The following is a 284,672-nucleotide window of genomic DNA, read 5'->3' on the forward strand; positions in this document are numbered from 1 at the left end:
AGTTAAAAAAAATAATAAAATCCCGGACCGGCACGCAGCTCCTCCATCCCTGTAGCTCTTTTTTGGATATCTTCCCACATGAGTATAAATAGATTCTAATTAGCAGTTCCAGCCATGGCTATTGGAATTGTTCACCAAATTTGAAAGAACACTCGCAAAGCGTTTATACGGTACATAAAAGCTTGGGTGAAAATTTGAAGAACAGGAAGTCCCCTGTGGCGAGTCACCCATGGGTACACATGGCTGTCAGGAGATAATGTGACCATATCACAAGGTGACCATCACATATTTAATACCATTTAAGCAAAGTCCACATTCCTTTCAGCAAAACAGTGATTCAGGCCAGTACAACAAAGCATGAAGTGTTGCCTCTGCAAGTGAAAATACCGACAGTAAATGGGGTTCATTGGCACCTGCTTGTTCCCCCACTTCCGTGCTCTGCTAGTGATATCTGTTTTGGTCCTCTAAGGGACTTCCCTTAGAGAACATAAGGCCAGTTCAACTTTCCCTCTATTCCGTCCCACTTTTTTTAGGCACCGCATGGGGCTTTGGAGTGGGCTGTGTTTTTTTTTTTTTTTAATCAGGGGGCAGGTGGCAGGTCAGCAGAGCCACGTACCCTTCCTGTCTTATTCCCACTAGCCTTGCACTTGACTACACCAAATGGAGGGTCACATGAACACAGTGCGGAGGCAGTAATTGCCAGTCGGGGACCTTGCGATTACAGTCATACTCGGTTCATGGCAAGACTCAAGGGGCCCCTTATAGTCGGCTAGCTACCCCTTGGGCCCTCTTTTGATGCCCCTGTGGTATCCTCCCAGCCATGCCCCCACTGGAGCATCCACCCTGGCCTGCGCATTCCTTTTGTTCATCCATCCATTTTCCAATCCACTTTATCACAAGGGTCGCGTAGGGTGCTGGAGCCTATCTCAGCTGTCTTCAGGCAGGAGATGAGGGACATCCCTGAACCGTTTGCCAGCCAATCGCAGGGCACACAGAGACGAACAACCATCCCCACTCACCCTCACCCAAAGGACAATTTGGAGTGTTCCATTAACCTGCCATGGATGTTTTTGGAATCTGGGAGGAAACCGAAGTACCCGGAGAAAATCCGTAGAGAGGCCAGTGCCGGAATCAAATCCTGCAGCTCTGCACTGTGAGGTCGATGCGCTAACCACAGGCTCACCGGGACGCCTGTGTCAAGTCAAATGCGCTAATCCTTACTGATTCCCTTCTTCACATTGGTTGCACAAAATAACATTATCTTGATCTAAATACATTTTTAATAGATGTTGACTTGAAAAATGTGTTCCTGAAAAGGTTAGAGTGGCTGCAAATTGTTATGTTACATTTATTGGGTAGATTTTTGGTTGTTTTTTTTTTTTTTTAACTGTGCAGAGGGAGTACATTGCATCAAACTCACGAAAACTATTCTGGCGTAATACTCAATTTATGTGTTTTAGAGCCCTGGGTTTCAATCAATGCTTCCAACTTTGGAAGGAACAGTTTGTTCAAGGCGCTTTTCACAGCTCGTGTCATGTTCTGCCCCGTCTTTGTTTTTGTTTTCAGCACCAGCTGGAGTGGAGGGCGTGCCTCTTCAGCCGTGCACCTGTTTCTCCTTCACTATCAAGCCTTGTTTTGTATTGGGAGACATCATAGGTTTGAAAACTACCAAGTTACTGACCCTGCCTGTTGTATATGTGCAAGTGCTGTTTTGCAAACCTTTTGATCACGTACATAGTTATTTTGCCCTCTTAGTTACCTGTTTTGTAAGGATTGGTCTTATTCATTGATTTATTTTCCGAAATGCTTTATCCTCGCAATGGTCGCAGGTGGTGCTGGAGCCTATCCCAGCCGTCTTCGGGCAGTAGGCGGGGAACACCCTGAACCGTTTGCCAGCCAGTCGCAGGGCACACAGAGATGAACAACCATCCGCACTCACACTCACACCTACGGACAATTTTGAGTGTTCAATCAGCCTGCCTTGCATGTTTTTGGAATGTGGGAGACAACTGGAGTACCCGGTGAAAAAACCCACATTAGCACGGGGAGAATATGCAAACTCCACACAGGAAGGCTTGAGCTGGAATCGAACTTCTGCACTGTGAAGTCGATGCGCTAACCACTTGACTACCGGGCCGCTTGTATTTGTATTATTTAATCTTTTTTTTTGTCACGTAAAATGGAGGCTAGTCATTTCGTTTGTATTCTTTCTATTACTATTACCTTGCCTTTTGCAAGTTTTTCTTTTTTGTTAATGCCTTGTTTTTCCTGGCTTCTTGTGACCCCAGATTTCTGTTTAAACTCTGTCGGTTTGACATTTTTGACAATAAACATTTTTTTATTGCATTTTGTCCATGTCTGCATTTTGGGGAGAAAAAAAATATTTGCTTCGTTCTCTAACCTAACAACTCAAAATACTTAGATCCGCATAGTGGTGAGGAGTGGGACAAATAAATGTCCCTGATTGCCCACTGTTCCCAAAAACGCATCTCAACCACGACGATCATGTATACTGCGATTTGCAGTCCAATAGTGGTGTGCTTACTCATCCTTTTATACAATACAATACAATACATGCTGATTTATATAGCGCTTTCACAACTATAACAGTCCCCAGGTGTGGAAAAAAAAGCACATAATACTGTATGTCCCCTTATTACAATAGTACAATGGCAACTTTTTCTAAGTCTATTAGGACATTGCATCTTTGACCGCTTTTTTTTATCCGCCATGCTTTCAAGGTTGTCATGACCAACATTGTCAGGTGCCAGGAATAAGCCCGCTCATTCTTTCCACGCCACACATCTCACGCGTTTGAATCATTCCCCAATTCTTATGACCGTGAAGTACGTTTACCTTTTACTTGCATTCCAGCGGTTAAAAGGTAAGCCAAAGCCATTTCATATTGAGCTCAAAACCCTTCGTTGTCAGAGGGGAATTTATGGACCTGAAATAGTGGCTTTGTGAGGTTTGTTGACTCTCTCGAGTCTTTAGCTTTCACAGAAAGTGTAATGTTTTAGAGCACACTGTAATGAAGCATGGAATATAGCTTTTGTCCAGGGAATGATCATGCCCTGGATTTATACATTGCTTATTGTCATGCAGACAAAGAGCCGTCGCCGGTGTCTGGTTTCAGGTCTGGTTTCATGGATCATATTCAATTTGAATATGATCCATCTGATCACCTAGCAGATGTCTGCTGTGTTTTTCTGTAACTATTTGCACAGCTTTGCAGGAGACTAAACCGGTATTTTGACAAATGGAGGTGGGGGGGGGGGGGGGTTCAGCTTAAAACTTATACGGTGGTAAATCCAAATTCGAAAACCTCAAAATATAAACCAATTTTTTTGTTTTTAAATGTGACTCGAAAAGTGCACATAAGTCGATCATACTATTTGTCATGCTCGACGCAGAGTTCGAAAAGTTTGAGATTTTGCATCAGTTTTTTTTTTGTTTTGACTTGGGTATCTTAAAAATCGTTTTAATAAGTTTTAAGAGCAGTTTGCTAGGGTTTCATTAGATCTATGCCTTCAAAAATGCTTTGTTTTAGTTTAGTTTTGATTAGATTTAGTTTTTTTTTTTAAATGCGCGTCTCTCTCTCTCTCTCTTTTTCTCTATATGTGTGTGAGTGGTAGTCATTGGGTGCAAATCAAATAAAACGGCACTCAGTATTGTGTAATAAACTAAAGTATAATTCTCAGAAGACTGTTTGACCTTCCTTATTCTGTGCCAACGTACAGCAATACCAGAATAAATGCATTTTAAATAAACCCTGAACGCTCATGTTTGATATTACTGAAGAAATACAAAAACAAAGGATATTTTTACTGCGATTACAATTAGTTTTATAAACGTAAAATGTAGTTTCAGTAGACAGGTTTTTAAAAGCACTCACATACAGTATTTATTTAATTGGATTCATTAAATGTTTTTCAATTTTTAGTTGTAGTCATTTGTTCATTTTTGTTGAACTATTCAGAAAACTCGGTCAGACGTCAACAAATCTCATGAGACTCCTGCTCCTTCAATATCCTCAAGTGTGTTTTTCGTTCCTGCTTCGCGATGAATCATATACAGTCAGTATAGGAATTCAATGGGTCTGTTTAAGACTCTATATACAGGTACCGTACTGCCGTACATATGGTGTGGCAAACCAACTGAAGGCAACTCTTTTGAAAGCACAATAAGTCACCTGCTTCGCACTTTTACAAACTCTTGCTGATGTGGGGCTAACAATGTGTGGATTGCAAATGAGAACCATTTTATCTCTCAGTCACACAATGACTTGGGAAAAAAATGGTTTCCCAATGCTAACAGCCAAAGGGCATCAATTAAGTGTGACAGTGTGAACAGAGCTCCTTAAGCCTTTATCTAATCTGTGTGAAATTAATTATCTTCTCCTTTTGCTGAATTGGCAGAGTGCTATTTGATCTCAGCTGTCTGCAAATAGTTACATAAGCTTCTTTGTCAAGGATAAATTGTTTCTGTAATGACTTTCTACCCTACCTATATGCTGGCCTTTTTCACCAAATAGACAAACCCTTGTTACTTCATCTTCTTTACTTGATGTCATAAAAACACACACAAACACGTGTGCACATTATCCGTTACTAATATATATATATATATATATATATATATATATATATATATATATATATATATATATATATATATATATATATATTAGAGCTGTCAGTTTAGTGCGTTTTTATTGGCATTAATTTAAATTAATTTTAACGGGATTAAAAATTTTCTCGCGAGATTAACGCGGCACACGTCACAAGCGGATGTTACGTTGCTCTATAAATACACCAGAAACAAAACAACAAGCGCGCTGCAGAAGTCCACGCCCATGTTTGTTTTGCCAGCCACGGCAGCACGAGACACCGAAAACGGATACTTAAAGAGTTTATGAATGGAAAGTTTACTTTTTAAAAGTTGCCATATTGCTCCACTGACAAGACCAAAGTTATCTGTTCTTCTCTCTCTCTCTGTATCATACAGGTATACGATGTATGCCACTGACGCGATTGTTACTTGTTTGGAACAATTTTGTGTGGAAGGTTACAGTGTTCTGTGTCCATATAAATAGAGCGGGTGGAGCTTCTCTGTGTTCGCCTGACAGTGACAGTGCGCTACAGTGGTAGCGACCTAGCGAAAGTAAAATGACTCCATTGTTGTCATCGTACCAAGTGTAGTCATTTGAAATGAGGTCTACACAAAACCGTTGAGAGACTTCCGCGCAAGAAGGACCAATACAATCAACATAGCCTGACTGTGTTAGGGGGAGTGACCCCCCCCCCCCCTTCAGAATGGTTTGCCCCTGCAGCACGGGGGACGTGCGTGTACTTGTTTGTAGGGCCGGCAGTTTCCAATACAGCGGCACATAATGAACACTGGTGTCCGGTGTCTCGTTATTCTTCAACAAACAGAAACAGACTGCTGTGTTCAAAGCAAAACTTGAGAAAAACGAAGTCTGCAACCATGGCTGAAATCCACTATAGGCTGAGTACTAGTGTACCTTAGATGTGCACTTTATAATGTTATATTGCTCTGTTTTGATTTCATAAAAAAAGCTGTTAAAGCAGCTGTTGTGTGACAAAATATTGTTTTCACCGTTATTGATGGACAGTAATATTGTGTGAGAGATTATGTGTGAATAACTCCACCAAGTGAAAAATGTTTATGTAAAATTGAAAATCGAAATTGTTATTTCAGTAAATATTTGCATTTGGCACATAGAAAACTGATTCATGATTCCATGTTGATGAGAGCATTAAAATGGGGAAAAATAGGACAAAAAATGTAAAAGGAAATTAAGAACGATAAAAAATGTGTGAGTATTCATGATTAATTTTTTTGTTGATTTGAGTTAATTATGACAGTTGCATTTTTAATTAGATTAAATATTTTAATCGTTTGACAGCTCTAATATATATATATATATATATATATATATATATATATATATATATATATATATATATTGTATATATTTTTTATACAACAAAACAGATTAAAAAGGGTGGTGCAAGACAGAGATTTTCATTCGTCTAATCTAACTGCCAGTTTGTGTTTACTGTCAACCCAAAGGTTGTTGAAAATAGATCCATGCTGCCCTCTGTCTGTTATATGCATCTAATGGTCCTCTACATCTACACCTTCAACAAATTAGTGTGCAGACAATCATTTACACTGTGACTGAATAGGAACCGAACCAACGCAGGCATGGGGGGGGGGGGGGCTGTTGGAGCCTATCCCAGCTGTCTTCGGGCAGTAGGCGGGGACCACCCTGAACCGGTTGCCAGCCAATTGCAGGGCACACAGAGACGAACAACCATCCATGCTGACACTCCCACCTAGGAACAATTTTAGAGTGTTAAATCAGCCTGTCGGCATGTTTTTGGAATGTGGGAGGAATCCGGAATACCTGGAGAAAAGCCACACATGCATGGGGAGAAGATGGAAACTCCACACAGGAAGGCCGCAGCTGGAATGTACCTCTGCACTGTGTGGTCGACGCGCAAACCACTGGAAGATGATCACCTTAGAATTGTAAATTGAACTTTTTGCAACATAAAATGAGCTTGGGTGCTCACGGTTACGTAATTTATTTTACGAAGTAGAATGTAAATCGCATACTGAATGTAAAATTGCATGAAATGACCGGAGAAGCTCTTCAACGAAGTGCACAATGAAAAGTGTTCCAATGGGAACAATTGTTTTGAAATGACAGAGATTTGGAAGTAAACCAGTGTCACAGACAGATTGTGTTCAACTTTGGGTAACTCTGGAAGAATTATAATTCCGGCGGTTTCGCTATGAAACCTCCACTGATGTATATGTTGGTTAAGGTTGAGGAAAAATAGCTCGACTGGTATGCAAAATGTTCCCAAAAATACAAGTAGGACATTTATTTTGATAAATTGCCACCATGCTTGGATGGTTCCTTTTCTCTATAAAAAAAAAAACAGATGAGTACATAACCAAGAAAAAAAATCTGCACTGATATTTTTACCAGAGCACTCATTTTTTTGGTGTGTCAAGTTAAATCGTGTTAAAGCATTAACAAATATACATCTGGGAAAATATCAAATGTTAAATATTCCCCCTTTCAATTCTGATGGTAGCTTATTCAATTTGTGTGCAGCCTAACAGCTAAATGCTGCTTCACCATTTTACTTTGAACGCTGGGCTCTACTTACCGACCTGAGTCTGCAGACCTCAGGGCTGAGTTTAAATTCACGTAGCATTGCTTCCAGGTACTGAGGACTAAGGACCTGTCAACGAATGAGAAACTTTAAAACGTATTCTAAAGCCGACTGGGTGCCGGTGTTTAGGACTGCAGCAATATGGTCTGATTTCTTTGTTCTGCTCAGAACCTAAACTGTGGCATTGTGAATGAGCTGCAGCTGTGTGATGCTCCTCTGATGGAGTCCAGTCAGAAGACCATTCAAATAATCAAGTCCACCAGATATAGTGTAAGTTAATAATTAGCAGTGCTTATTCTCGGTCTTCTCCTAATACTCCTTTTTCTTTTTCTCTGTATTTTCATATGTCAGTCATGGTACCATGACATACAGTATGTGTGGGGTGTGCTGAGTTCGTGATTTCAAGTACATAATAAGAGCCATCAGAACACAATAGCCTTTTTTCATGCCATGTATGAGGTCTCTCACAATTTAACATTCGGTTTAAATGCCAATTTACGAATAGATGTGTACCCTACCCACACGCCGATATGCTGAGCAATATGGTTACGTCATTAGATCTTTGGGCCCGGGGAGAGGAGAGCTGAATTAGCTCGCTACCACCACCTAGCGGCAAAATATAGCATCTGGCACCGCTGTAACAAGAACCTCGGGCCAGTAGACTAGTTATGAAATATTGCTAATTGGATTACCTTTCCTAAAGATGTAAATTAGTTTTATTGAAGACTCTAAATAATCATTTTGTGTGAATTGTTTGCTTGCTGGCCGATATGCGCTCTTTGAGGGTTTAACCATTTAAATCTAGCACTGTCTTGAGTGACGCGTCGTGTATTTAACTGAATGAAAGCCATGCATTATATTAAAAAAACATGTTATTTAGCTATCGGCAAGTCAATAGAAACGTTATCATGCCAAATCAGTATGACTGAAATTTGATGTTTCTCTTCACCACGAGGTACGCTTAACGATGACTATATTGTGATCTAATTTTAACAGTTTACTGTATTTTCCTGAGCTGATTAAATTAAATTAAATTAAATTTCAAATAAATTGCAGCGTCGCTGTGTTATTGTCATGGTGACTAACAGGGGGAGCTCGCGGTCCAAGGAAGAGGTGCCAATGTTTCGACTTCCATTTAAAGAAATAAATCCCTCCCATACAACACTTCAATTTGTCATATTTAGGCAAAAAAAATCGGGTACGAAATGTTTGAAACGACCACGGGACATGTGTACATTATTACAAAGCACCCCATGCGTTTTACGTATATTCACTAGAAGTCGAGCCCCGAGGGCCTTTTCGAAATTTAACCCCTGCGTTACACCCCGTGTGCTTGTTTATTGGTCACTTATGAAAAACGCGGAGTACCATTGGCAATTGTGGCAGGTAGCGTGAGTTTCTTTGAATGCGAAAAGAGGAAGAAAGACATCACCAGTGCAATTCTCAGTGAATATCCGATAGGTTGATGCGGGTGTCGCGAACCATAACCGGGAGCCACCCGAACGAGCCCGGAACCACCACTTCTCATGCTAAACTCCAGCCAGCGTGGTTTATCAAACTGTACCTGAGAGAGTTGTTAACTGTTTGGGTTACTGAAGGCGTTTGGGGGAATTTGAAATGGGGCGTTATGGTAATTTTTATTCCGCACTGTCCCCGGCACGCTCCCTTCCAGCCCGGCGTTCTCACGGACGCCATATTTTCCGCCCTTCTCGTCATTATTTTATTTACTAAATGCTGATATCACTCCGCCGGGTCAGAGAGTATTTTGAAGAAATTGGCATCCGGTTTTTAGTGGTGCTTTTTTCCAGTCTCCCACTGACGTTGTTGCCAAATTGCTACGCTCATGCCATATATATTTGTCGATGTTAACGCTAATGCGAAAATAATTTTACGCACGGTGTTAGGTGGATCTACTTTTTGAGCAGCCAAGAAGGGGCAGTGCTTCGGTGCCACTTATCATTAGCCATGGCCACAGTTCTGGTCTGGACCGCGGCGCAAGCGTCAACTTAATTTTACGACATTTCCACCACCGTTTCACAGTTTATCCCTCGCAGGATCCGACGCCGAGGTCCCATCAAGCTCATGTTTATTCGTTCATGTGTGGCGAGGCGCCTGTTACTGCGTGGCAGGGTGGCTGCGAGCGTCTCGTAACTGGCCGCTGGGTCCCGCAGCTTGTCGCAGCTGAAGAAAATTGAACCAGTTGCCAACCGAGCCGTCGGCGACCCCCCTCCGAGCCGTCGACTGGCGCCTCGTTGTGGATTCCTACGCCGACATGGAGCGTTGACTCTGATTTTTGGGGGTCTTTTTCCGAAGGTGAATGTGAGACATTTCTGGCAGCAGACTTGGGTGGCTAACAGCAAGTAGCTACATAACCCCAACTCGTGCGACGACAGCTGTCATTGGAGAAAGGAAAGTGATCCCCCCCTCCGCTCCTCCCAAATGCGTGTGCCAAGGAAGCGCTTCTTCTGACGGATTTAAAACGGCACTCCTTGCATCAAATGGGCAAAGTGGGGAATAACCTTGCGGCGCTGGAAGATAACGTTACGCGTGATGCGTTTTTGAGAGCCGTGCTTCATCCGAAAGAAGCTAGCTAGCTTGGTTAGCTTGCTAGCTAGCTAGCTGGTTGAACAAACCTTGACTTTTCATCCTCTCCAGAAATTGTAGACATGAAGAGGATAATTCACAGTTCCTAGGGGCTGGAAGGTATGGCAAATGAGTGTTTTTCCATTTAATTTCATTGTTTGTGGTTGCTCCAACCTCCAATATCCATCTTCTGATGATGATGGGGGGGGGGGTCTCTTGTCGCCTCCGTGACTCGCACTATTCAACGAAACATTCTGTCGAGCGAATGGATCACACACGCTCTATTTACATGGGAGTTGTTGCAACGTTGTTGCAACACAGTCGCAACATACACACTATCGGTGCTCGTTTTATTTGTGTGCAATGCGAGCTAAAGCCACGCCATTATGTAAGCATCCTCTCCACTTGTGTGGCATTGTAGTTCCCCAACACAGTTGCGTTTCACTCAATAGACCTAGCCTTTGTGTGTGTGTGTGTGTGTGTTTTGGGCACAGATGCTCATTGACGCCTCGGAAGTTGGCCCATAGACTGCCTTATCTTCATCCACCTCCAACTGATGTAGCATTTTTGGTGAAAATGTTACATGACTGAGTTTGTCATTCACTTTTACGCGTTGCAAGCAATTACACACAAAGGTGAACCTGTGTGCTCAGTGCATGACTTCAAACACCTTCTAGAACGAAGTGGAATAAGTACTTTGAGGCCCATTGCCACCCATGTTCTTGATTTTTCCGTCTGTCGCACAGTTCAACTCAACAGGCTAGAAGGTATTGTTGGTTAGCTGTGTGTGTGTGTGTGCGGGCGCGCGCATGTGTGTGCGTGTCTTCGTAAGTGCTTTGTGCCCAATTTGGAGTTCACAAAAGCTCACGTTTGCATGTGTACACTGGAGCCCGCGGTGGTAGTCGTGACTACCCTGTGGGCTCACCTCAGATGCTCCCATGTTGGGTGTCATCGCCTGATCGCATGAGCTGAGCCACGGCCCAATTGCGCCAAAAGTGTTCCCATACCCAACTTGGTGCCAGTGAAGTGTCTCAAGCCTTTTATTTTGTAAACAAGTTCAGATCTGTGTTGTTGTTGTTGCAGAGTTAACCGTACAGTAGCCACTGGCAGTACATGAAGCATCAAGGCTGCACTGCAATCAATCTCCAAAAAGTGCTACGGTCGTCCTATTGCAAGGAAATGTTGAACAAATACATTTGTACTGTTGCTTCTTCATTGGTTTAGCTTTAGTGAATTCTTTTTAGAGATGGCTGCACGCTGCATCCATCAAGCACAATGCCGTCGTCGGGGTTTTGCTTTCTGATTCATTTTCTATCGAACATTTTATTAAGGGCATTTTCTATTCATATCAATAACGTGTCTATTGTGATTTTTCGTTCAGCTCTAATCGGAAGAGAGGAACACTTTTCAAATGAGGCCGAAGTGTACTGTGTAGGTACTTGTGTATATCCCGCTTTACAAGCAAGTATTAAAATATTAATCTTGGTCAGAAAGTTTGTTGGTGGGAAAAAGTCAGAAATGAAAATTCTCATTGATTAGGATGGATAGATCCCATGATAATCAAACACACACAGCAAAATAATTGATTTCAGTCTGTGTGTAGACCTTCCTCACATGAATTTTTTCATACAGCTGACATTGTTGCATTAAATTATTTACTCTTTAACGGTTTTAAAACTTATTCAAGGCCCACCACACACAGAGCAGCACGACTGAACATTACCACGCAATGGGCAGGGTTGTGCAAATACGTCAATAATACCGTTCAGTATGTGGGACCTCAAAACAATAACAGGGGTCGCGGTTTTTCCATTGCAGCACATCATTATGTGTGTGAGGATGAGACGTTTTGTCGTCGCGTTTGGCCACGTCACTTAGTGTGGGTTGTAAATGTCCCCTTCACCCTGAACAAAAGTTAATTCTAATAATTCTATTATTTTATGTCTTTCCAGCACAGGCTGGATACTCCTTCGTATAATATTGGTGCCCTTCTAATGACTTCTATTTCTTGTGTTATTGGACCACCATCTGCTTAAAGAGCCTGTAGGCGTACTTGGACCAATCAGACACAAGTGAAAAAGAGACAAGGCAGTCAGATGGTGTCAGCTCCCCTCTAAGATTTGGCATATTGAATAGTACGGTAAAATCCCATGTGTAATGTGCGTCCGGCGTAATATGCCACCCCGCCCCCCCAAAATCAACCTTTTAAAAGTTGGGTTTTTTTTCTCTGCACCCATGTATAATGTGGGTGATTTTCTCGTGTCCTTTATTATCTGTTCACATTTGTGCACATGCGTGTTTTTAATGATGAAATCTCACTCATCAATATAAAACATGATGATTGAAAGTTGCCCTCTTTTTCACTGTTGTTATTTTGGATTTACTTAATTTGAACATGTACATCTGTTGCACATGATCAAACTGTGTTAAACTGACATGTTATTTGATTAGTAATTTTATTGTTCAGTGTCGCTGTTGAGGGGTTGTAATGAGCATTCTCAGATCAGTACTGAAATGTATGAGTTTGTAAGCCCAGCACGGATTTGCAAAGGGACACAATGACGGTAGCGAATTCGTGGGCTAACGCAGCACATTTGAGTTAGCGTCGTTTGTTAGAAAGTGATCAGTACAAACGGCAAGTGTGTCGGGCTGTTGGTATCAAAGTTTGCAGTTATTTATGTCTGATAAACTGCCTCAGTAAAGTAATCTGACATCTTTTGCCAGCACTAGTAGCCACTAGTGCGGCTGTCGCTAAACGCTGGCAACAGACGCTGTAGAAAACGGTGTCACTGTAATTTATTCTTTTTTTTAATGACCCTTAATGATTTGAATGTTTTTTTTCATGACACCGTTGTGTCATTAGTCAGTAACGAGGAGCAACAGTTTGTGACGGCAGTGGTTCAGGCTCCGGAAAATGAGGCATGTCCGCTGTTAATGGCGGTGCGGGCACCCACAGCGGCTCCTCTTGCTGTATGTTGCACATACAGCGCATTTGACAATAAAGTTGGACTTGACTGTTAAGATGTGACACATGCCCAAGAACAACTTGAAAATTAAAGCGTACTGAGGCATCGATTGTTGGATAAGGTTTATTTTAAAGGTGGCCTTTGTACCGCGTTGGCGGTTTATTGGGTATCTTTAAATATTGATTTGGGATCATTTTCTTTTGGGGGGGGGGGGGGGGATAGGTTATAATCCCTGATTATGCATGGGATTTTACAGTATTTCTGACAAAACTGTTTGCATTGAAAAAATGCTGCCTGGTCATTTGCTCATGTTCAACATTAGCATAGATGTATACAACTTCACAAATGCCTCCCCACTGCTTATCCCAGACTGTAGTCATGCAGAGACAGTCATGTACTGAAAATGAAAAATGTGTGGATTGTATTGCTAAATGATGTCCGGTACCTCTTCGAGGATCTGCACCAGAGTTTAAGGCAGGGGTGCCCAAACATTTTGGATCGAAGATCTACTTTTCGATCAACTAACCTCCCGGGATCTACCCTTACCGGCGCGCGCACGCACACACACAGACACAGACACAGACAAATTTAAGATTTACCTGCTTTATTTTATTTTTTAAATATTTTTTTTGTGAAAATGAGACTGATAAGATGATTAGTGTGCGGTGTATATTAACACAAAAAATATATTACTAACATGTACAAAGACACACAAATGGTTGTTTGTTTTTTTTCTTCTCGACACTCCTCGGATCTACTTGGGACCTGTCTTAGATCTACCGGTAGATCAGGATCTACCTAATGGGCACCCCTGGTTTAAGGGGTTCTTCCTTGCCCAGAACTCCATCCCTTCGCAAAGTTGAACCAAAAAAGTGGTGTATGTTTTGCATGCACTGCGAATAAACAAACCATGTTAAAAATGTATCTGACGGTTTCAATTAAACCTGACCCTATCATCTTTGTAAAGGAACAGGTTGGGTATTGGATCTCAGTGAAGGAGGGGGCGGGGGTTATTGTTGTGGCTTGGGAGTTTCTGCTATTTTAACATTACAAAGCATGAGGAGAACAGTAACACTAATTAGTCAGTTTTACTTGTCCTCACGTAGCGTGCCGCTTTTTATCGGTGAGCTAAACAAAACACCAGATGAGCGAACAGTTTATTTTTGGGCAGACATGGTGGTCACATTTGCAGGTAAAGCGCCAAAGCTTTCCTTATATTGACCTCGATCTAAATTGTAGTTAGCCATGTTAAATCAAATGAATTAGAAAAAAAGAATACTGATGGAAACATTTCTGATCCCTCCGAAAATGTGACACCATGATAGTATCTTTGTTTGTGTCAGAATGTCTTCAGAGGAACAGACTGTGGAACCCTCTGACCAGGGACCCTCACCACCCTCCAGCTGTGCAGGGCCAACATCCACAGGGGGTCCCGCACATGCCGACAAGCAACCACGTGGCAGGCCACGCAAGGATGCTGCTGCTCTCTGCCTATCCCAGGCACCACTCTCGGTCCCCTCTAAGAACATTAATAAGTATGTCTCCGCTTTATGGAAAGACGTAATATGTAACGTTCCACATTTAGGTGTGCGTCTTAGAGGTATTTTGATTTGGATGCTGCCTTACGTTCACAAGGTGTGAGGCAGGACGGCATATATACTGTATGTCTCCATACTGTCAGTAAAAAAACAGCTTATGTGAATTTCATGAAACTTTGTGGAGGGGTGTAGAAATTTGGTTCAACCAGAATAGTGTTATTTATTTGTTTATTTTTGTGTGTCTGCAATGGCACCTGTTAAGCAGAGATGCTCTGCATGCAGCTCGTTTGGTGGTGTGTGTCTTTGACCACTAATGCCGAACTCGGACGACACAACTTTTTTTTTTTTTTTTTGTCGTTCATGACTGGTTACATTTCAACTCTGACACAAGATCACATCCTGCCTGATCATCAAGGTAATCGGGGAGGCGGGAAAGAAAAGAGTCCAGCCATCAGGGAAACGGTTTGTGGGCATGCAGGCTCTGCAGGAACAACTAACACTTGGCGCATGCATCCGCTGAGTGCCAATGTGGTGTCATGGTATTTCACGTTATACAGTATGTTAGTATTAAGCTAGCAGGCTACAAACTTGTGGTTTGGTTGAATATTTTGGTTCTTTGATATACTGTACAATGTTGATTTCTCTTTGTGTCAAATCCATACAGTAAATATCAACTGAAATTATTGATTGTTTTCCGCAGTTGCTTCAGGATTTGTCCCTCAATGCTTACTGTTTTGTAGTTGTGACGGTCTTGCACCAGGTCCCGGTTCTACTCTTGCTCCTTATATTCTGGTTTTGTTTGGTTCTGTTCTGTTACGCTTTGACTTATAGATTGAATTGCTTTTCAATGGATCCAGACCTCTGCCCAGCCTTGATTAAGAGGAGGTCTCAATGGAGGTTGGGCAAAAATTGATACACGCCGCAGTCTGTTTTAACAGGATGTGACGTGCATTAGTAGGCAGCTGACTGATGCTAATGATGCAACCAGATATTGACTCATGGCAATCGCTGCCTTTGATGAAGAGCCTATATTGATAGTTAGTTACACAAAAGACACTCTGGGTCAAATTCATACCGCCCTGCGATGAATTCTCCTTTCTTGGCGATTCAATATGTGTTGAGCGTTTTTTCGGTCTGGAGTTTTTGATTTAATACACCGGTCATTTTGGAGGTAGTTATTTAGGGTACAGTTGCAGTACAACCGTACTTTGTAAAGAGAGATGATCCCAGAAAGAAAAATATATATGGGACACATTTTGATATTGATAAATGACACAGACGTAGGGACAATTTACTCTCTCCCCTGGAATGTCCTCAAAAAGTGTTGATGTACTCCAGGGACCTTTAACTCCTTTCCTCGAGTGCTGCTTTCTTACATGTTTTAGATGTTTCTCTGTTTCATTCAATTGAATTCAAATGTGATTTCAATTCAATTCCCTCCTCCAACACACCTGCTCAGCTGACCCTTTGAATCAGTTTTCTGATCATCGTTGTTTACAAAATCAGTGGTCACTACTAATTAATACGTTTCTGGGGAGAAAATAAAAAAAACAATGCTACCAAGCCCCATTGGAGAAGAAATGAATTAGCATGTTACCACATACTTGTGCTGAGAGTACAGGCCTATAAGATATAAGAAATATTTATAATATGTTATAACTCATTTGCACAAGAATTACATTGCACTCATGAGAAACCACAATTTGGATCTAATCCATCCATCCATGCATTTTCCGATCCGCTTTATCCTCACAGGGGTTGCGGTGTGCGCCGCAGCCTATCCTAGCAGTCTTCGGGCAGTAGGCGGGGGACACCCTGAACCTGTTACCAGCCAATCGCAGGGCACACAAACATGAACAACCATCCGCAGTCAGACTCACACCTCGGGACAATTTTGAGTGGTCAATCAGGCTGCCATGCATGTTTTTGGAATTTGGGAGGAAACCGAAAAAAACCCACCCAGGACCATGGAGAACATGCAAACTCCACACAGGGAGGCCGGAGCTGGGATTGAACCCACGACCTCTGCACTGTGAGGTTGAGACGCTGACCACTGGACAATCGGGCCGCCTGGATCTATTCTAAAACCTGATTCAATCCATCAACAATTTTGTTTGTTTGCAAACTCCCCCCTCTTGGAAGAGCAGACCACAACTTGGTATTTCTGGAGCCAGTGTACAAACCCCTGGTGCACAGGCAGCCAACTGTGACCAGAATGGTCAAGAAATGGTCAACGGAAGCTGAAGATGCTCTGCGGGACTGCTTCGAGACAACCAGGTGGGAACTCTTCAGCTAGGTTCATGGGGAGGACGTTGATGCACTCACTGACACCATCACGGACTACATAAACTTCTGTGAGGAGAACACCGTACCCACCAGAACTGTGCGGTGTTTCTCCAACAACAAACCATGGATTAATCCCGACATAAAGGTCCTCTTGAAGGAGAAGAAGAGCGCTTTTATGTCGAGAAACAGAGGAGCTGAAGGCCGTGTAGATTCGGCTGAGAAGAAAGATCAGGGAGGGGAAGAAGATATACTGGATGAAATTGGAGGACCAGTTACAGGCCAGCAATGTCACTGGTGTCTGGAGGGGCCTGAAAACCATCTCAGGCCATGACAGCCCAAAGACATTGACTGAGAAGGACAAGGACTGGGCAGATGGACTGAACCGTTTTTTCAACCGTTTCGACCAGTCGTCCATTCCCTTCCCCCAACCACCAACTGCAACCACTCTCACTGAGGACTTCTTCTCCTCCGCCTCCTCTTTCGACCAGCTCTCATCAACCCAGTCTGTCACCTGGTTCCTGCCTGTCCGTCACAACAGAGCAGGTGAGGAACCAACTGAGGAAGATGAATGTGAGGAAGGCAGACGGGTCCAGACAGAGCAGCTCCTCAGGACCTGCTCTGACCAGCTGTGTGACATTGTCCAGCACATGTTCAACCTGAGCCTGAAGCTGAGCAGAGCTCCACAGCTGTGGAAAACTTTGTGCCTGGTCCCAGTGCCCAAGACCCCCCCACCCTAAGGAGCTGAACAGCTACAGACCGGTGGCGCTGACGTCTCACCTGATGAAGACTCTGGAGAGACTCGTCCTCGCCCACCTTCGACCGCTGGTGAGCACTGGACCCGCTGCAGTTTGCCTATCAGCCTGGCATCCGCGTGGATGACGCCATTATCTACCTCCTCCACTCAGTGATGTCACACTTGGAGAAGGCTGGGAGCACTGTGAGAATCATGTTCTTTGATTTCTCCAGTGCCTTCAACACCATCCACCCCTCCCTTACTGGGAGGCAAACTGCAGAACGCCAGAGTGGACCACCATCTCACAGCATGGATCATTGACTACCTCACAAATCGGCCGCAGTACGTGAGGTTGCAGAGCTGTGAGTCGGACAGGCTTCTCTGCAGCCCTGGAGCGCGGCAGGGGACTGTTCTGGCTCCATTCTTGTTCATCCTCTACACCTCGGACTTCAGACACGCCACTCCAAACTGCCACCTTCAGAAGTTCTCCGACGACTCTGCGATTGTTGGCCTCATTACAGAGGGGGACGATCGGGAGTACAGGGTACTGACGAAGGACTTTGTGGACTGGTGCCAGCGGAATCTCCTCCAGATCAACCCCAGGAAATCCAAGGAGTTGGTTGTGGATTTCTGCAGGAAACAGTCCTCACCAGCACCGATGAACATCCAGGGTATGGACATAGAGAGGGGGACCTCCTACAAGTACCTAGGTGTTCTTCTGAACAACAAACTGGGCTGGTCTACAAACACGGACACCCTGATTAGGAAAGGACAGAGCCAACACTTCCTACTCAGGAAACTGAGGTCTTTTGGGGTTCAGGGGTCGCTCCTTAAGACTTTCTATAACTTGGTGGTGGCCTCGGCCATCCATTATGGCATTGTCTGCTGGTCAGGCAGCATCTCAGCCCGGGACAGAAAGAGACTGGAGCGACTGGTCAGGAAGGCCAGTTCTGTCCTGGGCTGCTCCCTTAACACTCTGGAAGAGGTGGGCAACAGAAGGATGCTAACTAAGCTAAAAGCTATGATGGACAGTCATCACTCCCACCCTCTCCAGCCCGCCCTGACAGCACTAGGTGGCTCCTTCAGCCAGAGACTGTTGCACCCGCGCTGCAAGAAGGAGAGATACCAACGCTCGTTCCTACCGACTGCTGTCAGGCTGCTGAATAAAAATAACAACAATAATAATAATAATAATTAAATGATGTGAAAAACACTTGTGAATAGCACTGCGATTTATCCATTTTGTATTTATATTGCACTTAATTGAACAGTGTTTTTATTTTTTCTTCTTTCTACCCACATTCTTGCTGATGGAGGCTGTAAATTTCCTCAGTGTGGGACAAATAAAGGATATCTTATCTTAAAATAGGTTGCTAAGTTTACATTTTGCCTTTTGATGTCTCATTAATCGGATTGAATACAACTTGCCTCCTTCACTACAGTTGAGAACAGAATCGGTCAAGGTTGATTCATCATACAGATATCGTGCAGATATATTTGACGATGGCACGCTCAAATCACATAGACTTTGATTCCGGCTGCAGGTGTATGCTCCATGACAAGGTTGATGCAATAGCCACATTACAATAACAAACATCAAAGCCGTAATTTATTCATGAGCATGGTTATTGAGCCCATGATTATTGTGCAATTGAAGAGTATGTATAATTATCTTGTTACGTAATATACAGCATTAATTGTCTTGCAGTTATAAAATGTAAAAAAAAAAAAGAATTTGACAAATGTTCATGAAAGTGAATCTATATATTGGCAACTCTGTAAATTACAGCAAATAAAGAATATTTCAGGGTAGCGTGGGATATAGATAAACTAGTCTGGTATTGAAATGAACAGAAATCTCAGGTCCCCACAAAACAATCAATTTATATTTGACTATACACGTTGCTATTGCACTTTTGTCGATTAAAATAAAAAGTACATTCAAACTGCAGACATTATCCCTGTCCTGAGACACCAGCTTCATGTTTACGCCATCCACTCGATACAGCAGGCCCACTACAACTACCTCAAGTGATGTCATCGAGGCAGCTCCTTTGTTTTGGTCTGTTCACTCCGCTCTGAAAATTACATTAATAATGTTGCAACGTTGGTCCATTAAAATAAAGCGACTACAATTGACTTTGCTCTTCAGCGGATTGTCTCCGCTACAAAGCAAAGCGAATCGGGCTGCTGTGGTTTAAAGAAGACTTTGTCAGCAACAACATGGCGTTATAGAACGTTTAACAGCGCATGAATCCTATTTTGTGAAAAAGTCATCTGAAAGTAAAAAAACTGGATTTCCGTCAGACAGCTGTAGCTTTCATTGTTACCTCTGTCAATTATTAATACTAGACTGTGTGAGAGACAGACATGTCAAATGGCTCTTGTCGAAGTGGCTGTTAAAATAGACTCCTTTGCCCACGCTCCGTCTGCTTGCTCGTCCATTCCAGGGCCAGGTTTTCCCTGTCAGGTTTTCCAGGCAGCACACTGCGAGCTGGGACTACTTACCACAGCATTATTTTCACCTTTTTTTTCTCCCTCACTTGCTGTGGTGGGTCTAGGGAGGGGAGGAGGAAGGAGGGGGAGGCAAGGGAAGAGGAGTGGGGGTGCATAGATGAAAAGTCGCACAGCCGATTTTTGCACGGCTCTCTAGCTTGTGTTGAAAATGTCACTCTCTCAGCAGTGAGACATCGACATCGGTGTATATATGTCGTGAAATGTCTGCCTTTTCTGCTACAGCTGTACACAAATATAGTATTTAATCACGGCGAACAAATTCATCACTACGTCTTTCTGTTTTTTGAGGTCCATTATTAAGGCTTGATTTAAATTGCAGTAGGAGTTGCCTGACTAAAAAAACATTTCAGACAATGTTGATGGTTTAGTCGACTAGTCATAAGGGGTGTTCACACGGCACATATTTGCTCCGGTGCTGCACCGATGTATTTTGTTGCGATATATCTTACACCGGAGCAAATTCTGTGGAGCGTTCACACGTACAAAGCCGCTGAGCATGTTAGCGCCGGTGCAGCCCCTCTTGGGTTCACAAGGTAGTTTCTGCAGCGGAGCAAAACAATAGAAAACAGAGCTGTCGTGTTGGTTCTTTTTAAAACATGTACAACTCAAGCAACTACTGTACAGGCATGTCCTTCTCCTTCTCGGTCTCCGTGCCTTCTGCTTTGTGAGGCATTCAGTGACCGCCCCTCGAAAACGTAAATCAACGATGACTTCATTGACACTCAGAAAAGCAAACGTATAATGCGCCAAATCAAGAGAGGAAATCACAAAATAAATTCTATGGGGATGTCGAGGGGGGGGGGGGCTTGTGAACACACAACAGTGGAAGGAACAAACTACACAAACAACTCCGAGACAGTCCAGTCTCCTACAAAAGGAAAGATGATGTTTGAAAACTATTCCCCCCGTTCTAGTTGAGATGGTATTACCCAAGAGGCAAGGTGCCGCTTGCTACTGTTGCCATTCTATAATCTACTAAAGCACCAGTTAAACACCATCATGTCTTGTGTCCGTTGTTCGACAAACAGTTGACAGAAGTACAACAGAGTACGAAAGCAACGCATTCTAGCCGTACGTAATCAACTATTCTCATGCGTCGCGAGACTACTCCCCCCGCCGCAAACGAGCATTTGCTCCGGAGCAAATTTTTAAACCACCTCCCTGAGGTGGATTAAATTTGCCCGGGGTAAGCTATTTTCAGGGGCTTCACCGGTGTAACTTTGCACGTGTGAATGCTTTACACCGGGGCAGCACTGGCGTAGCACCGGAGCAAATGTTGCTGTGTGAACACCCCTACTGAGGTCATTGATGCTTTTTCAGTACATTAATATAATTACCGGGGGGAAAAAAGTGTGATGTGGGTATGCTTTGCAATCTATATTCTCTAAACCAGGGGTGCCCATTAGGTAGATCCTGATCTACCGGTAGATCTAAGACAGGTCCCAAGTAGATCCGAGGAGTGTCGAGAGGAAAAAAAACAACCAACCATTTGTGTGTCTTTGTACATGTTAGGAATATATTTTTTGTGTTAATATACACTGCACACTAATCAGTCTCATTTTCACAAAAAAAATATTAAAAAAATAAAATATAGCAGGTAAATCTTAAATTTGTGTGTGTGTATGTGTGTGTGTGTGTGTGTGTGCGTGTGCGCGCGCCGGTAAGGGTAGATCCCGTGAGGTTAGTTGATCAAAAAGTAGATCTTCGATCCAAAAAGTTTGGGCACCCCTGCTCTAAACATCACATCCCGGCTCCATTACTGCAATGCCCTTTACTTTGGAGTCAGCCAGTCCTCCATTAAGCACCTTCAGCTGGTCCAGAATGCCGCTGCTCGCCTCTTGACTGGTACTCGTAAGAGGGAGCACATAACTCACTGGCTCCCCATTCATTTTAGTTATTTTCAAGATCCTCCTCTTTGTTTTCAAATCTCTGAATAATCTCGCGCCACCTTACCTCTCTGAGCTCATCCGCCCCTACACACCTGCACGGCGCCTCAGGTCTGTGGACCAGACATTATTAGAAGTACCAAGAACTAAACTGAGGGGATCGAGCCTTTTCTGTTGCTGGTCCCTCTCTCTGGAATGACCTCCCACTGAACATTCGGCAAGCCTCCTCGCTGCCCATCTTCAAAATCCTACTCAAAACTCACTTGTATTCTTTGGCATTCGACTCAGCATGACTTAGATTTGTTCTTGGTTTTACTGTTTGGTGCTTTCTACCGCCTTTATTACCGATTTGTCTTACTGTTTATTGTGCATGTTAAATTGCTCCATGTACAGCACTTTGTATGCAGCGATGACTGTTTGAAAGTGCTCTATAAATACTGTTGACTTGACTTAACAATAAAGAGCTTATGCAACACATTTATGCAGTACACATGTTAGAACACACACACACACCTGACGTGGGCTGGGTGAAGGCTTGAGTCGTGTGATCGTATTTCCAGCCAGAGAGAGACATTGGTGAAACCTGTTGTCGCTCTGCGCCAAGCACAGTAGCGGGTTCTGCATGGTTGTGAATTTGCGGTGTTTGCAAATCATCGCGGTCCTCTTCGTGGGCAGTCGGCTAATTCCCCGGTTTCCTTCCACTTCGATAGTTTGTGTCATATTGTATCGTAAGGAATTCAAGCAGGTGACAAAGGCCTGTTTCACAAATTGAGGTTTTATTCACAAACACAGGCAAGAGCAACCCTCAGAGTCCGTTCGGCAACACTCGGGCATCATTGGCATAACCTCCGAGAGACAGTAAAGTCAGTTATTAAAAACACGATTACTTTTCAAAGCTCCACATTCAGAAAGACAATTTAAATCAATTAGGGTGATGGACTAATTTCATTCAGAACACACACCTGTTGCTGTTCGTGGCTCTGCCTTGTCCTCAGGCGAAAAACACGAGAGTAGCGACTAAAATAAAATCAGTCCAAATCCTACACTGCAGGTTCAAGTGGGCAATTCCAGTTTAACTGGGTCTCTCGAGCACCTGACCACACATCAAATGTGAAATTAAACAACCAAGTGAATCTATCGATGTCTAAAAATGTGTGTGAGTAAGCCGTCCTGTACGTTTGCCTCACTTTGCTGGACAGGATTGGATGCTAAAATGCTAAAATGCTGCTTGTGAACACACCACATTATTCCTTTTTAAAAAACGACATTTTTTATATATTTTCAAGTATTTAAACATCAACACTGGGATGTGACAGCACGGAGGTAAACAAAGGAAAATAATAAATGTCAAATGTTACATCTCGTTTAGGTGGCTGGGCTGCCTCTTCCTTTCAGTTGATTGGAATGAGGGGAACTTTGGCATTACTCCACTGCCTGTATTTGACAATTATTTAATGACAGACACATATCAAATCTAAAATATTTTGACCACAGTTAATTGTCTCCGCTTTCACTGTAGTTAAGATTTATTGTTTGGTTTATTTGTGTAATTCTGGCAGACCTGGGTCTATTTATGTCATCAAATGGTGTATTTCAGCTAGCACTGAAGGAGTATCACCACTCTGGTTGGTTGACATTGCACTTGGTAGATATCCGATACTGGGCAGGTTTTTATCCATGTTTGGATGAGGCCCGATTCCCTTTTAAATTTCTGATTCCATGTGTCTCTCCCCCCGTCCCCCGCCCTTTTCTCTTTTTATGCTTCTGTGATGCCTATGTGGCGCTTATGCCCATATCTCACAGAGCAGTGAAAGTTTACAAGTGTGCGCACGTAGCGAATGTTGTTGGTTGTCGGGTTTGGTTCCATTTTGCAAAGTCGTTTGCCTGATATTCCCAAACAGTTTTAATGGTTGCAAACAGTTTTTGTTGCCGCCATCAAATTTGGAACATGTTTGGGAACTTTTTAATTGCTGCCAAACGTCTTGGCGTCCCTGACAAAAAACATGTTTTCCTATTTAATTTAATTTCATTTATCCAATTATGGCTTCTGTTTTTCGTATTCTTTTTCGCCGCTCTGTTTTGGCCCATGTTGTTAATGGAAGCAGTGTACCTCAGATAACTCTTAAAGTAATTTAAAAACATCTTCCTGACAAATCAACTGTAATTATTCGATGAATCTGCCATCCGTCTCGCCATCGACTAGATTCAAGATTACTTTTTAAACCTTGTGTACCGGTAATTGTAATTTTGTACTACTTTTGAATAGACCTTTTGTCCAGTCCAATTGTCCATACATATTGTAACACATCGTAGCAGTTCAACTGTGATTCACGTCCCTGGTGAGTGGTTGGGCAGAACTTTCTATATTGCTAGATGACTTATGATGACAATGTACGCCTTCTCTTTGGCTCAGTGGTGGCCACACATGTTTTTAAAGACTTGATCATGCCACCCAATGAAGTTATGCTTTCAGGTGGCTAACTGTGATACAAGCTGTCAATGTTTGCCTCCATCCTCATTTTTGAGGGTTGTTACTTATCTTAACATGGAAGTTATTTCAAGGGAGGAGTCGAGTTTGCATCCAGCCACTTGTGATTTATAGTTTTTTTCTCTCTCTCTCTCTCTCTCTGTCTCTCTGTCTCTCTGTCTCTCTCTCTCTGTCTCTGTCTCCTGTCTCTGGTGACATCAAAATGATGCCAGCCCACATCCTGCCATCTCCTCCTCCTCTTCTGAGCGCTTGTGTCCTTCCAAGCACCCCAGAGACGTAACTGCTCTCATTTGGGAGGTGTTTGCGCTTCCCGTTGAGCATGTTAACAGTCGTATCCGCCACAATTATGCTCTTCACGTGCTGTCTCAGAGATGATGTCAGCACAGCCCCTCAGCCTACTGGAGGATGCTGACAAAGCCACCATGCTATTTATCTCGTGTGTGTGTGTGTGCGCTCATGTGTGCGATTTGTATGAGCTGAGATGCAGTCAGATCGGAAGAGTTGATGGCTGAAGTGCTGACGTAGCTTAAGTAGTAAGTTGTGCACCGGGCTATGTCGCTTTCTTCCTGATTCAAACAGTTGAATCGTATTGCTTCTGGGACAGTCGACTGAAGCGGGAAAACAGACACACAAGGGGTTATTCCACTCCTCTTACTCGCAACTTATTTCTTACAGACAGTACAATAAAATGTGCTAAATGACACACGTGGATGTAGTACACAGGGATTGGTGTTTGTACCTGGCAGTTTGACAAGATTTGAACTACAGTTTTCTTTTAATAATTTTAGTGTGTACAAGGTTCCTGGCATCAGCCGTTTGGAGGTTTTGGTGTGCAATGGATTAGTATGCATAGGAATACAGTACGTACTCACGTGGCATGCTCAGCTACCATCATACTTTCAGTTTTTACATCTGGGAGAATACTACGGAGCCCCCAAAGTGACATACAAGAAAAAAAGAAAAAAAAACTCATTCACTCGCAAAGATTTGTGCGAGAAAGCAATTTCATTTATTTATTTTTAAACAATGCCAACACATTTTTTTGAATGTGTGTTTATGTATTTCTGGGTCAAATACCAAGAAACCTATGTTATTCTATTTTAGAGTGAATTTAAAAGCAACAGTTCCAAGTCTTCCATGACATGCCGTCAAACAGATGCACATTGGCGGTTTGGGTCGCCAAACAAACGTAATATTTTTTTTAATGAATTTCCATGCAAGGGAATACGTTTTGTTGTTGTTGTTGTTTTCCTTCTATATCATCTTAGGGGCTCTGTAGAATACCGACTTTAAAAAATCCCCTCCCAAAAATCCAATTTCCAATTTAAGTAGAATTTTTTTTCACAATGACAGCACAGTAGTCAAACCTTTTATTTTAATCCTGGAAAATATTAACTACAATCAACAACATGTATTTCATTTTGAGTTCATATGTCACAGCAAAACTGAGTGAACATTACGAGTGAAAAGTATTATCGGTACTTTGTGTTTATAAAGTTCACAGCTGTTTCATGTCACAGTATGCTTCATTTTAACATGCATGTTTGTGTTGTGTCCTTATGAATGACGGAGTGCCACTCAAACATTTTTTTCAATTGTATTTTTTTAATGTAGTTGAAATAGGTCCTGTCCTACCTTCTGGCAATAAGAGGCATATGCACACTCTATACTGCCAGATAGTATTTATCCACTCTTCCTCCCATTTTCCTGTCCAATGACAGCTGTGGCTAAATCTCATTTCCATTGCCTGCATTTATTTGTGTTTGCCTTTTTCTTGCCTTAGGGGCCGCAACAGAGGTAGGGCTATCATGGATGAGGAAGACAGTATGGATGGAACAGAGATAGCGGAGTCCATTGGCCCTCAGGACACAGGTGAGAACTACACTGCCCCTTTCCTTGTGGACTAGTCATTCAGTGGAGGGTAGAGAGCTTTTTCATGCTGCTTGGCCTTCCTCTTCAGGGCTGTTAATGAAAGGCTTCAGCTTGAGCTGCAGTGGGTTTGTATTCTCCCTTGCCTCCGTCTTTCACTCGCTGCCTCCACCTCTCCTGCTGCACTAAGATTGCCATTGAAGAGCAGTGGGAAAGAGCCCAAGGCTAATGCCCCCTAAAAGCTTTTTAAAATCCCATCAGTCACTCCAGACACATTTCTGCTTTTTTTTTTTTTAAATGAGCGTGGTGTACATTAAGTCATGTGATGTTCAGTCTCATTCATTTTGATGCCCCCGTTCATGCCGAATACCCTAAGGAGTGGGGGATCTTCCAGGGGCTTGAATTTCGTTTATTACGTCTAACTAACGCCTCCAACAGGTGTTTTTATTCACATATATAATACATATCTTGTCATTTTCCTCTTTTTGGTGGACTGCCACATTTTACATGAATGACTCGGTCCCACACATAGATTTGTCCATAGAGGATAACGCTAATCTTTGAAGTAAAGTGAAATGCAGAGCCACGAAGGATCAGAATAAGTGCTCTTGGAATTAACGTAGAGAGAAAAATAAATGATACTTTCTTACCTTTTCAACAAGATATATTTACCTTAAAGAACATATTTAGAAATACTTTCATGATGATTTTTACACATTTACATTCACCATTACTTTGAAGGGATTCACTTGATACCAGAAATGAATTTCAGGCCATATTGGTAAGCTCACAGTCTCCGCTGGAAGCAGTTAAGCATCAAGAAAAAATATGGGGAAAAAAATCTTACATTTTAAGTCCAAAATATTTGTATATGGTCATAATTTTTTTAAAATCTTTTTGCTTAACAAATATTTTTACACACATTTGCCCCTTCATGATTTATGTTATTTGTATATTTATCACACACATTCAAGCATTTCAGTTCATCAATTTAATTTGAATATCACACAGAGACAACCCAAGGAAATACAAAATGGAGTTTCTGAAAGCCAAGCTAATTTATTCAGACACACAAAAAATTGGGGAGGTGGGCTGTTTATGTATGATAGTGCCTTTTCAGAATAATATTTCAGACAGTATAGACAAGTCGCTGCTTTAACGCGACTCTCAGTCCCCCTTGCCCCAGCCTAGCTGATCATGTCACAGGCAAGTGAACTTTGTGATTAGTTTTTTTTAAATAAGCAAAACTGTTGGATAACAGCCGAACAGAAGTACAGAAAGGTTCACTCAGAGACACATTTTCAGAAATGGCGGATAAAAGATTTACTTGGTTGTTTCACATTTGATAAGGCCCTAAGAACCCCAACTGTTTGTCTACATAATGCAGAATTGATGCTACATTTTTAAAAAATGTTGTGCTTTACAGTCATATTTAGCATAAAAATGTCTTTGTAATATCTTTTTTTAGCAGACTGATCAATCTATTTTTTCCATCACCTTAAGAAACAGAAATTCAAGCAGGGGAGACTGTGGAAGTGGTGAGCAGTGATGCGCCAGAGGAGAACACGTCCTCTCCTCCTCATCCTCCTTCTCCTCCTCCTCCTCCTCCGGCCCAGAGCCCTCCACCCGACACTCTTGCAGGACCGTCTGTCCCAGCAAGTAGAGGAGTCCAAAGCAGGTTAGCAACGCCAAAGCCCTTGACTGTGAATTTTCTGTTGTGCGAACTACTTACTGCTCGCTATGTGTATGCAGTCATTGGCTGACTGACAGCTTTTCTTCCCGGGTGCCACAGTATTGTTGGTTGTCAGTCTTTTTTTTTTTTTTGTCCATTGCACACCCTCTACCATCCTTTTTCTCTTTTTCAGTGAACGTCTTTGTGCCTTCTGTTACTGCGGGACTCGTAGCCTGTTGGGTCAGGGGGAACTTCGAGTGTTCAGCACCACGCTGCCCCTCGACCATCTCCTCAGACACAAAGATGGAGAGGATTCAATGAACAATGGCGGTAATGGCATTGGGTCCACTGAGCCACACGTGGCAGGCGAGACCACCTCAGGACAGCAGGAACTGACCAAGTTAGTGTTTTTTTTCTTTGCCAAACTTGTTTTGGTGCTGTGGAACTAGGTGGGCTTCATTCAGAGTTCCCAGTGGCCTATTGGGTCGTGGGAGCCATAATGCAATCTGGAAGCTTGCCAAGTCAGCAGTTGATTGTCCCGCTTATGTCACATGACCACAGGGAAAGCTGCGCAGTGTTAGGGGAACAACCAGAATTGATTTATAAGTGAGGTGCGTGTGTGACAGAGGGAAATGTTAGCATCCGAATCAGGGCTCAAGGCTGTTGTATCGTTTTTCTGCAAGTGAAGCTGCCAGTGTTGCAGTTCTGAAGCAACTCAACAGCAAGCGTCTTTGTGCAGATGCCAGATTTCATGAGGGCTCTCTTCTTCCCCTCCACAGATACACTCTATCCATCTGGTATCTTTTTGTTTTGGTGAAAACTCCACATTATTCTACTGTCCTCACTACCCCCCTGTCTAATACTTTTGTTTCTAGCGGGTCTGAAAGGAGTGAGGGAGATCCAGACCCAGCAAGTCGATTTTGGGATGAGCTCTCTCATGTCGGCCTTCCACAAGATCTCAACGTCTGGTCTCTCTTGGAGTCAGGTAGGAGTCAATGGCATAGTCTGCAGTGGATTTCTTTCAGTTTTTTTCACATTTCCAAACAAATGTTCCCATTTTGATCAATTATGTCTGGAATAATTCCATGCTTGTTCGTGCTCTCAGACGACCTTAAGAGCAGGGGATATTCACCCCTTCATGTTCATACTGTAAATGAACATTGCCTGTGTGAAGTAGCCTCTGGATGAGGAATGATAGAAGTATCATGTCTATCTATGAATAAAAAACATGCCCATATTGGAGCCGATTCTTAACAAATTTACATTTAAAATGGTCAACAGTTTAACGCAGATGAGCTATCAAACTTGCTGGATCAACGAGTAATAACACAGTCCATCGGCTTGCTCAGATGTTATTCATGTAGGCACACAATTGAGGTAGATGACTGCTCCACATTATTTGCATCTTAAAATTACTTAAAATGGGTCACAAGTTTCTAACCTCTTGATAGGGGTGTCCCCATCCGATATTATATAGCGGCAGCTGCCCCCCCCCTCAAAAAAACCTGTCGCATGATATCGATCTACATCCAAAATCTTTTGTCCCACCCTCTGTTGTTCCCATGATATACTGTAGGTTTAAAAAAAGATTCTAAATGTTCTAACATAAACTTGAATTGTTGTTTTGTTTGTATTGACTTTGTTAGAGTTATTTCTCACAGTCCTATAGTTTATATTTATTTTATTGAAGTGCAGTACATTCTCATGTTTGAGGTTTGAATTTATGTAACGCAAATAGTTGGAAAAAAATTCTTTTTTTTTTCATACCTATTGTTACTGACTCTTGTTCTTTGTTTGAATAGTATCACTTTATGAAGTCTCTTCTAACATTTCATACTAAAAAATAAATAAATGCAAGCATGTATAATTACTGCTGGTATCATATCTATATTTGTGTTGTTCAGTCAGTACTCTAGGTTGCAATATCTGGACACCCTTTCATATTTATAAATCACTGTTTGTGCGAATGCCTTCCTTTTATGGAGATTCGGTCGCTGGTTGTTTTGGAAAAATATTGTCAATTACAGGGGTCGGAAATGTCACTAAACGGAGACAAAATGGCAACATTGCCTGTTCTTTTCTACATTAGTTCCATTCCATTCGCAACCATGTTTTCTAGTGCAACTACTGAACTTTAATTGATAAAATATTTATTGACGCATAATTGATAAAATTGAGTAATTGCCTTACAAGGCATTTGAGAATTTATGTTCCACTGTATGATGATTCAAATTTAGTAAATCGCTATTTTGCAAGTGCTGCTTGTGTCCATATAACGAAACACAAACCAGAAGGCTGATGGGGTATTCCTTCTTTTGATGTTTTGCAAATGACAGGGCAATGCTGGGCGCATCAGAGTTGTGCCTCATGGTCCGAAGGTGTTTGTGAGGGCGAGGGACAATCTCTGCTTAATGTGGACAGAGCCATTGACTCAGGGAGCACAAAGGTGAGTCTTGGGGGAAGCATCCGTGCCCTAATAGGTATTAACACCATCTTAATGTGTTGAGGAAGGCATGCCTTCCTCGCTGAGGCACAGTAAAGCTGATGGATCAGTCTGGCTGGTAAAGGTCAGCTCAGCACTGCGGCTCTGTCAACTGTGAAATGGAAAAGGTCATGCCACTCAACTGGGTCTGAGCTCTCATGGCAGCTTAGCCACATAGCACGAGCAAAGGCACTTTGCTGTGTTTGTGTTTGCCACCTATTGGTAGTGTAGTCCGTCTGCAAATCTTCCACTTGAACTCCAGAGTGGCTATTCAAGCCTACTTAGAGCACAGAGAGAAAGAAAAAGTGGCCGGATAAGGTTACACCTGGAGTGTTATTAACAAGGGACTTAATTTGGAGTTGAAAAACATATTGATGAACAGACAATCAATAAGTCTATCCAGAAAACGCCACATTTGACTGTTTTGACATTTCACCTCCCCCAATGTCTCTCTCCCTGCAGCACTGTGCATACTGTAAGCGCCTTGGAGCATCCATTAAGTGCTGTGCTGAAGGATGTACTCAACTCTACCATTACCCCTGTGCTGGGGCAGCAGGGGCCTTTCAGGATATCAGGAGTCTGTCGCTCCTTTGCCCAGAACACATTGATTTGGCCATGCAGAAATGTAAGCCGGGTTTAAACAATTGTACGGCGATGTAGCTTATTCCGTCATGTAACGCTGACATTTTCCCCTCCACAGTTGTTGACGATGCAAATTGCGCATTGTGCGACAGCCCAGGGGATCTACTGGACCAACTCTTCTGCACCAGTTGTGGACTGCATTATCATGGGATCTGCCTGGATATGGCCGTGACCCCTTTGAGGAGAGCTGGGTGGCAGTGTCCTGAGTGCAAGGTCTGCCAGACATGCAAGTGAGTGACCTTACTGCAAAGGTTTTTATTCTCATAAACATTTATGTGTCAGCTAACCGTTAGTGCTTATATCGGTTGTGAATGCCTCAAGATGATTTCTCAAAAATGTGTCACTGATGGTATTAATCATAGCTGTAATATCTTGAAGCCCTTTTCGACGTGGGTTGTAGGCCTCACGCTCATTTTATCCAACCGCCTTCTGCAGGAACCCAGGAGAGGACACTAAAATGCTGGTGTGTGACATGTGTGACAAAGGCTACCATACATTCTGTCTCCAACCTGCCATGGATGCTCTACCCACTAATGGGTGGAGATGTAAGGTAGGAGAAAACTCATCCTGTGCCGCCGTATTAGGCTGGATTTAATGCAGGCACCCAAGTTACACAAGGAAAAGAAATACAGTATGACTGACGCAGATTTTTAGTAGACTGGATAATTGCGCTTGCTATGGTTCAAAGGCTCTGATGCCGCTATATAATGTTGAATGAACCAAAAAATTCCTCTCCATCCCTTGATTTAAATAAGGTTAATTTCCACATTATCATAATAACCGGTCTGCAGTTATGTTCCCTTTTTAAGATAAGATAAGATAAGATATCCTTTTGATAGTCAACACGCCGCTGCTGTGGATACGTGTACCGTATTTTCACGACCATTCGGCGCACCATATGGTTGGGCGCAGTCTCATTAATGGGTGCTATTTCTGTATTTTACACATGGACAAAACGCACTGTATCATTGGGCGCAGTTTTAAAGTGGTAAAACATACACCAGCTTAAACATACGGCATGCATGCACGCACGCTAAAAACACGTTAGCTTGAAGCATACGGTAGCATGCCAAGACATACAGATACAAGCTAAAAACGCGTTTTTAAAAAGGCAACTGAAGCAAAACTGAGTTCCGTTGTATTTTATTTAGCCATCGTACAATGTACTCACGTTTTTCGAGCCGTCATCACCCAGAAATCCATCAAAGTCCTCATCCTCTGTATCAGAATTGAACAATTGTGCAATTGGCCGATATCCAATACATATCAAATTCGGATCCACATTTGGAACAGGCCTGATTCTGATCTGAGGATATCTGATTCCATGTTTTTCCCCTCTTTCTGCTGCTGTGACTCATGTGCCAATTGTGCCAATGTAGAATGAAAACCCAAAATGTGACTTGGACCGTGTTGTGCCTTATTGAACACAACACAGCCATTAAAGCAGGAGCATCACATCCCACGTTACGAGAAATGGTCGAATGGCTTGATTTACCAAAGAAATTGTCTTTTGACCGGTAGAACTGCAGGGTATGTATCCAGTGTGGAACTCGAACCAGCGGGTTGTGGCACTACACCAGCCTGCTGTGTGAGAGTTGTGTCCAAAATCAGGATCCTGCTCTGAGTTGTCCAATGTGTGCCTGCATCTTGGACCCTGAGCACCACAAAGACCTACTCCTCTGCCACACTTGTAAGAGGTAAGTAAAAAAGTTTTTTTTAACACCGTAGCAGTAACAGAAGTCAAAAAATCTGTTACTTTTACCCTGAAAGTCGATCCCAATCTGTTTTGTGACACCGCGGGACCTTAGATTTCCCATTGAGGTTAATTATCTCATAATACAGCATCAAAATTGTCACCATCAAAAAATCTTTATCAACTGTAGATTAAAAACAGAAGTGGGGGGAGACAGTCTGTCGCCAGATAGCGAGCAGCAGTCTAAATTTTCATAGTTCTACTTGTCAAACAGAAAAATCAAATGGGGTTCAAATACTCAACAGCAGTTAGTTATATCCCATTTAATAATAATAATAATAATAATACATTTCATTTATAAGCGCCTAATTAAAGCTCTAAGAAATAAAAAGTTAAATGTCTGAGTTGTAATAAGCGTTTGAGAATGGAAACAAAAAGAGAAGGTGGAAACCTTCCAATACAACAAACAGCTTTATTAGTCTCCTTTCATGTTCTACTTAGCGCCATCTTTCTTTCAGAAAAAGTGTTACGAGAAGCCAAACAAAACACACAAGCAGTTAATCATTGGCTACTGGCCGAAATGTCTTGTGAGGTGAGTTGTAGGACTTGCCGATTAAACAAAATTTTCAGTCAATTCAAGTTTTTTAGTATTGGCTTCAAAAACTATACATATTTTATTCTGTGCAGTTTACGTAGTTCAAAGCCCTGTGCACTGTTTTCAATCGAATATTATGGTTCATGACATTGGTGCTAGTTTCGCTAGTAATTGGTTTGGGTTTGCACTGTAGCAACAGACAAGGAGGAAAAAACAATCCTTTGCAAAATATGTTTAAAGGTTACAATTTTGAAATCGATATATGCAGCACAGTGATAGAAATCCTGTGCAGAACTCGAAAGAACGCGGGAATCCAACATTTCCCGCCAAGAAGTGGACAACATGTGGGCAGAATCATTTTTTATGTTCAAAAGGGGGAGCCTGGTGGAAATTACGTTTGACCAATGGCTTTGTACTCTTTTCAGATGGATTCACATTGACTGTGAACGTCAGAACTCGGGCCAAACAGAAAACCACCCCAGAGAGGACTTTGTTTGCTCCAACTGCAGGTCCCCCACTCCAGTGCGGGTGCTTCGAGCAGAGAATATGGATACTGGCCCAGAGCTTTGCCCTCAGCCAGTCTCAACGCACACAGACTCTGAAACTGCCTCACAGCTGGCTCAAAAGCACATGGACCTAGAGCCTGGCATTCGGCTGCTTCCTGAAATGCACAATGACCCCAAACCGGAATTACTTGCTGCTCCATCGCCCTCAGATCAAGAGCCTGTTGGGGATGGCGTCCTGCTTGAGAAACCAGCTACGTCTGCCCAAGAGCCTGGTGAGTCCCTCTTCCCCAAAAACTTCAATTTATTGTTAAACAGTGCTCCCCAACCACCAATCCGCGGACCAGTATAAAAAAATCCCATTTAAAAAAAAGACCTATTTTTCGAACACAGATGATTTGCTCAAGTGTCAAATTGCTGCGCTTTAGCGCCAACTATTGCAGAGGAGGACTTGTTGTGTTTTTTTAGGGAGGAGGCGGGGGCGGGGGGGCTCCAGTATCTAGTACTTTAAGTACCCAATATGTTACAGATACTTGTTGTCGGTACTTGCCTAGCCCTATTTATTATTGTTGTCAATTGCAGCATTCAAAATGTTCAGCTGAATATTCAGACACCCTGGGAAGATACTTTTTCACCTACCCAGCATTCCCACATTTGCCTGTATTCCTCGTTTACCGCGAGAAATGAAACCATTCAAAGTAATGATTTCATTTATAAGATGTGATCATACAGTGCTTACTTTGGGCTATCATGCCAACTATGATCCCATATAAAATTCTTCACAGATTTGACCAAGACCAAAAAGAAGCACTACCTCTTCTTTAATGAACTTCTGAGCGTCCTCCCACCACCCAATTGTGTCTTGCAAGCAGCTGATTAAGGGAAATCTTTTGTCAGAAGTTTAATTGAAAATTAGCAAAAGTTTTCCCTTAGATATACGATGTGATGCGTCAATCAGAATCATGAAGCTCTTGTTTTGTTTTAAGCTCGTTTATAGTTGGGCTTGCATATCAGGTTTCACTCCCCCAGGATTCGATTAGAGATTATTTTCATCAAAGTACACCTAGACCCCTTCCTCTTAAATCCATACCCCCCCTCCCCCCAAACCCTTATGTCCTCTCACGTGTGAAACTTAATTCCATTGCATCAAAGAGGATCAGCGATGTCTTGGCATAGGCTTATGCTTGTGTGTGGCACTGCTCCAGTTTGGCATGCATGTCTTGAGAGTAATGAGTGGCATCAGGAAAATAGATTGGTGTGCTGGGATCTCGTTGGCGCTGCACTGCCCACATTGTCTAGACTTCATTGGAGAGGAGAATTGGAGTCGCATTATGGCTGTGATATCTGTCTGCAAACCTGCCCTGGAGCATTGCTGGCTCATTCATGACTGATCAGACTCCTTTCTCACTCTGCTCCATATAAATCTTCTCTGTGGTCATCAACTCCTTCAATACGGTACTTACAATACTTGCGTACTTGTCAGACGCGTTTTCGTCACGGGCTACATCGTAGTTTGTCTCTGGGAGCCAGTTATAACCATTAAACTGACCGAAAAAATCTATTTTCTTTCTCTCGCAGAGCCATTTTCATGCTGTAAAATACTGTATGTATTTGTCGACGCGTAAAACGACGGTCGGACGAATACGTTGCTGTAGACTTGTATCGTTACTTCATTATGCTTCTTCCTGAGGCCCTGCACACTCGCAGCACCGAAAGCGAGAGGGACACTGCTGGAAGCATCTAAGAAACCGTGTATTCACAATACAGTGGCGTCTTTTGTCCAGAAAGCTTATGTTTGGAGAGAGAAAGATGTGCCCACAAGATTCGCTTACCTGGAAGACTGTCAAGCCGAAAGGTACTACAAACAAAGTCTGCAGAGGCAAACAGACCATAGGAGGGAACAGTCTGACGAAGCAGCTCGCTGACAAAGAGCAACCGGTTAGCAAACGTGATGCAGCAACGCAACGTCACTTCAAATCAAAGTCTAATTGAGTGTAAATTACATTGTGACAAGCAAATGAATAAATTTGTAAATGAGTGGAGTCACACACTCACCCAGTAACTATGCAGGTGCTTGGCCTTGTCATTAAAACACATACTTCTAAATAACTATGTACTGTACTGTATAGTAAATATACAGTATTAGAGAAATCATATACCTTTATATATTTCTTCGTCTTCTGCATTGTCGATGTATGAGCTCAGCCTCAAGTGACTCTACTCGGGTGCAAAAAAAAGAACATGATTGGGAGATCTCAAATTAAGCCAGCTATTGTGGATTAAATCATTCAGCTGCATTCAAGTGTGTCTTACCATAAATGTTGTAAATAAGTCCACCGAACAATATTGCCATGTGCTCTGGATATGGCGTCTTTATCTGCAAATCTCGTCCCAGTACGACGTACACTCACTCCAGAATGTTATGTGCTCCCATGTTGACTTTCCAGAGAGCAACGAACCCTATTCGTTCCGCAGAATCAGCCCCGGTTCTTTCCATTACACTTCCCTTATCCATAATAATCTATATGAAAATAATTATTTTATTTGAAATGCAGTTTTATATGCCATAAAATCTGATGTCTTATTTTCACCAAACGTTTCTTTGTCTGCGTTTATACAGACCTTGAGTAAATAAACACCCCAGTATATGTGTGAAATAATGCAGTATCTTTACCGGAAACTTCAGCACACTTGACTTAAAGGATTTGCACCGTTAATCACAGCAGTGTATTTATCTAAACATCACCTCATTCACTATAGGCGATGTAGGAAGGGGGCCAGTGGGGCATTAATATGAATGAGAGTGTGTGTTCAGCTCGGTCAATGGCTAAACACCTAAGAGACTTGGAGGGCCATCTCCTAAATGACTTTCTGGCATGGCCACCGGATGAGCACCTGCAAGCTGCACAGTCACAAGTCCAGAGCAACAGCCCCTTGGATGTTGGTTGTCATGGTTACTCCCTTACTTGGCAGAGATGCATCACAGGTGCATGCGTGTGGGAATCAGGATCAGGGTGACGTGGGAACTTGAGGCTGGAAATGGTGGGTGGCCTGCTAAGACTAAACTGTGTGGACTGTCAGTGGCTGTCTGGCAGCTTATTTCTTTCAATGGGGTTTGCCTGAAAGCCAAGCCTGACTACTTCTATTCATGCCAGGCTGATGTTAATATCTTTGATACGGCCCGCATCAATTAAAGGCAAATGTGGACTAAATAGAGACAAAAGAATTGGTAACACTTCACACTTTGCCTTTTCGTTTGGTTTCTCCTGCCTTGTTTTCTTTTTTTGGTTTCTCCTCGTTATATTTTTTTCAATTTTTGCATTTGTGGAGTATAATGGCGTGTAGATTTTTGAAATACAAATAACTACTGAAACATTACACACATGCCGTCAATCAGGACTGTTTGATATTGACCCCATCTTCATATGTAGTCAACACTGAACAAAGGGCCCTGTACACAAGGAGACAGAGATGATCTTTTTCTCATTACTTGTTACGAAAAATTTCCAAAAAGGTGTGTGGATCCACATGCATATGCTACAGCTGCCACATTGAAAATAGACTCAAAACAATGGCTGGGAATAGGACGTGAGCAAAATCGTGGCACTGGTGATAATTGATGATGAGGTAGAACTTCTGCCTCTCAACTAAAGCCCAGATCAACACCAAGTTAAAGATTGATTTCTCATTTAAAATATTTTCTTTTTCATCCCCCCAGATGTCTCCATGGGATCAGACATGAAGGGTGAAATGGACAGACCTGCAGAATTCAAAGCAGGTTTGTTTTGTATCTTTTGTTATTATGACTGATTTGCAAATGCAAATCATTTGTTGTACTCATGGCATGTTTCATCCTCCAGAAATTAAACCAGCGGCAAGAACCCAAGTCATATCTGCACACAATTCTGTGGCTTCAGTTATTCTCAGCCCGGAATGTCTAACGGAGGCACAACCGACGCAGGAAAACACTTTCCAAACCAAGCCAGCAAATACAGAGACCACCCCCGAGCAGGGCACGGTCCCCCCCAGCACAAAGGATTTTAAGGCCATCATCTCAACCACCAAAGAACTAAGTACTGCATCAGTACCTCTCACAAATCAACCAATGGAAGTCTCACTATCCCAATCTTTGCATATGGATGTAGCCATGGCTTCTTTTTTGGAAAGTACTAAAGACCTTAAAGACAGGACGAAGGATGACGCCCGTCAAGCCTCAGCCTCTGCTTCATCCGAGGAACTGGACACTACACCAGAGAAGATGTCACATCTCTCTTTCCCCAGCCTGTCTATGGAGGAGAAAGCACTCAAGACAACTGTAGAGCAGTTGACAGAGAAGGTTGCCACTCCTTCACATTCCACGCCCGTGGCCCGAGGGATAGCTTCGAGGGATCCCCCACAGACGTTTGGCGACCATAGCATTGTATTACCCACCACTACCCTTATACCACTTACGCCGAAGATCGGAATGGGGAAGCCCGCTATCACCAAAAGGAAATTTTCTCCAGGGAGGCCGCGTGTAAAACAGGTTGGAATCTCAAAGTCATACCAGTGATTTAATCTCATATTATGTCTGCATTTTACCTGTTTGAGGCTAATTGGGATAGAACATTCCCAGAACGTTCCTCCGTGATGTGATGTCTGGTTGTGGCTTACTTTGGGACTCTATTGAGGTGGATATGGTGCAGGGTATTCCTATTTTTTGCTTCAACTGACTCTTAGTAGAATGGTAGAGTCACTTTTAGTGACCTGTTTTGCGTATCACTGCATCACTCGGATTGGTTTTTATACAGACCTTGTCATGATTTATGGTCAGAATCCCGTTTGACAAAACAAAAGACAAAAGACTCTTCACCAACTACAACCCAATGTCATCTCTCTTTTCATCTAATGTCCACATGCCAAACACCTGAGCACGTTAAGAGGGAGTGTTTGTAGACCCAAATAACCACTACGCTCATTAGCATTCACCATTTTTTTGTGACACCATTAGCTCATTTTCAAATGCAATGGACTACACACCCCTACTGAAATGACGTTTTCTTTTTTATAATATGGAAAAAGAGACCAAGATAAATAATTCCAAAACTTTTCTCCACCATCCACCCTTTATTCTCTACACCCTGATTTACGAATTAATATTTTAAGTGGGAAAATTGTGTTCGTATAAGTAGCTAGCTAGCGAGCTAGCTAGATCAATCGTTCTATACAGAAATATACCTATATCTATGTGGAGATAGATTTCTAGAGAGACTGAGAGCATACATTCACCTGGTGTCATAAATTCATATATCCTCAAATTTATACTTTGTTGAGAAAATAGTGTTAGTGTGGCACATCCTCATGTGGCAATATTTGCTCTTCTTTGCATATATGGTTCAGAACTGCCAGATCCTGTTTACAGATGTCTTTAGATCACCCCATAGATGTTCAATCAGATTCAGGTCGGGACTTTGGTTTGGCCATTCTAAAACCATCATCTTCTGATGAAGCCATTCTTTAGTTTTTTTGTGTGCTTTCTTTTAATCACCCCCATCCTTACAGATAAGTCCTCTTCACCTTCAGCTTTTTTTTTAGCAGTGGTCTGAAGGTTTTGTGACAATACTGGCTGGTATTTAGAACTATTCAGAATGTCCTCCCCTGTGACTAAAGCCCCAGTTCCAGCTGAAGAAATATGACCCCAAAGTCCGACATTTAGTTTTTGTAATACCACTGTTGTAGCACGTTTTCTACATTCGCTGATTCACTGTGTTCCTTGTTTCAATATATTTAATCCCTTGGAAAATATTGTGTACTCTTCCTTGGGCTGATAACCTTTGAACAATGAGATGCTGTGGAATCCCTCAGTGCACCACAGCTTGCTCAAAATGTTAAGAAAAGCCTACCAGAACACTTGAACATTGGGATTGTTAATAAGAGGGGACTTCAAATGGTGGTAGGTGTTTGCTGACTCCCATTTAACACAAATTTGAATCTAGATTTTTAATTTTGAGCCATATCCCAGAAGCAATATTATCTGTCTATCTATTATTTTTTTTAAGATAGGCTGTATGTAAAAAATATATATACTGTATATAAAATACACACACACACACACACATCGACCACACCATATATAGATCATCACACAGTAATACCAATTAGAATTTAATCAATTTTAATTCCAGTCATATCTCATTGAAAGAGATGATAAATAGTTGACGGCATTCGCTACAAAAACTTGGGGCACTTCAGACAGATTTTGAGTGTTCTTCCATCAGGTGAAAGCTTTTCACTGCCATTGTAATGCACTTTGTCCTTTTATGTGAACATGCCTGACTGGATAGTTTCAGGGCTTTCTTACTTTCCATGGCATCCTTCTGCATGAGCTGCATTTATCACTGATTAGCTTTGCAGATTGTTTATCATCTGTACTAAACAGGTGCCAACATGCATGTAGAGGTTGGAAGGTGGGGGTTACGACAAAGAGTTCGCTTTAACACCACAGTCTTCTCAACCTTTCACATTTTTGCACGTCAACTGTTTGTTTGCCATCTCAAACCTCTGCATAGGTGGGTGCATACAGTGGAACCTCCAAAGATCAACTCGTCTCAAAACATTCACCGACTTGAGTCTCAGAATTAAAACTGTTCTTCCACAAACAAATGCTTGCAGACAGGGAAATGTCTGTCAATAGTTTTCACCCTCTCGCCGTCGTATTCAGTGGTGAAACCAAAATGAATCGGCCTTGGTGCACGCGTTATCTTTTAGCAAGTCTTAGCTGCATTTTGAAGTCGGATACAGTTACAATGTTGAGTGGATCAATGTGCAACAGGTGTACACACACAGACAATACGTAATACAATAAAACAAAGCGGACTGCAAAACCACCCAAATTTTTTTTAAAACAACTACAAAAACAGTCTATACATGCATGGATGTTCTAGAAAAATGAATTCCAGGGTCACGCTGTCGCATCCTATAACCTCCCCAAAACTCAGCAGCTGATGAATTAAAAAAAAAAAGTACATTCCCAACTTTCATACAACTGTTAAATACGATTTAAGCACTACAGTCGCTAATTTCAGCAAAATGGAAATAAAGATGTCTCCTTTTGAAGGTGCCTGACAGACACAAAATAGAGAGTGAACAGGTAGGTAGGTCGAAGTCCAAATATTTTGGGGTGTTCCACTGTATTGGATTTTCCCACATGGCAACATTGAGAACTCACCACATCCCATTCTAACATCATTCTTTGTACATTTTGTTTCTTTGCTGGCTTTGTTTTTACGTTGCTGCATTTTGTCGCCCTCCTCCTACCCTCTCTCTCACTCTCTCACCTCCCCTCCCCTGCCTTAGGGTGCATGGAGCCCCCATAGCAGTGTGAGCTCCCCCTTGTCCTGGTCTCCAGACCAGCCAGAGGGGTGGGATGTCCCAAAGACCAGGCAGTACTCTGGCAGCCCCAGCTGGAGCATCAGAGTGGTAAATACCGTGGCTTACTAGAAGGTCCGCCCTCCCCCATTTCATGGTGACTGACAGTCCCCGACTGCTCCTGAATTACTCTGTGATCTATATGGTTGCCTACATTAATTCCCAACACCTTACTGAGAGGTAGTGGCTGATTGGCCAATGGATAAGGAAATCGTTTTTCAAAATGGAAGTGAAGGATATTGACAAAGGCTATCTATTGTTTGGTGTACAGTAATCTGTTTTTTATCCCTGTTTTAGATTTTGGCAATAACCTTCAGGGATCAGTCATTGTTCAGTGTCTCATCTGCCAGCCAAGCATGCGTCTTGTTAATTTTTAGATTAATGTCCTCCCCCCGACCCCTTTTCCTTTTGACTTGACATGGAGTCGCCTTTGGAAGTCTGACGCCCGGTATTCATTCTTTTGGCCGAGACCGTCTGGAGTTGGGCTCCGTTTTATAGTATTGTACACCTGGGAAATGTGCAGGAAAGGGGAAGAGGTGTTGAGATTAGAGCCAAGTGTTAAGATGAAGGCTTTATCATACTTACATTGAACGGCTTGGGGGACACAAATTTTGCGGGGTATGCGCATTGATTTTGAGCTTCTCAACAGATGCATAAAATGTGTACAGAACCAACATGTGGATGGAAAAAAAATTGCGTTGTGTACCATCGGCACCCGGTCTATGATACTCAACAGCTTTCAGCAATTGGAGGTCTGATCACTTAGATAGGCGTAAGCAACCTGCCATGAGTCCTACTCTCGGCCCCCTGGAGCATTTGATCAATTCCACCATACAACGTTTTTTATGAATTGCCCCAAAATATTTAACCCAAAATCATTAAAGCATTTTTAGATCTTTGTACGGTAATCCCTCATTTATCATGGTTAATGGGGACCAAAACCACCCGCGATAAACGAAAATCGGCGAATTAGCAACCAATTAACATATACAGGTTTAAAAAAATATATATACCTGTATATACGTATATTTACTGTATACCGATATATATTTTTTTTAAGTCCAAAAAACAGTCCAGGAGAAGCTGCAAAACAACAGTGAGTCACATAGAGCAACATATACAGTACTGTACTCCATGTATATGGATTTTTTTAAAAATAAATATGTTTGGAAAAAATCCGCGATGCACCAAATCCGCAGTAAACGAACCGCGAAATAGCGAGGGATCACTCTATATATTCTTTGATGAATTTAGCATGGCCCTTCAAAGACTGAAAAGGGTCATCACCCATGATTTTGACTGTACTGGCCAAGAAGTGGACAGCTGGTGTAGAATCAGTTCTTGCTGATTGCAAGCTTCACAATTTCCTGCTAAGTGACTGGCAACCAGTGCATGGCCATGTTGGCGTTTCGCCCCAAGTTAGCCTGTAATAGACTCCAGCTCCTGCAGTGGCTCTGAACAGGAGAAGTAATAGACAATGGAAGGATGGATGGCGCAAAGAGTGCTATTTTCCCATCCAGATGGGGTGCATATCCTCATCTCACTTGTGATCAAACACATTTCCTGATTGTTAACTTGCATCCACAGGGTCGGGGCTCAGCCTTCCCCGGAAGAAGGAGGCCGAGAGGGGCTGGTCTGTCGGGGCGAACTGGACGTGGCAGGGCCAGGGGAAAGAGTGGAGTGTGTCCCAGCATCATACCCGGGGTATGTGTTTGAATAAAGTGCCATTGTATTTGGAGTGCGCTGACGTTTGTTTGTTTTTCCACTTTTTTTTTATTTAACCATTTCAACCGCAACATAATTGGGGTTGTTAAAGGGGAAAGATAGTTCAATTCCTAATGTTTGTGCTTTTTTTTCTCCCCTGCTGAAAGATCACCACAACAGAAACACCCTATCCTCTGAAGGAGGAGGAGGAGAATGCCATGCACAACACAGTGGTCATATTTTCCAGCAATGACAGTTTCACACTGAAGCAGGTGCTTGCTTGATTTTAGAAAGCTGCTGTAATTCTTACAAGAGAGTAGGAATGCTTTTTACAATGTATCCAAGATATTGAACTCATTTCTCCGTAATGTTCCTGTATTTCACTGGCAAAATGTGAAAATGCGTTAGAGAAATTGCCTACTCATGAGGTCTTTCTTTCCTTCAGGACATGTGTGTTGTGTGTGGGAGTTTTGGCCTTGGTGCAGAGGGCCGTCTTTTGGCTTGTGCTCAGTGTGGCCAGTGCTACCATCCGTTTTGTGTCGGTATAAAGGTATGCTCATTTTATATCATCCTGCATATACAGCATATTTGTCTTCTATTATGTTCAGAGGGAGACACACATGCAAGACAAGGGGATTCATCTCTTTTAACACACTCCAGAACATGGGATCAATTTTCACCAATAACCTGCATTGTGCTTGAGATGAATCCATGTTTCGTTAATTTTTTTCCCCATTTTCAAATGACGGTCGAAGATTTAAAAAAATGGGTGTGGAAAAGACTTAGTCTTTTGGTCTTAAATCTTAGTGGGAAAGATTTAATTTCTTTTTAGAGATCTAGATGCAACATGTCTGAATATTTCTCTCCTCAGATCACCAAGGTGGTGCTGAGTAAAGGCTGGCGCTGTTTGGAGTGCACAGTGTGTGAGGCCTGTGGCCAGGCCACCGACCCTGGCCGCTTGTTACTGTGTGATGACTGTGACATCAGCTACCACACATACTGCCTCAACCCCCCATTGCAGAACGTGCCCAAAGATAGCTGGAAGTGCAAATGGCAAGTGATGAAGTGGAATTTTCTGGCTGATTGTCCTCTCTGAAGTTACCCCGACAAGAATGACCTCAGTTTTCCCTTGTCCACTGCAGGTGTGTGTCCTGTACGCAGTGTGGCGCCACCACGCCGGGTCTGAGGTGTGACTGGCAGAATAATTACACTCAGTGTGCTCCTTGCGCAAGTCTTTCAGCATGTCCCGTCTGCCTCGTCAGCTACAGCGAAGGCACCATCATTGTCCAGTGTCGACAATGTGACAGGTGCGCAGCCTGTCTCCCTATGTTAAAATGGACAGCTTTTAAAATCATGTCTAAGAATTTTGCTTTGTCCACAGGTGGTTTCATGCTTCTTGTCAGGGTCTCCATACAGAGGAAGATGTTGAGAGGGCTGCAGAGAACTGCTTTGATTGCACAATGTGCCGAAATTTCAAGACTACTAAAGGTAGGAGCTAGTGGTTGTTTTAAAAGAGACTGATTTTGCTTTTATTTCACAATTACAAACAGTTCATAAGCGTCTTAGGAACATGTCTGTGATCTGCTTTCATTAAATGACAGTATACTTGATATGACTGATGTTTTGTCCTATTGTCGTTTTGTGAATATTTTCCTTTCTTCCTCCTATTTTTGAACTCCTTCTGATCAGATTTGTTCTTGTGTTTTGTATCCTGCAGTGTTGACCAAACCCAGAGACACCATTGAGCCTGCTGTCATGACACAGATTGTCACCAAAGCAAGAGAAATGGGTACGTTCCGTTCATTACAAACAGTAAATTTGAGTTAACTAAACATGATCAAGTAATACCTGTCTTCACTGACCTATTCACAAGATGATTTATTCTTCTCAGATCTATCGAGGACCTACACCCAGGATGGTGTTTGTTTGACCGAGTCGGGGCTTTGTCAGCTCCAGAGCCTGTCCGCCACGGCGTCCCGGCGCAGGAAGCCCAAGCCTAAGCTCAAACTGAAGATAATCAACCAGAACAGTGTGGCGGTCCTTCAGGCCCCCTTGGAACCTCTCTCAGAACAGTCCCGGGATGAGGACATGGAGGAAGCAAGAGGTAAATAACTCATGCAAATATATGTTTTAACCACTTGCACAGTCAAGGTTATTTACACGTCCCTCTTAATAAATTGGAATATCTTGGAAAGCTGAATTTATTTCAGTAGATCGATTGGGGGGGGGGGCAGGGGGGAATGGAAGTCATACGGTAAATGTGTCTTTTATATATTTTGTATGTATGTATTTTAGAACTGGGTCACACAGAAGCCCAAAATGTTAACCACTAACTGCTTCTAAAACTGTTTCTCCATATACCCGTCTTCGCATAACACCCTTGAGCGCTAAAGAAAAGGACACGGAGAGATTAAAACAGGAAAGAGCCACTGCTGAAGTAATGAGCAAATGAAATGAACTTGAGTTCAAGCTGGCTAATGTCCTTCCTCTGAATCGGGTTCATATCGAATTGACCCCGGTCCTGTGTTGAGGGAGCTAGGGCGTGGCAACCGTGGCAACGGTGTTGTTCTCGACCGTAGGGCTGTCACTCATCATCAACATTCTCTTCGTTTAGCGGAGACGGAGCTCCTGGATTGCGAGGGCAAGTCCGACTCCAGCCCGGAGCGTGAGCCTGTAGAAGACGACTCCAAGGGGGTCGACGGCAGCAAGAAGAGGAAGAGGAAACCGTACCGGCCGGGTAGGACACCTGATTGAAGGAGACAGCTCCTCTGAGCCGTGAAATGTAACGGCACAAGCCCGACACTGTGGCTGTTGCAAGCACTATGTCTGTGTCTAGTGTTTATTAGCCTCTACACCAAACATTTGAGCAATAAATTCAGCACCAATAAAAATCCTCTTCTGATTGTGAACGAAGAATGTTGTCTGTGATTTAAATTTGTCACTGAATCTCTTCAAGGTATTGGTGGGTTCATGGTGCGCCAGAGAAGCCGACCGGGCCAAGGTCCAGGCAAGGCTAAACGATCCCTCTGTAGAAAGGAGTCATCAGGTTCGGTGTCAGTGTCGGAGTGTCACATTGGAAAAGATGAGGGTTTGTGCTGCTTTGCATTACCATATACATGTGACATAAATTGTATACGAAGGGTCCTCTGTTTACAATAGAGTGCGCCTCTGCCGGCAGCATAACCTGACTTTGTACACACTGGAAGTCAGAACATGCCGTAGTCTGTCATGAAAAAATAAATACCGTATTTTCACGACTATAAGGCGCCATTAAAAGTCTTAAATTTTCTCCAAAATGGACAGGACGCCTTATGGTGCGGAGCGTCCTTTATATGCGCTGAGTTCCAAAATCTGACTGACAGCCGACACGCTGTTTATATAGAGAAAAGGCGGAAGTGACTGTGGCCAGGCATGCGGGAAAGAAGTCGGCCAATCAGGGAAGGGTGGGCGTGTATATATACATATATGGAGAGAGAGAGAGAGAGAGAGAGAGAGAGAGAGAGAGAGAGAGAGAGAGAGAGAGAGAGAGAGAGAGAGAGAGAGAGAGAGAGAGAGAGAGAGAGAGAGAGAGAGAGAGAGAGAGAGAGAGAGAGAGAGAGAGAGAGAGAGAGAGAGAGAGAGAGAGAGAGAGAGAGAGAGAGAGAGAGAGAGAGAGAGAGAGAGAGAGAGAGAGAGAGAGAGAGAGAGAGAGAGAGAGAGAGAGAGAGAGAGAGAGAGAGAGAGAGAGAGAGAGAGAGAGAGAGAGAGAGAGAGAGAGAGAGAGAGAGAGAGAGAGAGAGAGAGAGAGAGAGAGAGAGAGAGAGAGAGAGAGAGAGAGAGAGAGAGAGAGAGAGAGGAGGGGACAGGCAACCTAGTCGCCAATGGTGAAGGGTGGGCGTGTAAGTGGAAGGCTAAAGGGACGCCTCAAGCCAGTACCAACACTTGTATAGAGTGTGCCAATGTGCATTGTTGCAAAACAACTCCGGTTTTGGTTTCTAAGAACCCCTGAAAATAAATTCGACAAAAAGACACGCCTACGAAGCTCGGTTCAAACTTAAAGCCACCGGTTATGCTTTTGGCATGCGTGCCCATCTCACAGCAGCGGTGAAAAAACAAGTCAAGCAAATGAACTCTGAGCTTGCCGTTATTCCTGGAGGCTTGACTAAAGAACTCCAACCGCTGGACATTGGCATCAACCGGGCGTTCAAAGTAAAGTTGCGAACGGCATGGGAACAATGGATGATCGGTGGCAAACACAACTTTACAAAGAGTGAGAGGCAGCGCTTGGCGAGTTACGCCACAATACGCAACAACGAGATAGAACGCGGCGTTTTTGACGGATTACGGTACTTGCACAATTGTTCAATTCTTTCTACACACACGCGCTGCCACCATGTTTCGCTCTGTTCTTTACTTTCAAATGTGGGAAAGCTTCACACGAGAGAAATGTTGACTTTGCTGTTGCTACTCCTTCTTTCCGCTCGGCAATGCGTAGCAACTCACACTAGCATGTGATGCGTTCAATGACAACTGGGATGTGCAGTCCTCTGCTTCTGATACAGAGGATGAGGACTTTGATGGATTTCTGGGTGATGATTGATCAAAAAACGTGAGAACATTGTACGATGGCTAAATAAAATACACCCGAACTCAGTTCTGCTTTCGTTGCCTTTTTAAAAACGTGTTTTTAGCTTATCTGTATGTCTTGGCATGCTACCGTATGCTTCAAGCTAACGTGTTAGAGTGCGCGCATGCATGCCGTATGTTTAAGCTGGCGTATGTTTTACCACTGTAAAACTGCGGCCATTAGTATGTCCTGTGTATGTGTAAAATACAGAAATGTCACCCATTAATGAGACTGCGGCCATTAGTACAGTGCGTCGAATAGTCGTGAAAATACGGTACTCCCCCCAACACTAAAAGTTGTCATATTAGTCTAAAAATGCATCACAGAAAGAAGCCGGGTACACGCTGAACTGGTTGCCAGCCAATCGCAGGGCAGACAGCTCAACAACCATTCATGCTCACAATCGCACCAAGGGACATTTTAGACTAGTGTTCCATTACCTTTTTTGCAGTTGACAAAAGAAAGTCAACACCATTAGGGAATGTTTATTTTGGCTGGCAGTCCAAATTCTAATTTTAATACAGTGTATGCAAAAGAACCCGAGTGTGGCTTGTAGGTTACCGTACTCCAGTAAGGTCATATTAATTACAATTAATATTTTTATAAAGGAACACTTGTATGTCATAAACGTGAAATAATCTACCGGTAATTATAAATAGTAATTATGATGGTAACTGAGCCTGGCTTTGGTTCTGCATGACAACATATTCTTACGCAAACTAGTTTGTTACTCGCTTTCTGTAATATTCCATACTGATGTAAACAGAGTCCCCCTTGTATTTTTGGATGTTTAAAAAAAAAAAAATGTCAACATTTTTAAAAAATGGTATTCTTCTGTCTTCAGTTGGAGGATGGACTGAAGCGCTGCCTGACATGCCTGTGGATGAGACGCCTCCCGGAGCAGAGGTTGCGGAAAAAATTAAAAAACGCTACCGCAAAAAGAAAACTAAACTGGAGGAAGCCTTTCCCACCTACCTACAGGTTTGTCACCTTGTAAAAATGAATGTGTAACGAAGCAGTCATACTAATCCATCTTTGTGACTAGTTTTGCTTATTTCTTAATTTGATTGGTGAGCTCATTGTTTTAACGTAATTCCTTTAATGAAAATGTATTTTAAGACGCATTTGTATCCCACCCTAGGGAAGGTGAGTAATTTGAAGTGCATTGCCACCTACTGAAATTTTGAGCGCATAGTCCATCTGCAATTTTTTTTTTTTTTTGGTAAAGGTAGCATGAACTCTCATATCATGCTCTTTAAATGGCCTCCGTCTTGGTTGTGAAGTCACACACAAAATAAAACTTAAATAGATGTGACTTCAACATTCCATGTCTCAAGACAATATCTCACTGTCACCTTGTATTGGCCGAAACACAGATATGTGGCGCACATAAAGCCACAGGCAAGCTGTCAGCGCTGCTCTTTATCCCACCACCACAGCAGAAGCGGTTGGTGCTCTGTCATAGCTCAAGGTCCTAACTCTGCCAAGCCCATTTCATTCATTATTGAAACAGTAACCTGGGCTTTTAATATCCTCGTACAGCTGGGACTGCCACTGTTAACGTCTTTTAAGATTGCGGATGACATGTGTGAATAAGTGTATTTTGGTTTGATAGATGCTGACAAAAGTGGGCTTAGTTGTATTGTTACTTGTGGTTTTAGAGCTGATATTTTTAATCATGCATGTTTGAATGATCCCTACGGGAAAGGGGTCTTTGTCATATTGACATTAAGAGATGTAGGCGAACGGTTCTTGAAGATGCCTTGCCTTGCCTTGCCGTCCTCAGGAGGCATTCTTTGGAAAGGACCTCCTGGACAAAAGCAAACAGAACAGGCAGCAAGAATCTGGCCTCATCGACGAAGGGCAAAGCCTGCTCGAGAGGAAGCGCCTTAGCGCCGGCTTTCTGAACTCTTCGGCAGACCCTCTGCTCAGCGCTGCCGCTCCATCTCTCACTACCAGACCACTTGCAGAGCGTACGTTCTATATTTCAATTCTGTGATTCATGTAAAATGGGGCAATTCATCTTCCCGACAATTTGAAAAATATTTGTAATAGCTGGAGCAACTTGCAGAAGCCTAATGTCGGGCTATTATATTGTCATTCTTTCCACCTCCATTTTGATTTTTTTTTTTCACAAGAATGTCTTCAAATCGCATTTCCACTTGTTTTACATTATTGCTCAAACACTCAATCAACAGTTCAATCCTTCACACAAATGTACACGTTTGTTACACCGCATGGATGCATGTGAAACTTGCAAAAAAATTCAGACACTATTTTTTAAATTATTTTGCTCAAGTTGCACAATTGGAGAAAACACATGAATTTGAACATGAAATGTTGCTGAAAAATCTGATGTGTTTTTATTATCTGTCTGTAAATCCAGCCGTACAATCAATTTTTTTACGTTAGATGAGTCTGTTGAGACGACCTGAATTGCAAAAATTTGGTAGAATGCATTAGCCCTGTGTTGGCTTCAAGAAGCCTACATAACAATATAATTTGTCAAGTATACAGATATTGGGCTGTTCAGTTAGTCTTTTATCAACGTTGTTAAATTAGATAAATTTTGTTCTCCAGGTGCCATCTCTTTCTGTTCACCATCATCTTCAGCTATAATTTCTGACATTTGTTTTTTTCTTGTTTTGTTTTTTTTTTTCTTACTTTCCCCCCATCCCCCATTCACAGAGACGTCTGAGGAGCCATTAGTTGATCTATCTGATGTTTTGAATACTGATGCAGACATCTTGGGAATGCTCGGAAAGCCAAGCGGTGACTCTGGTGCGTCTTTAATTCTATAGGCGGTTGCAGTGGGAAGAATCTCTAATCCGCTCTTTTCTTCTCAAACCTGAGGCAGCAAAAAGAAGTCTATTTTTTTTCCCTCCAGCATTCTTAAATCAATATATTTTGTTCATCTTTGATTTGATCCTCTTTTTTGCATTGTCCAAATCATGTTTTCTTCTTTAAGTTGTTTTTCCACTCATCTTATCTGGTTTTGGGTTCTTTTTAGGTCTTGATTTTTGCTCCTTCCAGGTTGATGGCTCACCACCTCCTTTTGGTAAGGGTTCACTGGTCTACCTGTCCCCTTGCTTCTTGCTTTCTTATACTTACACTGAAGTTGCATGAATGGTGCTTTATACATTGCTTTTTTTTTTACCCCTCTTGGATTGCTCTAACAGTGTGTGTAGTATTCAGCCAAATGTATGTTTAACCTTTTGTGAGCTCAATTGAAAAATTTTATGCCTAAATGCAATATAATACTTACATAAGTACTAGATGACACTGATAAAAGTAAGACCTTTTTGTCTACTTCAGTCTAAGATCTCGTCAACTGGCTGCCCCCCTGCTAAGGTGCTGATCAGTACTTGGTATCTGAATCCATACAATAGTTTAGCTTATTCATATCTCCTCTGGGCAGCTTCCATTAAAGTTATAAAATTGATCCTTAAACGCTCCATAATTCATCCTGCATTTGCACATCATAAAAAAAATAATTTAACGGACTTAACAATTACTGCCAAAATAAAGGATTAAACCTGTAGTTAGAAATAAATTACACTGCGATCCGAATTGTTGTTTTATCTTTTTGGGAGTCTATGTATATACTGTCACTGGATGTTTTGGGCTTCTTCTAACGCTTCTTTCTTTTCCAACTAAATTGACAAGACAAATGTGTGGCTGGATTGGACCCCCTTAGTGGGCCTGTTCTGTCCCGCGAGCCGTATGTTTTATCACCACTGATGTAAAGCCTATTTTGTATGTCTCTTTGTTTCCACAGCTGGTCTAGAAGTGGGGCCCCTCACAGACAGTTCCCCAGCGGTGCCCCACTCTCAGGCTGGTCGCAGGACACCTCGAAGCCTTCCAGAAGAACCCCTAGATGGCATTCTTAGTCCAGAATTAGACAAGATGGTCACTGATGGTGAGTATGGGAGACCATTCGCCATATGAAGGCAAAAAAATCAAGGTTTTCATGCCCATAGGTTCAATTAAAATTGTTTCTTTGCTTTTGCAGAATCAATCCTCAGCAAGCTGTACAAAATTCCAGGTTGGTAATTTTATCCAAATGTATGTGTTGTCCATCACTTTCAATCCAATTTTGGTGAAATGTTTTCATTTAACAAGGGGGAGTGTGCTGATAAATCTTTGTGATGTTACTTTGTACGATGTTACAGAGCTAGAGGGCAAAGATGTGGAAGATCTCTTCACGGCGGTCCTCAGCCCCAGCACAAGCCAACCACCGCCGTCACAGTTGCCTCATCCTCAGGGTCCTGGGCCCCTCCCCACCACACCTGGCACATGTATCCCTCATCCCAACCCAGGTACATTATTTGCTACATTCATGTTTCTATCTTGAAATGTTTTCATTGTTCCAACAAGTCCATGCATCATTCTCTTTGACTGCAGGCAATCCAATGTTTCCAAGGATGCCAATGATCAATGGAATGATGGGTCCGGGACATCGTTTCCCTTCCAATTCAGGAGCAGGGTCTTTAATCCCGGGAAATTTCTCTCCCCTCAACCGAATGGCTTTCAGTGACAATCCCAGGTAATGTTACTCATGCTTGTTTTGCGTGATAATGCTTGCATGTATTTTTTGTCTTTATTGAAACAGTTGTGTTGATTTGTCTTTGCAGGGATAGAAAATTCTGTCAAATGCCGAGAGAAGCAGTTGGTCCATGGCCTTCCCCTTCCCCTTCCCCTGTCCATGGCCAAGGCCCCACACCGCCCGGATCACTGCCTGAGGGAGAAACTGAAGCCATGTCCAATGCCCAAAGGAGTACGCTCAAGTGGGAGAAGGAAGAGACACTCGGGGAGCTTGCCACTGTAGCACCTGTCCTTTACACCAACATAAATTTTCCTAACCTCAAAGAGGAATTCCCAGGTTGGTACATGGCATTGTAGCTTTTTTTTTTTTCCATATCCTCCAAAGTTCAATTTAACTATGGAGCTTTCTTTTTCTACTCAACAGACTGGTCTACCAGAGTAAAGCAAATTGCAAAACTGTGGCGGAAAGCTAGTTCACAAGACAGGGCCCCATATGTGGTGAGATCACTCATACTATTACATATAAAATATCCTCATCCATCAACATGCCACAAACAAAGTGTAAGCACTACATGTATATGCATTTGGCCTCTTTTGCCAGTACAGTTTGAAATCTGCCCATTCAGACCTAATGACTATTGGCAGCGTTGCTCAATACACAATAGCCAAAGTAATCAGGTTCAAGTGTTTGAAGTGACCAAATAGTTTTTAAAAATGTGCGTGTGTGTGTGTGTGGCTTTTGCTTGAACAACTATTAATTTCTTGAGAGAACAATGTTTGCCGAAAGAAAATAAAATTGTAGGAAGCAATTCTGCGAATGCTGTTTTGATTAGCATTGCTGGATTTAGTTACTTTTGCCATAATTGTATGATGTGTCTTGATAATGTGTATTGATGTGCCTTTCAGCAAAAGGCAAGAGATAACCGAGCCGCCCTGCGCATCAACAAAGTCCAGATGTCCAATGAGACAGTGAAGAGGCACCATCCACAGCATCCACAGCCCCCTGAGGTGTTTGATCCCAACATACCACTAGACACAGAACTGCTGTTTAAAGACCCTTTGAAACCAAAAGAGTCAGAGCATGAACAAGAGTGGAAGTTTAGACAGGTAAGAGGGTATGCAATTAAGTCAGGGCAGCAGCAGGTCCACTTAATTTTAAGACATCTAAGAGGTGGTTTAGTAAAAGCTCCCAAAACAACTGCATTATCCCTCCGCATTAACCCTGATGACATTGGTGGTTAGTAGGCCCAGTTCACTTTTTTGCATGAGACTAGCAAATGACATTTGTTGATTTCAACATATTGTCTAATGACAAACATTTTGTTTCGGTTTCCCAACAGCAAATGAGGCAGAAAAGCAAACAGCAAGCCAAAATCGAAGCTACTCAGAAACTGGAGCAAGTTAAGAACGAGCAACTCCAACAGCAACAGCAGCTGCAACAGAGTAACATGCAGACTGAGGGAGATGGCAATAACAGCGGCAACCAGAGCCCAGCCTCACTTCCTAGCAATGGAAGCACATCCCCAATGCAGCAACAACTAACTGCTAAAGACAGCTTTGCGAGGCCACAGTTGCCAGGGACGCCAACTTCGGGTCTTTCCGATGATGTATTTTTACGACCCCCTCCTCCTCCTCCTTCTGGCTCGTCTTCCCAGCCTCAGTCCCCACAGGTTTTTTCACCAGGCTCCTCTGGGTCCAGACCTTCATCTCCATGGGACCCATATGGCAAGATGGTAGGGACTCCAAGACCACCAAGTATTGCACCAAATGCCTGTCGTAGAATGCCCATGGAATCTGGCAAATCGCCCACGTCCTTGATGGAACAGCAGGACCGGGGGAGGCCTTCCCCTGCCCATGATACCTTTGGTTCTCCAACATCCATTAGCAATGATCCCTATGCCAAACCTCCTGACACTCCAAGGCCAGCTGGGGAAATGGACCCTTTTCTGAAGCCCATGGGGCCACCCAGGACCAGCCACGCCGCTCAGGGAAGACCCCCAATGGGCTCGCCAGGTAGAGATCCATACTCTCGGCCCATGATAAGAAATGAGGCTTATCAACGCATGGCTCAGAACAGGATGATATTGTCTGACCCTTACTCAAGACCTCTACTGACACCAATCCCTGGAAGTAATGAATCTGGCTCTGTGTCGCTCTTCAAGACACCAATGCCCCCCCCACAGACTCATGAAGGGTTATACCGAGCAGGTCAACATCCCACAGACAGGTTCTCACAGAATCAACAGGCTGACCCCTACGCACAGCCCCCGCACACGCCAAGACCATCAGGGAATGACAACTTTTCCAGTCCTCCTCGTATGGGTCAACATCAACCTCAACCACACGCGTTTTCTCAACAAGGACAAATTGCTCAAATGTCTAGGAATCCTTATTCCCACGCACCTTCTACTCCAAGGCCGGACCACTTCACATATGATCCATTTGCTCAACCTGCAGCTAACTCTCGACCCGAACCTAATGCCCAACCTCGCCCATTTTTTGAGCCTTATGCTAGACCTCCTGGCACCCCACGCCCACACGATAACTATAATCAACCATCAAACACTGCTAGCCCTTCTACAGATCCTTACGCGCATGCTCCCTCCACCCCTCAACCCAGTGGCATGAACCAGTTCCCTCACCAGTCGCACCCAACCCAGAGGATGTCACCTTCCCACTCTGTGGACCCTTATGCTCAGCCACCAGGTACGCCCCGGCCCGTTGCTGTGGAGAGGTTTTCTAAGTCACTAGGTACCAGTCGAGCGCCAGTTGAGGCATTTAGTAGTGCGTCTGGGCCATCAAGACCAGGTAGTAACGACATGTTCTCCCAGCCCGGAAACCCCCAGGCAATGATAAATGACCCCTTTGCCCAGTCTCCTGGGACCCTTCGTCCTGGGTCTGATGGGGTCAATAGACAAGGATTGAGACCAGGATCTTTGGGAACTCAGGACCCATTCTCTGCCCCTCACGGCAGGCTTCAGGAACATTTCCCTCATCCAGGCTCACAAACACCTAAACATCCTTGTGTACCAGATGACGGATTTACCCGGTCACCCTCCAGAAGAAACAGTCAGACGCCTGGTCATGACCCGTTTGAGCAAGCCCCTATGACTCCTCGTCCACAGACTGAGAAGACGGAAGTTAAAGATCAGCCAAGTCTGGGTAACAATACAATTGTCCCACAAGACCCGAGTCAGCTGCCTAACAACCCCCAAATGCCTGCTGTGTCCTCTGACGCTCAGGTTGCTATGGCTGAAAACGAAGAGAGACTCAGACAGGTACATGTGTTAACATTCGACTGTCACTATGATTTTCTTGTTCATTATAGAGAAGCTTGCTTCATCTCAAATTATATCAGTACTAGTTAGGCCCCGCAGTTTTATTTAGAGCATTTTAATTGGACATCATCTTTTTAAAGCTGATAGACAAGCTGCAGAAGCCCCAAAAGCAAACAATCTAGACTTTGTGATCCAACATTTCCCTTTTGCTTTGTCTTTATATGAAGTATAATTTCATAGCAATTTACATAGGCTGTCATTACAATCTTGAAAAACCATATGATGGCCATTCTGTTCCCTTTTTGCAGTCTCACAAATGTTTTTGTGCAAGATTGAGCAAACCTTTGTTTAAAACACTTTCCAGATTGCTATGCTTTTATTTTGCAGCGGCAGCGAATCCGAGAACTAATCCTGAAGCAACAGCAACAAAGGAGTGCCATTCGACAAGAGAGGTGCCCTCAAGAGGCTCCTGGCAACTTGATTCCAAGACCACCACGACCGTGGCCCCAGGAAGAACCTGGACAACAGGGGGATATGTTCAACCGACCTCCTCCACCTTATCCTGGACAAGGACCCATAAGAGGGCCAATGAGGTTTCCTGGACCTTTTCCAGCAGGACATGAAGGACAAATGCCTCGGGGCCCACACCCCGGAGATCCAAATTTGAATTTAAGACACCAGGGACCGAGGTGTGTTTAGTCTTGATATTAACCCCTTACATGGTTTTATCTTGCAATTACTGGCTATCTTCCACTATGCTGCCTTTGTACTAACATATTCTTATCCTGTTGTAGGTTTTCATTTCCAGCTGGTGCTCTCGGACCTCGTTCGGCGCAAGAACTGTTTCCCCGTGGACCGCATCCAATGCAAGATGTTCCTCCTCAAATGAGACGATCCATGTCTGCAGAAATGGCAAAGGGAGGTGGCAGTAATCCTATGGGTCTTCCTCAACACTTTCCACCACACGGTATGCCAGTACAGCAGCATAACATTATGGGCCAGCCCTTCATCGAACTGCGACACAGAGCAGGAGAAAACAGGCCACGAATGGCATTTCCATCAGTTGCTATGCAAGGATGCAACATGGATCCCAACATCCAAGCTCAAAGGCCCCAAGGCTTTCCGGGTACTCCAGACAACAGGTTTCCATTAATTCAGGGGCCCAGAATGTTTGATCCAATGGCCAGCCAGACTGCAAACGCACCCCTTTCCACCAGTATGGACAATCTGCATCAGCAATCCCAAATGTCGACGAACAACACCGTCAAACAATCTCCTTTGATGAGATCCCTGAGCCAGCCTGCTCCAAATGAGACCCAGAACATGTCTGCATCCATCATCCTGTCTGCTCCCACTACTGGGCAGAATGACACTGTGGCCACCAGTGAAACAGGAGAGGAGAAACTTGATGCAGAGGAATCTGCAGTAAAAGATCTTGAAGATGTTGAGGTGAAAGACTTGGTTGATGCTGACTTGGAAAACCTTAATTTGGATCCTGAAGATGGCAAAGACCTAGACCTTGAGACGAACGATCTGCACCTTGATGACTTTCTGACATCTGGGAAATTTGACATCATTGCTTATACAGACCCTGATCTCGATGACATCAAAAAAGACATGTTCAACGAGGAACTGGATCTCAGTGATCCTATGGATGATAGCGCTGACACTGCTGAGATTAACAAAAACCTGGACCCCAGTGACAGCGCAGCCTCATCCAGTTCAGCAATAGCACCGGAGATGACAGATGCAACAGGCGAAAAATCATCAACTGAGGTCAAACTTGACACTCCTGAGAGCCAGGACTCTGCTCCTTTGGCACATGGGAAGGAAATTAAAACAGAGGTCAAAGACTGTCAAAAATCCCCCAACATCTCCGGGAACACCGTGGTGTTGAACCAGCAAGACGCCCTCTCTGACTCCACCCCTGTTCTGTCCAGTTTACTCATTAAGCAGCAGCCTGAAGAGCAATCGTTAAACCCAATGGTTGATGCTGTCACTCAAGGGGGTGACCTCCTGCCCCAGCAGAACCAAGGCCCTGAGAGTGAGCATACCCCCGCTCCTCCTGTGAATCAGACAATACCCAGCAGCACTGCTGCTGCTGGAGAGTCTTCGATAACGGACTTTGGAGAGGACCACCAGGTGGAGCAGCAGGTTTTGAACCAGGCCTTGAGTCAGCATGGCCAACACCGTCCACTTCTGCTGGAAGAGCAGCCCCTCCTTTTGCAGGACCTCTTAGATCAGGAGAAGCAAGAGCAGCAGCAACAGAGACAGATGCAGGCCATGATACGACAGCGTTCCACGGACTCTTTCTTCCCAAACATTGGTATTTTTTTTTTTCTTGGTTAACAGTGCATCTCGATAATTTTGATTATAGCAGAATCATATATTCAATCGCTCTCGCTCTCCATCTCAGTCTCTCTCTTTCTGCTGGTCTATTCCGACCTAACTTGTGTATTAAAATTATTTTGAATTGTTAATTTAATGTTATTTCATTGATACTATTTCTCAAGGGTGAGTTATAGGGTTTTCATTGGTTTTAAGCAATAACGTAACTTTCAGAAATCAAATCTTTCAAAACTAAGATCATGAATTATTCCACTGTGTAGTGAATCCGCGTTTCGAATTGAACAACTGAAATAGTTTTCCACATCATTCAAATTTATTGAGATACACCGATACATGTGTACGAAGTAAATGCTTTTTACACAATTTATAATTGTAATGCTTTGTCTTTGTCAAGATTTCGACACGATCACTGACCCAATCATGAAAGCCAAGATGGTCGCACTAAAAGGCATCAATAAAGTCATGGTTCAGAACAACATTGGAATGGCTCCGATGGTTATGAACAGGTAAGGCTTTTTTTATTGGTGTGCTTTGTTTACACATGTGTAACTGCGAATACACGCGTACACAAGAAGAAATGATTACATTTATATTTGTCTTATGTCTCACAGGTTTCCATCTGGGCCCGTAACATCTCTTCCTGAAAGCACACCACTTCCCCCACAAGTTGTGGGACAGGTAATATTCATTCATTCGTTAAAAAAAAAAAAAAAAAAAGGGAACCAGCACCTGTCACACATATACTATGGACTGTACGTCCTTACTTTTCCACCAGGATGGCAGATTGACACAAGTACCACGACCAAATCCTCCTAATTTTGGACCGGGATTTGTCAGTAAGTTCTCTCAAAAAAATTATTTGCATCAGTGGTATTTCATTTGAAGGTTTATTAGCCTCACAAATATATTTTTGCCACCCTATTCCGGCAGGCTTGCTAAAAAACACCCATTTTCTTTCAGACAATGCTCAAAGGGCACAGTATGAGGAGTGGCTGCAGGAGACTCAGCAACTACTTCAAATGCAGCAGAAGTTTCTGGAGGAGAAGATTGGAGCACACAGGAAGTCAAAGAAAGCTTTGTCTGCCAAACAGAGAACGGCGAAGAAGGCCGGGAGAGAGTTCCCGGAGGAGGATGCTGAGCAGCTCAAGCATGTCACAGAGCAGCAGGGCGTAGTGCAAAAACAGCTAGAGCAGGTAAGAAGAGCTCTACGTGTCTACCTCCTCTACTGAACATTTGTCTCCCTTCCTCCTTTATTCATATATATAGATCAGAGATGAAAATCCTCTGGATTTTCACATTTTTATGAAAATTTCTCCGGAGAATTGAGGAAAAATTGCCTAATCATACAGAAACACACACAAAAGGAAGATTAATCATTGAATGTTGAGTAGTGATGGGAATTCCGGCTCCTTTTAGAGTCCCAGCTCTTTTGGATCGGCTCCCTAAAAAGAGCCGGCTCTTTTGGCTCCCAAATGGCTCCTCAGTTTTTTTTGTTGCTTAAATTAATTTAATACCAAAAATAACGTAATATTATGTGTAAAATGAAGTACTAATGCAAAAAATAGACATTATATCAAATATTTATTATTTATATGACTTTATTTATATTCTTCTGAACATACTGTTTTGTTAAGCGCTTTGTTACAGCTGCCGCTGTTGTGAAAGCGCTACATAAATCAGCATGTATTATATTGTATACTCAACATGGAGTGCTACAAAAATAAAAACAAAGTACAAAGACCCATCTCAAAACAAGGTCGTCAAAAAGTTCCAATCTCTGAATGTGTATATTTATAAGGTTTTAACTATTTACAGTAAAACAACATAAGTACGCGTTGAATACCACACAACAAATTATGGTTGTTCGTCTATGTGTGCCCTGCGATTGGCTGGCAACCGATTCAGGGTGTCCCCCGCCTACTGCCCGGAGACAGCTGGGATAGGCTCCAGCACCCCCCGCGACCCTAGTGAGGATCAAGCGGTTAGGAAGATGAATGAATGAATGAAAAAGAAAAAAATCAGCATCCAGGTAAAGGTTTTAGCTTGTCATTAGCGAAGATTGGCATGAAGAAAAACCAAGTGCCTCAGCTTTGAGGGGTTGATCCTCTTTCTCCTCTCTGTTAATATTTGCCCTGTTTTGGAGAAGATTCTCTCTGAGGGGACAGATGTTGCGACAACACACAGCCAACACAAAATGGATGAAAATCCCTTGCAATCATTTTACCCAGTTCCTCATCAATTGTGTTCTGTTTTGCTGGTTTTTATAGCTTTTTGCATAAAGTGGCTCATAGAGCTCTGGTTTGTACATCTAGGCAGTTGTGACATCGCAGTAGCAGCAACAGTTGCAGGCACACTAGCACCTTCATTAATAGCTGGTTCCCTTGCTTGTCTTTTCTCTTAAAATTGTACTGATGGGTGAATATTTCTGATGTGCCTGTGCAGGTTATTTGTGGAGCCTGATCTATGGGATATTTTAACCTTGCACAGTCTCCACGCTGCCTTTGAACTATCAATTAAATTGAAATGAGTCCATATTTCACTGCGTTTCCTATCCATTTTCTCACCTTTCCACTTTGCACCGTGTTGTTTTTTTTCCCACTAACTAGCTCTCTCGTCTCCTCGTCTGTATTGTTCGCGTGCTGCTCAGTGTGCTGCTGTGTGTGTCTCTTCTCTAACCCCTCCCCCTTCTCTAAACTGCAGCGCGCGCGTGTGTGTGTGTGCGTGCGTGCGTGCGTCCGTGTGTAACCCTCCCCATCCGGCTCCCCAATGAGGTGGGAGCCGGCTCCCAATGAGGTGGGAGCCGGCTCCCATCGTTCACTTCAAAGAACCGGCTCTGGGAGCCGGCTCGTTCGCGAACGACACATCACTAATGTTGAGTATTTGAATCACGTTTTGTTTAAGCTAATTCATGCGTGATAGCCCAGGTATAAACCTGGTATAAACTCCCAGTCAAAAATCATAACAATTACAACACCAACAACCACCACGACGTCATCAACGGTAGCACAAAATTGTAAACGGTTGTTTTTTTTTTAAAAAAACACACATATATATACAGTATATACTGTGTGTGTTATATATATATATATATATATATGTGCGCTGAGCGAGGCAGCAACTGACCTGAAAGCAAAGATCATGGCGAGAATGAAAGCTGGGCAACCTAGAAACCGATTACAACGGCTATGTGAAGTACCACCTAAAAGTCTCATGGAAAGTGTGAATGCAGCACTGAGGGCGATCCCTACCGTAACGATCACGGAAACCAATAAGCTGATATACGCTTCAGCATCAGTGATCCTTGAGATGCTTGGCTTTAAGAGCAACCATGGAAGCCATGAGATACGTTACCCACCATGGAAAAGAGGGTTCGAGGCTAAGATCAAGGCAGCTCGGAAAGATGTGAGTCAATTAACGGAGGCCCAGAGAGGTGTGATGAAAAGGCCGATACCCGAGAGGTACATCCAGATGACCATACCTGAAGCACTCGAAACTGCCAAACAAAGGCTCCAAGCCTTGTCCAGCTGCCTAAAGCGGTACACGAAAGAGAATGAGGCCAGACGAATAAACAGGCTGTTCGCAACACAACCTGCGAAAGTGTAAGCTCAGTGGCAGGGTCCTAACAACAGAGCTGACCCACCAAGACTGTAAACTGAAAGGTACTGGAAAGGCATATGGGAGAAGGAGGTTGCACATAACAGCAGTGCACAATGGCTGGTGACCCTGAGAGAGGAGCACAGCAACCTCCCTGAACAGAACCCAATTACCATAACAATGGCAGACATACAGGAAAGAGTCTCAGATATGAAGAACTGGACAGCACCAGGCCCGGACATTGTCCACACCTACTGGCTAAAGAAACTCACAGCACTCCATGAGCGTCTAGCAGCATAAATGAACCAGCTGCTGAGGGATGGGACTCACCCAGGATGGCTAACCGAAGGGCGAACGATACTGATCATGAAGGATCCCTCAAAGGGTGCAGTCGCATCCAACTATCGGCCAATAACCTGTCTCTCCACAACATGGAAGCTCATGTTGCGGCTAAGATAAGTGCACACATGGATCAATACATGTGCGAAGCACGGAAGGGCATTGGTAGAGATACCAGAGGAGCCAAACATCAGCTACTGGTTGACAGAACAGTCGCACAAGACTGCAGGTCCTGACGTACCAACCTGTGCACAGCCTTCATTGATTACAAGAAAGCCTATGACTCGATGCCACATACATGGATCACTGAATGCTTGGAGTTGTATAAGGTGAACAGGACCCTAAGAGCCTTCGTTGCGAACTCGATGAGGATGTGGAAAACCACACTTGAAGCCAATGGCAAGCCACTTACCCAAGTGTCCATCAAATGTGGCATATACCAAGGTGATGCACTCTCCCCACTGCTGTTCTGCATAGGACTGAACCCCCTAAGCCAAGTAATCACCAAGACAGGCTATGGATACCGCCTCAGAAATGGAGCTACAATCAGTCACCTCCTCTACATGGATGACATAAAGCTGTATGCTAAGAGCGAAAGGGACATGGACTCCCTGATCCACACGACCAGGATCTACAGCAGCGACATCAGGATGCCATTCGGGCCTGAGAAATGTAGTCGGATGGTGACTAAGAGAGGAAAGGTAGTCCGCCCTGAAGGGGTCTCACTCCCTGAAGGAACAATAGCAGACATTGAGGACAGCTACAAGTACCTTGGTATACCACAAGTCAATGGCAACCTCGAACTGGCAACAAGGAAAGCGACTACGTCCAAATACCTCCAGCGAGTGAGGCAAGTCCTAAGAAGCCAGCTCAATGGCAAGAATAAGATCCGGGCAATAAACAGCTATGCCCTGCCAGTGATCAGATACCCTGCAGGAATAATAAGTTCGCCAAAGGAAGAGATTCAGACCACAGACGTTAGGACCCGAAAGCTCCTAACCATGCATGGATGGTTCCATCCCAAATCCAGCACCCTGAGACTGTACGCAAGCCGAAAGGAAGGAGGCCGGGGACTAGTAAGTGTGAGAGCCACTGTCCAGGATGAAACATCCAAGCTCCATGAATACATCAAGGAGAAGGCTCCAACGGATGACGTACTCAGAGAATATCTCAGACAATGGGGAACAGTAGATGAGGCGCTGCAAGAGGGACCATCATGGGAGGACAAGCCCCTACACGGGATGTACCACCTGACCATAACTGAAGTGGCCGATCTCAAGAAGTCCTATCAGTGGCTAGAGAGGGCTGGCCTGAAGGACAGCACAGAGGCACTCATCCTGGCTGCTCAGGAGCAGGCCCTGAGCACCAGAGCCATTGAGGCCCAGATGTACCACACCAAACAAGACCCAAGGTGTAGGTTGTGCAAAGAGGCACCTGAGACGATCCAACACATAACTGCAGGGTGTAAGATGCTGGCAGGGAAAGCCTACATGGAACGCCATAAGCAGGTGGCTGGCATGGTCTACCGAGACATCTGTGCGGAGTTTTGACCCCAAGGTCAAAATGGGAAACACCTCCGAAGGTGGTGCAGAATGACAGAGCGAAGATCCTGTGGGACTTCCAGATCCAGACTGACAAGATGGTAATGGCGAACCAACCAGATATCCTGATGATAGATAAAGGGCAGAGGAAAGCCGTTGTAGTGGATGTAGCGGTCCCAAATGATGGAAACATCAGAAAGAAGGAACACAAGAAACTCGAGAAATACCAAGGGCTCAGAGAGGAGCTGGAGAGAGCCTGGAAGGTAAAGGTGACAGTCATGCCTGTGGTGGTCGGAGCACTCGGGGCACTGACCCCCAAACTAGATGAGTGGTTGCAACAGATCCCGCGAACAACATCGGACATCTCGGTCCAGAAATGTGCAGTGCTGGGAACAGCAAGGATACTGCGCAGAACCCTCAAGCTTCCTGGCCTCTGGTAGAGGACCCGAGCTGAATGAGGGACGGACACCACCCGAGCGGGTGTGAAACAAGGAATTTTTTTATATATAAACCTTAAACAATTTACAAAAACACGCTGATAAATCTCCAATCTCCAGCAAACAAAAGTTCTTTGTGGAAAACGTTTTCCACAAAGAACTTTTGCCGTCCTTCAAAAACAGAAACAAAGAAAAAACTAAAAAGAAATGTTGATACTGAAAAAACAATCTTGAATTGGTGCCAAGTACTTATAATCCCATCCAAAATAATGTCCTATCGGGTTCTTTGAAAATTAATTAAGGTGCAACGCAGCGCGTGGACCAGCCTATACTTAAGTGTAGCAACATACTTAGTCGTCTAGTTGCTGCAGCAATACTTTTTTTCCAAGGAATAATGATAAAAAAATGTTGGATGAGAGAATGTGTCTGTTTCACTATAATAATCATTTAGATGTACCCAAATATACACCATATCTGTCATCATTTTATGAACATATCTTATGTATTTTAGATCCGCAAGCAACAAAAGGAGCATGCTGAACTCATCGAGGAATACAGAGTGAAACAGCAACAAAACAACCTGACGCCCTTAATGCCTGGGATGCATTCAGTGCCGGGTCCTGCTGGCCTCGTTCCCCGTGGACCACCAATGGTCCAGCCTCAGGTGAACCCTGTGATGCAAATGCCAATTCACTCTGGCCCACCAAACACCCCTCCTCGATTGCCCAACCCACCACCGGGCTGGCACCCTGGCACTCCTGGTCCCATAGGAGGGCCTGGAATGCCACCCATGTTGCCCCCGCGGCTACATGGGGGAAATCCAGTGCAGCCCCATCAGATGCCGATGGGTAACATGCTTCAACACTCTCAAATACCAGTGGAGTCCCAATTGGCAACAGCTCCTCAAGGGGGTGTTAAACCCATTCAGGCGGGCGGTGTGAAATTTGATGATAACAATCCATTCAGCGAGGGCTTCCAAGAGCGGGAGAGGCGAGAAAGGCTCCGGGAACAGCAGGAGAGACAGCGGGTGCAGCTTATGCAGGAAGTTGAACGGCAGAGGGCCTTGAAACACCGCATGGAAATGGAGCAGCAAGGTATGATGGGGCCAGATGGCATGTTGGCACCACTCGCTCAGATGCCGTTTTTTAACTCGGAGCTACCGCAAGAGTTTATGCAGCCCCAGAGGCTTCCTTTACAACAGCAGCAGCAAGAACACGCAGCAGCTTTTCCCCAGCAGCAAGGCATGTGCTCGTCAACTGGAAACTTTATGCAAAGTGAACGCAGGCCCATGATGGGAAACGAGATGGTACCTCCAGAAATGGGCCCTGATAACCTCGGCCTACCAGTGTCCAACTTTCCACAGGGTCAGCCCAGACCTCGTCAGTTCAGCGGACCAGGAATGATGCTTCCGATGCCAGGCGAAGGTCCACCTTTTGCAAATGACTCGGCTACACCTCTTCCATCCAACTTCCCTGGCTCAGGTCAATCATTAATCCAACTGTACTCTAACATCATACCGGATGAAAAGGGGAAAAAGAAAAGAACACGGAAAAAGAAGAAAGATGATGACGCCGATTCAATCAAGACGCCTTCAACGCCACACTCGGACGTCACTGCCCCACTGACGCCATGCGTCTCAGACACGTCTTCGACGCCAACCAGGAACCCGCATCTCTTTGGAGAGCATGACCTGTCAAGATCCCCACTTGGATGTTCTACTCCGGGTCACTCTGAGCTAGAGAGGCAACTTTCTGGGTCACAATCCGGACTTTCGCTGGAGGCGGCGAGGGCGCAGGCTCAGGAGCATGACAGGATCCTCAGCAACATAAAGTTGGAGCAGACTGACAGCAGCGAATGTCACGGGTCAAGAGAAGGGCCCCTGGGTGCCGAAATTAGTTCTGTGAAGGAGGAGGGTGGCAGCAAAGGGGGCACGTCGCCCTTCCCTGCTGGGCAGAGTCCAAACAAGGGTGAAGCTGGCAACGAGCTACTGAAGCACTTGCTGAAGAACAAGAGCGCGACTCCACCAGAGTTCTCCCAGCAGCAGTCGGAGGAGAGCATGCGATCGGAGGAGGAGGATCCTGCTGACTGCAAAGCCCTTCTCAGGCAAAGCTCTGTGGACAGCAATGGGGTCAGTCTTTTTGTCCATATGCGTCATGTGGGGAGTGGGCAGCATAGTGAGTCAATCAGCAACTCAAGTAGGGTACAGCATTATCGGGCCAAAAATTAGCATTGAACCCTCCCTTCCGTTCAAAGTTGGCAAAATATCCTGAGAGATTGTCCTCTTGAAGTGACTTGGGATAATTGTAATCATTCACTTTTGTTTCTGAATGACTCACTTATGTGGTTGAAAACCTATCTTAGACGTTGAAGTCAACTATTTGGCTTTCTTGAAAGAAGATGAACGTTTGTATTGTGATCTTTTTCATCCTCAGGCGTATTCTGATGGCACTCTGGACTTCCAAGGGCATCTCTTTAGTGAACAAGAGAAGAAGAAAGGGAGGAATAAAAGAAACCCAAAAGGAGGGGAGAAACCTCCCTCTCGCTACAAGAAAAGGAAGAAGGAAGGCGATGAGAGGCAACTGATGCACTCCGGCCCGGACACAGTGATGACCCAAATAAAACAGGTAAGACTAATCAACTGATGAAAGCCTTTGCACGTGTAATTAAGAGCAGAAATTAAATCAAATATGAAACTAATCCCTAGCCGATTGTGCAAAGAGGTGTGTGAAGTCCCCCCCAATGGTAACCTGCAGCTGAAGGCTACGAGTTATTTAGGTTGAACTAAATGCAAACCGTGTTTGCTGTAGTAATTAACAATTCTCTTCCTCAGTGTTTATTATTATTATTAATATTCAGAAACATTAATGACATGGCTTGAAGTTACCACCTAGTACCTTGCCCATATGAGCACCAATCAAATAGCAGGTATGCTCCACAAATGAGCAACTGTAAATTGCAAATCCCATCTCGTGTGGGCAGAGCATAAAAAGGTGAATTCAGAAAATATTGAAAGCTTATTAAAATTAACAGCATATGCATGAAAGTGGTAAGTCGTGGTGATATGATATGAACAATTGGTATGTTTAATTTTGTGATCTTCAGTAATTTACAAATGCTTTTAAGCTTTGAAGTGGAAGCAGAGAAGCCATGAAATAAAGAAAAGTCACATCAAATGTATAATTAAGGCATTTTATGTGGGTTTTTTTTTTCCCCCATTCACAGCAGCTCTCTCTGCTGCCCCTCATGGAGCCACTGATCGGGGTCAACTTTGCCCACTTTGCTCCCTACGGCACCAGTCAGCTCAATGGAGAGAACCTCCTGTCAGGCACTTTTGGCAGCGCCTCGCTGGATGGCGTCTCCGACTATTATTCGCAGCTGGCCTACAAGGTGAGCTCTCCTTACATTCATGATGCTCTTGGAACGTTCCTCTAAATTCATGAACTGACCAGGGCTCTGCTCGTTCCTACAGCAGAGTAACATGAGCAATCCGCCAACACCTCCGGCATCTCTTCCTCCTACGCCCCCACCTGTGAATCGGCAGAAAATGATCAATGGCTTTGCTACAACAGAAGAGCTGGCGAGCAAAGCAGCAGCCATGGGTAAAATGCACACGTTTACTGTACAGTACTTTGTCTGTATGACCACTGTTGGAGCTTGGTCCTCATTGCCGGCAGAAAGTCTGATTATTTTCCAATGAGGATTCAACTCCACCCAGGCTGCCCTTTGTCACTGACTCTGTTCATAACATTTATGGACAGAATTTCAAGGCACGGCCAAGGTGTGGAGGGGGTCTAGTTTGACCGCAGTCTGATTTTTGCAGCTGATGTGATACGTCTGCTTTCATCAAGCCACAATCTTAAACTCTCACTGGAGCGGCCAAGTGCGACACAGTTAAAATGGCTATCAGCGCCTCCAAATCTGAGGCTATGCTACTCAGTTGGAAATGGCGGAGTCTTGTTCACAATTTTGTGTTGGGGAGGAGCCGGTAGCCGGAGATCGACAAGCAGATCGGTGCAGTGTCTGCAGTTATACGGACCCTGTATTGGTTAGTCATGGCGAAGAAAGAGTTGAGCCAAAAGGTGAAGCTCTCGATTTACTGGTAGAGCTACGTCGCTACCCTCAGCTATAATCACATGTTGAAGGTCGTGGGCGAAAGTAAAAGATCCCGGAAACAAGCAGTCGAATTAATTTCCTCCGCAGAGTGTCTTGTTTAGAGATAAGGTGACAAGCTCGGACATCCGGAAAGAGTGCAGTGTTGAGACTGCTCCTCCGCATTGAGAAGAGACAGATGAGGTGGCTCAGGCACCTTGTTAGAATGCTTCCTTGGTGAGATGTTCCGGGCATCTCCCACTGGGACGTCTCTTGGCTGGCTTGGAAACACCTTGGGATCCCCAGGAGGAGCTGTACGTAGTGCCTGGGGAGAGCGAAGTTTGGGATTCCTTGCTAAAGCTGCTGCCCCCATGACCTGACCTCCCAAAAACAGGAGAATGGATGGATGGATATTTTTATCATTCAGAGCACAGTATAACCGCATGGTCTTCTATGTGCAGTGACCAAAGGCCTTGTTCCAAAGCCGCTACATGTCCCGTTTAGGACTGAAGATGATCTGCTAGCTAGGGCCATTGCTCAGGGTCCCAAAACAGTGGATGTTCCCGCATCCCTTCCGACCCCTCCCCACAATAACCAGGAGGAGCTGAGGTATCTGACACACAGATTAAAGCAATACAGTTCTTTGTTTCCATACAAAGCTGCAAGAGTTTGACTGTATTTTCCCTGCAATGTCACAGTAACAAAGGGCAGGAGCTTTGCAAGGAAAGGGACACACCTGATAGTTTTGTTCCATCCTCGTCCCCTGAGAGTGTGGTTGGCATGGAAATTAGTCGTTATCCAGATCTGTCATTGGTGAAGCAAGAGCCACCATCCCCCTGCGTCTCCCCTGTGCTCCCCATGCTTCCTGCGCCGGATGGGAAAGGTATGTATGTTAGAATACAGATTCTCATCATTTGATTTTTAATTTCACTGGCATAAAATAAACTTTTCCAATTTTCCTCTTGAGGGTCAGAGATCAAATTGCAAGATATTAAGACTGAGCCTTCAGGAGCCTTCTTTGGACCCCCGTTTGGTCCAATGTCCAACAATTCCAAATCAGGGCTGGTTTCTGTAGCCATCACTTTAAGACCAGCTGCAGCTGAGGTAAGAGTACCCAAATTCAGTGAAAATATACTTGAATTAACCAGTGCAGGTCTTTCATATTCTTTTTGTCTTTTAGAATCCATTGTAAAAACTTGCGTAGGGTAATCAAACAGGTGCAATTGAACTAGCCCACTGATCCGTCAACAGAAAATCATCGCTTTGCAACAACACAAGAAAAATGGAAACGGTTGCTTTTCTCTTGTAATAATCATGCACATGCGAAATAGAAACACCTCAACATTTATTTGTTGCCACTCATTGTTTTCCTGTGTTGCGTCGCTTCCTTTTTTGTCCTTGAATTCTGCTGTTAGTGCATTTATGATGATGCTGTGATTTACATAGTCGATGACCTCCTAAAAATACAAGGTCAAAAACCTATGAGTGTTTTTAAGTCCTGTTCTTTTTCCCTGCTCCAGAACATCACTGGAGTGGTGGCAGCCATTTCAGAGCTGCTTTGTGTGAAGATCCCCAACAGCTACGAGGTCAGCAGCACCCCAGACCGGGGGCCCATATCCATGCTCACTTACCCACGCAGGGACCTTCGCCCTCCTTTGCTTTTCCATGGGCAGGGAGAAAATGGAGGCCTTCATGGTCGCCCGGGACAGATGATCAGACCTGGCGGCCCGATTGCAATGATGCAACATCAGGCGCATCATTTCCGCTTCCATCCCAACAGCCCAGGTGAGGAAATGACTGAAGAATGCTAGTCACCACTCATGATGAGACTAGTGTGTGTGGTGTGCTAGATAATTAAAACACACAATGACCTTTTCTGAGCGAATAGGAGAGAAGTCACACCACGTGTCCAAATCTTTTTTTATTTTACCGTTTTTTTTTTTTTTTTAAAGAGACACCCAATTGGGCCTATCAGGGCATGTGTACGTGACTTAAGAGCGTCAATGCTGCTTTTAATTCATGATCTGTGAACCATTTGAGTTGGGTTTTTTTTTTTGTTTTTTTGCTTTAGGCTCTGCCCTAGCTCGAGGACCTGACCAGAGAGTTTCTGGCAGCCCTGGATGTAAACCTCAATGGTGCTGCAACTGTAAAGTGGTGGTCCTGGGAAATGGAGTGCAGAAATCCATCAAAGAGCTCCCCTCTCACATTAAGGTACCATATGTACAGTATCTGGTATTTGCTCCTTGGATAATAGTTGTGTAAATTAGTACTTCGTCTTTCTATACTACATGTTTTTGAATACTCAGATATCAGTCTTACGGATAATTGATTGAAATTGAGATTTACATTGTGTTTTGGACCTCTTTACTTTTAACATAAATTGAGCTCAATAACTCACAGATGTTGAGTTTTGATTTCATTTCCCCCTCAAATTCTCATTGTTTGGACAATTTCGTTCATTAGGAATCTGTCAGCCGATTCAAAGATGAGCTGGTCTTCTGTAGTCAGAACTGCTTCCTTCTCTACTGCTCCTCACCAATGCAGTCCAAGTCATCCACAGAATCAAAGGTTTGTTAGTGTCCTGAAAATGCAGTAATTCATCATTCTTTCCTTTATTTCACAGTCATTTTCTTTTCTTTTTTTCCCCAACCAGGAATCCCTGACGCTCATTGCCGCCTCGGATCAAAGAGAGATGTTCTCTAAAGCCCAGCACCAGTACAACAACAACATGTCTTCAATGGATGTTCATTGCCTAGCCCAGCTTGAGCCTAAACACTCCCCCCCATCGACTTCTCCAATCCCCTTCCCCGTGGCTGGTGAGACAGCCAGGTCGGATGCCATCAAAGTGACTGTGAAGCTGAAGGCCCGGCCCAGGTCCCACGAGACTTGGCATCAGGTCAAGAGACCAAAGGGTCTTCGATGGAGGAAGTGGACTGTCCAGGTGGTGGTGCCTAGAGGAAACTCTCAACTCCCTGAAGAAGATAAGATTGACGACCTCCTGAAAAAACTTGGCGCCTCGTTGCGGCCTCCCGTGTCACTGCGCGACCACAGGCGATGCTGTTTCTGCCACCAGTTTGGAGATGGAATCACTGACGGTCCCGCTCGCTTGCTTAATCTCGACCTGGACGTGTGGGTGCACCTCAACTGCGCCCTGTGGTCCACAGAGGTGTATGAGACGCAAGCCGGCGCCCTGATCAACGTGGAGCTGGCGCTGCGTCGTGGCCAAACGGTGCGCTGCGTCTACTGCCAGCAGACGGGCGCCACCAGCGGCTGCCACCGCTTGCGTTGTACCAATGTCTACCATTTCACCTGTGCCCTGCAAGCCCATTGCACTTTCTTCAAGGACAAGACCATGCTGTGCCACGCCCACAGACCGCGGGGCACGGCCGGACATGCCCTGGAGCACGAGCTGCGCTGCTTCGCCGTCTTTCGACGTGTTTACGTCCAAAGGGACGAAGTACGCCAGATGGCCACAGTTGTGCAGCAACCAGAGTTGGGCTACACCTTCCGAATAGGCAGCCTGGTGCTACACGCCATCGGCCAACTCACGCCCATGCAAATGGCAGCATTCCATTCCACGACCGCCATCTTTCCAGTCGGCTATGAGGCTTGTCGTATATACTGGAGCATGCGCCATGGCAACCGCCGTTGCCGCTACGTCTGTTCTGTTGAAGAAAAAGATGGGCAACCCGAGTTTACCATCAGAGTCATCGAACAGGGCTATCAAGATTTGGTCCTGACGGACACCACCGCTAAAGGTTTGCACTCAAACTTGCCTGTCAGATTCCTGAAGAAAAAGTGAAACACTCAGTGGGGGCAAACATATCTTTAACGTTTTCCCATTCTGATCTCCCTCATGCTAGGCGTTTGGGATCAGATTCTGGGTCCTGTTGCTGAAAAAAGAACGGAATCTGGTACACTGAAGCTGTTCCCAGTTTACTTGAAAGGGGAGGATCTGTTTGGGCTCACAGCGTCTGCTGTCGCCAAGATCACTGAATCGGTTTGTATGAGCTCTGATGTTGTCAGGATAGTGATTTGCAGATTGTGAAATTATAGCAGAGGTGTCAAACTCATTTTAGTTAAGGGCACGGTTGCCCTCAGATAGCCGCTATGACTGCGAAAACATTCACACATGCGCGTACTCGACAAATTATCCTTGACTTCTTATTCCAAAACTAGCTATCCATCAATTTGTTGAACTATAGTTCGTTCTGTAAAAAAGGACTTTGTTCACAAAATAATGTTTGCAATATCTCACATATGATGATTTAAAATGTTTGGACACTTTAGCCAGAATCATGGAAGGTGACCCACATGGTTTGCTTTCACGTGCCACATAAAATGACGTCAGATGTCCCCCCGAGGCCTTGGGTTGGACTGTTTACTCATTCACTTCCAAATACATTTTTAAACGTATTTTCAGACTTGGTCTAGAATTGGCTGGTACTGAATGAGTTAAACCGTAACAATGACACCAATGTTTTTGCTCTCTATTTCAGCTCCCTGGCGTGGAGGCTTGTGACAGATACTCATTCCGTTACGGGCGCAACCCTCTCATGGAGCTTCCTCTCCTGTTCAATCCCGCTGGCAGTGCCAGGGCTCAGCCAAGAACCAGCTCCCCTCGCACCTCTCTGGTCATCAGGTAAGATTTGGTGAAAGTAGCATCACTGCAGATCGTCCTCGTTTTACGACGCCGTTCCATTCCTTTGACGGCAAATTAATCCGAACTTTAACATGATGTGACTGTCTATCTGTAGTCTGTCACTAACATATAGTAATGCAGCAGGAAAGTCATAATTACAGGAAATGTTTCTTGGAAAAACACTTCAAAACCATAAAAATGTGTCAATCAAATGAAAAGGCCTAAGTACAGCGGTGAACTGAGCGTGCCTTTTTGAGCCGCACGACCACCGATTTTTATGCCCCATCCACTGCTGCTCAACATAATTTATTGCTCATCATTCTTAACCTTGGCACCGACGTACAGAGGGTTTTCTGTATTTTCTATCTTCACACTATTAATACATATCTGTTGCTTTATAGGCCACAGGCGCAGGCTGTATCTGGCGGCAGTGCCAGGTCCAACCAGAATGTGGCCCAGGGAGAAGGCAGCTCCTCCCACAACAAGCCGGCAGTCGTGCACCCGAGATCTTCACAATACCGCTGGATGAAGAGCGAGTGGAGAGCCAATGTCTACCTGGCCCGCTCCCGCATCCAAGTCAGTTTTACAACCGCGGTGGGGCTTTAGTCATGAACACCATTTTAGTTGAATCAGTATTTGTCGAATTAACCGATAATCAAATTGAATAACGTGTACTGGTAGTGCCATTGTCTTTAATGGGGATATAATTCGCTGAATAATAGTTTTTCTCACCTACTGGTTGTTTGATTATGGAAATAGAATATCAGTTAAAAATGTGTTTGAAAAATAAAACACAACGTATTAGATATAAAACATGCATTCGTTAAGTACGTGTCTCGTCTGATGCCCAAGCAAAAGGTAATTAGTACTTACCATTTTTGCACAGGGCCTTCTTGTACTTGGTGACGGGTGTTGCACACACCCTAGGCGGAGTTTTGCTCCAGAAACTCATAATATAAATCTAAAAGGTTTATTGGCTACCACATAGGAAATTGAAGCTTCATTTCTTGCCACAGATTTTAGATTGTGTAGCAGTCTAGAGGCTGACCAGGCCACTTCAAGATTTTAATGTGCTCCTTCCCAAGCCATTGCTTTGTTCTAGAAGTATGTTTTACTCTGCTTGGAAGATCAATCGTTCGTGTTCCTGTTGAGAAAAGGAGATTTGGAGTGTGTTTGTGTAATCTTGTTGACTGGGGTCATCCCAATTGCCTTCAGACCATGAAGTAGGTCGAGGCCTCACGTGGTGTTCCAGACTGTGGAATAATGTCACCAAAAGTTGACATCTCACCAAGCCTTTGGCGCCGACCAATCTGTGGGAGCCAGAGGTTTTATATTGTGTGTGTTTTTAATGCAATTTTTCATCTGAGATTATGTCTATTATCATAATCAACAACCAACCAACATTAGAGGTTGATAATAAAGAGCAAGCCCTTAACCCTATGTACTGATATTTCCTAGAATGTGTCATTTAAATTACCAGTACTTAAAACTCAAGTTACTTTTGTGTTATGGAATGAGTTTTGTTTTACGATGGAAATGTACTGTAATGACACGTTTGTAGGGTCTCGGGCTGTTTGCTGCTCGAGACATGGAAAAGCAAACAATGGTGATTGAGTACAATGGAACAGTCCTCCGCAATGAGGTAGCCATCAGGAAGGAGAGGGTCTATCGATCTCAGGTCAGCATCCATTTCACTGTCAATCAGCTGTAGGCTATTTGAACAAAGACTAACAGTGATTTTTACCCATCTCCTTTCCAGAATCGAGCTGTGTTTATGTTCCGTATCGACAGCGAGCATGTTGTTGATGCGACCCGATCGGGAGGGCTCGCCAGGTACGTGACGTTTTAGCGCTCGACGTTTGCTTTTCGGGTTTTCATTCGGAGTGGTTTACTTTAACGAAGCATTCAAAAAGTTGAGTGTGATGTCTCTGCCTTTGGCTTTTCTCTCTTTTGCACTCTTGACCCCCCCCCCCCCCCCCCCGACCTTGAATAAATGTAGGCGGGTTGCCTCGGGCTGCCGGTTTCAATGTATTTTGTGTCGTGATCCGCATATCTCACTCTTGACTATTTAGCTTGTTTCATGGGGCGTAATGCGTTCTTCGGAACACTTCTGAATTCACACCAACGAAAGGGCACATGCAGGGTAAAGGTTGGCAGAGAAGACTGTTTTCAGTGAACCGTTTGTGGTCGTTCTAAATGGAAAATGGGAAGAAAAAAAACTGATCATTAGGAATGCACTCAGTCGGTTCGCCCTGATGACGTTTTTCCTTTTTCTGTACCGGTAATCTTCTTTTTCTTTAACAGGTACATGAACCACTCTTGTGACCCAAACTGTGTTGCTGAGGTTGTGACATTTGAAAGGGGTTACAAAATTATCATCAGCTGCATCCGTCGGATTGAAAGGGGAGAGGAGGTGCATATTCTTTTTCTTTATTCCACTTTTATTTTTTATTTTTTTAGATGAGATGACTCACACTTTGTTATACAGTGCAATTAGTCTATGATAGGGACAAGGCGAATTTTGACTTACAAACAGGAACAAAACTTCGAGGACCCCCTGTAACACAACTAGAAAAGTGCAAAAAATAAGTGGACCAACACAGAAGCCATCTTTTTTTTGGGGGGGGAATGTTCTTTTGTTGATGTTCCAGATTTGCCACACATTAACAACATTCTTGTCTCCCAAAACGTTGAGTGTCTTTAGCTGAATTTGAGTACAAATATTCCGTTCTACTTTTAGTGTGGATTTACACTGCAGGTCCAAGTGCCGAATTCCACTTGGCTTCCTTTATCCAATTCTTTTGGACTGTTTATTTCCATGTACAGTTCATGCGACACAAAGCAGGAAAAAATCTCTACATAGGTGGATGCTCAAGTTGCATGTGAATAATTCCTCAGGTGTCAACAACAGTGACAACATAGACGTAAACAATATGTTAAAACAAAAAAAAAATCTAAAAGTGACAGTGACTAAAAGTGACATTGTGTTCATTTGGCCTAATCCAGAGCTCCCACGGATCCTTAAAAAATTGTGAGAGCCATTGAAACCATTCATCTAAAAACAAGGCTTCATTGGCATGAAAATATATTCAATCAATCCTGGCACAAAAATAGGATTTTACGATTGTAAGTAGTCTCAAATCTCCAAATAAATTAATTCTCTTAAAAATGAAAAAAAATTAAATTAAAAAAAAGAATCTAGCAAATGACACTCAATGGCGGAACCAACAAAACAGTGATGCAGTATTTTTTTCAGATCTCTTGAGAGCAGATGCGTGTCATTTACGTATGGTGGCAACCTTGGACAACATGGGCCATTGGAAAGTTGCTCTTCAATTTCGTTTCCAATGGCTTTAAAATATAATAATTTAACAACTCATATCTTAATTGTGCCTCTCCAGAGCAAATAGCCTGAATTGTCTCACTCAACGATGTCGTGTAAAACCATCCTTATGGGAGGAAGTGAAACCCAAGGAACTGTCCCTCACGCCTCTGCTCTGTCATTTTCCAGCTGTGTTTTGACCACCAGTTCGACCCCGTCGCCAGTCAGTACAAGGCGGCGTGCCACTGTGGCGCCGCTGAGTGCAGGAAGTGGATCTACTGAGCGAAGAGACGGCGATAATGACAAACCTTAAAAAAAAAAAGACAACAACAAAAAACATTCCTTGCTTCTTGCCTGCGGATGCTGAGAACGATCAGTTTCACCCTGAAGTCATTTTGTGACTGATCAGAAGGCATCCGAGTTGGATGGAGGTGAATGGAACACAAGTAGCAGGATGCGCAACGTGTGCCATATGTGCGAGGCCATTGCATTGCGACGCCTCTGTCTGTCTGTCTGTGAGTGGGTGTCTCTGTAAACACGTGTGCGGCTTACACGGGGTGTGGAATTCACCAACGAATGAGAAAGCACTGTGCAGGGTGCGGCCTTATTGCTTACTAAGGGCAGGCCCTTTTGTTTGTGTGTGTGTGTGAGTGCGTGTGTCGTACTATGCGTATGACTAAATGTAGACATCACTGAATGAGGAATGTACAGCAATGAATACTGCGAAGGGAATATTAACTTGCACTAAAAAAAAAAAGATTAAAAAAACCAACAAAACTGAAAAAAAATGGACACACACTCACACACACAATACTTGATTCCATGAGTCAGTTTTATCATAGGTCTCCGTCATGTGATTTGTGTGGAATTTTGTATTTATTACCGAGTGAATGAATTTGATTCTCTACATGATGGTGATGATTTGAAGAAGGCCAGATATGTTTGTGAAGTGAGAAGAAGACATGCTGTTACTTTTTTTTTTGTTGTATAAATGTACATAAAGAAAAAGTATAGGAATAACCGACCAAATACTACCTTAACCCTCTCAATGTTAGGTGTTTTAAATTTTTTGTTCCTATTTTCTTCTCCTCCCCGTTCTGTTATGTCAATGACATTTATTTAAGATGGAACGTTATTTCTGTTTGAGAGTATATATTATGATTATTCTGTACAGAATTTGTAAGATAACCACAATAATTCACAAAATATTTTTGTTGTAAAAGTAAGGTATTGTAGCTGTAGTGTTTTGTGACTTTAAACACACACGTTAACCACTCAAAGAAACAAAAAAAGTTGAAGAAATGCTATTTTTGTTGCTAAATGATCAGTTGCAGATTGAAAATATAAACTCTCCAAGTGGCGACAGATTGTCTGTCGGCCGTTAATCAGGTTTGATTTTAAATAAACTGTGAATTAGGTTTCGAAACACCAAAAGGACAACTTTTTAACTTTTTAACACAAATAGGAACACCAACGTATATTTGTTGTTTTTATGTTGCTTTTGAAACAAGGTGCAAGTGTCTGATGACGACAACTTTGACAAACCAGAGTGTGTGTGTGTTTATGTTTATGTATGTGTGTATGTTTGACAGAAAGAATTGCCGGGGAACTTTTGCCACCGTCGCTTCTCTCCTTTGGGTAGATGACATTGTCTTTAATCGGAACTATTTCTTATACTGACACACAGTCACACGTCACATGCGTAGAAAATGGAAACGTTTTTTTGCGTGCACAATTTCAAGTAAAATTTTGGAAACAGTCTTAGAACTCGTAATGTATATGGCATGTATTTTTTTAACTTTCCGAGTCAATTGTATATATTTTCTCAATGAATGGTTGTAACAAAATTGTTTCTTAAATATTTTTTTTCCTTCTCTTGTATGATACGACATCATCCTGCCAGTGTGTTTGTGCTACATTTTCTTTGTCATGTAAAGTAGTCCCATTTTTGGTTCTTTATATCCCCCCACAACCCACTTTTTTGGGGGGCGGGGTGTTTCTTTTGTTTTTTGGAAAATGCCTTTTGAAGTGTACAGAGTACGGAGTTTGTGGAATTGAATTTAGAAACATTTACAAAAATAAACTATTTTACATGTTAGCGTGTGCCCGTGCATACCCAACTGTCGACTGTGCAAGGTAATGTTTTTTGTAAATGTAAATGACTAAAGATGCCACAGGATAGTGCCAAATCCCTACTTTGTCTATTTAAAGCTTCTCGACTCACTTAAATATCGATCTTTGATGCTAAGATGCCACAAGATGGTGGCAATGCACTGCTTTTATATAAAGATGCTTCTCAATTCACTTCAACATAGTTACTTGGTATTACGGTAGCACCGCGGCAATACATTACTTTGGCAGGCCAAAGCACCAACACAGCGAATCGATGATTTTTTTTCCAAGAGCCGTAACCAGAAATAAATAAAAGTAAGTGAATTTCTGAATGCTAAACTACAACTCTACAGGTATTTCTACATTGTGCGGAAAAAACGAATTGAGTTGTCTTTTGGCCTGTTCCATTAGGAGTCACCACAGCAAATCACTTGCATTTTTTGTTCACAGTTGGTAATTAATATACAATACATTTTGTGTTATGTGGCTGTGTTCACTTTCAGACACACACACACACACAAAAAACAAACAAACCTCGTTCAACCCGAGTTTAAGGTTCTGCCTCCCTTGTTTTCAGGCATAATTCCCAGAAAAAGAACTCCTATTTAATGTTCCACTATATAAAACTGTTCTTTGAAAAATTGCGATGTAGCGAGACAGTCAGTTGTACCTTATGTTGTGTCCAGAGAATATTGATTATCTGTCCTTGATTTGTACATCTTGCAAAAGACATCTGTCCTCTTCACTGGCGCCGCATAATCTGAAAAGGGATAAACAATGTTCTTGTATAGGACACGGCAAGGTCACAATCCTAAACTTCTCATCGAAGGTACTTAAGATTTTTCATATTGAAATCAGATTTTATTATTGAAGCCTGGCCATCAGGTTGAATGCTGATGATTCAGTGTAGGAGAACTTTTTTTTGTCATTCCTTTCTAGTTAGACGTTATTCTTTGTTGGTTTTGGTGACATCTGCGGGTGAAACATCTGATAGCATCACGTTAAAAAGGTTGTATTTTTTAAACCGAAAATCGAACTGATTGTGTCGTGTGTGTTTGAGAAGAAAAAAACATGCTTATCTAACTAAATATGTACCCACAGTTTAGTAATCTATGCCCAGAAAGTGTAACAAGAACAATTGTTTACATTTGGTTTATTAAGATATCCTTTATTTGTCCCACACTGGGGAAATTTAGCATTACTGTATCTTTTTATAAATTACATAGCGTGCATTTGTCATCGTTAATAATCGGATTACATAAATTGTCAGGTTTTTAAAAGGCTTGAATTGATGAAGGCATTAAATTCATTTCAGCAGGCAAATATGAATGGGTTGGGTCCATGCGGGTCAATTAAAACTCATATCACATTTTTTATATACATAAACTTGGTTCGCCGATAGCCGTGTTTTGATTTTCCTCCCCAGCTCTTTTACCGTAACGCCCGTAAAAGAGCGGTGGTCGAAAGCCATTCGTCGAAGGGTGCCCTGCCTCTGCCGACGGGTCCAGCCTACTTCCTGGTGGATCAGCAGCAACTGTCCCGACACTTCGGTGACCTGTCTACTAATTCCGCTCCGAGGAGGTTTGTTGATGTTCTGCAGTGGTGATTCAGCCTTTTACCCGGCGGCACACATTTGCTTGGGAAAATGGGGAGCACGTTGATGGAGCCCAGCAATAAGGGAGGCTCCAAGAAACTGCCGAAGAGGAGGAGAAGTCTACGTATTAACATGCCCGTAAGTCGCTCAAGTGTACTTTGCCGTTTGCCTGTTGTAAAATAGGGCATCGGCTAATTAATGGGCGGCGGGAGTGCACGCGACGTTTGGCTTTGATCGACATCATTTGGAAACCTTTTTACGTCATTGTCACGCCAGTACAATCAATTGCAGCGAGCAAAGTCAATACTGTATATAGGTTGCTGTTTGTTTACACGCAACGATCGGTTTATTATTTATTAATTTTTGAACAGTAATTGCATTGTGGACCACATCAAAAAGCTCTCCTGTGCTGCAGGTTCTCCATCCTTGGTTTAAATGCTTTCAAACAAAGCAGTTGTATATATATATATATAAATCCTTCATAAAGATGATCATTTTGAATGACACTCTGTCACGATTGAAGAAGCCGCTTACTCCCTCCCCTGGTCGAGATGGTGACAAAAGCTGATTGCTCATTTTCATGAGACAGGCATGTCCCCCTTAAAAAAAAAACGAGTTATGTGCAATGTAGGGCCTGACTGATTAAGATTTAATGAGGCGACGCAGATTACGACATTTGGCAGAATGAAATTTACATAATTGATTTATCTGTGGATTAATATAACAATACATATTCAATTATTTTTTGTGTACCTTAATGCTTACTACACTAGAGATATAAATTACATGCAGAACATTTGTTGTGTTAATGTGTTAAACAAAAAAAAATCAACAAAGGTAATACAGTATCAACTGATTATATCGGTCTGGCCTTGGTCTCGTCCAAGTGCAAAGTTCGCTCTAGTTCTTCATTCTGTTTTTTTTTTTTTTTTTTTTGATGAAAGCACGCCACAGGCTGTCTTGGGTGTTAAGTTAGGTGTTTTTATAATATTAATTAGGATCTAAACCACTCTAGAGAACGATCACTAATGCCCACCCCATGCAAACGAGCCAACATAATACTAATTACTTGTCCACTGTATCAAATGCTGTAGTCAGGGCCAATGAATCATGACAACAACAAAAATAACTAACCAAAAGAAGACAATTTCAGCTTGTCCCCTAATCATGTCGATGTATTTTCTCAGACGTTGCTACTGTATGTCAGCCAGTGTGGAATGTCAAGTTGTATCTTTGGTATGAGGGAAACTATTTGCCCAAGTCATGGTCAAATGCATCATGTTTGTGCAGAAATGCAATATTGTTTTATTGTCTGCTGCTCTTTTAGTCAAAACAGAAGCACCTGGCCTTCCAACATCTCTCCTCACGCACGTTTTGTCTCTTTGCTTTCATGCAGGATTTCTCGCCATTTGCTTCTCCTCGGGTGGAAACGAGTTGCTCAACTAAGAGCCCAAAGACGGTAAAGAATTTCCAGCATGCTTACATTTTGATCTGGATAAAAATCCTTTTTGTAATTTCTTTTTTATTAGGAATTTGTGAATAATTTATAAGTGTACACCTTGATGACAAATTCAGGCATATGCAAGAGGCGGATACCCAAATTCTGCTGATCCAAATTAGGATATTTTGGCCTTGGTGGAGGTATGTGCTCTACTCCAAAGTGAACACAAGCTCTGGGATCCCTTTTTGTTTTGCTTTCAGACATAATCAAAGTTTTTTGTCTCACAGTATTTTCCTGTTGGGGGTGTGTTTTATATACTGTTGCGCCTATGAGGTGAATCCCTTCACATGAATACTTCACACTTCCATTTTTCTTTAACATTTGATGATCAACTTGTGTCAGATTGTACTTAGTAGCCAGGAGAAGTCATCGTCATGTTTTATTTTCCTTCCCACTTTGTCAATACTGACACCCGTCTTTGGTTGCAAACAAAAAGTCTCTGAGAAAAACAAGGCACTTGGTAAGTTAATCTTTCAGATCAGAGATTGGCATGCTTAAATGCTCAAAGGCAAGGCAAGGCAGTTTTATTTATATAGTACATTTCATGCACATGCCAGCTCAATGTGTTTCACACAACCAAAAGCACAACATCTCAAACCGTTTACAAATACAACAGCGGAAGGTATTCGAAGGCAAAGCAAAGAGAACAAAAGTATCTTATGAAGAATTATTGAATGAAACTTATGTACATGATTTACATTGTACCTGGTGAATGTATTTTTTGTTTTTTCTCTTTTTCCTCACACGATTGTAATTCATAAGGAGTGAATAATTTATTTAGTATTTTTCAAATACAGATTAGCATTAAAGGCACATATTTTTTGGGGGTGGGTGGGGGGGTCAGAAATTTTTCTTTTCTTGGATTTAGCGAGAGCTTGCCTCCCTAAGCAATAAATCTCGGTCCCAGGTGTCCCACGTCGGCACTTGTGACAGATATTTTTTGGGGAAAAAAGTAACTTATAAAAAGATTTTATGTAATTGTTACAGAAGCACCGTTATCTTCTCATTTAAAGTGAAATTTTACAAATGAACCAACTCATTAAAATGATAAGCTCATTCCAAAATCAGAGATAGCCACAGTAGAAGGATGAAAGTGCCACATGCGGCTTCGGGGCCGCAGGTTGCATACCCTTGCTTTAGATTCTCACTGAAGGCATGCTTGCACACATGCGCACACACATTGAACATCTTAACCCATTTTTAAATTGGGAGAGACCCCAAAGGTGAACAGACAATTTTCTTGAAAATGTTAGTTCAACTCAAACTACTTCAGGGATATTCAATTTGAGAATTTCCACGGTCTGTTTTGCAGCTCATGCTATTTTCTGTGTTGTATTTTTGTCGTCATTCATTTTCTTCCAACCCTTTCGGGCTTAGTGTAACTTGACGCCAAGCGTGCATACATGGATCTCGTCCGCCTACTATGGAATATTGATTTGGGTAAACAAAAGAAGCCTCTTCCTACTATCTACGCTGGTTACTAATATTCTGAAGCATGGCCATATACCTTTATCACTACACGGCTTTTACAGTCCGCACGAGTCACGCCTTGCCCCGTCCCCTTTTTCACAAGGTCTGTGTATCTTCTTGCACAATAGCAGCGAGTGAGAGTTGCTTGCAAACAAGACGAGATGGCTATGCGCTCTCGCTTGTGCTGATTTGTCACAGGATTGCTTTAAAAAGGGGAACTAAACGTGTGAACGGGCGCAGCCTTGTGCAATTGCCGTCCTGTTCAGCCTTGTTGGGACAACCAGACACTGTCTGACTTGGGAACAAATGACTACTTCTACTGTTTACACAAAATTACTCTCAGGGGAGTAGAAACTGTACAGATTACATCTAATACTGTATATCGCCATGTGCGTAGAAAGTGGTTATTTTTGTATTTCGTCCAATTGAGGCCTTGCCTTATTATCTATTTTTTTGATAAATTGACTGATCAATTGCTTCCTGGAATTTTATGCTGGCAAATATTGGAATCGACATCAGCCTAAAAATCTACAATAAAAAACTATAATAATAATCATGTTATCTGGTTCTGTGTGCCCTTGAGTATGCTGCAAATGACCTATACCTATACCTTTTTTCTCTAATTGGTTGTTTTTCCTCAGGCGTGATGGTTTCATTAGAACAAATTCGAGCCACACGATGAGGCTGTAGACAACTGAACCCCCCCCCCCTCCCCCCTCACTAGTCATAATATTTTCAGGATATATTTTCAGGATTTCTTGTATGATACATGAGGTACTTTTTTCCTCTTTTGAAAGAATCTTTATGGACTTCACTAAACATAAATACACGTTTAAATGAAATAGAAAGCAATTTTTTGAAACTGTTCATATTGTAGGGCGGCACATTGATTGACTGGTAGGCACGTTGGCCTCCCCATGTTAGATTAGTGCTAATAGAAAAATGTGCATTATTTCGAGCATGATTCCGGCATCACTGTAACAGCACCAATGTATGTACCTTCAAGACACTCACCTTTTGCTTTTCTGCCTAACTGAATGTTGTCCGACTCATGAATCATCAACAGAAAATTGAAGGACAATGCCAAAGAGAAACATTCAATAGCGCACAGATTGCTACCAAGGCCAAACAATAATACAAAATGGTAGCGTCCTCCCTCTTTTAGTTTGGTACTTAGTTGAATCCTCGCCAGCTTGTTGACCATTGGAACAAAAACATCAAATTGGCACTCAAGGAGATGTAACTGCACAACGATACATGAGTTACTGCTGACATCTGTGTGCAGTTGTGAAAAGCGATCAGTGTTTTGTATATGTGAAAAGGAGAAGTGCCAGGTTGCATTTAGAAACTGCAGGCAGCTTCTGTTGTTTCTTCATGTGTCTTTTCTATATTTGCTTACATCCCACAACCCTTCCACGTGCATTCATGCTGCAATGTAAAACTACATCCGAATGGTGTTACAGGGGGAGCGTTGCCTCCATCCAACCAGCCCCAGCAAAGGGGAGCCTGCCACCAACCCGCCGCCTAGTCCGCAGTCGGCCATGGTGCAATACAAGTCCAGCTCCAGTTCCCCGAAGAACATCTTCCTCTCTTCCTGTTATCAGACTTCCCCAGTCAAATCCCCTCGTCGCCTCAGCTTCAGCGGCATCTTCCGCTCCTCATCTGGCACCAACCCTGCAAGTGTCAAAATATTCTCCCGGGCCCGCAGAGGTAAGCCCAAAAAGTATTGCTACATATATACAACTGAGTCAATATACTATGAAAATGCACCATCACAAAGTCCAGACAACTGATGTTGATCCATATGGACACACTTAGCTCCTCACTATGACGCTCATCTCCAAAGTTTGCTGTATGAAATACTTTCTTCTCTTGGCATGCCCCCCTCTCACCAGTATGTCAAGTGTGCTAGCTTGTTATTTCGGCAGCTTTAAGAAGTTTTACCCTTATTACTCACAATAACTACCTGTGTGAAGTGAATATCAAAATCTCCTGTTGCACAGAAAAACAGTTTCGGTCTGAAAAGACATACAAATCGACATACTCATGACCAGTATAGAATCAGCTAGCTAGCTAGCTAGCTAGCTAGCAGCTAATGTTGGCAGTTGACGCATTGTATGTATTCATCGCTCCGCTTCATCTCTACACGCTGCATTTCTGACTCCAAACAAAATGTAAACAAGGAAGTGAAAGGCACGGCTCCCTCGCAAAAAAAAAAAAGAAAAACATCCACTGCTTCGTTTTGTGACTTGAGGTGACCCCTTGTTCCGTGTGAAATTCTTCCTCTATCAACAAGGAAATGGAAACATTTGGTTAGGTGTATTTTCAATGTAATGTTGTTATTTTTAACTTCCTGTCCGTCTGTGATGGCAAGGCTGAATTGTTGGATTGCGATACGAGTTTGGCATTCCACTGGCGGGCACAGCATTAAATATTTGTTCGGCCGCTATTTGAACACATTAGTCATCTCATCTTATTGTGACTGGAAGACATCTCCAAGCACTGGTTTGCTCAATGGTTACATAACTGCATGGAGACTGTTCTGCTGGAAACACCAAGCGTCAAACTCTGCAAAGATGACTCATGTGTTTTTGTCGCATACAAGTGACTATTCTTCCACTGTTTCTTCGGAGCTATTGGCTGTTATCGGAAAGTTAATGCTTGTTATAGATGACGACCGAGCCTCAAAATGTTCTCACTGGTCAAAAGTGTTGGGATGGCGCAGCATCACACCTACAGGAAGTGAGAATGCAAGAATAACAGCTAAGGCAGCTTCCCAGTGCAGTTAGTGTGGTGGTTAATATGTCTGCTTCACAGTTCTGAGGTTCTGGGTTCAAATCTTGGCTTTGTGTGTGGTGTTTGCTTACACTCTCCCATGCTTACGTGAGTTTTCTCCTGATGCTCTGGCATTCTCCCCACATTCCAAAAACATTCACGTTCGTTACATCGAAGTATAGTCGCTCTGAGGCAGAAAGCTTATTGAATGCTTGAGATTTTATTTCTTTTGTGCATAGTTCTGCCAGGGAGGTCCCATGTAAAAGTTATTTCATAATGTGATATTTTACAATACAATACAATACAATACAATATTTATTTTCATTCTGAATACAGGCCCTTGGTATTAAGGGTTGGATTTTCCTGTCTGTTCATTGATTTGTTTATTTATTTTGCCCTGATATTTATAAAAGCACTGAATTCGTTTGAAGCTCAAGAACACTTCTTAACTATGGGTGCCAATAATTGTGGAAGGCATTGTGTGTTTTCGTGCTAAAAATAAATAAACGAAAACAAATCCTGCCCTTTGAGTGAATATAAGACGTCCTTCTTATTAAAAAAATGTTGTTTCGCTCTCGAATGACAGGACATGCTTGTGGATTTCTTGCATTGACCACAAGGGTGCGTTGTAAGCTTAAAATATTTTATCAGCTTGTGTAGACAAGCTCTCACATTTCACAGTCAGTTTCATCCAGTATTATTTACGACGATGATCGTGGAATCATTTTTTTTCCAAAAAGGATGTTCTTGGCCTTTTTGAGGCTGTGGCATCGCGTTGAAGCCAACTGTCGGTTTTTCTGGCCTTATCTGGAAGTGACCAGGCTCTTCTAGTCGCTCCTGTTCTTTCCTTCCCTTCCCCCCCCCCTCCTCTTTCTCACTCGGCGTTGCTATAGTGTGCTGCTTGTTGTCAGTAAATAAAGGAACTGTGCATTTTTTTTGAGTTTCCAAAAATGAACAGAACAAGGACCTTTCAAGGGCAGCGTGATGTATAATCCACACCGCTAAAACCAAGCTAGTACTAAAATGCAAGGTCTTAAACCTTTCATGCATCCTGTAACCTGATAACATGATAAGCTGTCCACTGTGGTAACCACTGTCCCTGAAAGCGTTAAATTATTATCCACGGGTGCTGCGCCGTAGCCTACAGGTTAGTTCATCTGCCTCTCAGTTATGAGGTTTGGGGCTTAAATCTCAGGTCTGGCCCTTAAGTGTTCTCATTTTGGTCATGGGTGGGATAGAAATTCAGAGTACACTGAAGTACAAGACATATCCAGGAGATAAATGACCAACCACTAGGGCACTGTGCTAATGACCGTGGACTAGATATATTATTAAATCCTGCATCATGTATCATTAATTGACATGGCTACCTCCCGAACAGATTCCTTCTAATCAGCTTTGTTGGTGTTGAATAGGTTCAACAGTAGTGAATTGAATTACGGTGCCCCCACAGTAGTAGCTGGCACGTATGCCTCACAGTCTAGTTGTACCCGTGTTCGAATCTCGCCTTTGTCTGACCTTCTTGAGTGGATTCGTGGTACTCTGGCCTCCTCTGCCACATTCCAAAAACATGCATGGTAGCTTTGCTCTTGATTGTTCATAGATGTGAATACTTGTTTGTCTATATCTGCCCTGTGTTTGTTTGGCAACAAGGCAAAGGTGTTTGCTGCGTCTCGCCCAAAAATCAGTTGAAATAAGGTCTTAGGGTGGCAGAGTACCGATACCAGTGTTGGTTTTGGGCTGATACCGACCTTATTTTATGGTATCAGTTACTCATGGAGGTTGCCGATACCAGCCACTGATACTTAAGGCAAAAAATAAATAAATAATCAAACATTGAGTAAGTCCTCATCTTCATTAGTTGCCGCTATCGAGCTTGATATAGTGGCATCAGAAAAATTGTTCACAATTTTTTTTGTCATTGTGTTGAATGACATTTTATATATCGATATCGGTGAGTACTCAAAGTGTGAGTTCTCATACTGTTATCGGCCTGACAAATGTGGTGTCGAATATCTCTAATAAGCTCCAGTTCACCCTCGACACGAATAAGGACACGCGCTGTAGAAAATGGAAATTGTGACATCAATTGAAGTCAAGTCATAGCTAACATCATCAGTCGTCATCTGCACTGTATGCACCAGCTGACTGTACACTGGACTGGACCCCCCCCCTGCTGTCACCTGACGGGGGCTGTTAAAGGTCTCCACCCCAAAAAAAGAAAAAGTTTGTGACAGCTGCCATATCACAAATGTCTGCAGCAGCAGCAGCAGCAGCTCACAGCCACATGCTTGATTGTTCTTCTGCTGCAGTGTGGAAGGAGCTTTTCGAGAAGCAGCTTGTGTCACGCATTGGTTGAGTTTACTCTCTGCGTGGTGGGAGGTGCAGTGTTAGGGGGGGGGGGCACAGACGCCAACCAATCACTGCCATTTGCCCTGGCAGGCTGGACTCCCCCCCACCCCCTCCGGCGGGTGCTATATTAAAAGAGACGCCACCCACAGCTGCACCTGACAATTTACGACTCTAATGCGGCTGATAGGTGGGAGGGTGCCAGGGGCAGGCGTCGACATCACTAGGGAGGACAAGTTTTGACTGCAAAAATTACAGCTCAATTCCTTGTCATGTCCAGTTTCATGTACTGTGGATTCTATATGCGTGGATGTGCAAGATTAACCTTCAGAGGGGCCTTGCGGCTTTTGCCTTAAACTTGGCAGCCCTGTCTAAACTCGCTGCATCTAATTTCAAGGAAAAGTGCACCATGTCGTCCCCCTGAAGGACAAACAGCTTGTGACCAAGGCGAGTGAGCCCGTTTGTTGTGTCGCTGTGTCGTAATGTGCTGAGCCCGCGACCCGCCGCTGCGCTCCATGAAGAGGTTTGGCAGCCTGAGGAGGAGCAAGAAACGCAAGGAGCAAGATGGGCTCGGAGGGAGGCAGCAGTCCGAAGCGTCCTGTCTGTCGGGTAACGCGCCGTGCCGTTGCATGCATTTTTTTTCCATTTGCAGTTTGTCTAGCGACGCTATTGGGGCAATGATCACTGATGGTGTTTGGAATCCACTTTTGAGCTCGTGTGAATGAAATAGTGGTTCGACTCTCGTTCCTGAAACATGCATATTCGGTTCACTGCAGACTCCAAACTGTTCACAGCAGTGAGTTTGAATGATTGTCTTTCAGCGCCTTGTGACTTGCGATCTGTCCAGGGTGAATACCGAGGCCCCTTTTGGCATGCACCCCTGATATCTATCTAGCTATATGGATGGCTAGATATAGATCCATTTATGTATAGATATATAGATATGTGGGGTTCACGGTTCAATATTTTTTTTGATCATTTTTTTACATTGTCATGTGTTCTTGAATTTTAAATATCAATATTGTGTTTTTAACTTCGATACCTTTATGCCTCCCATGATAAAAGTTGCAAGGACTGGTTTGAGATCATTTCCTCTTCGCTCAAAGCTAAGTTGTGTCCCGTCACGACATACCGGTCCGTGTATGTAAAATACTCTAAATCCTACAAAGCAACTGAAATGAAAGAGAGGGTTTGGGTTTTTTTTCCACAAATTGCAGCCTTTACTGTTTGAAAATTGCATTCTACTGAACGGATTACATTTTCAGCCCTGCTGTCTTCCACATTTGAAAAAACGTGCACATGTGTGAAACAATTGTGCCTGTCCTCAGTGTGCCACTGTGTGGCCCCTCCCCTCTGACCTGTTTTTGGTTGTCTTTCGCTCAATTCAATGTGGGCTGGGCGCTCCCCCACCCCCACCCCCGTCCCCAATCCTTGTACCTGTCTCACCTACACGCCTGCCAGTCTTCCCCTCGCCAGGCACACTCGCCACTGCAGCATTAAGGCCAATCTGAACAGCCAGCCGTCGCCAGTTTGTCATCTACCTTCCCTGCCATACTCTCTGCTGCCTGCCCCACCAGTACACCTTGGTTTGGTTTCTGCCTTTGGTTCCTCCCTCCATGACCTGGCCCTCTGCCCTGACAATAAACCCTGTACTGAGTTCATTGCGTCTGCCTGTGGGTCCCCTGTTTGTCTTCAGCAAAGCTTAACAGCACATCAGATTCATTGAAGACTCCAAATTGTCTCGAGGTGTGAATGTGATTGTAAATGTTGGTTTTTCCACCATGTGCCTTGTGATTAGTTGCCAATCAGTCCATGAGGTACCCCTGATAAAAGCTCTCTAGAAAATGGTTGGATAGTTTCTCAGTTCAGTGGGTAGAGTTTCGCACTGCTGCAACATTCATGTATGATTTTTCCCCACATACTTTGGATTTTTGCCACAGTCCAATAGCATGCATATTAGGTGTTTTGACGACTTTCAATGATCAATCAGTGTGATGGTTGTTGCGATGGACTGGTGACCAGTCCAGGGTAGTGTTTACCCAAACGTCTGGGATAGACTCCAGCTGATAGAAATCAGATGCAGGCGTAACACGGCCCCTTGTCATTGTTGTTGGGGAAGCATCGAGCTCTGCGATTTAGTGCGCCGAGGAGCGGAGCGAAGCAGAGCGCTGCTGCGTTTAAACACAGCCATATGTGGTTCTGTGGCTTTGTACGGTGCGACGTGCTGGCAGCATCATGTGATGTGAACAACGTGCCTTTGCTGTACAAGTGACATCTACGAGGAAGCACCATGAAGGGGCGATTTGAGGTCAGCTGTCCTCTGGGTTTAGATATATTTACTGTTTTTCATTTGATTATTTTACTTTTACGGCCTGGAAGTGTTGTTCATTAGTGATAAACTACGGCACATTCTGACCGAGCAGTCAGTTCAAATTTGTGTTATGTATGCCTGCACCAAAGGTACTCCTTTTTGAAAATAAATAAATACATTAACACTGTACTTTGAATACTTTTATATCAAAGTTTTAAATTTTTTTTATAGAAGCTATAATTGCTGATAATTTAAAAAAAGTATTGTAACAATTGTGGGCTAAATTATAACAATTTATACCAGACTGGTCCTTATTTGATTTACTAAACAGAAGGATGGCCCAGGTCCTTAAAAAAACAAACAAACAAACAAACAAAAACGCGTTCAATGCTAATGCTAATGCTTCAAAGTATTTAAAGTGCCTTTACACTTGCCTCATTCAGCAATTCCAACAGGAATGGCTTTGGCTTTGATGGAATGTTAACACCTCAGAGTCTTGCTCAAGGTTACAGGTCCTTCAACAAGGGATTTGACTCTTGGAATCGCTTTGTCTATTGTTATTGTGAATGCTCAACATGCTTCAAATCTCAGCAATTTTGGGAAGTGCGCTGTGTATCCCGGTGAAAATAAAACAGCCCAACTCATTACCACCCCCTCTGTAAAGCAAAATGTTTGTTTTTAACCCATAGATGTTCATATTGGTTATGCCACAGGCCCGAAAATATTTTTTCAAGAGTATTGCAGAGAATTCTTTTTTTATTTTGTTAAAGTAAGTCTGTAGCTTCTGCTCAAAATTTAGAAAAAAGTACCCACGTACGACCCGCCACCACAAGGTTCACCATTGTTGGTCATGTCTATCATAACGCGGTGCACGAAAAGTTCTCACGGAGTCATACTCAAAAGTGAAAGTCAGCTATTTTGGATTGAAGCTGCCATTTTAGCTAGACTTCAAGCTTCAAGGCTCATATTTTATAGGGAAAGGAACTATGTTTCCCCGATTGGAAGAAGGTATCTTAGAAAGGAGGGCCAAATGATGGGCCAAAAAAAAAAACAATCTCTGTCAAATTTGGGCACATAATTGCATCAAAGTTTGATGATCATTCCAAGGATTCGCCATGAGAAAATGTGATGCTAGCTTAACCCTTGGGTCCTTCAAATGAAAAAAACCCTAAGTTACGCATTTTACAATTTTTGAAATGATGTATTGTGTGTTATACAAACATTCTTTTTTTTTTTCCAAACACTCAAAATGTTCAGAGGCATCTGTGCTATCCATACATATATAGTTTTTATTCGTTCTTTGGGATTTTTTATTCTTTATTTTTTGCAAAAGGAAAAAAAAATTGTGTCTGGAGGTCCCAACCAAGCCCTACTAACAATCCCGACCAGACGTGTTCATGTAAAATGCATTGGCCTCCTGCAAAAAGGCAAACTCATTTGCGATCCTCTGGCGCCACCTAAAAGTTGCACAATTGGAATGACCTCAACCCAACAATGTAGCATGCATATGTCTGTCCAAGCGAAAACAAAGCGATTGACGTAAAAATCGCGTGAAATGCATGTTTACACATTAGGTTTACGATGCATTCAAAAATATGAATTATAATGGGTCTCTATGGTGAAAAATATGTAAATTGTGAAGATTACGGAATCAAAACCTTTTTTATTATTGCTGCAATGCCTGAGAATTATCAGCCGGTGACGTCATGAAATTTAGGCCATTTTAGAACCCCCCCCCCATACGTTTCAGCTCTCTCGTGTTTTTCCGAATGCCTTTGCCTTTGATTCAAAGACATTTATCGCAAGCGGTGGACTACGAGGGTTAAAGTGTGGTGTTTTGGTGTTGACCAGTACTGTTGACATTTTGCCCGTTTTCATGTAGCTAAGCCACATTGTGGCTGACTGTCGACTATTTTGTGGTTAGATGTTGTTTGGTGTCTGTAAGTTACGACAAGAGCCACGCTTCCTGTGTCCTGGGTGGTACGCCACCGCCCCGCCTGCCAGCAGGCTCAGGAGAGCGAGCCCCCCGGCCGCGCTGTTATCTCCTCCTGTGGAATGTGCCACAACAGCACGGCTAAAAAAGGAAGGCCAAACCGCGGCAGCAGGGCCTGCCGCACGCCAGCTAAATGTCAAACGACACTGCCGGGCCAGTGCTATACATTACAACACACAAGGTCCACCATTTCCAAGAATTGTTACACCTATGGATTTTGTTATCACCACTAAGGAGTTTATTAGCAAGACAAAACAAACAAACAAACAAAACCTTTACAGTGACAAGTCCAAACCTTTACAGTTAAAACTAGTGTGGATTCAGATCCAGAAACACAATGCACATTTGCTAGCGCTGAAGCATTACAAAAAAAAAATTAAGAAGTGATATTTATTTTTTGCAGTGCATAGATAATACATGCCTGTAATTGTTGTTTTATGTAGTGTCTCCATGAGTTCCTGCACTGTTTGTATCTAAATTCAGATGTTTACGGGTTAGCAGTTACCTTAGCTTATGTATGGCATTTCCCATTATGCTTTAGAATTAAGATAGCATACTTTTGTGTGACCAATATGTGTGATTTGGTTAAATGTACAGCATAAGAGTCTTGTTCATAACGAATGACTTTTTTTTTTGTTCAAAATTCTATACACTATTTTATTGTTATTTTAAAGCTTTATAAAAAAAAAAAGAAAGATCACGTCATTCGATCCTTTGTAAATTCACCTTTGGCAGTACTTACAATCCAAACTCTTTTAGCCTATAATACCACAAAGTTGGCACACCGACAGATATCTTGGAGCAGTTTCGCCCATTTGCCAATTAGGTGGGAACGTTGGTGAAAAGACATTTTCAGATCTCTTCTGAGATGTTCACACGGATTCATGTCGGGGCAGGCATTCAAGGACATTGAAAAAGTTGTCCTGAAGCCGCCCCTTTGATATCTTGGCCATGGGCTTCGGGTCGTTGTCCTACTGAAAGATGAGCAGTCGCCTCAGTGTGAGGTCAAAAACACTCTGGAGCAGATTTCATCTTTCCTAAGTCCCATGACTTGTCTTCCAATTCCTGTTGCTTCAGTGGTTGGTATTAACCAGGTGATGACCGTGCCAAGTTTCCTTGTGAAATTATGTCCTGCATTCATTAAAACGTTCCATCTTTGTCTCATTAAACCGGAAAATGTTGTCTATTCGTGTCTGGGTATTTTAGGTACTTTGGGGCAAAACTTGTGGCTTTTACCAATGGGTGGCTTCCGTTTGGCCACTCCACCACGCAAGCCTGATTGGTGGATGGCTGCAGAGATGCTTATACTTCTGGAAGGTTCTTCCTTATCTAGAAAGGAATGCTAGAGTTCTACCAGAGACCATTGGGTTATTGCTAACATCCACTATACTAAGACTTGTCTCCCACATTGATCGGTTTGGACAAAGGGCCAGCACAAGGAGGAGTCTTGTTGGTGCCGAACATCATCCAAGACGTCCACTAGGCTCATTGGGTTATTCAATGGCGCAGAAATGTTCTCTTCCCTTCCGGTTGTGCACCTCGAGACAATCCTGTCTCAGTTGTCTACAGGCACTTCATGGTTGGCTTGTGCTAAGACATGTGCTGTCAACTGTGGGAACTTATATATCCGGTTGTGTGCCTCTCCAAACAGCAAAGTATACCCAGTGCTAGCAATGTTTTGAGCAGATGTGCCTGCCGCCCCCGCCAAACCCCGCATCCAGACAGGAAATAATGGCCACCGCAAGCCAATTTAAGGGACTTTAGAGACACAGCTATTCATATTCAAGTCAATCTTGCATAAATAACCCCTTTAACACGTTTGAAGGGTCGGCATTTGAGATCCTGTCAAGATTTTTCAAAAAGTTAACTGTGGGCCCTGTAAACTATTGATACTCCATCATATGTGTCACTCATTGTCCGGCCTGGAAAATATGCCAGCGGTGTCACATGTCACGGCGTGAGATTGTGACACCTCATGCGAGCGAAGCATGCGGTGGTGGCGCAGTCATGTGACCGACACCTTGGGACTAAAGCAGGGGCTGCATCACAGGCTGTTTAAACTGCTCACTCCATTGCTGATGTAACCAACTATTAATAATATTGGATTAAAAAAAAAACCAAAAATCATTAAGTCATCATTTTGCGGAGTAGTGTATACGTCTCAGAGGCTGATTTGTTTTCAAACTTTGCTGTGGCAGTACTTTGGGGCTTGTCGAGCTCCCCAAAAAGAAGATGACGACAAACAGAAATTCCATGAATGTCCTTTGCTTTGCCTTATACTCTGCCGCTAAAAACAAGACCACACATCAAACATTATTCCACTTTTCCTGGCTTTTTTTTTTTACTTATTGAAATGCCACTATAACAAAGTCATATTTCTAAGTGGGAAGTTACTTCATACTTGCCTGTCAGCACCTGCGCCAGGCTTTATATCTCAATTGTGCATTCCATCTCTAGCATGTGATGTTATCCACAACATCTTTCCAGTGTCTTTAAGCTGTCAAATGACGTTGTTTGTGTCACTGAGAGCGCCGGAATGTATTGAAATGACGCTCAATACTTTTTTTTTCTTTTTTTAGCCTCTGGAATCTCCACCCCACCTACCACCCCAACGCAGGTCTTCAGCCAGCCCGTGTTCACTCAGGAGGCCCGCCAGGGCGGCCTAAGCCCGGAACGCCTGGGGGAACGCTCCCGCCCGCGCTCAGTGTCCACGCCTCTGGACACGGGACAGCGCCTCGGCCCTCCCTCCGCCAAACCCCCAAAACCTTCTTCCAGCCCCATGCCAGCATGCTCTACCTCACAACAAGTGAGTCAGCCTGAAAAAATGTTCCTAATCTTGTAAGGCCTTTAAAGGGAGAAGCTCTCTATTTAAAGATGTGTTGACTGCACGACCATTAACGGGCTTTTGAACGCTAATCTATAACTAAATGAGGCTAGAACGCCTCATCATTATTGGAGTTGAATTATCACACCACTTACCCGTGTGACACGGCAGAAATAAAATTGCCGTTTTGAGCTCTCCAGGCAGAGACAGACTACTTTTTGTTCACTGGAGAAACCTTTTTCACATCAGTGCGACAAAACTGGTTCAAAGGTCACGTTGTAACTTTAGAAGCGCATATCTTTATTCATAATCAACTTCAGTATTTCTTTCTCTTTTTTTTTTTTAAGCTCTACCTGTTTATTCCCAAATCGAGAGACCACTACAAATGGAGTTTGAAAGTTAAATAAAACAGACACTGGTGGCACATCACACAGTCTTAATTCTTTGGTGCTGATGAAAGGGTACTTGGCTGAAAAAAAAATATTTCACAAGGGTTACAGTGATTGAGAAAACTTTGAGAACCACATATACAGGAGAAACTATGATTGTGGACATGTGTGTATGCCTTTAAATGGCATTTCTACTTTGTTGAGATACTTAGAATGAAACTAATGAATAGCCTTAGGTATGAGGCTGGCTATTTCCTGGCTATAGCGTTAGCCACTGTGCTTTACAACGATGTGTCAATTGAGGCTACCGGCAAGTCTGCTAAGAATATGCTTTTGAGGAGTATATTTTGTTACTCTTTGTCTACTGAAGTGAATGAAAGAGCACCTGCGGCGATTTCCATCCTCCCTCTATCTATACCGCCAGTTTTAGATTGCAATCCTTCTTAACTAGCATGGGTAGGAGACATTCACTGAGCTCACGTTTACTTTTATGGTGGCATGCAGTTGAGTAATTTGAATGAACTGATGTCGGACATCAATCTTTCTGTAAAACATTTCCAAATTGTCCTCTCGTGAAGACATTCAAGATTCATGGTTCCGCGGTTTAATGTAATATATTGATTTGTACCATCTAAATGCGGGCGGCCCGGTAGTCCAGTGGTTAGCACGTCGACTTCACAGTGAAGAGGTACCTTGTTCAATTCCAGCTCCGGCCTCCCTGTGTGGAGTTTGCATGTTCTCACGGGCCTGCGTGGGTTTCCTCCGGGTACTCCGGTTTCCTCCCACATTCCAAAAACATGCATGGTAGGCTGATTGGTAACTCTAAATTTTCCCTAGGTGTGGGTGTTGGTGTGGGCGTGCATGGTTGTTCGTCTCTGTGTGCCCTGGGATTGGCTGGCAACCAATTCGGGGTGTCCCCTGCCTACTGCCCGAAGCCAGCTGGGATAGGCTCCAGCTCCCCCGTGACCCTCGTGAGGATAATGCGGTTCGGAAGATGAGCTCATGTAAATGCAGCTATGAACAGAAGAACTGCCAATATTACAGCTTCTAATAATCATAGCATTACTACTGATAAATTTAGCGGCGTTGGGGGAAGAAGCCCTGACTCTGTGTGTGCGTGTGCGTGTGTCTGTGTGCGCACGTGTGTATTTGAGTGTGGCCCATATGCATGGGGTGTAAATATTATTTCAGGATGTTAACCATAGCTCAAACACCGTGGACCAATCAGATCCAGAGCTCACTTCACACATGATTCATGGCGGTGCTGTAGTGAGTGAGGAGTTAGTGTGCTGATTTAATGAATAATCATCTGAAGCAGTGATGGATGCTCACTTGGTCAGGGCGAGTCGATATTTTATCTCCAGTTTGTTGCTGATATTAAAATCCAAGGACCACCGATTGTGACTGAGGGACAGCAGGGAAGCGCTCATAGGGCCACACTAGGCTCTCTCCTGATAAAATAATCCACTGACGTACTGTAGCGCTATTATATATATTTTTTCAAGTCCAAAATTTAAAAGCAATCAATATAATGGATTAGGAACCTCAGGAGTTTGCTTTGCAGCCAAGAAGGGCTGTGCGCCCTGTGGCATGCGGCAGATTTGTAGACGTGTTTGGCCAGAGAATCGCTGTGTCACTATTGCAGTGCGATGTGGTAGAGCATCCTTGAGCAATTACGCATCTTTTATCACTGCTGCAGTGGCTGGCTTGCACCTCAGCTTGAATATGAAGCACCCAAAGGGATGTGAATCCGGAAATGAAACAGCTCAAGTCGTGGCCACTATACTTTAAGTTTCTTAGTATGGCCGTCAGGATTTATTGATGTGACGTCAGTCTGTATCATATCTGAAGTCTGGCCAGCTCAATTTGTTTTTTGAGTGGTTTTCCATTTCACTTTTCCGAGTCGTAGTGCTGATGAACCAATTTACCAGTTGAATGGAATGCAGCGCCGGTGGGCCGCGCCTTTATGTCACACAATGATGCAGCAAGGCATCCCCGGCTTCTTGCTGCCTAGCAACAAAGGCTTTCCGAATATGGTCAGGCAGCGGAGGGGTGTGTCTACACGCTGCCTGGGGCTTCCGGCTTCTGGTCCACCATAACTGTCGCCAGTTATCCTTCCGCTACGGTGACTGCCAAGTGCTGGATTCCGACTTGGAGGATTTTATGACTTTGACGCGTTTGAATCCAGGCTAATTCACGGGCACTTGTTTTGTTTGGAAGCCCCGCGGCGGCTCCCCGTTCCTGCCTGAGTCAAGTGCAGCAGGATTGTTCCACTATCTTTCAAAGGGGGACTGTGCGCTTGAAATAAGGCACCGCTGGAAGTTGCTGCCGCACAACCAACGGACTCCTCTCAGCGTGTGTATTTGCGCGCGTATATTTAGCCAAACCGGAGCGGCTCCGTGGTTGGGGGTCCAAACGCCGGTGGCGCGCACGTCGTCATCGTCGCCGTCTGTCGCCGCAGGGGCTTCTGGGAAAAAAGCGTCACGCCGACAATTTTTCGTGCAAAGTTTCTTTTTGGTGCGTCGCCCTTTCTTCATCTTTTCTCCGTCAGTGTTTTGGGTTTATTTTGTCACCAGACTACAAACCTCCCGTTTTGTCTCGTTTAGGTGTCCGGTTTATTCGAAGGCATGCTGGAGAAACTTGAACTCGACGACGATGGTAAGTTGAACCTGAAAGGGTCGCCGGGGGTAATGCAATTAGCAGTGCATCAGATATGAAGGCAACTGTTAGCTGGCTGCCACTTCCTGTACCCAGTTTCCCACCCTGCACACTTTCGAGTGAGTGACTGCGAATCTTGCACGTTTAATGCTGACAATGAGTTGCATCTGTGTGTTGATTTTGCATTGCACTTGCTCCTGCAAGTGCAGTTAAATCAAAAAGAAATTTGGAATGAACATGGTGGGTACACGTATTGTCATCACTTGTCTGGTAATGCTGAAAATAATGTTTTCTTTCAACAACAAAAAATCACATTCTTTGACGAGAAATCACTTTTGCAATTACATGTTATCACATTTAACTGAACTGTTTATTTGTTTTTTTTTAAATTTTCATTTTAGATAGATTTGATGTGTTGAGATAGATTTGATGCGTTAACACTGCACCCTTTGATTTTTGTTTTTAATTCCTTTTTTTTTTGTGCCTCACCTCTTTCTCTATTACTTGTGTTTACAAGTCCATCTAAAACAAGAGTGCCCAGGTCCGCTCCTCTGGAGCCAATATTCCGGCCTGTTTACGTCTGCGTCCTCCAACACAACTGATTCAAATGATCAGGATTGTTATTGTGGTTCTGCAAAGCTTGCTGTTGAGCTGATCAGTTTAACCAGGTGCGTTAGAGGAGGCTGGATCTCAAATAATCAGAGATTACTTCATTTCAGTCCAAGAAATGGAACTCATGTTCACGCTTTGTCTTTTTTTCATTTTCTTTTGTGACATGGTTTATTTTTATGCACTGTTAATAGTACAATACCAATTTCTTTCAAATTTGACTCTTTCATATGATTGATGTGCATAAATCCGATATATATTCAATACGTCTGCAATAGGCCTGCTCATCCCTACAAATCAGACTTAAACGTCAACAAAAGCCAAATACGCGCTATACACGGGCTACCAAGAATGTTTGGGCAACTACTGATAGACATTGTTGTTAAGTTGGTTAACTAGCAGTGTTCACTTTGTCTTCAACTTCAAATTAATCCCACTTGAAGCACGAAGTTAACGTTTGTGATCATTAGTAATATTTAGGTGACGTAAGCGGTTCATTTGTTAAACGCAGAAATAACATGATGTCATCTTTAGTAGACCTATCCATGAAATGAAGAGGGGGACAAGCGTTGTTTCATTTCCCCGTATTTCTACCTCCTCCAACCTTGCTCCTCCGTCAGTCTGAAATGAGCCAACACACTAGGGACCATTTTTACTTTGGTAAATACTGTGTCGGGTGATATAGTTTTTGTGCATGGCACTCAGCGTCGTGCTTTTACGGTAAAGCGTCCAGGTCTCCCCCCCCCCCACCACCACCACCATCAGTGTCTCTTAGAAAGTTTTAACGATCAGTGGGAGGATGCAGTAAAGTGGAAGCGAGTTCTCCAAAGCCATAATGGTTGTTTAGGCTGTAAAGCAGGTGTTGTTTCCAAGTGCTCATTACGGTTTCCACTTTCTCAGTGATTTTCGTTTTCATCACTTTTTATGTGTATCTGTGTCTCGTTACAGCTGCTGAGCCCGAGAGTGATATTTACATGCGCTTTATGAAATCACACAAGTGCTACGACATTGTGCCAACCAGCTCCAAGCTGGTCGTGTTCGACACAGCTCTCCAAGTGAGTTCGGATTCCCTTTGTCTTTCTCTTGTGGCCTCTTATTGAAACGTTTAACGTTCTCTTACTTGCATACATACAATTGTCCAAATGTCAGTTTGCGCAACCATGCTAATTGAGATTGTATAATTCCGTGCAAGTGAGAAAACTTTTAATCTGCGCAGGGTCAAACGATCACTGTTTGTGTGATAAAGTCCACTTTGTTGGCCATCTAATTTTGAGTGTACTTGTTCTTGGCGCAGCTGGGTTAATACTAAACGGGGAGCCGAGTAATATATTTGACCTCAGAGCACTTTTTGCCTCTGGGCTGAAATTGAGACGAGACCGTCGTAAAGCTGTTAAACAGTAATCCTGCCAGGTCTTTGAAGTGTATATCGTCAACCACTAAATCCACAGAGACACGGGTTACAAACTCTTATCTGACAGAAGAGGAAATAACTCCCAGCAAATTAAAGAGAATCCAGAAGTTGTCTTTCACCTCTCACAACTTCCTTTGCTTCCCACTTCCCATGAGAAGGAAGCCACACCCAAAAAAACACAGAAAAAAAAACAAAAAAAACAAACACATGACCACATCAATACAAGCTGCCTCGTTGTGTGTTAATATGCGTCTAGAACAGCTTCAGGCAAAGGTAATGCTGTGTGAAGGTCATTATTTAAACTCCCGTGAAATTTGCTCCTTGAGGTCACACCCTCTAAATACATCGATGTGAAGAACTAACTCCGGTGGTTCTAATTGTTTCCAAGGAAATTCCGTGCATTTTAGTAGTGCTGGAAGTCACATTTGTGTTCCTGATGTGTTTATGCTCGAGAACAGTTGTTTGTTTGTTTGGTTCAAAATGACCTTAAGACTCTGCTGCTGTTTCCCATTGTGTGTTAGCATTAAGCTAGCAGACTTAAGCTAATGCTAATTGAAGTTAATTAACATTCATGGTGACAAATAAACAGCTTGAGGAAAGAATACTTTGCCTCTCATATGCAGAGCCATCTTCCAAACACGGCACATTGATGGAGGACATAATATGCACAAGTACCAGAGCGCAGAAAAACGGCCTACCTTACTATCGGAAGTGAAATGAATGAGTGAAATCAGCCCACTGAAACCAAGTTTTTCATAATGATGGTTGGACCACAGCAGATCTGAATGCTGGTCCTGATACATGGGAAAAAAAATCCACCATGTACTTGACCTAAAAAGGAGATGTCGGCGGATGCCTGTTTGGGGTGATATTCGTCATGGCGCAATTTCAGTAGTGCCAATAGTCTTTGCACCCAAAAAATTAAATGAAAAAATGGATGCCATAATTTCCTGATGACTTGATGAATTGTACCTGATTAAAAAGGGAGACTCAGAACGCGATACAGGCTCACACAGTTCACATCGCAGGGAGTCTGTACTGTGACTCCCCAATGCGCGGGAGTGAGTGGCCAGTTGTCAGTTGTTTTGCGGCGATCTGGTCCACGTCAGGTTCGGAAGCTTCGTTCAGTGTGCACCGGGGCCCTTACGTTGTGAGCCATTCGTTGATTAAGATCCAATCCAGTAGAACCCCGTCGGCAATAGTGGATGGTTTTATTTATCTATTTATTAATTTGTTTAGGTTCACTGCTCCATGCTCTCGGGGCACATTGGCAAATGTCAACAGTAGTTGCTCTTGCTAGAGTTACTTGACGCTTCACTCGAAGCATGCAGACAGTTTTGGTCAAACATTTCGTCATCCCAAGTCTCCCACTGAACTATGTAGATATGAATATTCAGTATGGGGGCGGGCTCAGACAGTTTCATTGGTCAGATGTGATAAAACTATACGGATATCTATTGGAAACATGAAGCGCGTCAGTAAAAATTCATAAGTCGCGTCACAGCTGCAGGATTCAAAGTGTTGAACATTGTCTTATCGTTGCATTAGGCATTGATGTTGGTCAATCAGATGTTTTGTGTCGCAATCCAAAGGTGCGTTCTTATTCTGGTAGTGTGCGTTTCGATTTGTAGAGGCTTAGCGCTTGATCTCGGCAATCTCAAACATAAAACGAGTGAACGTCCTGAATAGAGTGTTCATAAAATGTGATACTGTGTTGCAAAATGATATTTGACAGGTTAAGAAAGCCTTCTTTGCTTTGGTTGCCAATGGCGTGCGAGCGGCTCCACTCTGGGACACGGAGAAGCAAAGCTTTGTAGGTAAGCCCCCCATCCAAATCCGCTGTCCTCAACTATTATTTACAATCTTGTGTTGCTAGAGATGCTTCATGTCCCTACTATTCTCATTTCGGTCTTCAGCGTCTGCATTTACAGGCTTCAATGTTTTACCCTTTTCTCTTGTCCGCTTCTAATGTCGTAATCATCACGTCAGTGCGTTTGGGCTGCTGGTGAATGAGCACAGTGGAAACTTTGTATTATTGCCGCCGGCCATGGCTAGTAGAGCGTGACTTTATTAAGTTCATTCAAACCGCCACAAACCATTAAGCTCAGCAGAGGCTCGTCTATATTGACCAGCAGTCAGACGGGTTGAATATGTAGCCAAAGAAAACATCGACGCGGCGAGTGAATTGGATTTGTTGTGCCTTCATTTTCTTGGGGAGAGTTTACTGCTCGTGCTGAATAATGAATATTGAGTCAGCGCAGAGGTAGTCAGATGGGCCCCTCTCAAAACATTGTCCTCTCCTCACTAGCATCAGTTGCTGAGTTCTTGTTGGTTTTTTTTAATGGCGTGTTTTCTCGTCACAGGCATGCTGACAATCACAGACTTCATCATCATCCTTCACCGATACTACAAGTCACCACTGGTAGCTCCATATTACCGCTCCCGGCTTGCCTTGGGTTCGCTTCAGACCGCTATACATTCAGCTGACGTCGGCGTCCTTCTCTCTGTTTCAGGTGCAAATATACGAGTTGGAAGAACATAAGCTTGAGACATGGCGAGGTGAGCCTGACCCGACCTTGACCACTCCGGCGCAATGTCAATGTTAAATGTGCGCTCATTAAAAACAAAGGAGTTTCATCTACTGTTATGTAATGCACACTTTGAGGAATATTTTTAACTGTAGCAAATTGTATTTTTATTCCATACACTTATTTGACACTTCATATAGCCAGCGTAGAAAGAAAAAAATGGAAGGAAAGTGCAAAATTTGGAAAGTGGTTGCTGTTGCCATTTTCGGACGAAGCAGTCGAGGTTGTTGTGGCATGCTGAGGTGTGATTAGACTTTTGCAGAAGGCTTGTTTTCATTGTAGTGAATCTCTTTGCGAGGAAAGAGCAGAGAAAAAGATTTCTTATAATGGAACAAGGGGGACTTTTCTTTGTAGGGGGAGCAGAAAAGTGGGAATGGATTTCATGCATGAAAATATTTTCACACTACGGGGTATTTTCGACCATGTAGGTTTCGTTGTAGAGGAGTTTCACTGTAGCGCGACGCTCCGCAAAAGTTCTGTAAGCCCAAATAATACACACTGCAGTATTGAAATACGCAGAACATTCGATGCAACGCTCAAGTGTCTTAGTGTTTTGTCTTTTGTTTTTTTGTCCCCGCAGAGGTTTACCTTCAAGCGACGTTCAAACCTCTTGTCAACATCTCGCCTGACGCAAGGTACGCCGCCTCGATGGCTAAATCAAGATCCGCTCCCTTTTGTTCATCAAGGTTCGTTGCCGTCATCCGTGTTTGTTGTGTCACAGCCTTTTCGATGCCGTGTACACGCTCATCAAAAACAAAATTCACCGCCTGCCTGTCATCGACCCAGTCACCGGGAACGCACTTTATATTCTCACGCACAAGCGGATCCTCAAGTTCCTCCAGCTCTTTGTGAGTCCTGACACCAACACAAGAGATTTCACTCTGAGGTATTAGGAAGCCAAGTCAGTTCGAGCCCCGTTGCAGCTTTTCTGGGAAGGCTGGAATAGATTTAGGAGTATCTGTGAGATTTTTTTTTTCTGTTTACGAGAGAGTTCCGTTACTAACAGTGGCAACATAACACCGATTTGTACGCAAGTAGCACGTAGCTTTTCTACCACTAACCTGCACTAATGCAGTAGTAAAGTAAGAATTCCGTGAAGGAATCTACGTCAGAAAAACACATTGAGGCCATAAATACAAAACAATAAATGAAAATCATTATGCAGTGAGCCCGCATTCTTGCGCTGCATGTCGACGTATTCTTTCAAGCGAGTTAAGCACCCCGCCGTTCATAACTTCACTTAAGGGTTGAATGATTTTACGATTGAACATCATTTCAGTACAACGTTGTATTGTCGAAAGCAAGAATTTGTGACGTTGGTAAACGACCCCTCAAACAGTCTGGCAAATTGCCCATGTCAGCCAGAATCACTTCCAACTAAAAGTGTATTATTTGTGTATTATTTGGGAACTAAGTTTTGTTTTGCATTTGGCCTTCAGTCAATAAGTCTGATTACAACAATAACGCAAACAAATCTGGCTTTTTCACTGCAACGTATGTTTTATGAAAGACTGATTGACATTAGAAAATTGCATTTGAATACATTGTGATTCAAATTAATTTGATTGATTGTTCAACTCTCTTTCATATGTAGGCTCAGTTAGTTTTAAACTACAGTCCCCCAATCTGCATTCTAATTTATCACAAGGGTGTTTGGCGGAGTTGATGTCAAGTTCTTCCACATCAAACCCATCCAAGCATGCTTTTATGGATCTTATTTTGTAACAGATAATGTCCTTCACTAACAAGTTGGAAGCGCATGATTTAATTTCAAATGTCTTCCGTTGTCTGCCTCACGAGTTCTTGGCCAACCCTTTGTCCCGTCTGCCTTATGTCCATGTACCGCCCTTCACTTCCATCCGTCTGCTACCCCCTGGTGGCCGACATCTTGCTGTCTCTGTGTCGTGTCGTCCAGATGTGTGAGATGCCGAAGCCAGCTTTCATGAAGCAGACCCTGGGAGAGTTGGGCATCGGCACGTACCAAGACATTGCCTTCATCCACCCCAACACCCCCATCATCAAAGCCCTCAACATCTTTGTAGAGAGGAGAGTGTCTGCTTTGCCCGTGGTCGATGAGTCAGGTCAACGGAACATTCATGCGCTGGTTAGGACTCGTACCAAAAAACAAAAAAGGCTTGGAAAGCTGACTTTCTGTCGTTCCACCCACCCCCCCTCCCTTCCTCTCTAGGCAAAGTTGTGGACATCTACTCCAAATTTGATGTCATCGTAAGTGAGAAAAACATTGGGCCGGCAGAGAGACTGAGCGGCTGTGTTGATGATTCACAAGAGTTCGCTTGTGTGCAGAACCTGGCAGCCGAGAAGACTTACAACAACCTGGACATCACGGTGACCCAGGCCCTTAAGCATCGCTCTCAGTACTTTGAAGGAGTCATGAAGTGCCATAAAATGGAAACAATGGAGACCATTGTGGACAGAATTGTCAAGGCAGAAGTGAGTCTGTTTTGCCCGTTCCTAAAAAAAAAACATGTTGGTTGATTGAAAACAAACTGTCGGGATGAATGGCTGTGTGCCCCGCTATTGACTGGTAGATAGTGAAAATTCTTCATTGAGCTGTTCATTTTTAATCCCAGGTCAAGTTTACTGTCAACCTCAACATAAAACAGAAATACATTTCAAACAACATTACTTGGCTCGTAAATCCACAAGCTAACACAGTATTGGAAACGTCATCGATAAGCGATGTAATGGTATCGGAGTCGTGTTGTAATTACCCTTAAAGAAAGGAATATTTGAACATAAATGGTGGAGCAACATAAGTGCAGGTAGACAGATAACACATTTTCATCGAAGATGCTTTTATGTGTCCCTAAAAGCATTTTTTGTGCTGATTGCAAAAATGTCTTTACTTTTCATCAAGCATATCAAGTTATGGAGATTTCATTTTTTTGCTTTTCCTTGTATCTGTATCTGCTTTACACTGCCCCCAGGAGGCAAAGGTACACATACCAGGAGCAACACAATGTCCGTTGAATTGAAGCAGAAAAAAAAAATAGGCAAAAACGGTTTTCTTTTTTTTTTTTTTTTTTACATTTCATGCATGTCATTATTTTTACGAAGTACAAAAAACATACTTTATTATATTTGGTAGGCCGGGGCTGGTGTGGATTCATGGCATTTCAATTGCGAAATCTACACGTTTGGAGTTGCGAGCACGGTCACAGAACAAATCAAAATGTCATCCCAAGGCACCACCGTAGTAAATAACTTGCGTCTAAATTAATTGGGAGTGGGGGGGGGGGGATACACCAACCGGTAATCTTCTCCAACGGTGCAGTGGTCATCCATTAACGTGTGTTGTGTATATTTTCCACCCGCGTTTCAACTAGGTGCACCGGTTGGTGGTGGTGGACGAGTGTTCCAGCATCGAGGGCATCGTCTCCCTGTCGGACATCCTCCAGGCCCTGGTGCTCAGTCCAGCAGGTATAGACGCTCAGCGTCGCTAGGCGCAACTCCTTCTCAGTACCCGGACACACCACACCACCCCCTCAAACCCCGAGCTCTCTCCTCTCCCGCCCCCCGCCCCCTCACTTGGCCCCAGGTAGGAAGCGTCCAACGCTGCATCTTCAGTTGGCTGTGCAGAGGCATGTCTCTGGAAGCTTGAGTGTGTGTAGTTGATGGTGTCAGCATGGTACTGAGAATTGTGGTTGTTTTCATTTCTTGGTGTGGGGGGGTACACACAGAGTTCCTGATAACTTTTGTCTCATTTTTATTACCTCCCACGAGCAGTATCTCCTTGCCACATCAGCCGTATAGCACCCTATAATGTTATAGCAAATGTATCAGAGGGCGGCCCGGTGATCCAGTGGTTAGCGCGTCGACCTCACAGTGCAGAGCTTCTGGGTTCAATTCCATCTCCGGCCTCCATGTGTGGAGTTTGCATGTTCTCTCCGGGCCTGCATGGGTTTTCTCCAGGTACTCCAGTTTCCTCCCACATTCCAAAAACATGCGTGGCAGGCTGATTGAACACTCTGAAATTGTCCCTAGGTGTGAGTGTGAGTGCGGATGGTTGTTCGTCTCTGTGTGCCCTGCGATTGGCTGGCAACCGGTTCAGGGAGCCCGAAGACGGCTGGGATAGGCTCCAGCACCCCCCGCGACCTTTGTGAGGATCGGCAGATCGGAAAATGAATGAATGAATGAAATGTATCGGAGTAAAAAGTACATTTTATTCTTGGAAATGTACTGGAGAAAAAGTGCACGTTTTCAGAAATAAACAAAATGAAGATCAAGTACACACGTGGAGGTTATACTACGAATATGTTTGCACTCGTTTACATTACAAGACTGCCTTATAAACCTCCAGGGTGAGTTAATGGCAGTGAGTGAAGTTTAAAAAAATGATAAAAGGACTGATTCACGTTGTGGTTAAGTAAGCACACGGATACAGAAGGGTCCACTGTCACTTGTTTCCCCCAAAAGTTGAACATTGACACGTTCCCGTAGGAACGACTGACACGCTTGCATTTAGTAGCCACCCACTCTTGCTTGGCGGCTCTGCGTGGCTCGAAAGAACGCGGCTTCAGTTTGAATAATGTATGTGGAGTCGCAAGCTGCTTGTGTCACACAACCATCTTTCAAACCCAAGCTGTAAAGTGAATTTTCTCCTTCAACGTGGGCCAGGCGATCAAGCAGCGCCAATTTGCGATCGTGTGGATTTTCCTCCGTTCAGTGCACGGGAAGAGGCAAGAGCTGTGGCCGGATGACTTGTGGCTGCTTCATCATGACAACACGCTGCTCGCATTGCTCTGAGAATCTGACACTTACTGCCTCACAAGAACATCACCGTGATGGAGCAAACTTGATGTCTGGCTCTGTTTTATCTTTTAAAAAAAAATTAAGTCAAGAGAAGCTGTTTTGAAGATGAGTATGATGGCAAAGCTGTGGGAGTGACGAATTGCATTAAGGCGTGCCAGAGAGGCCTGTCAAAGTGTGATTTAGACTGGGGGGTTGGGGGGGGGGGGTTGCCTGATAGAAAAAACTTGCAATTTAGGTTTGAAATATCTTTTGTGACAACGGTCATCGAACTGTTCAGATGCACCTCATGCACAATCTGTGGTTTGTTTTTATTTTTTAAAATCGTAATAGCTTAGCTTTGTTTTGCAAAGATAAATTGGGAACACTTTATGAAGTCCACCTGCACAGCATGATCTGATCTAATATAAGCAGTACATAAAAGGTAAAAATGTGGAATATTGTTTTATTACAGGAAAACAATTACTTGAAATTGTACTAAATATAATTCATGTTAATTGTATGCACGCACAGACATGTTTATAGTCATGAGTCTGGTCAACAGCAAATCTATATCAGAGATGGCTTTATGTGTTCCTAACCTATTTACTTCGAGCACATAGAATTTCAGTCATTTTTTTTCTCTATATAAAAGCATAATTTATAATGCATGTTGTCAGATATTGGATCTGAGTGTCCCCGTATACAATACAATACAATACAATACAATACATGCTGATTTATATAGCGCTTTCACAACAGCGGCAGTTGTAACAAAGCGCTTTACAAAACAGTTAACATAAGGTAAAATAATAAACACAACACATAACATAAAACACAGACAGTCGTGCAGTCCTAACCACTTTTCCGTCACACGCTTTGTTGTTTGAAGCGGTTTGAGATGAAAGAGGAGAGAATCAAAGTGTCCTTTAACCAGTGGATCAGAGACGTCATGCTCAAAATGTGCACACGTCGGCTACAAGCTAAGTTTCAAAGTCAACAAGAAGCTGTAGCATCCATTGACGAAAAAAGAGATTGGTTAACTTCTCCTGTCCCAATGAAATCCATTTCAATTCCAAGCGGCGACTCACGGTTCCAAATATGCATCTGCGCTCTTCGCCAACGCTCCTCTCTCCTCATCCTCAACTTCAGCGGCCATCCATCCAGCCGCACCGACGCCAACTGTCCAACAGCGCTGACATAGCCACTGAACAAATCGGGGTTGTGAAAAATGCTGCCCATTACTGGCGCAAAAAACACAAGCGCCCCAGGTCTGTCCAGCACCGACAGTCAATGGCGCCGACATTCCTCCCAATCAAAATCTGTGCTGGTACAGGCGTGCTGCCGAGAAGGCGCAACCACCAAGCACAGATACTGCTCCTTTGACGAATGTCGTGGCCAAAAAGCGCTGAAAACAGTCCATATCAGGTCCACACAATGAAACAACAAACAACATGTGACAAAAAAAAAGACAAAAACAGCAAAAAAGAACAAAAAAGCAAGGTTCTTGAAGAGCACTTGCCGAAGGCTGCCTACTCGGGCGCCATCTTGGGGGGAAAAAAAAAAAAACCTCTACAATGAATTTAGTGTGTTTGCTATTATAATTTGTAGTTGTATATTAGTGAATTGTATTTTATTGCTGTTTCTCACCACCCCAAATCGAAATTGTTTTTTTTTTTTTTTTTTTTTGGCTTTGTAACAATTTTGTGCTTAGCAACTGTCAACATGAATGCCATCGTGCCCCTCTTACCCGTTGCTCTCTTATGCTCTCCTCAGACAGCTGCAAGGAGGAAAACCTGACCGACTGAGGGGGAAACATCCGCTGAAGACGAGACGTGGTGAGAGCTCAAATAAAACAACCACCGAAAAAAAAAATCCTTCAAAAAAGTGAGTTGATGCTACGTAGAAACCAAAGAGGAGTGAGCACTGAGGACCGCACTTGTTGAATGTATCATGTCGACTGTTCTAATCAGACCAGTACGTGTACCTACAATATGCTGTGTACATATCGATATATATATATATATATATATGATAAAAACAACACTATTCTTGGCACCTTGCAAGGTGGACCAGTTCAGATGGGTTTGAAATTGAGTGGTTTTGAGTTTTCAGCATTTTGTCACACAGAAGGTTCGAAAGAAAACAAACAGTTCACCTTTAGAGTTATTTATGAAGAGTAATAATCATTTCACTATCTTCTAATTCCAGTTGAGACCAGGTTTTTGTGCCTGGGTAATTTTCAGGTGAGCAATGTTTAGAGCGGGTGAGAATAGAACATTAGTACAGTCAGTGTTAATCTTGGCGGGTAAGTTGAAATGATGCCTTTTTATTCCAGTTTTGGATAAAAAGCAAAGAAAGTGAAGAAAAGAAAAGACGATTTTTGCAAGTAGTGGTCAAGGTTGCATCGCTGCAGGTTGAGGGGGGCATCTCTTAGTGGGAAGGTTGTCATTTGTACACGATAAATAAATAAATACTACTGCTTAGCACGCAATGTTGACCAAAGTCGTGCTCATCGTCATAAACGACGCCGTCTCCGCATAAGCTAAGGTCATCTTAAATACCGCATGCGTCTCTACTCTTTAATTCATCCGACACGACTGTTAACATGCTTTGGTAGTTGCTGCTGTTTTGTTTAGCAGCAGAGTTCAAAGGGCTCAGCAGTTAACGCGTTATTATTTGAACATCATAGCATCTATGAGGTAATTCCAATGATGAATTGTTTTGTTCTTAGTGGGGGGAAAAAGGGATCTGTCTATTTGAAGGAGATGGTTTTGTGAATTCCCGGTAAGTGGATGAGGCACATATGTTTATTCAAGAGGCAGCCAAATATGCTTTTCATTGGACAGTGACTGAAGTTGCGCGCATATAAAAATGTTTTTTTTTCTTCTAAAAAGGTGATGCTAACAAAACAATAATGCCCGCAGCAGAACTTGTGACTCAACGGACTGTAAATAAGATTGTGTTTGTGTCACAGAGAGCTTTATTTTTTATGAGCGTGTCATTAAAGAGACTGCAATTTTCTGCTTATTTTATTTTGTAAATATACTGCTGGATCCACATGTACTGTAAATGTGTAAGCATGACAAATTACACTTAGAGCAGTATGAATGTTTTTTTTTGGGGGGGAGGTTGTTCTATTTTTCTGCCTGCAGAAAAATAAAAGACACTGAATGTACTATGTTTTTACATTGTCTACGTGTGCGTCATTTTGTAACACTGACGAGCAGATTCTGAAAAATCATCAAAGTGGCCATAGTTGGGCTGGCTCTGGAAGCTCTACGTGTCAAACTCGTTTTTTGTCGTGGGTCACTTCGGAGTTACGGCTTTCCTCGGAGGGCCGATGTAATATCGCAACGCATTTACTCCCCATGACAATGTGAAATTTTGGTTCAGATTTCAGCAAGAATCATGAAAGTTGACACGCATGATTTGCTCCCACGGGCTACATAAAATGACGTGGCCGGGCCGGATCTGGCCCACGGGCCTTTACTTTGACACCTGTGCTCTACGTCAAGTATGAGCAGACTTAAGAGGAACAAATAAGGCCGACAAACTTGGAGTATGACAATAGTGGAGAAAAAAGTGTGTGTATGCGCCTGTGTGTGTGTGTGTATGTGAGAAAGATAAATATTAAACAAACACACACATAGTTGGAAGCAATTGATTCAATTGAGGAATCTTTGAAAAAATAATTTTAAACCAATGCCATTTTTTTTCCTCAAGATAATTTTGAGTCATGGGTTGCTGGGAAGACACGCTGCAACGTTTTCAACGTGCTACTTTTATATTTGGGGGGGAAAAAAAAGTTGAACCCCGGCATGCCACACTGTGGCACTGCAGCTCAGTTTAAATGGCGCTTGGGCGGTGCAGTCCAATTCCATCATTGCAGAAGAGGCAATGAGCCGTCTGCGTGTCGACTTGGATATTTCCATGCGAGTGTGAGATGTGTGATTTCGCTACCGTGCATGTTTGATCTCTGCTTAGGAAAAGATCCATTTCAGCGGGAAGTTTTGGGCGTGTAAATGAGGCAGCGGGGCTGCGAGCGGATGTGACTGGCTTCCAAATGAGGGAAGAGAACTGGACCCAAGTGATTCCACACAATCTACTTTGATCTTCCAATCCTCCCTTGTGTTATCCCCAGTCAGTACTGGGATGGTCTTCTTCTACTACACCTTGCAGCCCCCGAGCAGGAGAGGCAGGAGGGCTTCCTCCTCCTCCTCCTTGTCCGCCCATCTTGGGCATCCACGCTCAAGCCGGACTCTCGTTTGAAAATCCACAGGCTCATTTAAAATTCCTCTTCAGAGCATGTCATGCATTTTCTATGGACAGCAAGAGGAGGGATTGCCCAAATGAACCCCTACCCCCCTTCCGCCGCGAGCATTCTCACTCTTTCCCCGCGTTCATTTTCTCTGCACTCTTTCAACATTAGTTTTACTGCATCATGCTTTTCACAAATTCCACTGAGCGGTGCCGCTGCTGCCTTTGAAGGCATGTGTGATCAGAGCAGGGGTGTGATTGGAAGAGGAGGGCGGTGCAAAAACCTGCCCGCAGGGCATTTAGCTTTTTTTTTTTTTTTTTTTTTTACACTTGTGTTTTGCGGCGGATGGGACTCAGTCTAGCAAGTGCAGTGTTTGGGGACAGCTTTGATGTGTGCTGGCTTGGGCGAGGTTCACTTTTTAAGGAGAACAGACATGGACGGGTACAAGATATACTCCGTCCAAGCATCACATTTTCCACATTGTTTTGGTGGTTGTCTGGAACATGCCTTCATCCAAATACGTCAAGGACCAAGAATTCAGCTACACTTAACATGCCCTTTTTTGACTTGTGAAATTAACCATAGCCCTTTTTTAGCGGAAGGAGCAGGAAGGAATACTTTCATCCCCAATAGTAATCGTCATATTTCAGAAATTGTGTTTCTGCACTGATCAAAAAGAGAGCGCTCTCAGTTTTATCAACCATTGCGCCATACTCCTCATTACATGATTATTACTCGTACTGTTATTATCACGTTCGCCACTGCGTATCCGGAAATGAGGCAAGGTAAACGGCCGCCCTCGGCTGGCTGGTGGGCTTCTTCACTGGAGCTTTGGTGCTCAGAACTTTTTCAAAGTTCATTCATTATTTTATTTTATGAGCCATTTGTGCAGTCAACTTCAAGTGGGCGTGTCAAACAGCGCGCTTTGGATCTGGAACATCGCCCCTGCAATTAAACGGTGGCTGACTGTACTCGCATCCCACAAATCAATGCAGCTGTGCTTAGATTTTGACCAACTCTGGCAGTCACTTGAAAGAGCCTCTTGATCTTCGGCCAGCCTAGCTTTCAAGTCATGGGCGGAGAAACTCGGTGCAGGGTCATTTATGATGTACATTGATTTCACTGTTATATAACGGCCTCTCTCACAGTTGCATATCAGAAATAGGCACTTGACTCATTCACTCCCAAAGACGTTTTTAAACGTCTTTTCAGACTTAGTCTACAATTGGCTGGTACTGAATGAGTTTAAGGACCACTTGGGTTATTCAGTGAAATGTTACAGTCAAATATGTAACGTGACATGTCCCCCTTGAAATCTGCTCTTACCATCTTTACTGAAGTGCCGGATGAATCTTCAAAATGTACAAAAATGAGACTCGGCAAGCAGACTTGGCGGCTACTCAACAAATGTGTCTTTATTAGGAACGATGGGATCCCCTAGCTTATTGTGGATTATAGCAGTAAACAACAGAAAACACGATTCACTCTCTTTTTTTCATTCTTTTTTTTCTCTTTAAGTGCTACAGGTTTGTGAATACAGGTGTAAAACAATACAGCAACCATAGTGCCTACATTCTTATATGCACAAGGAATACATTGCAACAATCAAAAAAAAAAAATACAGTTGTATTGCTGTCAGAGCTGTGGCTGCTTTTTGCATTGCGGGCCGCGACGACCCTACGCACAAACACGCACGCGCACACACAGCAGGACATGATGCCCGTGGACATAAATGAACCATTTACAGCATAAAGCGGATTATAGGATCGTTAACATAGACGATGTGAAGCCACGTCTTTTTTCCTTTAACTGGTGCCGACTGAAATGAAACATGAATACGAGTTCACTTTGGTTTGCAGCTATCTAGGACGAAACGGTGGCAGATTTAAGCTGGATATGTCGACGTGAAATTAACCGTGTAGCAGCCTCAAGCCAATGTGGACACTTTGCAAATCACTTTCCAAAAAAATATATATATATTGTGTTGTTAACAATAGCAGCCAGAAAATAATGTTGTTACAGTGTTATTCCGTAGAAAGAAAGAAAGCAAATCACTGACATTAGTGTTAAAAATCCGGTACCTCTCAATAAATAGACAATGTTGTTGGTTTTGTCCTCTTCTATGCAATTCTGATGTATAAATATCAAGACATCAGTTTCTTTCACTCATGCAAAGTCTTACAAAAAAAACACGCGCACACACACAAATCATGGATCACTTCCAGTTTTCCTGTTAGACTGAAACACAAGACAAACATCGATAAAACAGGAGCTGTTCAGTGAGGGGAGGGACTTCTTAGGTTCCAGCACATAGGAACTGTTTTTTTTTTTTTTATATCTAAAATGTTGTTTGGGGGGAGGGGGATCGGCTACTGTGATTTTCCAAATCCTTGTGTGAGGCCACCGCAACACTACTTGCAGCAGGGTACAAACATGCAGCTTGAATTTGAGCATGAAGCCCGATTATCTTATACAATCGTAAATGTTGAACCCGTTCAATATTTACGATCGCATATCCTTTCGTGTGTGAGCAACACTAAGACCACACAAAAAAAAAAAATTGTGTACCCTGCTTTAGGTAGCTCAGCAGCCAGCACGCACGTTTATGTGTATAACTGCTACAGAGTCGCAAAGCCACCAAAAAAAAAAACCCAACAACTCCAAATAAGGTTGTCTAAGTTGGGTCACGACTTCTCCGGATGATTCTTTTACACCAGCAAAGCTTCTTTGCTAATCCCCTTCCATGAGACGCTAAATTGCTCCATCCGCGTCACTCCTTTTGTGCTCGATTCAACATGCTTTTTCCATCCTTCCTTTCTCCGTCAGACATCTTCGGCTTTGTGTCCTCCAAACGTTCACTTGTCTGTGCTTGAGCGTTTTGGAGCTAAAAATCCCATCCGCAGAACTTTTGAAAACCCACGATATGGACACAAGTATTGGGACACACATCTTCATCTGTGACTGAGCCGGAACCGTTTAGTTGACCCATTTCAAACCATTCTGTGTGTCCAATTTTGCATGAATGGTTTTGCGAAGGCCCGTTTATGTTCCCAGTGCACAAAGCGAGGCACAGACCGAGCAGCACAGCCAAACACCAATGAACTGGAGATTGGTGAATACAGTTGGTGACTCACAACTGCACACCAGCTGATTGACCCTCGCGCATATCTCAACTTGGTCCGCGAGAAAAAAATGCGACCACTGGTGTAACTTTATAGGATGAGGTTTGAATTGAATTTCAGCAATCGCTTCGCCCCTTCCATCGTTGTTTTTTTTTTTTAATAGTTCGTAATGATTTAGCTTTTCCTCCTGTTTATTTTGGCTGTAATTCCACTCTCAACCTCTATTTTGCAACCAGCCTAGTTTTTGCTGAACATCATTCATGTCAAATCCTCATCAATCCTGATTTTTACTCCTACAGAATGCGACTCATCTCGGTTCATTGTATAATGTACCTCTTTGGACATAATGTATACAGTATTCTGAAATAATGTTTGCAGCATATTACAAAATATTTTTGGGACATGTAATTATTTGATTCTAACTCATGGTGGCGCATGTCCCATTGAAGGGTTAGGAGTGTCGAGGCCTAGGGTGTGAATTGGCAGAGGTGTGTCGTTTGTTGACCGAGTACAAGTTTGTATTTTGATTTGGAAAAGCGTGGAAAATTGAATTGATTTACGTTGAACTCCTATATTTGGAATTTGTGTTCTTTTTGGGAACAATAAACCATTTCTAGACATACAGTACTATCACACATTTGTTTGTCCTACGACGACACGCATCTGAAGAATTGTAGCCCATTCGCCCCTCAGTATTTAAATATAGCATGGCACTTCTTATTGGAAAAACTCGAGGGAGATAAGTTTGTTGGCTTGGAAAAACATTTCTAGGCTGTATAAATTACGGTATTTTCTATTTTACTAATATAATTTATTGCAGGGCTGGTCTGGAGCATGTAAATTATATTTTCTCGATTTCCACTGGAGAAAACTGCATTGTGTTGAATCACAGGCGTTCCGCTTTATTGCGGGCTTGCTGTCGTTGTCCCAATTCTTGTGTCCAACAGTGTACACTATCACACACAGTACACACTTACCACGCTGGTTCATTATACATTCCGAGCAGCTGTTCTTCACAGGAAGTCCTTTGATGACTGGCTGACAAGGGAGGGGGTGGGGGGGGGGGGTCTAAGGGAGTAACCGGAGTCCATGGTTCAAACGGAGTCCTCCACCCTAACAAGCAGGGGCACCGTAATTGTTCGTCCCCATTGTCTCATCTCCCCAAATGACGCATGCAACTACTGTCTAAGCTAACGCAAGGTTCATGCTACTACTAGTAGAGAAGAAGGCGAGGTTATGAACACCAAAAAAAAAAAAAGAAGTATCTTCCATTGTCGTCGTTGTTGGCAGCATGATAATGTGCATGCCTCCATCATGTAGTGTGTCTTTATTGGAGGGAATGGTGGGGATGGTGTGTGTGTGCGTGTCTGTGTGTGTGTGTGAGAAGGACAAAAAGGAGTGGCTGGAAAGGCGGCTCACTTCTGGGTGAGGTACGCGCCGATGGTGAGGCTGGCCGCCCCGAGCGCGGCCAGGCCGAAGACTGTCTTGATGGACGGCCACGTGCAGCTGAAGACAGAGTCCCTCTGACGGTCGTAGAGCTCCACAAAAGCATCCTGCACACAGCAACAACAACATCGCCGCAATTTCATTATTGGGTCAGTTGCGAGATGGCACACTGGTGTCTCATCTTTTCTGTTATTGTACTTGCTATTAAAAAAAAGCATCGGGGACACCTGCACGGTTGACTATCGAAAGGAGGAGTGCGATGGTTTTGTGACAACCTGAAAATTTCGCCATTTGCAGTCGGTACACAGATGGAGGGCCGTCCAGAAATGATCAGAAGACTGTGGCTTTTTAATTTTAAAGTAATTGCCCATATTAAAAGGTTATGGGAAATAATAAATATTGTTGTGTCTGTATTATTATGTCTGTATTATTATTTGGTGAAGTTTGATACCCTTTTTTTCTAGACTGATACCAGTATTCACCCTTTGGGTACTCACTGATTCTGAGTATTGATATCTGCAGTATTTTTGATATCTAAAATACTCTGTGATGCAGATGATGATTTACCGATGTGTCGAACTGACATAGTATTGCGCCAACTACTGGTGAAGAGGACTCAATGTCAGATTTTGTTTGCCTTAAGTGTCAGTGGCTGGTATCAACCCCGAGCACCCGATACCTTCAAATAAGGCTGGTGTTGGCTTGATTCTGATACCTGGTACTGTATCAGTACTGACCTATCTCAATTTAAGTTTTCAATTGAACTAATCAAAGTAAGAGGTGCACGATACTTTACATGTTTTTTAAAATTTCAATAAATATTAGAGAACGTTACACTTTAATGTTAAAAGGAGACGTTTTTTAAGAATCACTGCAGTATTTTACCAATCTTTTTAATTATTCAAAAAATTTCTGAGAATATCTCAAGATTATTTTTTATAAATAAACAGATTTGATTTATTATTTAAATACTTTTTAATTTTTGAAAAATATTTCAGTGCAATAATGTTTTTCATTTAAATATGATTCGGTTCTCACTGTTCTTTCAAAATAATTATTGGTGTACATTATGATTTTTATGTTAGGATATGGAAATATTTCACAAATATTTCCTTTTTTGCGTGAATAAAAATTTGTCATACGCAGGCAGTGGACCAACACCCACATCGTCCATCTTTTGTCATTATATGATGATGCATTTTAGATGAGTTCATTTGATTTGGTTGCGATATTATCTCCACATTATTGTGCCAAAAGGTCAAGTTTATTTAGGAGATTCTGTGGATATGAAATGTCTGCACTTAGTCACAGAGCCATCCATCACACAAATATCGAGGCCCAAGTGCGCGGCCAGCCAAAGAGTCATGTGAATAAATATTCAACAGCAAAATATTTTCCCAGAAGACTTAACAACACAGTCAGAATCCTTTGGGTGGGGAGGCTGGCAAACGGGAACCACAATTATCAGCTTGACTGCAATCCATCGGAGATAAACACCCCTCCCTCCGACCAAAAAAAAAATGTTTTTTTAATGTAAATCCCCCTCAGCACACCCTTCAATATGGGTTTTGTTGTTATTGCACCCACGCTGCCAGCAGAACCATTACACTTCACACACTCACCCACACACAATCCCAGACACCACACACGCACTTGACAAACACGGGAATCACCCAAAAAAACTCGCCAACTCTTGTAACAGATGGCACATTTTTGTGTCATCACGGTACTCGAGCATAACAAATAGTCAAGTGTTTTCAAAGGCTCTGCGATCAAATGCGGCTGGGAGAAAACGCTATCACACACACACACTCACACACACACACACATCTGTTGACTCAGACTGACAGCAGCAACAGCTGGACAGGAAGTCACGCCGTAGCACATACGTTTATGATTGTAAATGCTGAGAATGAAGCGTTAAGTTAATTGCCGTTCTGTGTGTTTAAAGATTTTTGTTTAATGCTGAAAAACAAGCATTTATATAAATATGGTGCGCATAAAAAAAAAGTCGAGTTTGAAAGCTTGATACTCAGCAGTCACCAAAAAAATAATAAAGCACAACGTATTGTTGCGACTAATGCTGAGAATCGAGCATTGGTACAAAACGCTGTGTTCGTTTATGGAACAGACGACTATAAAAAGCCAATGTCTATTATTAATATGTGCTTTGGGGAGACGAGTATTTCCTGTCTCCCCTCCCTTCCTGTCCCATTGGCATTCTCGCGGCCGGGGGCTCAGAGTACTGTAGTAAGTGAGTGTGTGTGCATTTGCGTGAGGGGGGATGCGGGGGGTCTCTGCATGTGTGTCACACAAATGGAAATATCAGCAGATTGTTCCTACTCTGGGCCCTCGGCCGAGGGCCTCGGGTGTCAAAACAGTCGCCACTTGTGAAACCGCACGGCATTTCCTCAGTTAACACTGGAGCCCTTTGATCACTTTTATTTTGGAAAACTTTGAATTCCACCCCGCCCCCATCCGCCCACTCACCTCCGCGCCTCCCCCCCACCACACCTCCTCCTCTTGGTCTCCAGGATGCGGGTATTAATTAGAGAACAAGCTGCTCCAGTCAGACCTCCAGCTGAGGGGAATGTTTCGCTTGGCAAAACACAGTCTTTTTTTTTTCCCGTAAAAATGACATCTCAATGGTGTCACGTGACTGACCGATACGAGCTCATGATGCGTGTCCTCAACGCGACCCAGACGGACCACGCAGATTAGCCCGTGTTCCCTTTGGAAACACAAGACAAACAATTACAGTAAGAGGCTGCCAGGAGCGCTGATGGATGTTCGAAAGATTCCACAAGGGCACAAATGGTGATCACGCGTCAGTGGGAGAAGGAGGAGGCATGATGTTGGCTGCTGATACTTGGAAGCTTGTCAGGTGGATGTCACAAGACTTCAGCATGCTTGACTTTTGCCTCCTGGAACGTTTGACCCACTTTGTTCAGAGCAAGAGACAAACATGTGGCTTTGCGGAAAGACAAATGTTTACGTTGATCTCTGCCAAGCACACAAAAAAAATGAGGCAAGTGGCCACGTTTTGATTAGCTGTTACCTTTATTATAATCGGCACTCGCTGAGGACGCACCATTTCCAGGGTTCGTTTTTTTTTTTAGCAAATGTTTTGTCACACGCTTTACACGTTGAAATGTATTTTGAACACATTGGAAATGTAATTGAACTCAGACAAAAAAAAGAATCAATTCTAAGGAAAAATGCTGGGAAGAGTACAGTGCTGTGCGCTGTGAATACCCTTAAAACTCATTCACTGCCATTGACGACTATTACAGTGCTGCAGCACACCCCGCGACCCTTATGACCCTTATGAGGATCGGCCGGGGGTCGGCAACTAGAGCCGCGTGTGGCTCTTTTGCGACATCCAGTGGCTCCCTGGAGCTTTATAAAAATTGTTTGAAAATGGAAAAAGATTTTGATAGTAGGCTAATAAAGCTCAAATAGATATAGATACATCTTACAGCTCCGAAAAAGGAGAGCTGTGGTGTTGGTTTTTTTTAAAACAAACACTTTATTTATGCTTTTAAGAGTCGCGACAAACACAGACATGTCTGCCTCCGACTCCGTGCCTTCTCTCTTCTTGTTCCACTCATGAGGCGTTCAAAGACAGCCTCCGAAAAACAGAAATTAATGATCGGTTCACTGACACTAAGAAAATCGAAAATAATTCACCAAAACAAAAAATCAAGCAAGGAAATCACACCAAAAAAAAATCCAAGGCGCCTGCTTTGTGAACACACAACAAAGGAATGAATAAAAAACTATTCTGCAACAGTCCAGTCTACATACATACAGCAAGTGTTTCCTTCCTTGTAGGTTTTATAGAAGGCTTTTATTTTTTTGTGGCTCCAGAAGATATTTGTTTTTTGTTGTTGTTGTTTTTTTTTGTCTAATAAGGCCCTTTCAACATTTTGGGTTGCCGAAAATGGATGGATGGATGATATTTAAGATAAAAAAAATATCCTCCTCGCTGGTAGCGTTTTCTAGCACAGTAGGCTGTTAAGAAAATAAATGTCCATACAGTGTGTGTTTCCGAAAATATTGAAACATCATCGTTTCCCCAGTCCCTCCCACTTGTTGTTCCTTTCCTCTCGAAGTGACCTCCATTATGGAAATGTGAGACTTGGAGGAATCCTAATAAGCAGCTGGCAACAGGAAGACACATACATAAAGTTGAGAAGGGGCTGACGAGCAAGGACAAAAACATCAGCATTTGTCACAACCACAATGGAGCGCGTAAACTTCACATTCATCTCTAGCCTCCAGCAAACCATCTGCCTTTGACAGCAGGTGTGCACCTGGGAAATGAAATGCGTCTAACACTGCTATGCGGTACGGTATTCTTCTTTTGGGGGTGGGGGGGAAGGGGCAATGCCTTTTATAAGGTCACAGGAGGGGGAAGGTTGCCAGGTTGGCTACCAACAGCAGCAGGAACCCTCAGAGAGAAGCTGCAAGTGAGGATTTTGGGAGGGCCGCCTGAGCGTCATGGTTACCTTCTTCATTTGCTTTTCCCACCAGCGGGCAGCCTCACATTTGCTTTTCGCAGGATTTTGGACCTCCTCGGACAGACCCTTCCACTGGGCATCCTTCTGCAAAAGGCCTTGCAGGACAATAAATGAATCATCTTGTGCACGGCACACAACAAGCCTCAAGCGTGTGTGTGTGTGTGTGTGTGTGTGTACGTTCTGGTGGGTAATTGCAGGCTGGCCGAGAGCACAGAGGAAGGGATGTGGGCTAAAGTTCAGCTCATAATTAAAGGGACCTGATGTGGGCTGCCCATATTAAATACTGTTTATTTCCAAAGCCATCCACACACCATTTGAAATATTGCACACTCCGCTCATTGGCGCGCTTTTGATTTCCTAATGACTTCTCCTCAGCTAATCAAAGTCAAAACAAAAAGCCCAATTGCTGGAGTCAGCGGAGGGTAATCAAATCAAACAACCCCCCGCCCCCCAAAAAATGATGCAAACTTGACAATTATATCCTGTGCAACAGATTTGTTTTTATCCAAATATACTCACAGCCTTATTTATTTGCTGACGTAAGAGGTTCAAGTTAAACCTACAAGCACAAATACAAAATTTTGCCTCAGCATTATTTCCAGAAATACCATTTTTTAAAAATAGATAAATATATCATCCATCCAACTATTTTTGATCCACTTATCCTCACAAGGTGTGGTGGAGCCTATCCCAGCTGTGTTCGTGCAGTAGGTGGGGGACACCCTGAACTGGTTGCCAGCCAAATGCAGGGCAAGCATAGACAAACAACCATTCATGCTCACAATCCCACCTCGGGACCATTTAGAGTGTCCAATCAGCCTGCCACGCATGTTTTTGGAAAATGGGAGGAAACCGGAACACCCAAAGAAAACCCACGCAGGCACGGGGAGACCATGAAAACTCCACACATGAAGGCCGGAATCGAACCCTGCCTGCACTTCTGCACCGTGAGGCCGATGTGCTAATCAGTTGACCACTGTGCTGACCATAAATATATCAAAAAGCCAAAATATTGAAAAAAAATACATTTTAAATTACATAAAGCTGTTCAATTACAATACTTATACAGTGATATAAAAGCAAGCTAATGATGGTTAATATTGACCAAAAACCAGAAGAACAAAACAGCTCACGCATCCAACCTATTATCAGTCTTACACACGTCACAAGTGTAAAATGAAGTTCACCAGTGTAAACCGCAAAAAAAAAAAGAAGAATACAATACTTTATTGTGATACTGGACATAGATTTACAAACTTCACAAAACTGTGTAACTTCTTTTGGAATAAACTTTTTTTAAGTAAAAAAGCAGAACCCTTGAAACAGACACTTGAAGACCACATGAGGTATGCCAAATTGAAACAAAAAATCTCAACAGAACTGAGTTTTTTTGTTTCGATTTGGAAATGGTGAAACAATATCACATCAGAACACCCATGAGTCAAAGTTGAGGCCCTACGCCCAGAACCGGCCTTCCCTTCCGTTTTCTGTGCCTTGCCCCTTTTTCTTGACACTCCAAGCATTCTCTCTCCTAGTCCAAGCATACATAAATGCGCTCATTCACGTTTAAGAACAATGTGGGCGCACCTCCTGCCGACACAATGGCAGGAAGAAGAGTAACCTTCCAGCAAGGTTGACTTCCAGCGTGTCCCCCGTGTGGGATCCGTTGAGTCGCTGCAAAAAAAGGAGATGACGGAGGCATTTGTGGCACTCTTCGTTAGCTGGGAAGATTCCCCTCATAGAAAGCAAGGTCATCACTTCTTTTTAAATCCGGACAGCTCCACAAAGGCAAAATGTACAAATAAGAAATATGAAAGAGAAGAAATCTAAATCGACCATAAGTGTCAATGCGAATGGTTGTCTATATGTGCACTGTGACAGACGCCAGCTCGTCCGCAACCCTAATGAAGATAAGCGCGACAGAAAATGCATTAATGGATCAAGTTAAGTCTGTTTAATGTCCTGAACGAGCTGAACAGTTTGACTTCGGTTTAAATCAGTCTGAAAAAGTGTTCTTCAAAGTGTTTTTTTTTGAGCAGTCGTTTGTGTTTGTGTGTGTGTCACTGATAGTGTAGTGGTACACTCGCTTGACTTGCGTGGGATCGGTTCCCACTCAGTGACGGTGTGAAATGTGGGTGTGAATGGATGCTTGTCTCTATATGTGCCCTGTGACTGACTTACGACTACTTCAAGTGTGGTCCGCCTTTTGCCCAAAGCCAGCTAGCATAGGCTCCAGCAACCCCCGCTGCGACCCTGTTCAGGATAAGCAGTGTTGAAAATGGCGCTAGATAGATTTATTTCGATGCAGGCGGCCCGGTGGGCGACTGATTAGCACGTCGGCCTCAAAGTGCAGAGGTGCAGCGTTTGTTTCCAGCTTTCCTGTGTGGAGTTTGCATGTTCTCGCCTTGCCTGCGTGGGTTTTCTCCGGGTACTCCGGTTTCCTCCCACATTCCAAAAACATGCGTGGAAGGTTAACATTCGAAATTGTTCCAAGGTGTGAGCGTGAACGCGGATGGTTGTTCGTCTCTGTGTGCACTGCGATTGGCTGGCAACCTGTTCAGGGTGGGATAGGCTGCATCACCCCCCGCCGTGACCTCTTGTGAGGATAATTGCATCAGAAAAGGGATAAATGGATGGATATTTATATGTGTGTTCATTTTTTTTAATGGGAAATTGCGGTAGTTATACTTGTTTTTGTCGGCTAGAATCAATGGGAAAAGATATGCCGTATACTTACCGGTATATGTATCTAAGTATACTGCCTATCAAATGCTGATAAATGACATTCCATTGTGGTCCGTAGTTGCACAGCCGGCGTGACGACCGCAAAGGTCAGAGTGGGTCAGTCGACAGACCGCGCAACTTCTGCCTCGCCCTCGTTGTAAAGGTGAACTCTTTCGACACCGCTTGCAAACCTCAGAGCCTCATCAATATTCAAATGTGCGTCGGCAGCATTTGTGTGTTTACAAAACACACAACGACGTCGTTCCCTCCCGTGGGAGCGATCCGCTCTGCTGGAACACCAAACATGCACACACACATGCCTCGTGTCATTCTATTGTCTCAATTATTATAGAAACTGTAAGCATTCACGCCACAGGACACTTCTGCTATCCTCTAAGTTGATGTTTTTTTGTCTGTAGATAAGGTGAAGAGGTCAGAAATGTCTTTTCTTTAATGTATCTCACACCTCGGATGGCTGCAACTTCCTTTGAAGAAGGCCTTAATGCCTTATATCGATCCGATTTGAAACGGTCGACAAGGTGACCTTTGGGGCTTCAGAAAGTATTATGGGATGGATGCGGACTGTGTTTGCTCTCCCGTCACTTGTTCTCCCTCCTCCTTTTTCTCATTTACTTTCATTGGCTTTAGCATGCAGAGACTATAAATCATGTCACCTTTGAAGCTCACGCTCATTGTTTCAAACAAGGACCACTTGTCTTCCTGACCTTGAAATCGAAAGCATCAAAGCACGGACGTCAAACACAGGTCACATTATTTTATATGACATGTTCGGGCAAATCACATGCATCTACCGTATTGGCCCAAATACAAGACGGTATTTTTTGCATTAAAATAAAGTGGGGATCGTCTTATATTCGGGGTCTAGACATTATAGTCATTCACGACGCTAGATGGCGCCAGATATCTTGCCAAATTTTGAAATTGCCTTCCCTTTTAATAACATTGAGAAACAACATTTTAGACAAATTTGAACAACACATTTTTTCCTTGACTTGTGATTTCCAAGGCTATCTATGCATTTATTGTGTTTGTAATAACGCATTGACACGAGTGGACATTGAAATGGTTTCTCGTTACAACGGAAACCAACAAGAGGATAGCGTTAAGTTGGAGCAACGGCAATAAAAATCCTAATGACTCAAGTTAAGGGCGTCTGCTTGCGAGGACTTCTGGATTTGTACAAATGCTCGCGTGCGCTACTTCACACATGGCGGCTTCTATTCTTATTCATATCAATAATGCAGCGCAGTTAGACTTAAGATGGATTCACCTGCCTGAATATCCAACACGCAACCATTCAGGTTCGTACCGTACTTGCTGCACGGCTTTAAGACCGTGCGTAATTGTATTTTTGTTTCGTTAAAATGTCTCATATCTGTATTGTATTTCCACACAAATTGTCCAGGGGCGTTTAGTAACTCATTTGCATCTGTCACAGGGAGGACTGTATTTATACAAATGGATTTAAATGGATTATTCAAATGGAAGAATAAAAAATAATCAACGCCTTATGAAGGTTGTACAGTTTGGTACTGATCCTTCGTGAAAGTGCTTTCAAGTTAATTCGATTCAATACGAAAGCTTGAAATGTGCACCGATGGATACTCTGACAATGGCGAAACCAGTTAGAAAACCCGCCTGAACACCGGCTCTCTAAATTGGTTGCTTGGCTGCGTCTAAAATGAGCCGACATCCTCTACTCTTGTCACTCGGTCGGAGGAGGAAGTGACCGTGACGAGTCGGACGGAAAGGCTTGAGTGCTACGCCGTTGGCTATAAATAACGGAGGGCTTCGGCTCTTAGTGCGGCGCTGACAAATCCAATAAAAAAACGGCTATGTCCGAGCTGCCCGTTGCAAAGACAGAAAACTGACACTGAGTCACACGGCCAGCCAAATAAACCTGGCTTGACCATTCCTTTGCCAGGAGGTTCGCCCGTCCACCACACCGGTGGCTCGTGGTTCCTTGGTAAAAGCCGTCAGCTGCTGCCATGACATATTTGCGGCTTCCGTGGATCCGGCCTTCTGAGAAGCTGCGTAACGCTCTGTTGAGTACCCAGGAATACATCCATGAGTCACTTGAGTGAATGAAAGAAGAATCTGTTAGCCCGTTAATGATCACACACCACGTTGCTTTAATTCAGAGCGTACGGGAAGCGGAACGCCAGCCGTGGAAAACAACTTCAGACTTCTGAGCCTGATCGCATCAAATAGGAATGCCCTGATAATGAACCGTGGGAAGATGCCAGATTGGCGCTCCCGTGACAAAAGCCCAGCTCATGGGTGATGTTCATTTCCTCTGACAGCAGAAGCATTACACAAGACGCAGTTTGTCTTTTTTAGAACACGTTTCAGGGACCTTGACCAAATTTCTGTAAGAATACACAAAGGTTAAAGAATAACAGCTTCCTTAACATCAATGTCCAGACTGCAAATGAATGGCGTTTGCTTCAAATCCGTTTGATGTGGACTGGCAACAAATCTAGTGATTTTTCTTTTGTTTTTGTGGAGCTGTTGGACGGTTCACTTCAGATGAGGAGATGCTCACATCTCCGTGTTCACATTATAAATATAATACCACCACTGGCTAATGAAATAGTAGCCAAGCGCCACACAGATGTGATGATTTGTATTTCCACTCCTGGAGGCAGCACTTCATCAGCAAGATGTCTAATTAAACTTTGTCAATCGATGTAACACTGTGTTGCATGTTATCACCCAAAAAAAAAAAATCCCTGTGATTTCGCTGAACATTGGAATACATGCCAGTTAAAGGAAGCTAACACTGGTAGCAATTTTAGCTAACTGTAATCTGTATTAACACTGCAGTTCTGCTTCACTTTTGGCTTTGACTCGAAGATTCCTCGCTGGCTTTAACTGAAACCTCAGAAGGGCTTATTTAAAGACATGGTTTCAGGAATAGGCAGAGGAAAGATTGACTTGGTTCTTTAATGCTTGATGGTTGTGCCAGCGCTGTTCAGACCAAAGCATTTGTTTACAAACCATTAAAATGTGTCTTTTACATCACATGTTCTTTTAAAAGTGACATTTGATGACCCTTTTACGACCATGCAAGCGCAATCTCGACAGGGAGGGACTGAAAATAGACAGACTAGCGCTTGTTAGAAAGTATCTGTGTATGTTTGCGTGTGCGGTTGTGGGCATAAGGTAGCTTGATTGTTCTCGATTTGAAAAGAGAGAAATAACGTCACTGAGATTTTTGCTTTTGTCCCCTGTCGTGCATTCAAGTGTTCCATTGTTGTCTCCCGAGTCGTGCAACAGAACGAGACTGACATTTTGATTCAAAGAATCTTTTCAGGGAGTGATTGCTCAAGTTTTAAATTCTCAACAGTTCACTTAGTGTAAAGTCACTTCCTGTGCCAGACGCCCTGAGATGACATCACTGTCTGGTTTCAGCTGGACTGTGGTAGAGCCAAGCACAGTTAAATCAGAGTGTGTAACTAGGGAAAAAGTATGGGCGGGCCAAGCAAGCACCCATAAAGTGTGGAGACAAAGCAAGTGTGGGAGGCCTAAAGTTGTAACAGACGGCATAACTAAAAGATTTTCTGTTTGTTTGAAAGCATTTACTGAGATGTAGCCCGGAGAAAAGTTGATTCTTCTCAAAAGAAATGATGGCCTTTGATGGAATCCCTATTTGGCCCTGTAATTTAGGTGCATTCGCCAAACAAGCGGCGTGTAATGACATCGAAGAGAGAATTCAACATGTCAGGCGAGGAGAAAGTCAAACATCAAAGTTGTTCCGCCGTCGCGCTCCGTGTCCTCTTTCATCCGGGAGGGGGCTCCTCGCTCGCTGTCGGGAACTGGATGGGGTTTCAAGTTTGCGCCACAGAGAGAGCGAGAGAGAGAGAGAGAGGCCCCAGTATGCGGAACGGGATAAGGACGAACGGACGGGTGGGAGTCGTCGGTGGGTGCCGTGAGCAAAGCGCAGCAAAGCCAAGCCGATCCAACATCTCAGATGTCCGATAACGTCACAAAAGACAATTGAGCGTTTCAGGCTCGGCTCCCCCGGGAGCATCTTTGAAGTGGGAACAGTGGAGGCGACGCGATCTAAAAAAAAAAACCTCCCACAAAGGCACAGTGAAGGCAATTCTTATTAACAGACTTTTCAGCCAGCAAGCAGTTCAGCTTATTTGACGCTCTTTCTACTGAACAAAGTTGGCGAGGGGGCCAGTTTTGAAAATAAATGAATAGAAATGCGCGGGTTTCATTATTTTGACCCTGGCGATTAGGTTATAAATCGGATTGGGGTAGACTGAAAAGCTGAACTTGGTTGCCAATTTTGTCGTTCGTTGGATAAATTTGATGTCAACTTTGAAAACAGTGGTGGTGGTCGGATTGCTCAGTGGGTAACGATGCTGACTTTGACCACACGGTTGGGGTTCAAATCCGAGTCTGGGTGAACGGCAAGATCCAAGTTGGGTATCCGACTGATTAATGATGGCGAGTTTTGGGGTAGGTAGTGTAGTACGGCAATGCTTAGCCCTTGGATGGATGCCGCACTCCAGAAAACCACGATGCTGGAAATTTGCATTGCTGCACGCAAAGTGATTTAAAGAAATATGACATCTCGCCGTTAAGCATGAAAGTTGGTGTGTTGACAGCGTAAGTTATTTTAGTATTAAAGAATGAGCCAAAACAATTCGGTTTGTTGGAAGAAAAATGAAACAAAAAACACGAGCTTTTATGGTTATTGACTGCCTGCTAAATCAGTCTAATCTTTTGACTGGAAAAGACACAACAAGTAATAAAGTTTATTTACAGATATCTTGTGTTCAAGTCATGCCAGGGCCAGCAATAAATTAAGATGTTGTCTTGAACCGTTGCCCAAGACATATTGCTATTGGGACTGGTCAAGAAAAAGAAAGTGAGAGAAGGGAACTTTCCCAAGCACATTATTGCGGTTTTTGTTTTCCACTTCACGCTTGTGGAGTCATCAGTGATGTTGCTCATGTTCCAGGAAATAATATGGAGGTACCACTAAACTACCAGCGTCCTGAATCCATATTGTAGACTCATCGCATGAGTACCTGATCACTTTTGGGCACCTGACTATAATCACTGGGTTATCAACCGCAGTGGTAGGGTACCGAAAGGAAGGGTAGAGTGTGTGTGTGTGTGTGTGTGTGTGTGTGTGTGTGTGTGTGTGTGTGTGTGTGTGTGTGTGTGTGTGTGTGAGATCAACACTGACTTCATCCAAGCCACAGACTCGGTGATTGTGAAATGAGACAATGTCCAATGACAAAGCGACCAAAAGTTCAGCCTGTTGCCAGACACGTAGGAGCAACTGGCTGTGTTGAGTGTTTGTATAACGTATCTCACAACTCGTTCTCCACAACAACAAAAAAGACAAAGTGAAGAGTTTAAATTTGCAACGTCAATACCAGACATGCTAACAATTAGCCTAGGCTGTTATATTTCTTCTACTACAACTCATTCCTCTTCTTTATATTTTCTGGCAGTCTGGAAGCTCCGTGGCCCCACGCTGCCCCCCACAGGTCAGTGTTGTTACAATGCCAAACATCTGGTTCAAAACGATGAGAAGCATGAACGTGATTTTATTCCCCCCCCCCCCCCCTTGCCGTGTGTGGGATCGCTCGCATTTTGAAAATCATGCAGATCTTGCTTCACTTCGTCAAAACAATCAGATGAGGTCTTCTGATCTCCACTGAGATCATTTCGATATCCTCCCTTCCTGCATTCCCGGGCTCCTTTCCCTCCTCCTCTTTTCAGGCTGAGGGAAAAAAAGTTCAATGACCTCTCTGTGGCAACCAGCTGATTTTCATGGAGAGGAATGCCAGGAATGCATTGATGTGGGGAAACAAACAAGCGGTTTGATATGAGCAAGAGGGAGCGGGCGAGCCTCTCGTTAAGCTACTCTGCTGTCTTGAGGAAGAACGCGCACAGAACTTTAGCGTGATGTCACCAAATATCTTCATCGAAACATTCTTCAGCGATGAACCAACACCATCGGACGCCATTCGTTTAGCTTTTGTCTGTGTGGGACGCACATCTGTTTGAACTGCGCAAACAGTCTCACTGTGGCCTTCATCAAAGAGGGGGGAGGCAACGGGTCTGCAGAGGTCCATCATGTGTGGGAGGAAGCATTCCTGCCTGTGTTCCAAATGTCATTAGCTAAGGCACTTCCTGTTGCGGATGCTTTCTTGAGGCAAAGGTTAACGACAAGTCAAGCAGGAAAGACCGTCAAAATTGTGTATAAGGACAAAAGAATTACGGTAAGACCTTTTCGTAGCCAGTGAATCTTTGGCCGATGAGACAAAAGAGCCAAGCTATGCTGACATTGTGGTGCTACAGATAAACGTAATGGATTTTTTGGGCGGGGGGGTTGGGTGGCGTTTTGAAACTGGCTTACAGTATGTTTAAAGTTTGTGTTTCTTCCATTTGCACTGCCTTTGACCGCAACATTTTACTCTCATGGCTTATTGATTCACAACGGTCCTATTTAGCTATTTACTGCGATGCCTGCGCACGGTCGTACGAGTACCTTACTTTGCAGTCAGCAGACACGTCAACTGAGAATCAGATGATTGTTGAGTCATATGACTACAAATCATACAACTCCTCTCTTGCTTCTCTGTTTTCTCACACGGCAAGAAAAATCTATTATACCCGTCTCACACTCGATGGTCTTATTAGAGCCAAATAACCAAGAAAACTCTCACCCTGACCGCATAAAGCCACCTCTGCACTTCTTACTTTGTAAAAATGACCTTGTCTATTGTAAGGTGTACTTTCTTCACGATTGAGCTCCATCCCTACTGATTTGTACGCAGCACATCATAAATCACAAACGAATGCTGATGCAGGAATAAATTCATAACTGCGCAGACCAGTTCAGTGCAGATGCCATTCTTGACATCCATAACTTCACGTAGGGACTGAGGTCCATGGAATGCCGTACATTGTAACCCAGATGTGGTCTTGTCCTGCAGTACTCCACAACCTTTTGTCTTGCATGAAGTGAATAGATGTGCTCAAATTAAAATTTAAAAAGCGGAAAATGAGGGTAAATGTGCAGGCTTAGTTTAATTTGTCAAATTGTGTTCATTAAACGGAGAGAAAATAGATTCTTATGAGATTTTTTTTTTAATAGCCACGCTCCATCAAATGTGAAGGACAAATGAAGCACTTTATAGGTCAATTTGCAGACTTAATTAGAGGAAGGTGATTCGACTCACCCGCTTCCTCTGCCCTCGTCTAGACATACCGACACGTCTTCCGTACATCAAAATGACAAATGAATCAAGGCGTCGGAAAAATGTGTGGCGGCGGAATCCCAACAAGCATTCCATATTGTAAAAAAAATAAATGAATAAAATAAAATAAAATAATGCAACTCAAAACAGCTCAGATGGGTAAAAAGAGAAAATCAATCTGTCAAGTCCTCCGGTTTCCAATTCTCGGCCTGTTCTTTGAAGTAGAAGGCAATATTTGACGTTGCAACGACAGACCGACAACCAATTAAAATGTGCATATTTTGTGAAATTGATGCCCCCTGCCTGCTTGAACCCCGCCCCCCACCCCCCCTTCCCTCTGACACTGGAATGAGTTCCAGATTCTGGATCATTCCGTATCTTGGATACACTCCAGACATCAAGAGACTTTACAGATGCGCACTAAACCTTGTGATATACACTGTGAAACTGGTCTGAAAAAACAGAAATAAAGTAATGAAATGAAGACTTTATTCATAACACTGGTCCACAGTTTTTACCTTTTTTTTAACAGCGATTCCAGTAAACCTTTCTTGATTTTTTTTTTATTGAGTTTTTGCATTGATTCCATTCCTGCCGTCATTTTTTTTCCTCTGGCCCATCATGTTTTCGTAATAATAACATAAGAACAATAATATGTGTCATATAGCAAATGGCAATATATTTGTAAGAATTGTGAATTCAGAAACAGGTGGGGTGGGGGGGGGGGGGTGGTCCAGAAAGGTCATGACTGTAAATTACAACACAAGGTAAAATGCAGTAGTTAACGCGTCAACCTAACAGTGCAGAGGTACGGTTCACTTCCAGCTCCGGCCTCCCTGTGTGGAGTTTGCATGTTCTCCCCGGGCCTGCGTGGGTTTTCTCCGGGTCCTCCAGTTTCCTCCCACATTCCAAAAACATGCGTGGCAGGCTGATTGAACACTCTAAATTGTCCTGCGATGTGAGTGTGAGCGCGGATGGTTGTGCGTCTCTGTGTGCCCTGCGATTGGCTGGCAACCGATTTAGGGTGTCCCCTGCCTACTGCCCGAAGACAGCTGGGAGAGGCTCCAGCACCCCCCACAACCCTTGTGAGGATAAAGCGGATCGGAACATGGATGGATGAATGGTAAAATCCATATCGCGCAAGCTTTTTTAGGTCAAATTTAAAACTGTAAATACAGTATCACAAAAACGTGATGTGCTAGACAAACAGTCAAGACATTTTTTGGAGGCCATCTCTGATTAAAATTTGCTGTTGACCAGTGTAATTATTTCCCAAGAGAACACAATAATTTGACTTGACAAACCTCTCTCCCACAAAATGTCTTTTTTTACATTCAGCTAAATATTCTACTCGCCAGTAATGACATCTCTATAACTGACATTTGCATTAAAAACACCTAAGGAACAGACTTTTTTTTTTAATCAAGTGACAAGCAGTGAGCATTACAAAAACTGAGTGCGCCTTCCAGAATTTTCCCCCATAGCAATGAACAAAAATGAAAGTGAATTTTTGATACACGCAAGATTCTCCTTTGATTGTGCAAATGTATTTAATGGAGTGGATCTACGCATCCAAATCAATAGAGCATGTTCATTGCGATGATATCCGAGCAATGGGTGACCTCACTTGGCGTTTTCTGGACAGATCCCATTTCCAGATGCTGCCAAGGGCACACACTACCCATGCATTTTGGAGAACAATAATAATAGTATAGTGTTTGTTAATGGCCAGTGTTGCACTGGGAAATCCCAGCTGTGGTACTGATACTTTGTGTGTGTGTGTGTGTGTGTGTGTGTGTGTGTGTGTGTGTGTGTGTGTGTGTGTGTGTGTGTGTGTGTGCGTGTGTGTGTGTGTGCGCGCGTGCACCCTGGCACTGAGAGGGGGAGTAGGCAGGCACCCCGGGGCCATCTGCTCCCCGCCATGCTCACGTGTCACACTGTGACAACACGGCATTATTGATTCACACCACCACATCCGCTTCTGTGTGTACACGCCGGCGTGCTGCGCTGTCAGTGTGTATGGGCGAGTGTGTACACACACCATTTGCAAACAGCAAATAATTGATTTGCACCAGTACATCCGCTTCTGTTTGCTCATGAATGTTTGGGTGTGTGTGTGTGTGTGTGTGTTTGAACTTTTGCTGGGTCTAAAAGGGTCAACGCACCCAATAAATACATTCTTAGGACACGGGGGACATATGGAAAATTGACTTATTAATTGTTTTGGGTGACTGTTCTGAGGTTTGGTGTTCAAATCTCGGTTGAGCTAGAGTGGAATTTGCGTTCTTTTTATTTATGGACCTTTTAAGGCATAGGTGTCAAACTCAGGTCCTGGAGGGCCGGCATCCTGGATGTTTTCCAATTCTCCCTGTTGCAACACACCTGATTCAAAGGAACAGGTTCAATTTCAGGCTTCCGCAGAACTTGCTGATGATCTCATCATTTGAATCAGGTGTGTTGCAACAGGGAGACTTGGAAATCATGCAGGGCAGCGGCCTTCCAGGACCTGAGTTTGACACCCCAGTTTTAAGGACTTTTTGGGGCTAATTTAGCCATTTTTTAAGGACTTCTTCTCCATTCAGCAGGGGATTCACGGTGAATTTAATGACCGCTCAGCAATATGCGGGCTGAACAGAAAGCCACATATCACTGGGCTGGTGTTCAAACATTGCTACCAAAGGAAGGGCACATCTTTATTTTTTGGGGCAATCAACTCACTCTTTATTTGATATACTGTATGTCAGATTTTCATTTTGCTACCTGTTTTACATGGTATCTGTTTTACAGGTAAGAAAATTTAAAAAAAACTTGAATTAATTCTCAAATAAAGTACACTAAGAAAATTTTACATTTAGAACATATATAATTTCTATTTATTTTCGGATTTAAAAATTGTTTAAAGGATTTTTATTGACTTTGAAAGCTTTCCCTGAAAATTAAACACAATTAAGAACATCATTTTACAACTTATTTTTTATGGATTTTTATGAACTTTCAGTACCTGTGGAAAACCTGTTAACTACCATTGGTCTTTCAGAAAATGTGGCAAAGCGCCAAATAGACTCGCACACTTGCTAATTTCTCGCTAGCTGAAATAAGGTCTCGTGATTTAATGTCCTAGGCGTACATTTTAGGTATATTTTTCTTGAACATAATCATCGGACTCCACGTTTTTAAGATGTTTGAGAGTTGAGATCCCCTGTGTTTAATGACCAGGGCAAGGTAGGAAGGCCTTCACTTATTTGCATGCTTTGGCGGAGCATAAGCAGCAGCACATCCAAACAACAGCCTAATACCCTGAGACCTGGCTGCCAGTGTCAGGTAACACTGCGGATCCCTGAAAAATGCAGGGACATGTGAGAGGCTTCTAAATATAGAGGCGGTAGCATCACTTGCTCGCCTTGCAGCCGCTTAATTGTCATGTTAGGTGTAAATCCCGCCCCCAGTTCACTGCGGTGCAATCATTATGTTCTTATCAAACAAAAACACCACATCTAAGTTTGAAGTAAAAAAAAAAAGCTGCCTAATGAACCATCCGAGACGGCGGATGAAAGGGTTTTTCTACCTTTTCCCGTCACGGTGGGAGCGGGATAACGAGGAGCCCGCTGGGAGGCCGGCTGACTTTGCCACCGGGCACAACCTCACGAGCTGCGCAGCATATCAATATATATAGAGCAAGGTTAAACGCTTTCTTCCAATTGTCTGTTTTAGGGACACCCTCCACCCCATTTCCCGCAAGGTTTTGAAAGAGATCTGATACAAGGGCTGTTTCTCAATTAATTGCTGGTGCAACAGGGGCCAGATGGGACTTTTTTTTCCAAGACTGTTTTTAGCTAACAGCATAATAGCCTGCCGTATGACTGGCCTTTGGCTACAGTACATTATTTCTCAATGGTTACGCCCCAAATTACAAAAGTCCCTCAGGTCCTACTGTTTGTTGGAAGAAGACTATTAGCAACTATTCCCAGTTGTTTGCAACATACAGTCTACAAGTGTTGAACTGTCAAATATTTATTCCATTTTAAGCGGGGTATACGAATCCTAATTCCTAATTCGTGAAGACCAACATGGCAACACCTCACACATCACCATATCTTGTCATTGGGATGAATAATTTGCGAGGCATGTTAGATGAACATTTAACGCAACCAGTTGCACCTCTTTGGATGTCTGTCAAGCATGCAAGCTTCAGTGTCAGGCCTCGCTCGTGGTACACACCACAACCGCAGAGTCCACGCTTTGGCTGAACATCCCTTTCGGATTTGCCATCGTAAATATTGAGTGGGTTTAACCTTTATGATTATTGGCCCTGACTGTTTTTTTTTCCAACCAGCAAAACACGTCAAAAGCACAGGATAGTTGATTAGGATAATCTTTGAGACATCCTTGAATCGGTACTTTGCTCAGTTTTGATGGAAAGAGAAACTTGTTCAAGTTTGGCTTGATGATCACTAACTAGCTCGCTCGACTGCCTTTAAACATCTCAGGCATGTGTAAGCTTGCGAAACCGGAAGTTTTTAGCGATTGATCCGTACCCACAAACAAAACACGTCTTATGTAAAGATGGGTTATTTACCAAGACCAGCACATTGCTTGGGTTTGTTCCTGAACCATAAACTGACAGAAGAGCAAAAGGGCCCACACCCTTTATTGGCCACTCAGGAAAGCAACACCCAGCTCGTCTCCATTATTTATTTACAGTCTCACTTCCCAAGCAGACATTCCTGTGGCTCTCCTGAGGAGAGAATGCCTGAGAATAGTCACACGGGAACGGGTTGGAAATGGGCGCAGCAGCAACACAAACAAAAAACAAATCACTAAATCTCTGAGACATTACTGGAGCAGCTTTTTTTTTCATTTTATTTATTTTTTGATGAGGTTTTGCCCAGGTGCATAGTTGTGACGTATTCCCCAAACGCATGGCACGTCTGGAATGCTTTGGGAGGAGACGGAAGAAGTAGTGTGTGCGAGGATACCAAAAAACAAAAAGATGAAAACAGCAACTCTTTTTGTCTTTGCATCATTAAAAGGTAGACATCGAGTTGTATGTCAGCCTGTTTGTGAAGATGACTGACAGCTCAGACGATCAAGCTGACTTCAGAGGAAATCAACAAAAAGTATCTTGACAGTATCTTACACCACTGCACTGTCAAAAAAAATGGGGCTACAGTAAGAGTAAATATCTATCCTTTAAGGCAGCGGGTCCGCAAGCCAAGCCTGCGGACTGATACCGGTACTGGAAGTACGTTTTATTATGAAAATCAGATGCATCTTCATCAAAACACCCATTTCGGTCATGTGATGCGGTCGTATTAAAAAAAAAAAAAGACAAGCCCGCAAGCTAGCAAACATGAGCAAATCGTCGAGGAGCTTCTTCAAAAAGAGGACAAGGCCAAACGATGCAACAGAAGAAGATATCAACTTTTAAGAAGAAAGAAAGTTACTATTTTTTTTGCTACAAGTGATACAGCTGCACCGAGCACACTCTGCAAGCTCACAAATAAGCCAGTGAAGCCCTCAAAACAACGAGATGTGAGTGCTGGGTGTTAACCCTTCATCCTGTAACCTGATAACATGTAAAGCTGTCCACTGAAATTACCGATGTCCTTGAAAGGGTTTATCTGGACACCTCGGTACACCTCGGTATTGTCTCCCACAGAGGGTGTCCCCACCTGTTCCTGCTCTGATGCTACAGCGGCATACTTTAAAGTGCCTGTAAAAGCCGTAATTTGGCAATCGCAGCGGGATTGAGCACGGTTATAACACTGGCATCGAAAGAGAAGTTGAGATTCAAAGGAATTGAATAATCCCCCTCCCCCACCCCCCATACAGAGAATCAAGGAGTAGTCCAATGTCCATCTCCACTCCTCCCTAATAAATTGGGATGAAAACCACCATCATCTGTAAAGTGATGGAACGGTTTACTGTGGACCGATAAACCGTCGCTACGGTTCAAATATTTCGTTTTACAAGGTCAACTTAATTTAACGACAATAGCGTATTTAGCGTATCTAGAGTATCGAGACGCTTGAGATGTGAGTAGTACCGTATTGGCCCGAATATAAGACAGTGATTTTTGCATTGGTCTTATTTCAATGCAAAAAAGTGGGGGTCGTCTTATATTCGGGGTATAGACATTAGACCCATTCACGACGCTAGATGGCGCCAGATATCATTGAAGCGAATGCTGAACTTGACTCCACAGGCCAAAGCGAACCTCTGTCACGAAGAAGAAAAATAAAAAATAGCGGTAAGAGAGAAAAGAGAAGAAAATAAATCAAAGCTATAGCAGAAAATGGAGACACATAGTGACAATCTGGAGAAAAGTGGGTCGAAGATCGGCCAGGTTAACCGGCAGCTGAGGAGAAGTTAGGATGTAATTTACATCTCAAAAACCAGAAGCCATTCATTTACGAATGTGATTGCACTTTAGATTTGAATGAGGCAAAATAACGTGATTTTTCTATCAAATATATTGTTGTAATTATTTGTGTCAGATGTACAGTACCTGTAATTATTTTCTGTATAAAAATGAATTTGGTGTTCAAAAAGTCATTTTTCAAACTTGAGTCTTGAAAAAGAGGGGGTCGTCTTATAATCAGGGCCTTCTTCTATTCGGGCCAATACGGTCTTAAAACCATGCTTAGGAATCAAAATGGTGACATGCAAATAGATGAGATCGTGGCTGAATGGTTGGTCTTCAGTTTAGCATCCTCGTGTCGTTTTTCTCGCCGCACGAATTAGGATCATGTTTTGGAATCGTGCTTTTACAGCACAATCTGTACGTGCTGATGGGTCTGAGCCTGCCACATGATCCAGTTGTATCAACAAATGCCCCTTTTGTTCTGTTTTGTATTTCTTAGTTCTGTTTGTTTTGTTGTCATTTGTGCTTATCACTTGCTAGTCCATACAGCAAATCTTGTTTACATTTTTTTTTTTGGCATGCATGAACACTTGCGATAGCACCAATGACCCTGATAGTTTGTGTTGAAGATAATCATGGTATGAAGTTTCCATCTCGACAAAAACAACAGCAAGAGCCTCTGTGGTGTCATTCAAACTGCAGGCTACATTGCGAAGGGTTAGCCTCCCTCCTCCTCCCTGAATTCCAGAGACAAGAATGTCTGCAACAAGCCTCTTTGTGCTCGCAGGACCTCAAGGGCGACGTCAGATCTCTCCACTCCCAAAAGAAACTCTTCAAGTCAGGCCGGGCCCGTAGGAAAGAAGCTACGGTGGAGTCAAACATGGTAGAAGATGGCAAAGGGCTGAGGCCTGGGATGCGAAAAGGGGAGAGTGGGGGCTGACTGCTGTAAAACACACAAAGCAACGCAATCTGAGGTTGTGTGGAGTGGTGGCAGAAGTGAAAAGCAAGGAATGACCACTTCCGGTTTGGGGAAGATTTTTGCCGTTACAGTGCACATGCATTGCGGCGAAGTCTTGCTGATCCAGGAGACGGAGCGGCACTTGAAACACCTTGACATTGCGCATTGTGATTTAACAATCAAACAAATCCAACGGGCATATATTGTGATCACTTGCCGGGACACGTTTGAATGGATTCTACCCGAAAGGTGCTTGGCGGCGCAGATGATGCGTTAAACGGTCCGGGAGATCCAAATTGGAAATAAGTGAGGTTTTTATTTTGGCCCTCCCGCGAGTGTTTAAATGAGCTTCCTTTGCCAGTTGGCTCCACCGTTACTCAACGTGTCACCTAAATGGAGATTAATGACTTCCTCCGCCATCCCACAACCACTCAGCCTCAGTTGTAGGGTCTGCCGCTGGGGCGGGGTCCGGCGATCCAGATGCCTGTCGCATTGTGGCAACATGCAAGGCTCACCTGTCAACTGGCATCAATATGCATCGAATTGACCCCCCCCCACCCACCCCGCCCAAACCCGCTCCCTTCTCCCCCGGCAATGAAATAGACCACCTGGCAGCTTACTGCATTCCTTTTGGCAACCTGATCCAAGTTCGTTAAAAAAGGCGCTCCTGCAGGTACATTAACTCCTTCCTTTCTCACTGGAATGAAAACAAAGCAGTATTGGGGTCACATTGAAAATGTCACGTATACCAAATTGTGACATTGGCGGTTTGGAGCCACTGCCAGTGATAAGCTCATAATATTAAAATAAAATCAAGTTTTGTTGTTTGTTTGTTTGTTTGTTTTTTGTGGAGGGAGGGGGGGGCAAATGAGTTTTTTTTCTACATAAAGAAATCTTGGAAATATATTCTTGCTTTTCCCAAAAATGTGCAGTGTGACTTTTTCTCTCAAAAGTAAATGAGTTTTTTTTCTCGATAATGCTGGTCAATAGCAAATATTATTCAGAGATGGCTTTGTGTCCTTAATTCACATGTATTTAATGTATTTTTGATACTGATTTAAAAAAAAATGTCTTTTGTTCTTTTTAGATCACCAGGTTGTGGATTTTTTTTTGAAACTTTTTTTTGTTTTTATTTTTATAAAAGCTTGCACAAACTGGATTTTTGTCATTTATAGCTCCGATGTCTCCTGTCGCTCAACCTAACCCTTAATTCATAAACATTACTAAATGGATTACAAAATACACATTATATTATTATTGTTATTTAATTATGTGGATGTGTGCTAGAGAAAAAAAAAACGAGTCCAGATTCTAAATTAGCGTACCCCCCCCCAAAAAAATCATCTTGAAAATTTACTTGCATCTCTGATTTAAAAATGTTGTACAAATTCATTGACCAGTAACTTTTTTTCTCAAAAAGATACTTTTCCCCCCAAAACTTAATAATAAATATGTCTCATTTTATCTCAGAATTATCCAAGTTAAAGGAGGGAGGCATCGAAAACAGGCTGGAGAGGGGGCTCTAGCAGACCAGACTTGGGCATCCCTGCTCCAGGTGTTATTCTTTCCTACTTCAAACAAGCCACCCCACCTCCAAGCCAATGGAATGTCATTTTAGAAGCCGACAAACAAACACAAGTGCAACACGTACAGGTGAAGCGGTCGCCTCACTGCCGTCGTCTCCTCACTGACAAGGATGAACTCACCCATCCCCCCAGGTAGAAAAGCGAATATTTAGGTCGAAAGCGAGGACACATTTGCGTGGAGGGAGTCAGCGAAATGACACAGCAAACGCTTTGTAAAGGCCACTGGGCAAATTTTGTGGAACTAAAAATGCATTCGACTCAGCAGCCATTAACAGCTGCTCCCATATTTGGATTTGAGTTGGTCCTAAAACAACAGGAAACAGAGGGTGGCTGACAGACCGCTATTTCCACGCCACTGTGGTGTTTCCAAAAGCTTAATTGGCCTCCAGGTTAAAAAAAAAAAGTTTAAAACACAGAACAAGAGACTAAATAACAATAATAAAAAAAAATCAAGGTCAAATCCCAGCGCCTGAAGTATCATCCCGATTGTGTGTCATTTGGCAGATGGCAAATAAGTACCTAAATAAATAGATGCAACCAGTGCAAAAGGGGACAAATGTAGCACATTTTTTTAATCCCCATAAAGCAGATTAAAGATTTAAAAAAAGGGGGTCAGTTCATGTGACGCAGCACAAGTTGGAACAAGGAAGTGATTTCTTTTTTTCTGTCCGCCTTATCTGCTTTGAGGTCAAGACAGGGCCTGGGCCAGCTGACTTGAAATGGAATGTCCACCCACAGTCAGGAAATGGACCCTCTGTGAACTGCGACATCACTAATGAGCTACCATGTTATGTTAAGAGCGGACAAGAATTTTCATGCCGAATGTGATGTTTTATAAAGTTACTGCATGAATATCAACATGAACACAAATTGAACCAACCAGATGGTGCCCGTGCCCAAGGGGTATGTTAGAATAAAGGAGAGAAATGTGATTTTTTTCATAAAACTGTTAATAGGTGTTTTAATGACACGTCTGTGACATCAAGACTTGTAGTACACGTTACGCAACCCGTTTCTCGTCTTCCTGAAATTAGCCCACGCCAGTGAGCGACTGAACATACTGCACCATATAACGCTGGGCCAACGGCGAATGTGGATTATGTTGCCGCGGCAACCAGGGCGGAGCTCAGAAATTGAAACAGGCACGCAAGTGGCGCCTACTTACGAAAAGAAAAGTGATCAGTGTGGCGATGATGACACCATTTTCACTCATGGTGGCACCACTTCATACCCGACACTTCCCCAGGCAGCCAAGTATGCGACTCTTTCTAAGAAACTGTATATCCAACAAAACTCGATACAGCATCATAAATGATATCTGGTCTTCAACTGTTGCTTGAAAGTGGCTCTGGATCTTCCCCCACCTTGTGGTCAAAATATCCATGAGCAGTCCAAAAAATATGTTTGGATAAAAATTACTCCAATTTCAGTAGCATCAGGAAACAAACAAGTACTCAAGTACACTTAGCCTGAATATACTGTATAACAACCCTGAAATATTAGGGAGATGAACTTTGTCAATTCAGTATGCCGAACTGGTCATCCAAACATCTACATTGAGAGATAATCCTGACTAATCCATGGGATGCTCTCCCTCTTTCTCTGTCTCTCACCGATCGTCATCTCCTCGCAGCTGCAAAGCACCCTGGAAGATGACCTACATTATTGTCCCGTAGGCGCCGGAGACATTCACCAGCTATCTCAGCAGCCCGTCCGTCCTCGCACCAAGGAAAAAGCATGCTCAGGACCAGCACAAGTCGGATGGGTTTGAGCCTGGCGCTGGCGGAAGCTATGGATTAGCGCCTATGCTGCTGGAAGGCCAAGCCGCCTTTGATATGTGGCACAACATGCAACCTGGCAAAGACACACACACACGCACACACACACACTCAAGGGGAATGTTAAACGTTAAGATGGAATCCTTCAAATGAATCATTGATGCCCCCCCCCCCCCCCTCTCCTCGCTTCCACTCCAAAATCTGATACCCGCAGGCCAAAATAAGCAAGCGCCACAAATGTTATGTTCTCATTAAAGGCCCCTCTACTAATGAACATGCTAGTTCCTCACAGATCGGTCGAAGGAGTTCCGTGCCAGAGCGGATGCTTCCGAATCTCCATACACAAACATATAGCGAGCTCACCTGAAGCCCATGTCAGCCTGCACACCAAGCGTTATGGGCAAAAGTCAAATTGCAGTCAGCGGTTGACCCTTAGAGCCCTACCTACGATCAACCTTCTGAAGTTGAGCACATACGACATTGTGAGTCACTGTCAAGGATTGACAGCTGCAGTTATATTTCCCTGTCGGTGGAGAATACAAAGAGAGGAAAGGCAGCTGTGCATGCCATAATTCTATCAAGTCTTCCCTTTTTTTCTTTTGTCCAGTGATTTTTTTTTGTGTGTGTGGGGGGGGGGGGGGAATAATGTGATACAACCTGGCATTTTGATTGGCCGCGCACATCCGTGCTGTTGCAGAGTGCTGCAGCCAAATCACATTTTGGTAAGCATTTGGGAAAAAATGAGGATGCGCTGGTTTATTTTAACCATATTCACGCTCCTTTAGCATAAATGGAACAAACCGACACCCTGCCCCCCCCCCCACCCCATACACATACACAGCAACACTCTTTATCCTCCCCCATGAAAAAACATGCCGGGAAATGCAAAACACGAAACCAGAATTTGTGTGCACGTGTGTGTTATATAACAGCAGTCTTCCCAACTGCCCCCCCCCCCCGCCCAAGAAACACACACACACCCTTTGCCACCCAGGTTAAATTGGAGGCGTCCTCCAATAAAACAGCCACATGTCAAGAAGAATGCTGAATGTTCACAGTAAGTCCATAAAAGTTATGTGCTAAAGCTGTAAAAGTCAAAACCACCCAAGCCACAGGCCATTCTATCCCTTGTTTATGGTTCAAGCCAGTACGGTTTGACAAGACTGTAGTCTTTTGTAAGGTTGAAACATTCTGAAGCATTTTGATGTTATAGTTGATTAAAAAATGTATTCGGCGTTCTTAAATGTCGAGGTACGAGCAGACTGCAGCTCTGTATGACTGCCAGTCTTTCCTCGGCGTCAGCGGGGCGGAGCTTGGGAAGAGCGTCGGGAGGTGTGACACAGCTCGCTCTCTGATTGGTCGCATCGACTTGACGGTCAAGGTTTTTGTCCAATCAGAGAAGCGCACGAGTGGAGGCCGCCCATTCAGCGCCTTCGTGCGTAATGGGAACATCTCGAGCTTTTTCGTTGGCGAGCCCTAACTACAAACGTGATATAATGTGGCGTGTGAGGTCACATCTGCAAACACACGCAGACGCATTCGCGTAATCGCGGATCGACACGCCTTCAACCCACAACAGCGACGGAGGAGCTCTGCTCCAGCGGTACCGAGAGAAAAAAAAGACTACAGTACACCGAATAACACTCACCCAGCCCCCGTTGTCTTGGATCCAGCTGCCGAGGGGTCCGTTTAAGTACTCAGTCATCCACTCGGCTATGTTGTCCACTTGCGACGTCATGTCCTCCTTAGTGGCGCACTCCACGCACACGGTGCCGCCGAACTCGAAGAAGGCGATGATCCGGCCCCAGTTGACGCCGTCCCGGAACAGTTCGTCGATCACCTCGGCGAATCGCCGCTGAGCTGTAGTGGACGAGAGGTACAGCTGTCGGGACATCTCAGTGAAATCCGGCTGGTAAAGTCTCTCGAGTTCGTCGCCGGCCTCACGCAGGACCCGGTGGATATCGGTGAGCGGGTCGGAACCGTGGCTTCTCTTGGGGGCGCAGTCGCGCTCGGGCCCGGAGCTGGCTTCGCGGCACCGGAGCATCAAAGTCGGCGAGGGGGCAACCAATAAGCCGTTATTAGCAGCGGCGGCATCGTCCTCCTCTCCCTGGTCCGGAGCGGCACCGAACCCCCACGCGTAGCCGCGTTTGGAGAGTTTATGGCAGATATAATTCTCCACAATGGTGCGATTTCGCTCGTTCGCCATCTGGGCTTAATTTGGCACTTTGTACTCTCGGATTTGGCTCTTAAATAAAACGCATCGTGCATCCAGTCGATGCACAGCTCTGCTTGGGGCTCATCTAAAAGTGGAGCGCGGCCGAAGCGAACCGAGTCGACGCCTAAATCCCACGCGCGAGGACGAAATAAAAGGTTGCAAAAGTCCCTGCAAAAAGCTGCGAGGCACACTGGCGAGCTTGTCTTTGCATGGAAATCCAATACGCGGAAGAGACTGCGGATGTATTCCCAGCGCGCACCAGTCAGACGTGGATGAGTTGCGCAGGGGGAAAATGGGGCGCAAAGTTGTCTGCGCCAGAATGGCCGCTCAAGCGCCGCGTCGCCGACGATTAGTTGAGGCGGCGAGTGAGCTACACTTCTGAGACCACTGGCGAGGTTCACTTCCATACAGAGCCCTCCTCCTCCTGCTGCTGCTGCTGCTGCTCCGCCAGTGGGCTGCTCTTTGCGCGTGAGCTATTTTTGACGTCACGTACGCAAAGTCAACCCTTTGGCTGCGCTCTGGAGCCTCCATGTGTACGTGAGGAACTGCACACAAAATCATTCTTTGCATTCAAATCCATGATCGGAAGCCACATGGGTAATGTCTGCACGTTTGCTGATTTTTTCTAAGGATAATTAAGATCATCCTGGGCGGTGTGGGGTAGTGGTTAGCCACGCAGGTGTGGGGTTTGGGATCCGAATCTGGGTTCTGGCCTTCCTATGTGGTTAAGCATGCTTGGGATTCCCTGACATTCCCAAACATGTTCGGTTCATTGAAGACTGGATTGTCCGGTGTGAATGTGAGTGTGAAAGCTTTCTTTGTCAAGGTGCCCTACGGCTGACCGACGAACAGTACAGATAATTCCTCCTCCATTTATCTACTTGGCTGCAAGAGGTGAATGGAGAGCCGGGCCCTCGTGTCCCTTAGTTCAATTCTGCTCACTTCTTGTGAAAATGAATTATCTGGCTTCGTCTTCATGTAGAATTATTCTCCTTTGGGACAAAAAAAAAAGAAAGCGTCTGGAATAGTCTATTTTATGCAGATATGGAAAACCCCTTCAAGGAAGATTAACATCTCTCCAGCCCAAACGGAATATTTAAATTTTCAAAAAGAAAAAGGACGACAAGGCTTCTAAGAGGCCAACTGTCGCACTGTAGCAGATCATAAAATAAGATTAGCGGGTTAACTTGTAAGGGAAACCTCTCCTCCCCCGCCGGGATATTTTTTTTCCATTACCACCCCCGCAGGAAGTGAAATTCGCGATATAATACAAATGCCCGATTTAAATTCTCCCTCGTGCATGTTTTTGAAGTATTTACGGAGATCTTTAAACACACCACTGAATGACACTGAATAGCTTCAGCAAAGCTGATATACTTTGTTTTTGTTCTTTCAAATCTACTGTCAGAAAGAAAATTGTGCCACCATCTAGTGGTCAGCAGTGGAACTCCACCCAAAATACAAAAGAGGCAGAACAAAATACAGTACAGTAGTTGATAACGAGTCAAAACAAAATAGTGAATTGGGACTGCAAACAGAATCTGTGATGGAGGGGGTTTGCTGGATTAGAAAAAAAGATGATGCGAATAAAGTAACAAGGGTACTGTTAAATGAGGTTTGGCAGTGAAAGGCGGCACATGTTGGGAGTATAATTTTTGCAGTGGCATAAGTGTACGTGGCAAATGAAGGTGCACTGACTTAAAGCCGTAGTTGGTGTTTTTCACTTGATTGCTTTATATTCATGAACTTTACTAATGCATTATCATTGGGTTAGTGAGAGGCAAAAGCACTCTTTTAACTTGTTCCTTAAATGAAAAGTGATTACCCCGTGTATTAGGAGGAAACATTGTTCGAATACAAAGATCAAGTTGGAAGTTCAAGATGAAAGTCATTTTTTAATACATGGAAGGTTGTAATTTCCAAGAAAAAAAGTACAGTGCTTGATACGCAGATTGATTTTATTTTCAGTTTGGCCCTAACACTTTCATCGATTTTTTTTGAAAGACAGTTCAAAATCAGGATGTCTTATCCCCTCAGGATGATAATCAACATCATCCAAAAAAAAAAAAATCTAACATGGGGAGTTGAACTTTCCTCACATGTATTTATTCAGTTCAACTGTCAGAAATAATACAACGGCAATGTTCTACGTCTGACGTGTTCTTTTCAATAGCACGCCAGCTGAAAGGGGACGAAGAAAAACGAGAGTGAACATAAATCGCCTCTGTCGATAATTGCTGATAAGCGGAAACACGGCCTGCCTATTTTAAGACTCCAATCCTCAAACTAAATGCTCAAACATTGAAAGCGCAGGCTTTTCTTTGCATAGGTGAATGGTGTTAAAATAGCAAGCTACATGTTCTCACTAACTGCAGGCGCACCTCAATGAATTATACTACTGGCGAAAACTTCATTTATCATAGACGTTTAATTGAGAATGCAAACTCATATTACACATATCGATTCACCACACACAGAGGTGTATGTGTGTGTATGTATATAAAGCGATTTTTGACATAGTTTATAACACACACACACAAAAAAGGCATTTGAACAGGATTTTTTTTCTCCTCCTGAAACTAATGCAATATTTTAACTGACTGAGATGCGCCAGCATGGGTTGCTATGGCAAGACAACAGCATGACGTTTGAAAGCAACAAGAGAAGCTCGACACGCCTTTCAACCGAAAAAAAAAGTAACGACAATGTCATCAAACACGAGTCACGTCTTCTCACTTTTATGTTTTGGATTTCCGGAGAGCGTCGTTTTCACCACGGACAACATACAAGCGCACGGCGACAAAAACAAGCGAACGAAAAAAGTTTGGACATTTTATAATGAAAAGCTGATATCATTGGCGTGTCAGTGTGGACGGGCTGCATTGCGGTCGCTTGATCAGCAGTTACATTTTAAGGCTTGGTTCAAACAAGTCGCCGCTTATCTCAACGTGACCCCGCCTAAGACGACTTCAACGGAATTGTCACAACGCCTTTTGGCATTCAACTAATCAACATGCGTGAAAAGAAGAATCCTATGCTTACACTTTTATGAAATTACATTCCTGATCAAAGGAAGACTTACAAAACACAACGTTGGACACCATTCTGATTAATTTAGTATATTTAATCATTCATTGTTTGGGGGTAGGAGGGATGTCCCACCTGTGCTTGGCAGGACATCAAAAGCTGTGGGACAATAATGTTTTGTGCACCCAACTGCATGTCAAACAAATCTCTAGCGCCCCCAATAGAGCTGCACAGGCATTACTTGAACCAGCAAGACCCACTGTGCCCTGATTTAGGTCAGTGCCAAGTTAACGCAGACCGCATGGCATCATCTGTGCAATGATACATAAAAAATGCACGGAAGCTTCCTTATGCACGCTTCAAGAACAACATTAAAAAAAAAGTGTCATGTATTTGAGAGGTGAACAGTCACTCGAGCTTTCGTTCACCATGTCTTCAAATAACCTGCTGAATTGAAGCGGGATGATAAGAAAATGCGAAATGTCCAATGGCTTTTTTTTTTCTGACGTGTGTTTCCACGGCATTAAAGCTGACAAGAGTTCTGACACTGAGCTGAAAATGCTTTGTTTTCTCCTTCTGTTTGATATAAACAAATCAAGAAGAAAGAAGCAAGCACAAAATGGTCCCCGTCCGACTGCTGTGATGTCACGCTTACAGCATACAGCAATGGAAACGCGAGCCAGATCACTATCATTCCAGTCCTACTGGCATGCTTGGTGGAAACTCCGTGTTCTTTTCATACCGCGATTCCATTTGTATGACTGAAACGCAACCGCAGCTGCGCGGTTGTGCACACGCGCAGGAACAGTCAGGGTGCCGATGCGGCGGTCCGCTTTAGTGGTCTTTGCCCGCAAAGACTTAATGGTTGGAGATGGTTGAGGAAGCTTCTTCTTGGGGTGAAACGACATATTTCTAAACACGGTGGCCCCTACGTTTTAGAAGCATGCAACGCCGGGAGAAACGGTGATGAATCCGTCTCGTTTGCTCGAGAGCCCCCATGGGAGGGAACGTCGTGCCGTATTTGGCACAACCGGTCCGACAGGATACCGCTACACTTTACTGTCGCCTCCCTCCACGATCACAACACCAAAAAACACCTGCTAAAAGTAAGGCTGCTCCCGCGACAAGAAGCCATGTGCACATTAAAAGTGAGATTTCACTGCGGGGTGAGAGGGAGGGGACGAGGAGTGAAGCCGCGAAGAGTAAACACACTGTCCGTTCACCTCGCTGCCCATGGCGGACCTTTCGGACGGGGGGAACCGGCGGCCGTTACTCTCGTTTGTCGGTCACTTTGGACTGCTCCCTCTGAATCATGCAGCGGCGCACGATGCTGTCGAAACTTCCCAGGTAGAAGAGAGCGATGGTACGGAACAGACCCATGGTGACGATCTGGAAAGAAATAACCACAAGTCACCCTTTGCTGCAGAACTTGCTGATGAGCTTTTAATCAGATGTGCTTGGGGGGGAAGGAAACATCTAAAACATGGAGGACGGGGGCGTTTGGGGACCGGAGTTGCCGGAATGGATTTGAATCAAAATATATTTTTCTAGTTCAGCAAGACACTTCAAGGCTCATCAAAAACAACAACTGAACACAAAAGAAAACAGGAAAACTAAAATTCAGATGTGTACCTGCTGGAGACCCTCTGTGATGGAGGTAACGGGTGACATCCCACACGTGAGGGCTGATAGCATGTAGCCGTCGGTACCCACGGAGCTGTTAAAGTTCCCCTGCTGCGGGAAGCAAAGAGGACAACACTCCTTACACTTCACAAATTCAGACATTCGTATTTACTTTGAGCAGCTGCTGGGATGCTCCGTGCAGAGCAGCAAGAGTCACTTCTTACCACGGCATCTCGGACAACAATCTTGGCCACTTGGTCGGGTGGAAAAACTCCAGAGGTTTCAGAAATTAATCTGGTTTCCAGAGGCTGAAATCAAAAAGTAATTTAAAAAAAAAGTGGTAAATGTGAAACAGTTCCCATGTATGAGCAACATTTACCTTTGTCTTGTTTTCCTCAACCAGTCCTGGCGTGTCTGTGTCTGGTGGGAAGGCCAGCGTCACGTAGATATTGTATGGCTTCATCTGAGGAACAACGAGGTTCACCAAAGCGAGGTTACACACGTACTGATAATCGGTCCGGATTTGAACATTACCGCCCCAAACTCCCGTCATATGAAAACCAGTACATGGCAGACAAATGGGACATTTCGAAACGACCATTCTGAGTGAGATTGTGCATCGGCGTTCGCCCCAATCAGCTCACGAAACCGTCAAAGCCGACAATCGTGAAGGGTAAACCTGTTCAATATTTATGATGGTAAATCTTCAATGGGGAGGGTCGACACCAAGCGCCGTGATTGTGATGTGAAACGCAACGATAGCCGTTTATGAAACGACTAGGAAGTAGGGCTATCATGAAGAATATTTACAGAATCCACCCATCAATCAAATATTATTTTGCTTTCAAAGCGTATTACAAAACCATTTCTTCCTGATGATTGCTCAATTCTTATTTGGGATGAGCAAGACAATCGTTTTTTTTTTCTACACTAAATTGAGAATCATTTCCAAAGGCTGATTTAAATGGAAAGAAAGAATCAAGTCTTGACGGGAGTGGCTCAAACCATAGGTGTCAAACTCAAGGCCAGGGGGCCAGAGCCGGTCCACCACATCCTCTAATTTGGCCCGCAAAAGGAAATCATGTCAGCTTCCAGGATCCATGCTAAAACCTGCGCCAAAATTTCAAACCGGCATGGGTAAAAAAATAAATAAATATGAGTGAGATTTTGAACTATTTTTTCCCTCCACTTTTTGCAGTAACGTCAACAAACTATAATCTTTGACTCTTGATTTCAAAACGATCTGTCCATCCATTTGTTGTGTGTATGGAATAATACGATGAGACGAGAAAAAACAATTATATGTGGTTTCACAGTCATAACAACCCTATGAGGGAAGCCGTAACTGCAATGCGGGCCTCCATGAAAATGAGTTTGACACCCCTGCAGTCTAAACTCTTTACCTCCATCTGAAGAGACTCAGCCAAACCGCGCAGTGCAAACTTGGACGGTGAGTAAGCCGTGTACCCAAACAGGCCGATCTGGCCCGCCTGGGAGGACACGAACATGATGCGGCCCATTCTTCTCTCCTTCATGGTAGTTATGACAGCACGTGTTGGATAAACACTGCCTAGGTAGTTCACTTCCATCAGCCTCTGTTGGTGAACAGAATAAGAAAAACTTTTTGACGATTGGAAGTGGGGAAGATTGAGAGCACCTCCTGGTTAACCCACCTTAAAACGATCTACCTCCACTTCCTCAAACTTCCCAGATAAGGACGTTCCGGCGCAGTTTACAAGCATATCGACAGGCCCCAACTTTTCTTGAGCCTGCGTAAGTCCAAAAGCATGTTTCAGTACATCAGCAAAGGACATGGGCTCAAACGAAAGTCAAGCATTACCTGTTTGATAACACTTTCGACCTGACTGTAATCACTGGAAACATCCACTGATATGCAAAGCACAACCTGAGTGACAAAGAGACATTTTCATAATTTTATGAACCTGAGCAATTGAAATGTTTGTTTTGCTTAAAGGTGAATGAGAAATTTGGAAAACATCATACCTGTTTATCATTGATGGCAAATTTCTCCACCTCTTTCTTGGCTTGAATCAACTTGGCCTACAAGAAGGTAAATATTCACTTTCAGACTGTACAAGCGCTGTGTGCTGCCTTGAATAGTGACTTCACTCTTATCGACGCCCTGCCCCAATGAATTACCTACTAACTAAACACAAATTAAACAGAAAAACAGGTGGTGCCACCTATGTGCATACAATGACAACACCAATGTCGGCGCCACAAGAGATGACAACAAAGGATGTGGCACCTGTAAAGCTTGAAGTGGGAGTTTAAAAAAAGTGCTACAGTTATGCGGCAAAATGCGTCACCACTGAATTGAAAAAAAATAGAGCATTTGGGGTATAAAAATGACAAGATGCTAGACAAGCACTTGTGGGCTGATGAGAAAAGTTAGCAAATGGACCACGGCGAGCATCTTGAAATACATCGTTTCGAGGTTGCAACCGACGTGTAAAGAACTCATTTTCACAGCAGCATAAAAAATTATGCTCATGTGGCACAAGCGGACATGCTCAGTTGCAATTGTAGCTGCACAACATTTTTTTCATTTTCACGTTTTCATTTGATTTGGATTCATGGCCATTGAGTGTTCTTTATACAATTACGGACATTACGACTTGACTCCTGCATTAGAGAGGGTTACCGATAGACGATGACACATTCTGACTTGAATACAAACTAGGGAAGACGCTATCGCATTGTGGCAATAGTTTTTCTCTTGATGGAATATTACAGAATATACAGTAGCTATAAAACTGTATTTGTGCAGAAAGGTGGCGTAAAATTAACACAGTCCTTAGGTTTTGCGTGGTGTTCGTATCTTCTCCCGTCCAAAGCATCGGTTTCCCGAACATTCCAAAAGCATACATGCTCATTGAAGATTCTTATTTGTCCATCCGTGGGCATATGATCGTGGACGCCTGTTAAGTCTTCACCACTACAACGATCAGGTCAAAACCTCCAACTAAAGACTTACCTCATCTCGTGCCACCAGCGTAATAAAAGCTCCTTGTCTGTAGCATTCCATCGCTATACATTTCCCGATGCCACTGGAGCCCCCAGTCACCTGGAAATTGCAAGATGAACTATTAATTCAATGTTTACTAACAAACACATGGGGCGCTGCTGAATGACTCTCACAATGATCCGACACACGTTCAAATAATGCAGGTCATGTGAGATGCCATAGCCTGTAGCTGACAGTGCTATACTTCCTAAACTTGCAGATTGATAACCCCCAGTGTCAGGGCGTGGAAGACGCTCGGCATGACAGCAAACTAGCAATGCTTTAGACGCCCTCGTGACATTAAAACAACATAACAGGCAATCCTTGTCGCGCTCGAAGCGCATATTCGGCATGCAAAATGTTTTTCCGGTGGACTTACCACAACGTGGGCCCCGTTCAGTTTTAGGGGTTTGGGGCTAATCAGCGGCGATATCATGTACAAAAGCAATATGAAGGCGACAATGAAGGCGGCGACGACCAGCAGCATGATGAACGGCAGTAGCAGCCACCAAGAATGAACAAAAAGCCAGCCCGTAATCGTTGAGCTCAAGCTTTCTTCTGAGGACATGGGTGATGACTGGCAGTGCTAAGCTTGTTTGCTAACTAGCTGGGCAGCTTCGGCGGTCGACTACGCAGCGGCTACAGGGGGACGGTGACCCTCATAGAGGGGATGCGTAACGCATGATATGGAGGAGTTACGCAAAAACTATTGTCAAATATTCAGAGGTGTGTAACGGGTAGGTTTAATATCCAGCGTTGGACCTTGGCTCAGTGTCACAAAGCGTAGTCGGTGTTCACCAAAACAATTTGCCCACTGAACCCTGGCTTTCCAGAGGCATGTGGTGCTTGTAGTTCTCAAGAGCAGCTTGCTCGTTTTCCAACTTTGCATCCGAGACTGTCAATGGACTACGGCTCCCATAATGCAATGTTTTACTTCCACTATGGGAATCCAGAGTTGCCGCACAAACGCACCCACTGAACGAGCGAGTGACCGTATTTACCAAACATTAAACATTGTAACATTCACATTTAACGTATTTATATTTTATTTACATTTCAGAAATTGAAATAAACAGAGTACAACACGTAAAACTTGACCTCAGAGACAAAAAATATTTTATATTGGTATAGAATAGTGTAAAGGATTTCCCCATCAAAAAGAAAAGAAAATGTTTACATTCCGTATAAGAGAGTACGGGAAAAGTATTATACGACTTATAGTAGTAGTAATGATGCACTTTGATGGTAAAGCACAAGGACAAATTGAGACAAACCCATAGAAAAATAAACAGCTTCTCTAGAAGGCACAGTATGCACAGTGTCACTTTTAAATGGAGATGTATCTATTAGCCGGAATTTACATACAAACCTCCAACTTTGTTGCATCCAAATTCACAATGCTCAATTTTCATTTTTTTTTGCGGTTAGTAACCAGCATCAGTTCCGATATAAAAAAATTAAACGTTTAGTAGGGTATGATAAAACGAGTGACACAAAGGTCAAGAGTCCTTGTTTCAAATAATGCGGGTCTGGCACCTTTGGTGAGCCATTCAACATATACAATTGTGAGTGGGGACAGACGATCCCAACCTAAAGCAGCTCTCATCCAGAGTGTCTCACCAAATCGAAAATGTCTGTGTGATATATACACACCACAGCGATTATGAGCAAGTTTGATAAGAAATCCAATGCTGCTTCTCTTCCTACAGCCTATACATGATCCCACAAAATACGAGAATCTAAATTGCTTGTTGCTTATTCATACAAAACAGATGGGCTGTTTAATTGTCCACGGCGAGAACTACGTGTGTGCATAACGCTAGTCCAAAGAAGAAGCCTGGCTTTTCATTTTTGGACCGTTAGAAGTCCAACACCCCTTTAAATTTGTCATGAAGCTTGTATTTATTGTATTTGGAGAGGAATAAGTATCAAAAGTAGTTTCTATTGCCTTTCTGTGGTTATCGGGCTGTCAAAGAGAGAATGAGCTCTGGTGATGGTTATGATGAGAAGGGAAAAGGAAAAAAACAACAACACACAAATAAACTGTATAACATTGCAATTATTTTGCTTTGGTTTGGCCTGCTTCAGAAACAAATCTAACTAGCCTTCCTGTCCAAAGTCCTCTGTGAATTTTTTCAGTTTGTGGAGATCCTGCTCATTGACGGTGGGCTTGGTGTTGGACAGAGACCTCAGCATGTCAGACTGCAAAGACCAAATCAAGAGGGATCATTATTTCACCAGAACAAGCCAGTAAACACAGCACAGTCTTGAAGGATGGCCCACCATACAAACTGTAGGTTCCAGAAGCTTCTCTCCGGGGACGTCGATCCATGTCATCTCAATTGCGTTGGGATCGCCGGGCGAGCAAGGCGTCAAGAGGTCGTGTACAATTATTAGGGGGTCCGCTCTCGATGGTCCATTCACCTTAAAAACCGCAACCAATCCAAACAATGCGATAATCGTCAAGAGGAAACGATACATCACTTCTCAAGCAACAACATGACTATTAAAAAAAAGTTACCCTTTTAAAGTGGGTTGCCGCCTGGACCTTTCGGACGGGCTGCATGAGCGCATCTCTCACGATGACACTGATATCAGCGCCCGAGTAGCCTTCCGTTTTCTTGCCCAGTGTGACAAAATCCGAGTCGGTCAGACTGTTGGGGGTGGAGCCCAGGTGGAGCTTGAACATGAAGCCGCGAGCATGCTCTTCTGGCAGTGGAATGTAGATCCTCTTCTCAAATCTAACATGGTTTGATTAAACAGAGGTGAGTGTGGACAATGGCGCATGTACGCTACGCAACTCGCACCAACTGGGGTCGAGCCACTACCTTCTTCTGATGGCAGAGTCTAGGGTCCACGGAATGTTTGTCGCCCCAAGAACCAGCACTCCGTCATTGTCAATTCCAACACCTGGAATAAGATTATATTAGTAGGTCTGAATGATTTGGGGGGAGGGGGGGTGATCTCATGGCATTTTTTTTCCTGCTCAATGTTGTGATTTAATGAGCATTTACTTTGTTAACGTCCTCCATGTATTTACGTAACTAACACAAGCAATGTATTCATCTGCATTACAATACAAAAAAAAAAATCGATTATATGTAATCGTTTTGGTTTTACAGGTTAGGATTACTCGAAAAGTCAAATGAACTTTGAATGAATACGAAAAACGCTTTATTCAACTACCGGTACTTCTATTTGAGTTGTCGAGAACACTTTGCCTTGCAGTCTTTTAAGCGTTCCACGACTACTAATTGACAACTCCAAAATTCAACCAAACAAGCTCGATGGCCTAAACATTGATGGAATTTCAATTCAATTATGCCCATACCTCGTTTTCCATTGGAGGGCTTATTACCGGTACTTGAATTTTATATCATCATTACATACCTTGAATTCACCCCAATATGTGTGCTTCAAACTAAAATGGCTGACCTTTTTTGGACAAAGAAACCGTGAGACGTTTTTTTTGTCCAACCAGTTAAGACAGCCAAAGCCACTCAGTTTTATGTCGCATTATAAAATAGTGTGGGAGCCATTTAACTTCTCTCAAAATTTCAAGAGGTGCTATTGATTTGAGTATCGGGCACATATTCGGCACTCCTAAGAATGAACACTCACAATCACAGCTATGGTCAATTTAGAGGCTTCAGTGACCTTAGCAAGCTTGCCTTTCAAACGTGGGAGGAAGCTGGAGTATCAGAACCGAGAGGTAGACGTGTTAACCGTAAACGAGGTAGTCAGCTCTAAATTGCATTCAGCATGAGATTTAATAGCCAACCTTTTGGGAAAAAAATCGTTAATTTCCAAATATTTTTTTGAGTGATGTGAAATACCAGAGAATCGGCGGCATCAAGGGCACGTCTTGTAAACTTCGCTTCTATTTATAGTAGAGCGGCAGCCACAATTTTTTTCTTCCCCATGTGATCCAGTTAGCAATCCATTGTTAACATTTTAACTGGGTGATGGAAAGATAGGGGAGGGGTGGAAGCTAAGCTGTCAGCGTCTAGAGCAGAGTGAACATTGGTTGGAAATTAAAACACAAGTGGAATGTTTGCTGGGTTGCTCATGCCTGTTTATCAGCCAATGTAACACAACACTCTAGTTCCTTTAAAAATAAGCAGCAGCGAAACATGAGGGTGACGTTGGGTTGGTTGTGTGTTGAAATGTCTGTCAGTCTCAAACTACACTTGAAAACAGAAGTTTAGATCCACTCTAAATATATTTAAAAAGAACAGAAGACACATAAGCCCATACAGTTTCAACAGCATTGAGATCAGGGGCTTGTGGAAGGCGAGGCAAAAACATTTGACTTTACTCGACATAAGCCGCTTTGGAACCAGTTTGGCAAGATTGCTTTTGGTCATTGTCCATTTGCGCCCAAACTTTTAACTTGCTGGCTGATGTCTTGACGTGTTGCTTTCCTATTTCCACAAATTGATCTTTCCTCACGATACCATCTATCCCATTACGTAACCCAGTACCTCCTGCAGCAAAAGCAACTCAACCACATGTTTTTCCCTTTCCCTCCAAATGTAACAATGCTCATTGTGGCAAAACAGTTCAGTTTTTGTCTCATCAGACCACCGGGGACATGTCTTTACAAGCAAAGTTGAGTTGAGTCTTAAAAAATAAGGTAATGGCTCTTGTGTGCATTTGCCTTTTAGAATCTGCCTGTGGCTCATAATACGAGCTTCAGCCAGCATCTTCACAAGGTCTTGTACTTTGGTTCTTGGGTTGATATGCATATTTGGTAGCCACTTCCTGAGTGGTATGATGGCTGGAAATTCCCATAGTGTTAATATTTATGTCTATTTGTTTGAGGAGATGATGTGGCACCCTCGGGGCATCTGAAAATTGCAACCAAGGATGAACCACACTAGTGCCTGTGCACAATTCTCTTCCTCATATCTCCACCGTTTTCTTTTGACTTAGTCCATGTGACATAAAGAAGCAGGGCATTTTAGTGTGCCTTCAAATACATCCACGTGTGTCTCCAACTCCTATGGTGTTGGTAAACCTACCAGAAGATTCAAAGACATGCCGTCAGCTGTATTTCCCCAAATTGTTTAAAAGCGTAATGCAAGGTTGTGACTTTGAACAAGGAAATGAAAAAGTTAAGACTATTTACTGTAGCGATGCAAGTTTAGGATTTTTATTTATTTTTTTGCTGTAGACGTAAAAACAAACGCTAACTATATTTTTCAAGGACAACCATGATCAGCGTTTCCACTTGAACGAATAATGTCATCCAAATCCAAAACCTCCACTTTGGAAGTCATTTTTCCCGGTTATATTTTCAGGCTTAGAAACCTTTTTTGGTTTTAAATGCAAAATAATTGTTAAGGATATGGGCGGTGTATTGAATACTTTTCTTCTTTTCCTTTTCAAATGTGCAATTTATTTTCCATGTTTTGACCAACCTTACATGGAAGAGATGAAAAGTGAGTGCTTCAGGTTTCATCAGCCAAAGATTGTAGCTCGTCAGACCTACCTTGCATCTGCACGAGGAACTCTGTCTTGATACGTCGCGCCGCTTCGCTCTCGTTCTCGTTCCTGGAGCCACAGAGGGAGTCGATCTCATCAATGAAGATAATGGAGGGCTTGTTTTCTCTCGCGATGGCAAACAGATTCTTAACTAACCTGGATGAAAGAGAGAGAGTGAGTTTAGGCGTTCATGACGTTTGATCAGACTCGTCTTATTTGACTCTGGCTTTCGATTGGAACTTACTTCTCACTTTCTCCCAACCATTTGGAAACAAGATCAGACGAGGAGACAGACAGGAAGGTCGAGTTGTTGGCCTCTGTGGCGACAGCTTTCGCAAGGTAAGACTTTCCTGTACCCGGTGGTCCAAAGAGCAGGATGCCCCTCCATGGTGTCCTCTTGCCTTCAAATCACCAAAGCCGTCATTGGAACTTAACTGGTGGTTCGGAACACAAGACCTGGTCTGAACACTAAATTGCATACTGTACCTGTAAATAGATGAGGGAATTTAATGGGGAGAATCACAGCTTCTTTCAGGGCCTCCTTCGCGCCCTCTAAGCCGGCAACATCATCCCACTTGATGTTTGGCTTCTCCATAACAATTGCACCTGCAGATGGGGAGAAACAAAAACAAAAAACAGTATAACAGGTCGCCAAAAAAGCTGTTTGGAGTAAGTAACACACTATATAACTTGGTCGCATCAAAAGTTGTGTTATTTAGATTTCAACCAAATATTCCTTAAAATTCAAACATTTTCTTGAACTTTGTGACATCACACAGGGCAAAAACAAAACTTTTAAGATGTAAGGATGAACTCAATGGGCGCTTTTGAAAATGGAACCTCCGGCAACATAGTATGATGTCTGGCTGCCCAGGAGATTATGAGCAACACTAATACCTGATCAATATCAATTACAGATTGTACAAAAAGCAGATCACAAACTAACCATGCCTTCTGTATTTTGCCTCGTATTCAAGACACGTCAAGGTCTCAAGCTAACCTGCTCATTTTCACCTCCACCCTTTGCCCGGTGCCAAACGCAAATAAATTTTAGACTGGCTATCATGTTAGCAGAGACACTATGAAAATTAAGGAATTAAGTTTCGGATTAATGAATTGTCTTTGAAATCATTTACTCCTTACCCAGTACTTTAGCCTCCATTCTTAGACACTAACCCAAGTGTTTTTGTTTTTTTCTTTTTTAAACATTACACTTATTATTCACTACACGACAGTTCGAAAACCTTGAAAACTCTCCTAGGTCAAGGGATGGCTCTTTGCTTTCCTGTGCTTAATTGTGTCTGCTGGGCTTCCAAAAGTGAGCAATTTTACTTTACATTATTTACACTTTGATCCTCTCCTCTTTCATCTATAACTGCTTCAGACAACAAAGTGTATGCAGAAAAGTGGTGAAGATTGCACGACTGTCCCTGTCCTATGTGTTGTCTTGTGTTATTTTTGTTATTTTGACTTCAAAATGGCGCCGCGAGAGTGGCTGCCTTTCCAGCAGCTCCTATTTTTTTGTTGTTCTACTTCTTCCTTTCATAACTTTGCTGCTGTGAATCTGGAATTTCTCCATTGCGAGACTAAAAAAGGTTTTCTTACTTGGGTTCATGATACAGTCGTTAGCTCCTCCTTGTATATGTATAGCAGTTAAGAATGGTAAAATTCTTAAGTTAATGATGGTGACAGTTTGCACCTGAAACAAATTAATTTACCATATTATTTCCCATGGGGAGGGGGGGGGGGCTGATTAGATCAATTTAACGAGTGTCAGGAGTAAGATTGTGCTCAATTTTGGTGATTCCGCTGCAGCTAACGTAGCCATGATTCAAATCAAATCCCCTCGAGTTTAATGTTGTGCTGTGATTCACGACATACCGCCCAAGTAGGCAAATAACAAACCTGAGAGTTGATTCTGCAACTTCTTCTTCTCTGGATCTTCAGCGTCATCACTATCATTCCTGAGCACACAAACAAACAAAATCAACAAGACTGAGGATCTGATCTGAATGGGTCCATACATCACTGCCCCACCCACAAACGTACCCTTTGTCACTCGACTCTTTGACAGGTTTAGCAGGTGGAGCTTTCTCTTTCTTTTGGAGATACTCCTTCAACTTCTCTGCCCGATCCAAATATTCGGCACATTTTGCGCGGATGCTCTGTTTCGCTTTTTCACCTTGAGCTTCATCTGGAAGGAGTCCGGAGAACATCAAAAGACCATATAGAAACAGAGTGTGACATTTCAAACCTTTGCCATCTGTGCAGGCTGAATGCAGATAACTTTGTCATTGAGGGCTTACATTTGACCACATGGAGGAAGTACTGTACAGCTGCCTGGTACATCCGCAGAGCCTCCTCATAATTCTGAGCTTTATCCTCCTGAGCCGCCTTGCTGGCAAGATCAATGGCTTTCTAGGAACAAAAACACAAGAGAACCGTTTGAGGTTTTACACATACAAACAAGAGAAACAAATTAGAGCAGTTTCCCTCCCTTGCAAATGGCAATCAAAATCAACATAGGCCTGCTCATTGGATGTCTCTGAATGATTATCGTAGTTTATCTGTCCTGTGGTGCAGGATGTGTTACAATTTCGTTTTCCTCCCCAAACTGCTTGGATAACATCCAGGGTCCCCATAGTGAATGTTTTTTGCCGCAATAAAAACAATAAGGCCAGGACTTATACCACAATGTATCTTTATAATACTATTCTTCTTTGTGTTTTGCTTAAGTCTTAAGGATACCATGTCAGCCTTAGTACTAAAATTGACATACATTCTTTTGCATGTGGTGAATATAGTGATTTTCTCCTTTTCATGTGCGAGGTCCCTGATGTTTGAAAACTCAGACGTCAAAACATTTGAATGATTTCACTCAAAGGATGTACGATGTTAATCTGAATTTGTGCATACACGAGCACTCGTTAAATTGAGTTTCATGTTCCACCTGACGTTGCGTACTGAACGGCACACAGTGGTTCCGTGTGACGACATCAAGGTAGGAGTGCCATCACCTGACGGCGGTGCCCACTTCCTATTGGTTTCTGCTTTTCTTTACAACACGGCTCTAAAGCTATCTTTAAACATAACAGCCAATTTGTGATATAATTACGACAGTGCTATTTTCGACTGTAAAATGGAGTCACGGCACGGGCCAAAAAACAACATGCTAGTTGGATCGTTAGCCGCGCTGTCAACCAAAGCTCAAGGTTGGGACACACTGTCAGATACATAATTAAGCCTAAGGTTTTGTGACTGCTTTATTGTGCGTAAAGGATTTTATGGCAGATACCTTTAGCGGTCCAGGGACGACTTTTACCAAATAACAACAAAGGTTAGCAAAAGCTATGGGAGCTAAAATGGCTAATTAGCAGCACAGCTTTCGTCTTTCGACAGTCGTCCAACTACTAAACAAGGGTTTTCAAAAACCAACAGCCCAGGACAAAACAGCAAATGTATTTTATGTTGTCGCGGAAAATCGTAAGTTATTCGCCAATCCTTTCGCCAGCTTCGGGTTTGAGCGTTTACTTACCTGTAAATTGTTGTTGGTCGCCATGAGGGCTGATCACTTGTCCGATAGCCGAAACGATCGAAAGATCTTCGACAGAGTCTGCTTTTAAAACTTAGTTGAGAAGTGAGCTCGTCAATATGTAATTCTAGCAACTCTTTGGCTTGATTTCCTTTCTGAAATCGTCCCCGACTTGCTTCGAGGAGGGAACTTCCGCATTGAAAAGCGTCGACTTGCGCACCGGGAATGTGGTGACGTCACGACGTAGATGACGCTCAGCCAACGTCACTGGATCGGTATTTATTTATTTATTTTATTGCCAAGTTTTTAATTTTACTCTCTCACGTTCGAAAACACCTTTACATTCTACCCCTTACGCTGTCAATTTCGTCTTGCTACTCTTTAAATAAATACAACTTAGGGAAAGTGTAAGTCATCGTGGTTGAACTCTTGATTGACAGTCACACTTGAAACGGTACTTCCACTTACCAAGTGTGGCTACATTAAACACCTTTGCAGAGCACCAGTATTCCGACCCCACAGTATAGTTTATCGCTAACCTACATTTGTACAAAAGGTCACAGTTACAAGAAATGTTCATTGAAAAAAACTTTCAGGACATGAATATTAAATAAATACATGAAATGGAGGGGGGAGGGGGGTCTGTATGGTGGTAACTTAGTGTGCCTCCTTGTGCCGCATAGCAATAGAGTAATCTTCTGCCACTCTGAAAAACTAGTGAAGTGCGCACTTTTTGTAACCTCAAAAGCTGTCAGGAAGGTTAAATAGTCCTCTATGTCTATAGTTATTTATACATTTGCACAATAAACATAAATCTGTATCAACCTCTTTATACTCTAGGTACTCGTGTAGTTCTTCCGCTCTATCCAGGTACTCCTTACATTTGTCTCTGATTTTCTGATTGCCATCTTTACCCTGCGGTTCACCTGATAGAAAGAAAGACATCATGTTCATTAGCATTCAACAGAGCGATCCATTCTTTTGTCATTGATGAGACAAGGTCTGACAAGCACAGTGAAACCTGTAATGTTGATCATCATCACACAAGCCCCCCAAAAACCCCAAACACAATTTAATTAATGCATGAATTAATCATGATGAGTCTCACTGAGCTGAAGTCTCGCATATCTCGATGACGTGGGTTTGTACAACTTCAGGGGGGTTTGAATTTTAAGGTTTCATAGTTCACAGAAGAACAATATGCATCCTTTATCGAAACGTTGGGCAATCACATTGACTCACATCCATGTTTGTACTGAGAAGCCCCCAGTCGGAGCCTTTCTGAACAACATCAGACACAATGTGTTACCTGACTTGGTCACTCACGATTTAAAATGTGGAGAAAGTACTTGACAGCATGTTTGTAGGAGCGAATGGCCTCTTCATAGTTCCCCGCCTGGTCTTCTTGCGCGGCCTTCTGTGCCACTGCGATGGCTTTCTGAAAGAACATAATCGTGATCGCTTGAAACGTGTTCCTTGTTCTTTGTGACTTGCTTATTGGGCTGCATATGAGGAGCGCAATGTTAGAAGCAGCCCAATATTACGACAGCCCCAATAATTAACATCCTGTGAAATTGATACCCGTCTGGCAATGTCAGCAGAAACAAGGCATTTATGACCGATCTGTCGTACAGCTCTTGTATTGGATTTGTCTGGATTGGGCAGTTGTATCTATTAAGTGTAAAGTAGACAGCATTTATTTACTTAACTGGACCACTACAATTCCTTCCAAAGGTCCAGAATTGGAACAGTGAGGCCAATTCTTTCATTTTTGCTTTAGGCTGACAATATTGGTGCTTGACATCAAAGTATGAATATGTGTCAAGAGATCAACAGTTCACCTTTTATTTTTCATTCTTTACCCCTGCATCTGATAATCAATGGATGTAGATTTTTTTTAAATATTTAGGAAGGGTGGGGTAATGAACGGAGCATTTTTGTTCTAACCCATCTAGTTTTCATATGATGTCAAGTATTGCAGTAAGTGACTGACAGGTATGTTTTGTTTCTCAGGTGTGTCCTAATCCATTTACCATTGAAAAAAACAACAACTGAATACACGTTACAGATGTAACCAACTTGGAAACGAGGGAGTGGATATGAGTAAAGAACAAGCAATTGTGAAGCCGAGAGACGTCCACAAACATTGGTCAGAGCAAACGCAACCATTTAGAATGTCCTGAAGAGGAAAAACACCACTGGTGTACTAAGTAACAAATGAAAAATGGGCAACTGCAGTGGTTGATGACAGAAACATTGTGAGAGCTGTCAAGATTAAACTTCAGCTAATTATAAGGCTAAAGATTTTAACAAAAAAAGGATCTGCTCCTGATCTCAAACCTACAAGCTGAACTATGAAACATCAGCGCTAATGTCATTGCTGAGACTTCTTTTTTCTTTTCTTCAGGGGAAATTAGTGGAAGAATTTGGACTGCCTATGTAAATCCTGAGACTTAAACCTTAGAGAGCATGTATTTTACCTGCTAAAGAGGAGATTGAAGGGGGTGACTGGTCAAAAACAACCAACCAAAACAAGCTGAGCTTAAAGCATGGGAAAGCCTGGGAAAGCAAAAATAAATAAATAAAATAAAAAATAAAATGAATGAACAAGGTTGGGGAGACCAGCAAAGGAATTGCAGCAAAATATCAGGTACTATATTACTGTATTTATGTTCATGCATTTTAAGTCTATTGATTACAATATTTTTGCTCACCTAAAAAAAAGATTGTTTGTTACAAATAATGCCTGTTTTTATATTGTGTACCAGATCCAAATGTCTATCGGTGGAAATAAAACCTGAAATGTTGATCATTTGTCGTTCATCTTTTGTTGTCCATCCCAAACGTTTTCAGTTGACAGCAAAACCAAAGAAACGTCCCAAAACAGTTGGAGGAGAGTATAGATGTGTTCTCCTCACAAAATAGAGATCAAAAAAAATTATTTCACGACTATTGATGATAAAGTATGTGGGTCTGTTTGTTTGGGGGTTTTTTTTGGTTAAGTGGGGAAAAAAACATTACCGGTAAATAATTGAATGATAATCAATGGACGGAATGAAACATGACACAAAATATTTGCCTTTCATGTACAGTATTCATTAGATATATACATACATTTTTCGTGCGTTATTATTATGATTAAAACAATTCGAAAATCATCCCACGCAGAAGCCTGCAATTAGCATGGGCGGGGCAACAAATACGTTTTAATCATGGAATAGCTCACTTTTATTGCAGAACGCGGGGCTCCGATGTTATGATAAGTATTGAGATAATGTGAAGAGGCTGCTCTTGTTAACCTTCAACGACAGTCAACAACGTGCCGCCGGTAGAGTCAACAAAAGCGCTGCTTCCATTTCAAAAAATGGCTGGTCGACTATTGTTTAATTCATTGTTGACAGTCAAAGCTTGAGCTTTCCTCGGCTTGAAAGTGAATAAGAGGATTTCATTTGTTCACTAAAAGACCATTTAGTTTGTCATTATTTTACGGCGAACATTAAAACAAGAGTGAAAGTTCGTTGATCCTACCTGCAGATTGGTGGGCTCCATGTCGGAGTCCGGTCGACCCCAAAAACAACAAATCGAAATTCAAAACTTGTTTTGAATTTGTTGAAAAACGAAGTGACAGCGCACTGGAAATTCCTGGTTGGATTAGTGTTTCCGTCCGTGCGTGCGCGTGCCACACACTCAACAATGCCGTCCAGTGAGTGAGTCACAAGTTGTTGTCACGCCAAACCAACACTGCATTGCCGAAGCCTTTCCTTTTCCTCACCAACCATAGAAATGCATTCAAACATCAATGTTTCGTACTTAAAAAAATAGAACATGTCCCAAAATGACGACACAGTCAGCTCGCCGTCGTTACAATTGGACATCCGAAAGTTGAGGTTTGTGTCACGCCCCTGGAAAAAAAGTTATACACAGTAAAGGCACTAGAGGGAAGCAGAGTTCTAGATTTCGACACAGCTGGTGTCCTACCTAAATTACCTCACCAAAAACCGGATTTCGGTTTTATATTCCACAATAATTGCTGTTATTTAAACGGAGTCGAACGCGCACACAACATATCTATCCACTTATGATTACAAGAGATGCGCAGAAACGCCACGACAATAACCCCTTTTGTTTGACGTTTATAACGTCTCCAAAAGTTAACTGTCGAAAAAAACCCTTGATGTGATTCTACTATAAAAGTATATGCAAATCACAGCACAGTGGTGGGGAAATAAGGAAATACAAATGGGCTAATATAGACAAGAATATAAATAGAAATGTCAGGTTTCTGTACTTTACTTCTACTTTTATAGACGACATTTTACCTTGACCCCCTTCGTTTACAAACGGATCTCTGTACCTTATATCAAATTCTTATGGCAGCATATGCAAGTTCATTACTGCATAAAAAGAGGGCAATATTTAGTGTGGTCAGAATGTTATGTTGTGCTACGCCAACAAAATCGGCAACGTATATCATTGACAGTAAAGACAAACATTTTTACTTTTACTTAAGGCCTGCTTTTGTTTACGCTTAATCTAAATGCTTTCTTGTTAGCCCTGTTCATGATGTACTTTTTCATTTTTATTTAAGTCCATAAATTAAATCAGTTCCTCGTTTGCCATCGTATATAGTTTTTTTTTACACAAGTGACTGTGCTTCTACTTAAGTACAAAGAGTGAGTAGATTTTGCCACCACGGATTGACAAATGGTGACAGGAGGACCACACAAGCAGTCACAACGTCGACGTGTGACACCTGAGAGCGTCAGTGAGCGGAACCTCTCTGCATGACAATAGAATACTTGAAGCCGAAGCTCTTCACGAGGAAACATGCGCCCCCGGGACATTTCCTCCTCCTCTCGGTAAAGGCTGGACTTGAGCAAAGGGTTCTGCTGTGGAAGTATCGCGCGTAAATGGCGCAGCCCACAAGGACGCGGCGCTCCTCGGTGTTCTTCAGATGACCAGACCCACAGTCGGGACCTCCAGTGTGGAACATGGGGGGAGAGGTGACGCGAGCTCACCTCCTCGCAGTTTTACTCGCTTTTATCGTTTGCAGGTGCACGCGTGCACAAGAAACGCTCAATGGACTCACTGGTTTTAGTTTGAGCCCCCCGTACTTCAACCTGGCGCAAGGATCCAGGATTTCTGCAACAGCAACCTGTGGGAAGGATGAGTTCGAGAAGCCTAGGGCTGATTTGTACTGTAAACTTGTCGGGGGACCAACCACTGGACTAGTCACTCAGAATATTCGGGTAAGTTTTACGACCATCTATACAGTAGTAACATTACAAAGCCACCATTCTGAATGTTTCCTGTTGCCTGCAGACCAGGTTTCAACTGCCAGGAGTCCTTAGAGTTTTACCTCCATTGTTTGCGAAGGAAATAGCCTTCAGCAGTAGAATTGTAAGGGCACTACATCACTTTTGTAATAATGGCAGTCCGACAATAAAACATACACAATGCTTTCGTTTAAATTGCACTCGTGGGGATGGGGGTACGGGGGACAATAGCACACAATTTCTTGTCCTTGAGGTCTAAACTTAATCTCTGGAGACATATCTTGCTTTTCCAAGCTTTTGTTTTCTTTCTGCCTTCTATTTGGGATTACGGTACTTGTATTTGGACCTGTCACCTACATGTTAAAATGAAGTACTGATATGGCTGTAACACGTTCTTCCAGTATACTTGATTTTATTTATTTCTTTGCTCATGAAAGATGCCCATGACTTACAAACTCCCACATAGGATGTCCCTGCATAGTGGCTAACATTCCATGGTGCGATTAATTGGACTGCAAAGTAACCTTTACCAGTGGCCCAAAAGTTACACTCGAGCTTCCAAACTACCAAAAAAAAAGTGCAAAAGCACACAAAGGCAGACCCATTTTTAACTCCAAAAGTGCATTTATATCCCCCAAGGCACAATAGACATGTGTCTAACATGTTAAACACGTTCAGCTTTAATTAAATCTGCAATCACCTTTTGAAAGTACACACAAAATATGTCCAGTGAGTCTATCTAATCTATTCATCCATCCATCCATCCATCCATCCATCCATCCATCCATCCATCCATCCATCCATCCATCCATCCATCCACCCACCCATCCACCCATCCATCCATCCATCCATCCATCCACCCATCCACCCATCCACCCATCCATCCAAAGCGTGTTGGAGGAATAAATACAATTTATTTAAGATATATCACAATCACAAATTTTTATCTGTTGTGGTTGGGTCTGCAATGTATCCCTTATGATGAATAATAGTTCATAGTCTTTAAAAAAAAAACAATTCTACAAATGAATGCCTTCCCTTAATATAGACGACAACTGCCATTTTGCAAGTGACCCAAAACAGCCCCAAAAGCCATAGAAAAAAAACTCTCGGGACATTTTGCTTGCTGGCGGTTGATAATGAAGGGTCATATTTTGAAGTTCCTGTCACAAGCAAATCTTTGATATCACACAGGGCCAGTTCTGTGACTACTGCAATGCGGCTGATGTGAACAAAGCCTACCCAGTGACCAACGCTATTGATGGAACAGAGCGCTGGTGGCAGAGCCCCCCTCTCTCCAAGGGGTTAGGCTACAACGAGGTAAATGTCACTCTGGACTTCGGACAGGTAAGTTGATCATCATCTTGTTTGCTGATGGGTTGTTTTCCAATATCTTGAATAACAAAGGAATTGTGGTTTGTTGCAATGTTGTTGTTGTTGTTTTTTTTAAACGTCATCCGGCTTGGCAGTAGCGATCATGTGTGCTGTTCATGTGTGCCAAGAATCAGACTCATGCCCCCGTGGCTCGCAAATATGCTCCCGTCATGACCAGTGGACCCCGTGGCAGGAGTCTGGCTCGCGGCCTGTTAAATTTGCACCTCGCGACAAATTATCCGCTGTGAGGAAAGACGGGAATTCTCTGGTTTGGGTTTAAGCCTGAGAAGAATTTGTAGACCGAGGGCATGGCATTGGAGACCTGAATGTTGCAGTTTTAGACTTTCACAGTGCCACATAACGGGAGCTGGCTTTTGCTTTTCTATTTTCATGCGAAAGCTCAGCAAAGACCCCGCATAGCTAAATATAATACGGCTACATGTGCATGGACGCGTGCGGGGCCTTGAGGACGCCCGAGTTTAATATGTGGTAATGCTCCGTGTATTTGAGAGCGTTATACTGTATTATGGGGCGCTCTAAAGTGCATGACGTGGTCTGTCTGACTGTCACTACCAGCCGCACGGCAAACAGCGTGCTTCCACAGTCAAACACACACACACCTGTCACGCGCATTGTTCTTTTTATCCGCTGTAATTACTAACAGCACGGCAGTACACAATGCTCACCTGCCATTGTTGCATTTTGTGTTTGCAGACATTTTTTTTGTTGTTGTTTTTTTTTTTGAGGCGTAAAAAGCAAATATTGCAGATGTCTGAATTGCGAAACATGTGATGTGGGTCAGACCTTTTTCCCTTGGTAAAGTAAAGGGGACATGTGTGAAACTGACTTTATGGTTGCTTGTATACAAACCGTTTGGTTAAGTGCCCGCCCACCCAAGTGTGAAATTAAACAACCAAGGAGGGGATGTTTGTGTTTGTTGGTGTGTCCATGTGCCGCATACACACAATGTAGCGTATGAACTGTTGTGTGGAGTAAAAATGCTTCTACTGTCTTTGTGGGTACTCACTTGTCAAGGTAGTGAATGCGGATTCAGCTGTTACCCAGCACCGATATAGATTACAATTCTTTGTCCTTTAATATGAGTTTAACTTTACAACAGAGAGAGAAAAAAGAGGAGCCGAAGCACTGAATGAATGTCATTATTTTTGTCTCACTCTGTAATAATGTGTTGATTTATTTAAAAAAAAAAAAAAAAAAGAAGACGACCATTAGCCAAAAAAACCCCAAACCCAATGATTTTTGCCAATTTCATAAGAGTTAAGGCAGATTAATCTTGTGGGTCCTTGTACATTGTCGCTTATTCGCATGGGACAGGACCGGCTTCTAAAAAGGGCTATTTTCAGCAGGATAGGAAATAGAGTATGCTAAGTGTGCTCTACTTCTTGGTCCTTGTGGCATGTTACACATCACAGACATTAAAGGGCCCCTGGAAATTGTTTTAAATGATGAGAAAAATGCATGAATGTGTCACCTGCATAGGGACTGTTGCGAAAAATGGCTTTGTTGTTTTGGCTTTTCTGGGCTGTCCTTACAATTGTGAAAATTCATTTATTCATAGCCACTTTCAGAAACTCCAGATCAAAACATTTACTGACAAATGTAGTGACACAAACTCAGTCGCTAAAGATTCCTGGCCGGTTCTGCCAACGTTATCTGATGTTCCCATGGCCACAATGGAGATGATGTTCTTATTAAAGTGTAGTTTACCTTCTGATTGATTATGAAGATGTCAAGGTCAAATAACTCCAGAATACAAATCAACGCTTGCTTTGAGGACATTATGAAAGAAAACATACATTCTGAAGGATAATTTATATTGTTGGGGCAAGATGTGGGCTGCAACCAGCTGAATGAGTTCTGTGGTTTCTTTCAAGGCCAGCGCAGGTGGCTTTTCTATACCGCTGCCAGCAGATAAATAAGATAATGGCACTGTTGAAGTGTATGCTGAGGTTCAAAGTGTGCTTTTTTTTCCTTTTCTTTTTCTAAACAAGTCGTTTCCGCTGATCCTTTGAAAAAAAAGACTTGATGGTCTACCAAGTGTAAAGAAACACGTTATTTGAGAGACAAGTATTTCCGAATGTATGCTTTGTTGGCGACACGGTCTCTCAACCGTGACTACAACTATAAAAGTGTGGCAGACGACAGCAAAGTTCACCCGGCCTGCACCAGAAAGGCCAAAAGCTTTCTCATCCTGTACATCTTGCGTCTGTCTGTAACTTGTGAGACAAAAACACCGACCAACCAAATTCTCCTTCATTTGTGTTCATCAGCAGCGTAAGCCTCAAGTCCGATAATCCGTTTGTGTGTCTCAAAAAAAAGCAGAAGAAAAATGTGCGGGATTAATCTTGTGATGCAAGTGTGATTGAGGCTTTTTTTCATAGACAGGAGAGCAGCGCCGTGATGCAAGTGCCAGCAGAACCTGATTTTCGCATCAGCACAAGGCTTACTGCGCGTGTATTTCCAATTTGGCAAACTGGGCTCTGCCAAGATGGGCGGACCAATGCAGCAGTTGGAGTGTCTTGGCGGAAAGTCCATCAAAATCTTTTGTCTACTTAACCCAAGCCACTTTGATTGACCGTCATTTAAGACGGCTTTGATAAATCGCACAACAGCGCAGTGCTCCATCTCGCAGATCCGCCAGCCGGCGCTCATTTCTGAAATTACTAGCATGGGGTCTAATCCGCCTCCATGCAGATTTACACCACATGCTCTGCAGGATTTATACCGGTCATGAAAATAGAGTGCCTTGTGTGACATCATGCACAATGGAGATTTTTGACTTTGAGATGTAGATAAAATTTGAGTTTGGAAGACATTTTGTGGCCACTGTGTTATTTATTTCGAGACAAGCGGCCGAGCGTTCATATAGCATACATTAGAAAGAAGTCAATCCTACAATAGTCTGAGGTGCGTAGTAAAGGGCCACATTTATGTTGGGACATCTACTTAAATAACTTCCTCGATGAATTGTAGTGTCAAAGTGGTTTACATTGTTATTTTTATTTTTTCTAAGGAGACTCTTACTCTGAGTTACTGTAGGCTGAGCCACATTTCACATGCTTCTTCAGTTTTGATCTATGTATCACTGTACATGAAAACAACAATTGGTTGGCCTGGTGGCCCAGTGGTTAGCGCATTGACCACACAGTGCAGAGGTCATGGGTTCAATTCCAGCTCCAGCCTTCCTGTGTGGAGTTTGCACGTTCTCCCCGGGCCTGCGTGGGTTTTGTCCCGGTACTCCGGTTTCCTCCCACATTCCAAAAACATGCATGGCAGGTTGATTGAACACTCGAAATTGTCTCTAGGTGTGAGTGTGAGCGTGAATGGTTGTTCGTCTCTGTGTGCCCCGTGATTGGCTGGCAACTGGTTCAGGGTGTCCCCCGAATACTGCCCGAAGAAACCTGGGTTAGGCTCCAGCACTCTCCCGTGACCCTTGTTAGGATAATGAATGAATGAATAATTTGCCTGAAGTGTGGTGGAAAAAACGGAGAAAACAACGGCGTGTAACTCACGGCCAGAGGAGACAGAAAACCCCTGGCCTCACATTCAATCCGGGTTTACCTTACAGACTATGAAAAAGAAAAGAACTCCACTTTGAATGTGTGCTGTTTAACCAAGAAATGCCACTTAAGACCTTTTTAAAAATATGTCTTTAACTTGTTAATATTTTAGTGACATTGTTTGGCAATATCTGAATTTGCTTATTCCTGTTTTATATTATTGTCTGTTTTGGCCACCATGCTCTTTAAAAAAAACTTGTGTAGTGTTTTAATTTTTTTATTTTATTTTAAGAAATACTGAATTAGTAATTTCAAAGACTGCTTTTGACTTTCGCTTGAGTCATATTATTCTAAAGTAACAGTAGCCTGCTCTTACTTGGGTTCAATTTTTGGCTGTTCTGACCGTCTTTGTGGTAAACTTAAACCACGTCTGCCCCTACCCGAATACAAACTTCCAGGAACACTTGCCGTGGCGCAACCATCCCACGAGCAGCAGTCAAGCTATTGTTGCCGTAAACTTGGACAACACGTATCAGACGTCCAGTCACTCAATTTTTCTCGGGAATGTATTTTAAGAGGCCTGCATATACATGCGCTTATCTGACTGAGTGAGCCGAGAATGTGAGGCAAACATAGTGGGCTTTACTGCTGTCTGTGGTCCAATTGATGAGCCGCAGCTTATTCTGATACGCATGCCGCCGAAGCATTTTTGGACCTTAGTGGTTTTTGCTTCATAACTAGCTTACGAATCACTACTTGTGACTGTTTAATGATTAGTAAGAAGTTGTCAATGACTTATGGCAGTTAAGAAGTCGCCTCACTATTTAGCAAGCGCTAGCTGCTGCCGTGCATCCTCGCTCTCCATTGGGATGAATCGCTAATCCAACTGTCACCATGAGATTTTACCGTTTATAACAAACAAAGGGGCCAAAGCTGTGGCGCTAAATGCGGACTCACTATTTGGCAAGTAGGACTCCCTTCTTATCGAATGACGTGTAGCACTTTATCAAGCCCTTAGCAACGGGTCACTTAATTAATAACCAATCTGTGAACAATTTGGAAACTCTTGGATGTATGCCTGTATTGTAAAGTGGTGCCATTATTTTTACGGAGGGGCTGATTGGGGACAAAGTTGATCATTTATTAATCTATTGGCATTTTTCATGACAGTAAATTAATCACGTGCCCATTACATGAATTGTTTTGGTTGTTTGTTGTCATGACAACAGCATTGTGGGAAAAGTGTTTTTCCAAAGTTTTTAACGATGACACCAACTGCTTTAAATGTTGACAAGTGTAAAATACAAAAAACTGAAGGGATGGTCGTGACATTGAAGCTTCGGAGTTGCACTGTATGGATCAAGTAACAACATTATTATTAATATTATTAATTAATTAATGTCTTTATTTATTTGCTTTCAAGTGGCATCGTTGGGCTCGTGGCAGCATAAAGAGGAAAAAATGGCATTGCATATTTTCAGCATCTGAATTCAGCCTCTTTCAGACGTGGATAAACATGGGAAATATGTTGGCTAACTTCCAATCCAAGTGCAGTGTAAACGTAAACATTTAGCCCATCAATAAATGCATGAAAATAAACTCGCTGTCAATCCAAACAACAATCAAATATTGAGGAATTATCATAATAATAATGAAGTCATGGTCTCAATTTGTTGCATGCTAGTAGCTTTTTTTTCTGCATCATTTTTGCAGTTTATTGTGAATGGGGTCATTTTGACACTTATGCTTATGTGAAACGTTTCAAAAACCGTCCTCCTGCTGGCCATGTGTTGGCTTTGTTGCTTTAATTGGACTGCAGACTATGTAGTTTGTTGATAATTAAGCTTTCCTTTTATTATTTTCCTCAGCAGGCGATGGTGTTGAGTGTGCTTGTTTTTCAACTCTGTGTGAAAGGAGAGGTCGATCAGGTTCAGGTACAGCGAATGGCTTTGGCTCAGCTGAGTGATCTGCTTTCAAGAATGCAATTTTAGGAGCATTCCCCCAGAACCTAATCCCTTCAGTCAGGACTCCACTTCCCACCAAAGTTGCTGCGAATGTTGTATTTGCTGCCGTCGCCCCCTTTTGTGTCCTTACCAGCCTTATTGTGTGTTGTCCTTTCTGTGCTGTCAGGGCTTTACAAAAGTTTGGTCCACCCCCTCCCACCCTAAAGCGTTGCGAAAAATTACCTGACCCTCTCGGCCCAAACAAATACAGAGGTGATATATTGCAACACGTTGCAGTCATTTGTACGTGGCTGCAGACAAGCTATAATCATTAATGTGCTGTCCTAGGACCCGCATAAGCAAATGGAGAAGGAAATTATTCTAATGCTATCAGTCGTGCTTGATCTGATGGAATATCAAATTGCCACTGTCTACTATAGTTTATAGTTTTTCATTAAATCTCTATGACCTTCTTTGCCCGGCCAGTCTCAGTACATGGAAAGTTTGGTAGACAATTGCACTGGAGAAGATTTTTTTTTTTTTAATGCGACGAATGCTTGACCTGTCTTGACACTACTCTCACCCATGCTGCATGCTGAAATAGACTGCAGCTCATCCAGGGCCTCAGTGAAGACACACAGTATGGACAATGTTATAAAACATGTGTTATATATTATTATTGTGTGCTGCTGTGAAATGGAAACGTTCCCACTAATAAAGTCTTCTTATTAACCCTTAAATGAACCCTGTCACCTTGGAACATGATGATCTGTCCGCTGTAGTAACCGCTGTCCCTGAAAGGGTTAATATGATGATGGATGAACTTTTTTTTCTTTCTGAGACACATCCCTCTCCAATCATAGAGTATTGTGTTCATACGTTGCAGCTGGCTCGGTCTACCTCCAGAGACAGAGACTAGCTATTAGACGGGCTACTTATTGCTCTGGTGATGTAAGTGGCCGTCTTTAGCCCGGCTTCCTGGGGCGCCAGGCCAACGTGGCAGATATTTACTACAGCCGCCCCGCGTTTGTTAACGGGAGGCTGGGAAAATGCATCACCGGCAACTGCTGGCCTGCACGTCCTTATAAATCTGCCGCTCCATTGTTGGGAAAGTATGTGAGGTAATTTAGAATCTTTGCATCTTTTTCCAAGCCTCCATACAGTCGGTCCATTGTGCTTTTTCTAATAGTCTGCAGGTTTCTATGACCCGCTTGTATAATGGTGCAGTTGTTCTGCATTTCTAACATGCCTTTTGTATCAAGAAGCATCAGCGCGTGGTGCTATAAATGTTTTTAATTTGACTGTTGTGGAGGAGATGATTTAAAATTGTAGATGCTAAGATTTTCACTAGCCAAAGGTTGATTATAGTCCAACGCAAACACACACACACTCACACTGCTGACATTGTGATCATTGTGTCGCTTTAAAAATATGATGAATGCATACAATCACATTGCAGTGGCAGTCAAACTTGGGCAATGAGAAGATGACAATCACACAGAGATGCATATCTACTGTTTGTTTTTTTTCACATTCACGACGGCAGCTCTGTGGTAACTCCTTTTGCCAACTGCCTTATTCCACCATGGAGTCATGGAGAAAAATACACCAGACAAGTGGACTCCCCTGCTCTCCGCCGTCCACCTGTTGCGCACACACACACACACACACACAAACAGTTGCACTGATGCATTGTCGCCGCAAGCCTCCGACCAGCCTGATCCGCCGTGACAGAAGGTGATGCCTCCTCCTCTTTGAATGGCATTCCTCTACTCTCACATCAGACTCTCAGAGGACTTGTACGTGCCAGGATGTAGACTTAGTCCTGTGGCCTTTGCCGTGCCCTTGGGTTGAACTCTGGCTCCTTAACATCATTGTGAGTGGAAACACATCAGATGCCGACACAGTGCAACCTCAAGAGTTGAATACAATCCGCTCTGTAGCACAAGTAGAGTCCCAAGTTAGATAATCACGTCAGTGACTAATTCGTAGAATTTTATTGGAACCTAGCAACAATTTGCAGGAAAACTCACCTACTCGCTGTTTTTATGCGCAAGCCAGGGCAATTTGCCATTATCTGTTGGCATCTTACAGCCAAATAACTGATGAAGTTGTGGAGCTTCATTTTGACAAAAGTAGTTCCTTGCTGCCATCATGTGACATCTATCGCCAAATACAGTACAGTACAACATTATTTAGGGGGCATCACTCATGGCTTTTCACTCATGGATTTTCATTCCCTATTTCCGAGTCAAGGATTCTTTAAACTTGCACGGGCGGTGACCATGCCAACATCACTGCGGCAATGCCACGCGCAGTTTGCCTTCATATATATATATATATATATATATATATATATATATATATATATATATATATATATATATGTAGGGCGGCCCGGTAGTCCAGTGGTTAGCACGTCGGCTTCACAGTGCAGAGGTACCGGGTTCGATTCCAGCTCCGGCCTCCCTGTGTGGAGTTTGCATGTTCTCCCCGGGCCTGCGTGGGTTTTCTCCGGGTGCTCCGGTTTCCTCCCACATTCCAAAAACATGCGTGGCAGGTTTAAGGAACACTGTCACATTGTCCCTAGGTGTGAGTGTGAGCGCGGATGTTTGTTCGTCTGCGTGTGCCCTGCGATTGGCTCGCAACCGGTTCAGGGTGTCCCCCCGCCTACTGCCCAGAGACAGCTGGGATAGGATCCAGCACCCCCCGCGACCCTAGTGAGGATCAAGCGGCTCGGAAGATCAATGAATGAATGAATGAATATATATATATATATATATGTATGTATATATATGAACTCTACACAGAAATGCCAGCGGAAAGATTCAAACCCAGACTCAGAGCTATGAAGCAGATTTACAAACCACAAATTGCTCGGTGGAAGATGACATTACAGTTTTCCTTTTCTATCAAACGAGCATCAGCAGGAGTTGTCGTAGACAGGCATGAAACAGATCGTCAAGCTTGTTAACAAAAACACTTAAAAGTACCTCAGCCCGAACTTATTTTTGATTGACGCCAGCAGGCTTAACGTACACGCTGTTGCTCACGAGGTGTCAATACAGGTCAGGTGATCTGTTGTGACTTGTACAGACTGTGTGACGTGTGCGTGTGTGCATCTCGGGTTCCTGACCTTGCACTCCTATTAAAGCGTCACATATACAACACGTAAGGCATCCAGACAACCGTTAACCTCATGACACGTCAGCACAAAACAGCCTTCTGAGTTAACATTTTCTCTTCCTTGTAAGTGTAAATGCCTCTGATGAGCACTGATGTGCTGTCAAAACATTCCCACAGTGGCTGTCACCCCCCACCTTCCCTGACATGCCAAGTATATATTCATGTGTGTGTGTTTATTGTCATTTCGGAATTACCAAGCACCGACAGCTCACAGCCAGTTTCTGTGCTGTGATAAATGAGCACCCTGAGGTGCAAAATGCTGCGGGTCAGCTCCCCCCTGCGCAGGTTTCTGACCTACAAATTAACACTTGACAGCAATTCAGTCATCTACAAAAGCGAAAGACACACTTTCAACTGAAATACATTAGAGGGATTGAAAAGGTGTGTCCGAGACTGCCAGTACGGGGCCACGCTCATAAAAGTCAGCTTTAGGTCAGCTGTTCGTGTGAATCACAGTAATGAATGGTAGCAGTTTCTCAAACGTGCTTCTAGGAATAGCGATATCAAAAATCCCTTTTAAATGACGTGTGAATGCTGAGAGAAGCTGTCACCAAGAAATGCTGTAGATAAATCCAGCAATATAACACTGGTTACTACAACACAGGATAGCAGGAGAGCAATAATATCAAATGACATCAGCGGAGTGCAGTAATCTTCTACAAATAGTCATTGCTCCAGTATCATTGTTTTATTTTCTACATTAAGTGTGAACATGCCGGTTGTAAATAGTTAGCCAATTTCCAGTGAATTTCGGTGAGCGAAAAAAAAAAAAAAAAAAGAAATCACATTTTGCTGTGACCATTTTCATCAGGGCCAAATAGTGCAGTAATCTCTCAGAGCTAACACATGCAGCTGTAGCTACAAGGCTAATGTAAGTCAGACAAGCATGTTCCGGATTGTTTGGCTTTGGGGAAGGTCTATTCTAGTTTTGACTGTGCTTTATTGATGGCAAAGAGGAAAGGTGTGACGATTACCATAGAACACTGTCAAATTGACAGGCAACAAAGTGAATATTGAAACATCTGATTTATGCAACAAAATAAACCCAAGTAGGATTTTTTTTCGAGTGAGCTAATGCGTAAGTCTCAAGAGAAATAAGTGAAGTTACCATGAGTAAGATGACTTCTCTCTTTTGGTTCGAATTTTCTTCTGGTTCATACAACTTGCGGCGGATGAAAAGATCAGAATTGAAAAAAACGTCCAAATTGCCAGTTATCTGTTTTGTTTCCATTTTCCATTTACATGCACAAAATCAGGAATTGGTTTCCAGTTTTTTTTTTTTGGTCTTGGAATGAATATTGAGAAACATGTAATCTTTTTTAGTGTCTGTTTTGCCTTTAAAAATAAATGAACAAATGATCCACTCCCGCCATGTTGGGTGTGTCCCCCACCCTAATCAGAGAAAACCTCTGCTCATGCAACAGGATGGGCAAATAGAGGCTCACAGTCAAACACCAGAGCTGAAAATAGAACAATAGCATTGCAGGGGAGCTACCCACCGCCATCAATAAAAAAAAAAAATACTGTCAGGAAGTTGAGGTGGAGGAAGGGGGCAGGAGGGCGAGGAGAGGGTGGTCAGAGACGAGCTGGCTGGCATGCGGATCCATCTGAAATTCAGGACATAGCGCTACATTCCTGACCCCCCCCCTCCCCCACCTAATGCCCCACGAATCCGAACGTGCCGCCGCGTTCGGGAACCTGTCACTAGCCGTAACTCACCGTGGTGAAAATCTTCTCTCCCGTGTGATAGATACACAACGGATTAAGGTGTTAGCCCCAAGTCGGGCCCCAGTGTCTCAACGGTATCCTTTCATGAGCGTGGCTCTGTTTGGGTTGTGCTACATTAGGGCGCTGCACAATTTATGCATCCAACCTCATAAAAAAACTCTTAAATAGGCTAAATGAGGCCGTGTTGTTGATGCCGGCGACTTTGAGAGGAATGTTTCAGGATAAGACTAACCCTGATATGACATCGCCTGCTTTCATTTCTGTCCCTGTAACTCCGCTCGGCCAGTCTAAACACACACTTGAAACAAACCCAGAGCCCACATAGTGTTTGAAGTGGGTCAGATATGGACAAAAGCATGGGGACATGAACCGTATCAATTAATGAGTACATCACTTTGGGTTGGATTGGTTCCCCCTGAAATTTTAATCGTTGTAAGACACTTTAGACAAATATGTGCTTCCAACTGTTCAGGAACTCTTTGGGGAAGGGCCTCTGCTGTTCCTTAAGAAGTGTTTGATGCTGAACGGCGGGGGATGGCACAATTTTTCAGTTGCTCATCTCTGTTTTAGACGAACAGACAAAAAAAACTTTCAAGTCTTGTCACTATAGTGCAGGGGTGTCACACTCATTTCACGTTGTAGGCCACATACGGACTCGGCAGATGTCAAGTGGACTGAACCATTAACATGATACCATACTCTGCTATGAAATATCATTTCTTTCCTTTGTTTTGGTATGAAGAAGCATTGGCGCATTGATACTGTCTGATGTGTTCAGTGTGTCTCAGTGACAGACTGAGACTGCTGTTTTCTTCTCTGATCAAAACAATGTTGTCTTCTACTCTGATCAAAACAGTGTGCCCCTAGTGGATAATGCATGAAGTGCTTTTTATGAAAAATATTCATTCCGTGTCTTTAATGCATTTTTTCACTTTTAGATTATCCTGCGGGCCTGACCGAACCTCATTGGGGGCCGTATGTTAAACACCCCTTTTATAGTGTATAAGCTGCTGCCTCCATAAGTAAAAGTGATTTTATTGTCTTGATGGGCGCTTGTTTGTATTACCCACTCATATCACGCTATTGGCTCAGCAGTATGGGGGCTGGGGGGATAGACTCACTTAAATGGCCCCTAAAAACATGCAAATTTCACTGTTTCACAATTTTAATCTTTGGGGTATTTTGCTAAAAGTATTTCACAGTCGTTATTAAGACACCGCGGCCCGGTAGTCCAGTGGTTAGCGTCGGCTTCACAGTGCAGAGGTACCGGGTTCGATTCCAGCTCCGGGCTCCCTGTGTGGAGTTTGCATGTTCTCCCCGGGCCTGCGTGGGTTTTCTCCGGGTGCTCCGGTTTCCTCCAAAAACATGCATGGTAGGCTGATTGGACGCTCTAAATTGTCCCTAGGTGTGAATGTGAGCGTGGATGGTTGTTCGTCTCTGTGTGGCTGGCAACTGATCCAGGGTGTCCCCCGCCTACTGCCCGAAGACGGCTGGGATAGGCTCCAGCACCCCCCGCGACCCTAGTGAGGATTAAGCGGTTCAGAAAATGGATGGATGGATGGATGGATGGATGGATATTAAGACACCTGAGATCTGTTTTCAATTGTAAAAAAAAAAATCTCCTTTAAAGAGAAACGAAAGCTTGCCTGATGGATTTTGTTCATCAAAGCAATGGCGGATGCTAGACGAGTGCTGGCCTGCCTCGGACGCATCAAGTGAAATGTTCTATAGAAATTTGCGGAAATAAAGGAGCACAGAATTTTAGCTGCTTGGCTTGTCTTCATCAATCACTTCAATGCCAAAGAATTTGGAAAGCACTGCCTGGTGGCGGCCCCTTTTATTGACATGTTAAATATTGCCTTAGGATCATTTCCAAGCGTTGACGTCCCAAATCTTCTTCTCTACTCCAGCTGGTGGTCAAGTGTAGGTGAGGCTTTTCGTTTCGCCTCCAAGACACACACAGCCCATGCCAGATTACAACAAAGAGAGCCTTGACGAGCATCAATTCCTTGTCCATTGTGTCACACTCCATCAAGCTGATGTCAACTGCTTGTTGATGCCGCGCTGGATACAAAATGGAAATCTGCGCTTTTGCCAGAAACAATCATAGACAAAATGTAACGGCCTTGTCTGCTTTTGATGAGCGATGGAGATAAAGGCCTCGGGGAGCAGATCATGTGGGCTCGAGTTGAGCTCTTTTCACGAAACTGGTGGCCCTTCTGCTGCTTTTATTTACTTGGTAACCCTTTCAGGCACAGTGTTTACTACAGTGGACAGCTTATCATGTTATTGGTTACATCAAAAGGTTAAAGACACCCTCGACCATTTTTCTCATCTCTCGTGTACAAACTGCAAACAGACAGTCAGATAGCGTCAGCATTCTATCCTCAGTAACTGTGTTGTGGCCCCAAAAAAAAAAATGTTGCTGCAGGTTGTTCTTTCATTTGAATGTTATTCCCCCTTTTTTTTTTAGCTGTTTCATGTTGCATACATCATCATAAAGTTTGCTAATTCCCCTCGACCCGACCTGTGGGTGCTGGAACGCTCCGTGGATAACGGGAAGACTTTTACCCCCTGGCAGTATTTCGCACGTAAGTTCTCACACCATATAATGCAGCTGAATTTTTTTCATGTCAAAGGTCTAAAATCTTCCCGAGACCCCACACACAGCAAATACAAAAAAAAAAAAAATTCAGAACAGATCGGGAGGAGCAGTCAATTTCGACACCCCCGACACCCCAGGAAAATCGTTCAGGATATATACTGTATATGTGTGTGTGTGTGTGTGTGTATATATATATATACATATATATATATATATACACACTGTATGTTTTTAAATAGTTAAATAAACTAATTTGCAACCACAACAATGAAAATTCATAAAACAAACTGTTTGTTCGCATGCAGATTCAAAGCGTGAATGCATCGAAAGGTTTGGGAAGAATCCAAATGCTCGCCTCGTTAACGACGACGATCAGCTCTGTACCACAGATTATTCTAGAATCGTCCCTCTGGAGAACGGGGAGGTAAATACAGCATCACGCCACCAATCTTAATCAAGATTATTTTTTGTGTGTTTGTTTAATTCAAAAGTGCTTGAAAATAAATACGGGCTTTGTGATGTCCAGATTGTGGTGTCCTTGATCAACGGTCGGCCCGGCTCCAGAGACTTCACCCGGTCACCAGTTCTGCAGGACTTCACCAGGGCCACCAACGTGCGCCTGCACTTCCTGCGCACCAACACGTTGCTGGGCCACCTCATCTCCAAGGCCCAGAGAGACCCCACCGTTACACGCAGGGTGAGACCAGCACTCACTGCGGCGCACTGCTGCGGGCTCATATAATGATGGCGGGGGGGTCAATCGTAGGTTGCTAATTAGTGACCACATTCACATTCATGTTTTGAACCAAAGAAATAATTTCCTGAGCTCAGAGAATGTTTCGACCTGTGGGACAGGTCTTAAGTTTCATAGAACCTAACCTGAAATAGCTAAAGGTGTTCCTATCTATAAAAGTGAAATAAACAAAGATATCAATTTACAAATGACAGACTTATAACCGTAGCCCCACAATACACCAAAAGCTTATAAAAATTACTCACTCTTGGACTTGATAAATTAATGGAGAAACATATCTTACGTGGCAATCACTATTGATTTAGAACAAAATTTGAATTTTTGGAAGGGATATCTACAGGTTCAAAGTACTAGCATAGATAAAGAATGTGCCGTTGCTCTATTTATAGATCTGAAAAAAAGCATTGTATCAGTGGGTTGGCACATAAATGGATGCAAACTTGAATGACCGATATCAATATGTGCACTTTCAAAACAAAAAAACTATTAAAGCTATTAAATGTGATTTATGGGGTGCCTCAAGGGTCTGTCATAGCTCCTAAATTGTTCATATCATATATTAATGATATTTGCAGTGTTTCTAAAATATTTTGGTAAATATGTTTAATTTGATACAACTCTTGACTGTGCAGACAAAATCCACAAACAACTTCTGAATACTGTTGAAAGTGAACTGAATTCACAAAAAAACAAACAAAAAAAAGAGGTCCATAAATGATTATTAATTTAGAGATAATAATGCAAAATTTGTCCAATTGTCCAAAGGTGAGAATATGAGTGTGAATGTCTCTCCATGTGCCCCTGCAATGTGCTGGCAATGGAGTCCAGGGAGTAACTCATCTTGTGTCCAAATTAATCTGATATTAGCTTCAGTTCACCTGCCACCCTAATGAGGATGAGCACCATTGACATTTGAAAAAGCAGTGAATGAAGAGATACAGTCAAAAAAAATAAGAGAAACTTATCTCGGTATGTGACAGTGCAGTTCCATTTTTATTTTTTTTATCTGTATCTTGTGAAGATTTCCCTATTGTTGTGGCCAGTTTTCAAGCTACATTGTATTTCACGAAAAGCAGCTTTGCAAATGTATCTAATGGGATTTATCTCCCTAACCTTCCTGTATTTTGTCACACTGAGTTAAAATGAGTATGTGCTGACAGAAGTTTGATCATGTTTCACAGTTGCAGGTGAGTCGGCTTCATTCTGCTTGACGCTCAATGTGTGTGATAAACCCCTGTTACCAAATGCTTTAATTGTGACTTTTCTGTACAGTACTACTACAGTATCAAAGACATCAGCATCGGTGGCCGCTGCGTGTGTCACGGCCACGCTCAGGTGTGTGGGTCCTCTCGCAACCGGGAAAACCCAAACAAGTAGGTCATCCTGCTGAAAAAAAATATTCACGCCTCACTGCACCTCCAGCAGCCCTTCTCCTGAGCTTGTCAAATGTTAACTTCCTTCAAGCATCGCCGTTTATTCATTTACAGACATTTTGTACAGTGGAGACTTTCTTCCTGCTAGCTTTTACCTCATGTGTTTGTTTCTGTACCTCACAAGGGTAAAAGACGCGATTGTTAGCTGCAATGATAACTGACATTGTAGACGAATGGTGTAATGTCAATGGCAATGCGTGCTGAACACCCGAAGCGGGATACACTTTGCACAACGTCAGAATGTTTTTCAGTCAACACTCATGTCATGAAAGTCAAGTAGTTTGTGTGCTATTACAAAAACAAAAAAAAGACACCACTTGATTAAAAAAAAAAAAAAAGATGCACTGATTGGTGTTGATACTGATTATATTAGACTCCTGGGTACTCTGTCCTGTCATCAGGCTCCAGTGTGAGTGCCGACACAACACCTGCGGTGAGTCATGTGACCGCTGCTGTCCGGGTTTCAGCCATAAGCCGTGGCGCCCCGCCACTGTCGACAGCCCCAACGAGTGTCAGCGTAAGTACGTGACGTGCCGTCTGACTCTGTTGTGCTGAGAACTCAAGTGTCCACTTGCTGCTGTTGTCGATGCCCTGATATGGTATCATTCAGTGCCTCTTTGAGAGCGGGGAGGGCATTCCTCATATGGCTTACATGCGGAAGAGTTCAAACTACAAACGCGAGCTCTACGCCGATTGCTTTTTAACACATTACCAGTTTTTGAATTATGAGAGCCCACATACATAGAGAGGGGGAAAAATGTGTTCACTGAGCTTATTGTGTAGGGTGTACTTATTAACATGACCCACACAGCATACCACACACAAACATCCACATCAATCGTGAGCCTTTTTCCGCTCACCAGATGGCTGTTGCAGTAACACGACTGACCTGTGAGAGGCCGTGTGGTGACGTACATCATCGAGACTGCTGGAAATTACAAAGAAGAAAGAACATTAGTACAACAAATCCCCAGCATTTGCAATTCATTATTTCCAAATTCACCTTTTTATGGAACCTATCCTGAGCTCTTCACTGAAATACTAACTATTCACGTATTATATGTTAGGCGCAGAGGCAAAATTTAATCTGAGTCAAACTCAGATTATTTGTAAAACAATAATTTTTAAGTGTAATGCTTTAAAATCGGCCTGGTGATCGAGTGCTTAGCGCGTCAATCTCACAGTGTAGAGGTTCGATTCCAGCTCTGGCCTTCCTTTGTGGAGTTTTCATTTTTCTTGGGGACCTAAATTATTTGTATTTCCCATCTATAAATAGCAGTTGATTACTGTAGTAGAACAACACCGAAGAAATGAAACCAACTGTTCGCTAATCTGGTAACCTCATTGCCTTTACAATGCCAGGGGAGGTGCGTGTAACCCTGGGGCTCATGTTTTGTTTTGTTTTTTTTGTACTAGAATACTCAAAATCTTGTATTTTATTGTATTGTATGTATGTAAATATTGTAAATCAAATATAATTGCACATCCACTGCAGTAGGTGGCAGTGGTGCCCAATTATTTATTTAGTTATTATTTTATATTTTTTACGTGGGTGTTTGGGCACGGGTTAAACATTTTAATGACAAAAGAGGTGACTCTCCTCGAGAACTGATGGTTCTGCTCTGTATGCATAATCACCGATGCAACAGGAAGAAAATATGCAGCTGAGTTTGGATTTTATTGTTTGTTGTAATACTTCTTCACTCCTGATGGCGCTTAAGCACAGTTACATGAATTTTGCTGTTTCACATTGATTCATTTGATCATTTAATGTGTGTATGTGTGTTGGGGCTTTCCTCCTCAGCCTGCCAGTGCTTTGCTCATGCCGCCGACTGTTATTACGACCCAGAGGTGGAAGCCAGAGGAGCAAGTTTAGACATCTCCGGCAGGTACAGCGGAGGAGGCGTGTGCATCAACTGCCAGGTATGAAGCCCTCATCAAGTCTGAACCGATTCCCGCGTGTGTGTGTGGTCGGGGAAGGATATATTGACACTCTAACCTCAAGTGATCCTACTTCCGACACTCATCGACAGAATTCCCCGCTGGCTGCCATATTAAGAAAAACACACACTGCATTAGTGCACTCATTGAGCTACACTTGTAAAACACAATGAGATCAAACCAGGAGCTGAGACAACAATGCTCAGTTTTTAGAGTAGCCCAACATACATTAATGTCACTATGTTTGTTGATCATTCTTCTTGCAATCAATGAACCACCTTTTCGGGGGAGGGGGGTTTTCTGGGGGGGGTTCACCTACCACCAAGTGAATATTTTTTCATTTTAGCACAATACTGCTGGAGTGAACTGTGAGCGATGCATTGAAGGCTACTTCAGACCTCATGGAGTCGCCCCCGAATCTCCCACTGGATGTATACGTGAGTTTTTCTCGCTGTCGTGTATATAATTTTTTTCATCCCAACATCAAAGGAGTAACTCAAACTAATTTTAAGAGGGTATTTTACCCCAAAATAAAGTACATTGGTCAACAGTAAATTTGAACCATAGATGGACTTTTACGTCCCTTATGGTATTTGTGATGCTGATTTATTTACTTTTTTTCCAGCACATCAGGTATTTGAGATATTTTCCTTTTTTTTTGTTCAGTGTAACCATTAAAAGCTTTGCACAATATGGATTTGACCGCGTGTTGTAATTTATAGCCAATACATTTCAGAAAAAATATCCACCTGTGGCTGAACCTAATCCTTAATGCATAAATATGACTAAATATGTTACTATGTTTTATATTTTAAGAGTAATGTTTTAAGATCAGCCAGGTGAGCGAGTGGTTAGCGCATCGACCTCACTGTGCAGAGTTTCGATTCCAGCTCCGGCCTTCCTGTGTGGAGTTTGCATGTTCTCCCCGTGCTTCGCTTTCCTCCCACATTCCAAAAACATGCATAGCAGTCTGATTGAACACTCTAAATTCTCCCGAAGTGTGAGTGTGAGCGTCAATGGTTGTTCGTCTGTGTGTGTCCCGCGGTTGGCTGGCAACCAGTTCTGGGTGTCCCCCGCCTACTGGTATAGGCTTCAGCATGCATGATGTGTGAGAGGCGAGTGGGGAGCTGATTGGATAAAAGAACAATGGCTCTGCTGATGATACACAGCAGGTGTGCGTGTGTAGGGGGATTTAAAGCTGGACTATTAGTGGCCCATTCTGTCTTGCTTGACTCTCCATCTTGCTCGCTTAATGCATGAAAAAGGAAATATGAGTGCCCGTGACATAAAATAGTTATATATAGAACTGTACGGCATTGCTCTCAAGTGGGCCCTTCTCTTGTTTACATTTCTCTCACAGTTCATGTCTGCTCCTCCTCATTGGAATAGCCTCCCCACAAAGTGGGGGATTTAAGTCAAGGGTGGGAAATTGCTGACATTTGACCCGGCCCACGATGCAATACCCCCCCCCCCCCCCCCCCAAAAAAAAAAACAACAACAATGTGAATTTTTATTTTTGGACAACAAAATAGAATTTCATCTAGGAATCAAAAGCCGATATTCCATTTTTGTATTATTTGTGTTGGTTCATTTGGTCTTTGGATGTGTGCATTTGTGTTCGTGTGCGTCGGCAGCCTGCAAGTGCGACGAGCGGACCACGGCAGGTTGTGAAATGGGTTCCGGGAGGTGCATCTGCAAAGTGCAGTTTGCAGGAGAAAACTGCGAGCGCTGTGCAGAGGGATACAATTACTATCCTCAGTGCATTTGTAAGTTCATTTTTATGCAAATCCACACTGGAATTAAGTCAACATACGCCATGTCTTTTGTCGTGTCACTTTGCGGTAACCTAAAACTGTTGCTGTTCCGTGCTAAGCTTTTGTTTTCTGCCTGTCAATTTTCGCCTTGAGATGACAATGGCAAATGTTAAAGACGTGCATGAAATGTGCACACGGCAAAGTTTCGGCCACACGTGTCAAAGTCTGCATGCCTGAGCAGCTTTTAAACAGAGCGAGCCATATTATTCACACGAATAGCGTTTCCTCATCTTATCACCTTCTTAAAGTCTGCCAGGGCGGAAAGATAAGCTTGAAGATTTTTTTTTTCCTTCAAGGTTTGACTTTACCCTTTGAGTGTTTCACTTTCTGTAAGACACGGTAGTTTTCTTTTACAACAGCTTCTAAATACAATTTGAGAACATTTTGTTTTTAAATTAAGAACGTTTTAAGAACGGCATTTATTTAGCAAGCTCTTTGGCTACCATTATTTTGAATGCATGCAATATTGCAATCTGTTTAGTCCAGTATTGGGGAACTCGTAATATAGCACATCTAGTGATCCTCATGCAAATGAGTTGGGGATGCGTTCCTTTCGTCGGTGAATATCTCATGTCCTTTCTTCCATTCGCCAACTGCTTCTTCTTTGCTTTTCAACAGTGTCAGTTTTTGACACAAAGTTTCGCCAAATTTTGTGTGATGTTGGTTCCGTATTTTCTGTTGAATCCTACTGCAGTCTTGCGGCTACTTCCAGACACGGCAATCAAAATGATTTCAATTTGTTGTCCTTTTGTCAAAGGCATCTGAATGCTACATGTAGAAAAATGGGTAAAAAGAGTCTAAGTGAAGAATATATAAATCAATATTTGTTTTCTTCCTTCCTGTTTAGTGCCTACTCGCTGCCCTGTGGGCTATTTTGGCTCAATCGGTTGTCAGCGTGAGTATGATTATAAACTACCTGATATACACACTCTGAAATTATTTATTTCATGTTACTGTTTGCACTCTTTTTTTTTCTCTGAACCTTTGAATCATTTATTGTCAGAATAGAGAATACAACAGCACTGTACCTTAATAACGAACTAAAGCTATAATTATCGCGAAAATCTCCTTTGAAAATTGATACATTACATTAGCTTTCGGGCTTCATTTTAAATATATTTATTCCGCCATTGCGGCACATTCGTACAGAAGAAGGAAGGTCAAACAGTCTTACACTTAGTGGTCTTTTACTTTCTTTTTTTTATTGCTGTCTTGCACTTGATAAATATTTAATATCATTTTTAAAATACAGTAATAAAAATGAAGCTAATAAAAACTGAAGTACGACGAAGCATTTTTGAAAAAATACAAATAAATAAAGACAAACTGAATTTAAAAAATCCAAACAAAATAAAAATGGATTATAATGACGAATCCCAAAATGTCATAGCCTTGCTCCACTGCGCACCTTTAACACATTATTAAGACAAAATGAACAATGAGCAATGGATGCCATAGTTCCCCACAAGAACCTGAGTTAAAGGTTAATTGTCACTTGTGAGTCATTCATGTGTGTGTGTGTGTGTGCGTGTGTGTGTGCGTGCGTGTGTGCCTGCATGCGCATGCAGGGTGTGCCTGTGACTACAGAGGGACAGAGCGCGAGGTGTGTGACGCTTCTGGACGTTGCCTGTGTCGTCCCAATGTGGTGGGCCAGCAATGTGATCGTTGCCGACCAGGCTACCACTCCTTCGCCAACTGCCACGGTGTGACACATGACTCATGTAGCACTATCTTATCAGTGTTAATTCATGATGAATTTATAAATGCTTTAAAATACATTTTGGTAGGGCTTTCTATTGTTGGCTTTCTATGTCCAGTAGTCACTGGAAGTGTCAGTGAAATGAATTAGTCTTTTCAATGACAATTCATTGGGTCAGAAAAAGACAAGTTACCCTGGATTGATGTACTAAAATCAACTATTTTTCCCTCCTAAGTTAAAGTTAATGAGCAATAAATAGCTATCATGTTTTTCAAAAGGTTTTTTTCCCTTGTATAATAGTGTGTTAGCGCTTATTTCTATAATGCTTTATATTTATTGTGAACCACAAACCAACAAAAAGAAGAGGTACTTTTAGCTTAGATTTGTGGCTGGAATGGATTGATTGCTTTTTCATTCATTTCAATGGGAAACGTTACCTTGATTTATGAACGTTTCAGGTTACAAACGGGCTGAAGGAACTAACTTGAGTGTCTACTTTATTTCTTTCCCAATCTCCAGCGTGCCTTTGCGATGGGGCAGGCGTGGCCGAGAGTGTCTGCAGTGCGAGCGGTCAGTGTATTTGCCTCCCCAACTATGGAGGCCAGGGCTGTGAACAATGTGCACCAGGCTACTACGGATACCCGGAATGTGCCGGTGAGTTGTGTCCGAAACAAATGCATCATTTCTTTCATTTTTTTGGTTTGAACACTATGAGCCTTTATTCAATGAGGAAATTCACATTCAACTTTTTATCAGCTTTATCCTGAGCAGAAACGGCAAGAGGCAAATTAAAGTTCAAGCTAAGGCAAGGCAAGCCAGCTTTATTTATATTGCGCATTCCATACCCAAGGCAACTCAATGCGCTTTGCACAAGCAAAGACAAAACAACAAAAAACATTGACAAACTCAACAGCCGAGGACGTTAAGAAGCAAAACCGAGAAGACCAAAGTAGCTTCCTAAAATTACTAAAAACCTCCAACGATTGCAAAACGACTTCTTTCCTCCAAGTGGGACCTGAACCATTTGATGCCGATTGAATTGAACCCCACCCAAGTTTCCAACCTGTTCAACAGTGTATTATGATCAACTATATCAAACGCTGCACTGAGATCCAACAAGAGTCGCGCCGACACCTTGTTCAATATTATTATCATTGAGTACTTTAACCCCTTTCAAGGACAGCAGACATCTTATAATGTTATCAGGTTACGAGGTGCATTCAAGACTTAATAAGAACCGTTTCTTTACTTTTACATGTGAATGTGCGATACATCATCTTCCACTTATGTTCTCACAAATGAATTGCCATTTGGGTGGGTATGCACAACATGTCCCAAAAAATGTTGGTAAAAATGTTTATATTTTAAGGATCTCCGAAAACCTATTTCTGAAAATATTAATTTAAAAAAAAGATGTCCAAAGGTCCCGTTCATTGAAAATTGCTGATTTATTTTAGAATTGCCGTTTCCAGTGCAAAAATATGGCTGCTTGATGGATTGACTGCTCACATGCATCTTTTTATGGCCTCCTCTGTGAAGCGGCCGTCCCTATTCGTCTCCCACGCTATCTCCTACAGCCCACGTCGTCTGTTGAATTTCATATACTACACTTTGAGTGACACGCCATCTCCCATCTTCCTTTTAAGGAATGCAGCTTCCCCAGAAAAGACAACCGTTTGGACTGTATATGTGACTATATCTGACCTTTTGCCTGCTTGATTTATCCAGCCTGCCAGTGTTCCACGGAAGGCTCGTACGGCACCCAGTGCAACCCGCTGACAGGCCAGTGTCTGTGTCTGCCTGGTGTGGTGGGCCAGCAGTGTGACCAATGCGCTTCTGGACTCGGGTTCCCCTCGTGCTCAGGTAACACACACCCAAAAACTGTAATGTTGTTTTTTTGGGGTCGGGGGGAGGGCGGTCTTTATTTATTTCTCACTTTGTATTCCAGCCTCCATCAGTCAGTGCAATCCACATGGTACAGAGAGCAGGGAACCTGAAACGGTATGAAGATGATTAACTCTTTCATTCCACAAGACATACTTGTACGTCTTTTTAAAATTAGGCCCCGCCTACCAAGGACGTACTTGTACGTCTGAGTCTTTTGTTTTGTGTCATAGAGAGGAGGAGGGTCTGATGCAATCTGTGAATGAGAATAAGCCGTTTGCATCGTAAATTATGTAAAAAAAGCGACCAGTAGGTGGCAGTGGTGCCTCACGTGCTTGAAATGCTGCTTTTACAAAAAGCTATTTTTCTCAGTTTTTTGCCCATGAATCGCCATTTTCATGAAACTTAGCCATTTTGTAATGGCGATTGCTGAAGAATGGAAAAAGATAGAAACAACTTTTTTTTTTTCTGCTGAGCGAAGAGAGTCCAAACTTTATTTTGGTAGGCTCCATGTTTATATAGCATTAGAACCAAATATTCTGTGGGCATTGCAAGATGAGTCAAAATCCGCTGGGAGGTTGAGGGGGTTGCTCCAGTGAAAATGGCTGGGATTGAATGAGTTAATAAAAAGGACAATGTTGAGTGACCAGATTTATTTATTATTTTTATTTAATGTCAGAGAGCCCTCAACCACCTCATGAACCCTTTTGAGGAACAATTCTAAAAATGAATGCCCTGTCACTTGTTCAGGGTGTAGAATTAGTATGAGTCATTGATGCTCAGTATTTACATGGTTGAATTAGCTGTCTAGCTATTTTCAATCATCATTATTGGCCAAGTATGTGGAAGACACAAGGAATATGTCTCCGCTAGTAGAGGCTACACTCGTACTGCAATAACAAGCATCTACGATAAACAAAGACATGACATGACAAGTATCAAAAGACTTTCTACTTTCAATCCAGCTCTTTGAAAACTGGGGTATTTTTTTTAACGCAGCTGTGTTGCTAAAAGTGCATCCACCCAGTTGATTGAACGAGGAAATGCCCTTTTTCCTCCTTGTAATGTTAGCCTAATTAAATTGAAGGAAAAGAGGCTTCCTGCCCTTTAGAAAAGGAAGCAAAACAAGAACGAGAAGCAACGCGTTGCCAAGTTTGAGTTCACCTTTTGTAATGCGTGAAAGAAAGAAAATAATTCCTCTAAGGGAGTAAATAGTAGTGCAGGCAATCATGATAGCGAAGGAAAAGAGAAAAAACGTACTCTGTGGTCAACAGTTGCCTCCGCTTTTGTTTCAGGGTTCCTGCCGCTGCCGAGCCAACACGGAGGGAGCTTCATGTGACAGGTGTAAGCCTCTTCACTGGAATCTGTCAACTGACAACACATACGGCTGTGAAGGTAACTTTTCAAAGCAGACATGATGCAACTTGGTCACCATTTAAAACCATTCTCAGATCTCTTTAAAACAGGTCCACGAGAGGCAGCAAAAGTCAGCAAAGCAACAGCAAGACACATACTGTACTACATGTATATTTCATGTTTATGTTTATTGTATTTTGTTATTTATAAACTAACCTAACCTAACGTATACTTTTTGTGATCCGCTATCAGTAATGGCTAAGGGAGTTTCACTTATTTTTATACGTTCCGAATGATTGCGTTCAGCCTTTGAAAGTTCTGCTTAAACTGGTCTTGGGGAATCGTCATAGTCAGTGCAGTGTTATGAAATGTGATATGAGACACATTAAAAATTCGGTACTACTTCAATTCCCTGCCGTTTCTCATGCTAATTGAAGAGAGAAAACACCATTGACTGGCAAAAGAGTTGCAGCACAGCAAGAGACACGAAAGCCTTACCTGCATGTAAAGGTGCTTTGCAATTTTATGGGCACTTGAAGACCTCGTTTTCTTTCACCAAAGCAGCTCAACTTTATGCTTAGCTTTTATGCTAAGTCCGGCGCATTTACACTGTTTATTCTTGTGTGCGGCCTCCAATGAAATAAATAAATAAATAAATAGATAGATACACTCTAAATTGTCCCTAGGTGTGAGTGTGAGCGTGGATGGTTGTTCGTCTTTGTGTGCCCTGCGATTGGCTGGCAACCGATTCAGGGTGTCCCCCGCCTACTGCCCGAAGACAGCTGGGATAGGCTCCAGCACCCCCCGCGACCCTAGTGAGGATCAAGCGGCTCGGAAGATGAATGAATGAATGAATGAATAGATAGATAGAGGGTGGCCCGGTAGTCCAGTGGTTAGCACGTCGGCTTCACAGTGCAGAGGTACCGGGTTCGATTCCAGCTCCGGCCTCCCTGTGTGGAGTTTGCATGTCCTCCCCGGGCCTGCGTGGGTTTTCTCCGGGTGCTCCGGTTTCCTCCCACATTCCAAAAACATGCGTTGCAGGCTGATTGAACACTCTAAATTGTCCCTAGGTGTGAGTGTGAGTGCGAATGGTTGTTCTTTTCTGTGTGCCCTGCGATTGGCTGGCAACCGATTCAGGGTGTCCCCCGCCTACTGCCCGAAGACAGCTGGGATAGGCTCCAGCACCCCCCGCGACCCTAGTGAGGATCAAGCGGCTCGGAAGATGAATGAATGAATAAATAGATAGATGGATGGTTAAATAAATAAATCAATCTTTTGGAATTAGGGCGGCCCGGTGGTCCAGTGGTTTGCGCGTTGACCTCACAATGCAGAGGTGCAGGGTTCCATTCCAGCTCCTCCCTGTGTGGAGTTTGCATGTTCTCCCCGGGCCTGCGTGGGTTTTCTCCGGGTGCTCCGGTTTCCTCCCACATTCCAGAAACATGCATGGCAGGCTGATTGAACACTCCAAATTTTCCCTTGATGTGAGTGTGAACGCGATCGGTTACTCGTCTCTTTGTGCCCTGCGATTGGCTGGCAACCGGTTCAGGGTGTCCCCCGCCTACTGCCCGAATACAGCTGGGATAGGCTCCAGAACCCCCTGCGACCCTCGTGAGGATAAGCGGATCGGAAAATGAATGAATGAATGAATGAATGAATCTTTTGGATTTCAATCACCAAAGAAGGCAAAGGAGACGACTTCTGAAAATACATAGCAGTGTTGTTGTGGTCAAATGTGTCTATTTCATCTGAAAAACAAAAGGTCTGGGCCTCATGCTGTGCTCGGATACCTTTCCCCTATTACAGAGCCGCTCTGTAGCAAGAATGTGACCTCAACGACGAGATGGGGGTGAAAGAAAAAAAGTTTTTAATATCTGAAGAATGCCTACGGTTGCTTGCGGCTGGACATATATGGGGATGTTTTGATTTCACTCGGTTGACTTTCAAGCCCCCAGGGAGTTTTTGTGCTCTTGCCCCTCACCCATGAAAGTGACTATATTCTGCAATCAGAGTCTATTCAGCTCATAACCTTCCTCTCTTTCTTCCATCTTTTTTTTTTCTGTTTCATTTCAGTGTGCAGGTGTGATGTCAAAGGGACGCTGAGCGGTGTTGGAGAGTGTCAGCAGGTGGTTAACATTTGAGTCACAACATTCATTCATTCCAATTTAAATTTTATGTGCGTTTGAATTTCAGTGTTGAACTTGTCTTTCGCTTTTGAATTTTATCTTGCGCAATTGCCTTGCATCGAAAACATTCCATACCATTAAAATGGCCTTGCCTTTTGTTTTCCATCCGTGCAGAGAAATGGGCAGTGCCACTGCAAGCCTCGCGTAGGCGGTCGTACGTGCGATGTCTGCGACCGCGGCTACTTCCTGTTGCAGAAAAATAATTATTTGGGCTGCCAAGGTGCGTCCGCGGCAACATACTCAATTTTCTTCATGAAAAAAAAAATCCTTCTAAAAATGTGGAATCCTTCGCAGGTTGTGAATGCGACGTTGGTGGCGCCATCAGCGCGGCTTGTGACGCGACCTCCGGCCAATGCCGTTGCCGTAGTAACATAGACGGTCTGAAATGCACACGGTAGGACTTTTCCAAACATTTCAATGATGAAAATTGCACACGAGGTTTACTTCAGGCGATGGCGTTCCTTCTCAGGCCAGCCCCGGGGTATTATTTCCCCACCTTGCATCAGTTCAAGTTTGAGGTGGAGGACGGCACCACAGCAAACGGCAGGCCTGTGCGTTTCGGTTACGACCCCCGAGAGTTCCCCGAATTCAGCTGGAGAGGTTACGCTGAGCTTTCCCCCGCACAGGTGAGCATGCATTTGAAACACCTTCTGACAAACGAAAGTCCAAAATATTGATCCGGTAAATGATTCTATTGTTACAATTGAACACTCGCGATCGTAAACAAACACAGGACAGCGTTTTCAAAGACGAGCCCTCCCACAAATAGTGAAAACCCAAAAGTCATTGACACTCCCTCGAAAAGGCTTGAAGTTGCAAGTCAAGTCAATAGTTGCAGCAAGATGGTGGCAAAGCACTATTTTTGTCTGAAACAACTCACTTCAACTTAGGGCCTTGACAGAAAGATGCCACAAGATGACGACAAAGCTATACTTTAATTCTGGGGTGTCTATTTCGAGTTTCCCCTGGAGGGCCGTTATGAATTTTGGGGAACCATATACTGTAAATGTTTAATCACCGCCACATATTACATACACAGCGGACAACAAATTGATGGATAACAAATTTTAAAATCAGAAATCAAGAATAATGACTGTTATTGTGGATTACATATGACAATTTGAAATTTTGGTGCAGACGTTAGCAAGCATCATGGAACTTGACATGCTTGATTTGCTTTCGCCAGCCACATAAAATGATGTGGCGGGCCAGATCTGGCCCACGGGCGTAGACTTTGACACCCGTGCTGTAATTGATGCAATATATAACATCTGAAAGTTTGTGAGAACATGTCATGTTGTGTTATCATCAATGTACTTCAGTCTAATTGAATGGCTTGCCTTGTACGCCTTCCTCCTCTTCCACGCCTACTTTTCAGATGAAATACTTTCTGTCAGCTACTTCTTTCTAAACCTTCACAAATTAATTCTCAGGACTTTGGGAGAAATTTCAGGATGTACCTAATCAGTCAAAATTTTACAGTTTAAATTCATATGACCTTCTTTCAACTTTTCAATGGTACTATTTGCACAATTTCCTCTTCTTTAACAAGGAGATGGACTGCGAAATTGATTTCCTGGTTCATTTCGAGTCTGTATTTAAACGGACCTCGTCAGCATGCCGGTGACATTTTGAAACCAAGACGACATCTAACAATTGATGAGCACCAGCTCGCGTAGAGGAAAGTGCCACTGAGCTTAGCGTGTCACACAGTGTTATGAACGGATATGAGAGACTGGAAGAGTCACTGAAAGGCAGAGAAGTGGACGTCCTTGGACCAAACATATGTTTACCATTCACCTTGTGCAAGAAGTACCTGTCACTTTGAACAGTTGGACATGAAAATGTTTCAAGAAAGTCGAATGAAGTTTACCTGTAAGAGGATACGGAGCACATTTTAGGCTCATCCGGAATTTCCAACCAAAAGCAAAATATCACTTTGTGAGTTCTGTAGTGTAATAAACCGCCAACCAACTTTTTTTAAGCTTCTGATCGCCTCTTCTGCAGCAATTTCTTGAGCTGTTTCTTTGCAGCCAGAGGTGATCCTCACCCTTCCCCTTGGCTTTCCTGCCACTTTCCATCTTGTAATGCGCTACGCCACCCCGCAAAATAAGGGAAGGGCCGCACGATTAAGAGCAAGGCTCACAGTGGCGGACGAAGCCGTCTCTCCGCCGTGCTGTGACTGTAAGTAGAGGGCGGCGCTTGGGTGCATTTTTTTTTCCTCTCCTGGCTTGCAGTGTGTTGATGAAGGCTCTTGTGATTGCGCAACCGCTTTGCCTCCTGAACCCTTTCCGATGTGCATCCAATGTTTCATTCGGTCAGTCGCTTGTCCCTGTCGTCCTCCCCCTGCAGAGTGAAGTCAGAGTCATAGTGCATGTTGAGTGGAAAGATGCCAGGCGCAACTTATTCCGCGTGGTGCTGCGGTTCACTAACCCGAGCCCTGCCACCGTGAGTGGTAGCGTCAAGGCGACTAATAACAGAGGCCATGCAGGTAAGTCAGCCTCTGGAGAGTGAAGGTTGTTCCATTCAAGCATCTGTAGTCATCCACGCAATGACCAAATCAGAAGTTCTCAGTTGGTTTCACTTGGGACCCACGTTTTATTTACATCAACAACACAGAAGTAAACAATAGTAGATAAATAATACAAGTATTAAAGGTCACATTGCAAATGCATGGGAAAAAAATATTGTGTTGAATTCACAAAATGTTATCTCGTCAAAGAGCTGCGTCAAAATAACATTTTTGAAGTACTGTAGATGTAAGGTCTACTTAAAATTGTATCTCGATCCAGATTGTTATTTTGTGCAACCTCAACATTGCTCCACTCGCCACCATCTGCGTTTTTTCTTTTTTATTTATTTATTTTTTTAATGATGATCGCATACTACTGTTTAGACTAAGCAAGTTTGATAACACATTTTTTTTTCTTTGTCGACCAATACCTGCATGAGTATTTACGCATTGTGAATTACGGATACCGATACTAAGTCCCAATCCCACTAACACTTATAATACATAAATTTCAATTCACAAATTGACATGTAATTGTGACCAAAAAACTTGAAGATTCAAATCACTTCTGTCAAGCAGGCGCAGTGTAGCACCAACTCTTGGCAAGAAGACTTATTCAATGTTATTTTTAAATTATTTTTTATTTATTTATTTTTGCTGTAGATATCGGTGACTGGTATCAGCATCTTTCTTGGACCTCAATACCTTGAAATAAGGCCAATACTGATACCTTTTTGTGGTCAAGATTTAAATGTCAGTGCTTAAGCCATCGTTCAGATATACAGCAACATACGATGGGTTACGATGCGCGCGTATTGGCAGATACCCGATGTGTATCAGATTTTCATCCACATTTGGGAAAAGCCTAATTCTGATCTGAAGAGATGTGTTCTTTTTCGATTTAATTTGTTAAATAGGTGTGCCACTTCAGAGCAAAAAAATAATAATAAAATTAAATCTGGCAGAGTTGAATAAAAAAAGGTTTGTAAAGACAGACATGTGCAACACACATGGACACACAGGAATTGCATTTTTTCGGGATGAATAAATATGTCAAATTAAAATCAAGTCAAATGAAAGCGCACTAATCTCGCACAAAAACCCACCAAATTGCCATTTACGTGGCATGCGGTGTTGGTACAAACCCGATTTTAGGTCCCGACTCTCTAGTTGAGAATCACTGACGGAACAACACTGACATTCGTACAAATGTCTCATCAAATGTCACGTTTGTGCGCCCTGCAGCAGAGCAGAGTAAGGAAGTGGTTTTCCCTGCGAGTCCGCAACCGTCGTTCCTCACTGTGCCTGGCGACGGCTTTGCTGAGCCATTTGCGTTGACACCCGGCAACTGGATCATCCGCATTGAGGCACCCGGGGTTTTTCTCGTGAGTTGCCCAAAAGAGAAGAAAAATTGACCAAAGGAATATGTGTCGCGCCATAAACCCCCAAACTTGTGATTACACCTACACTTGGCCTTCCGTTCTTTATTGCAGCCCACTGAGCATTTTCCTGATCATCATCAATATAATTATTATTAGTCCTGTAATATTTGTTACATTTTCACTCGATGCCGTTAAAATAACTCGTTCGTTTATTAATTGTAAAACTCTCTGTCGAAGAAGCAGTTTTATGTGACCTCTACATTTCACATTCTTTGTTGTCAATTCATATTTTTTGGGGGGGGTAAAAATTGTAAAAAAAAAAAGCATACAATTTTCCATATTTATTACTTATTAATTGTAAAGTAAATATAAGTTAATTAAGTAAATAAGTTAATATTTAGGAAATAATTGTTAGCACATTAACATTTTAATTCTACTACTATTATGACTAATAATAATAATCATGATAACAACACTAGTCAACACATTTTGACTAAATGTTTTGATCAGCTGCTGGTCAACTTTTCTAGAGGAATTGAGCTGATTCCAAATCTGCCCTTGTATGTTCGATCAATCAGTTTTTCATAATAATAATAATAATAACAAAATAACAGTTAAATAATAGGTAATATTAATGTATATTAATTCACCTTTATGATAGATGGGTTAGGTTAAGCAACGGTTGTGATTTTTTATTTTCTGGAAAGTCATAGATATAAATTACAATGCATGGGAAAGTCCATAAGTTTTACAAGATCCCCAAAAGACATGAAATCGGTCTCAAAAATACGTTTAGCGACACATAAATCCATCTCTGATTAAAATGACTTGTTGACCAGTGTAATGATAGGAATGATATCTATAATAATAACAATGTAATACTTCTACTGCTACAACTATGGCTTCTAATAATAATGATGATGATGTAAATAATAAAAATAAAAATATAAATGCATGACTATTTTATTATCAAAAATAATTTCCCTAGCATATGTTCACTGTGAAAAATTCCCTCGTCTTTGAATAACGCATCTGTCGGTTGTAAGAGTCCAACGTGTCCTTCGGGAACGCGTTGCAACATTTTCTGGCCTGTCATTTTGCTCCAGTGACAAAATGCATCTTGCTCCTCAGGACTATTTGGTCCTGCTGCCTCAGGATTACTACGAAGCGTCGCTGCTGCACAAAGAGATCACAGAGCCCTGCACATATGTGCCCACAGAACGCAGGAATAAAAAGTGATTCTGTATTTTCTTTGTTTTGTTTCCAAGAGACACCCAACATTTTTTGCTTTCTGTTCAAGCTCCCTTTGTGCCTTCTAGCTGTCTGCTGTACAAGCACGTGCCCATGGATGGATTCAGCTCGGCTTTGGGCTCGCAGGGAAGCTTTTCGAGCCGGAGGGCCCACAAGAGGAGGCAGGCGCCGGTGCGACGGCCCACCCCGGATCACCCTGACATGGTCTCCCTGCATGGCACACAGGTGACACCGCAACGCCTTTATATCTGCCGTTTTTAGCATTGATTTTTATTTTTAATCCGCCTTCTCAATGATGCATTTTCACACAATTTACAACAGATTTCATTCACGCATTCACGCGTTACGTTGAGTAATGCCTTGGGTGCACTGACTCACTCATCTAAATCTTCTTCAGATAACATAAACCGCTACTACACATAATAATGTTTACTTCTACTTAGCAGTTGCAGCTAACTGCCACCAGGTTGCAGCTTTGGGTAAGAATTGACAAGATTGAAACAGTTTTCAGTCATTGTGCCTCCCTTACACAACGTGTGGTGCATTCGACAAAAACTAATAGCTGATAATAAAATACAGGAGGTCACCTGATTCCTAACACAAAAGTACTCAATGAAGGCAGTCAAAAAAATAACTGTACATCATGGACCATGTTAAAAAAAACTTTTGATAGCTTCAACGTAGAAAATTTGCTGTGGAAAGTTTGAGTTTTGCCATTGAAACGTTAATCCTTAAATATGTCAAAATATAAATATAAAAAATATTTATATTTTATATATAAATATAAAATATGTCCCCCCCCAAAAAAGATTACCGGGTAATGTTAGTGAAGTGTCAAAAGTCTGTCTTAAAAAAACATACACTGCACTTTGTGTATGTGGCATATGACCACCTCATAAACACAAATACCCCGCCGCCCTCCTCCGCCGCCATGTTGACAACTTAACCCAGCGATGAGGTAATGTATGTTATCCTCAACAGAAGCTAACACTGTTAGCTAAGGCACTTTTTTTTGTTGCAAGAATCAATGCAGCACTGCTTACCTATTGGCTTTGACATAACAGCAGGGTATCAAAAACATGGCATGGTGGGTGTTTCCGGATGATATCGCTTCTGCATAATTGTGTTTCAGACAGTGGTTGAAAGTGGCTTTGGATCTTCAACCAGCCCAGCTTCTAAGTCATGAACAGAGAAACTTATTGTGGGGGCGGTTATTAAACAAAATGTCCTCACTTTCACAGAATAGTACAAAAGAGCACAGCGGACACATTTTTGGTAATTTTGGTAATTTCACGAGCATTCCAGGGACACAACTATTTTTACTGTATGTCCCGTTTAATGCTTCTGATGTGTGTTTTTTTTTTAACAAGTCGTACGTTCCTCGTTATGCGCCCTCCAGTCTCAGCTGCAGCTCAGTCTGCGTGTGGCTCATCCTGGACCTCATGCTCTCATCCTGGAGTATGCCAGCCAGGTGGACAGCATCCAGAACGTCAACTTCCTCGTCGGTGTCCAGCATGGGGAGCAGATGCGAGTCCGAGCCAACATTTACAGCTGCGATTACAGGTGAGTCCCTCAAACGGCATTAGAGGCCAGTAAGGCCTCACACGGTCTGCTGTTTGCGTTTTCATTTAAAACTGGTTAAATAATATGTATAAGTCACGGCTATGTTTAAAACTATTTCGTATTAATGTATTTATTTTAAATAATCACATTTTTAAAAGAGGTAAACTGTTCTCAATTTTCTTGCAACTTTCAAGCTTAAATAAAATGACAAATGTAAAATATTTTTTCATAATATTTGTTAGTATATTATTTATTACTTATTGATTTATGCTTGATTGTAAATGAGAAAGTGAAACAAATGTTGAAATACATACAGTTACATATTGACTTTGGTGGGTGAATTTTATTAAGTAAATATTAAATCAATGATAATTAAATTGATTATAAATAATCCAATGCCGAGGGAAAATAGAATGAAGTCTTGTTATCAAAAGGAACGAGTTTACATATTTGGAATCCACATTTTCAATTTTTTTTTTAACCCAGTCAATTAATGTCACGGTTGTCCTGTTAATTTAAAAATCAAATGTGGTCCTTGAGCGCAAAAAATGATCTTGTTTCATTGTGGCCAAGACAGAAAAAAAAACAACAACATGACTGTTTGTTTGTTTGTTTGTTTGTTTGTTTGTTTGTTTGTTTTACCGCTTGTGCAGCTTTTTGTGTCGGAGCGTGGTGGTGGACAGCAGGAATCAGGTGGCCGTGATGCAGCTCGCCCACAGGACGGAACTTCTCCTGCAGACGTCCACCGCCTCCTTCCTGCTGGTGGGACACATTTTTGCGTGACGAGTTTTTCGCTTTCTGAATATCCTGAGTCGACAATGCATTTGTGCGCAGCACAAAGTATACGCGCTTCCTGCAAAGGAGTTCTCCATGGAGTATGTGGACGCCAAAGTGCTTTGCGTCTCCGCTCATGGTCGCTTCACTGAAGACAGGTAATGCAACCGAAAACGTGTTTTAATTGCAGATGTTGTCTTAAATTGACAACATGAGACGAGAATTAAGATTTAATGTTGGTGGACTCCGTTTTTTCTGCTGTTGCTGTTATTTCAACTTTATTCCATGTAAACTCCGGTGTCTTATTTTTCTTGTGATATCACAACTTTGTCTTATAATTTGTCCCCCCGAAACCATAATACTATGACTTTGTAATTTTAAGTTTTTCATTTTTAAAAATTGCTTTTATTCTTTTTATTTCTTGTAATATTACAACTTCAGGAATTAAACCTGTCTGGTTTTTGATAAATATTTAGCCCCTCTATATTCTGTATTTTCGTGTTTGTTATTATGGTTGTACTTGTAGAGCCAAATATTTTTTGGGCAGCTCCAACAGCTGCATATCCAAATGGTTACGTACTTGGAACGACTTGAAAAAGGCCATTTTGGGCACATGATTACTGCTTTTGGCCATTGTTTTTGCAAGAATCTTGCAACAGTACGCGGCGGCTACTTGATTAGGGACATAGAGACCAGCATTCCCGCCCTTTACTGAGCCAAGGCAGCCGTTTTACATGAGAAAAATCTCAATCAAAACATTTACGTCACTCTATTTAGCGAGACGCTGACTAATTTTTCTTTTCTTTTTTTTCTTTTTTATGGTCGTAGTCAGCACTGTGTTCTGAGCCACTTGGACAAGCCTTCGCCGGGCTGGGTTTTGCACGCGGCCCGCGACGGGAAGCTGAACGCTGCCCACCAACAAGAAGGCAATACAGACCGGCGGCAGAGACGACAGTCCGACGTATCCCCTCACGGTGACAAGGTCCTACTCAAATACCCTCAGGTATCAAGAGAATGCCACCTTGTTCCTTTGTCTCACATCTGTCATGTTTAAAAGCATTTTCTTGACATCCCTTAAGACGGAGATAAGTTTCACCCCCAAGGTGCCCCTCCCTGGCAGATACGTGCTTATTGTGCATTATCGCCAGCCGGAGCACGTTTCCTTTCCTGTGGAAGTCCGAGTGGATGCCGGCTACATGTGGAAGGGTACGTTTAGCTGCCACTGAAATGTTTGTTTGGGAAAATAACATTGATTTCCAACAATAGCCTTTTCTCGTCATTTCCTGAAATGTAGGCTGTGGTTTTGTTGCAGGTTCCATAAATGCCTCGTTCTGCCCATCGGTGTCAGGCTGCAGAGACGTGATGGTCTTCGACGGCCTCACCGTCCTCAACTTTAGCCAGCAATCTTGGCAGCTGCCAAGCATCTCTGTGATTGTTCCTTCTCGCAAGACTCTCCTTCTGGTCAGTGGTTTATTCATCCACTTTTTTTTCAAGCGCTTGTTATCATTATTTATAATAATTTCTTTTTGAAGTTTCTTGCTTCCTGTATTTCTCTCTTTTTATGGAATGTTCTTTTTTCCTTTCACTCCGCTGTACAGGATCGTATACTGCTGGTGCCTGAGAGTCGTTACACCCCAGACGTCTTGAGCGAGAAGCCTCTGGATCAGTCAGCACTTTTTATCCAACAGTGCCGAGGAGAAAGCGTCTTTATTGAGTAGGTGTTCATTTCAAATCGACTTGACATGGCCCTTGGAAGGGTGTGAAACTTTCTTTGCTATCCTGAATTCTTCTCGCATAGAGCTCACTGCACACTTTTTTTTAAAAATGTTTTTAATTTTTTGGTTAGGACATTCGGTTACTTCTCAAAAGTGAAGTGCGCCATAACAACAAGCCTATACTGTCAGCAACGGGTGTCCAACCCTGATCCTCATGTGAATCAGGTGTATTGGAGGATGGCGACATCCGAAACATGCTAGATCGGGATTCTCAAAGAGCGGGTTTGGGCACCCATGCTGTAGGCACGTCAGAAAAGCAGATTTTTATCCAACCCGAACTTGTACATATGTACACATCTTGATCTAAATCTTGTTTTGTTGCCCAGATCTTAAGGTTTTTTTTCACATAATAGTCCCATGAAAAGTTGAGGACATTTTGTGCAATGATCATATTAAGAGACAGGGACGGCTCGGCGGGTGACTGTTTAGCGCGTCTGCCTCATAGTGCAGCGGTGGCAAGTTCGATTCCAGTTCGAGCCTTCCTGTGTGGAGTTTGCATGTTCTCCCGGGCCTGCGTGGGTTTTCTCCGGGTACTCCGATTTCCTCCCACATTCCAAAAACATGCATGGCAGGTTTAAGGAACACTGTCACATTGTCCTTAGGTGTGAGTGTGAGCGCGGATGTTTGTTCGTCTGCGTGTGCCCTGCGATTGGTTGGCAACCGGTTCAGGGTGTCCCCCCGCCTACTGGGATTGGCTCCAGCATGCCCCGTGACCCTTGTGAGGATAAGTGGATCAGAAAATGGATGGATGGAAAAAAAAGAACGATGACGTTAGGCTTAGTTTAAGATGAGCTCATGACCCACAGGCAGACACAATGAACTCTGGTACTGGTTTATTGTCAAGAAGAGGGACAGATCAAGGAGGCAGGAACCAAAGGCAGTCAGAAAAAAACAAACCAAGATGTACAGGAACGTTGAGCGTAACAGCTAGGCAGCAGCGAGTACGTCAGGGAAGATGGCTGCCAAACTGGCAAGGGGTGGCTGTTCAGACAGGCCTTTATGCTGTAGGGGTAATTGTGGCTAAAAAAGTGAAGACTGGCAGGTGCGTAGGTGAGACCGGTGCAATGATTGAGGAGACGGCCAGCCCACACTGTATGAAGGGAAAGGTAACCGAAAACAACAGAGGGCGGGGCCACACAGTCGAACACTTAGGACAGAAAATGTATTCCAACAGATGAAAATTGTGTTTCGAATATAAATCCATCCATGTTTTGCACCGCAAGTCCTCATTATGGTTACACGTGAGCTGAAGCCGTTCTAGCATGATCTAAATGACGATCCCATTTGTCATTAATGTACACTTAACATAAACTGCTTCACAGGTCATATAAAAGTCTTGCTTTCATTTTTCCACAGCCCCAGAACATCTTCTGAATTCTGCAGAGACTCCGCCCGCTCTCTGGTGGCGTTTTACAACGACGGAGCTCTGCCTTGCAATTGTGACCAGTCTGGGTCTATTGGATCTGCGTGTGACCCAAATGGAGGACAATGTCCCTGCAGGCCTCACGTCATCGGTCAGCGGTGTACAAAGTGTGCCACGGGCTACTATGGCTTCCCTTACTGCAGACGTGAGTGAAACTCAAACTGGGCATACTCGACATCCACTGGCTTTTATTGAGATCAAACTCAAAGAGTTATTCAAGTGTAAGTGGCGTACTTGTCTTCCTCCGCAGCGTGCGAGTGCGGCCGCCGCCTGTGCGACGAGGTAACGGGCCGTTGCTTGTGCCCACCTCAGACTGTCAGACCGGTCTGCGACGTGTGTCAGAACCAGACATTCAGTTATCATCCACTGCTGGGCTGCGAGGGCTGCAATTGCTCCAGGGATGGCCTGCGAGTCAACGCCGGACATGGCTGCCACCGCGTCACCGGGCAGTGCAGGTGAACGCAAACTGATGCTGCACTGGGTGACACACTATTATTATATTCCATGTGGCAATTATTATTGGATAGTTTGTATTTTGTCTTTTTTAATTACATGGTTCATATCTGGTGTCATAAAAAAAAAACAACTAACATTTAGCTGGTAATATGATATTGTTGTCTGAGCCCAGATGTGAGAAATGTTGAAACCTCTTTGCCCGAGGTTCAAAATTTCAAGGCAACAAATGTCAGTAAAATTACACGTTTTAACAGAATACTTCAAGTTTTGCTGATGTGCAAACTGGCTTCCCAACATTTCACCACAAAGAAAAAGAGTTTTCAGAACTTGTATTGTCCCCCAACTTAATTATTCAAGTAAAACCAATTCAGCAAATTGTTTCGGAGCAAACAACTTGTTTGCTTTGTTGTGCTGACTAACATTGTTGCCATGGATGGCAATAATTTATGTTTAAGTCATTCCACCTTAAATTATTGCAAATTTAATATAAATGTAAATTCATTTCAAATTAAGTTATTTCATTTAAATAATTTAATTAAAAAATTTAAATTTAGAATAAAAGTTGCAAATTTCCCCAGTGTGGGACAAATAAAGGTTATCCTATCTTCTTACTGTTTTAGCCCCTAAAATAATATCAGTTGTGTTTTTTCACTTGTGTTTGTGTGTGCGTGTGTGTGTTTGTGTGTGTGCGCGCGCGTGCGCACAATGGAATGCAGTTGCAAACCCAGGATTGTTGGGCGCCAGTGTGATCGATGCGCTGCAGGTTATTACCACTTTCCCGACTGCGTCCCTTGTGACTGCGAGCAGGGCGGAGTCACGCCCGACGTGTGTCACCCCGACACGGGGAGGTGTCTTTGCAAGGTACGCCAACTGCGCCAAATGTTTCCACTTCCTCGTCTTTGCTTTTGTGTGCCTGTCTCATGACTTTACCGCGTCTCATGCACAAAAACACTTTGTTTCTTACGGCAGGAGTGTCAAACTCATTTTTGCCAGGCCACATTGTAGTTACGGTTTCCCTTGGAGGGCCATTATGACTGTGAATTTTGTGAATTCATATAAATGTTCACACCTCCACATATTGCTGTACATACACAGCGAGCAACAAATAGATGCATAACTAGTTTTGACATCGGAAGTCAAGAATAATGGATTGTTTAAACATTGTGATTATGACATGATATATGAAAATTTGAAATTTTGGTCCAGACTTTGGCAAGCATCATGGAAGTTGACATGCTTGAATTGCTTACACGGACCACATAAAAAGATGTGGCGGGCCAGACCTGGCCCCTGGGCCTTCACTTTGACACATGTGTCTTACGGAGTTACCATTGAATATCCAGTGAAATAAATAATGAGTAATACTAATGTGTTCATTCCTCCGATTAAACTCTTGGATGACATATACTGTTTTTAATAATAATACATCACATTTGTAAGCGCCTTTCACAACACTCAAGGACACTGTACAGCCAAGACCAATAGTAAAACCCAGATAAAATAATAAATAAAGAAAGAAAGATTTAAGGCGGGTAGGCAAGTCTGAATAGGTGGCTTTTGAGCTGGGTTTTGAATAAGGAAAGAGAGTCAATATTACGAATGTTGGGAGGAAGTGAGTTCCAGAGTTTGGGGGAAGAGCGACTGAAGGCACTGCACCCCATTGTACTGAGACGGGCAGAGGGTAGAAAAAGGTGGAGGGAGGATGAGGACCTGAGTGAGCGAGAGGGAATGGAGATTTGAAGAAGATCTGACAGATAGGGGGTAATGGGTAATAACGCAAGGTTATGGATGGCTTTGAATGTATAGAGAAGTATTTTGAAGTTGATTCTAAGTTTGACAGGAAGCCAGTGGAGCTGTTGGGGGATGTGGGTGATATGATGGAAGGAGGGGGGTTCTCGTGATGATCCGGGCTGCTGAATTCTGAACAAGTTGAAGTTTATGGAGGAATTTTTGATGGACACCGAAGAGGAGTGAGTTGCAGTAGTCAATACGGGAAGTGACGAGACTGTGAACAAGGATAGCGGTGGTGTGCGGAGTGAGTGAGGGACGGAGGCGGTTTATATTGCGAAGGTGAAAATGAGCGGACCGGGTATTGTTATTTTTGTACTTCTGATGATTAAAATATGAGCGAACGTATTGATGGGTGCTGAAATCTGTCCTTGTTTTGTCTTGATTACACGGTGATACCAGTACAGGCATTGGAAATGATCCTGGTGTTGTTGTTGTTGGGTTTTTTAAACCATATTTGATTTGTTGCTGAACAGTGATTCTCAACCTTTATTGAGCCTAAGTACATACCGTATTGGCCCGGATATAAGACGGCCCTGATTATAAGACAACCCCCTCTTTTTCAAGACTCAAGTTTAAAAAAAGACTTTTTGAATAAATTTTTATACGGAAAATAATTACAGTCCATCTGAAACAAATGATTCTAACAATATATTTGAGAGAAAAAGCATGTTATTTTGCCTCATTCAAATCTTAATATCTGAACATTTAAATATGTGAACTAAAGTGCAATCACATTCGTCAATGAATGGCTTCTAGTTTTTGAAGTGTAAATGACATCATGACTTCTCCTCAGCTGCCGGTTAAGCTGGTCGATCTTGAACCCACTTTTCTCCAAATTGTCACTGACATTCTTTGGTTTACTCTCTCTGTGAACCACCATATGTCTTTAGAAAAACGTAGCCGGCATCAGGTGTGACACATGTCGGGACGGCTCCTTCTACTTTGACCCGTCCAACACCAACGGATGCACGGGCTGCTTCTGCTTCGGAGCCACCGACAAGTGTCAAAGCTCCCAAAAACGCCGGGGCAAGGTCGGTGGCCATGTCTTGACGCCGCATTCCACGTGTTGAGAACACAGGCTAGCTCACGCCTCTGTGTTTTCTGCCGTTAGTTTGTGGACATGCTGGGGTGGAAGTTGGAAAGCTTCGATCACCGAGAGGTTGCGTCCGTGTTGAACGTGGCCAGTAACACGGTGGTGGCGGATGTCCAGGAGCTTCCTCTTTCCATTCAAGCTTTACACTGGGTGGCGCCGGCCTCATACCAGGGAGATCGGGTGAGTCTGAATCTGTTCTGTTCTCGCCATTTTAAACCAAGATCACTGCAGCAAGCACAAGTGATTTATTTTCAAAGTTCATTTTATTCCAACAGTTTTACATGAGCACACCCTAAAAAAATGTTTTTTTAATTATTTTATTTCATTTAATTTTTGTTGTTGATTTTTTTTTTCATTCGTTCATTTCATTCTAGAAGAGGGTGACTCACATCTATAGTAACAAATTCCAGCTTTTAACAACATCTGGAATTGCTCTCAATTAAAGTTTTTTGGCCAGTGTGGAAGGTTTAATGCTTGATTTATTTCTTAATTTCTCAAGACAGCATAACACAATTATTATTATTTTTTTTAAACAATCCGAAAATAAAACTGTGACTAAAGAAGCATAATTCAAATACATTGAAAAAAGGAAGAATTATTCAATTAAATTACTCTATGCTGGACTTTCAATGAACGAGTGAGCAGTTATTCCCATATACATAATTAATGTAGTACTGTATATGTAATTGTTTTTATTATTGTTGTTGGGTTATTTTTTGTCCTCTTAGGTATCATCTTATGGTGGTTTCCTCACCTACCAGGCCAAATCCTTTGGTATTCCCAGTGAAGGAATGATTCTGATAGATAGGACCCCCGATGTCCTACTGACTGTATGTGAAGTTTCATTCAACGTTGTTGTTTTAATGACAGAGTAAACAAACATTTCCATGCTTCCACTCTAGGGTAAAGACATGACGCTGGTTCATTTTGCCCAACAAGTCCAGTTGCCAGATCGACTTTATCAAGGCAGAGTCCAGTTTGTGGAGGTAAACAAAACAGCCGAATATTTAGTTTTTAAACCAAATGTGGATCCTGTTTCGTGGTTCAACGTTGTCCCGATACTTTTGTCCGCCTGCTTTTTTTGTTTTTATTTTCCACCCACCCATGTTCTGTTTTCCGCAGGGAAACTGGCGCCACGCTGGTACCAACAGACCCGTGTCCCGAGAAGCACTGATGACTGTCCTTGCGGGCCTGACGCGTCTGAGGATCCGAGCTTTGTACTTTACGCAAAGCCAGAGACTTAGTCTGGGCCAGGTGGGCTTGGAGGAAGCCACCGATATGGGCACCGGGGGTCCTGGGAACACTGTGGAGGTCTGCGCCTGCCCTTCTCAATTCGCCGGAGACTCCTGCCAGGTGAGGGAAATCTATTGACACAGCAAGAGGCAAGTCGTCTTTATTTCGTGAGGATGCGAAGAGAAAATAGAATTGCAGCGGATTCATGTCAAGCCATTTTATGTATTTACATCATTGGAGGTGGAAAATGCTCAAATTTGCCCTGATTGCTGGTTCGTATTTGTGTCCCTCAAGACTGCAGAATTTTGTGTATCTTCATCTGTTGACGTAAGTGGTGGCCGAGAAAATGCCTCATGTTCAGAGATCGGCAAAGTTAGATAATGGCTGAACTTCTTTGGGGTTTTTTTTCCCTTGGACTTTTTCGCATGATCATTTTTATCTCTCGCAGTTCCACTCCAATGCGTTTTAATGCATGATCGCTGTCCTCGCTTCCAAACGCCTTGCATTTCGCACCACCGAGAAAGAACGGGGAGGATCACCTTCTCAGGTGTTGAGTGAAATAGCGTTGTGTCATCTTGGAGGAGCGCGACTTCCTCCTCGTTCTGCTAAGGTTGTCCCGACACGCCCGAACTAAACATTGCACCCTTTTGCCCACGGGGGCCAAAGTCATCAGCTGAGGAGACTTGGGCGGAATGTGCGGCTGGAAAATAACCGCGCGGGCCAAAGGTATGTGGCCTCAGGCTAGGACGGGATGAAGTGCACAATCACGCAGACATAATATTAGCCATGATAAAGCCCGGATCACTGCCATGGCTACAAATCATAGGGACAGTACCGGCATTCCTTTGTTAAGGGAAGAAGAGTGTTTGGTGCGCAGAGTCCTTATTTTTACTATTTACATTTTTTTTTACATACATTCCATCTTGTCTGTGGGGCTCAGCGTTTGTTTCCTGGTCCTGTTTGTTAAGAGCAGCGCAGTAGATAGTGGTTAGCACGACTGCTGTACAATGGAAAGGTCCAGGGTTTGAATCCAGGCTCCGCCCTTCCTTTGTCTCTGTGACCTGCCAAAGTCGAATGCGGCATGCCCAGTTCCAACTCACCCGCTAGCCTAACGAAGAGAAGCAGTACAGCAAATGGGTGAATGGATGGAAATTGTACATGAAGAAACGTTTTAATTTGGTCAATTGAGAGGAAGTTGAGTCTACAGGTGGGGAAAACCTCCCCTGACCTCAGTGTTACTCATCAACGTGATCGTGTATGCACTCAATCCTCGACAATTCAAGTGTGTGTATATGTGCGCGTGTCCAGCAGCCACTCCCCAAAGTACGTGTGTGTTTTTGTTTTTTTTTTGTTTGCACACTGTGATTCAGGTATGACTCGACTGTCTGAGGGTGTCTGACATGACTGTAATACACACACACAACACACACACACAGAGTATCGTACACACACAACTGATTTGTCGCATTGAAATAAGATTAGCAGTGCTGTAGAAGAGAGCATTAATCAGGACGCGGTAAATGCCATTTTTACACGGTCAATTACGTTTTACTCTTAAAAGACTATATTTGGTCCAACTCTGAACAGAGTAAAATTTAAGAGTAAGTAATTCAGATTCAGATTCAACTGAAAACAATTTGGAGTGATATTTACTTGAGAAAAAAAGGGGGGTGGGGTTCCACTCAGAAATGTTAAGTTAATTTTACAAGGAGAGTGTTTGGGTAAATTTTTCTCAAATTAAAATTGTAAATTGTACTTTGTATTATCCATTGATCCGTTTTCAACACAGCTGATCCTGGACAGGTTCGCGGGGGGGTACTGGAGCTTATCCCAGCTGAGTACGGGCGGAAGGCGGACTATACTCCCTTGCTCCCTTGACACTCTGGAGGAGGTGGGCAACAGAAGGATGCTAACTAAGCTAAAAGCTATGATGGACAGTCCCTCCCACCCCCTCCAGCCCACCCTGACAGCACTTGGTAGCTCCTTCAGCCACAGACTGTTACACCCGCGCTGCAAGAAGGAGAGATAACGACGCTCGTTCCTACCGACTGCTGTCAGGCTGCTGAATAAAAATAATAACAATAATAATAATAATAATAATACTATATAAATAAAATGTGAAAAACAATTGTAAATAGCACTGCGATTTATCAATTTTGTATTTATATTGCACTTAATTGAATGGTGTTTGTTTGTATTTTCTTCTTTCTTCTTTCCACCCCATATTCTTGCTGCTGTAGGCTGTAAATTTCCCCAGTGTGGGACAAATCTTATCTTATCTTATCTTATACCTTGAATTAGTCACCAGTCAATCGCAGGGCACTATAGAGACGAACAACCATTCACACCCACGTCCACACCATCACTGAGCGGGAATTGATTCCACGCTGCCCGCACGCAATTCAGACAAGTGTGCCACCAGCAATTTACTAACTCACAGTCGGAGCAGCATGGTTGCGTGACCGTGTCCCAACTTGAAGGCTGGGGGATCATTCTTCGACCCTGGGGTGACTTTTTTTGCTGAATAAACTAATAGTATGCACACACAATTTACTCAAACTCTCATTGCAAAATTTACAACAACAAAAAGCAAGTGAATATCACTCCAAATTTTTTTTCTGTGTAAAATCATTGATATATTATTTTAAACTCAAATGTTGCTGTAGTTAGACTGCGACCAAATAAAATGTGCTCGGCGAAATTTACCGTGTATCATGCAGTGTGAAGAACATGAAGGACTACTACAGGGGTCATTGACCTTTTTGAAACTCAATTGGTTTATACCTGTTGTGTATGTGTGTGTGTTTGTGTATAGGCGTAAAAGGAATGAGTGCACACGTTAGCAACTGCATGTGTGAGCTTGTGCATCTCTGTACAGTCAGTACACTTACTCAGTTGGAGATGGGGCGTGTCCTCATTGTCAGTGTGTGTCAGCGTGTGTGTTTAAGAGGCCAAAGGAGGGGAAAGTGGAGCGTTCTTTCACACGGACTAAACATCAGGAATGTCAGATAGCTCGATGGCCCTATACCGGCACGCCGGAGGGGTTCTGCTCAGGACTGTCCTGTGGGGATCTCTGATCGCGCTATGCTGGGCCGGCAACAGGCCCAGTCGGGGAGGGGTGTCTCGACCCCGGCACGGCGCAAATGACGGCAGATGGAGATTAAGACACCAGGCGGACCAGTGGCTGGAGTATCCAAGGCTAAACGAACAGGGGCTCGATGGGTCACAAGTGGTCCGCTTTCCTTCTGTCAATGACGACTCAGCCAGGAATCAGGTTGAGGTAAATGCTGGCTCTTACGGTGTGTTTCTTTATCGGGGAAAAGCGCAAAGGCTGCGCTCATGTTGGTTAATGTTTCCTCAAGTTCAAGATCAGCGCACTGGCAGGCGTCGCCCAACAAGAGGTTTTATAATTTTCTGATGGAAATGGGCCATAATAAAAAAATAGATTGCCTGAGTTCAAAGTCTCAAGTTGGCTTCACTGTAATAACACATTCTTTTTGTCTTTTTTTTGTAGAAATGCGCCCCTGGATTCTTTCGAGATGGCAGCGGGCCATACCTAGGCCGCTGTGTGCGCTGTAATTGTAACGGTCTGGCAGACGAGTGCGAAGACTGGACCGGCAGGTGTCTGGTGAGCCACTCTCACAGGATACAAATGCTCCTTTGAGTTTCATATTCCAAACACAAGCGATTTCAGACGTTCACATGCGGTACGATTTATATTAATGGATGCAGCGTAAGCAATTAACAAATAGTACCAGAGCGCTCAAAATTCCTCAAGCCCAGTTGTTTATTACATATTTTGCCCTAATTAAACTCTATTGTTTCTATAAAGTAGGTTGAACGAACGCAAACTGTAAATTCTCACACACACATTCCTCGATAGTGTACTATTCACCAGAATAGGCACAGGTTGAAGGTTTGTGTTGAACTAAAAAGATTTCACTCAAAGTGAATTTATATGTTTTTAAATGATAATGATTTCAGTCCTGATATTTTTGTATGATGATGCGGCGTAAGAGTTTTCCAATAACTGCCGTGGCTCACCTGGATAATGCAAAAAAAAAAAAAAGCTCCTTTGCCACCTTCATCGACTTGAGTTTGACGCAAATTGTTTTTTCATTTCTGCATAATTCCACACATATATTATAATAGTAGTAGTATATTAAGTAGAAACAATAAAACCTCAAAAATGAATATGTTTTAAAATCATGTTGCCACTTATCTCGTGCCTCTCTCATTTATTTATTATGGTTTTCAATTCACCACAAATATTTCCTATGGCGTCTCCTTGTCATCATTTTTCCCGAGTGGAGGATGAGCCTGTGCACATTAAAACTTCCCAACCAACACCATTATGTTATCATCATGCAAGACCGGGCCTGCATTGCCGCATGTGCGCCGCCCTTACAGCACAGCGCAGGTCAAATCAACATCATTCTCTTCAAAGCCTTGGCGAAGGGAGGGTTGGGGGGGGGGGTCGTTGTTCCTCTTAACCCCCCTTGGCATGTGTGTGTTCGCTCGTCGGGAAGAAAAGACTTGATGGTCCATTTAGGTTGGCCTTGCCAAATCTAATGTTGTCCTCTTTGTTTGTCTCAGAATTGCCAGTACAACACAGCCGGAAACAGATGTGAATACTGCCGAGAAGGTTACTATGGTAACGCGGCTCAGCGGATGTGCCAGGTGTGCCCATGTCCTCTAAGCACTGCATCAAACAAGTGAGTGAAGCAAAATGGACAAAAACGAAACTGCAATCTGAACCGGATCTTCTGTCGTGACATAACACACGTGTTACATTTCTAGCTTTGCAGTTGCTTGCAGAGAGATCTACGGAGACTTCCAGTGCATTTGTAGAACAGGATACATTGGAGACAAATGCGAAAAGTAAGTATCGCAAGGGAGGAAGGTTCAAGACCACAGGTGTCAAACTCAAGGCCTGGGGGCCAGATCTGGCCAGCCACGTCATTTTATGTGGCCCGCGAAAGCAAATAATGTACGTCAACTTGTTAAAATCTGTACCGAAATGTCAAATTGTCATGTGTAATAAATAACGTTGAGATTTCGCAATCATTTTGTTAACCTGTTTACACTCACTTGAACAATAATTGAACAAACTGTTTTCATGGATTTGACCGATTTCAAACCTAGTAATCTATTAAATTTGTTGTGTACGAGTAATAATTTTGTGGTTTCACTGTCATAACGGCCCTCCGAGGGAATACGTAATTCCAAATTGGCCCGCGACTAAAATAAGTTTGACACCCCTGTATCTAGACCCAGCACCAATCGGTGAAAATCTGCAAAACTGTGGAAATTTCAAACACGTCTTTTCAAGCATTTATTTTTCCGCTGTGGTCAATTTCTACTCTTATACTGATTCCACTTTCTTCATTTATACTTCCTACAGGTGCGCTCCTGGTTTCTATGGTGACCCGATGTTTCCAGGGGGAAGCTGTCGCCCTTGTAATTGTAACGGAATTGGCAACACCTGTGATCCCAGGACCGGAGGTTACCTCGTCCATCTAATAATAGAACACAGCTATACATTTTTCACTGATGGGAAACTTTATTAGACCCGAAGCATCAATAATAAGGATTTTAAGGGAAAGAGTACTATAAATGTTTATTGATCCAGATATTTTTTAATCTCTACAGTTTGCAAGAGCACGCTGGAGCCTGGAGACACAAACACAGATGACCAATGCGCGGGTAAATAAACATTCAAGAGTCTTTGGGTTTCCGTCATGCTTATTTTAAAAGTTCTTTTTAATTTCCAGAGTGTGACAACTGTGCCCAGACTTTACTCCAAGACTTGGAGAAGTTGGCGTTCAAGTTGGTATATATCAAAGTTCAGCTGGACAACGCCTCCGCCAGCGCCTCCTCCCAGGATAGGCTCAGGAAGCTGGAGCAAGCCCTATCGGACACCAAGGTAATGGGGAGGAAAAAAAGTCCTGGTTTTTCCAGTGGAGATATTTTACTTTTAAGCTGCGGGATTCTGCTTGACAAGTCGAGACGCATTTGATCCATCCCGATGCCTCATGTGTGGCCGCAAGTGCAATGTACACACCTGTCTTCATTTGATGTACATATGCAGCGCATACCTACATGATGGGATGGGTGTGCTATGCAAACATTCCAGACGGGATCACTGATAAGCAATCGCAGTTCATTTTGTCCCACACTGTGCCTTAACTTGGTTTTGAGGCTCCGAAAATTGGCAACGCGTTTTCTTGACAGTGTTTCTTGACAGGAGAGTGTTTGCCACAGAAAATATTCGGTTAATGGCAGCACGGTGGTCGACTGGTTCACACGTCGCCCTCACAATGCAGAGGTGCAGGGTTCAATTCCAGCTCCGGCCTTACTGTTTGCAGTTTGCATGTTTTCCGGTGCCTGCGTGGGTTTTCTCCGGGTACTCCGCTTTCCTCCCACACTCCAAAATAAAATGCATGGCAGGTTAATGGAACACTGCAAATTGTCCCTGGGTGGGATTGTGAGTGCAAATGGTTGTTTGTCTATGTGTGCCCTGAGATTGGCTGGCAATCAGTTCAGGGTGTACCCTGAATACTGCCCGTAGACAGGTGGGATAGGCCCCAGCACCCCCCGCGACCCTCGTGAGGCTAAAGTGTTTCCGATAATGGATGGATGGATGAATGTTACTAGTTATTTGGAGGGGAGGAGAGAGTAGAAGTGGCAGTAAAACAGGCCAAAAATCCAAATGTCAAAGGGTGAGGCAGGGCAAGAGTTGCATATTTGGTGTAGTTTAACCAATTTAACCAATTATTATTTTTTAAATAGTCACATTACTTTATTGCTCTTTTTTCCCATTCATTATGTTATTTTGATACAGGATTTTATGTTTTTGTGTAATAAATATGCCTTTCTATTTTTGTGTTTGTTTTTTCAGATGCTGGTGAACAAATTCAGCATCTCTGTCAATGGCCAAGGTTCCAGGCTCAAGCAGCTGGAAGACGACATGTTGAGTCTTTCTGAGGACATTACTTCTCTTCAAGACAAGGTCATAAACAAATCTTTTGATTAAATCCATTCGTTTACTGCAATGTGTGAGGGGGGAAAAACGTGTGAATCACATTCACATTCAGGCTGACAAGACAGCTGTGGATGCGGACAAAGCAGTTCTCGGAGTTGAAAAAACCCACAACAGGGCTCAGGATTTGGACCTACAGATTCGAAACATGCTCCTGAAAATTCAAGGTACAGCTTGTGAGACATTCCTTTAACGTGAACAATCTGTCAATCATTTCTTTTCTTTCTTCTTCCAGTTCTGCTTAACCAACTGAAGGACGCGGGCTCCAGCGGGGGAACGCCGCTTGGTGAAAACGCGGCCAAGATGCTGGAGGAGGCCCAGCGCATGGTGAAGGAGATGGAGAACAGGAACTTCACGCCACAGAAGACCGCTGCTGACAAGGAAAGGGACGAGGCCATGAAACGTAGGACGCCACGTCACATGCACACCTTGAACACAAACACCTCATCCAAGGCTTCCTTGCACATTTGTATCAACCAATGAGTGAATAGCTCTCACCTTGGAGATTTAGCGAAAAAGCTCAAAGAAAACACATTAGAAAGAGACCCTACAAAAGCATAAGAAATTATATCTGATCTGATGAGATATCTAAGTGCGATAGGTTAGCACATTTGACATGTAAGCAACTTTTCACAAAAGGGGCTCACAAAGTGCTTTGATTAATTAATTTCTTAATAGTTAAATGGTCTAAACTGCTAGGTTGTTTTCTACTGTCCTTTCAGTCCTGGACTACATCAAGAGCGACCTAACTAAGCAGTTGGGCCAGAACGAGGACTCTGCTGCCAAGTTGAAAGGGCAACTGAACACCTATGACGGCAAACTGAAGGAGCTGGACAAGTCCTTGAAGGATGCCACAGACCTGGTGAAGAAAGCTCACGCCCAGAATGGCCTCAACGCTCAGGCTGTACCGGAGCTGCTGGTAACCAAATGCAGTTGACGTGCAGACGGCTCTCACAGGGGTATCTAATGTTTTGACCTTTTAACATTTTCTTCCATTTTTTTCCCTTCCAACAGAATCGCATTAACAACTTAAAGACGGAGCGGAAGACCGTCAAGGACCAGATGACCCTGGCGGCAAATGAGCTGAAGAGAATCGAAGATTTAGCCAAAGGGCTTTCCAACAACAAAACGGTACGTGGAAACTCGATGAAGTGGACGGCATACACATCGCTGACCTTTAAATTCTGAGAGTCGCCCATAAGAAGGCGATGAAAAAAACTGTCATGTGTGTTCTAATTGCTCTTGTAGCGTGTCGTTGTTGAGACGTGCAACACAGCCGTTACGAAATCTCTATCGACCATTGCGAGCCTCCTCCCCCAAACCAGAGTACCCCTAGTAGTAGTACCAGGACTGACCTATGAGAGGCAGCATAATGCCACAGGGCAAATAAGACCTGATTGGAATAATCACGCTCAACTCACCCCGCCCCACAGGATAGTCTTTTCAAACAGCATCCTAATTGAAAGGGATGAAAAAAAAGCTACACTTTGCTGATGTTGGATTTTTGCCCGAACGGAGATTGTGCAATCTCTGCATGCATGAATATGAAACTCATTGAACTCTTGAGTACACCCTGAGGACTAAAGACACATGAAGAATTTGGTAATATTATTGCTCGCTTATGATAAATGACGCGATGTAAGTGAGATAGCGGTCGGGTCCCAACATGCAGACCCTGCGGATAAGGATCACTGCGTCTCATCATTGTTGCAGAGGTGAGATCACTGGAATGCTGCAAATATAATTCGCACGAATTGCCTTTGCTCTCGGCAGGCGTACGAAAAGTTGGCCGCTCAGCTGGATGGCGGCAAGAACGACTTGACCAGGATGGTCAACGAGCTCTCTCGAGCTACAAACAAGGAGGGCGTGGTGCAGGATGCGGAGGACCACGCTCAGAATCTTAAGAAGCTGTCGAAGGAACTGGAGGAGTAGGTTCATGACAACGTGCAATGAGTACCACGCAGTATTCTATGTTGTGTGCACTTGCTCAGGCACAACATATTATTTATTTTCAATCTATTTTAAAGCACACATTTACTATGCATACTTTATAATCATCCATTTAAATTAATTTTTTTAATGTGAACTGCATCACTGCAGAATCGTGGTTCGTCATCCACAGATCAGAAAAATCCGTTTTTGTTGGGGGGGGTCCCCCCGCAATTAAAAAAATGGGGTCATGACCCGTGGTTGAGTGGTTAGCGCATCGGCTTGAAAGTACAGAGGTGCAGGGTTTGATTCTGGCCTTCTTGTGTGGAGTTTCCATGTTCTCCCTGTGCCTGTATGGGTTTTCTCCGGGTACTCCGGTTTCCTCCCACATTCCGAAAACATGCATGGCAGGTTGATTGAACACTCTAAATTGTCCCAAGGTGTGAGCGTGAGTGAGGATGATTGTTCATCTCTATGTGCCCTGCGATTGGCTGGCAACCAGTTCTACTGCCCGAAGACGGCTAGGATCGGCTCCAGCACACCCTTTTGAGGATAAAGCGGATCAAAAAAGGGATGGATGTCTAGGGCGACAGCCCTAATTTTTCACAGATATTTGTTATTTGTGATTCATCGCTGTTTTTTTTGGAATTGGGGGATGGGGGAGTAAAGAAAACAAAACAAATTTCAATGATTCTGCAATGGCCGTCCATAAAAATGCAGATTTTTGCTATTCATGGGCTGGAGGTTCATTCTATGTTAGATATGGTGTTTAACCATTTTTTTTTATTAGGTAATGATTTTTTAACTATATTTATTTGTGTGCAATTTATTTGATTTACTACAAAAATAAATCATTTTTCATAATGTATTAATGTAAGAGAAAACCTGCACTAAAATGTAACATGTTCCATGCATCCCACTGCAAACAATGTTTTTAATTCCCTTGCATTATCCAACTCGATCACAAACCAACAAGGGGCAATGAGAGCCGAGCCTCCTTGGCAGAGATAATCATGCTATATTCAAATCTTACTGTTACAGGGGTGTAGTGGAAGTTCGTGGTTATAGTTGACTACGAGGCACTAGAGCTCTTCTCTTTGCAGTGCTGTGAAAGCTGCGAGCGAACGCCCTGAAGTACGTAACGCCAATGATGCCATCGATGCCTATAAGAACATCACGGATGCCGTTAAAGCTGCTGAGGCCGCCGCTAACCAAGCAAAAGATGCCGCAGACAAAGCCTTGAACGTAAGTTGTGGAATAATCTGTTTAATTTGTTTTTTCCAATTTTCAAATGGTGACCAAAAATCACTTTTTTTTAAATTTCAATTTTCACAATTAAATGTATGTCCTCCAGTTCCCTCCCACATTCCAAAGACATGAATGCCAGGCTGATTGAGCGCTCAAAAATTGTCCGTAGGTGTGAGTGTGGGTACGAATGGCTGTTCGTTTCTGTGTGCCCTGCGATTGGCTGGCAACCGGTTCAGGGTGTCCCCCCCACCTACTGCCCAAAGACAGCTGGGATGGGCTCCAGCACCCCCCGCGACCCTAGTGAGGATCAAGCGGTTCGGAAAATGAATGAAATTAAATTTATGGGTCAGATCAAAAACACAAAATGGAAAGACAAGACACAGGACGAAGTGAAGTTTGGTCAAGAGGGTTTGGAAAGATTCGTTAGCTTGATAGCCACAGTTCTAAAACTTAAACTCAACCCTGTGACCAATCTATTAGTTTGATATTTTTAATCTAAGCCTAAAATTAAATTATGAGTAGTAGTATTTTTTTTCTATTAAAAAAAATGTTGATTAAAATAAAATAAGTCTGTGACTTTTTTCAAGTGTGAATTGAATATGCGAAAAATGAACGATACACAAATTCATCACAATCTAATATTAAATACATTGCATGCAATATGTTGTGTAGAATGTAAAAAAACAAAAGCTGGCTGAGAGGGCAAAAGACCTGAATGAAAGCGGTGCAGAACTCGTGCAGAATGCAGAAGAAGCAGAGAGTATCCTGGCGGGTAAGCATCCGTTCTTTTCACTTTCCCTCAATAACACAAGCACACACCCACTTCTTCTTCTTCTGTCTATTTGCCCAGATGCTGCCAACGAAATTCCTGACATCAAGAGGCGCCTGACGAATGCAGAGAGGAAAAAGAATGACCTTGAGACTGACCTCCAGGACGCGCAAAGGCAGCTGAACGACATTAAAAGAGGTAGCGTGCGACTTCTGTTGCAAGCAGCCGTTCTGACGTCGGAGTCAGCAGGAACCCTCACCGTTTCGCTCGCTTTCCTCCCCGTCAGATGACATTGTCAACATGATCGACGACGCCAAGAGGAAGGCCGCTTCCGCTAATGTCTCGGCCAGTGACACCATGGACAAGTTGGACGCCATCAGGAAGGAAATGGAAAAGATCAACGTCACCCCCGGGAATTCCAACCTCGGCGGCTTATTGGACGATGTGGACCAAACAGGTGATAAGATGAATGAAGACGATAGTCCTTGTCATATTTGTAGAAAACCGCATTTTTTCTATCCTCCCTGTTTGTAGTGAAAAACTTGTTGAAAACCATCCCGACTTTGAGCAACAAGATCTCGGAAATGGACACCTTAACCTCGAAGTTTATGCCTCTGAAAAACATCACGGACAACGTCAAGAAACTCAAAGACCTCATCAACCAAGCGCGCGATGCAGCCAACAGGGTGACGTTACTCTCTTTGTAAAAGATGCACAGTGGTGGGCCTGTGTGGTGGCCACGCTTATTATTGTTGATCAGACCATCCACAGTCATGATTTCATGAAATTAAATGCACACATATGTCAGTCTTGTCCAACGCCTTCATACATAATACAGCAGCAACAAACCAATGTAAAATGCGGCCTTTAAAAATATGAAGAATTAAGATGTTTTCTTTTTTTTTTTTGCATTATTAGTAAGCGGCGGACCCAGGAGTAAGCAAAGCGGTTATAGGCAGTCGGTGACAACTGATCACTCTGATTGGCAGTTAGCTAGTAAATGCAAATCAGTGAATGAGACAAGAATAGACTATGACATGGTACTCAAAAGCCAAGCGACAACAAATAACATAACATTATCGAGAGTAAATATTTTATAAATTTATTCATGAAACCCTGACTGTGGATCGTATGATAAACGATGGCTTCTCTGGCCCGGAAGAGGTTATGAGCGTGCATTGATCACCCCGTGGCCATAGCCAGTGAACTGTTGCGTCACCCTGGCCACCCCAGACAAAAATAGCTCTGGCTATGCCCTTATTTATGCACTACTGCAAGTCCTCTCCTAACAGTTCATATGTTCCTCCAGATTTCCATCCCGATGAAGTTCACAGGCAACGGTCACGTGCAGTTGCATCCACCCAAGAACCTGGAGGAACTTAAGGCCTACACCGACTTGTCTCTGTCGCTGCAGAGGCCCGAGGGCAGGGGCGATGGAAGACGCAGGCGCAGGCAGGCCGCAGACAAAGGAGACATGTTTGTGTTGTACCTCGGCAACAAGGATGTGTGTATCGGGGGGGTTGGGGGAGGGGGCGAGGGATCCCGGTTTGGATAAATTGAAATCATTAACAAACGGCCTACTCTAGCCCTCCAAGAACTACATCGGCATGGTCCTGAGGAACAACGTCCTATACGGCGCCTACAAGTTGAACGGATTGGAGCATGTGATGAAAACGGACTCCATCACCACATCTCCTTCCGAGCCAGCCAAGTTTGATAAGGTCGACCTGCACAGGTAAAGTGACCAAGTCGTGTGCCCTGCAGCAGTGCAGACTCATTCATTTGCACGACCGCTTGTTGCTAGATGGAATTTACTTTGTAGCAAGAAAATGTTTTCTTAACAGTATTATATATATATATATATATATACAGTCATACCTCGGTTTTCGACCATAATCCATTCCAGAAGGCTGTTCGAAAACCGATTTGTTCAAAAACCGAAACCACACTCTTTAAAATATATATATATATATATATCTTCATTGAACACGTCTGCTCATAATGGAACGCTACACGAGGAAGCGTCACTTCCTCGTGTAAGGAAGGCGAGAGGAGTCAAGTGGCGCATTTAAGTGCGCTCAATTTGGTCGAGAACCGATTTTCGGTTGTAATCCGAGGCATAAATAAACTGATTGGTCGAAAACTGATTTGGTCAAGAACAGAGACCTTCGAAAACTGAGGTTTGACTCTCTCTCTCTCTCTTTCTCTGTATGATGTAGAGTGCAAAGGTCTCAGCAACATAAAAATAACCCTGAACAAGAAACCAACATTCAGTATAAGAACGCATTGTGTATGTTTTCTCGCAAAAAATCACATATATATATATGAATATTATTGCAGTCCTGTGTTTGTCCTCCATATCATTTCAAATCCACAAAATGTATTTGTCCTGCTCACGTTGTAATATATTACAGCCTACAGGAAGATCCAGTGGTGGTGCTCTTAAATCTGCAGTTGCAGTTCTTTTTTCTGTATTTTTTTTCATATTTTAGATTTTTACAGATTCTTCCACGCCACCCACCTCCAATTTCCCCCTGTGTTTCATGGAAAATGTATATTGAATCCTTTACATTGTTTTTTTTGTTGTTGGTTGTTTTGCTTTGTTTTTTTTGTTTTTAAGACCCCTTTTTTCTGGTCATGGGTTGCCACTTGTCCACCCCTGCTGTAATTTATGCTGCCCCACACAGCAGAGAAGGGACTGGAAGAGTTGGTGTGACACACGTCAGAGCACTTTTCGTGAGGCAAAATTAAATGAGAATTTATTAATTTATTTACCTTGGGGGGGGGGGGGGGGTTAAAATGTGGCTTACTCCAATCACACTGATTGGTCCTTACTCCAATCACCCTGGCAACCTCTGCTCCCGCACAATGCTGGGAATGGACATGGAGAAGAGGCAGGAATCACAACGCATGTCCACTTTCTTTGCAGAATTGAAAATGTATTTACACCAATGTTTTTGTTTTTTTAAATGACATACTCCAGTCATGTTTAGAATGTTGATTCAACGGCAACTTGTGCTGCACAACACTGCAGAGAAAGGACATGGAGAGGTGGCCGAAATTGGGGGAAAAAAAAACATTTGTTTACACCAACGGCAATCAAAAATGTCTCGTACTCAAATCATGCTTAGTTGTTTACTTGTTGTCATTTAGAATTTATCAAGATGCAGAGTTGATCCTCACCAAAGACTACACATCAGACACTCCCGGGATTCCGAGTGTAGGCAACGTCCGAGGAGACGAAACCAAAAACCTTCTGGACTTCACCCCAGAAGATTTGGTTTTCTACGTGGGAGGCTACCCGTCCAACTTCACGGTGAGCTCCCGGCAGCAAGGCACACAAGGAGGCCGCAGTCCCAACATGGCATCAACTCGAGCGCTTTTCGTTTTCTCTTTCCATCTGTGGCTCCTCCGCAGCCGCCGGCGCCTCTCAACTATCCCATGTACAAAGGCTGCATCGAGATGGCCTATTTGAACGACAGGGTTATCAGCTTATATAATTTCCTGCACAAAGACAACATCAACGTCGAGACTCCATGCAAGAGGTTGGTCCCCGTTTGTGTACAACTTCCTCCCATCTTACAATTTGATAAATTAGCTATTTTTTTCCACACGTTTTGGACACTTTTAACCAATTGAAAGTGATGAAAATGGCTTGCGCTCTTTCCCAATGTGATGTTAATACACGCCATTTTGGGGGTCTCCTCAAAAGGGATCATTTTGGAGGCACAAGAATATCGCCTGATGCCAGTGATATTCAAAGTTCAATTTTAAGATTTGGTTTTATTTTTGCAATACTGGAAAAATATTGAGGGGAAAAAATGGTTCTGCCACCGCCATTGTAACACTTTTATTAACTCTAAACACGTTTTTTGTGTTTTTTTTTTAGCATTTAGCATTGTGTAAAAAGGATTTAACCACTGGCCGGAGTAGCACGTACACACAATAAAAAATTTAGTCTTCACATAATGTAATTTTAAAGAAGCCTTTTAATTATCTCAATTGTACACAAGATTATTTTATGTTTTACATTTCCAATACTTTCCAATGAACATACACATATTGGCGATGCCCCCCCCCAACTACATTATTACATTAACTAATTAACATTATTTTTCTTTTTATTTGATAGAATTCCATGATATATAAAATGCAGAATAATACATTTGTATGATTATTATTATCACTCGTAGTATATACGTTAATTTTATTGTCAATACAACAACCAGGGTTGATTAATCCAAAGTTTAAAAAAAAATTAAAAATGCGGATTGCTTTCTTGTGCACAGGTATGTTTCTTCAGTGGGCTTTTACTGCCAGGGCACCGGGTATGGCCGTGTGAATATCGACAAGAGAGCAGCAGTCATGCTCATCGGCATGTCCATCCTGGCACATTCAGAAAATGGGCTGCTCTTGTACATTGGAAGCGAGGTAAGGTGCCACACTGTTTTTTTCTCTTCTTCTATCGACATGACCAAAAGGATTTTGATACAGCCTTACAATATGAGCTTAAAAACTTCAGAATATTATGAGTATTATTTTTATGATTTGCGAACCATGTGATTAGAATTTTCATGGGGGTGATAGAAAATGACCTCCAATGTAGGAATGACCCCCCAACCTTCTCCTCTCTTCCCCGCCAAAGGACAATTACTTCACCGTGACAATGGAGAAGGGGGTTGTCCACCTGCGGAGCAATTTGCTCTCAGAGCCAGCCACAAATAACGTGAAAACATTCCCGGTAAGGCAAAGCTTCATTACTTGCCGACATTGTCATGATAATCGTTAGTGACGTACTTTATTTTTTTTATGTCTTATTTTCCAGAAACTCGACTGGGTGGACATACTCATCATTATAACCAACAAGGGAAAGTTTACAGTCCGCATAGCCAATAAAGAGGTGGCCACGGCCCAAGCCCAGTTCACCACCGTTGATTTTAAAGATTATTATATTGGCGGTGCACCCCTAGAAATGCGGGAAAAGTACATACATCCAATTCCTGCTTTTCGCAACATGGAAGTGAACTTGGCACCAAGCTAACTCGGCTCTCTGCTAACAGGCATAACATCACCATGCAAGCCTTCAAAGGCTGCTTGAACAACGTGAAGCTCAACCATAACTTCCAACCCATCGACGAGAAAGTGGGCATCAGCAAAGGTTGTCCCAAAGATTCCCTGGTAAGTCACTTTGGATTTAAACCTCAAGGACCACATTTTAATACAGTTGTTATAAATATAACACGGCATGTGAAATATGTAAAATGAGGTCCACAAATAGACAAAATAAATAAATACATGTAAAGTTTGTAAAAATTATTTGAATCATTCACCTTGATTTTGGTGCTAATTTTTGATTATTAGGTTGATTGTTTATGGAGGAATTATCTTATGTGAACCAATTCTTGAAAGTGTGAGATCAATCACAAATAATACATTTCAAATATTGCTGCCTGTTTTGAATAGAACAAACGGCACCATCTGGTGGATTAATATAAAAATACAAAATTGAAAGTCAGTACAGGGGATTTTTGCTTTACCGAGTTAAGATCCTAACCACTTAATGCAGTGAAGTTTATGACAAAGCGACAGTAACGCACAAGTCATGTCACAATTGCATATTTTGATGAATCTATGCCATCAATATACAGCAAACCATTTAAAAAACGGCAAGACAGGCGGTACGCGATTGTGTCTGCGTAAAGGCATATCATTTCTCTAACAAGGTACAAAAACAAAGCGGCATGCTTCGACTGAGAAAAATCAGTGTGTGTATATAATCGAAATGCCCAAAAGGCTTGACATAAATAAGCCTACGTGGAATAAAATGAAAAATCGTATGCTTGGTATTTGTCCTCTACTGAATTCTGTGTACTGATCATTGGGCGGGCTCGTTCTCGTGCAGACTTCTCGCAAAGCGGAGTTCAACCCGGGAAGCTCCCTGTCGATGGATCTTTCGGACTTCAGCCTGGCCAACGACGTCGTGGTCTCGCTGGGCTTCATGAGCACCGACAACGACGGCATCCTCCTGCAGTCGAAAAAAGCCGTCAGTCGCTGAAATCAGAATCAAGACGTCACATTGCCTTCAAATCGGTCATTCAGAATTTGTTCTTTCCTTCCTTCCTTTTCGTTCATCCAGGCAAACGACATCCATCTGGCTTTAGAAAACGGCAATGTGATTGTGTCTTTTAACAACAAGCAGTGGATTTCCAACAAGAAATACAACGATGGCCACTGGCATTATGTGACCGTGTACAAAAAAGCTGGCAGGTATGAAATATGAAGTTAATCCATAGCAGTTTGGAAGTTTATTGTAAAAATAGAAGCGGCCCGTGGTCCAGTGCGTCGACCTCACGGCGCAGAGGTCATGGGTTCGATTCCGGCTCCGGCTCCCCTGTGTGGAGTTTGCATGTTCTCCCCGGGCCTGCATGGGTTTTCTCCGGGTACTCCGGTTTCCTCCCACATTCCAAAAACATGCATGGCAACACTCTAAATTGTCCCTAGGTGTGAGTGTGAGCATGGATGTTTGTTCGTCTCTGTGTACCTTGCGATTGGCTGGCAACCGGTTCAGGGGGTCCCCTGACTCCAGCACCCCCCGCGTGTGAGGATAAAGCAAATCGGAAAATGAATGCATGTATAAAATAACTCCTTAAAGTTACAGATTATTTCATTTGGGGCGGGGTGGGGGGCGTGGAAAAGTAGTACTGTATTACTTTTGTATAAAAGATTTGGCGACCTCTAGTGGCATTCCATAAATAATACAACCGTCATTTACTCCTTGAAATGTATAACGTTCTTTTCATGACACACAAGTGTGATTGGGTAAGACCAGTAGACTATCAATGTACTTAAAAAATATATACGGATCCAGAGGATTATATTTTGTGCAAACACCTGACGAAATAAAATTGAGTAAATTCAATACTTCACATCATTTTTTTGACAGCATAGGTGTCCTGATTTGACACGCTAAATCAAAGCTAACCCACATTAGTTAAAGGGTGTTTTGATCGCTCCCCACAGGACGGAGATGCTGATTGATGACGACGACAACGGTGTGGAGAAGAGCGGAAGCGTCTCTGTGCCCGACTCAGGGGGCTCCGTGGTTTTGGGACGAGACAAGTTCAAAGGCTGCATCTCCAACCTCTACACCAGACGGTGATTGCAGTTGGCGAGTCGCGCTGGCTGTGGTCCGTTGCATGTTTTTAACGCCGTGTTTCTTTTTATACCCGCAGGCCCAGCCATCGTTACAAGCCTGAGGACTTCACCAACTTCAAGTCGTCCGGAGACGTCCTGTTGGACGTGTGCACCCCCGACAGTCCTGTCCAACAGATGCTCTCTCATATGCCCAAAAAGGTGAGCATTGCTCTTGCGCTCTGTCAACACGCATTTCTACACAAATACCGATTCACAAAGCTCGTGGCTTTGCAAATCTAACTGTAAAAATTGTAAATACTGAACAGGTTCAACTTTTACAATTGTCAGGGAGAAGGCTATTAGTTTGGAGACAGCCGATAGCCAGGCCTTTGCTAGCTTAAATCGAAAAGGAAACATGAAACATGAAATTTGGGAGGCACATCAGTCTTGAAAAAAGAGCAGATTTCTTGGCCAAGATGGTAGGAGTGGCACATCAACAACAGCGTTTGCGCCATTGAGTTGCGCATAACGGGCAAAATTCCTGTTCTATTGGGCCCATCCCTGGTGCTTACGGCTGTCAAAATGTCTGCCTTGATGTGTTTGACTGACTTTATTTTGCTGCCTTATTTCCAGAGATGAACGAGAAGGAGGAGCCAAAAGACCTGCTGACAAGAGTCTAACCCTAATATTGTGCCACACTTCTTCCCTTTGCTGTCATTCATTTAATAAAAGCAACACGTTGCATGAATTTCTGGACCTTCATAAATCCTTCCAAATATAATATAATAAATATTCAACATGATGTTTTATGTTTTTTTTTCAGCTATTCCTATGCTTAAACAACACTTATAAATAACAAGCCTGACTGAAATCATCTCATTGTCTCTTTCTTCCATGTTAACCGTAACATACAAGCATTCCATCAATGGAATTCATTTACCAGTTTGATTATAAGTTTGATATTAACATGGTTCACGTGCCTGACTTGTGCAGGTAGTTTGGGTTCACTTACCTCTTGGTGATGACTAGATTAGGGTATTGAAAATGGATGGATGAATATGAAGTAAACGTTTGAGTTTCTCACATCATAAATCCTCATCATCCTTATGTGACCATAATCCGATTTTTATTTGTATTTTTTCTGGACACACAAGAGCCCACTCCCCATCCCCAATATAAATATCAAATATTTTCAAAATCTGCATCGTACCTAAAAAATTAAAAAATGTTTGGAAGTATTTACGTTTTGATTAAGTAACAATATATGACAGCGTTGCTAGTAAAGTTCAGATAGGGTTCAGATACTTTGCTTATAAATGCTTCTGAATCCCAAGTGGGTAAAGATATCCGATTCCAGTGTGTGTTCTTGACCCACATGGATTGAACTGCATAAACTTGACAGATATGATCCGTAATGGTGGATTAACATCGCAGATCGTCATAGTGTGAAACACGAGCTGCCACCTGCTTGGAAATACCAAAAATAAACATCCCTAGGTTCCTTAAAGTCGATTCTTTTTGGGACTTCCAAGGCTGGAATATTATATTATGTTGCTCTTTGCATCATTTGCTTTGCACCTCCCATACAAAATAGAACAAACGTTTTATGCGGTTTGCCATTTTTTTTTCTACTGGATTTAACACAATGAAAGGAGGGATCAGATCACAATTGTTTATACATACATACAGCATACATATACATACAGACTGTATATATATATATATATTTTGGGGGGGGTAGTTGTATTAGTTATGTAAGATATAAATATTCTTACATAAGTAATACAACTATTAAAATATTAATTTTTTTAAAGAAATGCAAGTACAACTGAATCCAAACTTTCCACTTCAGAATATCCCAACAATAATCAACATACTTATCAAATCGTCTTTTATTGGAGGGATATATTTTAGAAGTAAATTGGCACATTTACAGAATTAACAAGTTCAAATGCATGGAAGCATACATAAAAAAAGTAATTGCGTGGCACCCCCCTTCCCCTCTCTCTCTCTCTCTCTCTCTCTCTCTCTCTCTCTCTCTCTCTCTCTCTCGCTCTGTATATATATATATATATATATATATATATATATATATATATATACACTGTATTTACAAACACTTGTTTTTTGTTCAATGTTCATCAATCCATCCATTTTGATGATTTAAATTAAAATACATATTTTTCAAGAGTCATACCATTGACTTAAATATTTGCTGTTTGTTGAGGTGAAAATTTGTAATCCGACAGTGTGTAAGATCACTTGCAACCGTTGTACTGTTTGTAGGACTTCCCAGCAGGCCGCATTGACAGGAAAGCCATTTGTCGATTTCTTAAAAGGGCCAGCTCTGATTGGAATCTTTCTGCTTTTGTTGAAGGAGGCGACGATGTCGCATGTGATGAATGAGAGCGCGTCTCCGTGCACGTTACCGGGCCTGGTGGCAGACGCGTATCACATGGGGGGGCCCGTGAGCCGCTTGAGCTACAGCCTGCCGCTGCAGGTGCTGCAGCCCAGGTGAGTCCCTTGGCAATGACATCTGAGGCAGCTGTATCAAAATGTTTTCATCTTTCATCGCAGTTACAATAAGTGTGAGACACAGATTGTTCACAGTTGATGTGTGCCTTGCGATTCCCTGGCAACCAACTCAGGGTGTGTCACGCCCACTGCCCGGAGTCGGCCGGGATAGGCTCCAGCATGCCCGCAATCCTTGTGACAATAAGCTCAGATCATGGATGGGTCCCTTTCGGACCCAGATCCCGTTTGGCAATTTTTGATCCGGCAGTTTTGAGAGTCACTGTTCATCATTCTTTCCCTCTAGGCCGCACTTCTCTCTGGACATCCGGACTCGATCTCCAGATGGCCTGTTGTTCTTCGCTGCAACAAGAGGAGGGAACTCTCACCTGGCTCTGTACATGTCCAAAGGGAGAATCAGACTGTCTGTGGGTAAATACAATGAGATCTTGAACAGGGAGAAGTACAACGATGGAAAGTGGCATTCAGTGAGTGGACATCCAAAATGACGTTTTGAATCTTAATCAGAATAGCCTAGCCTTGTTATTACCCAGACACACCTGACGCTCCACTGCACAACAACGGGTCTCATGTGTACGTAAAATGTCATGACGTACTTCCTGCAGGTGATGTTCAGTTTGGAGAAGAAGAAATTCCGCCTAGTGGTGGATGGGATACGAGCGCAGGACGGTCAGCTGAGCCCGGCGGACGTGGCCTCCATGAAGCACTTCATGTCGCCTGTGTTCTTGGGCAGTGCCCCGGACTACCTCCACAAAGAGTTGAAGGTACAGAATAACATAAAGATCACACATTTCGAGTCAAATACCGGTACTCAGTTTTTGGTTTTGCACTTTTTGTTACTTGTAGTCCAAGAACCTCCCAAAGCAAAGCGTGTCCGGCTGCGTGCGCCAGTTTAAAATGAACGGAGCGGCCATGCTGAATCCATCCACAAACCACGGAGCCGGCCCCTGTTTCGAGGGTCCCATTCAGAGGGGGGCCTACTTCTCGGGGAACGGCGCGCACGTCGTCGTCAGTGAGAGCTCGCTCATCAGCCCTGTGTGATATGTCATGATGCAGTCCAAACCGCAATACAGCTCAAATCAAGTCATACGCTCCACAGAATCTAATCAATCTGAATTCAAAGAATCTCACTCAATTATTTCACACCTATCAAATCATGACTCCTTCTTTGGACTTCCAGATGACTCCTTCGCTGTGGGATCCAGTTTTGAGCTTCTGTTTAACGTTCGCCCAAGGATGCCAACTGGACTCCTGCTGCACGTTGGCGATTCTAGCGGAGCTCAACAAGCTCAACATTATGTCAGTATATACCTGCTCAGAGGAGAGGTGAGGACTTACTGACACTACTGAGTACTTGGACAAAAAAAAAAGGACAATTTTGATCTTTTTAGGGCACCAGTCACTGCTTGGGTACAGTATAGGCGAGGACAGTGGTTTTTAACCTTTTTAGAGTTACCGAACCCAACCAGTTAATATGCACATTCACCGAACCCTTCTTGAGTGAAAAAGAAATATATATACAGTATTTTTTACAAATTCAAGATATTAAAAAACATACACATTTATTAAGAACAGAAAAAAGTAATAAAAATTTCAAGAGATAAGTACACTTTTTTTTTTTTAATTGTACGACAGTACTATCACGACAGTCACTCGTTGACTACCAAGCGGAAACAAATTCCCATGGCACTGATTGGACAAGCAATGTCATGTGATTATCTGCAGCCAGTGATGGCCAAGCAGGCGTGCCATAGCTAATTACCATGTTGAGTCGCGTGTGTCTTACCCTCCATGGCGGAGGCTCCGTCGAACCTCTGTGGTTTGATCGAAGCCACATTAAGAACCATTGCGCTAGAACCTGTTTTGTCCAATTTGGGAGTTTTTTTTTTTTTTAACATCTATAATCTATAATTTTGTGTGGAAGGTTACAGTGTTCTGCGTCCATATTGAATATTTGTTTTGTTCTTTTGCGATTTCCGTTTTATTTATATACGTTGTTTATTTATTTATATTATTATTATTATTATTATTTTTACAGGTGGTGGCCCTAGTGAACAACGGCAAAGGGGAGTTCATGGCATCCGTGCGGCCAAAAACGACACTCTGCGATGGAACTTTTCATAAAATTTCTGGTAAAATGCGATCTTCATCATCCTTGGATTTATTCCCTATAAACATTTCTACGTGCATAGACCACTTTTCATACAAATCTTTCAGTCATCAAGAGGAAGAATGTCGTGCAACTGCACGTGGACACAGTGGACACATACAAGATCGGACCTCCATCTACCACTGCCACTCTGACCAAATATCCCCTCTATGTGGGGGGTGCTCCTGGTGAGTTCCTGTCTACTTTTCAAAGCGTTTCCACAATGTGGACAAAAGTATTGGCTCACCTCTGTGCCTGAAAGTAGGATAGACACAGTTCTGCAGTTCTCTTGTACATAGAAAATCCCACAGATAAACCTAGAGAATGGGAGGTTTTCTGTGAGGTCAGAGCAGTGTTGGAAAAAAAAACACGCCATGGGATGAAAAGTGATTATTTGATAAAGCATACAGCATATGTCTGAAACGAAGACAGCCCATTAACCTAAACATTTTAAAAATGACAAGAAGGAACATACGTGTTTTCTTACAGGACAGACGATATGAGAATTTATTGGAAAATGTCATGTCAACAGGTAACATAAATGTAAATAAATGATTGGATGGTATTGTCAGTTAGGCTTTTTCTAAATATTTCCACACCAAATACATCCAAACGTGACTTTTTGGACCTCGCTGTTTTGAGCACTGGGAACCAAAAAAAACCGAAGTAATTTTCTCAAATTGTTCCCATGAAGTTGGAAGCATCCAACGCAGCACGTTTCAATGTAACGTAAAAAGCCCGGGTAAAAGCGATCTCTGTCACATAGTTAAACGAAAAGCCCGTTATGAATTGAAATGCTTCACATGCCGAGTTTACCGCTCTCTACACAGAAGAGATGTCATTGCTGCGGACGCCGCCCGTCACCAAGTCCTTTGTGGGCTGCATCCAGGACATGAAGATCAACGGCGAGTCCGTCGTGTTCGCCAGATTGCACTCGGTGGTCGGGCCTGTCAACCTCAAGGAATGTCCAGGCTGAAGCACAACTGCAGCATTATTATTATTTTTTTTTTTTGGCCAAAACTTGGGACCACCTCCAAACAACGATGTGCAATTTGTTACCAAGAGGACAGGGAATGTTTTTCACTATGTATATACGGTATGGTGTGTGTGTGTGTGTCTGTGTGTGTGTATGGATGTATTTATTTTAAAAATCATGTGCAGCACCAACTCATCATTGCATCTACTTTTTATTTTATTTTTTTTTGTGGATGGGTGGTTGCAGAAGGGAGAGTATGTAGTGTACAGTGCAGTACATAACACAGCACTTTAAGATCATTTCTGATATATATAAATCAACCAGTTCGGAATGTACCCTGCCTACTGCCCGAAGACAGCTGGTATGGGCTCCAGCACATGCCGCAACTCTCATGAGGATAAGCGTGTTAGAAAGTAAGTGTGTGTGTGTGTGTGTGTGTGTGTGTGTGTGTGTGTGTGTGTGTGTGTGTGCGTGTGCGTGTGCGCGTGCACGTGCGCATTGGCGGCCCGGTGGTCCATTGGTTAGCGCGTCAACCTCACCGTGCAGAGGTACAAGGGTCCATCCCAGCTCCGGCCTTCCTGTGTGGGGTTTGTGTCTTTTCTCCAGGTTAATTGAACACTCGAAATTGTCCCTAGGTGTGTGATTATGAGTGTAGATGGTTGTTCGTCTCTGTGTGTCCTGCGATTAGCTCGCAACCAATTCAGGGTGTCCTCGCCTACTGCCTGAAGACAGATGGGATAGGCTCCAGCACCCTTGTGTGGATAAAGCGGATCAAAAAATGGATTTTTATATGTGTGTGTGTGTGGAGATGGAAAATGGTTGAACCTAAATATGTATGCATCAATACTTTGCAGTCAATGGTGCTCGCTACTTTCCCGTTTGGCATGTTTGATTCCTATTGCATTTTTAAGGTCCCCACAAAGGCCAAGAAATCACATTTATGACCCCAGTTTCCATTTTTATGCATTCCTTTTGCATGCATTCTTCCGAGTGGTTCTCAATGTGGTTTACAGTGGACAACAGCGTGTCCTGAGTTAAGTATAGTTGAAGACTGAAAATGGAACAATACACACCCAAAAAAGATATAGATGCATGATTCAGACAGTGTTTGCATCTGAGTGCAAAAGAGAAAAAAAAAGATGAAAATAAATTCATTACAATTTGATTTTTCTTGGGATTAATTTAAAAATTGCATTCCTGTTTTGTAACCACTGGTTTGTAAAGCATTTTTTAATCTCGCCAATTAAATTACTTCATAAATTATTACTGAAATCTCTGTGCTTTTCTTATGTTCATCTGAAATTAATAACCATGGTTGACACTTGGTGGAGTTTTCTTCCGGGGAAATCCATCAACCTGTCTTTTAGATCCAATTATCACATCACTTTAAAAAACATTTTTTGGATTCTTTGAGGAACAGATTTTAAATATAGCCAATTGCTCTCTTCAGACGGGTGTATTCCCTGCCACCTTTTTTGGTGGTGAAACGCCTTCAAAAGATACAATCCTACAAAACATACAAATAATATTTTAGGGAAATATCAGTCTGATTTTAAGGATGAACAGTGTACAGTGACAGCTCTTTTAAATATTTTAAATGATAACAGGTGCAATGTCAACATTTGGTCTTGGTACTACTGGATGCAAGCAATGCTTTTGATACGGTAGTTCACCACATTTTATTAAACAGACTCACAGACAGATGTTTCTTTTTAATTTTGGATACCTGTTCCTCCAGAGTCCATGAAATGTGGGGTTCCCAACGTTCAATTTTAGACCCAATACTTTTGAATCTTTCCATGCTTCCCCATTAAACAAATGTGTGCTTCAAGGCGCACAAAAAATGGATGAACAACACAACTGCCGTATCGTGGAAAAGCATTTAATTCATACAGTGGAAACTGCACACTCGCGTGTCAGTCTCCATGGAATCACCTCTTCACGTATTAAGGGTTTTCTTTCAATATTTTTCTTTTTTGTAATTTATTAAAAAATAAATTTTACGTAGAAATATCGGTGTATTTATAATGGGCTTCAGTTGTGTACAGTTAATAATTTATTTTTTATTGCTCATCGTATAATTTCACGTTGTCTGGGAGGGAATCGTTGTATTAAACAACACGTATTGAGTGACGTCTTCCAACTACAACCACGCCCACTCGGATGGTACATTTAAAAGCTTGCACGTAATTATGTGAATAATCAAAGTGCACGCTAACTATTCTTTTATTGTCCGTTTCTATATGTCCTTCATACTTTGTGTATCCTCCGATGTTCATGAGTGAGTAAAAGATGTGACGTCGTATAATCAAGGATACTTTACGTACAGTAAATAGGGATCATCACAAATGCTACCGTAGTTGTCCAAATTCCAACAATACGTCAAGGCACCACACTTCCTGCACTGACTGCAACTGACTGGAACACAAACCGGCAGCTACGCTGAGTGTCGACCGTCGAGCCGGTCAGAGGCGACTGAAAGCGGCATCCTAACGTCACCAGAGGCCGATAACTGTTTACTGACAAGGCAGTAGTCGTACGAAATCGACATGGACTCGTCTGATCGGAACTGCGCCACTGGCTGAGATTGTATTGCCTGGAAGTAAAGTGAGCAGACAGCGCGCGCGCAGCCCTGCCTTGCCGCCGCCATCCAAGCAGCCTCTCGCGGCCACACTCGGCCTAGCGCCACCGCACACCCGGTGTTGCCCAACTTCAATGGCGGCTCCGACGGAAGCCGCCGTGGAAGACGACGAAAGGGAGCCTTTCGAAGATGCCGAACTGGCGCTGAAAGGCATCAACATGCTTCTGAATAATGGCTTCAAGGAGAGCGACAAGCTTTTCAGAGCGTACAGGTGAGCGTCTGTTGTCACGTTGCCAGCCGTATCCATTCAAGTCACTCCCTGCTTCCGTTGTTGTGTTACGTGTTGCATTTTTCGTTAAGTTTCCTGCCTGTCGGTGACACCGCTTACAAGATGAGCACGTCAAGATGTTACCTTTGTTTGTGTAAATAGTATCTGACAATTGTCTGTTACAATACAGTGGACAGAGACTGGCCCGGCCGACGAATAGCGGAGATCCACGAATAATTGCCCCCCTTTATAATTGCATTTTGTAAAAATAAAATAAAATAAAATCTTGAATAAGCAGGTCCAGTAAATCCCTCTCGGAGACTATGTTCCAGAACACAACCCCAATAAATCAAATCCACGATGTAGAAACACATTAATATTATTATTATTATTATCATCATCATCACCATTATTGTAATTATTATTAATATCACATTTACAGCTCTTTTAACTTTTTAAGGTCTTTAAAGGGGAAGCCAAGTCAAAAATGTTTTTTTTGCAATATGAATTCGCAAGATGAATTGTTGTATTGGCTTTGCCCACAGTTTGTTCAACAGCTCTGATCTCAGCTTCAAAATAGTTTTCCCAAAGACAGCTGTCTGGTCTTCATGTTTGCTTAGCAGCAAATGCTGTTTTCACAGGTAAAACCCAAAGCCAAAAACAAACACTATCTAATGTATAAGCAATCAATTTAAAAGGCAACATTTGAGCTACTAGAAACACCCACCGGCCACGTTGCAATACTTTTGCTCACTTGAAAAGTGGATAGCTTCAAACAAAAGGTGCTCTGCATCTCGATTTTAAATACCATGAAATAGAAGCTGCACCTCTCAACTTTTTTTCTCATATGCATCTGTTGATCTGAAAGCCAAACGTCTTGAGTGTACAACCATAATGAAAGAACAGCTGTTCCAATTTTTGGAGTGGACTTTTCAGAAGGCTCCCTGCGCTTGAAGTGTCTGCCTGTTGCGCTTGTCTCCTTGCAAAAGAAGTCATCCGCCCTGTGTAATCGTATTATAATTTCCCCTTATTCACAAGTTCCTTTGCAACATTCAGTTCCTGACTTCATCGCTCGCCATCACTGTCTGGCTCATCTATCGCAGCGCCATCTGACAGGTCACAAGAAGACATGTTTGTTTTGTTCAAAGAGCCTCCAGCGAATGTTTACACACCAGCGTTGTACTGATGATGTTCAAACAGCCCCGTGACATGCCAAAACATCCGTATCCACACAATAATCATCTTGTCTGCTTTTTCTCGATGTGTGCTTTGCTATACGTGAGCAGCAAAGCATTTTTAAATGAATGCATTGAGTGCATCTGAGAAAACTGTATTCCACGTGTGTGTGTCTCGAGTTGTGCTCGTTCAGAGTTAGTATTTCAAAAACTAGCGGCTGGCTTTTTTTTCTCCTCAGAGTATTGTTGTTGTTATTATTATTATTGTTTTTTTGTTTTGTTTTTTTTTTAATTGTGGGTGGTTTTTAACCTTGAAGTTAATGACACACAAAGCAAGTAAGTGGGGCATAGGTCACTATTTCAGGAAATGCAGGAGAGACAATTAAATGTTCCTTATTAGATTTCCGGTTACTTATTAGACTTGTCTTGATCCAATCATGTGATCAGAAATCGGGGCTGATCTCATGATTTTCAGCTGATCGGCGTTGGCTGCAAAAGATCAGATTTGTAGATTTTGTTAATTTCTAAAGACGAGTATTTTTTTTTTTAATTTGAAACAAGACTGACTTACAGTCATATAAAAAAAATCATTTTGGGATAGCTTTTTTTTTTCTTAATAAATTAAGCCAATTAAGACGAACACTTTTTTCTCTTCGTAATGCATTGCCAAGGTATCGGATCGAGACTTGGTGTTGGCAGATACTTAAAATGAAATAGCTCTTACTCAGACTGTGGTGCATAAAAATACGATCGACACGTCTCGACCATTTATCTTCTCCCAAGATCCCAAAAGCTGAAAAAAGTACCATTCTGGGTATATATTTTTAAGTACAGTCATCCCTTATTTTTCGTGGTCAATGGTGACCAGAAAATATCCAAATATTTGTTCAAATACCACTTCTATCAATCAATCAATCAAATCAATCAAATAAAAACAAGACAGCAGTACTTATTGTGCCACCTACCCGCATACGGGTATCACGACGCAACCTTCATGTGTGTCGCTTCATATGTCGTGTCCCTCTGTAATTCAGTGTTAAACTGTTGGTTACGTAAAGTTGAAGCAAAATGGAATGTGGTTCTGTGATTCATTGATGGTTTTGTTTTGTTTTTTTGGTCCCACAGGAACCACAGTCCTCTCATGAGCTTCGGTGCTAGTTTTGTCAGTTTTCTGGTGAGTCAACGCCACACACATACAAGTTGCTTACCTTTTGTGGGTTAAATTAATCGGAGCGTTTCACGAAGTACATAATTATTGCAGTGAATGGTTAATCATTGTCTCTTTATTTAGTCCTAGGTTTGTCTTTTGTTTTTTTCAAGTGCAGTCTGCCAAGTCAAATTTCTGTGATCGATTCCAACGTGACAGAGTCATGTTTAGTTGCGGCAGTGTTGTTGCTTCTCGTGCAAATGTCTCCTCATACAAATACATTGGGGCCAATAATTATTTGGCAACTTAAAAATGTGCAAGTTCAAGTTGTGTGAAACCAACCCTTAAACCAGGATTACAATGTTTTGGGTCACTTTCACTGAGCATGGACATGTTTCCCCTAAAATGTAAACCCGATTTCTGTCTTTGACTTAGTTTGATTTTGCTGTGTAGAATGCCATGATGACTTTTGAAGAGGAGAAGATGCAGCAGGCGTCAGAAGACCTCAAAACAACAGAGAGGTTGTGCGAAAGCGAAAATGCCGGCGTCTTCCAAACCCTGAAAAACAAGATGAAGCGCTCTGTGAGTCGGGACTGTTGAAATATAAGGGGACATAATTTGTTTTATTTTTCTCTCTGTAAAAATGCTGTCTTAAAAGCTTTAGTCAAAATTCCCAAAGGAGCCCAAATTACATCACACTGAAATCACACTCACTGAAATTAGCCCCTTTTTAGGGGTCAGCCCTGTTCCGTGCAATGTGAGCGGCTTTTATCCTGTCCCATGTTCGAATGAGTCTGACTTTTGGGAAAAAATGAGGACAGATTCGGAATCAGCGCAACAACATCATTGAGAAATATGTACTTACATCTATGATTGGAAAAAATTAAAATACAGTAAGCATTTGACCAAGTGTCATTGTTAGTTGTAGCCCTAAATAAATATTGACTTGTTTGTTGAATTTTATACTTGCTGGGTGGGCGGGACTATTTGTATCCAAGCCATTACAAAGCCGATCCTCCATAATGATTCTCAAAAGTGATTCTTAAACTTTCCCAGTTGTCTCGTGTGTGTTTGCCCTTCTGGTTTGAACATTGCGAATTATTTCTAATGTGAGCAGGCGGACTCTCGGAGGTCAGCGGTGGCCGCCGTGGAACGACTCCAGAGGCAGATCATCATTGCCGATTGCCAGGTTTACCTCGCCGTGCTAGCTTTCACCAAACAAGAACTCTCTGGTAAATTCGTGGGTGGGTGGGGGGGGGGGGATACAGCATTTACAGACCAATTAAACTGCTTTGTGACTGTGAGGAACTCCCAAGTGATATTTGAATCCCATTTTCCTCTTTCACACTCCACAGGATACATCAAAGGAGGATGGATCCTCCGTAAAGCCTGGAAAGTTTACGACAAATGTTACAGCGACATCACGCAGTTGCAGGAGCGCAGCAGCAGGAGGAGGAGGAAAGCGTCCGAGCAGCAGGCCTCGTCATCGCCGCCCTGCGCCGCGTCGAGCCCTTCCCAGCGGCTGGACGTCGTTGGCGCCAAAGACCTGGACCGGATCAAAGGTTCGGTCAGCTTTGGCTATGGCCTCTTCCACCTCTGCATCTCCATGGTGCCACCGCACCTCCTCAAGATCGTCAACCTACTGGGCTTCCCCGGCGACCGTCTCCAAGGACTGTCGGCGCTGGCCTACGCCAGCGAGAGCAAAGATATGAAGGCTCCCTTAGCCACGTGAGTGTGTGTGTGACTGTTTGTGCACCTGGATTGCTGCAGTTCCCATGGATAGTCAGCGGGGCGAAGAGCCGGGTGATTTGGCAAAAAAAAAAAAGCAATCCAAAACAAAACAACAAATGCATTTCTGAAGGGATATTTCACATTGTACATTTTGGTATTTCTTACATATTTTAAATATTGTTTTTAAAATGTCTAAATCTGTACTGAAAAGTTACCTAGAGTAACTCGCATCAAGTATTGTAAATAAAAAAACTTTAAGAACATGAACAGCAAAAATAAATACATTACTCAGCATTACAGCAAATAATATCAAAGGTCTCGTCAGACAACATTTGCTCCGTGAACAGAGGCTTTGAAGGAGAGCCGCGCATTGTAAATTTAAATAAGCGTCCCACGTCACGCCATTGTTGTGAAATGAAACATTACATTTTCGTGTTTTACCTGTTGTCACGCACATTTCCGCCATGTTTAATTCAGGAAATATGTTCACATGGAATCACTGCGACTGACCTGAAAATCATTGCAATTGCTCATCAAAAATTCGTTCCAGCCCTAGCAGGACCTCTATAATGGTTGAACAAGTGGGAATTGGACCAAGTATTTAGGGAAAAATATAGCTATGGGAAAATGAAGATTCAAATTTGTTTCATGAACCAATTGTTGTTTTTTACTCCTCTAGATGGCACTGTCGATGTACAGAAAGATGTTTAAGAAATGGTCAATCAGTTTGCTTTCAGCAAAATGTTGAACAGAGAGCGCCATCTGAAGGACTCAATAAACACAACAGCTGGTTCATGAAGCATCCTGAAGTCTTATTTGCCCATCACTAAAATGATATGCTTTTAAAGGAGACGTACGCTAATGTCCTGGCAGTAAAGACTATTTTTATGTGTTCAGCCTTGGCGGATGTCTATGCACTACTGACTGATTTTGTTTGCCTCTTTTTAGCCCAAGTGTGATGTTATTTTTGCTGACGTTTCTGTATTCTCATATGTCCTGCAACAGCTTGGCCCTCCTGTGGTACCACACAGTAGTGCAGCCCTTCTTCGCCCTGGATGACAGCGACACTCACTCGGGCCTGGCGGAGGCCAAAGCCATTCTTCGACAGAGAGAGACCACTTACCCCAACTCGTCGCTCTTCATGTTCTTTAAAGGCAGAGTGCAACGTCTTGAGGTGAGCACCTGTCTGTAGCCCAACACACAAGCACACTCACACCCACTTCATGGTGTGCTAAAAATGCAACACTGTGTCACAAACGCTTCACCGGACTTGTCGTTTGTGCGCAGAGCCAGATGAGCGCCGCCTTGACGTCCTTCAACAGCGCTTTACAGCTGGCCTCGGAGCAGCGGGAGATCCAGCATGTGTGTTTGTATGAAATTGGTAAGGATTTGCCACGGTCGATAAACTTCATTCTTACATGAACACACATGAACAAAATAGTGGATTCCCCCTCTGTTAATGAAAGAAAAGTCCACAGTGGTCACAGAAATAAGTTGAATCTGATAGACGTATTAATAAATGAAAATGACACTCTTGGTTTCCAAATTCTGGAACAGTGGTTCTTAACCTGAGTTCGGTGAATCAGTCCCAGGGGTTCGACGGAGCCTCTGCCATGGAGGTTCAGACATACCCGACTCAAGATGTCAATTAATTTTGACACGCCCGCTTGGCCATTGCTGGCTGCAGATGATCACATGAATTTGCTTGTCCAATCAGTGCTGCGGGAAATTTAGTTCGCTTCGTGATACAATTAAAAAATAGCTACACTTATGCCATGTACCGGTACTTTTATTTACTTTTTGCTGTTTTTAATAAATGTGTGTTTGTTTGTTTTTGAATGTCTCTGAATTTGTAAAAAAATAAAATTAAAAAATCTAGTTTTTATTCTTCACTAATGAAGGGTTCGGTGAACGTGCATATGAACCGGTTGGGTTCGGTACCTCTAACAAGGTTAACAACCACTGTTCTAGAAAGACAATTCATAGGCAGGGTCCTTCAAAGGCTCCTCCTCACATAGCCTCAGTGGACCGCATAAACCACAACCAATTTGGACATCACATGCGGTTGAGTCGCGATGGAAGTACCACTGTGTGTATCACACTAAACATGGACCAGAGAAAGCAATGGAGAGAGTTTTCCCAGGAGATTAGGAAGCAAATTGTAGACAAGCATGTTAAAGGTAAATTCTATAAGACCATCTCCAAGCTGCTTGTTGTTCCTGTGACTACAGTTGCTCATATAATTCAGAAATTTAACTGCCACGGGATTGAAGCCCACCACCCGAGTAGTTCGTAGAAGTTGTCATCGGTGCGTTTGGCTTTTCATCCTTCTGTTGTATGTTTGCTAGGGTGGTGCAACATGATCGAGCTGAACTACTCGGAGGCGTTCAAGGCCTTTGAGCGTCTGAAAAACGAGTCTCGCTGGTCTCAGTGCTACTATGCATATTTGACTGCAGGTACCAACCCTCCTTGTGTCCCACATTGTTTGAATAGGCCCCTAGAAATTTTGATTTTTTTTTTTCAGTTTGTCAAGGAGCCATGGGTGACCTGCAGGGGGCCTCGGGAGTTTTCAACGATGTCCAAAAGCTCTTTAAACGCAAGAACAATCAAATTGAGCTGTTCTCCATGAAGAAAGTGAGTGGACTTAATGTACCGTATCAACCAATATTGTTTTTTTATATATAGCAGAGTAAAATTCTGATGACTGATTAATCGGCCGATGAATTTTGTGCCAGGCTGAGAAGCTGAGGATGCCCAGTCTGTCCAAAGAACTGTGCATCCTCTCCATCATTGAGATTCTTTATCTGTGGAAAGCTCTCTGCAACTGCTCCACCAGCAAATTGCACACAATGATGCAAGGTACCACGCTAAACTTTGATAGTCATCTGCAGCTTGTTGTTTAAAAAAAAAGAAAAAAAGTGTGTACTATTTCTGTAGTCCTGCAGGCTATTGACGACGCCTCCTGCGCAGGGCTGAAAAACCTGCTCTTGGGAACTGTAAACAAATGCCTGCATAACAAGAAAGATGCTATTCAGGTCTTCACATCACTATTGATGATTATCATAATTCAATCCAAATACAAAGCTCATTTTGGAACTTGGCTTTTTGTGTTTGCAGTATTTCGAGGTGGCCTTGCGCGATGAGATGGGCCTGCTGAGCAACTCGTACGTGCAGCCTTATGCCTGCTACGAACTGGGCTGCATGCTCCTCAACGACTCCGAGGTAGGTAGAAAACTGTTGACTGATAAACTGTGAGAACATTTTAATGATTCTTTTTGCCTTTTGCAGATAAAACTAAAGACAAGTAAAAACTAAGAAATAAAATGCATGATGATTTTTTTCAAACATTGCAGTTGTGGATACATCTACTTGTGTGTGTTTAAAATTGATTTGATAACCCTTCTAAAAAAACTCAATTTAACAGTCCCACCACAATTGAATATATACTTTTGGCTTATGCATAGTTAATATTTGTAGTATTCAAAATGAATAATGAATGTATGGGGGATTTTACCTTATTTATTTATTTATTTTGAGCAATACATCAATTTTCAATACCGCCTATCCTGAAGAGGGTTGCGGGGAGTTGCTGTTGCCATTCCAGTTGACTTTGGGTGAAAGGCAGACTACACCCTGAACTGGTCACCTGTCAGTCCCAGGACACAAACGACCATTCACACCCGCATTCAATAAGTGGGAACCGATCCCACACTGTCCACACACAAGCCCGGTGTGTGTACCACTACACCATCAGCGACGTTACGGCTAATCGTGATTGTAATACCCACTGTGGTACTTCAAATCTCTTTTCTGTGAACCCATCGTGTCAGTGCCTCGCGTTGGATTATATTCTAAAGTGACTTTTTTTTCTTTCCCTCCCTAGTCTGCAGGCAAAGGCCACACGTTGATGCTTCAGGCGAAGGTATAACAATGTGTCGTAGCTATCAAGGGATTGTCCCGCATGCTGTTGGTTGTGACGCACATTTTGTCTTTTGCAGGAGGACTATGCAGGCTATGATTTTGAGAACAGGCTTCACGTACGGATCCACTCGGCTCTCGCCTTCATGCGAGCTGCGGCTCAACCTTGAAGTGTATTGACTTTAGCAGGAAAAAAAAGCCAAACAATAAGACCGTTTTAGGCCCAAGTGTTTGAAGTATTTGTTTTTGTGGCGTAATTTTGAAACTTATTCTGTGGTTTGCACAGAAAAGGTTTACTGATCTTTGCAATACACTGCACATTTTCCCCCATGTGGAAATGTTTTGCACGTCCTTGAAAACTTTTACAATTCACATGCACAACTGTACTCTATGCTGTGAACGAGATCCTCTTAGATAGTGTTTTAAGATATTAAAATTATTTTTATTGGAACCTTTAATGAGTTGTGATCTTTTGGTTTCACCAGCAGATGTTGTTCAGGGCGAAAAATAAGACCAGAAAGTCCAAATATCTCACTCAGGGTTCCCAGTCTTCCACTTGTTTTTTATTTATGGACCTAAATAAATTGAGAGCTTCGGGGCAATCAGCTCACCGAATTTCCCCGAAGTGATCTAATGATCATTATCGGGACTGATCGGAGACTGCGGGAACCAGGAAGGCATGTAGCCCGACAGCGGGTTAGAGTGGAAGGGCGCCAGGCGCATTTTCCGACAAAACTTAATTGGAAGGGTGGGGAAAGTGACATGCACAAATGAAATGAACACCACAGGTTAATTGTAACGTTTTTTTTAATTGATTTTAGAAGCTTTCCCTGAAAATTAACAACAATTAAGAACATAATTTTACTTTTATGGATTTTTTTATGAACTTTAAGGACCCGTGGGAACCCTGTAGAGTTTTCATGACCTACCTGGTAGTCGAATGCTTAGTGCATCAGCGTTGCGTTGCAGAGGTGCAGGGTTCGATTACAGCTCCAGCCTTCCTGTGTGTTCTCAAAAAACAATCATGGCTATCCATTTTCTCATCCTCTTCTCCGCACAACCATTCATTCTCTGCCTGGTAGTCGAATGGTTACTTCGTTGGTCCCGCGCTGTGGAGGTTCAGGGTTTGATTCCGGCCTTCCTGTGCGTTCTCAGAAATGTGCGTAGCCATCCATTTTCTGATCCTCTTCTTTGAGCTCACACTCACCAAGGAACAATTCACAAAACGCCTTCCTCTACATGGTTGTTTTTTTTCCGGCCCAAAATGCCTTACGATACATGGTCGTTTTTTGCGGCCCAAAACACCTTACGATACGTGGTCGTTTTTTTCGGTCCAAAACGGCTTTCTTCACATGCTCGTTTTTTTTTGGTCCAAAACACCGAACTATACATGCTCATTTTTTTTGGCCCAAAATGCCTTACTACACATGGTCGTTTTTTTTCCCGGCCAAAAACGCCTTACTATAAAAGGTCGTTTTTTTCAGCTCAAAACGCCTTTCTATACATGGTAATTTTTTGGGCCCAAAATGCCTTACTATACATGGTCGTTTTTTTTTGGTCCAAAGCGCCAAACTATACATGCTCATTTTTTTCGGCCCAAAACGACTTACTACACATGGTCGTTTTTTTTCCGGCCAAAAACACCTTAGTATACAAGGTCGTTTTTTTTTCAGCTCAAAACACCTTACTATATATAGATGGTCTTTTTTTTTTGGCTCAAAACGCCTTGTGATACATGGTAATTTTTTGGGCCTAAAATGCCTTACTATACATGGTCGGTTTTTTTTTCAGCTCAGAACACCTTACTAGCCACGGTGTTTTTTTTTTCGGCCCAAAACACCTTACTATATATACATGGTTGTTTATTTTCGGCTCAAAACGCCTTGTGATCCATGGTAATATGTTCAGGTGTTATGAACCAAAAAAGACGACCTATAGTAAAGCGTTTTTAGCCCTAAAAAAATTACCTTGTATAGGAAGGCGTTTTGTGAATTGTTCCTTGGCGAGTGTGAGCACGAATAGTTGTGAGGAGACGAGGATCAGAAAATTGATTTTTTTTCTTGTGAAAAATGCCTTACTGTACATGGTCGTTTTTTTGGCTGTAAAAACGCCTAACTATACATGGTCATTTTTTTGTTGTTGTGAAAAATGCCTTCCGATACATTTCAAAAAACATTCCTGTGTGTTCTCAAAAATATGCATATATTCTTACAGCCATAAAAACAACCATGTACAGTAAGGCATTTTTCACAAGAAAAACATTTTCTGATCCTCTTCCCCGCGCAACTATTCCCGCTCACAGTCACACCGAGGAACAATATGGAGCATTCATTTACTGGTAGTCGAAAGGTTTGTGCGTCAGCGTTGCTCTGCGGCGGTGCAGGGTTCAATTCCTGCTCTAGCCTGCTCCTCTGGCCTGCGCAGGTTTCCAAAAACAGGTTTCGCGCTCACTCTGAGCAGACTATGGATTTTGATGAACTTTCACGACCCGTGGGAACCCTGTCACTATGCAATTTTTATCTCTTTAATTAAAGCACGCAAAGCCAAGAGCTTTCTGTTATATTTGAGCTTTTATTGAACAAGTAAAAGATTCTTAAAGACCAGCTACTCAACATAATGAGGGTTGTGGAGGTGGTTGCATAGTGAGTGATTCACATGCACTTACTGGATGTACATATTAAAATATTATTAGGAATATATATATATTATATATATTTTGACCAACCAATGTCAGAGACCTTTTATAAAGACACCCGGAAACTAATGAATTGCATCAGTCTCTTTTAATTATATCCAAATGCATTGGATATATTTTATTTTTTGTGCTCTATTGTTCACCCGGATCTAACGTGTTTGAATTTAAGAATCTATTCAACTTGGTGATCATCTACCGGCAGCGCCACAACAAAATCAACATGGACATTTCAAGGCAAGTCCCAAGGGAACCTTCGCGTTTCCTGGTCCTAGTATATGTCGGGCAGCTGCGTGAACTTTCTGTCCCAGTAACCTTTCGTGTACAGCCAGCCTTGCGCTTTGTTGTGCGGGTTGGCTCCTTGCTGAAACCACCTGTGAACATTCAACAACAACAATGAAGGATCAAGATTCCCATTTGCAGGAGTGCAGAGCAACACAAACGGCAGCAAGAAGTCATCAAGGTGAATACTGCTGCTCCCGGTGCAGCTCTCCTTCACAGGGCCACGGAAGATCCGGCCGTAACCGGACACAAAGTTGAGGCAATTTTGAGCGCATACACTTGCATGAGTCTATTTACCTGGTTTTCCAGTCATCTGTGGACTTGCCGCGGTTCTTACGGGCTGTCCTCTGTTTTTCCTCCAGTCGCTTCTTCTCCGCACTCGCTGAATCTACCAAACGAGTGTACACACACACACAAACAGAAAGTACAAAAAATTGACACTTCTAAAATATACACACTTGAGTTTGATAGTGTGAGGGGAGGGGGGCACCAGAACAATAAATAAATCACCAGAGTCAAACAAAAGCATTTTCGTTGTTTAGTGATTTAGTCAGAATTTTGACAGAAGTTGTCGAACACTTTGTACACTTTAATCAACGTGTATAGGAAGGCAAGAGCTCTAACTAAAGACGGCAAATAGGCTGTCTTTCATATTAATTCAAGGTTCATTTGCCTTTATTTTATCACTCGAATACAGGTGAAATATATGGATGTCGATGAAGGTCATACCGATGTCTCCGTTCTCCATGGCGCGGATGTCAGGTCGAAGACGACTGTCTGTGGAGGGCAGAAGTCCTTCCATCTTTTGGTCCAACTCGTTCAGCTGCATGGCGAACGTGGAGAAGTCGTAAAACTGCAAAATGGAGAATGCGGAGACGTGAAAGAGACAACAAGACGACGAAGCGAGCCCCTCGTTTTTCATTTTTCAAGCTAGCTGACCTTGGCAGAGTTATTGGGACGAGGCGTTATCTTCCAAATGAGCTCGCTTCCCGGGATCACCTGCACTGTCTCGGCGTCAGGCGGCGGCATCTCCTCGGGCTCCTCATCTACGCTGTTCTAAGGTCAGACGACACATACACACAGGTAATCAGCCTCCAATGACTAAACAGAGAGCCAAACACAGCTGGTGGCGAGGAATGCAAAAAAAAAAAGACCCACACCCTTTTGCAAGCCTTTTTCTCTTCTGAACTCCTTTTGTCTGAGTTTTTGTTGGCGTCGAAGGTTGCTGGGTCCACCGTGTATAAGCACTCGGTCCATTTGCCGTAGATGGCACAGAGTTTCCTCTTGCTGCAAACATAAGATCTTCAATATAGTATTTGTTACCTGCAAAACGAAGACCGTATTTTCCGCACTATAAGGCATACCTAAAAGCATTTCATTTTCTCAAAAGCCAACAGTGAGCCATGTAATTTGATGTGCCTTATATATGGATCAATATTCAGATTTCTGGAATAGTATTTTAAAGGTTCTGTCAAGCGTTTTGTTACAGCTGCAGCGGTTGTGAAAGCTCGATATAAAGAAAGCTGTATTGTATTTCCTTTAGCGTAGCTCCATCTAGTGGACGCATAACACAACCGCAGCTTTGAATTGTGGCTTCAATTCTATGCGCCTTATAATGGGGTGCGCCCTATATATGAAAACAGTTTTAAACTAGGCCATTCATTGCAGGTGCGCCTTATACTCTGAAGTGCCTTATAGTGCGGAAAATACGGTAAATGGAACAGGGCTGTTTGAAACATGGTTTGACACAAACTTAAGAGTGTGTCGCTATAGAAAACAAAAATAATTTATAAGTAGTACACATTTTCCTACAATAAACAGACTTGATCTCTGCCTAGGAATTTTCAAGCAAGTTAAGCTACGCTCTCTTACATTTCACCACAAATTAGTTTTCCATTTCCAACTTATCCACGTCCAGTTATGGTCCAACTAGCGATTCTAGGCGGGTCCACAGCAGGATCTTTGACACTATACATCAATTTCCATCCACTATTGTTTCCAAACTCGGATATAAACAGATGGGTTGCATTCGGAAGGGGATTTGGTTATCAAAACGGACTTGGTCGCAGTATCTTCTTGCCACTAATAGAGGGTGTTAATACACGTGAAAAGGTCATGGCTGCTTTCAGTACAGTGGAATGACTGTTTATCTGGAAGTCTGTGTGAATTATGTACATGCTGATGACGAAGCCTTGAGACACAAATTTGACATGTATAATTGTGAAAAGTGAGAACATTATAGTATCTGTTTCGCGTATAACGGACAAAAAAAAAAAAAAGATACAACTAACTTTCTTGGCAGCAGTAAGAAGAGTCAGATGCTACCTTTTATCGAGAATGTATCCTTCCACTTTGTGGAGCTCCTTCCCAAAGAGGCCGCAAGGTTTGAAAGTCATGCAGCAGCGCTCGCCGGTCCTGTCACAATCACATTCTTGATCACGTCTCCTTCGTTGTTGTGTGAGCGTTTGCCTTCATGCGCGCACACAGCACGAGAGAAGCTGCCGTTACTTGTGATTGACGACCTCCACGCTGCCGTACTGCTCGATCCAAAGCTGACCGACGATGACGTTATGGACGCAGCAAGTGGGGTTTGTCCATGTGTAGGCTTCATTGTACCTTTGGAGGACAACAGAGAGAATTTAGGAGGAGGACGCGACAAAGCTCACGCGTGGCTTGACACTCGCTTGGGAAGTTCCAGTGTGATGACTCCTTTGGGCTCTGCTTCGATGCTCTTGCCCCAAAACTTGATTTTGGGGTAGATTGAGCCATGGAAGACGAAATCCTCCTTGAGGCCCTCGGCGTGAAAGGCACTGACGGGAGGATGATGGCTCACCTGCTCAGAAACCCACCTGAAGCCCAAATCATCTCTGGAACAAAGAGTGTTTTAATCACCTCAACTGTGTAGGACATGGGCGTATTCATCAAGCTACAGAGCGCGACATCTGACCTGATGAGCTCATAGGTCTCGCCCAGTAGCGGGTTGAAGGGCTTGCCAGTCCTCTCCCACTGTGATGCCACAGCGGACACCGCAAACGCTGCGACGCACTGCAAACGGACAACGCCATTGCAGATTGACAGCTCCACAACGCACATGATTGGTGACAAAAAGAACATTAGCTATTTGAACGTTGTTTTTATATCATACAAAACTGTAAATTGAGCCATTTACTCATTCAGTACCAGCCAATTCTGGACCAAGTCTGAAAAGACGTTTAAAAACGTCTTTGGGAGTGAATGAGTTAAAGAACCCGGCCTACAAGTGACGTCCCATACAATCTCTTGCGGGAGCTGGTCGAAACTTGCGTAACAGTGGAGCTAATTCACCCTCTCTGCCCGTGGCATGATCAGCCTCTTAGGCCGAAAATCCAGAGCCACATGTCGAAGGGTAAGCGACAGTGCAGATTAGCATTTGCTAAGAGTGTTAGCATCTGATAAGGGATTGCTTGATTGCTCGACCAAGTTGCGGACACAGCGGAGGTGGAGATTTGTGTATGGTGACATGTCCAAGTGCCACATGCAGTACACACAATGTGAAAATGTTTACATATGCTAATTGTTTTTCCTCGACAGTCTGATCTCCTGCAAAGACTCACTATTCACATGAGACACCGACAGTCAAACGGACTAATTTCAACAAGACAACGAGGCTGTGGAAAGTGTTTGGAACTTTACTAGTTCAGAGTCATAAATAAATGACAAATGGACTGCTTTCATGGTACTCAAATTAGGATTCAGTGTCTTGCTCAAGGAATGGACCCTGCAACCTTCAGCTTGGGAGACAACCACTCTACTACTGACCCATTCTTACTACGTACAATAGAGTCATCTGACAAAAGGTTCCAGTGTTACCAACTAATCTGTGTATATTTTTTATTTGTAGCACAAATAAGTATCTACTATGAACCATCTCATTTTTGCACAACACCACTTAAGACTTCTATCCCATTGCTGACTGAGGAGCGTAAATCTTACCTTCATCCGTTCGACAGAGTCGGCAGTGGCGTTGGCCCGGTGGATGAGGTAAGTGTGCTCCATATATTCGGTAATCCGCTGCAGGAAGCTCAGAGGCTCGTTTAATATTACCGGCATGGCAATCTTGGACAGCTCCTGCAGAGACGACATGAATATGCTATCCATCCATCCATCCATCCATCCATCATCTACCGCTTATCCGGGGCCGGGTCGCGGGGGCAACAGCTTTAGCAGGGAAGCCCAGACTTCCCTCTCCCTAGCTACTTCTTCCAGCTCTCCCCGGGGGATCCCGAGTCGTTCCCAGGCAAGCTGGGTGACATAGTCTCTCCAGCGTGTCCTGGGTCTTCCTCGGGGTCTCCTCCCGGTGGGACATGACCGGAACACCTCACCAGGGAGGCGCTCAGGAGGCATCCGAATCAGATGCCCAAGCCACCTCATCTAGCTCCTCTCGATGTGGAGGAGAAGCGGCTCGACTCTGAGCCCCTCCCGGATGACTGAGCTTCTCACCTTATCTCTAAGGGAGAGCCCGGACACCCTGCGGAGAAAACTCATTTCAGCCGCTTGTATCCGGGATCTTGTTCTTTCGGTCACGACCCATAGCTCGTGACCATAGATGAGGGTTGGGACGTAGATCGACCGGTAAATTGAGAGCTTCGCCCTTTGGCTCAGCTCCTTCTTCACCACGACAGACCGATACAACGTCCGCATCACAGCAGACGCTGCACCGATCCGCCTGTCGATCTCCCGCTCCCTCCTACCCCCACTCGTGAACAAGACCCCAAGATACTTGAACTCCTCCACTTGGGGCAAGATCTCCTCCCCGACCCGGAGGGGGCACTCCACCCTTTTCCGACTGAGGACCATGGTTTCAGATTTGGAGGTGCTGATTTTCATCCCAACCGCTTCACACTCGGCTGCGAAACGCTCCAGTGAGAGTTGGAGAGCCCCGTTTGAAGGAGCCAACAGCACCACATCATCTGCAAAAAGCAGGGATGAAATACTGCGGCCCCCAAAACGGACCCCCTCAACGCTTCGGCTGCGCCTAGAAATTCTGTCCATAAAGGTTATGAACAGAATCGGCGACAAAGGGCAGCCTTGGCGGAGTCCTACCCCCACTGGAAACGATTCCGACTTACTGCCGGCAATGCGAACCAAACTCTGACATCGGTGGTATAGTGACCGAACAGCCCGTATCAGGGGGTTCGGTACCCCATACCCACGAAGCACCCCCCACAGAACTCCCCGAGGGACACGGTCAAACGCCTTCTCCAAGTCCACAAAACACATGTAGACTGGTTGGGCAAATTCCCACATACCCTTGAGAACCCTGCTAAGGGTGTAGAGCTGGTCCACTGTTCCACGGCCGGGACGAAAACCACACTGCTCCTCCTCAATCTGAGGCTCGACTTCCTGACGGACCCTCCTCTCCAGCACCCCTGAATAGACCTTACCAGGGAGGCTGAGGAGTGTGATCCCTCTGTAGTTGGAACACACCCTCCGGTCCCCCTTTTTAAAAAGGGGGACTACCACCCCGGTCTGCCAATCCAGAGGCACTCTCCCTGTTGACCACGCGATGTTGCAGAGGCGTGTCAACCAGGACAGCCCCACAACATCCAGAGCCTTGAGGAACTCCGGGCGGATCTCATCCACCCCTGCGGCCTTGCCACCGAGGAGCTTTTTAACCACATCGGTGACTTCAACCACAGAGATAGGAGAGCCCACCTCAGAGTCCCCAGGCTCTGCTTCCTCCAAGGAAGGCGTGTTGGTGGAGTTGAGGAGGTCTTCGAAGTACTCTGCCCACCGGTTCACAACGTCCCGAGTCGAAGTCAGCAGCGCCCCATCCCCACTGTACACAGTGTTAGTGGTGCACTGCTTCCCCCTCCTGAGACGTCGGATGGTGGACCAGAATTTCCTCGAAGCCGTCCGGAAGTCGGCTTCCATGGCCTCACCGAACACTTCCCACGCTCGGGTTTTTGCCTCGGCGACCACCGAAGCCGCGGTCCGCTTGGCCAGTCGATACCCGTCAGCTGCCTCTAGGGTCCCACAGGCCATAAAGGCTCGATAGGACTCCTTCTTCAGCTTGACGGCATCCCTTACTGCTGGTGTCCACCAGCGAGTACGGGGATTGCCGCCACGACAGGCACCAACCACCTTACGGCCACAACTCAGATTGGCCGCCTCAACAATAGAGGCACGGAACATGGTCCACTCGGGCTCAATGTCCCCCGCCTCCCCCGGAACATGGAAAAAGCTCTGTCGGAGGTGGGAGTTGAAACTCCTTCTGACAGGAGATTCCGCCAGACGCTCCCAACAAACCCTCACTATACGTTTGGGTCTGCCAGGACGGACCGGCATCTTCCCCCACCATCGGAGCCTACTCACCACCAGGTGGTGATCAGTTGACAGCTCCGCCCCTCTCTTCACCCGAGTGTCCAGAACATGCGGCCGCAAATCCGATGATACAACAACAAAGTCGATCATCGAACTGCGACCTAGGGTGTCCTGGTGCCAAGTGCACATATGGACACCCTTATGTTTGAACAAGGTGTTCGTTATGGACAATCCGTGACGAGCACAGAAGTCCAATAACAAAACACCACTCGGGTTCAGATCGGGGGGTCTGAATATGCTAAAGGACGTTAAAGGAGCCATACTGCTTGATTGTTACTGTGCACCAAGCAGAGTGAGTGGCGGTTGTGTGCGTTGTAGGTTGAGATCATGACGTTTGCCTTTCATGGGCCAAGTTAGGTAGACATACCGTATTGGCCCGAATATAAGACGGCCCTGATTACAAGACGACTGTATATTACAGTACTGTACATCTGAAACAAATGATAATATATTTGAGAGAAAAAGCATGTTATTTTGCCTCATTCAAATGTTAATATCTGAACATTTAAACATGTACACTGAAGTGCAATCACATTCGTAAATGAATGGCTTCTTGTTTTTGAAATGTCAATTACATCATAACTTCTCCTGAGCTGCCGGTTAACCTGGCCGATCTTCGACCCACTTTTCAGATTGTTGCTACGTTTCTCAATTTTCTCTTTGATTATTTTCTACTCTTGTCTTTCTTACCGCTATTTTTTTATTTTTCTTCTTCATGCTACCGCTAGTTTTATTCTTCGTGACAGGGATTCACTTTGGCCTAGGAGTCAAGTTCAGCATTCGCTTCAATGATATCTGGCGCCATCTAGCGTCGGGAAGGGGTATAATGTCTAGACCCCGAAAATAAGACGACCCCCAATTTTCCAGTTTTATTTTAATGCAAAAAAAACCCCACTGTCTTATATTCAGGCCAATACGGTAATTTATCCAAGGCCTCTGTGAGGTCCGAAGCACTTTGGCATTATAGCATCAAAAGGGGACAGACATCTTTCTTATTGCTTGTGTGCAAATAGTTGGGAAGAATAGCTTGCCCACCCAAGTGTAAAGTTAAACCAAATTTTTTTGTGATGCACCTCTGTCTGAAAATGTGTCTGCGAACCAGTCCTTTTGAATTGTGAAGTCTCCTTTTTTATTAGTCAGCCATGGCTTTGTGGAAGCGCCATTCATTAATTTAATAAAGTCTCACAAAGGAGACTCTGAGTCCCCACAAGTCTTTAGTAACCTCACAAAAAGTCGCTAGGTTTGTTGCTTGCCATGTACACCTGAAAAGTCCTTGAGTCATTGCGAATGAAAGCCGTCCAACAGTCGCATGAGTCAAAACAAGTCTACTGTAAATATGTCTCCTTGATTAAAAAAAAAAAAGTACAAATAAAGTCAAAAGTTGAGTTCTATTTTCCTCCATTGAGCAATCTCAAGTCTGCAATAATTTACCAAAAAACCCCAAAACAAAACAACACTTTTGTTTGTCCTCACCATGCCGATGCATTTTTTCAAGATGCTCCAGATGCTAACATCATTTCGGGAGAACATTGGAGCCGGTAGAGATGTTCTGTGAAGAGGGAGAAACAGTGTCAGCTCTAATATTGCAACGGCTCACCGGACATTCACAGCATAAGCTTTCTATATGCCACGAGTCTATGTTCATTTCATCCTTCCTCGATTGGAGCGTATGAAATCATTTTTTGCAACAATTCAATAGAATCAGAAGAGTGCATTTTAAAGCCTTATGATGCAAGTTTCGACCATTTTAAAAGCTCCGTGCAAGATAACACGGCCGAACAATGTCACCTGACACCCGCCAAGCTAGCGAATGAGCTGCTCCAGCCCGGCCACTGGTGTCATTAGAGATTTATATAACTGCACGTGTGCATGTTGTGGTACACTTTTATATCTTCAAATGTTCATCTTCGGAGAACATATATGTGATTTGATTACCAGCAAGCGTGTTAAAACGGTCAGCGTTGTGTTTCTCTCTACCTGTCACAAGCGCGAGGCTGTTTTACAATTATTTGCGCAGCAGGCAGATGGTGTCTACCCAAATACACGCCATTATTTCTGTTAAATAAACAAGACAGAAAGAGGCTGGGTGGTGGGGGAGCATCTGTGCTTGTAGGAACAGAGCAGTGATGTAAGACGGAGCCGCTTTTGCCCCGCTTTGTCTCCTGCCTCTACCTTCAATATAGGCGATTCATCTTTTACGGTACTGTTAGTCCATATATGATTAGAATCGTCCCGCCGGCTTTGTGCCCCCCCTGGCCCCATGACGAATGTTTTTGGCAGCATTGTCATGTCAACGTGTCTAAAAAGTTGAGCATAAAAATAAATGTCATGGCTTGTATTAATGGGGTACTCTAAGGTTGAATAAAACTAGCCTTGTATAAGCGTTGAGTCGATTTGTTTGGTGATGCTACTATCGATTTAATTAACAGTTTCTTTCAGAGGTAGGCAGCTACTGCCGCATATTCCGTGCCAAAACCTGCTAAATTATTCAAGGATCACTTGTTGGATCATGTAAGCCAAGTTGGAATGAGTCTCGACGGAAATGAAACATTGCCCCCTTCGTTCAGTCACAAAGCACCCAGGCCTTGTGCACGAATGGGCAGGGAGAGTCGGATCGGGGAGGAAAAGCAAAGCAGGTTATTCTCTGCGGATCAGACGCTCACAAAAACACACTTGCCGCCAAAAGCGCAATTGAACAGCAAGATCGTATCCTGTTTTACCATCTTTCGTGCTCATTGCACTTGCAGGCTATTATTTCACTTCAAGATTGTAAGCGCGCACTTGCAACCAAAAAACAAAAACAAATAATATTTAAAAAACAGACGCGCAGAGACATCTCTTGAGTCCGTATCTCCAACTGTCATCCCTTGGCAAATAACTGGAGAAGGTCCCACCTGTGCTTCTTGGCGTCATTATTCCGGTTACCATGGTCACCCTCCCCTGACATTCCGGCGGCCCCGCCGAGCGGGCTGGGATGGCGGCGGCTGCTGCTGAGAAGGGGGTCGTCTCTCCCCTCGTCCTCTTCACAGGAGTAGCTGGCCACCGAGAGAAAGCCGCTCACCGTAGGCTCCGACTAGGACTCTGCGGGGTGGACGATGGCGGCCTCGTCACAAAGAAGCTACTCCATTTGCGCTCCAACTCCCTCTCCCGCTCCCCCCACCTGGGTGTTGTGTTCCAATGAGGAGCCCAGTCGAGGCTTCACCCCCACCTGCGACACTGCTCGCTTGGCACTCCCTAAGCCGCAAATCGTCAATCAGACAATCGTGTAGGTGAGCTCCTTCATTACAACTTTCCGCCACGTTGTGGGATTACGTTACTACGTGTTGGGTACTTCAACTAGGGCACAAAAAATACACGGTTGTGATTTTGCACATCGTTACGCTCAGCAGAAATGCCAAAGAAATGCTGAGCTTGGTGTCTCGCATGGCCCCAGCGTGTGTGTGGTCAGTGCTCAGAGCGCCCCATGAATAATGCAGACATCCCTGAGCGAGACGTCTGCTCGTGAACAAATATGTTTGTGAGGGGTGTTAGTAGATAGGCCATATTTATTCGAGCAAGTCTGCACGAGACAAGCAAACTTTGAATACAGTAGTCACATTTCCCCATCTGGAGAAAAACAAAAACTATAAAAATAAATCGATCCAACTTGCACAAAAGAGAAAAGGGGCTTTGCCATATTGAAAGAAGCAACACCACGGGGACGATACTTCATAGTCTGACGTTGGAAGGGTAATGCTAGAGCCAAGCTCAACAGAATGGCCAAGACCAGTCACTCGTGAACAGGAAGCAAACTCGGAACCAAAGCGCCGAGGGCCCTCAATGAATTGATTTCATCAACCAAAGGTTTTGGTGTGGCAAAACAAAAGAACCCTTCAGAGACCGCCGACTTCAAAAACGCGTGGACCCAAAACGCTGGTCAAAATTAAGGGTATTGGAGAGTCTGAGCGGTCAAGTGAGAGCTGTTACCGATGAACTGAACATTTGAATCACGGGTGGTGGAGGAGAGAAACAATTAAAACATGCAGGAGTGACCCTCGAGTACCGATTAAGACACCCCTCACGCCCAACATGGGACATTTGGCCGTAGCTACCTCCTTCATCTTGGATATTTCGGTGAAGTGGCTTTTTGCTTTAGACGCAGAATATTGTCAATTTAAAGTGATGCAGCGAGCAGTGAAGTACAGGCCCTCGGGAATCCTCGCCCAAGATGGAGGATATCACAGAGTCTGGGGGAAGGTGGGGGTCAACCCGAATTTGTGGCAAGTATAAGTCTCTAGAAATCAAAGAAAATCTCTGAGAAGGTCATCTTCCACAAGGACCACTGGAAATGACCAAAATGGCGCCAAGATGGCTGCTTTTAACCAAAATGTTTCTCTTCATGTGTGAATTCTTGAAACTGCTTTGTGGCTCAACTCGTGCTTGACACATGAAACGGGATTTTTTCATTATGTCTTTTTTTTTTAAGCAATTCCAGGTAACGCGACCGAATGGGTTCTCGGGCTTGGGACCCCAATCAACTGTCATTTTTCAGTGGGACAGACATCTGCAAAATTTGTCCTGAAACCCCCCAAAAAAATGGCAATTTATTGGGCAAAATGAAATTTCTGACTTTTCAAAAGCCAAATCAATCATCGTGTTGTGTCAAGAGTTACGTATTGGCAATTTCATTCAAGTGTTTTGCTTCTTGACGAGGGGGCGTTCCGTCCAAGTCTGCTGACCTGACACGGCATCGTAGAAATCATCTTCGGCGAGGGTGCAGGGGGTGGGCGACCTCCTGCTCTTGCTCAGCGACTGCTTGAGATCGTGGTGCTCTGTGGCGATCGTCTGCAGCGCCTCGGTCAGAGCTCTGCTCCTCTCTTGCTCCTGCTCTAACTCCAGGCTCCACACCTGCACAAAGGCAACAAACATTTCTCTATAACGGTAAGAGCAGATTTTTTTTTAATACAGCACTGGTATGCAGCAAAGTCGGAATGCGCGTACACCGCTTTAGAGATCATTTGGCAAACGTCACCGTTGTTTTGAGTGGCATGAGTTGGTTCTGCATTGTTGTGATCCTGCCATTAGATCCCAGTTCCGATCAGAACCAAACACCCACGGCGGGATTGAGTGTCTCTTCGCTGCAACCTGAACCACGCCTCGGAGAGATGCAGCAGATCAGTGTTTCCTTTCGTCATGTGCTATCCAGTACTCATCATACAGCTATAATAGCTGCTTCAACTGGAGTAAAAAAAAAACCAAGAAAACAAAAATTCCCATCCCTTTATTCCAAAACAAGACATTCATTCAATTTAAATTATGATTCAGTTACTGATTTGGTCCATACCATGTAAGAAAATGGGAAAAATGTTGATCAATTGTTTTCTTTTGATTCAGCACAAAGATAATCTTTTTTTATGAGGACAAAAAAAAATATTTACTGATGAGAAGCTGAGATTCCAAGCATATGGACAAAAAAAATTAATCTGAAATTCATTCATCGATTATCATAAACAATTAGCAATTAATTTGCTCATTGATGAGTTGTCGATTCTTGGGGTGATTCTTCGAGTTCCGCCTGTATACTAAAGTGAAAACAGACCGACAGATAGGCATGCAAATCTTTTGAATTTTGCAAATGTATAAAAATATCAGTCCCTGCGCACTAAAATTTGAAAAATGAGCATTAAGTCGGTCCACATGGGCACTAGGGTAAAAAATATTGTGGAGTTACCGTCCTCATCAAGGCTGAGGAAACATGCCCGTTCCTAACTGAGTGTAGCAGAGAAAGACATGATGGATAAACAATAGAAATAGCGACCGACGTGTTTAGTGATGTGATTGATCCGTTTTGCGTTTTATCTTTCTGACGGAAGGCGAGCGTCGCAAACATCCATTGAAGCCTCGTCCTTCGCCACACACACCAGCTGACAGTTATGAAAATGATCCAAATGAAATATGAACGTTTGGCGAATGAGCCAGCGGAACAACTTCGAATGTCCCCTCCTCACTTGTGGCATAAATTTGCTTTCTCACAATTTGCTTTTTCTCTCTTTTAACGAGGGTCTCACGGCGATGTAGTAAAATGCCTGCTGGCAAACAGTTCCTGGTTCTTGGCTAGCCGTCCAGGAAACGGACTGACTTTGTTGGACAACAATTTGTGCCAGCTCCTTCACCCTCGCCACATTCCCCCTGTCTATTTTAAGCTCCGTTCATGCCGCGTGCCAATGGGATAATTGGGAGTGATGCTCGGCCTTGGCAAACCCCGCTCAAGGTAGAGCCGAGAGCCGTTCTAAAAATGCGCTGGTAGAGAATACTTCAAAAGGGCAAATTTGTGACTGGTCCAAATGTGTGCAGCCAAACAGTGGGTGAGCATTGACATACATGCGCATTTTCAAGACCGAAGTGAAACATCTCCTTTAGAGGCCTCAAAAGGAGGAAATTAGTAGCGAGGCTGGCAGATTTTTTTTTCCCCTCCGGGGTTCAGTTGGAGGTGTTTAAGGAGAGGTCAGGCTTGGGGTCACGATGATCTCCTGGGGTGTGAAGGCCGATTTCTATCCATGTCCTAGCAGTGTGCCGAAAGAAAAGAATGACCTGCTGCACGTCTCCTGTCTTTGATACGAGAGTAGCTTTGACAGATGAGCTTCATGCTGGATACCACAAACCTTTGGAATGGAATCCAACTGCTTTGAACAGGAAGGCATATAACAACAAATAAACACACAAAACAAAAACTACCGAAGGGTCTACCACCCCTCTGCCCCAAATCACCCAGGTGGTTTAATCAAGCAGATTGTTCTTAGCGATGGGACAACATTAAATCTCACATTTTTGGGAGCTACAGCATGCCAAATTTGGACCTTTTGGTGCAAATAGGCCATGCCTCTTTTTGCAGAAAATGTCAAAATTCCCCTACTCCGACCGACCAAAAATATAAGATTTTGTGTTGTTCCATCACTACATCAACAAGTACACCGAGTTTGATTAAAATCGAAAAGTTCGAATTTTCAGATGGGGTTGGGGGCGGGGGTTTGTCATGCAACTGATTGTGATAAACAACCACAATCAGCTTGGATGTAAAAAAAAATTGGTAGGTTTGTAGCCTACTTTTAAACATTTGCTATGATTCAATGCTTTCAATGTTGTGGGAATGGTCTGGGGAAGACCCTCTTCTGTTCCCAGTACACAAAGCAAAAGGGATGCCAGAAAACCTTTGGGTGAGGAAAAGCCCGTCAAAACACATTGCCTAACAACGAACAACAGAGATTCCCAGATGTACTGCACAATCTTATGAATGATATTTTCTTAAGCTGTCCTTGCGCCAGCCATCTTTAGATAACGTTTCCACGCCCCTCGAGCCTGCGCACTAGAACAAGCACAGATTTACAGGTCTAGTTCGACAGTCGCTGCCCAAATGGGTCAGACAATGCGTACGCTGCTTCGGGGATAACATCACATTCCCTGTGAAGCTCTCGGAGGAATTGGGCATGCTTCTCTGTCCAATATTTGCTTTAGAGACGCTTTAGTCCAACTGCAGCAGCGCACGAGAGGAGGACGTTATGTGGGTTAATGGAATTAGTATTAATGCCATATAATACAGCCAATCTCAGCACTATTGAAAATATAATCCGCTGAAGTAGCAGCAGTAGTTTAGGACAGTGGGGGAAAAACAGATGGTGAGGTCATTTTTACACACTACAGCTGATAGTGATTAAGTCAGCATGCGTTGTTATGCGTCGTCCCCCCCCCCCCCACTCCGCACTTCACGCTCTGTAAAATTCATGTGATAACAGAGCCAGCTCATCCCACTGACATCAGAACAGCTGATGGCAAATCATGCAATGAAGAGGAGCACGGGCAACATACATGTGATGTGCTTGTCTAAACACGCAAGTTTAGTCATAGAATGCCCGAAGTTTACTTTACATGAAAACCAAAATTTAAAAAGTCTTTCGTACAGTTGAATCTGCACAGAAGCACACTTCTCTGTGTTCTGCTGCCGAATCTATCAAAGGCGTGTTTTAATTAAAAAGAGGAGACGGGCAGTGCGGCAGTCATTATCACTTCGAAACACGCTCGTTTTCACGTTCTAAATTAACTACATTGATCCCGTAGGAAGATGTAACTCGAGGTTTTGTGGGAAGAATAAAATCTACAGTGTTCTACCTGGATGAGAAAGCCGTCCTCGTGTCCCCGCTTACTTCGCTTTTACACATAAAAGCAAGCCTGCCAGCGTGTGATAGAGCGCGCTCGCCTGGAACTGAACTGGCCAATATGCACGCGCGTGCGCACTCCCTCACCGACCCCACACGAGTAGACTGTTATGTAAATGTGCGCTGATCTGCAAAGCTAATGCAGACCTAAGCACAAAAGGGGATCTTTCACCACTGGATTACCACTCTGACCAAATGCTACAACCACCTGGGACAAGTGCCTGCAAAAAAAAAAAAAAAAAAAAAGCCTCGACCCTCACGAGTACACGAAGGAGCTTACGCAAGAGCGTCGGGGCGCTCAAGGATCTTGTAACCATTCGGGATCTTTCCAGAGGTCAATAAAAACACAAGGCTCAATAACTGTACACCACATACCTGGAAAAAAACATTTGTACATCTCAAACTAATTTCAGCTCATACGAAGTGCAATACTATACACTCTGATAATCAGGTCTAACTTGAGCCTTTTTTTTCCCCTACTGATGATCGAAGTCAGCAAATACCCAATTATCGGACGTTACTGAAATATTGTGCTTCGTCGATTATATGTCTTTTGTCTCTTGGAAAACGTTTCTTGTGTAGACAATCCCAAATGTTTCAAGTGTCCAATATCTACCCTGGCAAATTGTGTGCGGTCAATGAAGTGTGTGCCATAAAAGGACAACCAATTAGGAAACTACCCGAACCTCACGTTATTGCCGGACACAAATAACCAAATAAGTTATGTTGAGCGTATACTGGAAAATGTACTATTTGGGTTCTACAAAAGTAAGGAAAGAAAACACTAAACTAACCTTCGTTATAAATTTAATAATCATTCTCGCTCAGTTCCATATCCACAAATCCAGATGGAATAATTTAAAACCTCTTTTTTTTTATTTTTGAAGCAGAAACAAAGCAGTGCCTGAGTTCTATTATGGATTCCAAAAATAAGAAAGCTGTTAAGACTCTGGCGATATGCTCCTTATTTGAAATTTTTGTCTAAAAATTCCCTGGCTTCTTTTTTTTTGTTTGTTTGTTTAAACCTTTGTAATATGTGTATGTATTAATAACATGTTCGTTTTGTTTTCAGTTTACTGAGAATTGTATTCCGACTTGTTCAATAAAGATTAAAAAAATAAAAGTTATGTTGGGCGTCATTCATCCACTAAACACTTCTTTGCATTTTCCGGCAGTCTCGATGCCCCGTGGCGCCATGCTGCCTCTAACAGGTCAGTCTTGGTACTACAACATATGTCTGGTTTTTCCTCATCGTGTGTGTGGGAGGCTGTCACAAATTAAAAATCGGTTAAAATGTTGAAGAAGAAAAACATGGTGAAAATATGAAACTACCTCATCTTGTTTGGACAACAGCTGAAGACAGAGCTGAAGGGCAGCACAGGTTTCACTGGAGAAAAAGTGTATATATATACATAATGAAAACCGCAAATAAGCTAATCGTGTAAACTTTTTGCCTTCACCACAGTTTTCCTCATTATTTACCATCAAAAGAAAAATGGACACCTCACTCTCCAGTTTCTGCTGCCACGCATTGGCAGCCTACGAGGCATCGGAGCGACGCAGCTGAGAACCGACGTCACGCGTGACTCGCCGCCATCAGCCGATTAGTTTGAATCTGACCTGCAGAGCTCGCGTTACGTTGCTCGCCGCGACGACGCTCTCACCGTCCGCGTCGTCCACGTTCTTCTGGTGGCGGCTGCCGTATTGATTGTTGTAAGAGGAGTGCGCCTCAAAGGCATCAAACTACCTCTGAGAGGAGAAGGCGCAGCAGCATTTCAACACACGGCAAGTACCGGTATGTCATTGCATGCATATGAAGCAACACAACAGAGGAGAAGCAGTTCACTTTTCGTGATGCCACAGAGTCCGTCTTTGAGGGCACTTTAAAACATAACGCAGAGTTGTCAGCACACTTCAGCATGAAGAAGAAGTGATCCCATGGTTTGACCTGGAATTATAAAACTACACGTCATGACCCGGAAAGCCGGACTGGGAAGCACACATGGGCAATCTATGTCAAGGACAGGCAAGAGACAGATCTGTCAGACCATAAGGTGATCGTACAGGAGCACACATGCACTAATGTTGTACCGACATGGTGGGCCGCAATCTTCTCGCCATACCACGCAGTAAGCTTGTGCTAAAGATCTTGAGCCCTGTTTGTTCACGCCAGCTCCCAATTCGGTCCTAGAAAGAGAAGGAGGGCGCATTAGTTGTTCATTTGGCCTCCAAATGCAATCAAAGTTTCTTGTGCTCTCATGGTGGCATGCAAAAAATAAATCTTGTCCTTCGACACTATTTATGCACACTTGGATACCGCCGAGGGAAATCGTAAAATACAAAACAAACTGACTGTCTGGAATACCAGGAAATTGTTCCGTCCTCAATTACCACCCAGTGGAGACGCCACCCGATAAAGCGTGAACTCTGCGGCAGGAAAATACTACATACAAGCAATACAATAAACAGTCTGAATAAAATATTCTGATATTATTTTCATGAAAATTATTCATTCAAAAAAAGTGAACGTGAGTTTTAAATTTCTATAGGAAAAAAAATAAAATCCATCCAGGAAATGCGATGAGGTCTGAGAAAGGCCATTGCTCATCCTATCGAGAATAAACAGCAACACACTTTGACATCTGGGTACCTTCCAAAGTGGGCCTTCAATCTTCTGCACTCTGCTGCTCACTTCCTTTTTTTTGAGGGGGTGGGGGGTTGACAACAACAAAAAAGACAGATTTGTCAGACTCCAAAGCACACAATGTTATTTCCAGTATTTTAAGGCTCGGTGAAGCCAGCATGCTGGCTTTGTCTGAACGAGGGAGCAGGTGTCAGCCACAGAGACGGAGCGAGAATGACACAAAAGCACACAAATGGGGACAATCCCAACAAAGCTAGAGTTTGATGCCAAATTGTCACGTGCACTCTATCAACCGTACAAGTGCTTTTCTGTATGCCTCGACCGCCATGTAAACCTGCAAAAGTCCATCCCAGCATGCCATGCATATTACGCATGACACAATCGGCAACCATTTATTTTTAGTTCTAATTAGATCAAAAAGTACCCCCAAAGAGACCAAATGATTTATTACCCTCACCTTGTCCCTAAAGTCAAGTAGAATTTGTTTGAGCTCATGATTGCGGACCAGGTCCAACGCTCTGGGAGGCGGCATATGCATTCATTTTGAACGCGAGGGCATTGTGAAAATGTCAGTCGGGATGGACGTCAAGCGCGTACCTTGGTTGTTTTTGACAGTCGGGCTGGCACCGCTTTTGATGATGCACTGCTTGTGCCCTCTGTAGGCAGCACAGTGTAAAGGCGTATCGCCCACCGAATCCTTGCAGTGAGCATCCACGGCTTCTTTGCTACAGAGCTATAAAAGGAGAACAGAAAGCGGAATGCAGTTGAACACGTCCCATTCGTCGTGCCTTTTGCGAGGCGTTTTCTGCTTTAATTTAATGGTATATTTATTGCAGCGGACCAACAGTAGTGGTCCGCAGACATTGAAGGAATCAAATACTTATTCAGCTACATGTGTGATGCGGTCTTCTACATCTACTGCACAGTAAAGAATACCTCAGTAAAATTACTGGCAGCGAGGGATGCCAGTAATTTGCAGTTAGTTGACAATGCACCTACTGTAGCTCATTTTAACGGTGCACTATAGTTGGAATTACAGTACATTACCACAGAATAACAGTGGGTCGTAATTGTACAACTCATCAGCTTTTTTTAACAGTGTACTCTATTTTGGACTACAGGACAAGACAGTAGGATATCTGCGTCTTCTGTGTTTTCTGTATTTTTACAGATTCCTAAAAATAACGACGGATCAGATTTATTGACTTTCACAGTTTAGTGGCAACAAACTACGCATTAACCGCAACGACACGTGATTCAGACAGAGCGCTGTTTGAACAGCAGAGCCCGGGCGAGCCGCTCTGCTTCTTGAGCCTCGGCCGCTCCGTAGTTTGATGTCTCGTGTTTTGTTTTTTAAACTTGAAATTGTGTGCTTTCTTTAAGCTAAAACCTTACAAACGCATGCAGCAATATGCCGGACTCTTCGGCTGTCCGTACCAACTTATAATAAGTTGTAGGTTAAGTTGTGCTCTGATGGCACATTTGAAGTATGAATGGGGATTGATGATAAATATCTGGTGTCTCCATCCTTGTGTCTGGACTGTCTTTTGTTCGCCAAAACTGTACCACAGTAAAGTTTTTTTTCCTCCCCCAAATTTGGTTTTAAATAATCCCCCACTTGGAATAGTTAAATTTTTGCTAATTTTGGATTGTATCTTCTAAAATTTGGGATAATCTGAGTGACTGGGACTCTGTTCAGCTACTTCCATAGATTTATGCCTGTAAAGCTGGTCTGCTAACCACACGCATCACTAGCATGATTATTAAAATAAACAACCCCACCCCTAAAAAAAAACCCAAAACATTCATCTGACGGACACTAACTATCTTTGACATAGCAGAGACATCCCCCTCTCTGGCAGCATCCAGCAGTCTCTCCTCCTGCCGCCTGACCTCTTTTCTCTCGGCGGCTGAAGGACACAAACAAAAAATATTTGACAGTCACAACAAGAGCACCAACAGTCAACTGTCTTTGGATAATCTCATCGAAAGAAAGTTTTCGTACCCTCGAGCATGGTTGTGATTTCATCATCCTCTGTGACATCTTGAGGCATCTGCACTGTTCCATTGATGACACTGGCCGACACATCGTATTGCAGCAGCAACAGAACAATCTCCTGAGGGGGATCAATAGCAAAGAGATTTGAAGACCAACGCGCCCAAATAAAATTGTTGACACGATGCTGGTAATTGCAGAAGACCTCAGAGACTCGCCCAACAGCTCGGTTCGGGTACTGAATGAGTGCTGAGTTTACTGGAGCTTTCTTTGTGATGTTTGTACTTAAACAAAATTAAAAGAAAAACAAGTGCATTTCACAGAGAGCGAAGGATCAACTCTGCTTGTTTATTCATTGGCTCTCCGTTACAACACTTATTCGAGAAGAAGGTGCTGACTCAATGGAAGACAAAAACTGCGTGTGTAATAATTTGGCAAAATGTGTGCTTTTTGTACTTTTTTGTACATAAAATGTGATTATCTATGAATCAAAGAGTGAATATCATAAAACTGCTGATAGGAAAGTAGTAATTGATAGTATAGGAGTTGCAGAGTGTGACAGACTTTTTAAATCAAATGATCACTGAGCAGGTTATTTTTAAGGGTAATATTTTAGGATCATAATGGCTTGGTTGTTTTTGTGGTTTACCTTTCTTCCAGTGCTGACTGCTTTGTGGAGAGGTGTGTCGCCCAAGTCGTCTTGGATATTCACATCAGCACCTGCCTGCATTAAATCATGAGCTATTGAACAAACTTCTATTTCTTTATTTATTTTAAATAAGGGACGGTCCAAACAGCCCGATGTAGAAAAAGCTTAACGTCAGTAAATGTGATCAAACTATGATCAACTTATCAAAATTCATATGCACATCTCAACTTAAACCCATTTTCAACCTCTGAAAAAACACACGATCGTCGAGATGTTTTGTATTTTATGGGAATTTATTAAGCCTTTTCCTCTGCGTGGACGCTCACTAGAGAGAAAGAGCTTAACATCACTGATTATAGTCAGAAAAGTACAACGAATCTGCAACTATACTGTAAATCTCACTTTTAGCAACTCATCTACGACGTCCCCGTTTCCATGGTAACACGCTAGGTGGAGTGGTGTGACTTTGCTGTGAAAAATAAAAATAAAAATAAAAACCAAAAACTTTTCAACACCGTAGGACGCATCACATTTCGTTTGCCTTACATCGACAGTTGATGTTGAGAGAAGAGCTCTGGTCGACTCGCGACTTAAGAAGCCGCCGAACGCGAGAGGAACTGCCGTCTTTTGCCGACTCGAGGAGCAGCTGCTCATCCTCCATCAGAGTGCTTGTGAAATTACCGTCAATGCACAAAACTTCTCCTTCAGAAAAATGTTTTTAAAAAAGCGCGCGCTCCCCAGTGACAATTTTGCACATGGCTGTTAGCGTGTCCACTGGAATTATGAAAAATGACAATAACCGGTTAAATAGTGGAGACTTACAGTACATTCGAGTTCGGTGGACTTTTATGCACTTTAAAGAGTTAGCGTGCCGAGAGGAACACGTTTAGCTAAACTGTAGTGGCCCAATCAGCTGGCAGCTGTTGGCAGCAGTCACGTGATCATGCGTCTCGAGAGCGTGAACTCCAGGGCCGTAGCGAGGCGATTGGTGCGAACCCCCGCCCTCTCCTGAAAACCCTCTGAAGCCTCAACACATGCAAATTAATTACAAAATAATATTCTGTCCAAATCACTCATTCTGAACTTTAATGTGAACGCATGATTTTATCCATCAGTATAAATCATCCAAACACTAAAAACAAAGAAATACGACAAGTGAAGCAAGCACTACACTTCCTACAGATATTTGAAACATGGAAAGATTGCAATTAAGATACTTGAGATGAGCCCATAGTACAGTACCAGTCATTGGAAAAATACACAGAAGGATTTGCAACATTGTATGTCGCACAGGCTGATTATATATTTGAATCAGTTGAACATTTAAAATGCTTAGTCCCTACCATTTTCTGAATACATTGGGGAGGAAAACTCACACTCACAAGCCCACAACCGCAGGATAATTGGTTAGGATAGACTTTTAGAGACATCCGACAATTAGATCTTTGGTTACAGAAATGGTCAAATTCATCCCCTTGTGAATGTATTCCTTTCCACAAAGGTGTTATTTAAGATGTGCCCAATCTAATGTTTGCGCCCACCAGGTAAGAGAGGATGCACCATGCTGCGTAAAAACACACTTCACAGTTTCCTTTTAAATGTCAGCCAATGGACACACGCGGTTATGGGTCTATTTTTGCAACATTTAACAAACACCTCAAAAGATAGATGGCCGTCAGCATCTGAAAACAGACTAATGGGACATTAGACTCAACCAAAAGGTATTTTCATCTGCTCTGAAGCTAATTAGCTTCACTACTTTTTATGTTAATACTTGCCATTCATCTTCTACATAAATACGACTGACCTCATGTTATGAATGCTTGTTTGTCGATATGTGCCGAGCGACTGGCTGGCGACCAGATCTGACTCTTGCCCCACGTCGGCTGGCATCGGCTCCAGCCCACGCGCAAACCAAGTGGCGTGGTATGGAAGATGGAAGGACATGTAATCTTAAGAACGGTTAAGAAAGAACTCAATGTCAGACACTGATTGACGCACACCCATCAAATCAGGTCTGACAAGGGGCAAGCGGCCCTCTGTTCAAGTTGGTACTAATTAGCATGGTAATTTTTGTAAGCTGTCACACTTCTTAAGCAAAGGGGATGTAGTGTGAGTGCTCCGGAGCGTAATCCCTCACAAATGACAAGATAATGGCGGCAAAGTGAAGCCACCGCATCGAAAGGAACCAGGCGATAGAATCCCCAGCAGGGATATTTTAGGGACGGACAAGCGGAGAGAGAGTAGGACTGGGAGAGGCAATGAGAGGGAGTATGAGCAAGACAGAGTAATCTGCTCACGACGAGATTGGGAGAAAATGATTTGACTCCCTGCAAATGTAATGTTCTCAACTCACTTATGGACGCAATGTATTTGAAGTTCTCTACCCTTGCGACATCTTCCTCCTCCACCCTTCTCATTCATGCACATAAGATATCCTCTTACTTTGGCCAATCTTCAAATCTCTCCTTTACCTGTGCACCTTCACCTCATCCCTACTTTTGCTATTGCAAAAATCAAAGGTTCTCAAACTTGAACCCTGATGCATTCCCACCTCTATCTTAAACTCCTCTGCCACACGTACAGCATACGTCAACGCTCCTCTAACATACTTTCCTGTCACCCCAGGTGCCCTAATGCAGTACCACAGTTCCTCTGTGGGTACCCTGTTGTATGTTTTCTCTAGAGCAGGGGTGTCTAACTCCGGTCCTTGAGACCCTATCCAGCCCATTTCACGTGATCCTCATCCAACAGACTCTGAACCTGTTCCTCATGTCATGGCCAGCGAGTGTCTACATCCGGGCTGTCAAACTCATTTTTGTCACGTGCCGCTGAGGTGTTACGTTTCCCCTCGGAAGGCTATTATGATGGTGAAACCAAATAAATGTTTAATTGACTCATCACATTATTGCACAACAATTTGATGGATTACCAGTTTTGAAATCAGTCAACTATAAACGTTTGCTCTATTATTGTTCAAGTGATTGTAAACAGGATGACAAAACAATTGCACACTTTTTTAAATTGCACCTGATATTCTGGTACAGATTTGCGGGCCACATAAAATGACGCGGCGGGCCGGATGTGGCCCCTGGGCCTTGAGTTTAACACCTGTGGTCTACATTGTGGACTCAGTAACCCAGTTGGTTTCAATCGCTCAAAAGATGATAAATACATGGAAAAGTTTGACACGTCAATCTCGGTGATGAATTTTGATGGTCCACCAAGTGTTGATAAGTGTGTTGTCATTCTATCGTGTCAATAGTCGTTCGTCACTGTCAAAACAAAGCCTGTTCCATCCCCTGCCATCAGGACTGAGAAATCTCTGGGAACCTAATCGCTATAAGAAAATGCTTTATATGCCGATGTTCGATTGGTAAATAGACTTAAATGCTGTTGTGCTCAAAAGGCAGCAATATGCCTCTAATATCCAGAGCAGAGAAAAGGTACAATGGATTCAATTATACGCATGAGGAGACCAAATTCGATAACTCCAAAAAAAGAAAAAAAAGTCTAGTTATCTAGTGAATCAACAGAATAATTATAGACAGAAATACAACAGTACTGACACTCAAGTGTGATCACCCGAATAACAATTAGGATAAAAGACCTGTGTGATCCATATTGTGAACAAAATGTTTCAATGGCATCCATCTTCCCTAATTGAATGTTTCGAATCAATAGTGCACTTGTTTCTGTAGAGCCTTGCTGGATGCCCTTATGAAATGAGGGTGGAGCGCAGCGATACATGGATTAATGAAACATTTAACGAGCTCATGTCATGACCGGGGCGCAGCCACAGCACACCCGAAGTCAACGAAATGCCAGCAGCAGGTAACAGATTGTTGGGAGCGGGAAGTCATCCGAGTTTGCTTTGGCTCCGACGCGGCGACATAAGCATGGGAACTGACCAACTTTGATGCACGAAGCCACTTTGTTCATAACGCTTGAAACAAGAGTTGAGATGATTGTTCTCTGATATTGTCCGATTCAAATAATGCCGGGCGAGGTCCAATTGAAATTTTTGCATTGTTTCATTTATCTGTTTACAAAAATGTTTTCTAATGCTGCAATTTGGTTTTCCACTCGGCTTCGACCTGTCACTTGTGTCCAGCCAGACGGGTGTTTTCATATTGTCGGGAGTTTGCTCATATTTAATTTCCTGATTTCTTTCAGTGTTTAATGGTTCGGGTTTTCCCCTTTCTGTTCTCTTCAGCCACGTTTCCCAGAGTGCTGCATTGTTTCCCATCGTGGCGAGTTAATTACCTGTCTTGGTTTGTTACTTTGAATCTTGTTTTTTTGGGACTTATGTCAATTTAGTGATTTTAGTGACAATTTTTAGACTAAAAGGGGAGATTTTATAACATTGTGTTGCTGTAAGTGTTACCAGCCTAGAAGTAGACTCAATGATGGGAAAACAATCATAAAAATCTAGCTCCGCCACTGGCCATGACATTGCTGCTTCATGATTTATCTTCCCACATACACAAATGATTACCTTAACGCTACTTTGACATGTAATATAAATGTGAACATTTGACTCGATCAACATTAACCAGATGTCAAGATTCCTCAAAAGGTGAACCAGCCACCGTGTCCAATGTTGGGTCCTTCACACATGAGCATTTAGGTTGTCACTTAATTGTAGCTGTTATTTCAGGTGGGAAGGGCGGGGGTGGTTAATCCTGGTATTATACGACACTATCGTCACTACCCCAGAGCAACAGCCACATGCAAACACTCGAGTGGTAAAATAATGGAATGCCACAGCAGGCTCAGCGTAATCAACAACACTACAAACGAACCCGCTGGGCTTTGTTTCGGAGTGTCCTCCAAAATTCAAATGAGTCCATTTTCTTGTTTTATTCATTTTTTTTCAACTCAACACATGTTAGACATGCATTATTCAATCATGTCACACGCAGGCTTTCATGTCTGAAAGTAGATTGAGCCAACTGCGTGCTCACTAGGTTGTGTTTCGATTTTCAGTGTCAATTTATAACTGTAACCCACACGTGCATGAGGACGACTGAGACATTTTCGAAAGTGAATGTGCACTATTATTTTCCATGGTGGTGCAGTTTTATGACATGTGTCAGCTCCTTTGTTACATATCTGAATGAGTGGCATTAGTCTCTGAGGCCTTTCTTTCCCAAAGCGAGATGTTTTGACCTGAATACTGAATTGCATGACATGCTTTATATTAGCTGCCATTAACCTGATATGAGACCTTTCTTTTGGTTGCTCTTTCTCTGCATATTACATAATTAATTAAGAAGAAAGGGGCGGGGGACCTTTGTCCCGGCATCAGGAACCATTTTATCCTCAGAAGGCCAAACTAAATTGATGGTAAAAAAAAACAAAACATTAGGTTGTACAAATAGGTACCGGTACATGCATTGCGTGCATTGTCGCGACTGAAAAGTACACTGTTATCTGTCCTCAATTGTATTTTTTTTCCAATGCTTGTTGTGAATAAAATCTGCAATTTAGAATCTGTGCTGCAGTGGGGGGAATAAATAAATAAAAATCTTGTATTATTGTGACGCTCCCGCCTTCCCCCACCTGCTACCTCAATGTGAGCACCTCTGTAAGCTGAAGTTGGCATGTCTTATTTGGCCGAAAATAACAGTAATTCTTGCTGGGCTCCTTCAACAGCTTGCAGTGCAATGTGTAGTGTTTTTCTTTCTTTCTTTTTTTTTTTTGACCTCAGCTGGAGGATCGGCGACAGAGAGTCAAAATGCAAATAAGGCAGACAAAGCCCTTTACAGAGGAAAATACAAATTTCAGGGGGTGTACCAAGTGTGAGGCTCTATGCATTTTCCAAAAAGATTTCCATTTTCAATCCACACTCCTTCATAAGAGATATATTTTACAATACAACCATTATTTTGGACTTCAGCCTGATCAAATGCTCAGGTATTGCGCAATATGGTTACGATGTGTGTAGGCGTGTCTGCGTGTTCTCAGAAATGAATAACCAACATTGAACTGTGTGTGCCAACTGTGAATTCAATATAAAGTCTTTGTGAATGTTTTTCAGCGGTGAAAAAGCGTAACACACCGCTCAATGGCTACATCATCGCGGTGACTCACACCAAGGAAATTGCAAGTCCCTATCTCTGCGTACGAAAGCATCTAATAACCAGGTTTGCTCTTGTGAAATCTCTGTTTGTGGAGGCAGGTACACGACTAATTCACTCTGGTGATATCTGTAATTAACTCACGTGAGTTAATTACAGATATCACCATCCATGCCATTGCCACTTACAGCTATCATTGTGGGGTTTGCTGATCATGGAAAATGAGACTGATCATTCATATAAAGGTTAATGTGGGACAAAAAAAAGCCATCATTTCCCTTCAGCCTGGATAATGGCAGGTGCTGCGTCACGTGGCTATATATTAAAACTTAAGTATGCGTATCTTACCAAGAGTGTAGTGGGTCATCATGCAGTGTGGTCGAGTAAAGAGTTTCAGTTTGGCTAACACAGCTCTGAATAGATGGTGTAATAACATACAGCAATAGATACTCAATATACATCCATCCATCTATTTTCTGATCCATTTCATCCTCACAAGGGTCGCTGGAGCCTATCCCAGCCATTGTCAGGCAGTAGGCGGGGGACACCCTGAACCGGTTGCCAGCCAGTCGCAGGGCAGAGACAAACAACCATCCGCACTCACAGTCACACCCAGGGACAACTTAGAGTGTTCAATCAACCTGCCATGCCTGTTTTTGGAACGTGGTAGGAAACCGGAGAACCTGGAGAAAACTCACGCAGGCCCGGGGAGAACATGCAAACGCCAAAGGCCGGAGCCAGGATCAAACCCATGACCTCTGCACTGTGATGTTGATGCACTATCCACTGGACTACTGTGTACATACATATGTAAATAGTCAGAAAGGAAAGGAGCTGTTGGTAGGAGAGAAGGATGCAACAAAGGAAGATAAAGTAGGTTTCATTGAGGGAAGGACCTACAGAGACATGACTAAAAAGCTGGTCTGAGGGGGATAGACGGGAAAGAAACAATACTAGGTACATGCTTGAGTCAAACTTATACAGAGGTGTCTCACGTAACTTTTAACTTTGGGATGAAACCAATTTGTATTTAATTTAAAAAATAAATAAAATAAAGCTGCAGACCAAACAGTACAGTAGAATAACTGCGGTGAAATACATTAGAATTGATCAGAAAAAGCAGTTCAATACAAACACTTGAGCGGAATTCAGCGCTAGGGTGCTTCGACAAATTTCTGCCCAAAATTTTGGGGTGAAATTGCCTGAACGTAAATAAATTAGAGATAGCTAATCGGCATAACATGATACTAAGTCTCAATTTTAGCAAGTGCCATTGTAAGGAAACCCTATCATGCGTGTGTTTCAAATAGTCGGTCATTTGTGTCTCCTTACTTTGTTGATACTCCCTGGAGAAATCGCCGAATGACACCAGAGCGACCGCTGGGACGCGAGTAACCGTCCTCGGGCTGCCGCGTCGGTCGAGGTCGTCGCCCACTCTTCGCTCTACTCGACGGGCTGGCCTTGACACATTCCACACAACTTGGACGCATTTGAGGATGTGCGGCTGGAGGACAGCAGAGCACCTGTTGCCGCCTCACCGTCACCTCTGAGGAAGATTGGAAGGAAGGAAGCGAATGGAGGAGCGCAGCCAGTCCAACGCAAGCGGGCGTCACTTGGACGATGGCCGGGCGAGAGTGCAAAGTACCTTGGCGTTTTCGGGACCGGTTATTGCCATTCTAACCGTGATGATGGTGACTGTGGTGGTCGTGACCGTTTTGGGCAACGCGCTGGTCATGTTCGCTTTCAAAGTGGACAAGAGTCTGAGGAGGCAATGTAATTACTACTTTCTGAATCTGGCGATATCGGACTTCCTTGTCGGTAAGTACACCTTAAGTCATTCCTTTTTTCCCTTTCGTTTCTTTTGCTTTCTGACACTTTCGCCACTTCATATAAAGCTATCTTATTCAACCCTCAACATCCTCTTCGGGTCAAATTTGACTCGTTTTTGACATTTGACATCGATATAACCAATCAAAACGGAATTCTTTCTTGGAATGTGACGACTTTTAACCCTTTCAGGGACCGCAGTTACTACAACGTACAGCTCATCGTGTTATCAGGTTACAGGGTGCGTCGTCAAAGGGTTAATGGAGTGACTTAAAGTACCCCAAAATTGACTGACTTCTATTAAAAATACATTTTAGATTTGTCAGTGTGTGTTAAATAAATGGAAACTGTGTAACAATATGAATATTTTCATTACTCCAATGTGTGCATTAAAAAAAAAAAAACGGGACAGTGTAACACTATTCAAAATAGCTTGAAACAGACTGTCTGGGGTACCATCACATTTGCAGAGAAACATGCACTGGTGTTCTTTGAAGGGTCATGGGGGGAAATCTGGAAATCGTTAAACTGCATAACAATGATCATCAGGGACGTGCAGAGAGAGGAGCCAACGGGGCGGTGGCCTCGGGCATCCACGGTAAATGCTTTTGGGGCATGCATGTCAGCGATTGGTATGTTGGCCACGATTTGGTATGTTGCAAGAATTCTGTTGCCATATGGGGGGTGGGGGCATCAACCTCGAACCCTCCCCATGTCACAGAGTTGCATAAAATATGAAAAATAATCTTTCAGAGAAAAGGGAAAGCATCATTAAGGATGATTATCCTTCGTGTCAGCTTAGTTAGAAATACATTTTGAAAAGATACAGATATAGTTCATGACTTGAGTGAGACAATTATTTTGAATATATTTTTGGTCAAAGTCAAATGAACAAAATAACAGTATACGATATCCACGATGCAGTTTAACAAAACAGTTTTAGTTAGAACGATAGTCCAAAAGTATTGCATTGCTTCTTTTCAGGACTCTGTCTGCGCTTTCTCTTGTCCTCCGTTTTTATGACTGCAGTCGTCAACGCAGCAATGTCGTAGCGTCCGAAACAAATTTTCCTTTGGGATAATAAAGTTCATCCCATCCTACCCTACACAGGAGCGTTCTGCATCCCCGTGTACATCCCTTACATCCTCACTGGCCGGTGGACGCTGGGCAGGGGAATGTGCAAGCTGTGGCTGGTTATGGACTACCTGCTGTGTTCCGCATCCGTCTTCAGCATCGTCCTCATCAGCTACGACCGCTTTCTGTCTGTCACCAGAGCGGTGAGTGGAACTCCCCCCTCTCTGTGGTCCTGGTTGTCATAATGAAGGCCTTTGTTGGTACATGAAAAGATGAGCTTGCGAAAGGTTAAATACTTTACATTTGCATGACAAAGTAGTTTTAAAAAAATCAGTGCAACAGAAGTTTGTGTGTGTGAAGATTTTCTGTAACTAAGCTGTAGCTCTTCAAAGATTTTGTTTCATTATCCGTATTGTTCTTCTTTTTAACCTGGTGTGACAGTTAAGAAAGTTTTAAAAAAAAACATGATGACACACAATTCCTAAATGCTTAGGTCACAAATCGAACTCACGGAAATTGGAATGGATTGTGATTAGTCCAAGAGGTTTCACTGCAGATGCCCAACTGCGTTCAGTCGATGGCTTCATTCCTGACTGACTGGTCAGTGTGCCAGGTTAGTGATGGGGGCAGTGACACCACCACCACCTCATTTTCCCAAAGCCCCAATTGAGCCCATCTGCACAGGTTAATCATGGCTGACCCAGCTTGGCCATGTGCCACTTCCTACAAAGAGTTTCTTTGTAGGAAGTGGCTTTTGGGAAAGAAAACACAGACAATAAAACCATCCTAAAGTACCACCACACCATTTTTCCCCCCAAACAAGAGGCTGCAGTCATTAACGCTCCACTCACTCTTGTGAGTCTCCTCCCGGAAACCAGATGATGTAGTACTAAGACTGACCAGCAAGGGGCATCATAAGGCCACAGGGTGGTTGGAGCTAAGAAATAATAGTTGTAGAAAAAGACACCACAAATGCCGCTTTCTACCTGTGCCCATTTAGTAAGAAAACAAGACCAGTGGTTCTTGACCCTGTTAGAGGTACCGGACCCAACCAGTTAATATGCACATTCACCCAACCTTTCATGAGTGAAAGATAAAAATGTGATTTTTATTTTACTAATTCAAGTAACAAAAAAACACATTTATTAACTCATACACTCCCAAAGACATATTTATGTCTTTTCACACTCCACACGTTCAACCCTAGACACTTATTTTTTTCAAATTTTCCAAGACTTAGTGTAAAAAAAAAAAGAACATTTAAAAAAGGGGTCTAAAATTGTCTGGTTTGAATGAGTTAAAAACAGACAGAATCTTAAATAACATTTCAAGACATCAATGTTGTATTCAAATTTAAGTTTTTTAAAATTGTGCACAAAATGAACCAGCCACTGATGGCCAAGTGGGCGTGTCATAACTAATTGACATGTTGAGTCGGGTGTGTCTTAACCTCCATGGCGGAGGATCCGTCGAATCCCCTGAGACGGATTCACCGAACCCCTACGGTTCAATTGAACCCAGGTTAATAACCACTCCGCTGGACACGAAATGTGACTTCCTCCTACCTTTGCCCCACACAACAGGATAACAGCTAGGCAAGCTTTTTAGACACCCTTTTGCGGACCTTGATTGGAAGGAAAACAACGCAATTTCAGTTTGCTTTTTTTTTTTTTTGGTCACGCGTGTCCCCCAATTTAAACGTGTTGATTCGTCCAAAACCGTCCACATCCCCATCAAAGCTTTTTATTTTTGGGCCCGCATGCAAGAACAGACTGAATCCACATGTTGCTAAGCCAAATTGGGGCGAGACCCGACGTAGTTAGACAAAGGCAGCGTTCTCTTCCTTTCACGAGCAAACACTTTTACATCAGAGCGCTGAATACAAATAACGCCGCAAAGAGAGAAAGCGGGAAGCTCTTCTTTAATTAGCCAGCTTTGATCATTGAGGTCCTCCCAACGTGGAGAGATGAATCGCGCCAGAAGCAGGCCACTGGCGGGCCAAACAGCATTCTCTTAAAAGCCTGCCTATGTGAACGGCGGCGGACAAAAGGTCGTAAGCAGTGACACGGCAAAGTGCGTCTTTGAAAGGGAAAGATGGAGTCAAATTAGATGCGGATTCTATATTTTAAATTTGGGTGAGAGGTGAGCAGAGTGAGAAATGTTCACTTCAAGGGAAGGCACTTGTTAGTCGTCATTAAGCATCAGAAATGATTCACTGCGTGGAGGGGCAATATTTGACTTGGGAGACAATGATTGGTTCAGTTCGTGAAAGGAAGACTCCCATTTAAATGGTTGACAATTTTTTTTCGACAGATTTTTGTTTTGTTTCATTTGAAAGGTTGTACGCACTGTATGCGGCAATATTAAATTACGGGTATTGTTTTATGATGGTGTACTGTTCACTCAACTGAATTTTGTGGCTGTGGTAATTGTTTCATTGGACAATAAAGGAAAATTTATTTTGGTTTGTACACCAACTGATGTTGTATAATTTTGTCCCCTTGGGGAGATGTTGAAATAATGTTGAAGGAAAAATTATTTCTGCTAAAAACTAGGTTGAGCTTCTGTGATATGCTTGGCGACACATTCACTCCCAGCCTTTTCAGACTCCACACATTAAATCCCAGGTATTTACCGTATTGGCCCGAATATAAGATGGTGTTTTTTGCATTTTGCAGACTGAAAATTGGGGGTCGTCTTATATTCGTGATCTAAACGTTGTACCCATTCACGACGCTAGATGGCGCCAGATATCATCGAAGCGAATGCTGAACTTGACTCCCCAGGCCAAAGTGAACCCCTGTCACGAAGAATAAAAATAAAGAGCGGTAGCACGAAGAAGAAAATTAAAAAATAGCGGTAAGAAAGAAAAGAGAAAAAATAATAGAAGAGATAACAGAAAATGGAGACACCTAGTGACAAACTGGAGAAAATTGGGTCAAAGATCGGCCAGGTTAACCGGCAGCTAAGGAGAAGTTATGATGTCATTTACATTTCAAAAAGCCATTCATTTACGAATGTGATTGCACATTAGTTAACATATTTAAATGTTTGAATGAGGCAAAATAACACGTTTTTTCTCTCAAATATATTGTTCAATCATGTTTCAGATGGACTGTAATTATTTTCTGTATAAAAATTTGGTGATCAAAAAGTCTTTTTTTCAAACTTGAGTCTTGAAAATGAGGGGGTCGTCTTATAATCAGGGCCGTCTTATATTCGGGCCAATACGGTATTTACATTTTTTTTCAAGATGTTTTATGTATGCATGTATGTTGGAACATATTTGCAACTACTTTTGAACATATTTGAATACATCTGAACGCACTGGAACATACTTTCAAGTATGTTTCCACGTATTTGGGGGACGGGGGATGGATTTTGGATTTTTTTTTCTTCAAAACCATTCAGCCCCGGAAGAGATGGCTGGATGGATGGAAAGTCTGATTTTTGCCATTGTTTGCTGCAGGTGAGTTACCGGGCCAGACAAGGCACGTCTCATCCCGCCATCATCAAGATGACGGTCGTGTGGGTGCTGGCCTTTCTCCTGTACAGCCCGGCCATCATATTCTGGGAGCTGGCGGTGGGCCAAAGTCGGGTGCCGAATGAAGAGTGCTTTGCCGAATTCTATCACTCCTGGTACTTCCTGCTATGCGCCTCCATGCTGGAGTTCTTCTCCCCTTTCATCTCGGTGGCTTTCTTCAACCTCAGCATTTATCTGAACATACGCCGGCGGAGGCTCCGCTGCAGGGAGGCTCAGCTCAACCTTCAGCTCAATGAACCCGTGTCAGCGCAGGGGGAAGCTAACCCCTTTTCCCGCACGTGGGGCATGGGAGCCAAGCCGGCCGTGCGAGGCTCCATCCACTCCCCGACCTCGTCTCCCAATTTGGGCAAACTGGATCCGTCGAGCAGCAGGGCGGCCCAACCTAACCGTCTGTCCAGAGATAAGAAAATTGCTAAGTCGCTGGCCATCATTGTGTGTGTGTTTGCCATCTGCTGGGCACCGTACACCCTACTGATGATCATCCGTGCCGCCTGCAGAGGGCGATGCATCCCGCATCACTGGTATGAGGTCACCTTCTGGCTCCTGTGGCTCAACTCTGCCATTAACCCTTTCCTCTACCCACTGTGTCACAGCAGCTTCCGCAGGGCCTTTGCTAAGATTCTGTGCCCAAAGCGGCGAAGCTCGAGTCGCCCTTTAGTCATCCTTCGAGCGGGCCAGTGACCGGCGGGCGCTCCCCAGCCTACAGTCCAAACTGTGAAGTATTCCAAACGTAAACGTATCGAATCGGCAGCGTGACCTTGCGAGTGTGTCAATGTGAGAATAACGTGCTATCTTTTACATGATTTATGTTTTTATATTAACTCAATGTCTGAAATGTTTACATTCGTTAAGACAGGTGCCACGAAACGTAAACACGATTAAAAAAAAAGTAACTGTTGAATTTGACTTCTTCCTCAATGAATTGCTTCTTGTGTCTTGCAAACATCCGCCTGAATTTTACATGATGAATGTATTCAAGGATAAATGTTGCTATTGCCGTGATGTTGCCATTAAATCAAGTTTGATATAAAATCTATGTGCTCATAAAAAGCAGCCCCCCCCCCCGCCTCTTTCTTTCGCCATTATTACTTTTCTAAAGAACTACAATGGCATATCATGAATATCCTGACACGATAAAACAGAAATGTTCTCCTGCCAGACAAACACATTTTGTCACTTGGACTGAATCCTCACTTGTACTCTTCTATCCGTTTACATTTTGCATTTACAATAAAATGAGTTGTGAAGCGGCACCAATAGGGCAAAAAAATACATATACGGTATATGTACTGTATATAGATATTTACATTCGATTCCAGCTCCGGCCTCCCTGTGTGGAGTTTGCATGTTCTCCCCGGGCCTGCGTGGGTTTTCCCCGGGTGCTCCGGTTTCCTCCCACATTCCAAAAACATGCGTGGCAGGCTGATTGAACACTCTAAATTGTCCCTAGGTGTGAGTGTGAGCGCGGATCGTTGTTCGTCTCTGTGTGCCCTGCGATTGGCTGGCAACCGATTCAGGGTGTCCCCCGCCTACTGCCCGGAGACAGCTGGGATAGGCTCCAGCACCCCCCGCGACCCTCGTGTGGATCGAGCGGTACGGAAGATGATAGATATTTACATTTATGACTATTGTTCTTGTTGCGTTTAACTGTGTTGAGGCGCCTGTGCGTTTGTTTCTTGGTGCCACTAGATGTCGCTATTTATCTTTGCAGCTTTCAACGTTGTGGGGCGCTCCACAGCTTCGAAGCGTCGTTGACCCAAATTGCTCTCTGGCTGACTGCAGCGAGTGTGTTTGAATTAACACTTCAATGCAAAGTAATAAAAGTATTTGCAGCAACTTCTTGAGTTTTAGCTTCAGGCATGCTATGTCAAGTAATTATCCCTGAGAGGAGAGAAAAAGATATCCATTTCCATGAGAAGCGCATCTAGTGTTTTTCATCTGGAGAAGCAACATTGTATTACTTCTACAGCCTTTAAATGTCATCATGCTTGAAGGGAGCTTTCGATTTTTTTGGGGGGGGCGGGGGGAAGAAAATACATAATATTGAAATGACACCATATTTTGTGAATAGATGCTAAATACTTCATCCACTTGAAAGCAGGTAGTAACAGTCAAATGTTGTCAGTTTAGAGTCAACAATTGAGTCAATGTGAACTCTGCAGATGACTGAAGCAGCAGCACTGAGGCATGCAACGTTTATCAATGAATTTCATGCAAGGAGACTCGGAGAATTAAAAAAATGTAGTGAACAAGCACCCTGCTTCATCTTCAAAGCTGATCTTTCATGACACCTTTGTCGCGGTAAAAGCAAAACACTGACGGTGCTTGGCTCGTTCTGCCTTCCTTTATAATTCGGTCTGCCTTCCTTCATAATTGTCCTTTAAAATTGTTTCATCTGACATGACCCGAGTACAAATAAAGGCTTCCGCCGACTGCAGATGAGCAAATGAAAACCTCTTGGCCACAGCTCGCAGAAATACACACTTGGATGCCTAATTTCAATACGTAAATTTCAATTTAAAAATAAATTGATAAACCGGTACCTCTGACCCGTGATTTTATATCAGTGACCGCCAGAGTGTTTCCCAAATTTCATGAGACATAGCACTTTTTTTAGGGGGTGAGTCGCTTTTCAAAAATCTCAAAGCGCCAAACAAAGATGTCACGCAGGGTGTATATATTGAAAATGATGATCATGTATTAATTTACTCAGCGTGAGGTCTGGGCCTGTTGAGGTGAACACGGTATTGAAAGAACAGAAAAACAGTTTTTGAAGGTATTATTCTGATGTAGGAGTGGTAACCTTGGTTGAGAACACCTATAGTGAAAGAGCATTTAATTATTCTGGGCTGTCACTATAGATCACTGGCATAGGTAAAGATCAATGATAATAATTGGTTTATTACCAGATTGGCCCAAATATAAGACGGCATTTTTTGCATTGAAATAAGACTGAAAAAGTGGGGGTCGTCTTATATTCGGGGTCTAGACATTATACCCATTCACGATGCTAGATGGCGGAAGATACCATTGAAGCGAATGCTGAACTTGACTCCCCAGGCTAAAGCGAACCTCTGTCACGAAGAAGAAAAATAAAAAATAGCGGTAAGAGATAAAAGAGAAGAAAATAAATCAAAGATATAACATAAAATGGAGAAATGTCGCGACAATCTGGAGTAAAGTGGGTCTGAGGAGAAGTTATGTCATTTACATTCCAAAAAGCCATTCATTTACGAATGTGATTGCACTATGGTTCACATATTTAAATGTTCAGATATTAAGATTTGAATGAGGCAAATTAACATGCTTTTTCTCTCAAATATATGGTTAGAATCATTTGTTTCAGATGGACTGTAATTATTTTCTGTATAAAAATGAATTTGGTGTTCAAAAAGTCTTTTTTCAAACTTGAGTCTTGAAAAAGGGGGTCGTCTTATAATAAGGGCCGTCTTTTATTCGGGCCAATACAGTAGTTATATGCATATTGCACACTTTCACGGCACACAAATGCACAGCGGTTGAGAATCACTGCGCTATTGTGCTCATTTTACCACAATTTTTTCCCCCCAACGTGCAGGCTGAATTATTGTATTCAGCTTGATAGATTCCAGGAGTTTTGTCCAAATGTAAACTCACTGGAGCGGTAATTACGCCATCATGTTAGATAGCGGGGGTGTTGTTACATTTTGCAGGTGCCAGGGTCCCATGAGGTACTCTCATTGTTCAAATTGTCACATCTGGGCCCCTGGTCAGGTGCTGGGAGAACAAGCACAGCTGCAGGGACCAGGCCTCTGCACCCCGCTACTCGGTCAGGGGTGTGTGAGGAGCGACCCACCCTTATGACCAAACCGAGGGGACGGTGGGGTGCTCAGGCCCATTTCCCGAGGGATGACAGCGCTGTATTTATCAGCACAATTGAGAGCCGGGCTTTAGTGGTGAGCGTGGGGACACTTGCACTGTGTGCAGTTATACCAGCGGGAGAGCCACTATTGATTTTGATGATAGATTGAAATGTCATGGCATGTGTGCCACAGCGCAAGGATACGGGCTGAGGCTACGCTGGGAATCGTCCCAGGGATTTTCTTTGGAGTGCTGTGAAAAACATGGATGAAAAGGTGTTAATCTGGTGAACATGCCTGCATGCTTACGTTTCAGACCCCCCCTACCCCCAGCCCTAATTAACAGTCACTGGTTTTATTGGGGGCGGGGGCTTGGATTTCTGTATCCAAGAGCCGAGGCCCCTAATGGAGAGCACCTGTGCCCTTTAAGTTTATAGAGCTGCATTAGAAGAGAAGCAGCCGGCGATCAGACGGAAAGGGGGAGGACTGTGAGACAACCCCTTGAGAATATCTCAACTCCTTTGTTCGAATGACCTAATGCTGAAATCAGCCCTTGTCTAATCTTATAAACAGTGCGGCCTTCAAAGCAGACCTAAAATAAAATGAAAGAAATGTGAGCGAGCCCAATGTGAGTTTCGGGATGACACGACATACTCCGAGCATTGCGCACGACAAGGCTGTGACCGATCTGTTGTGGTATTTGGCACTGAAGTGAACAGACGGAACCGCTCCTCCTGCTGCAGGTCAGAGCACGACCACTTTTGAGGATGGAGCCCCACTCAAGCTATTGCGCTCTTCACTTTCTCTTAATGCAAAGCGCCTTTCATATTTCATGAGTACTCAAAAATAAAATCGGTCCCCCGCCCCTCCACTTTCCCTTTTCTCGCCACTTTTTTTCTCCTCCAAAGCATTTCCTGACTAGAGATTAAATAATTCCATCAGAATCCTCTTAGGATGGGTTACCAGCACTTGGCAATTAAACAATTACATTTAATCAGCATGGGGCGATGCTTCAAGTCACCCTCATTTCAGACGTTGATTAAAAGCAATTCTTCAGTGGTTATTGCTGTCGACGCCGACAACTCGGCTCGGGTTTTCTGCCGTCTGTGCGGCGGGGTCAGGCCGGATAGCAATATGGTAGGTTCAGTGGTTACGGTGAGGAGGGGATAGGAGGGGCGCTGTGGAAGGGACGTTACTGCCCCTTGTGGGTAAAGCGGTAATGGCAGACCTTCTATTGTCGCTTAAATCGAAGCTAGTTAGATTACTTGGATGCCTCTTGACCCTCTGGTAGAAGACACTCTGAGAACAATGGAATGGAAGGGGAGCATTTTTGTTACAGTACGCTTGTGGGAGTACAGATTCTATGTGAGGGAATGTGTGTCTATCCCAGGGGTCGGACACCCCAAAATGTTCAAAGAGCCAAATAGGACAAAAAATAAATAAATATGTCTGGAGCCGCAAAAAAAAAAAAAAACTATAAAACTTACAATGAAGGAAACACATGCTGTATGTATGTAGGAGACTGGACTGTCTCAGAATTGTTTATGTTATTGATTCATTGATTTTTTGTTTTGATGCATTATTTTCACTTTTCTTAGTGTCAGTGAAGTGATCATACATTTCTGTTTTTCGGAGTCTGTCTTTGAATGCCTCTCGAGTTAAACGAGAAGAAAGAAGGCACGGAGTCAGACACAGACGTGATTGTGTTTGTCAATACTGTTAAAAGCATAAATAAAGTGTACATTTTAAAAAAGCAACAACACAGCTCTCCTTTTTCGGAGCTGCAATATTTATCGATATCTATTTGAGCTATATTAGCCTACGATCAAAATCTTTTTCCATTTTCAAGCATTTTTTATAAAGCTCCAGGGAGCCAATAGATATCGCTAAAGAGCCGCATGCGGCTCTGGAGCCGCGTGTTGCCGACCCCCGGTCTATCCGCACAGTGTTTATGGTGTGTGTGTATCTATCTATCCATCTAATAGATCCATCTATAGATGGAAGCGCGCATGCGCATGCGCACACGCACACGCGCGCACACACACACACACACACGCACACGCACACGCGCGCACACACACACACACACACACACACACACAAACACGTCTCCTTGCAAGCTAAGTGCACAAGGCACTTGTGTGTCAACTGTACATCATGTTTGAGTGCAAGGCGGCAAAGTGCCGGAGCCTACAAAGCATTTCCCTCTCCTTTCTACACATGGAACCCAGGCGACTCTCTTTTATAAGGCGCCCCACTAACTTTCTAAGACGAAATGCCAGTCCACACCTTCAACATGGAACAGCTTTTGGGGAATGGACGCGGCCAGGAGGATAAAACGTGAGTCGTCACAAGCTCAAGCAGCACACCTGCTGATTCAAATGAGACTCAATCGCAGAGCTGTCACATCTCTCCACTGTGAGGAATGATGCAAATACTGCACTTTAGTTCAATCGGTTGCGCAGGTGTCCCTAATGTTGTGGTCGGCGACTGCCTATTTGGTCATTCGATTCAGGCAGCAGAATGACAGACAAAACTTTTACATGAAGCAGTCAAATATAGATAAAAGCTTTCAGCAGAACGGCAATGTAGACCCCCCCACACAGCATCATAGCAGCACTGTCGCAAACGTCTCCTCTAATGACATTCCTCTAGTACCTCCTTGCTTCTGCAAAAATCTCATGGGGGAACCACTACAAAAAGTGATAATTACATGAAATATACATAGAGAATAAAGGGGGCATGTTTACATAACCAGGCCCATAAATATCTGACTGAGAAGACATTGTTCCACGTCTCCTTTTAAGCGGATCTCCTTGGGACACCATTTTAATGACATGATGGCTTAAAGAGATGCCTGCTACGTCTCGTTCCATATTTAATTAACTTTTGCTTGTTTTTCCCCCCCCCTTTCTCTGACGCGCTGAGGAGAGACGAAAAAACCTGAGTAAAGAAAGCGCAAAGGAGGCAAACACAGGCGAGATAACGGGGAGACAATAACAAATAGCTGAGAGAACAGAGCAGGAGGCTGGGGGAACATGAGCAGAGACCTTGTCATGCTTTTGTGAGATGTTTACAATACAAGAGATGCAAAGGGGGGGGGGCGCACGGAGGTAGACACGGTTGGGTGAAGAGGGGCTGCTAAGGGTAAAGGATGAAAA

At 43.2% G+C, this 284,672-nt stretch overlaps 9 protein-coding genes and 1 long non-coding RNA gene across 35 annotated transcripts; 5 read left to right on the plus strand and 5 right to left on the minus strand.

Moving 5' to 3' along the window:
- Window positions 1-9,013: 9,013 nt before the first annotated feature.
- On the plus strand, window positions 9,014-76,308 carry kmt2cb (lysine (K)-specific methyltransferase 2Cb). Of its 12 annotated transcripts, XM_052088612.1 has the most exons (62): window positions 9,014-9,917; window positions 14,107-14,298; window positions 25,995-26,083; window positions 27,584-27,758; window positions 27,946-28,152; window positions 28,628-28,737; window positions 30,089-30,198; window positions 30,697-30,859; window positions 30,935-31,106; window positions 31,312-31,426; window positions 32,398-32,573; window positions 33,590-33,942; window positions 37,386-37,445; window positions 37,528-38,192; window positions 41,003-41,125; window positions 42,662-42,778; window positions 42,946-43,050; window positions 43,224-43,328; window positions 43,650-43,831; window positions 43,921-44,085; window positions 44,160-44,266; window positions 44,496-44,567; window positions 44,670-44,882; window positions 45,393-45,515; window positions 45,735-45,866; window positions 48,229-48,365; window positions 49,171-49,357; window positions 50,073-50,165; window positions 50,395-50,442; window positions 51,163-51,303; window positions 51,397-51,429; window positions 51,557-51,703; window positions 51,789-51,930; window positions 52,019-52,266; window positions 52,354-52,427; window positions 52,836-53,036; window positions 53,270-55,207; window positions 55,595-55,896; window positions 56,002-57,533; window positions 57,951-58,062; window positions 58,168-58,234; window positions 58,332-58,392; window positions 58,517-58,749; window positions 63,979-65,595; window positions 65,900-66,091; window positions 66,690-66,854; window positions 66,937-67,066; window positions 68,018-68,165; window positions 68,255-68,439; window positions 68,524-68,660; window positions 69,077-69,142; window positions 69,230-69,341; window positions 69,628-69,767; window positions 70,020-70,124; window positions 70,210-71,314; window positions 71,420-71,556; window positions 72,056-72,198; window positions 72,600-72,774; window positions 73,760-73,876; window positions 73,958-74,031; window positions 74,503-74,611; window positions 75,710-76,308. In XM_052088612.1, the coding sequence occupies exons 2-62, from the start codon at window positions 14,108-14,110 to the stop codon at window positions 75,800-75,802; spliced, it is 14,676 nt and encodes a 4,891-aa protein (XP_051944572.1). In that variant the 5' UTR covers window positions 9,014-9,917; window position 14,107; the 3' UTR covers window positions 75,803-76,308. The 12 variants fall into 12 exon arrangements, with proteins under 12 accessions (XP_051944572.1, XP_051944567.1, XP_051944566.1 ...); XM_052088607.1 differs by having other exon boundaries at window positions 14,089-14,298; window positions 69,077-69,341; XM_052088606.1 differs by having other exon boundaries at window positions 69,077-69,341.
- A 2,578-nt stretch (window positions 76,309-78,886) lies between these two features.
- On the plus strand, window positions 78,887-110,042 carry LOC127616836 (5'-AMP-activated protein kinase subunit gamma-2-like). 5 transcript variants are annotated; one of them, XM_052088631.1, is made up of 16 exons: window positions 78,887-79,364; window positions 80,623-80,685; window positions 83,661-83,907; window positions 94,205-94,431; window positions 97,445-97,496; window positions 99,054-99,160; window positions 101,252-101,333; window positions 101,880-101,938; window positions 102,030-102,075; window positions 102,685-102,739; window positions 102,826-102,952; window positions 104,020-104,185; window positions 104,293-104,330; window positions 104,409-104,555; window positions 105,452-105,545; window positions 108,630-110,042. In XM_052088631.1, the coding sequence occupies exons 1-16, from the start codon at window positions 79,278-79,280 to the stop codon at window positions 108,659-108,661; spliced, it is 1,629 nt and encodes a 542-aa protein (XP_051944591.1). In that variant the 5' UTR covers window positions 78,887-79,277; the 3' UTR covers window positions 108,662-110,042. The 5 variants fall into 5 exon arrangements, 4 of the variants coding, with proteins under 4 accessions (XP_051944591.1, XP_051944592.1, XP_051944593.1 ...); XR_007967217.1 differs by lacking the exon at window positions 108,630-110,042 and having other exon boundaries at window positions 79,096-79,364; window positions 104,020-104,208; XM_052088632.1 differs by lacking the exons at window positions 78,887-79,364; window positions 80,623-80,685; window positions 83,661-83,907 and adding an exon at window positions 87,480-87,930.
- A 2,461-nt stretch (window positions 110,043-112,503) lies between these two features.
- bcl2b (BCL2 apoptosis regulator b) lies at window positions 112,504-143,552 on the minus strand. 2 transcript variants are annotated; one of them, XM_052088656.1, is made up of 2 exons: window positions 142,517-143,547; window positions 112,504-115,789 (listed from the first exon to the last, which is right to left on the minus strand). In XM_052088656.1, exons 1-2 carry the CDS (start codon window positions 143,072-143,074, stop codon window positions 115,652-115,654), a joined length of 696 nt encoding a protein of 231 aa, XP_051944616.1. In that variant the 5' UTR covers window positions 143,075-143,547; the 3' UTR covers window positions 112,504-115,651. The 2 variants fall into 2 exon arrangements, with proteins under 2 accessions (XP_051944616.1, XP_051944617.1); XM_052088657.1 differs by lacking the exon at window positions 112,504-115,789 and adding an exon at window positions 138,568-140,944 and having other exon boundaries at window positions 142,517-143,552.
- Window positions 143,553-146,616: 3,064 nt separating this feature from the next.
- On the minus strand, window positions 146,617-151,604 carry kdsr (3-ketodihydrosphingosine reductase). Its single transcript, XM_052088651.1, has 10 exons — window positions 151,141-151,604; window positions 150,732-150,821; window positions 149,738-149,794; window positions 149,574-149,639; window positions 149,407-149,502; window positions 149,137-149,328; window positions 148,113-148,196; window positions 147,958-148,041; window positions 147,743-147,844; window positions 146,617-147,499 (listed from the first exon to the last, which is right to left on the minus strand). The coding sequence occupies exons 1-10, from the start codon at window positions 151,327-151,329 to the stop codon at window positions 147,380-147,382; spliced, it is 1,080 nt and encodes a 359-aa protein (XP_051944611.1). The 5' UTR covers window positions 151,330-151,604; the 3' UTR covers window positions 146,617-147,379.
- Window positions 151,605-151,783: 179 nt separating this feature from the next.
- vps4b (vacuolar protein sorting 4 homolog B) lies at window positions 151,784-163,658 on the minus strand. Of its 2 annotated transcripts, XM_052088639.1 has the most exons (13): window positions 163,309-163,658; window positions 161,107-161,218; window positions 160,606-160,706; window positions 158,555-158,666; window positions 158,298-158,442; window positions 158,154-158,212; window positions 156,735-156,854; window positions 156,493-156,649; window positions 156,256-156,404; window positions 153,590-153,671; window positions 153,283-153,502; window positions 153,045-153,185; window positions 151,784-152,963 (listed from the first exon to the last, which is right to left on the minus strand). In XM_052088639.1, the coding sequence occupies exons 1-13, from the start codon at window positions 163,327-163,329 to the stop codon at window positions 152,862-152,864; spliced, it is 1,521 nt and encodes a 506-aa protein (XP_051944599.1). In that variant the 5' UTR covers window positions 163,330-163,658; the 3' UTR covers window positions 151,784-152,861. The 2 variants fall into 2 exon arrangements, with proteins under 2 accessions (XP_051944599.1, XP_051944600.1); XM_052088640.1 differs by lacking the exons at window positions 160,606-160,706; window positions 161,107-161,218; window positions 163,309-163,658 and adding an exon at window positions 159,784-160,582.
- LOC127616861 (uncharacterized) lies at window positions 154,823-156,249 on the minus strand. The gene is made up of 2 exons (XR_007967223.1): window positions 155,952-156,249; window positions 154,823-155,891 (listed from the first exon to the last, which is right to left on the minus strand). It is a non-coding gene; the product is annotated as an uncharacterized LOC127616861 (long non-coding RNA).
- Window positions 163,659-164,519: 861 nt separating the features above from the next.
- si:ch211-241e1.3 (laminin subunit alpha-3) lies at window positions 164,520-232,772 on the plus strand. 5 transcript variants are annotated; one of them, XM_052087800.1, is made up of 76 exons: window positions 164,520-165,029; window positions 166,251-166,403; window positions 179,282-179,399; window positions 179,719-179,837; window positions 179,940-180,110; window positions 181,440-181,540; window positions 182,002-182,117; window positions 183,405-183,523; window positions 183,888-183,978; window positions 185,176-185,307; window positions 186,203-186,250; window positions 186,924-187,058; window positions 187,574-187,708; window positions 188,783-188,917; window positions 189,003-189,055; window positions 190,234-190,333; window positions 192,365-192,417; window positions 192,592-192,697; window positions 192,772-192,871; window positions 192,947-193,103; window positions 194,830-194,968; window positions 196,235-196,374; window positions 197,503-197,606; window positions 197,691-197,847; window positions 199,022-199,185; window positions 199,839-199,947; window positions 200,020-200,117; window positions 200,788-200,962; window positions 201,039-201,165; window positions 201,272-201,420; window positions 201,558-201,673; window positions 203,091-203,302; window positions 203,408-203,612; window positions 204,330-204,474; window positions 206,295-206,435; window positions 206,516-206,677; window positions 207,226-207,327; window positions 207,400-207,483; window positions 207,620-207,850; window positions 211,245-211,358; window positions 212,327-212,445; window positions 212,531-212,611; window positions 213,135-213,235; window positions 213,383-213,436; window positions 213,505-213,656; window positions 214,632-214,742; window positions 214,828-214,939; window positions 215,008-215,175; window positions 215,495-215,691; window positions 215,787-215,903; window positions 216,546-216,700; window positions 217,805-217,946; window positions 218,622-218,721; window positions 218,800-218,916; window positions 219,005-219,175; window positions 219,253-219,404; window positions 220,028-220,222; window positions 220,305-220,453; window positions 221,872-222,034; window positions 222,136-222,263; window positions 223,008-223,149; window positions 223,364-223,459; window positions 223,544-223,701; window positions 223,779-223,896; window positions 224,621-224,761; window positions 224,855-224,985; window positions 225,739-225,873; window positions 225,951-226,071; window positions 228,230-228,366; window positions 228,671-228,851; window positions 228,990-229,148; window positions 229,231-229,396; window positions 229,565-229,710; window positions 230,423-230,516; window positions 230,602-230,721; window positions 231,364-232,772. In XM_052087800.1, exons 1-76 carry the CDS (start codon window positions 164,772-164,774, stop codon window positions 231,507-231,509), a joined length of 10,149 nt encoding a protein of 3,382 aa, XP_051943760.1. In that variant the 5' UTR covers window positions 164,520-164,771; the 3' UTR covers window positions 231,510-232,772. The 5 variants fall into 5 exon arrangements, with proteins under 5 accessions (XP_051943760.1, XP_051943761.1, XP_051943762.1 ...); XM_052087801.1 differs by having other exon boundaries at window positions 228,233-228,366; XM_052087802.1 differs by having other exon boundaries at window positions 196,238-196,374.
- Window positions 232,773-233,702: 930 nt separating this feature from the next.
- LOC127616311 (tetratricopeptide repeat protein 39C-like) lies at window positions 233,703-242,787 on the plus strand. Of its 3 annotated transcripts, none has more exons than XM_052087833.1 (14): window positions 233,703-234,361; window positions 236,659-236,707; window positions 237,134-237,262; window positions 237,798-237,912; window positions 238,036-238,408; window positions 239,417-239,585; window positions 239,699-239,792; window positions 240,760-240,867; window positions 240,936-241,045; window positions 241,147-241,270; window positions 241,349-241,446; window positions 241,529-241,633; window positions 242,295-242,333; window positions 242,410-242,787. In XM_052087833.1, the coding sequence occupies exons 1-14, from the start codon at window positions 234,225-234,227 to the stop codon at window positions 242,497-242,499; spliced, it is 1,740 nt and encodes a 579-aa protein (XP_051943793.1). In that variant the 5' UTR covers window positions 233,703-234,224; the 3' UTR covers window positions 242,500-242,787. The 3 variants fall into 3 exon arrangements, with proteins under 3 accessions (XP_051943793.1, XP_051943794.1, XP_051943795.1); XM_052087834.1 differs by having other exon boundaries at window positions 234,267-234,361; window positions 237,116-237,262; XM_052087835.1 differs by lacking the exons at window positions 233,703-234,361; window positions 236,659-236,707; window positions 237,134-237,262 and having other exon boundaries at window positions 238,036-238,416.
- A 2,353-nt stretch (window positions 242,788-245,140) lies between these two features.
- LOC127616331 (oxysterol-binding protein-related protein 1) lies at window positions 245,141-266,082 on the minus strand. Its single transcript, XM_052087864.1, is given in 27 exon segments — window positions 245,141-245,395; window positions 245,601-245,691; window positions 246,033-246,156; window positions 246,243-246,359; window positions 246,464-246,590; window positions 247,629-247,718; window positions 247,812-247,919; window positions 247,988-248,170; window positions 248,251-248,348; window positions 249,276-249,410; window positions 253,140-253,215; window positions 254,561-254,747; window positions 256,385-256,553; window positions 261,188-261,394; window positions 261,476-261,604; window positions 261,702-261,803; window positions 261,979-262,042; window positions 262,209-262,282; window positions 262,506-262,550; window positions 262,957-263,017; window positions 263,084-263,232; window positions 264,324-264,409; window positions 264,505-264,616; window positions 265,145-265,219; window positions 265,547-265,608; window positions 265,658-265,846; window positions 265,972-266,082. Coding segments are annotated over 26 exon segments (2,922 nt in total). The 5' UTR covers window positions 265,806-265,846; window positions 265,972-266,082; the 3' UTR covers window positions 245,141-245,292.
- A 6,363-nt stretch (window positions 266,083-272,445) lies between these two features.
- On the plus strand, window positions 272,446-278,944 carry LOC127616317 (histamine H3 receptor). Of its 3 annotated transcripts, none has more exons than XM_052087844.1 (4): window positions 272,446-273,045; window positions 274,165-274,331; window positions 277,598-278,193; window positions 278,266-278,944. In XM_052087844.1, the coding sequence occupies exons 1-4, from the start codon at window positions 272,802-272,804 to the stop codon at window positions 278,351-278,353; spliced, it is 1,095 nt and encodes a 364-aa protein (XP_051943804.1). In that variant the 5' UTR covers window positions 272,446-272,801; the 3' UTR covers window positions 278,354-278,944. The 3 variants fall into 3 exon arrangements, with proteins under 3 accessions (XP_051943804.1, XP_051943805.1, XP_051943803.1); XM_052087845.1 differs by having other exon boundaries at window positions 278,269-278,944; XM_052087843.1 differs by having other exon boundaries at window positions 272,447-273,045; window positions 277,598-278,944.
- The last annotated feature ends 5,728 nt before the right edge of the window (window positions 278,945-284,672 follow it).

Source organism: Hippocampus zosterae, chromosome 15 (assembly GCF_025434085.1).
Source record: "Hippocampus zosterae strain Florida chromosome 15, ASM2543408v3, whole genome shotgun sequence".
NCBI lineage: Eukaryota > Metazoa > Chordata > Actinopteri > Syngnathiformes > Syngnathidae > Hippocampus > Hippocampus zosterae.

Excerpts from the sequence above, each read along its gene's own strand:
- LOC127616836 (XM_052088631.1), top strand. The coding sequence starts at position 79,278 with ATGGGGAGCACGTTGATGGAGCCCAGCAATAAGGGAGGCTCCAAGAAA. Across the intron at positions 102,740-102,825 it reads AACATCTCGCCTGACGCAAG|CCTTTTCGATGCCGTGTACA; the intron begins GTACGCCGCCTC and ends GTTGTGTCACAG. Across the intron at positions 102,953-104,019 it reads TCAAGTTCCTCCAGCTCTTT|ATGTGTGAGATGCCGAAGCC; the intron begins GTGAGTCCTGAC and ends CGTGTCGTCCAG.
- kdsr (XM_052088651.1), bottom strand. The coding sequence starts at position 151,329 with ATGTCCTCAGAAGAAAGCTTGAGCTCAACGATTACGGGCTGGCTTTTT. Across the intron at positions 149,640-149,737 it reads TTGCCATCAATGATAAACAG|GTTGTGCTTTGCATATCAGT; the intron begins GTATGATGTTTT and ends TTTGTCACTCAG. Across the intron at positions 147,845-147,957 it reads TTGTTGTCCGAGATGCCGTG|CAGGGGAACTTTAACAGCTC; the intron begins GTAAGAAGTGAC and ends TGCTTCCCGCAG.
- bcl2b (XM_052088656.1), bottom strand. The coding sequence starts at position 143,074 with ATGGCGAACGAGCGAAATCGCACCATTGTGGAGAATTATATCTGCCAT. Across the intron at positions 115,790-142,516 it reads TCCAAGACAACGGGGGCTGG|GATGCTTTTGTGGAGCTCTA; the intron begins GTGAGTGTTATT and ends TGCTGTGTGCAG.
- LOC127616311 (XM_052087833.1), top strand. The coding sequence starts at position 234,225 with ATGGCGGCTCCGACGGAAGCCGCCGTGGAAGACGACGAAAGGGAGCCT. Across the intron at positions 237,263-237,797 it reads AAAACAAGATGAAGCGCTCT|GCGGACTCTCGGAGGTCAGC; the intron begins GTGAGTCGGGAC and ends TAATGTGAGCAG. Across the intron at positions 239,793-240,759 it reads TGTGTGTTTGTATGAAATTG|GGTGGTGCAACATGATCGAG; the intron begins GTAAGGATTTGC and ends TATGTTTGCTAG.
- LOC127616317 (XM_052087843.1), top strand. The coding sequence starts at position 272,802 with ATGGAGGAGCGCAGCCAGTCCAACGCAAGCGGGCGTCACTTGGACGAT. Across the intron at positions 273,046-274,164 it reads GATATCGGACTTCCTTGTCG|GAGCGTTCTGCATCCCCGTG; the intron begins GTAAGTACACCT and ends TACCCTACACAG. Across the intron at positions 274,332-277,597 it reads TTCTGTCTGTCACCAGAGCG|GTGAGTTACCGGGCCAGACA; the intron begins GTGAGTGGAACT and ends TGTTTGCTGCAG.
- si:ch211-241e1.3 (XM_052087800.1), top strand. The coding sequence starts at position 164,772 with ATGGGGGGAGAGGTGACGCGAGCTCACCTCCTCGCAGTTTTACTCGCT. Across the intron at positions 187,059-187,573 it reads CTCCTTCGCCAACTGCCACG|CGTGCCTTTGCGATGGGGCA; the intron begins GTGTGACACATG and ends CCCAATCTCCAG. Across the intron at positions 204,475-206,294 it reads CGGGGAGGTGTCTTTGCAAG|AAAAACGTAGCCGGCATCAG; the intron begins GTACGCCAACTG and ends ATATGTCTTTAG.
- vps4b (XM_052088639.1), bottom strand. The coding sequence starts at position 163,329 with ATGGAGCCCACCAATCTGCAG. Across the intron at positions 156,855-158,153 it reads GTTGCAGAATCAACTCTCAG|GTGCAATTGTTATGGAGAAG; the intron begins GTTTGTTATTTG and ends CCCCATCTGCAG. Across the intron at positions 152,964-153,044 it reads TGGAACCTACAGTTTGTATG|TCTGACATGCTGAGGTCTCT; the intron begins GTGGGCCATCCT and ends TGGTCTTTGCAG.
- kmt2cb (XM_052088607.1), top strand. The coding sequence starts at position 14,108 with ATGTCTTCAGAGGAACAGACTGTGGAACCCTCTGACCAGGGACCCTCA. Across the intron at positions 43,329-43,649 it reads CGTTTTGTGTCGGTATAAAG|ATCACCAAGGTGGTGCTGAG; the intron begins GTATGCTCATTT and ends TTCTCTCCTCAG. Across the intron at positions 45,867-48,228 it reads TCACATTGGAAAAGATGAGG|TTGGAGGATGGACTGAAGCG; the intron begins GTTTGTGCTGCT and ends TTCTGTCTTCAG.